Source organism: Pipistrellus hanaki (genome assembly GCF_964339955.1).
Source record: "Pipistrellus hanaki genome assembly, chromosome: 2".
In the NCBI taxonomy this organism is placed as follows: domain Eukaryota; kingdom Metazoa; phylum Chordata; class Mammalia; order Chiroptera; family Vespertilionidae; genus Pipistrellus; species Pipistrellus hanaki.
In genome coordinates this window covers 53,167,699-53,420,263 of record NC_140504.1, presented here as the reverse complement: position 1 = coordinate 53,420,263, position 252,565 = coordinate 53,167,699, and the positions used below count along the sequence as shown (strand labels likewise).

Genomic DNA, 252,565 nt, shown 5'->3' with positions numbered 1-252,565 from the left:
TTAAGAACAGTGAGAATAGGATATGATAGCAAACACATTTTAGAAGCTAGAAAGCAGATGGATCTGTGATAATGACTACAGATAGTTCAATTTTAAGCTAGAAAGTGAGAAGAAAGCCAAGAACCAAACTGCTTTGCCCTCAAAAGGCTCAGGAACTGACAACATGTGTGCCTGTGGGGCTAACAGTGAAGCAGGGAGGAAGGGCAGGTGCTCAAAGGAGAGGAAGAAAAGCATTTAAGAACATTTAAACCCCTAGATACTCTCCCCACCCTCCTTGCCCAAGGACAACCCCTCACCTACCCCAGTGGAAATCTGGAGGCTATTTTCTGTAGAAGGAAAATAGAGGGTTTCTAAGCAGGATACCAGGCACAGGCGAGCTTTTGGGTGCTGTAGCAAAAAGAGGAGAGTATACTAAAACCTAAATCCCGAGATGATCCTTCCCAAAGCCCCCTTTCCCATTTCGCTCCCCAAACAGTAACAGCCAGATTTTTACTCTCCAAACAAGAGACTGGAAATTGCGACTAGGGACCTGTCCAGATCAAGAGGAAATTTTACTTAAAGATACTGACAACAAAGGTTCCCCAATACAGACCACCGAAGCACCTACAGTGAAAAACTAAATAAGCCCAATTCACTACCTCAGAGCTTCCAAATGTTTGGAATTCTGAGAACAGACAACCAAAGTTTACCAGACATCCAAGGGAAGCCTCTAACACAGAACATAAAGGTTAAACAAAAACTACTATTGGAAAGAAATTTCTATAAGAAAGGAACATTTAAGAAGAAAACAAGGGGAATTGAAGTTAAAAAGTATAATAGCAGAAATGGGGGGAAAAGATAAAATTGAGGAAATTTCAGAAAGTAGAGTAAAAATTAAAATGAAAGGTAGAAAACAAAGATAAAATTAGAAGTCCAGTTCAAAGGACCTAATGTTTAATTGATAGTAATTCCAGAAACAAAGAGATCAGAAAGAAGAGAACTTATCAATGAAATCACTCAAGAAAACATCTCCAAACTAAATGACATGAGTTTCCAGATGAATGCCTTAGTGCTCAGTATAATAGGAAAAGAAGAAGAAGAAGAAGAAAGAGCAATCCCAGGATATACCATGAGGAAATTTCAGAAACACTGAGAACAAAATTTTAGAGGGAAGAAAATAAAGAAAGAATGAAGAATCAAAATGGTTTCAGATTTCTTAACATCAACACTGGAAGCTAAAGAAAAATGGAACAAATGTTTTAAAATTTCCAATAGAAAGGGATTTCTAGCTTTCAGTATTGGCAAGAGCCTTCTGTATTTTCTAAAAGAAATAAAAGAAATTCTATATTTACATGTGTTTGGATATGTCTAGAATAGCTTTGGAAAGATACAAAAGAAGCAATAATATAAAAATTATAAGTGCACATATCCTTGACCTAGCAATCCCACTGCTAAGAATTTGTCATAGAGATAAAAGTGAAGAATGATCTATGTGCATGCTATTTGTTGCAGTATCATAGTATTTTTTGCATTGTTTTCCCTGTAAACAAGGCAACTAGCTAGCTAGATACAGTGGAAAGAGACTCTGCTGCATACTTTCATACTTTGAATTTCACAAGTGTTATTACCTGTTTAAAAACAAACACTATCCCTTAATCTTTTAAAGCTTCTGTATAATAATTTTGAAAACTAATGAATACAGTAAGAAAGACCTTGGAAGATGATATTTGCAAAGCATATAACCAGTAAAGAACTAGTATCCAGGAAATATAAATGAACTTCCATGAATCAACAGAAAATGCAAGAATCCCCATAAAAAATATGGACAAGACCATGAAAAATCAATTCGCAGAAAAGGAAACTGGCATGTTCAATAAACAGAGTTTTTAAAATACTCAGCATCATTAAAACAATAATGATGTATTATTTTGTTGTATCGCAAATCAGAGAGCTGGACAAGATGCCCAATGAGCCAATTAGTTAGGAGATATCTTTATTGTGTGCCGGTTCAGAGCAGATTACCTCTGCCAAATTCTGAACAAACACAGGAGGGAATATTTCCTTTTTATATTCTTTTAGTTCTTTCTGTAACACAGCTTGTAACCTTGAGTACATATCATATCTAATCAAACTTAACTATACAGACAACTTGTAACGTTGAGTACATATTATATCTATATAGACACCTATAACCTTGGATGAATAAACACTTGGCAGAATATGTGAATTCATATCAGTATCAGTGTATCAGCACCTTTCGATGGCTAGCATTCAAGGTTAGACAGTTAAGTTTATCTTTTCTATTATTCAACAAAGTTATATTTTATAGAATAAGAGACTATCTAAAAATAACAGAGTAGTTCAAACAGCAGTTTTAAACAACAGTTTTCCAAAGGAGGGACTGTTAGGTCAGAGGAATTCCAGAGCTGATGCATGTAGCCGCAAGGCAGATGGTGACACAAATAACTGGCACCTTCTGGAAACCTCTGCCAGCAATGGAAATTCCCCCCTCCTCACTAAACAACTGTATAAAATAGCCCCACAGCCCCCTCCCGATGAGAACTTCTCCAGGCCCCACCCTTGGACTGGTGAACCTCTCCCAGGAGTGCAAGATTAAAACCTCCTCCTGTTAACTGGCCTGGCTCTAAGTTTTTGTTTCCTATGTCTTGAACCTCACATTTGGTGCCAAAACCCTGGAGGGATGAGCGCTCCCTTTAACTGTCCCCCCACAGTCTGGGGTGCCACCATCACCCTTCTCGTGGCTCTGGATTCTCTGGCCTCTCCTCCAGCTCAGCAGCATAGGTGGTAAGTCCCTGCCCATGTTGATCCCTGATAGTTGTGTGGTGTCTCTGTCCATAAACCACAGCCTGCATCAGAGATTGCCTTCTGGGCATAGCCCTCTGGACCCCTCCAGGAGGGGTTCTGAACCTTGGGAGGTAGCAGAAATGTTCCTTCTGCCCCTCAGTTCTCCGGCCTTTTGTCATCTGTCCAGACCCCAGGAGGTAGGGGAGACATCCCCTGGAGTCCCTCAGGTTCCCTGTCTGTAGCCTTGGCTGAACGACTGGGACACCGGTCCTTTAGCCCCGGCTACTGACCTCAAGTATCCAGCATGGGTAATCAAAAATCTAAACCTGATCCGAGCACACCTTTAGGGTGCCTGCTCACTAATCTGGCTAAGGTAGGCCTGTCCCAGGAGCATGGCCTCAGTATGAATTGAGTCAAAATGGCCTGAGAACGGGACTTTGATTTTAACACCCTTACTGTCCTCAGTAATTTCTTCCAGCAAACCGGGAAGTGGCCAGAGATTCCAAATTTCCAGGCCTTATCTGCACTCCCATCCCACTCTATCCAGGCCCTTTCCCCACAGCTCCCGCCTCCCCGCCTTCGGCTCCCTGTCTTCCCCCATCCTCCACCTCCTCCTCCTTCTTCGCCTTGCCTGCCCCTTTCCTGCTGTGCTGCCATCGCTGCCTCAGGCTGCGAGCCAGTAGAGCCAGCCACGCAGCGCAGCGCAGCGCAGCGCAGCGTGAGAGCCACCCTGCCGGCCACTCCAAACAGCTAGAGATTTCTGTTTGTAGGGATTTTGGTTTGCTCTTCCCTTGTGTATTGTGAGAATAAACAAGTCATCTTTTCTATCAAAGAATAGTTTAGGCAGCTGCATGTTGGCTGCATGGCTTGCCACTCCCATGGGGGCCGCCATCTTGAAACAGCAAAGGCCAACCCCTCTCTTTGAATAAAGTTAAATTTTAAAAAAAGCCTGAAAATGGTCCTCAGTCCCCAGTCCAAGATCTAGTGAACATGGCCTTTAAGGGATTTTATTTTTATTTTTATTATATTTATGGATTTTTAATGACAGAAACAAAAAATATCTAAAACTGCAGCTTCTGGAAGAACCATTTGTTCTTGCTGATCTTGTACCTCTCTTCAAACTTGTCTTTGGCCTCCCATTGGGCCTTGTGTTTTAGAGTGAGGTCTCTGAAAACATCCTTGTTGACAACAGCTCTGTCCAAGGAGATGTCCACATAGTACTGTGTGGGCATGAGGCGATTAGTTACAAACTTTCACAGAAGACTTGATCTTTGACCTCTCTTGGCAATTTTCTTCTTGCCCATGGCAGCTGTCACTTTTCTTGGGTAGCGGTCAATTCCAGCCATCAGAGCATGGCTGTAGGGGTGGTCCGAGATTTCATCCTTGATGTTCTTTATGATGATGGCTTTGCGTCTAGTGTAGCGTCTGGCTAGGACCAGCACCTCCTTCCTGGGCTTCATAATCTTGCCCATTTCGAATGCAGCCACTTAGGCCTAGAGCATAGAAACAGCATTTAAGGTTTTTAATGCCCGTGAAGAGCAGGCAGAACTGGATCGGGAAACCCGCCTTTGACAGAAGGCAAACCTGCAAACCCAAGACCTGGTTGTGGCCCTGTGGCCGGTGGCATCCATGCATGGCCCCAAGGGAGCTGTGCATGGTGGGGGTGCAACGAGAGGACAAGTGCCACCTGGAGGATACTTCAAGTGCAGAAATGAAGGCCACTGGGCAAAGCAGTGCCCGGCCCCGGGCTTCAACCAAGCCCTGCCTGATGTTCAGTCAAAGCGGCCACTGGGAAAATGACTGATCCTGGAAAAATAATGGGACCTCTGTTTCTCAGTGTAGAGGGGCCACCCTTCCAGGTCATGACCCAACCTGGCCATGCTGGGACTGGCTGAAGACTGAAGGTGCCTGGACTCGACGACCCCCATCACCCTTGCCAAGCCCAGGGTAACACTCAAGGTAGCGGGCAAGCAGGTCTCCTTTCTGGTTGATATGGGAGCTACCTTCTCTGTCCTGCTTTCTTTTCAGGGCCCCTTTTCCCTTCCATGATCTCAATCTTGGGTATTGATGGCAAACCACCCTTTAATGCTCTGAAAACTGCTATGGCCTCAGTGCCTTCTCACCCTGCCCCCGCCCCCACTCCACCCTTCCTAAAGAACAACTTTCTTGCCAGTGCAGGCTTATCAGAAACTTAGATCTTTATCTCTAGGCAAAAATGCAGCAGTTTTAAAATTCAAGGGGCTAGAGGCCTGGGAACAGGCCTGCTCCCTCCTCCCCATGACTTTTCTAAATATTTTAAATAGCATACAATACTGAAGCATTAATTGCTAGACATGTTTAGAAATATTCAATGGACGGTATGTTGAAAGAAAGAAAGAAGTTTTGAAGTTAACTATTGACAAGAATTGTAAAAGGACTCAGACTCTTATTTTCTGTTTGCATTTACTTGGGAGGATCCAGACGAGCAGGTAATCTGCCAACTCTCCTGGAGGGTCCTGCCCTACTGCCCCAGGGGTTCAGAGACAGTCTTCATCTGTTTGGCCAGGTCTTACCCAGAGACCTCCAACAATGCTCCTTAGAACCCAGCACTCTTTTCCAGTATGTAGATGATCTCTTTCTCTGCAGCCCCTCCTGGACATGTGTCAGAGGCATACAGCTGACCTCCTCAACTTTCTTTTTTAAAATATATTTTATTGATTTTTTACAGAGAGGAAAGGAGAGAGATAGAGAGGTAGAAATGTCGATGAGAGAGAAACATCGACCAGCTGCCTCTTGCACACCCACCGGGGATGTGCTCGCAACCAAGGTACATGCCGTTGACCGGAATCGAACCTGGGACCTTTCAGTCCGCAGACCGACGCTCTACCACTGAGCCAAACCGGTTTCGGCTGACCTCCTCAACTTTCTAGGGGCAAAGGATACCATATGTCCCCTGCCAAGGTGCAATTGTCGGCCTCCACCGTCACTTACTTGGGGATCTGTCTGATGCTCAATTACCGAGGACTGAGAGTTGACCCAGCACAGATAATATGAGACCTACAGCCTCCCATTTCTGTTGAACAGAACTTGTCATTTCTAGGGCTAGTAGGATTCTTCTGCCAATGGGTCCCAAACTTTGTTCTCCTAGCTAAGGCCCTGTACCAGGCTGCTAAAGAAACACTATTAGGCCCCTTCTCCTCACCCTCCCTCGTTCACCAGGCTTTTTCTAACCTCCAGGATACCCTTCTGGCATCTCCCCCTCTCTCCCTCCCTGACATCTCTAAGCCTTTCCAACTATTTAATAATGAAAGACAGGGAATAGCTATGGGGGTTCTCACCCAGCCCCTAGGGCCAGCCATAACCCCCGTAGCCTACCTGTCCAGATAGCTTAATCCCATGGTTTGGGGATGGAAGTCCTGCCCCCGGGCTCTGGGTTAAAATTCAAACAGTTTTTACCCAAGTATGATTGCTACCATATTTCACTCCAGGCCCAGAAAAGCAGCAAAACCAGACAATTGATGCTGTGGCAGCCTCAGGATCAGCTTTTACCTCCCAAGTGACTCAACAGGATCGCTCTTGAGAGTTCACCAACCAGTCCCTTGGGGAAATCATGCTGTTGCACCCCTCGACCAGCATGGAAAACACTTCCTGTTTTTCTCTCACTTACCACATGGCTCCTCCCATCATTAAGCCCACTGGTATCTATTCCTTTAACTTTGCTCTTTGGCCTCTGTCTTATGCGCTGTTTCACTAGTTTGTTTTTTTTTGTTTTTTTTTTTTTTTGTTTGTTTGTTTGTTTTTTTCAGAACAGAATGCAGACGTTCACCAAACAGAAGGTGGGAGAGATCTATCTGGCCTTGAATTCAGAACCTAGAGACACGTATGTCACCAGAATCCTTGAGACCCTGGGTAGATGTCCCTGATGATGCCCCCTCTCAGCAGGAAGTAGCTACAGAAAACAAACCTTCACTCCCTGACCTTGCCCAGACTCAAATTTTTTTAATATCACCAAAAGCCTGGAATGATAGATCTTCCCTTCCCCCAACTGGTGGGCAGAGTATGACGTTATCTGAGTCTGCAACCGGGACATCCCTGGAACATTAAACTAGCAATCAGCGCATGTCGAGTACCTTGGGCCCCACCCCTTCCTGTTCCTCCCCTCAAAAGGTGTGTTCACCACTGCACATGTTGCTGTCTCCCCAGACTGAGAGGCAGTCCGGCTGGGTCCTTCTCCTCTTCCTCCTCTAATCCTGGTTTTCTACTCTCCTCTGTAATGAATCTTGCTCATTAGTGTAGAATAAACTTCCTCCTTTAAAATGTCTTGGTCCCTGACTCCCGTTTCCTGTGCCTCAAAAAACTCACAGTATTAGCTAACATTATAGCAGTAATCATATTGCAATATATAAATGTATCATTAACCCATTGTACACCTTAATTTATACATTATATGTGAATTATAACTCAATTTTTAAAAAAGATTTTTATTAAATATAAGAAGGTAAAAATCAACATGTTTAAGGTGAAATGAACCTGTTTCTGAGTATGATGGATTAGCTAGTAACTGACCCATGCTCACACCTCAAGCAACCAGGAAATAGAAGCAAAATAGAGAAGTCATTTTTGTAAGGCAGAGGAGAGCTGCTGAATCAACAAGAACTGCAGACACCCTCCACAGAGGAAGAAACTTGGGGAGGGAGATATGGCTTCTGTAGCCACTTTACCAAGGTCATTTGCTGATTTTGGACATGGGCCAGAGGCTTATCATTCCAGACCTTGAAGACCACTGCTGGGAGACCGATGGGTGGAGCTATTGGAGGGGATTCAGAAGGTCTATGAGGTTCTAGGGCTGCAAGAGGCTGGAGTTTCAAAATAGAAACAGAAAGCATCTGAAAGAAGAACAGAGCCTTCAGAAATCTTGTGAAACACAGATTAGAATTACTGGATTTAACAGCAGGATTTCTGCTAAAAGTTCTGAAGAGACAGGAGTAAAATCAAAGTACATAGACTGAGCCTTACCAGGGCTGCACTCAGCCTCAACTCAGCATGGTTTATTATTGGATTCAGGTGACCAGCCTCAATGAACAAGAAGATGCTTTATATGAAAATTTTATAAAATTAAAATGTAATGTAATTTCAAATTTAAATTAATGTAATTTTTACTTTATATGCGAAAGTAAATGAACAAAAACATCAAATAGTATTCCTGATTGAAAAGGGGTCCTGAGAAGAATTTGTTCTAGCAGTCATTAAAAATGTACTGATAACCAATTCGAGACCCTTGGCATATAAGAATATCAATAATGGGAATATTAAAAAAGACCTACATTTTTCATCATATTGTCCAAAAGATTGCAGGTGAATTAAATATTAAATACTTAAAAATCAAAAGAAATGCACTCCCACATATGTGAATAGACTATCACAAGGGGAAATCACTTTCCCACTCTTGATGGAATAGAAATAAAAAAGATGGACAGATTCATTACTTAGATAGTTTTACCTCTGATGCAATGAATACCAATAAAGCTGAGATTTAAAAATTTAGAAGGATGGAGAAAGTGTTTGCATATAAACACAAAAATTCAATAACTTAAAAGTATAAATAATTAAAAGAGTTCATACAAGAAGAAACATGATTTTAAATCATGACTTTTTAAACTTTTGATCAAACTTGTCAGTAAAATAACTGCGAATTAAACCTACTTGGAAGTTTTATTCTGTACCCTCCCCCCCCCCCCAAAAAAAAAAAAAAAGAATTAGAAAAAGTTTTAAAAAGTGATAAAATCACCAGCCTGCAAGGGTCCAGAAAGCACACATGCTCACACATTCATGATAGCACTGTAAAGGGAGCCAGCCTTTCTGCAGGGCAAAATGGTACTTTATTGAAAAAAATCATAACTATGCCTAATCCTGACCTAAAACTTATCCTGAGGAAATAATATTTAATAAAAAAGATATTATACAACATTTATTTTATGCCAGTAAAACACTGGAAGAAAGCTAAGATCCCAACATTATAGAAATATAGAAGCTAACTGTGGTATACCAAAATGTTTAGTGCATTCTAATGATACATTAAACATCATTAAAGTAAAGATGATAGAGAGAATAGGAAACATTTAGTTAAATCACATTCCAGGAAAGGAAGAAATACCAAATTGTGTGTACACACCCATAGTAACTATAAAACGACCATGAATATGTATGGGCAGAGATATAGAGAATGTTTCTAGTTGGACTAAGAGCAATAATACTTGTAGTGAGTCAATTTGTAAAAGGTGTTAAAATTATGTTTTTAGAGAATTTAATATTGCTATAATGAGAGCAGGATTTTCTTTGCAGGGCATAAGACTGGATCTATCCTATTCTATATATTAAAAAGGTGATATGCAAATTGACCTTCACACACACACAGGATGGCTGCCTATGACCAGGTCAGCAGGGGGGATGACCAAACGACTGAACAAGGAGGCTGTGTGGGGCGACTAGGCCAGGTGGGGATTGAGTCTAAACCGACAGTCAGACATCCCCCAAGGGGTCCTGGATTGGAGAGGGTGCAGGCTGGGCTGAGGAGACCCACCCCTCATGCATGAATTTTGTGCACCCGGGTCTCTAGAATAATAATAAAAGACTAATATGCAAGTTGCCCCTCAGGAGTTCAACCAGGAGACTGAGAGTATGATGACTCACTATGACTCCTGGTCTAGGAGTGTGTGCAAGACACCTAGAAAAGCTAAGTTATTTGGTATAACAAAGTCAGAAAAATTTGGGATAGGGTCCTGGGAACATGGGGAAGGTAAAGAGGAGAAGGTGGATCTTAGGACAAGGGGGTGCAAACCCAGATGTCTAGAGGGGATGGAAGTTAAAGTAAATGAGTGCAGTGGGCCAGATGGAAATTTTAGTGACTAGAAGCCAGGAGTCAGCAGGTCCTGGCTCCAATTAATCACTGATATGTGATGAAATAAGCCAGCCAAATATTGGCAAACCGTCCCAATTTTTTCCCAAGAGAAGCTGGAAATCTCACACTGTTAAAATGTGAGCATCTAATTCAAATTTGAAAAGCTAATCTCAAGACAGGCTTCAGTTGGTGACCAAGTCTAACTTCTGACCTAGAGAGTGGGGAGGAACTCTTTTTGTTAAATGGGATGAGCAGGATGTTTAGTGAGTGCCCTGGAGGAAATGGTTCCTGTAGGAAATGGCTGATAAATTCCTAGAAATATTTATGTATGACCTGGGAGTTGATTCCAACACTGAGATGTAATTAGTGAACTTTCAGTGAATATGTTAATGATGATTTGATGGTGGGGGGGCGGGGAAGTGGGGGAGAGTGGTATCTTTAGCATCAAAGCAGGGTGGAAACAGGAGCCAAGAAGGCGATTTCAATGTGAACTTTCTCTGGAAAAATATAGTCCCCTTAAAAGAGATATATTGGAAGGCCTCTGGACCTTCCTACAGTGCATTGGATGGGAATGTGGGGCTCTTCTATTGGATATTAGTGGAGAATAATTCACACAGGATAGTGAACTTGGGGACTTAGATTAATGGATAGCCTATAATAAGCCCTCAGTACATTTTGGCTTTTGTAATTAGCTATCGTTTTCTGGAATACATCCGGAAACACAGATCCCTGGTCCAGGATGCACACTTGCCAAAAAAGAAACAAAGGAAGCTCAGCCGCTTTTCAGCTCTAAAGGAAAAGGTTTGGTACATGTGTTGGTTTTAAAACACGTCTACAAATTCTTAAACACTCCTCCCAAGAAGTGGAGTCTGATTCTCCTCTCTTTGAATGTGGGCTGGACTTAGTGACTCACCTCTAATTAATAACATATTGGAGAAAAGACACTGATAACTTCTGAGGGCTAAGTCACAAAAAATGATCCAGCTTCCTCTCTTTCTCTCTCTCTCTCTCTCTCTCTCTCTCTCTCTCTCTCTCTCTCTCTCTCTCTTTCTCTCTCTCTCTCCATCTTTTAAGAACTGAGCTGCCATGCTGGAAGACCATGTGGTGAGCCCACGTGCTGATAGAGAAGCCAGAGGAGCCCTGGCTGTTCTAGCTACCTGCCCCCTCCTGCCCCTCATCCCCTGCTGCTTGACTTGTCCCAGTCTGGGCACCAGATGCATGTGAGTAAAATAGCCCTTGAGATGACTCCAGTCTCAGCCACAATTGGACCACAAACACTTGAGGGAGATTGCCTAAGTGAGCCCAGTCAAGCCCCCAAATCTTGAAGATAATATGGCAATGAGTGATTGTTGTTTTCTTATGCCACTAAATTTTGGGGAGGCTTGTTAAAAAGTAAAAGATAGGCTGGAATAATGTATTCAGCTCCTACTGTGTCAAGAATTTTTTTAGAGGAGATCCAAGATGGTGGCATAGGTAAACATCTAAACTACTCCCGTGTACAACAATTTCAAAACTACAACTAAAAGACAAGAAGTTTATCATCCAGAACCATGGGAAAGCTGGCTGAGTAGAAGTTCTACAACTAGATGGAAAGAGGAAAGAGCATTCAAGGCACAAGTGCTGGAAAACTGAAGTACGGGGGTGCACATGCACGATACGGGCTGACAGTGGGTCCCGGCTGGTGGTGAGTGTTACAAGCTCCTGATCTCTCTGAAATCCAGTTTCTGGGGAGAACCTGGACTGTCTGCCATCAGATCAGAAAGCGAGGGTGGCTTGCTTGCAGAGCTGCGAGTAAGAATAATTGTTTGCTGTGCTGGGGTGAGAGACACAGGGACATGGTTGAGACGGCTCACTGCCAGCCATTGCTGTTTGCCACACCCTAGCCTAGTGACACCCTGAGACTCTGCCCTGCACAATCTACAAACACACCTAAGCTCCAAGCAGTGGCTTTTGCATATGAATGGCCTTCTCTATTGCAGTTTAACCTAGCAAACTTCCAACCCAGTGCAGACAGCTACAAAGCCTCCAAACTCCAAGCAGGGAGTAGAGGACTGTGGTTCTCGCTGTAGCTCCTGCCTGGTGGCCTCAGACAGTAGCTGAACTGCACCCCATTGAAGATCCAGAAGCCAGTGTACCTAGTGGTCAGTGTGAGACACCAGATTTCAACTCCTCACATCCATAAGTGACACATTCAGAAGGCAGACTCAGTGAGCACCAAAGCCCCATTGAAACAAGGCCTGTACCATAAGCATGTCTCCAGCGCAGCAGTTCTTCCATTATAGACACAGCGGGTCCTCATAGCCAATTGGTCTGGAGGTAAATTTCTCCCAGTATACCAACAGCAATCAAGGCTTAACTACACCAAGACTTTGCACTCAGCCCACAAAGGGGTGTACCAAGAGTGACCACCTCAGGCGATTGGGAAATCTGAGCTACTGGCCCCTATAGGTCTCCGACCACACAAAGCCACTTCATCAACACAGGGAGGCAGCCAAAATGCGGAGACACATAAGCATGTCACGAATGGGAGAGATGGAGGAAAGTAAACTACTGATGACACAGAGTTCAGAACCACATTTATAAGGTTACTCAAGAATCTTTTAAAAAATCCTGAGCAACTTTAAGAGACCTCCAAGGAACTTAGTGAGACCTTCAAGGACCTTAATGAGAGTGAAAAAAAAAGGGAAAGGACTAGTCAGAAATTAAGCATACACTGTCGGAAGTAAAGAATATACAGAAATTCAACTGTAGATCAACATACCCTAAGAGTCAAACCAAAGATCTGGAATATGAGGAAGCAAAAAACACCCAACCAGAGAGACAGAAAGAAAGAAGAATCCAAAAATGTGAGGATAGTGTAAGGAGCCTCTGGGGCAACTTTAAGCATACCAACATCTGGATTTTTGGAGTGCCAGAAGGCGAGAAATAGCAGGATATTAAAGGCCTATTGGAAGAAATAATGACAAAACTTTCCCTATCTAGTGAAAAAAATAGACTTACAAATTCAGGAAGTGTACAGAACCACAAACAAAAGGAACCCAAAAGGTACCACACAAAGGCACATCATAATTAAAATGCCAAAGGCAAAAGACAAAGAAAGAATCTTGAAAGCAGTAAGAGAAAAACAGTTAGTTACCTACAAGGGAGTACCCATATGACTATCAGCTGCTTTCTCAACAGAAACTATGCAGGCCAGAATAGAGTGGAAAGAAATATTCAAAGTGATGAACAACAAAAACCTACAACCAAGATTACTCTACCCAGCAAAGCTATCATTCAGAATTGAAGGTCAGATAAAGAGTTTCACAGATAAGAAAAAGCTAAAGGAGTTCATCACCTCCAAACCAGGATTACATGAAATGCTGAAGGGTATTCTTTAAGAAGAGGAAAAAGAAGAAAAAGGTAAAGGTAAAAATTATGAACAATAAAAAGACATCAAATACGTACCTACCAACAAGTGAATCTAAAAGTCAAGTGAATAAAAAATCTGAAGAACAGAATGGACTGGTGAATATAATAGAATAAGGGACATAGAAAGAGAGGGGACTGACAATTCCCAGAGGGAAGGGGGGCGGAGGGGTGTGGGAAGAGATTGGACAAAAATCTTACACCTATGGATGAAGACATTGGCAGGGGTTAAGGGTATGGGGTGGGGTGGGGAATCAGGTGGATGGGAGCTATGGGGAAGAAGGAAAGAGAAACACCTGTAAATAATCTGAACAATAAAGATTTATTATAAAATAAAAAAAGAATTTTTTAAAAAAAGTTAGGTACATTGCCTGATATATAAAGAGAGAGAGAGAGAGAGAGAGAGAGAGAGAGAGAGAAGTGAAATTTCTTTATGTCCATGCCTTTATTTCATTGACAGATTTTGGGATTTAGGAAGAAGTTGATATGTAGGGTGGAGATTTTATTTATTTTAATTTGGATATATGACAGATTTATGGAAACAGAAAAAAAATTACCTCTTCCACAGATCAAAGGCTTATAGAATGTAAGGGCTTGAGATATCCACCTTATTGTATGTAAAATAACTTGCAAGTGTGTGCTTCTGACTGGCGATAGATATATCCAAATATCCTGAATTTGAGACTGCAGGAGGAAGGACAGGCTCATTTCTTCAGAAGGTGCTCTGGTTGGGCTGTGAATACAAATGGATTGAGCAGATGGCACCAATTCTCAATCACTGATGCTGTAAAATGTCATCCCCAGTTATGTCAGGGGCTGAGTTCCCCAAGGATCAGATGCTGACCTGAAATGTAATGTGCAGGATGTTTAGGGAGTGTCCTTGAGCATCTGAGTCAATAAGTCCTTCCTTAAAAGGGACTCTGTGTGGTAAATCACTGTGTCCAACAGAAGTTGCCAAATATTTCAAAAGAGATGAAAACTGGCTGAGTATGGATCGTCTGTTTTGCTTCGAAGTATGACTTTGGAGAAAAATCTCAAGATTCCAACCAGGGCAATGAGTTTCAAGTGGAACTGACTGAGCTGTGAGAAAAGGAGACTCAGGTAGTTATCGCTTCCCTGGAGTTTTAGGGATGATTTTAGGAACTCCTGGGTTCTGAAATTTCTGGTTATGTGGCCAAATTCTGGGCAAAGTTTTTGTTAACTCATATCTATGAATCTATTTTAGTTTCTGGTGTTTGGATTTGACCACATCTTTCACTACCCATTGGACTTGAGAAAAAAAATTTTTTTGAAGTAAAATTAGTAAGGACACAGGATTTAATAAAAAACATATGTGGATGTTGTATTGTTAAAAGCCACTTTTCTTGTACCCTATGACAACATCCCCAAAACAGAAAAGAAAAAGGATTTCTCTATTTATGGAAGAAGAAAGTAACAGTGTCGCATGGGCATCCCTAAACCAATCCCACTAGAAGGGAATGAGATGACTAAAACTGGTTTAGCCCAACCATTGGTCAAATGTGGTCCCGAGAAGGGTATCTATTTACCTAAGTACTTTGCTGCTCAGTATCTAAACGAAGTTAAGTTCTAAGGAGGAAGGAGACGCTGCCTTTGAGTAAGTAACCAACCTAATCCAAGTGTTGGTCACATTAGTAAGGATTAACCAACTCAAAGTGGTCATAGCACTATTAATACAAGACAAATGGACTTTAAGACAATGAGAATGAATAAAGGAGAAAGAGTGTTACTCATTAATGACAAAAAGGAACAATTTACTTAGATGATATAAAAATTATGAATCTTAATACAGTTTTAAATCAAGCAAAAGCACAAGAAGATAAATTAAGTAAAAAGTGGTGAAATTATAGTAGTCCCCCCTAACCCAGTTTTACTTTCCATGGTAAATTTCTGTTGCCAGTTGTCAACCACAGTTAGAAAATATTAAATTTCCCCAACCATCAAAATCATCTGCTCCTGACATCCAACCATCAACACTGTCATGGCTCAATGATCCAGGATCACCAGAAGCAGATGATCCTCCTTCTGATGTATCATCAAATGATCAATGGTAGTTCACCTACTTCATCTAATCACATAGGCATTTTATCATCTCACATAATCACAAGAAGAATAGTGAATATATACAACAATATATTTTGAAAGAGACCATAATCACATAACTTTTGATATACTATCCTATATAATAAAAGGGTAATGTGAAAATCTACCGAACTGCGGTATGACCTGTCACTATGATACACACTGACCACCAGGGGGAAGATGCTTAACACAGGAGCTGCCCTCTGGTGGTCAGTGTGCTCCCACAGGGGGAGCACAGCTCAGCCCCAGATGGGCTGAAGGCTGATGAGCAGAGCCCTCCCACCTCTGTGGCAGCACTAAAGGAAGTGGGCCTAAGCCCTAAGTAGGACATCCTTAGCCATCAGTCAGACAGCTCCTGAGGGCTCCTGGACTGCGAATGTCATGCACTGGCCCTTTAATAGTGAAATATAGTGGCAACCATACTTTGGTAAAAACTGCTGTTTGAATCCCCCCCCTCTTTTTGGGATCATGTATGGTAGACCTCCCTCCATCCTTCCTGGGGTCAGGGAGAAACTGAAAGCTAGAATTCATAACCATTCCCTTGCTCAAGTCCTTACAGGCTCTGCAATTTACCCAGAAGCCATGCATAAGCTTGTTCCAGATACACTGCCAGTGCCCCCCGTGGACCCTGTACACCTCATCCAGCCCGGAGACTCTGTGGGTAAAGGAGTTCACTGCCCAAAGACTCACTCCAACCTGAAAGGGACGCTACACTGTTATCCTGAGCACGCCCACGGCTGTTGAAGTAGACGGCACCCAGACCTGGCTACACCACTCCCTGCTCCTGCACAGAAAACAACCTGGATCCTGGCAACCAGCAGCCTCACCCGTGAGATCTCTAGCCTGGCCTCCACACAGGCCAAGAGGAGACTTGATGCCAGGAGGGGAATTAGACTTCAGTAAGGACAGTACTAATGGGAACTGTAGTACTAGAGGTTTTGGTAACTGTAAAAACATTTTTACTAACCAAGTGAGAAAGTCCGGGGCTAAGTAAGGCTAAATGTGCTAGGGGACTGGAGAGCAAGGAAGTAGGATGAGTCAATGATTTGACTCTTGTACAAAAAACCAGTGGGGAATGAAATATAGTGGCAACCATACTTTGGTAAAAACTGCTGTTTGAATTTTAGCCTTGCTATCTGACTTCGGCCTTCGATTACTTGCTGAGGAGTGGAAAATTACTGACCTTGCCTGGAGGGTAGAAAGTTACTCCTCCCTCCCCCTCCTGGACCTGAAGGCCAAATCAACAGTCTAGGTTAGTCAAGGCTAAAAGAACAGAACGAACCAAGAAGGGAGATTAGGCCATTTGGCCGATACAACCGCAAGGTTAAGCAATATAGAAACCAGTCAGCTCCAGCCCTGTGGACCTCCACCCCCTTGTTTGAAATGTACATAAAAAGCTGGATTTGTAACTGCCGGCTGCTGTTTGTCGCCTGCTCCATCCTGGCGGCAGCAGCCCAGATTCAAATCTGTAATAAAATTTGTTATTTGACTCCGCAATTGGCTAGTTGGAGTTGTTTCCCGGGTAGGGGTCTCTGCCTCTTGCGTGGTCTCTTCTCCATTCAACAAATAGAATTATAATTATTCTATTTTATTATTAACTAGTGTTAATCTCTTAGTTTGACTGACTTACAAATTGAGCTTTATCATAGGTATGTACATATTGGGAATAGTATATATATAAGATCCTTTACAATCTGCAGTTATAGGCATTCACTGGGGGGCAGCAGGGTCTTGGAATGTATCTTGTGAAAATAATGGGGGACTATTGTACAAAGATAAATTAACAAGTCACACAAGATAAATTAACAAGATATATGAGACTCCATACCCTCACTACCACAGCTTTGTTATTTGGACCACATAAATATAAATGGGCCGAAACCGGTTTGGCTCAGTGGTAGAGCGTCGGTCTGCGGACTGAAAGGTCCCAGGTTCGATTCCGGTCAGGGGCATGTACAATGGTTGCGGGCACATCCCCGGTAGGGGGTGTGCAAGAGGCAGCTGGTCGATGTTTCTCTCTCATCGACGTTCCTAGCTCTCTATCCCTCTCCCTTCCTCTCTGTAAAAAATCAATAAAATATATTTAAAAAAATAAATAAATATGAATGGTTAATTTGGCTTGTGGGTAGAACTGGACTCAAATGTAGGAGACAGAAATATTCCCTGCCCTGAGGAAGAGGAAACTATAGGTAGGAGAGATGAGGCAAGGGCAAGGCCAGTGAGGGACACTGCTGTGAACTCTCAACAGTTCTAGCAGCTGGACAATGGGTTTATTTGCCTGAAGAAGAGATATGGACAGAGCATCACGATGTAAGTATAGCATCCTGCTGAGCTCTGGAGCAAGATCGCCTGTGTTTATATTTCAGCCTGATCAGTCGCTAGTTGTGTAGCCATGGGGAAAGATTTTTAACCTTTTTGTGCTTCAGTTTCTTCATAGTAAAATGGAGTTAATATTAATTTTTCTATAAATTTGTTATGAGTATTAATTATTAACCTTTATAATTAATTTATTGCATTTGTCCATGTTTTATGATTTTCAAAGACATTTATTTCTTCCAGGATAGATTTTTCAAAAGTCATGAATACATGAATGAATGTTTGTATTGGTAACTGATTGGCTGTAAGAATGAAGGGAAGCAATCAATTTTAAAACCTACTGGACTACAGGAATATAAGTACAATTATACTAATGTGGTTTGGGGCTGGGGAGAGAGGGGTAGTGTACTCTATCAGACTGTTCTATCTGCTAACACTACCTCTGTAGGGAGAAAGGTAGAGTTTTGTGCTGGAGCTAGCAGATATCACCACTTTAGGATGCAATTGTTACTATAAGCAGACCCATAAGGGCTCCAGCCCACAAAGGAAAACTGTTATTAAGTTTGCTGCTGGTGAGATGGTCACTATAGCAGTCTTTATATATATATATATATATATATATATATATATATATATGTGTGTGTGTGTGTGTGTGTGTGTGTGTGTGTGTGTGTGTGTGTGTATGTATATTTTATTGATTTTTTTACAGAGAGGAAGGGAGAGAGATAGTTAGAAACGTCGATGAAAGAGAAACATCGACCAGCTGCCTCTTGCACACCCCCTACTGGGGATGTGCCCGCAACCAAGGTACATGCCCTTGACCGGAATCGAACCTGGGACCTTTCAGTCCGCAGACCAACGCTCTACCACTGAGCCAAACTGGCTTCGGCACTATAGCAGTCTTGACAATTGATTTCTTCCTCTGAGGGGAGCCATTCGTAAAACATTTACATAATGCTTGGGGGGGGGGGGGCGGGGAATGACACAATAATGTTACATTTTCTGTATCTTTCCCAGGAGCAATTAGTGATAGTAGATGTATTTGGGCTTTTGCTTCCCTCTCCTTTGGTGTCCATGCTAACCAGAAGCCTTTTTTTAAGTCTACACTCAAGGAAGCAGCAGTTGGACTCTGTGTCATACAAAAGGAAAGCTGAGTGGTGACACCTGTGTAATTATATTTCACCCAGATACTTCCTTGTCCCACCTGTAGTCCCCCTGGATGACCAAGGTGCTTGGTATTATTGGTGACTATAGGCGGAGGGCATGGTGTGGGGCTGGGGTTAGTTTCTCTATCACAACCCAAATAGGGGTCTTACCCATGTCGGTCAGGAACATAAGTCCAATATACTTCCCCGTTTGCCCCTGGTAGTATTACCACACCACTGATGGCTGCTGCATGGCAAGGAAAACATTCTCAGGTGTTCTTGGGGTTTTTGTCTCCTCACAAATTTGCTCAGCTTTCTGGACTGTCTTCTTCATCATCCCCCAGGTCATTTCTGGGATGTTTCTCATCTGTCTCATTCTCCTTCCATTCCTTATCTTCAGTGTGTTGCTTGGAGCTATTGCTTTTTGGGGCTGGAGTAGTTGTCTGTCTGCAGCCGCAGATACAGGACGAGGCTCCAGCTGCAAAGTCCTTGCTAATATGGCCAGTTCCTCCCTTGGATCCATGTTGAAGTTTAATATTCCTTGCAGGGATCCACATGGGCTTGGAGGAGTTTTCTGGAAATACACAAGCATATCCTCAACAAAATGTCAAAGAGTTGAGACCCTTCCATAAACCGGACTCGGGATCTTTCCATTTAACCAAACCATTTTCCTTTGGTTTATTCTGACACCAGTGTAATTCCATAGGTATCTTGCCATCAGCATTACAAGTAAAAAAATTTAAAGTAATTAAGTTTTGGTGTAGTCTACCTACAGGAGATTTCTCCAGCATCACTATTCCCCCTTTTTTTGTTTTTAAAGTTGAAATTTTAGCTGCTGGTGTTGGTGTTCTAGAATTGCCTGTCCTTGGAAATTGTATGGTATTCCCGTATGTGTTGAATTTTCCATTTTATACAAAATTGCTGGAAATGACAGCTTGTGTATGCAGGTCCATTATCAGTTTTAATAGTTTTTGGAATTCCTATGATGGCAAAAGCAGCTAGGCAATGATTAATAACCTGTTTTGTTGTTTCTCCTATAGATGCAGTGGCCCATAGGACCTTTGAAAAGGTATCTACAGAGATATGCAATGCCCCCAGCCATCCAAATGGAGTATATTACATCCATTTGTCAGATATGGTCCCTTATCAATCTTTGAGGGTTAATCCCTGTATTAGGCCCTTGAAGCAGATGTAATATGCAAGTGGGACATACCTTGATAATCTGTTTTGCCTGCTGTCTAGTGATTGAGAATTTGTTTAGACAACATTTTGGCAAGCTGATGAGTTTCTGGGGCCTGTTTTAATAAAGCAACCAACTGATCAGCATATGCATTTCCTTTTGTTAAAGGATCAGACAGGCGGGTATGAGCCCTGATATGAGTAATATAAAAGGGATATTATCTTTGCTGTACAATTTGCTGTATCTGTTTAAATAATATAAATAGACTTTGGTCACTGAGGCATTTTAATTGAGCAGTGTCAATTCTATTTACCAGGCCAGCAGCATAGGCAGAATCAGAAATAATATTAAAAGGCTCTTGGAAATCCTGCAATGCAAACTTGATAGCTTGTAATTCTATTCTTTGCACAGAAGTGTGACTGGTCTGAATTCATTGCATATAAACAGCTTTACCATTAGATGAACCATCAGTAATGCTCCAGGAATAGGCTCCTGCCTACTATTTTTTTAAAAAATAATAATAATAGGGGTGTAATATAAAAATTGTATTATAGTAACTTGTTTTTTAGTAGCTGACAACTGAGTTCCCCTGAATATCCACTTAGTCCAATCTGCCAATTTAAATCAGCCTGAAATAACATTTCTAATTGCTTTCCAGTGGAGGGGAGATAGATGCATTGGGGTTCTTCTCCTCTAAGCTATCTGTAGCGCTTTCTGAGTTGTGATATTGAACCATGAGTTCTATATATGTAATCACAGTTTTAGAGGATCTATGCCCTATGTGGACCCACTCGATAATATTTGGAGAGTTCTTATTTTGGAAAATAATTCCAGTGGGACTATTTGCAGTAGGATTAATTTGTTCTAATAAAGGTAATTCAGGCTGAACCTGTGCTACTTGGGCTGAGGAGATTGCCTACTCAATTTTTTGTAACTCCTTCCTAGCTTCATTTGTTAATGTTCAGGGTGAAAAAAGATTAGAGACACCCCTAAGTATATTGAATAAATTTATCATTTCTCTGGTAGAGACTTTTTGATAAGGTCTTAATCAATTAATGCCCCCTAATAATTTTTGAAAGTCATTTAAGGTTTTAAGGCACTCCTTTGTATTTCCACTTTTTGAGGCCTAATACATTGGTTTTCAATTATGGTTCCTAGATATTTGAAAGGCATTTCTCTATGTACCTTTTCTGGGGCAATCTTTGAGCCTCATTTAGGGAGTTCCTTCTCTAATTGGGAACACATTGCTAAAGTCTGCTCCTCCTGTGGGTTTGATAAGAGCAAGTCATCCATATAATGGATAATGTAATATTGGGAATATTTGTTAGATAGCTTGAGCTATATATTTTTGAGACAAAGTGGGGCTATTGGCCATTCCTTGAGGCAAAACTTTCCTTTGATATCTTTTCATAGGCTTTATATTATTTATAGATGGCACTGAAAATGCAAGTTTTTCTCTCTCTTGAGCCATGACCAGCATGGCTAGGAGCAGACATGTCCTGAGTAGGGGCAACAAGGGATTGAAAAAAGGAAAGAGACGGATACAGAGATAATAGGAAAAGCTGGGACCAGGTGGGGCTCTGCCCTCTGATGGAGAGGCAGCAACCCAGAGCTAGTGCAGCATGTTTATTATACACAGCATGATACTAGGAAGTTATACTAAAGTTTAAGACAGAGGAAATTATGTGAAATCATGGTTAAAGATCAAGCTGCAATTCTTCATTCTTGTGGCTTCTTTGTAATTGTCACTCCTGGCTGAACTTAGATAATGAAACCCACTCCCTAGTGCCTGAGCTAAAGGTCAGGCCTACAACATACCTGCCTCTGGAATTCTCTGTGCTTGTGTGACTTTTTCTTCCCCAAATCAGGGAAATTTTCTGACATTATTTCTTCAAATAGGTTTTCTAACCTTTGTTCCTAGGTTTCTAGGTATGTTTCTAGGACGTGGCTTTGCTGATGCCATTGAATTTGGCTGACACTCAGCTCATACGCCTTCACAGGCACTCTCTACAGAAAAGGCAAATCTTTGTTTATCTTGAAGTGGCAAGACAAAAATAAATAAAAATATATTTTTTAAAAAGTGACATCGATGAAAGAGAAACATTGACCAGCTGCCTCTTGCACACTTCCTACTGGGAATGTGCCTGCAACCAAGGTACATGCCCTTGATTGGAATCAAACCTAGGAACTTTCAGTCTGCAGACCAATGCTCTATCCACTGAGCAAAACTGTTTAGGTCTTGATGTCTTATCGTTGAAGCATTTAGCACGTTTATGTTTAAAGTTCTATTGATAGTTATTTGTAGCCATTTTTATTTTTTGTGCCTGTGTTCCTTCTTCTCTTTTTATTTCTTCTTTTTACACCAGTCCCTTTAGCCTTTCTTGCATTGCTGGCTTAATGGTTTAAACCTCCTTAGCCTTTTTTTTTTTTCTTTTCTTTTTTTCTGTGAAGCTCCTTATTTCCCCTTCAATTTTGTATTATAACCTTGTTGAATAGAGTATTCTTGGATTCAGTCCCTTGCTTTGCATCACTTTGTAAACTTTCCATTTCTTTCTGGCCTGATGTGTTTCTACTGTGAAATGATTTGATAATCTAATGGGAGATCCTTTGTATGTAACTTTCTGTCTTTCTCTTGCAGCCATTAAGATTCTCTCTTTGTCCTGAATGTTTGTCATCATAATTATGAGGTATCTTGGTGTAGGTCTTTTCAGGTTCACTTTGTTTGAGATTCTCTGTGCTTGTGTGACTTTTTCTTCCCCAAATCAGGGAAATTTTCTGATATTACTTCTTCAAATAGGTTTTCTAACCTTTGTTCCTCTTTCTTTCATTTTGGCACCCCTATTGTTTGTATGTTGCTTCATTTCATGTTGTCCCAAAGCTCCCTTAGGCTCTCCTCTTGTCTTTTAATTTTTTTCTCCAATTGTAGTTCAGTTTGTGGGTATTTTGCTTCCTTGTCTTCTAATTTGCTAATTTGCTCTTCCACTGGAGAAAATATTCTTGCAGCATTTGAAAACTATTATTCAATTCAGCAAAGCAGGAGCCCATGTCACTGAGAAATAAGAGAAGTACTAACATATGTTTTCTTTTTCTTTAAAAAAATATATTTTATTGATTTTTTACAGAGAGGGAGAGGAGAGAGAGCTAGAAACATCAATGAAAGAGAGACATCGATCAACTGCCTCCTGCACACCCCACACCAGGGATGTGCCCACAACCAATGTACATGCCCTTGAAGGGAATCGAACCTTGGACCTTCCAGTCTGCAGACTGACGCTCTATCCACTGAGTCAAACCGGTTTTGGAGACATATGTTTTCATTTTCTCATTTTCATTTCACTTAATAATGTGAATAAAAGTATCGACCAACTTTTATGTCAATTGCAGCCATAGATTATTTGAAATTTACAAAAATAATAATAAAATAATAATATTTTATTATTATTTGTAAATTAAGTGCTATACAATGTTTATATTTTTAAAATTTATAATTAACAAAGACATATATGCAAACTGTTTTGTTTTTTCCCCAGAGAGCTGGTTGTTCAATATTTAACAGTATATCACAGGTAATCAAGCATGGCATAGTGTAAAAAAATATTGTTTTTCTTTTTAAGTATATCCTAGATTGTACTCTTTCTGAAAGTTAATGCTTGTTTTGAGATAAATGCATGTGTGTCTGATTCAATAGTTACCTACTATATGACCAGGAAGCATCTTTACTCTTCATCTCATACAGACTTGAAAAGATCCAGTCTATTCCGGACTCTTCTGTAGACGCCTCCCTTCACTTCCCATCTGATGGTAATACTAGTGAACCTAAATGACTCCTGCTTGGAAACATGTACATGAGGAATTACTGTTCTGGCAGAATGAAAGGTATTGGAGACCGTGGAGGTTTGAAGAAGATGAATTTCCTGAAAGGGACATGAGCATAGGAAGCAAAGCCAGTAATGGGTGTCCATCATAGCTTTCAGTCACACAGCAGTGACTGTTTCCCCACAAAGCGTCCCACCCCAAACCACAAGTAAAATCAGAATCCTCTTCTCCCTAGTTTGGGGTCTGGAACTGGGCAAAAACGTATTGTTTCTCTCACATCACTGTTTTCAGGAAATAAAATCTCCGCAGACTGAACTTGGAGTGGTAACAGAAAGGTAATAGAGTGGATGGCTTGCTTCACTTCTTGAAAAGTCACATCCTATTCAGGGACCCAGGCCAGGAGTTTCAGGGACAAGGACAAGAGGTGCTCACAACTCACTGGTTTGAAACAGATAGGAAAAGCACCCTCTCTCAGTGTGCATTGCAATGGGTGAAATGGGGAGGATTGTAAAGAGGTCTTTTGAGAATTTGAAAGGAACCTGATGCTAGAAGTTTGCATAGAAGGTTGTAGAGAACCTGAAAAGGGAAATTTAGAAGAAGCAGAGAAAGGGAAGGTCAACTGAAAAATGCAGCTGTGTTTTTTATATTAAGATCAGCTGCGGCTCCCAGTTGGTGTGGCTCAGGGATTGAGGGTTGACCTATGAAACAAGAGGTCACGGTTTGATTCCTGGACAGGGCACATGTCTGGGTTGCAGGCTCAATACTCAGGATGAGGTGTGCAGGAGGCAGCTGATCAATTATTCTCTCTCATCACTGAAGTTTCTATGTCCCTCCCCCTCTTCCTTCTGCTTGGAAATCAATAAAATACTTTTTTTTCTTCTTCTTTTTTAATATCAGCTGTGGCTATGAGGTGAAAGGAGAACCTAGATCAGCCATGTGAACATGGCTACTCCTATGTTGGAGGGTCACCATCACCAGGCCTGGAGAAGACTCTTGCTTCCCTGGAAGGAAATGAGTTTCAGGAGGCAGACACCCCTTGGAAACAAAGAATTGAGAGAGGATAAGCACACTGTGGGAAATGGGAGGGTGAATAGGTTTAAAACAACCCAGGAGAGAAGACAAGGGCTGATGACAGTCAACAACTTCCTTCTTGTGGAACTTCCTTTCCTTGGCTTTCAAGACCTGCCCTCCTGATCCTCTGTTAGCTTTTCCCCAATCCACCCAGGGATGATGAGTTGAACTTGAGTGGCGAGGCACACTGCTGATAATGAAATAAATGCTAGAAAGAAAAACAGCAATGGCTGGCTAAAACTTCTACTGTAAAGGGTGGGGCAAAATTGGTAGCTTTACAGTTGTTTATATGGAAAATTAATACAATAATTAATAAATAATAATAATACAAGAATAACCTATGTGTTTCACATATAACTATAAACCTACTTTTGCCTCACCCATAAATATAGAGTTTCATTTCACTCTAATTTATTTCTTGAAAATGATGATATGAGGAAAAAGAGAAACTCTCTGCCCAGTTTCGAACCCCCAAACTCTGGGGGGAAAAAAGACATTGATTTTACTTGCGGATTGGGGTGGGACGCCTTGTGGGGAAGTAGTCACTGCTGTGTGGCTGAGAGCTATGACTTCCCTTCTGCGCCCTTCCCATCCCCCCTCCCTCATCCCCCTCTGAAGACCAAGCTGGTTTGAACTGGATGATGAGCACCACCTGCCGGTAGAAAACTGGAGGGAAAAAAAAAAAGACTGAATAAAGTTCAGCATTGTTATGGATCAGAACAAAAGCCCAGTGAACTCTCTTTGGCCCATCTCTGAAATTTAGGTTCTTTTTGACTAGGGGACAATATGTCAGGTCCAGTCCTGCAGGGGGAAGCAGCCCTGATTTTGGCAGAATCTGAGAGACCTCACTACGTCCTCCGCAGAGGAAACAGAATCCCCCAGGGAAGGACTTCCATACCTTCCATCAAAGTCACTCAGAATTCCCCACTTCTCTACTCCATCTCCACCTGTTCCTGGTGCGTGGGAAGTGTCCCCTCCTCAGGTTACTACTGCCTCCAGGATTCCATCCCACCTTCCCCACAACCTGATCTTCAACCTTCCCTTCACTTCTTTCTGCCAATATTTAAACATGCCTAAGACTCTTCCATCTTAAAAATATTTTCAAAGCCAGAAAAAAAAAAGACATAACAACAGCTGCCTGATCTTATAACCCCATAAACTGCTGCCTAGTTATTTTTTCCTTCTGTCACACTTCTGGAAGAGCTGACTTTGCTTGTCTCAACTTTCTTCCCTTCCTTTCCTCTGCCAACGCCTTCTCCATCTCCTGCCCCGACGAGGAGACAGTGCTTGCAAGGTCCTCAGCAGTCCAAGAGACACTTCTCAGACCTGATGCACTGGTAGTGTTTAAATGATAATTGCTCCCTCTCACTGGAAACACTTTTATTATGGGCCAAGGATACACACATTCTTAGCCTCCCTTCCACCTTTCTGGACTCCCCTGGGCGTTCCTACCTGGTAGATGTCATTATGATCTAGACCAGCGATTTTAAAACATTTTCATTTCATGGCACACATAATCCAATCATTTAAATTCTGTGGCACACCAAAAATATATATTTTGGCAATCTGACAAAAAAAAAAAAGGTTAATTTTCATTCATTCAAGCCAGATAGCTATTGTTGTGTTTTCTCTTGTCATATTTTTACTTGACAATCTAAGAGAAGAAAGGTCAATGACCCTGACTAAATACTCAGGTATTGCATGCTTTAAAAATTCTGTGGCACACCGGGTGAAAATCACAGATGCACCCGGTTGCTCATGCCATCTGTCATTCGTGAGCTTCTTCTCTCACTGCCACATCCTTCATCCAGTCCCCCAGCAGTGCCTTCAGTACAGATTTGGAATCCTATCTTTTCTCAGAGGGCCCTCCTCTGCCAGCACCCTGGTCTCAGCCACTGCCATCTCTCACCTGAGACAATACAGTAGTCACTTGGAGGTCTCCCTGCCTCTTCTCTAGCTGCCACAACAGCCAGTGATTCTGTGCAGGTACAACACAATGGCATGCCCCCTTCTCAAACCTCAGGTCACATCTCACCTCCCCATAAGCCCTTCCTGAGCCCCTCCTAATTTGTTCCATCCTGTGAAACCTATGTATTCCTTCCATGAGCACTCTTTTCGCTCTGTCCTAACTCCTCTGTCCCACAGCTTCCTGAGCTCAGAGAAGGCAGGAACCATCTGTTGAATCTATCCCAAGTACATGGCACATTGTAAACATTACCTAAAAAAACATGTCTTTCCCTCCCACCCCCCATTTCTAGATATAGAATATTAGCAGATCAGAGAACAAAGTGCAAAGGAAGGAAAACGAGGTAAAATTCTCATAGTTCATTAACTGTTGAAAGAAGTTCCCCAATGGACCCCAAATATTCTAAAGATCCACAGTTTGATGAGCCATTTTATTTCCTTGTCAAATGTCCTGTTGAAGCAAAAATAAAACTGCAGGAAATCTGGTGACACAAAGCTGCTGATTTCACCAGTGGCTTATGTGTGTGGCAAATGCGCCCTGAGTTTAGGGACCCGTGTACACCCAAATACCTGGATGGCTTTGCCCTGGGCCCCAGAGGAAAGTGAAGGGTTTGAGGGGGTGACTCATCAAATCTGGGGTTGTTGTTTACAGCCAAAGGCAGTAACCTAAGAGCAGGGAGGAGTTTTCCCCTGAAACGAAACCGAAAGAGGCAAAGTTAACTGCTTTGAGCTGGGGTAGGACTAGCAGTCTCGCTCTGAACAGAGCTGAGATGGCTGCGCCCGATTCCTTCCCGCTGCTGGTCGAGGGGTCCTGGGGTTCCGATCCCCCAAAGGGCTTGACCACCAAGTTGCAGTTGTACTTCCAGAGCCGGAAGAGATCAGGAGGAGGGGAGTGTGAGGTCCGACAGGAACCTGGCAGCCCGGCCCGCTTCCTGGTGCTGTTCCATCCTCTTGATGGTGAGAGGGCGCTCGGTGGGGGTGAGGGGATACCATGGGGCTCTCCCTGCGGGGACAGGAGGACTGGGGCGCGCAGCGGACCCTCTCCAGCAGCTGCAGTTGGGAGTTGGCGGGTTGCAGAAGGGACCAGAAATGCGCGGGGTCCCTGTGGTTCCTCTGCCCTGAGCTTCTAGGAACCCAGCTGGGCCGCCTCTGCCCAGAGGTGCAGGTGGGGCAGGGCCGCGCCAGGTGGAAGGAAAGGCGCTGAGAGCCCAGGCTCTCGCCTCCTTGGACAAGGCTACACAGTGCGATAATGGGGAAATACACAGTGTGCTAATGGCAGTTACATCTCTTGTGCTTTTGGTCTTCTGTCTCTTAAGGCATCAGATCTAGAACTCCCAGGGTTGATCGGAACACGATTTTAAGGGAAGAGAAAGTTTCCCGGGAAAGAAAGTCCAAATTAGGGAGATGCATTAGGTTGGAAATAGGTCCGCTGATTTCTGTTGGGAGAGACCATGGAAATCAGACCTTTGAAGAGATTCCTGCAGTTATTCTGGGTGAGCACAAGGGCGTCCTTAAACAAGGAGAGCCAGTGTGGGGATGAAGGGACATGTTTGTGTGCTGTTCAGGATTTGGTGACTGATCCTGTGGGAGTGGCAGTGCTCCATTTGAGAGGGAGGGAGAGGAGAGCCCCTCTTATTTCTGTTAATTTTTAGGGTTGGGGGAGGAAAGGGGATAAGCAATGGGAGGAGTCATGAGAGTTCCCCAGGGGTCAGGGAGCTTCCCAGGGGTTCTGGGGTCACCTGGGGAGGGGCAGAGGCCTGCTGAAAATCACATTGTCGGGTGAAGTGGAGAGGCTATTGGAGGGAGATGGCAGTTGCTCGGGATCACCTGTCTTTGTTGGAAGTTTGCTGGTACCTGTCCCTCGGTTTCAGGCTGGTCCTCAGACTGGGTTGAAGGAGGTTGAGAGTTGTGAGCTTTTGAGGGTGAAGTTCCCCCCTCACAGGCTGTTGAGCAGCTGAGTTCTCTCCTCCCACTTGCTTTTGCTGTTGAAGAAAAGGCGAGGCCCCGACTGGTGTGTTCAGTAGTTAGAGAGTCAGCCAGTGTACCAAAGGGTTTCAGGTTCAATCAAGTGCTGATGTATCTCTCTCACATGAAACTTCCTTCCTTCCTTCCTTCCTTCCTTCCTTCCTTCCTTCCTTCCTTCCTTCCTTCCTTCCTTCCTTCCTCCCTCCCTCCCTCCTTCGCTCCTCCTCCTCCTCTTCCTCCTCCTCCTCCTCCTCCTCCTCCTCCTCCTCCTCCTCCTTCTTCTTCTTCTTCTTCTTCTTCTTCTTCTTCTTCTTCTTCTTCTTCTCTCTCTCTCTTTCTCTCTCTCTCTCTCTCTCTCCCCCCCCCCCTTTCTCACTTTCCAATCTAAAAATCAATGGAAAAAATGTCTTCTGGCGAGGATGAACAATAACAACAACAAAAGGAAGGAAGGCGAGGACACATACCTACCACCTGCTTGCTTAAGACACCCACCAGGTCTTTACGGGGAGGCAGATGACCAGACACTCCCAGAGCTCACACTTGTTCCATTGGAATCACACAGGAGAGGATGTGGACAACCCCTATTCTCGCTTTCCTTCCCTGGATTTGAGAAGTGTCTGGGACAGAGGAGAGGCAAGGAGGCTTACAATGTCATGAGAGCAATTGGAAAGCTTTAAGCAAAGATCCAGAAAGGAGAGAGGAACCCAGAGAGGAAAGGGGTATACAGATTGTGTGAAAGAAGTGAGGCTGGCAGGGGGCAGGAGACCTGCTTGGCTCAGAGCTTTATGGAAACAAGGTACACAGTTTTCCAAGGATTAATTTCACCAAGGAATGCACAGAGGGCAGCTGTATGATGTCAGTCATTTCCTCAAGGATGTTACCACTCTGATTCCAACTGTTAGTATCACCATGGTTCTGGCCCTTAGCAAAGCTCCTTTCTTCTTTAGCATCTCATTAACTCTCAGCAGGTAAAACAGACACAGCCCGGCTCTGTCCCAGAGACCCAGGAGCCCTGAGTGTGGGTGGGTGGGTGGGAGAGGATCAGCTCTTTGAACCAGCACCCTCGGTGACTCTGATGCACTAAAGTTTGAGAATGCTGGCTGTTGAGGACTCTGGATGAACAAGATGGGAGCCCATTATAGGAAACAGACAGCATAAAAATACAACCAGTGCAAAATATAATTCTGTGATAACATCATTCTGTTCTAGCCCTCAATGTAGAACCAATTTCAGTCTCCTGCCAGGCATCTTCCTTCACCTGTTCTAGCCCACAACCCCATACATCCACCCCCAGGCTGCCCCAATGGCCCTTTTGTGTGACCCCCCACCCCCAGCACAGACATCCCATAAACCCTGCAGCTAATGACCTTTTATGGTAGAAGTTCTTGGGGAGTGGAAAGTCCCAGTCAGTTTCGGTTTCGTATCAGAAGACAGCCTTGTCAGCAGCAAGTTGCCAGGAAATTGTTAACAATGAATCACCTGCCCTGGCAGTCCTAGGGCAGGAGGTCTTGTCTTTACAGTGAGACCCATCCTTTCCACACCAGGAAGTGGCCACAGCAGGTGCAGGCTCGTAGTGTAAGTCAGGTTGGCTGGACATCAGAGATTCAGCCTTATTCCTCCCAAATTCACCTTCTCCATGTTGGGGAGCACTTACTGATCTTGCTGCCATCTGCCCTCTTGAAGTAGTGGTTCCCATGCATATTGCACACATAACAGCAAGGCACACTTATTTATTTTTAAATTATTTTTAATTGATTTTAGAGAGGTAGGGAGGGAGAGAGAGATAGAAATACTAATGACTATTTGGCTGCCTCTTGCATGCCTCCTATATGGATAGAGTCCGAAACCCTGTCATGTGCCCTGACCGGGAATCGAACTGTGACCTCTTGGTTCATAGGTCGAAGCTCAACCACTGAGCACACAGCTGAGCCAGGCTGGCATTTTTCTTTTATTGTTTAATTTTATTTTATTAGTTTAATTTATTCTCACCCAAGGATAATTTTTCCATTGATTGGAAGGGGTAGGGGAAAAAGGGAGAGAGAGAGAAAAAGAAACATTGATGTGAGAGAGACACATCAATTAGTTTGCTCCTGCACTCACCCTGATTGGGGCCCGGGGATGGAACCTGCCCTTGACCAGAAATCAAACCCCTGGCCCTTCCATGGGAGGGTTGACACTTTTACCATTAAGCCGCAGAGGCCAGGGCCATGCTGGCACATTTAAATGCATGGCTCTAGCTGGTCCCAGGTTTGATAAATTCCATCAAGGGATTGTGGGCTCCATCCCCAGTAGGGAGTGTGCAGGAGACAGCCAATCAATGATTGTCTCTCAACATTGATGTTTTTATCTTTCTCTCTCCCTTCCTCTCTGATATCAATAAAAAAATAAATAAACAAATAAACAAATAAATGCCCGGATAGGACTCTACCAAAGTCTAGGGAATAATAAAAGTAAGGTACCACAGAGGTCCATGGACAACCTGATTTACAAAACTTAGCTTCCTCTCTGGCACTGGGTTCTTCTCCAGCTCTTACTCAAGCTAGGGCAGCCCCTTAAGAGTCTCTATGAAGGTTTCTTCCCTCCCATAAAGAGTGAGATTGGAGTCCGGCATTTCTTCTTATATTATTTCTGGGGGTCTCTTTCATTCTATTGGCCTCCTACCTTGCTGGTTGAAGTGGGAAAGCTATTTAAGACCCTCTTTTTGAAAGATTACTACCTGTATCCTTGGCCTTATCAGGCCAACCATATCAGAATGCAACATGGTAACCCAACATTCATGGCAGGGCTGCAACTGTGAACATTAGGGAACTTCTCAAAAGGGGAACCTGACATTTTTGTACCATTTGACTATGTCGACCACATCTCCTCTTCTAAACTTACACTCTATTCTCCACAGCCTGAGAGACACTAACCTTGCCTTTCTTCCTCTGCCTGCCTCTTCTTAATTACTTACATTTGCATACCTCTTGTGTGTATTACAAAATTCATTCACAGACCACTGGTTTGAGTGAGAAAACTGATTTAAGAGAAGTTCAGATAGTTTCTCAATGTCACTCATCTAGAGTTGGAATTCCAATCCAGGTTTTTTGAATGCTTATGTTCACTGTTCTTTTATTTTTTCACTACAGCCCAGCTGCCTGATATGCTATTTTTTTTTTAAATCTCTCCATTCATTTCTTCCTTTTCCTTTTTCTATCAGTTGTGAGGCTTTTATCTTCACAAGTTAAAGGATGTATTGAAAAACTTTTTAACTAGGCTCCTGGCCATTCTGGTCCTGGTTACCTGAGTCACCTTCCTAAAACATGGCTTTTATCATGCCATGTCCCAGCACCAAATCTTTACTGCTCACCATGACGAATGCTTTAATTATTTACTTTACTGTACAATAAATATTGCTCCTTTTCTGAGTGCCACTGAGCATCAGGTACTATACTAAATTCTTTATGTTTCTTCAATTTAATCCACGTAACACCCATATAATACAATCTTTATTAATTGCTTATTATACAAGAAGACTGAGGCTTTGGGAATATTTAGCTTAAAAAAAGTTTAAATATAGAATTCAAATCCATGTCTGCTTGCTAAACTTTTCCTTTTTTTTTTTTTTTTTTTAAAACCACATAAGGTCTCTCTTGGAAAAATGACTCAGTAATTGATAATGACAAATGCTTTGGAAATAAGGAATAATTTTGTGAATAAAGATTGCTTGATGGTTCTGCTCTTTCTTCTTTCTTTCTTTTTTTGTTTTTGTTTTTGTTGATATTTCAGTTCGGCAGAACGTTCTGGAGAGAGAGAACCACGAGTTAGCATGGCCAGGAAAAGGAACATTTAAGTTAACGGTCAAGTTGCCTCTAGCCTCAAATGAAGTCCATGATGCCTCTAAAGAGAAAATTCCATCAAATGTAAGTAAAGAAGTGAGTAGCCAGGAAGTAGGCTGTTCTCCCAAGGGGGAGATGGGAAGCACAATGAGGAACACTTAGTGGAACAAGCAATATAAATCAAACTGCAGTGAGAAATGCAACATATACATGTGGTGGGATAGGTATGCAATAATGAAGGTGGAGGCACTTTTTGTTTGATTTTACAAACTTTTGGAAAAGTCAAGATTTAGGGTTATAATAAGGGAGGTTTGAAACATAAAATTTTGGGTTGCTCTTAACCTGAAACGTGCTGTATTTGTTTGACTTTTACATTGTTTTGAGGAGATAGCAATCCATACTGCATGTACCAAGTATTTCCTAAAAATGGTATAGTATTTCCTACCATCTTGCTGGTTTGTAGGATTGTTGTGAGGGTTGTATAAAGCAAATGGTACAGTGTTCATAGGAAAGACTCAATAAGTGTTAAATGGGGGAAAGATGTAGATTTTACCCCATGCCCTGAACACTTGGTATACAATTGTTTTAAGTAAGTGGAGGTGCCACTACACATGGGGGACACTCAAAAGCATCATTGCTGGAGTTCTTCACTCTTGTGTCTGTTGACCATATATCTCCAGGCTGGTCTCAGGCACATTTTCTTACTGTAAAGAAATTTGCATTATTGGTAATTTATTAATGCTACTTTAATTGTTTGAATTTCAGGAATCCAAGACCAAAGAAGATGCCAAAGAACCAGGTAAGGTCTCAATTGAGATGACTGGCCCTCACGAGGCAGTTTTGCTTTGATTAAAGAAGGCACTTGTAGACATCATCTTTATCTTCTTTACTTCACCAGGCAGGTTTTTCTCAGCTTGGCAATGGCTTGGGCTGCATCCTCTTTATACTCTCAGCCTGCTGTTCAGAGGGTGAACACTGGGGGAGCCACCTAAGGGCTCAGGTTAGGAGGATGGAAACAGCTCTTTCTGTGGGATCTGGGAGACACCTTTTGATTGAGGGAAGGGCTAAGAGGGGCCTGGAAGAAGGTGATGAAGTGACCTTTAGAGCCCCTTGTGGCCAAGCTGCCATCGAGAAACAAGTACATGACGTGTCAGTGGGTGCTGTGTGTGGCTAAGTCAGTTTCTGAGCACTGCGTGTGGAAAGTGCTGTCCTCAGGAGCTACTATAGGAAGCTTCTGATGCTGGATGCAGGATGGGGGTGCAACCCTCCAGGGCAGCAGCAGCTCTTTTCCTCCTATCTGCTGTAAGATAGAGCCTGACACCTGGTGGCTGCTGTGGAGTCTGTTAAAAAGATAAAGCCCAGACCACATTTTGGATGAAGCTGACTTTTCTGGCCTCATTTCTTACATCTCTGTACATGAGAGCTCCTTGAGCTGTATTGGTCAGATCACCATTTCCTAAATAGTTTGGAACAACACGAAACTCAGTATGTATTCTGTTGCTCACAGTACTCTCCACCCCACTTTTCTCTGCCCAAATTCAATAGATTCTTCAAGATCCAAGACATCATCTTGGATGATTTCTACTCAGATTTCTCCTCTTCTCCAAAGCCTTTCTGAGCCGGCCAATCCCTTGATCTCTCTTTTCTGGAATCCTGACTTAATTGTTGGTGCTGTTTATGGCAATACCTCTCTTGTGATGAAACTTCAAATAGTGGGTTAACAAGGCTCTCATCATACACTCCGCCCAATACTCTCATTTTTTAATTTTTATTTAAAAAATATTTTGTAACATTTTTTTACAGAGAGGAAGGGAGAGGGATAGAGAGTTAGAAACATCAATGGAGAGAAACATCAATCAGCTGCATCCTGCACACCCCCTACTGGGGATATGCCCGCAACCAAGGTACATGCCCTTGACCAGAATCAAATCTGGGACCCTTCAGTCTGCAGGCCACCACTCTATCCACTGTGCCAAACCGGCTAGGGCAATACTCTCATTTTTTAATTAAGAGATGTGCCCAATGCCAAAGCCGGTTTGGCTCAGTGGTAGAGCGTCGGTCTGCGGACTGAAAGGTCCCAGGTTCGATTCCGGTCAAGGGCATGTACGTTGGTTGCGGGCACATCCCCGGAAGGGGGTGTGCAGGAGGCAGCTGATCGATGTTTCTCTCTCATCGACGTTTCTGGCTCTCTATCTCTCTCCCTTCCTCTCTGTAAAAAATCAATAAAATATATTTAAAAAAAAAAAAAAAAAAGAGATGTGCCCAAGGTCACATGGCTAAAGAGTGGTGGAGTCAGAAGTTGAACTCATAGAGCCTTAACCCCAGCCAGTACTCATTCTGGTTTGTCTACCTGTCGCATTGCATGCTAGTTTATGTTGCTATTGAATCCTCAAGCTATTTCTTATTTGGCATGAGTGTGTGTGTGTGTGTGTGTGTGTGTGTGTTTTGGGGTGATTTAACTGCTGTAACAACTTCCCAGATTATAGTGCAGTGTAGTTGACAGCTAGGGTGGTGTGCAGAGTCTAGACTGCTTCATGCAGTCATTTGGGAATACAGACCTCCTTGATACATGGCCTCCAAGGTACTGCAATAGGGAATGGAGATTCATATGAAGGAAACACGTATTGGTCATGCTTGGAAGTGGAACTCACTCCTTTTCCCCATATTCCATTAGCCACACCAACCCTACAATAGGAATTTAATTGTAGGAAGTCTGGGCAATATTTCCCAGAAAGAAAACAAAATGGAGTTGATAAGCACATGACATTTTACTCTGCCATAATAAACATTTACAAATATCAGTTTCTCTTCTCATTTTTCTTGAATACCTCCATTAGAAAAATAAGTTTCTTATCTAATGCTTTTTGTATGTAACCCTCTCCACATATCCAGTACCTTCAACATAACAAGGGCTCCAAATGAATAGTTTAGCAGAGAATGTCTAAAGATCCTATTATACCCATCATGCTTCACTGCACTGGATCAAGTATAAAATGAGACTGACTTTGTGTATATGTATAACTCACTTATGGTCAACAATGGGAGGAACAAGCTGGCTGGTGTGATTGCTACTCAGAGTCTGATGTACACATGTAGCCCTCTAAGCCATTTTAATTTCTCTGTGTATCTCCTAGTCATTTAGTGCAAGCATTTTTTTTCTCTCCAGTGATGGGAAGTACTGCTTTTCAGAGCATAAAGTGTTAGATTGTGCTCATGTTTGGCATCATCAGATATTCTTGCTTTCCTCCAGTGGTCCAAGCACTAAATCTCCAAAACAAAAAACAAAACACACTTGTTGAGCATCAAGTATATACCCTGTGCAGCGATACCAGGATGCATAAACATGCTCCTTGCCTTTGAGAAACTGAGTTCAATCATTATACCATGGTGCTGTGATAGAAGTATTTGTCAGCAGGAAAAGGTGTAATAAAATTGAACATCGTCATCATAATTCATTTAAGCTAAAAGCCTTTTAAGATCTGTTTTTATTTGAATTAGCTAAAAGGTTGGGAAGGAAAGAAGACAGTGTCTTATGATAATTTACTTTGTTAAAATCACAGTAGAGAACTATAACACCTTGACCTCTTTTTTATCCCTAAAATCAGATGCATCAGAAGATACACAAATGTCTGTCAGCAGATCAGAAAAAATGGAAGATATCCCAAAGCAATGTGAAAATATTCCCTCTTTGGTTGCATTTGAAAATCTCAAAGCAAATGTGACTGACATAATGCTAACCTTGATGGTGGAGAACATAAGTGGCCTGTCCAGTGATGATTTTCAAGTGGAAGTAATACGAGATTTTGAAGTTGGAGTAGTTACCTTTCGAAAATACATAGGTAAGATGAAGTGACCCTTCTTTTCAGTCTTCTTTGCACAGCACTTTGGGATTTGGGACACCCAGCTAATGGAATGTTTTAGAAAGTTTGACTATTTCTAGTAACTGGTAGTAGAGGACTTTAAGTTAATATAGATCCTTTTTTATTTGAAAGAGAAGCAATTTGTTGTGAATCCAAATTATGGCATGTTTAAGAAATTAAACTTATTGTATGAGCTTTGTGTGTGTGTGTGTGTGTGCGAGAGAGAGAGAGAGAGAGAGAGAGAGAGCGCGCGCACGTGCGTGAGAGAGAGGACACAAAGAAATGAAAATTAAATGAAGTCCAAGGATCTTAAAGTGATTCTGAACACAGGAGTCAGTGTTTTCACGTGTTACCTCATTGAGAGAAGTAAGTATTGATCTCTGTAAATGTATTTTTATTTGGAGGTAATTGAAATATAAATTATATCCAAACTGGACTTGAAGTAATAATTATAATACTAGCAAATATGAAAATGCTGTTACTGTAAGTCAGGGAATATGCTAAGCTCTTTACATTAATTAATTGATTTGTTCCTTTCAACAACTTTTTGAGATGATTATTATTTCTCATTTTACACCTGAGGAGACAGAGATGCTAATAAATGAAGAACAGTATTTGAACCCTGGTAGCATACCTCTATTTAGCCTGTACTGTTATCCCCTTTACCATATATCTTCTCAGTGTTTTCATGGTCATCTACATATGCAGGGAGAGTAAGTGCATGTGATTCAGAAAATGAGTGCTCTTTGAGGTCTGTGGGAGGAGGCTGTGAGTTGGAAGAGCCATCTCCAGGAAAATGAGAACATTTTCCAGTTTCAAGCCCTCGATACTCCATAGCTGTGGCAGTGGAATGGTTCATTAAGAGCATGGGTCATGCCCTGGCCAGGTGGCTCACTTGGTTGGAATGTTATCACATGCATCAAAAGGTGGATTCTATGTTGATGTTTTTCTCTTAAATTGATGTTTCTCTCACCCTCTCCCTTCCTTTCTCTCTCAAATGAACAAAAACATATCTCAGGTGAGGATAAAAAAAAAAAGTAAAGAAAAAGCATGGTCATGAAGCAAAAATTCCAGCTTCAACATTTAAATAATTATCTGAGGTTGGCTGAGTTACTATCAATATATCCTCTGTGTGCTTTGCTTTTTTCACCTATAAGATGGGAATAATAATATCTACCTTATTAAATTTCTGTGAGAATTTAACAAATAATGTTTGAAAAGCTCTTAACATAGTTCCTGGTAAGGACTTGATAAGGACTCAATAACGGAGCTATTCTGATTTCAAATTTATGATTATTTGTCATAAAGGTAGAACTAAATGGACTTGCTTTTGTTTATTGAGGAAAAATTTTGCATGCCTACTATGTGCACATGTCTAGGTGCAGTAGTAGTAATTCAAGATTTTGTTGTTGCCGAGATGAATAATACTTGGTCCCTGCTTCTGAGGAACTCATCTGGGTCAGGGTGGAACCCAATACATAAATGAACAGTGAAGATCAAGAGAAGCTGCCTCCCTTGGCTGTGAACAGCAGGCTGTGGGGAATGGGAGGAAAGGGGACCCAAACAAGACAGCATGGCTGTCTATCTTTCTATGAAGCTTAGACTCCAGCAGAACCAGGCTGTCAGGTCCTAAATATACTATGTTCCATGCCACTGCTCTTCCCTCTGCCAGAAATGCTTCCTCCCTTATCTATCTGGTAAACTCTTCTTCATCCTTCAATACTCTGGATTCCTTGTCTGAGTGCCAATATTAGTCTTCTGGCCTCATGTGATTCCACAATAGACCACTTGCTTGCTTTCAAGACTTCCTACCTCCTGGAAAGTGAATGTTCAAGAACATGTTATATTCTTCACTCTCTCTCCCCAGCTCCTAGCACATGCCTGACACAATGTGGGCCAAGCATCAATATTTATTTATTTGAAAGAGATAATTGGGTTCAGTCCTGAAAGAGGAATAGGAGCAAGATAAAAAATCGGAGGAGAGCTTTTCAAGCACAGGAAACTACATAAACAAAGGCAAAGGAGAATGAGTTTTCACAATAATGACTAGTTTTTGTGGCAGCATGAAAAGAAAATGAATGGCATGGAATAACCAGAAGTGCTATTTAGAAGTTAATTTGAAGTCAAATAGCAAACGACATATTTCACCTAGCTGAGGAGTGTGAACTCATGCCTGCAGGTGATGGGGAGCCACTGAAAGACTTGAGAAAGGTGTGAAGTGAGGAATTTGAATAGTAAAGAGTACTCAGGTGGTTATATCAAGGAGGGTTGGAGTGGGCTGTGAGCAGAGGTGGGAACATAACTCTGTGGTAAGACATTCATAGATGCATCATTGTTCAGAGATTGGGAATTTTAGGCAAGTAAATTCACATTTAGGAATTAAAATCTTGCACCTAAAAATTGAGTGCTTAGTCCCCTTCTTTATCTCTATTAATTCAGATATTTTCAGTATAATATAAATATATAATTTTCTGATTGATTAATTTTGATTTGCAGATGCCATGAAATTTGTTGAAGATTGTGCCATGCACCATTCAGTGACAAAACTTCAGCTCTCTCCAAGACTTCTGGAAGCGACAAAAACAATCAGGGTTGAAAACTTGCCACCTGGTGTTGACTCCTATAATTTGAAATGTTTATTTGAAAATCCTCAAAATGGAGGGGGAAGAGTTGTCAGTATTGAATGTTTTCCTGAAGAGAGTTCAGCTCTGATAGAATTTTTTGACAGAAAAGGTAATGTCTATTAGCCTGATTTTGTACACCTTACCTGGCATAATTTAAATATGTTAGAAGATCTTATTATTATAGTTATCAGTTGAATTCTGATGTATTTTATTTTTATTCAAATATTTCCTTGGTAATCCAATTAGTCATCCTGTTCATTTGGGATATGACACTTAATCTGTCCAGTGATTCAAACATTAAAGAAGTAATGCCACATTGTTGAAAGATATAAAGTTTCTCTTAAGGTCTCTACCTAGGATAACTGAAAAATAATATAATTATTTTTATAATTATATTTTTATACTTAGAATTCTGGAAATACTGTGTTAAAAATGAGGTTAGTTGCTTTTTAGCTCTACACTTGGTAGAAATTCTCAAGTTAATATTAACAAGTTTAGATAAAGAAATACTCAGAAACGCATATGCTCCTAGAAAGTATCACTACTTCCCCTTTCACCTGTCAGGGTCATCATTCAGAAGTTAATAGGGGCGATTTCACATGATCAGTGGGTGCAGCATTTCATGTGATACTGGCTTGGTGGTGATGAACTACTTTAGCTTTTTCTTCTCTGTGAAGCTCTTTATCTGACCTTCAATTATGAATGATAACTTTGCTGGGTAGAGAAATCTTGCTTGTAGGTTCTTGCTATTCATCAATTTGAATATTTCTTGTCACTCCTGTCTGGCCTGCATAGTTTCTGTTGAGAAATCAGATGATTATCATACGAGTGTTCACTTGTAGGTAATTAACTGTTTTTCTCCTGCTGCTTTTAATATTCTCTCTTTGTCTTTTGTCCTTGGCATTTTAATTATGATGTGTTTTCATGTGGTCCTCTTTGGATTCCTTTTGTTTGGGGATCTGTGCGCTTCCTGGACTTGCAAGTCTATTTCTTTCACCAGGTGGGGGAAGTTTTCAGTCATTATTTCTTCAAATAGGTTTTCAGTATCTTGTTCTCTCTCTACTCTGGCACCCTCATAATTCTAATGTTGGTATGTTTGAAGTTGTCCCAGAGGCTCCTTGCATTATCTTCATATTTTTGGATTCTTTTTTCTTTTTGTTTTTCCAGTTGGATGTTTTTTGCTTCTTCGTATTTCAAGTCTTTGACTTGATTCTTGGGATCCTCTAGTCTGCTGTTGGATTTCTGTAATTATTCTTTATTTCAGTCAGTGTATGCTTAATTTCTGATTGGTCCTTTTCCATATATCCATATTCTTGAAGTTCTCACTAAATTTCTCAGATGTTTCTAAGAAGATTCTTGAGTAAGCTTATAACCATGATTTTGAACTCTATATCCAGTATTTTGCTTTCTTCCATTTCTTTCATTTGTGACTTATTTCTTTGTCTTCACATTTTGGCTGCTTCCCTATGTTTGTTTCTATGTACTGGGTAGTTGCTAAGTATCCTTGAGTTGCTAGAGTGGCTTTTGTAGTAGGTGTCCTATAAGGCCCACTGGCTCAGCCTCCCAGTTACCTGAGGTGGACACTCTTGTGGGCTGTGTGTACAGTCTTCTTATAATTAACCATTGGTTGCTGTTGGTGTCAATGGGAGGAATTAACCTCCAGGCCAATTGGCTGTGACGGCCAGCTATGTCTACTCTGGAAGATCTATTGTGCAGGAGACACACTTATGGGGCAGGACTTGCTTCACTGGGACTTTGATGCTCACTGAGTCTTCCCCTTGAGTATGTCTCTTATGGAAGAATTGTAACCCAGTATGGTCTCACACTGACCAGTGGGTATACTGGCTCTTGGATCTCCAAGGAGGTGCAAGGTAAGCCACTGTCTGGGGCCACCCAGCAGGAGCTACAGAGACATCTGCAGATTCCTCCTTATTGTGTGGGATTTGGAAGTTCCCAAACAAGGCCCAGCTGTGAAGCAAGGCCAGATACTGCTGCTGGGCCTTGGGCCTTCTTTTCGAAGCTCCGGGGCTCTGACCCAGCTATAGATTGACAGGTTTTAGGCAGAGAAAATACAGGCCATTCATATGCAAGAACCAATGTGCACAGTTTGGGTGGACTTGTAAATTGGATGGGGCAGGTTCTCTGGAAATCACCAGGGCAAAGCAAAAAGCATTGGCTACCAGTCACCCCTACACCAAAGAGGCCCTTGGGTCTCCGTGTCCTGCTTCCCTGTGCAGGAACAGTAATTTGCTGCGAGCACCTCTGAGAGAAAGCCGCCCTTGCATTCCTGTCCCAATGGCAGACAGTCCAGTTTCTTTCTGTATGTCTCTGCGTCTCCCAGAATCTCGCCTGGAACTGGAGTGAAGAGCAAGTGGGAGCTTGTATCTCCCTCCTGATTAAAAGAGCAGCACATCCAGGTGCCATCACTTTCCACACCTCCCCACCTCTTACCAGTCTCAATGAGTTTTCTTTACCTCTCTAGTTGTGGAACTTCTACCCAGCCAGCTTTCCCGTGGTCCTGGGTGGTAGTTGTTCTGCCTGTTATAATAGTTGTAATTTTTATGTGGTTGTGAGAAGCAGCAAGTATAAGTGTTTACCTATGCTGACAACTTGGTTCTTTCACCAGTTGAACTTATTTTTAACATCTTTCCACAAGGATACTATTTTAATCCAAGTTGTTACTGGAATTTATTCTTATTCCCTTTCTTCTTAGACTCCTTGTACCTGTTTAATAACTACCACAAAATGAGTTTTGTGAAAAGGAGACATGCCCATATACCATTCTAGCAACAGTCCCAGTAAATGTGGCAAAAGACTGATGTGGCAGGAATGGGGGAGATTCAGGACTTGCCAAATCAACCTCTGGACTGGGCTCTGATGACTTTGAAGATGACCTTGGTCTGGAACCCCTGGTAGAAGGGCAAGAAAGTTGGCTTTGGGGCCAGACAGACACTTGTTTGAATCTTAGCTCAGATATTTACAGTCTACATGACCCTATTTGAGTTACCTAATTTTTACTAGCCTGAGTTATTGTTTTTTGTTTGTTTATTTTTAAGGTTTTTATTTTATTTTTATTGATTTCAGAGAGGAAGGGAGAGATAGTTATATAGAAAGATAGAAACCTCAATGATGAGAAAGAATCATTGATTGGCAGCATCCTGCACACCCCACACTGAGGAACTAGCCCACAACCCAGGCATGTGCCCTTGACCAGAATCGAACCTGGAACCCCTCAGTCCACAGGTTGATGCTCTATCCATTGAGCCAAACTGGCATGGGCTAGCCTGAATTTTATCATGTGCAAATAGTGATGATAATAATGTCTCTATCTCAAAGGGTTGTCATGAGGATTAAATTTATTAAATAAAGGTAAAGCACATAGAATAGTGTCTGACACTTAGTAAGCTATGAAAATTATTATTATGCTCCTCCCCTTAGAAGTAATAATGGAATCTAAGTCATCTATGAAGCTTAAAATTGTGAGCGGCCAAGAAACAGCATAAAGCTGTTAGATTCTTAGACATGATTCCTAGAAAAGGTTGGCTTTAAGCAACCAAAATATTCTTTACAGTCCCGCAAGCAGTATCCCTGGGCTGGTGACCAAAGTCATATCTGTTTCTTAACCTGGTGGTGATTTATCAATGTTATCAGAAAAACAGAAAGTAGAATTTACATAACTGAGTTTCACCATACAGTGATCTTGGCCAGAAAGTAATTACTCCATTACACAAGGGATACCTGTGAAGCATTAATACATATGAATTTATATTTGAGCACTTTGAGAGTAGAGCTGCCCTTTTAAGGACCCTATTTGAGTTACGTAATTTTTACTATCCTGAGTTATTGTTCTTTGTTTGTTTATTTTTAAGGTTTTTGTTTTATTTTTATTGATTTCAGAGAGGAAATCAATAATACCATGTTGTAACTTCTGAGTTCTTCAGATACTAAGATCCCTTCTCCCCCCCCCCCCCCACACACACACACACAACACATACATAAGAGAATTTTGTTTGTTTTCATTTGAAACATATTACCCTGGGATTTCATTATTATATTTCTTTCCTTTTAAGTGTTAGACACCATCATGACCAAGAAGCTTGACCTCAATAATATGCCACTCTCCGTGTTTCCATACTATACCTCTTTGGGCACAGCTTTGTATGGAAAGGAGAAGCCTCTGATCAAGCTTCCAGCACCATTTAAAGAATCTTTGGATCTTTCCTTATGGAAGTTCTTACACAAAAGGAATCATCTGATTGAGGAGATAAATGAAGAAGTGAGACGTTCTCACTGTGACCTATCATGGTCCCCACTCAATGGTGAAGTTACCATCAGACCTGCAGCCACCTTAGTCAATCAAGGAAGAAAAAGAATCAAGAACTGGAAGAAAGATGCTTCCACAGCCTTCTTCAGCATCAGATCTAGATTTAAAGTTACCCCATTTAAAGTGGATCCAGTAGTATGGGACATCATGAAAAATGACTTAGAAGATGAAAGACTTTTGATTGAGTTTGATACAGATATGGGGATTGTAACCTTAGTGGGGAAATCAGAGGATGTAGAAAACTTTGAACCACAAATCAAGGAATTAATAGAAAAGGCCACTGAAAAAATTAAAAGAGAAGAGCAAAGTCTGAAGGAGAAAGTGCCCATTTCTCCAAGAAAGTATTCTCTTTTGTGCCACAGCGGTGTACAGGAGCGTCTCCGCAGGGAGTATCCAGAGATGGAGATTTTTTATGACAAAGCCACCCAACACATGTGCTTTAAAGGACTTGGTGTAGATGTGTATAGAGCAAAGTGTGAAGTTCAGGAAAAGGTGTTCACCATGGATCAGAAAAGCATTCAGCTTGCCCCTGAGGTTTTCCAGTTTTTGCAACAGGTCGACTGTTCAGAACTCTCCAAGTCTCTTTTGATAGCACAGAAAATTCTTGCAGTTTATGAGCTAGAGGGCACAACTGTTTTCTTAACCGGCTGTTCTTCTGAAGTCCTATTAGAAGCTGAAAAGCAAATGCTCAATGCCTTAAGTTTTAAGCGCATAGACGTTGAGGACAGGGAAGTTCTTAACAGCAAGAAATGGAAAGCCATCACTAACAATTTGCCTAAGAAACATAATTCCTCCTCAAAGACTGTAATGATCAATGAGTTAACTTCAGGAACCACAGCTGAGGTCATTATTGCAGGCTGTATGAGAGAAGTAAATGAAATCTACAACGTTCTTTCTGACTTTGTGGAAAAAAACATGAAAATACAGAGATTCCTTGAAGTAAAGCCTCCCTTAGTTATTGATTATTTAAAGGCAGAGAAGAAGCTATTCTTGCAAAAGATAAAGATGAACAAGCTAAATGTTCAGGTAGATTTCAATCCTAGGAACAAACCAAAAGGCATTTTACTAACTGGCTCAATGGCCGAAGTCCTAGAGGGAATGAACCTCCTCAAGCAAGCCAGGGATTCAGTTTGTGTTAAACGCATCAGTATTGATAAGCCAGGAGCCAGCCAGTCCTTCCTGGAAAAATCACGGTATTATAAACGTGAGGTACGGTCATGTGGTTGTTTTGTGGAACTACTGCAGAATAAAGAGCAAGAGGAGGGAGGTGGCAGTGATGGGCAGAAGTGCTCCTGTCGGACAGAATTGGCCCCTGGAGTCTCACTGATTGTACAGCAAGGCGACTTGACACGGTTTCCTGTAGAAGTGGTGGTGAATGCCGCCAATGAGAACCTCAATCACAATGGGGGCCTGGCTGCTGCTCTTTCAAAGGCAGCTGGCCCTGAGCTCCAAGCAGACTGTGACCGGATAGTGAAGGAAAAGGGTAAGATCCCAGCTGGCCATGCCACCATCTCGAAACCAGGGAAGCTCCCATACCACCAGGTGATCCACGCAGTAGGACCCAAGTGGGACAGCAATGATGTTGTGGGATGTGTGTTACAGTTAAAGAATGCTGTGAAAAGAAGTCTGAATTTGGCTGATAATTTCCAGTACCAATCCATAGCCATCCCTGCCATTAGTTCTGGAGACGGTGGCTTTCCCTTAGCCCAGTGTGTGGAGGCCATTGTTTTGGCCATCAAGGAAACCTTCCTGTATAACTCGGCTGGAAGCACCTTGAAAGAGGTTTACCTTGTGGATTTAGCTGGGAAGACTGTTGAAGCCTTTGCTGAAACTGTGAAAACTGTATTTAAAAACAACAAGCCTGATACTACTTCCCTGCCCAGTGTACCAGCAGGAGTCCAGCCGGGCCCGAGAAACGATGATGGAAACAGACAAATGCTGCTGTGCCCAGGCGGTCTGAGGATCCAGTTGGTGAGAGGAGATGTGCAGAATGCTATGGTGAGTGTCCCTTTTTACAGAGCACCCACTAGGTGCTGCAGCTCCAGGGAGTCTGTTGCCAAAGGCAGACTAGGATCAAGGGAGAATTAGGGAGAGAACCCCATGCTCTCCATGCTGGTCTGGAAACAAGTTTCCTTAGAAAATTGGGCTGCTTCACCACAGCATTTACTGATAGAGAGTGGCCAGTTATGTGTGGGACCTGGAAGTGTATTCAGGTCCCACACATAACTGGCAGGGATGTGTGGGACCTGAATGGCAGGAACTAATGGCAGGGATGGCTATGGATTGGTACTGGAAATAATCAGCCATTCATTTACCGTGTTCCTAGTAAATGTGAAAATCCACAATAATAACTGACAATTACAAGGCTCTCTGTATCTATTCAGGGCCTTTGTTGCTGTCATATTTTGGCAAATCTGAGGTTAATTTCCTATCAAATTTATTGATAGCAGATATAGAAAATTAGAGTGTAGAATGGGGACAGAAGACAGGAATCTTGTCAATGGAGCTGAACCAGGTTGAGCCTGGAGGCCTGAGTCTGAGGGCCAATCAGCACCCAGCACCAGTAAGAAACTGTGGGAAGGAAAGTCCTATCTGCACCTGGAAATGGTGTGAGTATTATGTGGGGACAGTTGTTGTAGGTCTGCCAGGGGGTGATGTGTTTTTTTAAAATGTTTTAACAACCTTTTCAACACAGGCTCTAAGTAATGGGAATAGCCCTGGAAGCCCCTGTTGTGCCTGATGTTCCTTCCTTACTTTGAGGATTGTGGGCAGGCCTGTGAGAGATTCCTAGGGAAGGCCATTTGCCTATCGTTTTTTGGAGAAATATCTACTGAGATCCTTTGTCCTCTGTTAAATTGGATTATCTTTTTTAAAAAACATATTTTTATTAATTTCAGACAGGAGGGTAGAGGGAGAGAGATAGACAGAAACATCAGTGATGAGAAAGAATCCTTGATCGGCTGCCTCCTGCCCACCCTTTACTGGTGATGGAGCCTGTAGTCGGGCATGTGTCCTTACCTGGAATCGAACCTGGGACCCTTCAGTCCATAGGCTGACACTCTTTCCACTGAGCCAAACCAGCTACAGCAATTGGGTTCTCTTTTTATTACTGAATTTTAAGAGTACTTTATGTATTTTGGATAAAGATTCTTTACCAGATTATGATTAGCAAATATTTTTTCCCATTCTGTGGTTCATCTTCCTTATATAATAAGCTTAAATGATAATTACAAGAATAGTTGGTAACAATGATTACTTAGTATGGGCCAGGCTTGTGTTTTCTCATCCAATGCCATGAGGTAGATCCCAGGATTATTCTTCTTCTCAAAGAGATAAAGGAATGAGGCTTAGATGGGCTAAGTAATTTGCCCAACTCTCACAGCTAACAAATGGTAGAGGCATTATTGGAATTTGTTCAGGCACTATTTCAAAAATATTATAATGATTTTGTTTCTCATTTTAAAAAAAACCCCACAACAACACATACTTACGCAAGAAACTCTTTGATCGTGAATCAGTAATTGGAATGAGTTCCATTTCCTGTCCATCTTGAACACTAAATAATATGATATTCCTTCCATTCCTTTTTCTCCCATAGAGGTTTGGCTTCCAATGCCACAGTACCTGCCATGTGTTTCTTGTCCGTGATCCATGCAGGACGGCTTTGAAAAGGGACTTAGTCACATGTCTTCTCCTCTCCTCTCTTGGCGTCTTACTCTAGCTGATTAATCTGCTCACATGTCCTGCTGGAAACGCTTCCATAGCTTCTCACTGTCTGCCGGGAAGTCCAGGTGGCCTGGCACTTGAGGTCCTCTGCAGTCTACCCCCACGGTAACATTGCCAGCCTGGCTTTCACCATTTTGCTGCACAAGCTGTCTACCAGCTCAACAGCTCACACCCACCATGCATGTGTTCCCCCTTCTGAATGATTTCCCCATCTCTCCCTGCCTGCTTCAACTACTCCCAAAGGGGGTCCTCACTGGCCACCGATGGTAGTACCTCTGGCTCCTTCAGTGATCCCACTTTTTGACAGCTCTCTTTTGTTCTGGAGTGTAATTTAAATCAGTATCTAATAACACATTGTCTTGGGTGGTATTTGTCTCTGAAAACAGTCATCTTTAGTTGTCCCTATTGTGCCAAGTCCAATGGCTCAACTACAGTAATCCTTGATGAAAGCTTTTTGTTAGAATTTGAAACAAATTGTTGGTTTTGATTTTAGGCTGATGTTGTTGTCAACTCCATTCCTCAAGATCTCAACCTTAATAGTGGGCCCCTTTCTCGGGCCCTCTTGGCAAAAGCTGGGCCAAATCTCCAGAAGGAATTGAATGCAGCTGGACAAGGGATAGCTGTTGACGTGGGCACGATTCTTCAAACCACTGGTTGTAATCTGCAATGCTACCAAGTACTTCATGTGGTGGCTCCGAGCTGGAATAATGGCGACACATCTTCACAAAAGGTGGGGTATGGTTTTAAATTCTCCGGGAAATTGTGTACCCCTTTGTTGTCTTTTCAATAATTGCACCCTGTCTGTTTCTCTTCTCTAATAATATCACATTCTTGGCAGGTTCTATCACTATGGCCCTTTCTTTTAGTATAGCTGACTGCTGCTGAAGAGTAGTTATTGAAGCCAAGGAAGAGTTATTGAAGATAGCACATCTTTTTTTTTTTTTTTTTTTTAAATTGACTTAAGAGAGGAAGGGAGAGGGAGAGAGAGAGAAACATCAATGAGAAAGAATAATTGATCGGCTGCCTCCTGCATGGTCTCCTACTGGGGATTGAGCCTGCAATTGAGTCATGTGCCTTAACCACGAATGAACCATGACCTCCTGGTTCATAGGACGATGCTCAACCACTGAGCCACACTGGCAGAAGATAGCATATCTTTAGTGAGGAAGGTAAGGTGAAGGCATGAAGAATGAAAGAGCATGAAGGATTAGAACAGTATTTGCTTTGCTTCTTTCCTTCATTGCTGAGTGTATGTGAATCTTATTTTTAAAAAAATATATTTTATTGATTTTGTACAGAGAGGAAGGGAGAGAGATAGAGAGTTAGAAACATCGATGCGAGAGAGTCATCGATCAGCTGCCTCTTGCACACCCCCTACTGGGGATCTGCCCGCAACCAAGGTACATGCCCTTGACCGGAATCGAACCCGGGACTCTTCAGTCCCCAAGCCCACGCTCTATCCATTGAGTCAAACCGGTCCTGGCTATGTGAATCTTTTTGAAGGGTTTCTTACATTCTCTTTTCCTTTTACTGTATTTTTATTTTCCCTTCTGACTGCACTTAGCCTGTCTTTTGTTGAAAGCAAAAAGGAGTAGAAAGAGATCACAGTCAAAGTTGCTAAATTCTCTCTCTCTCTCTCTCTGTCTCTCTCTCTCTCTTTCTCTCTCTCTCTCTCTCTCTCTCTCTCTCTCTCTCTCTCTCTCTCTCTCTCTTTTTAATCTTAACTCCCATTTCTAGGCAAAAAAAAAAAAAAGTATAATGATGTGCTTTGTACTTTTCAGATCATGCGAGACATAATCAGAAAATGTTTGGAAATCACTGAGAACTTGCCCTTAAACTCAATTGCGTTTCCAGCCATAGGAACAGGCAATTTGGGGTTTCCTAAGACTGTTTTTGCTGAATTGATCATTTCAGAAGTGTTCAAATTTTGTAGCAACAACCAACCAACAGCATTACAGGAAGTTTGCTTTCTGCTGCACCCGAGTGATCACGGGAATATTCAGGTACAGCTTCACTCTTTTCTGGTTATTTTGTCAACTGAGCCCTAATGGTATTCAATGTCTTTTTGGTTTAACAGGTTGTTTAACCAAGCAGGAATATTTCCCATGCAGGAAAGTAAAAGAGCACTGTAGACTAGTTGTAGCATGGCAATTTTCAAGCCAAATTATGGATATACAAAAAAAAAAAATTAGCTCCTTATTCCAAAAATGTCTAAACATAAACAAAATAATATAATAAATTCCTTTATAATCATCACTCATCTTCACAATTATCAACCTATGGCTAATATGTTTTACTTCTATCTCCATTTATTGTCCTTCTTCCCATATTATTTTTTAAATTATTTATTTTTAATCATCACCCAAGAATATTTTTATTAATTTTTGTTTTTAGAGAGAGAGGAAGGGAGGGAGAGAGAACTATTGATGTGAGAAACATCGCACACACACACCTACTGGGAATTGAACCTGAAGTTTAGGTATGTGCCCAACCCACAACCTTCTGGTATATGCATGAAGCTCTAACCAACTAAGCCATTTTGCCAGGACCCCATATTATTTTGAAGCAAATCCAGATATACATTTTACCCATAAACAAGTCAGTATTTATTTTAGACATTGGAATTTAATATGTAACAACACCATGGCTTTGGCTGGTTTGGCTCAATTAGTTGAGCATTGTCCCCTGCACTGAGAGTTTGCAGGTTTGAATCCCAGTCAGCACACATGCCTGGGTTGCAGGCTTGATCTCTGTTAGGAGGCATGTAGAAGACAGTCAATCAATGTTTCTCTCTCATCGCTGTTTCACTTATCTCTCTCAAGTCAATCCTGTCTAATAAAGGGGGAATATGCTAATTTACCCTAATGCAGTTGCAAAAGATGGAGATACCTATAGGCCATAACGAGGGAATATGCTAATTGACTGCCCCGCCCTCAAAGATGGTGGTTCCTACAGCCAATAAGGAGGGAATATGGCAATTGACTGCCATGCACTCAAAGATGGCGGCACCCACAGCCCTAAAATGGAGATGCCCAGTCCACTCATCCCCCCTGGGACATGTGCCTCTGGAATCCCCCAGTCCCCTCAGTCCCCCAGCCCCCCAGGGCCAACCTGAGTTGCAGGCAAGCCTCTGATGGTGGCTGCCCAACCAGCCCAGGGCTGCCCAAGGCACAGGTAACCAGAGCCAGGCCAAGGCTTGTGCTGCCACAAGCACAGGTAGCAGCAGAGGTGTAATGGGGTGTTGCTTTCCCCTGATTGCCGGGTTGCCTCCCGCCCCTGAGGGCTCCTAGATTGTGAGAGGGGGAAGGCTGGGCTGAAAGACCACCCCCTCCAGTGCATGAATTTCATGCACCAGGCCTCTAGTCAAAACATAATTTTTTTTTTTTAAAGAAGGGTTTCCCTTCACTTAAAAAAGGTATCAGCACTACCAATACTATTTCACACATAAAATAAATTGAAAATCATTCCTTTATTTCATCAATTATCAAGTCAATGTTCAAATTTCCAACTGTTGCACTAATGTTTTGTTTTTACAGCTTGTTTGTTTGTATCAGAATTCAAATAAGGCCTATATCTTGCAATGGATTCGACATGTCCCTTAACCTTCTTTTAATCTATAGAATTTCCTTCCATATGAACATAGAAATTTTTATCCTTGACCTAATAAAAGAGTAATATGCAAATTAGCCATCACTCCAATACACAAGATGGCTGTCCCCATGTGGTCAAAGATGGCCACCACAAGATGGCTTACAGGAAAGGGCAGTTGTGGGCAGTTAGAGGTGACCTGCTCGGCAGAAGAGGGAAGTTGGGAGAGACCAGGCTAGCAAGGGGGACAGTTGTAGGAGACCCAGGCATGCAGGGCAGGGCAGTTGTGTGGACCAGGACTGCAAGGGAGGGCAATTTTGGGGGACAGGCCTGCAGGGGAGAGCAGTTATGAGGGACTAGGCCAGCAGGGAAGGACAGTTAGGGGTGGCCAGGCCAGCAAAGGAGGGCAGGTAGGTAAGTGGTTAGGGGTGATCAGGAAGGTAGGCAGGCCAGTGGTTAGGATCACCCATCCTGGATTGCAAGAGGGATGTCTGAGTGCTGGTTTAGGCCTGATCCTGCTGGAAGTCAGACATTTCCTGAGGGGTTCTGGATTGTGAGAGGGTGCAGGCCAACCTAGGAGCCCCACACCCGTGCATGAATTTTGTGCATTGGGCCTCTAGTTCAGTTGTAGTCCTATAAACAGGAGATTGTGAGGATGAAATACAACTGAAACATATGGTGAGAATGAACTCAGCTCATCCCCCCCTGGAATAGGAGATTTGATACCAGAAGTCATAGAAAGTCCATTGACCCGCTCACATTTGCTGAACATCAGCTATGGGTGAGCTACTGGACTCTATGTTATAGGAGAACAAGAGGCATTTAATAAGAGGCCATTATCCCTGTCTCCAAGTCCTTAGAGTCCAGGAGAGTAAATGACATTAAATGTTTGAAAAGTTCCATGGTAGTGCAAGAAGTAAATTAAGAGATCAAGGCCGGCAACCCAGGAGATGTTCATGAATCGCTGGGTCATTTGAATTTTTAGGTCATTCTTAATTTTTTCCTGGATCTAAATACTACCTTTAGGTTCTTATGAAGCAAACAACAACAAAACCACCTGAGCAAAATAATATGGTCCATTTATTTGGTCTGAATAACTATAGAAATTTCTAGTCAATAAATGGTTTTTGAACAACCTTCCTATGATCTGCATTGTACAAGGTGATGTGGATCATGGGCTGGGTATGTAGCACAAACTTCTCCTCCTGTTCATTATAATTACTCTGGGAGCTAAGATTTATATACATAAGATGAACTAAATTAGAGAGAAAGTGCTGAGCATTTTTCAGTGGATGAATAAAGGAGCGAGTCCTATGACACGGACCTGAGCCTTCAAATTTCATTATTGCTGTGCATCCCCAGAGCCTGTTTCCTTTACTGAAGGCTCCGGTTCCTATGCAAGTACTCAGTAGAAGGATTAGTCTCTATAGACACCTTTACTGCAACTGGAAATACAATAGTATTGATTTTCTATACATGCTGTGACACTTTGTTGCTTAAAACTTTTAAAGACAGTTAAACTTTGGTCCTATTTGCACACATCAACAACAAACTTATTGAGATGATCAGAGGTAACAGAGGTTGCAAAACAGCATCCCGTAGTTTGTAAGTGGCCTTTAGATGTGCTTTATTTGGTCTAGTTTTAAAAATTTTTTCCAATCAGTTGCTATTATTTTAAAATCAAACATTTCACATAATATTCTAGATGTCCAATGTCATTTAAAATTTAAAACATTCTGACACATTGGATATGCATTTCTGTCTGAACAGTTTGCTGTGGCTGAATGGCAGGTGCTGTATAGTCCTCCTGAGTCACATCACTCCACCTTTACACTTGTAGCTTACCTGCCTGGGCCCTGGAGGTCTGTGAGTCTGAGACCATCAGTCTATAGTCTATTCCAATCCTTATCCCTTTATTGTATCAGCCTTTTAGCCAAGATGTTTCTTGGTACTTTTTTTTTTTTAACCAACAAAATTCTCTGTTGCTTGTTTACAAAACAGTGATGATTTTGGAGTGTCACTACCAGGCAAAGAAATGGAATACACAGGTTCACTAAACCTAAATACAGATTCTTGTTTCAAAATGCATTACTCCACTAGCGATTCCTCTTCTGGTATAATCCTATCTAATAAAAGAGTAATATGCACATTGACCATCACTTCAACACACAATATGGCTGCCCCCATGTGGTCAAAGATCCTTCCCCTATGTGGACAAAAGATGGCCAGCAGGGGTGGGCAATTGTGGGTGATCAGGCAAGTAGGGGAGGGCAGTTGGGAGGCACCAGGCCTGCAAGGGAGGGCAGTTGATAGAGACCAGGCCTGCAAGGGAGGGCAGCTGATAGGGACCAGACCTGCAAGGGAGGGCAGTTGGGGGTAATCAACCCTGCAGGGGAGGGCAGTTAGGGGTGACCAGCCTGGCAGACAAGGGAAGTTGGGGGCAAATAGGCTGGCAGAAAGCAGTTAGACATCAATCAGGCTGGCATGGGCGTGGTTAGGGGTGATCAGGCTGGTAGGCAGAAGTGGTTAGGGGCAATCAGGAAGGCAGGCAGGCAAGCAGTTGGGAGCCAGCAGTCCTAGATTGTGGGAGGGATATCCGACTGCTCCTTTAGGCCCGATCTAAATGGGCAGTCGGGCATCCCTCAAGGGATCCCAGATTGGAGAGGGTGCAGGCTGGGCTGAGGGACAAATCCCTCCTTGCCCCAGTGCACAAATTTCTTGAGCCAGGGCTCTATAATCTATAATAATAAAAGTATAATATGCCAATTAGACCGGTTGCCCTGCAGGACATCCTTCCTGGCGACCTTTTGGATGAAGTGGAGATGCGAGGGAAGCCCGGGTCCTGGGTGCCATAGTGAAGCTGGTGTTGGCAGCTGGGGGAAGGAAGGCCTTCTATTGCATGAAATCGTGCATCAGGCCTCTAGTTAAGAAATTAAAAACTGAAGTATCTGGGTTCTTGTAATTGTCTTTCTCTTAACACTGTATTTTTAACAACTGGAAACTTACTTGCTCTTATTGAATATGAAAAAAGCACATATTCATTGTAGAAACTTTGAAGAGTGCAAAATGCATACATTCTCTTTAATCATATTTTGTTCTAGTCTTTTATACATATGTACTTTGGAAAGTGGTGTCAACAATATAATTAAAGTTAATCTTCTTTCATTTAATAATGTAAAATGAGTACTTCCCTATTCCAATAACTACTCTTTGAGAATGTAATTCCTACTGGCTGCTAAATATTTTAACACAGGGATATACTAAAATGTATTTAACTATTTCTGTACTGGTTTTAGACTGTTTTATTTTCTTCTTGATTTTAATAAATAGCACTGTAATGAATATTTTTGTATTTATATCTTTGTTCACATCTTTGATAATTTTTATGGGATGCATTTTAAAAATAATTTATGTATTTTAATAACGCTAAAATATATAATGATAATAACAATACTTTGAGAATCTTTTCTCATCAATATTTGTGAATGCATAATCAAAAGCTGTGATGATGCCGAAACCGGTTTGGCTCAGTGGATAGAGCATCGGTCTGTGGACTGAAAGGTCCCAGGTTCGATTCCGGTCAAGGGCATGTACATTGGTTGCGGGCACATCCCCAGTAGGGGGTGTGCAGGAGGCAGCTGGTCGATGTTTCTCTCTTATCGACGTTTCTAGCTCTCTATCCCTCTCCTTTCCTCTCTGTGGAAAATCAATAAAATATATTAAAAAAAATCTGTGATGAATCAAATTATTCATCTACAAAGGATTGTAGTAATCAAAACTGTCTTTTTGTTCCCAGGCATTTTCAGATGAATTTCAGAAAAGAGCTAATGGAAATTCCATCAGTAACAAAATTCCCAAGGCTCAGAATACACAAGGTTCAGTAAAAATATCTTTTCATTTTTACTTTATTTCTTTTATTCTTTTTTTGTTGTTCTTTTTTGGGGTTCAGAAAAAAATATTAAATTAAGAAATTATTTCTACTTGTTAAATGACTATTCAATGATAAGTGATAGATGGCAGTGATGATTTTTATGAAAAAAAAACTATTTGTGAGAAAAAAGATATTAAATCTTATTCCATATACCTGGGCATGCAAGACACTGGCCATGACTGAAAATCTTGAGCAGAAGATTAAGCAATCCAAGTTAGATGATCTGTACAGAGGGCTTTAAGTAGTGATGAGGCTACTATTTTCTAAGGATGGTGTGACTTGTGTTTTTGGAAATAAACACATTTAAAGAGACAATACCAACCAAATGCTTCTTCTCTGTCAAATTTGCTGTTACATGATTGACTTTATCCTATTTGGAGTTTTCTCAGGCTTCTTGAATCTCAATATGCATGTCTTCTGTCAAATTTGGGAATTTTTCAGTCATTTATTCAAGTAGTTTTCCTGCGCTTGTCTCTCTCATCTCCTGTGGGACTTCAATAACATGAATGTTAAACCTTTTGATAGTGTCCTGCCAGTCCTTGAGGGTCTGTCTTTTTTTTCCTTGTAATCTTCTTTTCTCTGTTCTTCCAACTGGATAATTTTTATTGATCTACCTCCAAGTTCACAGACTCATTTCTCTCTTTACTCTTGAGTCTACCCAATTAATCTTTAAAATTTCAGATATTGCATTTTTAAGTGCTAAAATGTTCATTTAATTCTTAGTTTATAATTTATATTTCTCTGCAGAGACTCCTACTTTCTCACTCACTCAAAATCATTTCCATTCATTCAAATATATTTACTTTGACCTCAGGGAGTGTACTTTTAGTAGATTCTTTTTTATTTTTTTTTAAAATAAATCTTTATTGTTCATATTATTACAAATGTTCCTTTTTTTTTTCCCCCCTCCATTGCTTCCCTTCACCAGGTTCCCACCCCACCCTCTGCCCTTTCCCCACCCCCAATTGTCCTCATCCATAGGTGCACAGTTTTTGTTCAGGCTCTTCCCACACTCCCCACTCCCTTTTTCCCTGAGAATCATCAGTCCACTCCCCTTCTATCCTCTGATTCTATTATATTCACCAGTTAATATTGTTCATCGGGTTTTTTAATTCCCTTGGCTTTTAGTTTCACTTTTTGATAGTTACGTATTTGTTGGTCATAATTGTTATCTATATCTTCTTCCTCTTCCTAAAGAACCCCTTTCAGCAATTGATATAATTCTGGTTTGGCGGTGATGAACTCCTTTAGCTTTTTTTATTTGTGAAGCTCCTTATCTGGACTTCGATTCTGAATGATAGCTTTGCTGGGTAGAGTATTTTTGGCTGTAGGTTCTTGCTTTTCATCACCTTGAATATTTCTTGCCATTCCCATTTGGCCTGCATGGTTTCTGAGAAATGAGCTGACGATCGTATGAGTGCTCCTTTATAGGTAACTACCTGCTTTGCTCTTGCTGCTTTTAATATTCTCTCTTTGTCTTTTGCTCTTGGAATTTTAATTATAATGTGTCTTGGTGTGGTCCTCTTTGGATTCCTTTTGTTTGGGCTTCTGTGGGCTTCCTGTACTTGTAAGTCTATTTCTTTTCCTAGATGGGGGAAGTTTTCTGTCACTATTTCTTCCATTATTCTTTTGTGTATCTTACTCTCTCTCTTCTTCTGGGACCCCCATAATTCTGATGTTGGTTGGCTTGAAATTGTCCCAGAAGTTTCTTACACTATCTTCAACTTTCTGGATTCTCTTGTCTTCTTGCTTCTGTGGAGGAGTATCCTCTGGTTCTTTGTGTTCCAAATTTTTTTTTTTTTTTTTTAAATATATTTTATTGATTTTTTTACAGAGAGGAAGGGAGAGAGATAGAGAGCTAGAAACATCGATGAGAGAGAAACATCGACCAGCTGTTTCTTGCACACCCCCCACTGGGGATGTGCCCGCAACCAATGTACATGCCCTTGACCAGAATCGACTTTTCAATCCGCAGACCGATGCTCTACCACTGAGCCAAACCGGTTTCGGCTGTGTTCCAAATCTTTGACTTGATTCTTGCGATCTACCAGTCTGTTTTTAGGACTCTGTATAATATTTTTTATTTCAGACAATGTATTCATTTCTAGTTGATCCCTTTTCATATCCTCATAGGTCTCGTTTATTTTATCGGCCTTTTCTAAGAAATTCTTGAAAAACCTTATAAGCATGGTTTTGAGCTCTATATCCAGTCGCTTCTTTTCCTCCATTTCTTTCATTTGTGATCTGTTTCCTTGTCTCAGCATTTTCACAGCTTCCCTGAGTTGGTAGGGTGGCTTTGTGTGCTTAGGTGTCCTATATGTTTCAGTGTGCCAGCCTCCCAGTTACCTGAGGTGAACAGTCTTGTTGTAGCCTTTTGTGGGCTGTGTGTGCAGTCTTGTTGTTAAGCCTTGCTTGTTGTTGGTATCACTGGGAAGTGTTGATCTCCAAGCCAATTGGCTATGAGGATCAGAAGTGTCTCGGGTAGGAGGGTTTCTGTATTCCTCTTGGATGGGGCTGAGTCTCGGGGTGGCACAGCCAAGCTTTGGTGAATCCCGCAAGATTGGTTGCTGGTGTGCACATCTCTTTGGTATAGGTGCAGACAAGCTTTGGATTCCTGTCTGTTTCTCCCTAGGAGAGTCCTATTCGCGGCAAACGAGAAAGCTAGCTGGAAGGGCTTCTGTGCTCTGCTTGGATGGGGCAGAGTCTCAGGATGGTGCAGAAAAATTTTGGTCAGCTCCTCCCTACGAGGGTCTGGTTTCTGAGTCCCGCAGTAATGGCCGCAGGCTTCACACACCTCCCAGAGATCTCTGCCCACTGCCTGACAGTTTGGCCTCTCCCTGTCTGAGGCCGTCTAACAGAGCAATAGGGTGGTTCGGTTTTACTCCTGAACTAGAAAGCTAGCCTCGCACTACCTGCCCACCCTCTGCCCTCTCTGCTGGCAGGGAGTAAGCCAGCAGCGAACACGGCCTGCCCTCTCCACACTCCACAAGCAAGCCAGCAGCGAAGTCTGGCGGCCGCCTTTTCACATGCAGTTCTCCACACCTTCACAGTTCCTGAGGTTCAGTGTGCCTTCTCTCTCCTTCCCAGATGGTAGAGCCTCCTCTCAGCCAGCCATCCGGGGCTTCAGGGCAATGTTTCCCCTGTTTTCCAGTTCTAAATTCAAATTTGTTGTGGTAGGCTGCATTCGGGTGTCTACCCTATGCTGCCATCTTGGTTTTTCTTCTATAGTAGATTCTTTAACGTCTTTGATAAATCCAACATCTGGATCATTTTGACATAAGCATCCATACCCTTGAGAACTGCTCACATTTTCTTGGTTCTTTGTATGACAAGCAGTTTTGGAGAGCAGGCTGATTATTTTCATTTTAATGTTGTGACACTTGGGTCTTGTTAAAAAGCTCCTGGAAAGTGGTAATTGATTTAGCAGGCAGTCAGGCAGTTAAGTTCATCCTAACAGTTCTGTCTCACCTTCTATGGGCAGCGTTCCCATGTCACTTCAGTTCTCAGGGCCTTTGCTGTGCATGTGCAGCTCCAGGGTGGACTTAGGATTTATTCCCGTTATGTCACAGTTCTCCAGCCATCCCCTCAGCAGAACTCTCCTCACTCTCGTGGCTCGCAGGGGCCCATTTTCTAGGCCTCTCCCCCGAGACACAGTGTTCTCTTGGCATTTAAGTTGCCTCATCTGTTGCCACATAACTTTGTGTGATGAGGGTTGTCCTAGGGCAAAGTGGGGGGAGAGAAGAAAGAAGAAAGAGAGAGAGAGAGAGAGAGAGAGAGAGAGAGAGAGAGAGAGAGAGAGAAATCTCGGGGATTTCCCACACCCAGCCATGTACACTTTGCAGACCACCAGGGCCCTTTTCCCTGGATGTTCTGGACAGAAATACAGAATGTCTCTAAGAGCTTTAACTCCCCTCCCTGTGGTGCCATTGCGGTCACCTTGTGGGTAGGGCTAGATTTAAAGAAATAAATATGGAAAATAAGGAAGATCCCTGCCATACACTTCAGCTCACAGGTCCCCTTTTCTCAATCCTCTGGCCCCATGCAGGGTTCCTCTGAGAGTTTTGCTACCTGTGCTCCTTGTGCAGTTCCAAAGCTGGGAGAGACAAGAGGAAAACTTCAAAACTGCCCCCTTCACAGGTTGCCTCTTCAGGTTTTGACTCCCCTCCCCATTCTGCCTGCTGTTGCTTACTTCATAGTCCTCAGTCAGTGTATTTGTCCCTTTTTTTAATTGTACTCAGTTGGAGATATAGGATCTTGTGGGCTGACTTCACTTTGGCCAGCACCAGAAGCCCATGTTTTTACATTTTATTTATCTATATTTTTACTTATTTATATTTGTTTACTTTTATTGATATATCATATTTGATGAAAGAGTAATATGCAAATTAACCATCACTCTGCTACAACAACAAGCCATGCTCACCAGCCATGCCCACCAGCCAATCAGAGCGAGTATGCAAATTAACCTAAATCAAGATGGCTGTGGCCACAGAGCGCAGGAGGGAGGCTTGGATTTCCCTGGCAATGGAGGAAGCCAAGCTTACCACACACCCTGGCAGGGTACAAAGTTTCCACTCAAGGGTACAAAGTTTCAATTATAGAAGGTAAATCAATTCCACTCAAGGGTACAAAGTTTCAATTATAGAAGGTAAATCAATTCCAAGAGAAATGGTGGAAGCCACGGAGTTGCAGAGAACAGGAGTCTAGGGTTTGCCCAGGTGATGAGGAAGCCAAGCTTCTGCAGCCCTGGCCAGCCTAGGTGTCCACTCCAGGCTACAAAGTTTCAAGTATAGAAGATAAATAAATCTCAACAGAAATGACTGTTGCCACAGAGCAAGCAGGAGGCTTGGCTCTGCACCAGGCTACAAAGTTTGAATTGTAGAAGATAAATAAATTCCAGATACCAGGGCCTTCACTTGGGTCGCCAGGGGGCATGGCCAGCCTGCAAACCCTCACCCAGGCTGCCCTGTGCCCCAAGAGAACCCCTGCCTTGAGCTGGGAGACCTTTCAGGGCAAACTAGCTGGCCCCCACCCATGTGCCAAGCCTCTATTTTATCTCATAAATGAGTAATATGCAGATTGACCATCACTTCAACACACAAGATGGCTGCCCCCATGTGGTCAAAGATCCTGCCCCATGTGGACACAAGATGGCCACCACAAGATGGTCAGCAGGGGAGGGCAGTTGGCAGGGACCAGGCCTGCAAGGAAGGGCAATTGGGGGCAATCAACCCTGCAAGGGAGGGCAGTTAGGGGTGACCAGGCTGGCAGAGGAGGGAAGTTGGGGGCATACAAGCTGGCAGGGGAGCAGTTAGACATCAATCAGGCAGGCAGGGGAGTGGTTAGGGGGTGATCAAGCTGTCAGGCAGAAGTGGTTAGGGGCAATCAGGCAGGCAGGCAGGCAGGCAAGCAGTTGGGAGCCAGCAGTCCCAGATTGTGAGAGGTATCCCAGATTGGGGAGGGTGGAGGCTGAGCTGAGGGACATTTCTCCTCCCCTCCCCCCGTGCACAAATTTTGTGCACCGGGCCTCTAGTATTTACATAAGTGACTGTCCTACCATCCATTCGGTAGGTATGTTATACAAAATGACCACCAGGGGGCAGGCTCTTAATGCAGGAGCTGCGGAGCTGCAGTGACTTGGCAGCAGTGGTTCTCAGGTGACACACCCCGCCCAGAGACAGAGACAGGGAGCCTGATTCCAGGATGTGTCACCCCAGAACCACCCTCTCACAATCTGGGACCCACTGGGGGATGTGGGAGAGCTGGTTTTGGCCCAATGACCACAGACCAGGCGGAGGGACCCACCTACCAAAGGGACCCTTCTTGCTCTGCAGATGACTTTCAAGTCACAGTGCTGGCCCAGGTGCACTGCCCCAGGTGCAGCTGGCCTGGGAGAGACCTGGGGAAGTTTGCCCCAAGGGAAAACCAGCCCATCTCTCCCACTCCTGCCCTGCTGGCCTCATTCAAGTTATTTCCCTTCAGTATGCACGAATCTGTGCACCAAGGCACTGGTATTTTATAATGTTTTTTCAGAAACAGACCATCCTTGGGGCTAAGGGTGAGAACCATGTTAAAGACCAGAGATACAGGGGTTGGGATGGAGAGAGAGAGAAGTATGGGAGAGACACATGTGAGGAGCATGAAACTTAAGTCATTTTTGCTATTGCTAACTTGATTATTAACTCCATTTTTTTTTTCCTTTTCAGGTTTGTATGGGACTGTTACCAGCCCTGCTTCAGGAGTGCACGAAATGAAAATTGGCCCCATCACCTTCCAGGTGGCCACTGGAGATATTGCTAAAGAAGAGGCAGATGTGATTGTTAATTCAACAACAAAGACATTTAATCACAAAGCAGGTACTTGGAGCATTTTTGCTACAGTAATGGTCACAGTCAATCCCATGAAGGAGGGTTTCAATAACCAAACCATTCTACAGTTGCTATATCCAAACTGGTTTCTACAACTTTGGCTTAATAATATGAATTAATAAGTTTAAAATTATTTTGACACGCTTTCTTATAATTGGTAATGGTTATTTCATGATTTTCTTCTTTGTGATCAGAAATGCCCAGGTTGTAAGATTCCTTTAATGATGAGAAAAGCATTTAGATACTGAGGCAATCATTCTGATCCCAGTGTATTTACTGACTTTATACTCATGTTTGTAAATATGTTAATGTTCTCATGTAGGGGTCTCCAAAGCAATTTTGGAAAAGGCTGGACAAAATGTGGAAATAGAATGTTCTCGCCTAGGTAAGGCACTATGCTGTTTTTTGGTCCTAAAGTATAAGTGGAAGGTTGAATGTGGGAGGTGTGGAGAGGGAAACAACATATTAATCTTAAAATCATACATTTTGCTGAAGAATTCCACTCATAGATAATTAGAAATGAAGAGGAGTGAAAAGTGAGATCATGGCTAAAAAGAGAAGGTAAGCAAGAAAGAATCACCAGAGGTAGCATTTCAGGAGTCTCTTATTGGTGCAAAATACTTTATTTGCCAAAGCGGACATTTTGCTTTGTAAACAAATAGTAAGTTCAGCATCTGATTTTGCATCTTTTTGTTTTGTGTTCTTAGCTCAACAGAACAACAATGGTTATATAATTACTGATGGTGGAGCACTGAAGTGCAAGAATATTATTCATGTCGTTGGTGGAGCTAATGTCAAGAGATCAGTTACCTGTGTTTTGCAAGAGTGTGAAAAACGGAATTACTCCACCATTTGTCTCCCAGCCATTGGGACAGGTTGGTAGCCTCTCAAATTCTTAGGTCTCCCTTTCCCTCCAATTTTCCTGGTGACTTGAATGTAGTTGATGCTGAGTCTGAGGAAGGGCAGCTTCCTCATCCCAAGGCAGTCACTGAGGGAATGAACAAGACATCTGTTCTCTAATGTGAAAGGGAAGAGAGGGGAAGAAAGGAGCAAAGAGAAAGAATGCCCATCCCTCCTTCTCTTTTCACCTGTTCCTTTCTCTCTTTTCCATCTCCTGTATATCCCCCATTATTTAGTACTTAACCTTCCCCTCCATCCCCTCTCCATGGAGAACTTTGGTGCATGGACTTCCACCTCCCTATAACTGAGTCCCAGGTGAGCATTGCTAAGCCTCTGCTCTCACCCCTTGAGCAGTGGCTGTGCAGGTTGGCCTTAGAGCATCTCTGCTCAGAAAGCTTTCAATCACCTTAACCCCGTAGGTTCTAATGAGTCAGACACTCAACTCATCACCTTTCTCTTCTCAGCCTCGTTGCCTCTTTCAAGTTTCCTGTTTTCTTCTGACTATACAATGATTGAGTGAGTGATTCTCCATATACAAAGATAGGCTTCGGGTTTATCATTACTAAGGTTATGCTATAATATTTGAGCTCTTTTCCCATGAATCTGAGTTCTACCAGTATACATTGAGGTCTATGCATTGATTAGGAATTTTTGCTTGGTCTCCCTTAAGATAACTGGTCAGGGGAGCTAAACTTCCTCTGGCTTGAAGTTGAATGGAGCTGACCAGTTACAGAGAGGGACCACTCAGCACTGGATTGATCATTCCATTGCTCAGGAATCTAAGTTTGTATGTCTGCACTGGCCTGGTAGGCCCTCCAACGAAAGTTTAGCTTCAATAAATTCACTCATTCTTGTCACTTTCTGGACCTTCTTCTAATCCCATGTCCAACATTTTGATTTGTGTATTTTTCCAAATGGAATGCTATGTCTACTTTATTACTTTACTATTTATAAAAGTATAATCTATTACCTATATATGTTTTCATTCCCCTATATTGTCATCCAACCCTAGCATATCAGCCAACATGTTATTTATTATCTATCTATCTATCTATCTATCTATCTATCTATCTATCATCACCTATCATGTCTTATGGAACCCATTAATGATTGAGAATGGGTGGTCAGTGATTCCTGCAAGCACCTGAAGTTCAATGGAAACTTCAAACCCAATTCACTGTCTTCTCCCCCAAAACCTTAGCTTCCTATTATATCCCTGACTACATCACTTTCTATCTAGAGTCCTTTGCTCCTTTCCCTTCCCCTCTCTCCCTTCACATTAGAGAGCAGATGTCTTGCTCAATCCCTCAGTGACTACCTTGGGATAACTCTACCCTCTTTATCACTCCCATGTTTATTAGTTTATTAATTAGTTTGACTAAATGTTTTATGAGTGATGCAATGTGCCAGGCACCATGCTGAAGCCTGGAGGATAGAAAGATGCCCAAGAAAAGGATCCAGTCCACAAGAAGCACCTAGCTCACTGTGAGACAGACATGTAAATAAATAACCACAGTACTGTGTGTCCATGATGTGCACGTGAAGGTGTGTGGGTGGCAAAACAAAGTACATGTATACTTCAACAAAAGGTCAGGTATACAGGCATTTGGTCCCTAGGTCTTCCTGACTTTATTTCCTGAATATCTCCTTGCTCTGACCCCTTTTTCTTCAATTCTTGTCTTTGCCTAACCTTTTGTTATAGCCTCCTTTCTAGGCCCGGGCTCTCTGCCCAGTGCCTCCTATCCCCCCACCCCCACACACCCCACTGGCATGGTAGGCCTTGCAGACTTATTTTTCTCAAAAACAGATTTATTTCTCTGAACACACCAGGTGAGATTGCACATCTCACACCCCTATTACACAGTTGTAGGGCTTTCCCTCAGTTTTCCATGCTTCACCTACTGAACACCATTCATCTTTACATATTATATGCCATGTGTCCTAAGTGCCTAGATGAGCATCTAGCTTTTGATGGGACACATTAAATATTTGTTGAAAGTGAGTTACTGTATCTAAACACTCCTATTTAAATTCTTTCAAATATCATGAGATAACCATAGCTTTGCAAAGGAGAATTTCCCTCTTTCCCTGCTTATCTAATTAAAAACAAAACAAAACAAAAACAAAACAAAAAACCTGAACAAACGTTCTTGGGTAGTTTTATGTGGGGTTTGTCTACATTCTCACAATTGTCCACAGAGCTTAGTCTATGTTATTTCTGTCATAATGGTGGGCCCCATCAATGGGAATAAACCTAGTGGGCCCTTATTCTATCACAGCAGGTTTATCAGGGGACTTTTACTTTGTTACTTGCGCTTCCCCCACCCACTGTGAGAGCTGCTGTTCATGTGGGACTGCTTCCAAGGCTTTTCATGAGAATTTTCAGGGAACTTGCCATGATCTTACCAAGGCAGTAAGCTGGGGGGGGGGGGGGGGGGGGGAAGGTATGGAGCATGCTTAATTAGGAGAGGACCCACTCAGGTGGCAACCTAGAATCCTGCTAGTCAGCTAAAATCTCACCAAGTATGGGAAGAAAGACTTCCTGGAGGTTTAAGGATAACTTGCATTAAAAAAAAGTATAGATGATAGCAAATAGCTTAGAGCTCTGGGTGTCTCACAAAATTATCTTAGCATAAATCAAGTCTCCAAAGAAAAAGGACATATGTGTAAAGTCAAGTGATGATAAAAAAAAAAAAGGCGTTGTGTTTAAGAGCATGATAGTTCAATATGTATTAGTAGCTTTCACTTTGGATATTTTGAGAACACTAGTGAGCCAAGAAAGATGAACTGTGCTTTGTAACACAGAAAAACATAATGAGCTGGAATCCACTAACTAGAGCAGATATGAACATCAGACCATCAAAAGTTGGATTTCTTTTTTCATTGTTGGGCTGTTGGCTTCTTGACATACTGAAACAAGAACTCTCCACTGCATCTAGGGCTTCAAAAGTGTTTGCTGATGGTTGTTAGAGAAGTCCATGGAGATGAAAGATTTGGGGTGTGTGGATTCATAATCTTGAGAATTAAATTTATTCCTCAGCCCTTTCCAACTGGATCCTTATTGTTCTAGTCATTTAATTTGTCTTTCCAGGAAGTGCTCAACAACACCCAGACAAGGTTGCCGAAGCCATAATGGATGCCATTGAAGACTTTTTCCAGAAAGGACTTGTCCGGTCTGTGAAAAAAGTTAAAGTTGTTATCTTTCAGCCTCAAATAATGGATGTTTTTTGTGCCAACATGAAAAAAAGAGAAGGCTCCCAGGCTCCCTCACAGTCTATGATCTCCAAAATTGCATGTGAGTTGTTGATTTTTATGAAATGCATGTTCCCAATATTGAGAAATAGCTAAAATTCTACATTATTTTTTGTGGTAGTTTATTAGCTTCCCTGGTTTTATTGAGATATAATTGATATATGTCACAGGTTAAGGTGTACTTTGTAATGGTTTTTCTTTAAATATGTTACTGCAATATGTTTAGTTAGTATCCATCATTTTATATATCTCTTAAAATGAGAAAGCAAGATTTTCCCCCCCTTGTGATGAGAATTAACTCTTAGAATTAACAGCTTTCATGTACATTATACAGGTTTGTTAACTATAGTCATCATGCTGTACATTATATCCTTGGTAACTATTTATCTTGTAACTGGAAGTTTGTACATTTGACCTATTATTTTGATTTCCCCTTCCCCCAATCCACCTCTGGTAACCACAAATATGATCTCTCTTTTTATGTCTGTGAGTAGTTGTTTTTTTAGCTTCCACGTGTGAGATTTTTAAAAAAATATATATTTTTATTGATTTCAAAGAGGAAGGGAAAGGGAGAGAGAGAGAGAAAGAAACACTTATGATGAGAGAGAATCATGGATTGCCTGCCTCTTGCACACCCTATTGGGGATTGAGCCCACAACATGAGCAGGTATCCTTGACTGAAATCCACCCGGGACCCTCAGTCTGCAGGCTGACGCTTCATTTATTGAGCCAAACCAGATAGGGCTGTAAGTGAAATCTTATGGTATTTGTCTTTTTTGGTACACCTTGCATTAGCTAACCTCTAATGAACTATCAGAAATAAATATTAAGAAAACAATCCCATTTGCAATTGCATCAAAAAGAATAAAATATCTAGGAATAAATTTAACCAAGAAGGCAAAACTGATATGACACTGATGAAAGAAATTGAAGAAGACAAATAAATGGAAAGATATTATGTTCTCATGTATTGTAAGGATTAATATTGTTAAACTATCCATACTTCCTAAAGCAATCTATAGATTCAGTGCAATCCCTATTAAAATTCCAATGGAATTTTCTCAGAAAAACAACAAAAAATTGTAAAGTTTGTATGGAACCACAAAAGACCCCAAATAGCAAAAGCAATTTTGAGAAAGAATAAAAGAGATAAAGGCATCATGATTCCTGATTTGAAAGTATATTACAGAGCTACAGTAATCAAAACAGTAGGGTATTGGGTATTGGTATAAAAACAGACACATCGATCAATGGAAGAGAATAGAGAGCCCAGAAATAAATCCATGTATATATGGTCAATTAATTGATAACAAAAGGAGCCAAGAATAAACTATAGGGAAAGGGTAATTTCTTTAATAAATAGTGTTGGGCACCTACTTCAGTAGCACATATCTATATAAGTAAAAGTAAAAGTGACCATTATGAGTGGTCCACTAAATGACTGGTCGACCAGTTGCTATGACACGCACTGACCACCAGGGGCAGACGCTCAACACAGGAGCTATACACCTTGGTGGTCAGTGCACTCCCAAGGCCAACCTCCCGTGGTCCCTGCCCCCCGCCAACCTCCCCCCATGGGAGCCGGCCCCAAATGGCCCTGATTGGGACTGGGTGAGAAGGCCTTGATCGGCCCTGATGGCTGGCCAGGCCAAGGGACCCTACCCATGCATGAATTCATGCACAAGGCCTCTAATGCTAAAATGAGTGGTGTTGGGAAAACTGAACAGCCATGCAAAAGAATGAAACTGGCCACTATCTTACACCACACAAAAATTCACTCAAAATAGATTAAAGACTTGAATGTAAGACCTGAAATCATAAAACATCTAAAAGGAAACATAAGCTAATACCGGTTTGGCTCAGTGGATAGAGCATCCACTTGTGGACTAAAAGGTCCCAGGTTCGATTCCGGTCAAGGGCATGTACCTTGGTTGCGGGCACATCCCCAGTAGGGGCGTGCTAGAAACATCTGATCGATGATTCTCTCTCATTGATGTTTCTAACTCTCTATCTCTCTCTCTCTAAAATATCAATAATATATATATATATATATATATATATATATATATATATATATATTTTTTTTTTTTTTTTTAAATAAAAGAAAACATAAGGGGTAAGCTTCTTAACATCAGTCTTGACAATAATTTTTTGGATTTGACACCAAAAACACACACACCAAAAGCAAAAATAAACAAGTGGGGATATATCAAACCAAAAAGCTTCTCTAGAGTAAATGAAACCATCAATATTTTTCTGCAGAATGGGCGAAAATATTTGCAAGTCATATACCTGATTAGGGGTTAATATAAAAATATGTATAAAGAAGTCCCACAACTCAATAGAAAAAATCCCAATCAATCCAATTATAAAATGCACAGAGGATATGAATAGACATATTTTTTCCAAAGAAGGTATAGAAATGGCCAATAGGTACATGAAAAGGTGCTTAGCATCATTAATCATCAGGGAAACACAAATGAAAATAGTAATGAGGTATCACCTCACAAGAGAAAATATTACTATGGAAAATAAAAACCTAAGTGTTGAAACAAGTGTGGAGAAAGAGAATCCTTGTGCACTGGGAATGTAAGCTGGTACAGCCACTATGGGAAATAGGAGGAGGTTCCTAAAAAAATAAAAAATATAACTAACACATTACCCAGTAGTTACACTTCTGGGTATTTATCTGAAGGAATGAAATCATAATCTCTAAAAGGTATCTGCTCCCCCATGTCCATTGAAGCATTATTGAGATAGCCAAGACATGGAAACAACATGCTGCCCATTGGCAAAATTAATGGATAAAGAAGATGTATTATATACAGGGTGGGCAAAAGTAGGTTTATAGTTGTGATTATGTGAAAGTGAAGTTTATTTTTGCATTATTACTTGTAAATGATGGTATTATTTTCCATATGAGCAATGTAAACTTCCTCTGGCCTAATCCTGCATTGGTGATGGAATATTTTCAGTCAAAAAAAGGGAAATCCTGCCATTTGCATCAACATGGATGGTTCTTGAGGGCATTAAGCTAAATGAAATGTCCAACAGAGAAAGACAAATAATGTATGATAAATCTAATATGTGGACTCTAAAAAAAACCCCGAATTCAGATACAGAGAACAGATTGGTGGTTGCCAGAAGTGGGGTGGTGGGAGGTGGGCAAATGGGTGAAGGAGCTCAAAGGTACACACTTTCAATTATAAGATTAATAAGCCCTAGAAATTCTATACACAGCACAGTGACTATAAAAGAAGAAAGAAGGAAAGATGGGAGGGAGGAAAGGAGAAAGGGGAAACTAGCTAATAGCTAAAATTTTTTTCTTTTTAAACCCAAATCAATTGTTGCATTCCCTTGTGTTCCTTTTTTAGCATTTTTGGGCTTCTCAAAGCAACCTTCCCCCAAAGGAAAGTCTTTGGTTTTGGAGAAGAAAACAGTATCAGCAATTTTTCAGGTGTGTGGTGAAAATGAAACCTGTGTACAAAACGCCGTCTCCTGCCTACAGACTCTGATGGAAAAGGAACAGAGCCTTTACACCAGTGCAGAGGAATGCATCAAAGACTTTGATGAAAAGGAATATCAGGAGTTGAATAAGCTGCAGAAAGACTTGAATATTTTTGTGGACTTGGACCATCAGAAACCTTTGATTAAGGTTTCAGGAATTTGCAGAGATGTGGAACAGGCTAGAAATGCTGTAGAGGAAATGATAAAGACAGCTAGATCAGCCAAAGAGCAGGAATCCAGAGCAGATTATATCACTGACTTTGTAGAATGGCAATATGACGACAATAACACTTTTCGTAGTTTTGACAAAATAACCAATCTGAAATTGGAGGAGGCAAGAAAAAAGCAGGAACAAACAGTTGATGTCCAAATTAATAATCAGAACTACATGGTGAACATGAAAACATGCATTGCTACAGGTGCAAACGGACGCAGTTTACAAATTCTGCGCATCACAAAACCTCAGCGTGAGTCAGACTTTCATGCTTGCTTTCCACTATTTTACACTTACGTTGGGCTTAACAGTATTTTGTATGTCTATCAAAATTGTAGTCAAGTCTATAAAATTCAAGTGACTCTTTTGTGTTAAGATAGAAAACTTATGGTGTTTACATAAAGGTCGGGAAAATACATCCTGGGTAAGCCCAACATCCCGGGATGACCATCTTAGTGGTAGCATAGCCAGACCTTGCCTGTTTGTAGTTCACAAGCTCCCTAGAGCCAGTTCCTCTGGGAGGTAGTGGCTGCTCCAGGCAGGAGAGGGACAGCCATGGGCTTTAAAGAAAAGTGGCCCAAGGTTTTATTTAGAACATGAGGGAGAAGACAGCTGGTCAGAAAGTGGGCACTTCCTGCCTCTGTGATTGGTACCCAGAGGCCCGGAGCCTGCAGGATCTCCCAGAAGTCACTTCCTCCTCTGCCCTGAAAATAAAGTTCCTAGACACACACATAGGAAGCAGCCTCAGATTCTGTGACTGGAGCTGCTTCTGAGAAGGGAATGCTTGTCTCATATAGAGGTGAGACAGACTTCAAACCACAGAAGTCCCCCACTGAAAACTAGTGAAAATGGCTTCCCTTTCAATACCTTCTCTCCATCTTTTGGGAGGTCAGTGCGAATGAATTCCTCACACCCAGAGCAACCCTGGGCCAATGAGAATGCAAGAATAAAACTTTGTTTAACCTAAGAGCAGATGGAAATGCCACTTAGCAAAACTCACCACCCATTCAACTCATAAGGATGTTGTGAAGAATAACGAAAGAACCCATGTAGATGGCCTTATGGTGGGAGTTCTAGCAAAAAATCCAAGCATTTGTAAACAAGACAATAGTTATTATTTAAAACATAACAGGACAATAATTGATTGTTAAATTATTGAATTATGACAGATTAGAGACTGAGCAGAATATGCAGTCCAGTCAGAACATGATCAAAACTTGTGAAGATGTAGGGACACAGGTTCTGTCCCTCAGAGAATTTGAATTGATGTGTGTGTGTGTGTGTGTGTGTGTGTGTGTGTGTGTGTGCTGTGTGTGAGTGTTGTGTGTGTTTTATTATAATAAGCATTACAGTTGTTTTTGTGGTGGACTGTGATCTGCGCTTTGAAAAACATTCTCCTAGAAATATAAGAAATGTATTGAATACATTGAATCAGGAGATGGTAAATCAAGAACACACATGCTATTCGGTTTTTTGAAGCATACCAGGGAGGGGGACTGTGTAGACGAGCCTTCCCAGGTGCAGAGTGTCCTCAAATGTCTACTTTGCAGTTGAGATCCCTGGATACTGGAGTGATATGAAGCAGCAGCGTGTCTGTCTGGTTGAGCTACAGCCTGGTCAACCAGAATACAGCAAAGTGGCAGATGCCTTCAATCAGACCTGCTCACAATTCAAGATAGAAAAGGTAAGCATTCTGATGACATAGAGTTTCTTAATGGTGGAAATAAGGGGTATTGTGTTCCTGGAATAATACATTGATATTTACTTCCTAACATATTTTTAACCCAGAATTAGAATATTTCATGATAATTAGATTTTCAATTCTAGATTTTACTCATCTCCCCATAATTACTGAGACAATAAGACTGAGATTTTTGAGTCAGTTATTACAAGACAGTAGATTGCAATATGATATTAGAATTCTAAAGACATATATTTCCTTTATGAAGCAAGCTAAAAAAAATTCAAAGATGTGGCTTCATAGTTGGAGTTGATAAGAAGCAAACCACCACAGAGAGTCCAGCGAAGGCTCCTCAGGGTTGGGTTCTGTGCTTTTGCCCCACTGTTCACAGGCCAACAGTGCTTGCTTCCTTAGTAAACCCACTAGTCCTTTCACTGTTCATCTCATTTACTAGTACTTTGGCAACTCCTACTCTTAAAAATTAATATTTCTATTTTAAATTTGTGTTTTTCTTGACTTTTATGGCAATAATATTTTGATGCTTTCTTCTTTATTCATTAATTTTTTTTTTCATTATGACTGATATCTGATTCTCCTCCAAATCTCTTATTCTAGCTTTACCCACAGGGTTTATACTTCCGTCTTCTGTCTCTGCACTTCACCAGGGAATGTTTTTACCTTCATGGATGCAGTTATTATGTCAATGTAACTAACTCTCAAATCAACATATCACCAACCTGGAATTTTGACTCTAGCTCTAGAACATATTCAAGAATAAAAATATCTCCACTTGATTATCTATCTGCTAAATCAATTTCCTAAAACCTAACTCATCATCTCTAAGTAATTATCTTCCCCCTTCCTTCTCTTTTCTGACCTTGGTTCCACCACTCCCTGAATAAAGCTAGAGGTTTTGTTTTGTTTTTTTAATTTTCTGAAGTTTTACATGTCCCCTATCCCCCCAATTGATCCCGAAGGTTAAAGATTTTTTTAGTTCCTTCTGTTCATCCAGAATAATGAGTGTGCCAATAAGGTGTACGTTTTCTTTCTTTGTAAATTTTCTTTTACCTTATTTGCACTGCCACAACTGCCCTTCAGAACTCGGGGCATGCCCCAAACACCAATGTGAAGGGATGCTCTGATGAACTCCAGCTGCTTCTCCCAAGAGATTTGGTCCAATGAGAATGAACCTGGGACAACTGCATTTGTATGTTCAGTGATTGGAGAGCACCAAAGTCTGAGCATCGCTCCAGACTTCAGAGGCCTAGTTCTCAGTCTGGCCTCCCTGTGCTGTGCAGCCAGACTACATTGCTACTTACTGCCTTGGCCTGGAATCCTGATTTCCTCCATTATGTTGTCACCCTTCCATTGCCAACTCAAGGGTGCCTTTTGGCCCCAATTGTGGTACTCTCCCCCATTCTGTTTACTCATGTAGTTAAGCACATAGTAAGTCAAAAGGATTTGGATTGTCCTAAGAGATATATACAGAGAGAAACCAATAGAGTGGCACAGGAAAATGCTGGCACTTGCATCCTACCACAACCACATCAAAATTACAACGAAAATACAGAACAACCATCATTCAGAACCACCTGAAATCTGGCTTAATGGGAGTCCTACAGCTAGAGAATTAAAGAAGAAAGCACATTGCCCTAGCTGGCTTAGTTCAGTGGATACAGTGTCAGCCTGTGGACTGAAAGGTCCCAGGTTCCATTCTGATCAAGGCCACATGCCTGGGTTGCGGGCTTGATCCCCAGTAGGGGGCGTGCAGGAGGCAGCCCATCAAGGATTCGCATCATTGATGTTTCTATCTCTTTCTCCTCCCTTCCTCCCTGAAATCAATAAAGAAATACTTTTTTTTTTTTTTTTTTTTTTAAAGAAGAAGAAGAAACACATTGAGATTGGTAAAAGGGGTGAGGTAAAGAATGGATGTCAGATAAGATCTGACACCCACGTGGTGGTATGTTTTTAAACCTGAGTCCAATATCACACCCCAAGCCCAGGGTTGCAGTGGTGGGAAGAGAACTCCTCATGACTTCCTTCCGGCTGTAAAAACCAGTGGGGATTGTGCCTGAGTGACATGGAGGCTGCTGGAATCCCAGGCAGTTCTTCTTAAAGGGCCCATCCACGGACTTCGGCTCATTCCCTCTGAGCTCCAGCGCTTGGATCCAGGACATATGGGGACATAAATTGTCTGGCAGCGGGGCAAGCCATCTTCTCCCTCCTTCTTCTGGTTATTGTTGGCATCTCTCACCCTTTTCCTTTTCCTTCCTGCAACTATGTAATTAAGATAATAGCATATACTTGAGTTTTGTTTTTTTATTCATCCATTTGAACCATTTTTACCTTTTTAAAAATATGTTTTTAATGATTTCAGAGAGAAAAAGGGAGAGGAAGGGAGGGATAGAAACTTCAATGATGAGAGGGAATCCTTGATTAGGTGCCTTCTGCACATTACATTCCCTATTGGGGATAGAGCCCAGGCATGTGCCCTTACCAGAATCAAACCTCAACCCCCGGTTCATGGTTGGATGCTCAACCACTGAACCACACTGGCCAGGTCAATCTTTATCTTTTAGTTGGAGTACTTAGTCTGATCAAAGAATTTACTGATATGTTTGGGTTTAAATATGCCATATTAGCCGAAACTGGTTTGGCCCAGTGGATAGAACTTCGGCCTGTGGACTGAAAGGTCCTCAGGTTTGATTCTGGTCAAGGGCATGTACCTTGGTTGTGGGCACATCCCCGATAGGGGGTGTGCAAGAGGCAGCTGATCGATGATTCTCTCTCGTAGATGTTTCTAACTCTCTATCCCTCTATCTTCCTCTTATAAAAAAAATCAATAAAATATATTTTTTAAAATATGCCTTATTAATCTTTTTTTTCTATGTATCATTTCTACTCTGCTCCTTTTTTCTCTTTTCCTATGTTATTTATATTAAGTATTTTTATCATCCCATTTTTATGCCCCATTAGAATGTTCATTATACATCCTTTCATTGGTTACTTAGAGATTAGTAAACTCTTGGGCAAATTATTATAATTCTCATTTTCCAAAAAATGCAATGAACTTTGAACACTTCAAGCCCATTTATCCCCTTCTGTCTCTTTTACTACTTTTACCTGTATTTGAATTCTATGTATATTTGAAACCCTATAAAACTTTTTATTTTTTTAAATACAGTCATTGTATATTTATTCTTTTATCCCACTGCCCTTCCATTCTTCTTGTATTTTCATGCCTACACCATGGGATCATTCTCCTTCCGGTTTACTATTCTTTCGGGTGTAGATCTGGTTGTGATGTTTCTGGTAGTTTAAGTTTTTGTCTGAAAATGTATTTATTTCACTCCCATTCTTCGAAGGATATTTTTGCTGGGTGTAGAATTCTGGGTGACAGTTATTTTCTTTAAGCACTTTAAAGGCATTCTATTGTCTTCTGACTGTTTTTTTCACTCTGCACTGCCCTTCTATCTTGGAACTTGGCCCATCAAATCCTTGTTGCCTTTAAGAAGCTCTCCCCCTTTCCCTCACCCTCAAGCCCTTCTAATAATTATTGGCAATAGGATTGGTCTGATACAAATAGTTTACTGCAGCCAGAAGCTGCTGCTACCATAAACCCACTAAGTAAAGTTTTAAGATTTACTTGCAGTGTTTTTTTTAACTTTATAATTTATCTCATTATGAATATAGAATCCGATTTCTGTTTTGAAAATTAATTGAAGTAATTCTTTTCTTTGTGTGGTTATTACAATAAATTTTAGAAAGGTGAGCTCTAGCTTCGCAGCACATATACTAAAAAAGGTGAGGAACAAGAATTGAAAGACTAACTAGTAAGAATTACTTCAAAACTCTTTAATGCGTTTGGAAGAGGAGTAAAATAAATAAAATTTAAGATAAATAGAAAAGAAATGGAAGTAGGCAATTTAAAGATTAGAAACTTAATTGTAGATCAAAAGAAAAATAATTTTTAAAATCACAAATCAGATAAACAAAATGCATGATAATGCAGAGATTTTGAGCTAGAGCTCAAACTATATATTAATTAAAAATAGGAATCCCAAAGCTGAAAAACAAACCAGTCGATGACAGGTGACAGTATTAGAACTGAGAGTCCTTTAGAATTGAATGTGCAGGCTCTATCAGCAATAGGGAAGAAGATTCTGAAAACTTTATGGAACTACCACTGCCTATTGATTAGGGAAGTTTTGAAGCTGATCTGCAATCCAGTGCCCAAGGAGTTTTCACCACTGCCCTGGAACCACTGCCCAAAGAGGATGGTCAAAGCATGGCCACTGTGAAATGCAGATTGGTGTAGCCACTATGGGAAATGGTGTGGAAGTTCTCCAAAAAGTTAAAAATGAATTGCCTTATGATGCAGTGATTCCCCCTCTGGGACTATCTCTAAAGGAAGTAGAAAGACTAGTTCGAAAGAATATATATGCTCCGCTATATTCATTGCAGCAGTATTTACAATAGCCAAAATTTGGAAGCAGCCCAAGTGCTCATCAGTAGATGAGTGAATAAGAAAGTGGCAGTACATTTACACATTGGAATACTACTTTGGGCTGTAAAAAAGAAGAAAAATCTTACTTTTGTGCCAACATGAATGGAACTAGAGAGGATTATGCTAAGTGAAATAAGTCAGAGAAAGACAAATGCCATATTATTTCACTTACATGTGGAATCTAATGAATGATATAAATAAACAAAATAGAAACAGACTCAGAGATACAGAGGACAGACTGATGGCTCTTAGAAGGGAAGGTGTTGGGGGACTTGGTGACGAAGGTGAAGGGATTAAGAAGTACAAATTGCTAATTGTAGAATAGCCACAGAGGTGTAGATTACAGTTAAGGGAATATAGTCCATAATATCGAGATAAATAGGTATAGGACTAGGTGGGTACTTGACACAGAGGGGGGACCACTCCGTAAAGTACGTGATTTTTTTTTTAAACTACTTTGTTGTACTCCTGAACCAATAGAGAATGGTATTGAATGTAAAATGAAATTGAAAAATAAATTAGAAAAGAAAAAGCATGGCTACTTTGCTCTACAGCCAGAATCCCTGCCACCAGGATTCATGCCCCACTATTCCAATTGGATGAGAGATTAAGTTCCATTTACTAATTTCCTTCTTGACTAGACACCTTAGTGCTTCTCCGGGGTTAGACCTGGGCTAGGCAAACCAATATCTTACAAGGACTGAAGAGGAGAGAGGCAAAGGGACAAAGTAGGGTAGACTGCAGCAGGAGCAGTTATTACAGTGAAAGTAAGAAGCAGGAGTTGAGCTGCCTTGGTCTTCCAAGACCCTAAATATTGCTTGCTGCATGTGGTGCAGAAAAGATGTTAAAAATTAAAGCAACATTTTCCCCCAAGGCCTGATTTGTGAAGCACTGGAGGTAAAAAAATTTCTGAATGCAGAGATCTGTCACCTGGCATTGAATTTGCTGTTTACAGTAATTTTTACTTATAAAAAATAGTGGTCATGCCCAGCCCTGGCCAGGTGGCTCAGTTGATTGGAGTGCCATCTGAAACACCAAATGGTTTTGGGTTTGATTCCTGGTCAGGGCATATACCTAGGTTGTGTGTTTGAGTCTTGTTTGGGCTCATATGGGAGGCAATAGATCAATGTTTCTCTGTCATGTCAATTCATATTCTCTCTCTCTCTCTCTCACCCTCTCTCCTCCGACCCTCTCTCTCTTTCCTCTCTGTCTCTCTCTCTCCATCCTTCCCTCTCACTTTTCTACTCCTCTCTCTAAACATATCCTCAGGTGAGAATTAAAATAAAAAACAGTGATCATGTTTCATTTGCTGTATCTTGCCACAGGCACTTGGCACAAACAGGATATTTTTCCTTATTGATTTTCAGATTGAGAGAATCCAGAATCCAAGTCTCTGGCATCACTACCAGACAAAGAAAAAAACCATGGACGACAAGAATGGTCAAATACAAAATGAGAAGCTGCTCTTTCATGGGACAGATGCTGACTCCTTGCCACATGTCAATCTACATGGCTTTAACCGCAGTTATGCAGGAAAGAACGGTAAGGAAGTAAGTCACGTGGCTGCTCCAAAGGAGGCGTCAGTCATGGAAGCCAAGCTGGCTCAGGGATCCCACGGATTGCACTGTGCTCTCTCATGGCTCATGGCCATAGTACAGCCAGCGTTTCAGGTCTAATTTACTAAGTTCCATCCCAAAGGGACTGACTGGCCCTTTGAGGTGGAGGAACGATTAAAATTAAAAACACATTCATAAATTTTTTTTAAAGAGTCTTTAGAGAGAACTGAACATTATTTTAGCACTAGAGACCTAGTGCATGAAATTCGTGCACTGTGGGAGGGGGGTCCCGTCAGCCCAGGCTGCACACTCTCCAATCTGGGACCCCTCGGGGGATGTCTGACTGCCAGTTTAGGCCCGATAGCAGAGATAGGGCCTAAACTGACAGGTGGACATCCCTCTCACAATCCAAGACTGCTGGCTCCTAACTGCTCACCTACCTGCCTGCCTGATTGCCCCCAACTGCCCTTCCTGCCAGCCTGATCACCCCTAACTGCCTCTTCCTGCTGGTCTGACTGCCCCTTATTGCCCCTCTCTGCCGGCCTGATTGTCTCCAACTGCCACCCTGCCAGCCTGGTCGCCCCCAACTCCCCTCCTTGCTGGCCTAATTGCCCCACACAGCCTCATTCCCCCACCTCAAAGGGCCGGTTCAGTTGTTTGGTCATCCCTCACTAACTCCCTTGCTGGCCTTGTCACTTCATGCAGCCTGCAGTGTGGTTGTCACTGTTAACTGTGACAGCATCCCAGACAATTTGCATATTTCTCTATTATTAGTATAGATTACTTGACAGATTGAGTCAATACATCAAATTATAGACAAATTGAAATTCTTAAAAATGTTGTTTTTCTTTTCACAGCTACGGCATACGGAAAGGGAACCTACTTTGCTGTCCAGGCTCTTTATTCTGCCAGTGATACTTACTCCAGACCAGATGCAAATGGGAAAAAGCATATGTATTATGTGCGCGTGCTAACTGGATTGTACACAGGTGGAAACAGTTCATTACTTGTGCCTCCTCCCAAGAATCCTCAAAATCAGCTTGACCTGTATGATACTGTCACAGATAATGTGAGCACTCCAAGGTTATTTGTGGTATTTTATGACTACCAGGCTTACCCAGAATATCTCATTACTTTTAAAATGTAACATTTTGGTATCCTTCACAGAAGACATTATTTATCTACACAAGCAATTTTCAACCTTTTTTAACTCACGGCACACATAAACTAATTACTAAAATTTTGTGATACACCAAAAAACATTTTTTGCTAATCTGACAGAAAAATACCAATGGTATGGTTTTGATTCATTAACAGTTATTGTGCGGGCTCTTGTCATTAAAAATATGTATTTTTATTGATTTCAGAGAGGAAGGCAGAGGGAGAGAAACATCAATGATGAGAGAGAATCATTGATCGGCTGCCTCCTGCACACTCCACACTAGTGATTGAACCTGCAACATGGGCATATGCCCTGAACAGGAATTGAACTGTGACCTCCTGGTTCATAGGTTGCTGCTCAAACATTGAGCCACACTGGCTGGGTGGCTGTTGTCATTGTTTTACTTGACAATCTACCAGAAAAGAGGTCAGTGTCCCTGACTAGTCAGGTATTGCATGTTCTAAAAAGTATTGTGGCATACCAGTCGAAAATTGCTGATCTGTACTATGTATACATGTTTTAGATTATTTTTTCTCTCTTTACCGCTTATTCTAAGATCAAAGGATCATTGTCACTGAAATCAGGCTTTCTTCAGCTTCGCTTTCCTAACTGCAGTGACCTTTTCTTGAAATCAATAAATGTGAGAATTTAAATTAATTTAGCTACAACTGTGTGCCCACAACCATGCGCATCAGAGCTGAATAAGAAGAGAACAGGCTTATATTTCTAGGAAGGGAAGGAAAGCCTTAATCTTAAAAGCTGAGGGCACAGCTATGCGATTCCAGCTGCCACTGAAGGGGACAGCTGTTACCAGGTCAGCATGCCATAGTACTGTGGGGAGCACAACTTCCTGAGTGAGTGGACTGGGGTCTTTCCAGGGGGCAGAGATGGTGTCTTGTTAATTTTATTTTATCCCCGGAATGAGGCCTGCATCTGAAGTCCAATGGATTTTCCAGAAATGTTTCATAAACCAACTAAGAAGGAAAAGGCCCCTCCAGCCCAGTGGTTCCAACCTTCCTAATGCTGCGACCCTTTAATACAGTTCCTCATGTTGTGGTGATGCCCAACCATGAAATTATTTTTGTTGCTACTTCTTAACTGTAATTTTGCTTCTGTTATGAATCATAATGTAAATATGTGATTCCCGATGGTCTTAGTTAACCCCTGTGAAAGTTAACCCCCTTCGACCACCAAATGGGTTGTGACCCACAGGTTGAGAACTGCTGCCCCAGCCGGTTTGGCTCAGTGGATTGAGCGTCAGCCTTCGGACCAAAGGGACAAAATGTGCACCAATAAAAAGGTGCACATTCAAGTCAAGGTTTGATTCAAGCCAAGGGTTGCGCTCAGACCCTGGTTGGATGAGGATTAATAAAAAAGAAAAAGCAAATAAAAAGACTGAAAAGGTCTAGTCAGACTCCTATCCAAGAAGGAAGCACTTCTTCTACATCCTTGACTTACTGTCATTTTGCCTCAAAACGAACAGATTCTGTGACAGGGAACTTTCTTTTCATGAGCCAGCCCATGACAAAGGGACTCCAGGTGGGGCCATGGGCCTGTGGTGCAGCTGGGCCCTGCATGGCCAGGGCTGTGGTCTGCCTTGTTGTGTAGATGAATCGTGTCCCCTGGAGCTGTGCAGCACAGCAGGCCTGGCCTCAGTTGGTCCTTTCAATGTTGAATCCAAATCTGCCTTCTTATAACTCCTCATTGGTGCACATTTTGTCCCAGTGGAAACAGTAGGATGATGCCTGCTACATTTTTGGTGTGAAACCTTCTGTTATGTTAAGATGAAATGAATTCTAAGATTGTTAAACGGCCTATTTGGCAGCCTAGCTTTTGATGATTTAGCTTTCCCCTAGGTAAATTTCAGGCTCAAACACTGCTTATTGAGCACTTAGCTTGTACCAGATAGTATAACAGATACTTTCATATACTTTTTTATTCTCCCCAACAACCCTGTGAGGTAAGAATTATATCCCCATTTTAAAGCTGAGGAAACTGATGCTCAGAGTGCAAGCAACTTCCTGCCTGAGGTTGGTCACCTAGGTAACGGCCCTCAGAGCCAGCCCTGTGTCATCAAGCCCTCTGTTCTTCTCATGACAGAACATGGCCCCTAGATGAATGTTACTAATCCAGGAACATCTCAGCTAATCTGTGAACCGGTTTTATATTTCCTTCACTTTTTCCTTCTGCCTCCGGTTTCTATCCTAGTTTTCATTTGAAGCTCTGAAGGCTGAGGTCAGAGCTGATGCCCAAGCAAAGCCTGTGCAGATCGCGCACTCCGACACCAGGGGTCGCTCTTCCCTGGCCACAGGGAACAGCATCTGAGCTTCAAGTAGAGGCAGGTGGCCACAGCAGCTGCTTCATTAACATGGACAACTTGACATTTCTCTTGCTGATGTTCTTTGTTTTGTAAGAGGATTGGGCATTGGCATCTCAACTGGGGCTTGACCATGAATGTAAGAAATAAAAAAGGAGAGGCCTGCACTTTATTGCTGTTCCTTCAGTGGTTTGGTTAACTTAGGGCTGACTATCAGGATGCATTGAATCAAGGTATAATGTTCCAGTCATTAAATGTTACTCTATCCCCAATCAAGAGAAATATGTCACTTATCTGCTTTCTGAATAAAAGACTTGGAAAATGTCATTTGGTGGTGAACATTTTATCCTCAAGGGCAGATACAGGAGAGCTTGATGATGAACACAGGCCACTGCTGAGAAAGTGTTGGTGAGGATGTAGACAAATTGGAGCCATCAGATGTTGCTGGTGGGAAGATAAAATGAAGCAGATGGTGTGGGAAAAAGTTTGGCAGTTCCCCCAAAAGTTAAACACACAGTTACTAATATGACCCAGCAATTCCACTCCTATATATGTACCCAAGAGAACTGAAAACATATGTATATACAAAAACTTGTACACAAATGTGCATGGCAATATTACTTATCATAACTCAAAAGTGGAACCAACCCAAATATCCCTCAATTGATGAATGGATAAATAAAATAGATCTCCATACAGTGGAATATATTCAGCCATAAAAAGGAATGAAGTACTAATAACATTTGAACCAATGGAGGGGGGACATGGGAGGTAAAGGAAGAGCAAGTGTCAAAAAGGAAGAGACACAGAAATACACTGGTGGCGAAGCAAAGAGAAAGAGGTAGAATAAAACACACCGAATTCTGAGAAAAGCCTGAAGCCTTCTCAAGACCTAAAGCAGTTCCAATGGGGCCGTCATGACCTTTCAGAACTGGAAGCATTCCTTTGCTGGTTTGGCTCAGTGGATAGAGCATCAGTCTGCACACCAAAAAGACCCAGGTTCGATTCTGATCAAGGTCACATGCCTGGGTTGCAGGTTAGGGGACGTGCAGGAGGCAGGCAATCAATGATTCTCTATCGTCATTGATGTTTCTCTCCCTCTCTCTGAATTTAATAAAGATATATTAAAAACAACAACAAAGAACTGGGAAGCAGTTGGCTGCCATTTTCAAACCAGGGAGTATACACTCAGGTCTCATTTTGCCTTAGAGATGATAAAGCCACTCCATTCCACTTACCTATGACTAGTTTAGAAAAACGTTGGGTGTTTAGTATGATTAGAATGTTGTAAGGACCATCAGTCTAATTTTACTTGCAAAGTAGTGGTATTGTGGCAGAATGCACAGGAGAGTGATCAGCCAGCACTCTGAGGGAGGAAAGTTAACCTTTATTGCGCAGATCTGCTTGTCCAGGGGAATTCTGGATTCAAAGCCTGAACTGAACTAGTGGGGAGGCTCTAAGGTATACATCTCCTTTGGCGGCCCCTGAGGATCCCTGCAGCTGGCTGGGTCCCGAGGTTAGGCTCTGCAACTCTGCCCAGGTCAGTCAGAGGGGGGAGGAAGACTATAGTTTTAACCGGATACTGAACTAGGTTGCAAGCCCCCCTCCCACTCCATTTTCCTTTTCACTCCCCCCTCTTGTTCCATAAGCTATTCTTAGCCGTGGGGATTACAAAAGAGTCAGAAATTGGGGATAAAGTTGACGACCACTCTAACTACTTTGTGCTGAAGGGGAGGGGGCACTACGAAAAAGGGGTTCAGTATCTGGTTAATGCTTGTCTTGAGATAAACACATGGGTGTCTCATTCAATGGTTACCTATTAGATCACCAGGAAGGATCTTTACTCTTCATCCCACACAAATTTGGAAAAACCTAGTTTATTCTGGACTGTTCTGTAGAAGCCTCCCTCCACTTCCCAGCCAATGGTAGTATCAGTGAACCTAAATGACTCCTGTGGGAACATATACATGAGGAATTACTGTACTGGCAGAGTGAAATGTCTGAGGACTGAACTTGGTGTGGTAACAGAGAGGGCGGCTTGCTTCACTTCTTCTAAAGTCACATCCTATGCAGGGGACCTAGGCCAGGAGTTTCAGAGACAAGGACAAGAGGTGCTCACAACTCGCTGGTTCAGGCAGATGGGCAAAGCACCCTTTCCCAGTGTACATTGCAATGGGTGAAATGGGAAGGGTTTGTAAAGAAGTATTGAGAAGGTGAAAGGAGACTGATGAAGTTTGCATAGAAGGTTGTAAGAACCTGAAAAGGGAAATTTGGATGAGGCAGAGAAAGGGAAGTTCAGCTCAAAACTGTAGCTGAAAATTCTATATTAAGACCACCTGTGGCTCCCAGTTGGCGTGGTTCAGGGGTTGAGGGTTGATCTATGAACCAGGAGGTCACAATTTGATTCCCAGTCAGGTCACATGTCCACGTTGTGGTCTCAATCCCAATGTGAGGTCTGCAGGAGGCAGCTGATTAATGATTCTCTTTCATCATTAATGATTCTATCTCTCTCTTCCTTTCCCTTCCTCTCTGAAAGTAATAAAATACATAAAAAAAAATATATCAGCTGTGGGTATGAGGTGAAAGGAGAACCTAGATCAGCCATGTGAACATGGCTACTCCTATGTTGGAGGGTCACCATCACCAGGCCTGGAGAAGACCCTTGCTTCCCTGGAAGGAAATGAGTTTCAGGAGGCAGACACCCCTTGGAGACAGAGAATTGAGAGAGGATAAGCACACTGTGGGAAGGGGGAGGGTGAATAGGCTCAAAACAACCTAGGAGAGAAGACAAAGTACTTCAGGGTATGAAAGGCCAAGGCCAGCTTGGCTTTTGAGTTCAAAGGCTTGGAAAGAAGTGAAGTAGCAGTGATACACACAAAACAAGATTAATTTTGATTATTATGAATGGAGGCCAGGACAGTCAAGTTCCACTGAGTCTCCTTTACCCAGCTGCTTTTATTTACTAGAATACACAATTGCCTTTTAGGAATGCAAACAGATATATCAATGGTAATGTTTATAGTAAAGAGTAAGATTATCAGGTTTTGGAGGTGTTTGCTTTAGGCCATTGAGTCAGCAGTTGGTCATAAAATGGAAATTCGCCCTGTGAATTTTAAAGGGAAGTCCAGATCCACCTTCTGCCAGACTTCTCACATTTATATTAATTACTGTTGTTCTTGGTTTCCAGCTTCAGGGGCTGATGACAGTCCACAACTTCCTTCTTGTAGAACTTCCTTTCCTTGGCTTTCAAGACCTGCCCACCTGATCCTCTGTTACTTTTGCCCAATCTGCCCAGGGATGATGAGTGGAACTTGAATGTCAAGGCACACTGCTGATAATGAAATAAATCCTTGAAAGAAAAACAGAAATAGCTGGCTAAAACTTCTACTATATAGGGTGGGGCAAAGGTAGGAACTTTACATTTGTTTATATGGAAAAATAATAGAGTAATTAATAAATAATAATACAAGAATAAACTTTGTGAGTCTTGCCCAGATTGGCCCAGTAGATGGAGCATCTGTGAAGGCTGAAATAAATAATATAGAAAAATCCCCTTGCTAGCCCAGAACTCCCTTGGGAATGTGACCTTTAGAACTGCCCCAGGAAACACAGGATATGAGCCACACAGCACCAGACCACCAGACTCAGCCCCTAGAGGTAGTAAACTGGATGTATTATCAACGTCCTGCGGCGGTTCCACCCTGTTCCTTGTGATAATGTCTATCCTCCCCTCAAGGAATTCCTGTCCCTCTTTCTGGAAGACCCCCTCTCCTTGTCCTTTGTTCTAACTTTGCGGTTTTTGCCTTTATAAGCCTGTAAGAAGTTCTGCTCGGGACTTGACTTGGCTGCTCCTGCATGAGTAACAGGTCAGGTCCCAGCGCGCTGGAATAAATCCTTTTGCTGTTTGCATCAAGTGACGTCTCTTGCGTTTGACTGGGTCGTCGCTGATCCTGGGTTAGGGCAGGGGTCTCCTTCGGGGGGTCCAACATTTGGGGGCTCATCTGGGATCGGCGGCCACCCCTCAACCGTGGAGCCGACCTTGGAGGTAAGAAAGGGGTACCCCAAGTTCGTTTGTCTGGTTCTGTGCCGTGTTGTGTTTATTGTCTGTGAAAACTTCTGTTCAGGTTCTGGGCGCGCACTTTCGGTTTGGCAGCCGTTCGGCGACTCGTGAGAGTGGCCGGACAGTGGTCGGTAGACATGCCGGAGGGCCACAGGCTGCAACCCTGGGGGACGCCCCAAGGGTGCAGGAGAGCCAGGGGCGCCTGGCAGTCTCCTTATCAGGTGTCGGGTTCAAGTCCCAGCAATCAGGTGTCGGGTTCAAGTCCTGGCAATCAGGTGTCGGCTTCGAGTCCCGGCAATCAGGTGTCGGCTTCGAGTCCCGGCGAAGATCAGGTATCGGGTTCGAGTCCCTGCGAAGATCGGATAGGTTTGGTTACTGAGACAGTGAGGCAGCCGCGACCGTCTGCCCCAATCGTGTGTTTGTGGAAGAGATTCAAGTGGATTTTTGTGTGTCTGTCTGGGTTTGGAGTCTGGGGACTCCCTGGTTCTGTCTGGTTTTGGAGTCTGGAGACTCCCTGGTTCTGGTCTGAGTGAGTGTTGTTCTGGTCTGAATGAGTGTTGTTGTGAGTGTTGAGAGAGTGTGGCCGCAATCGAGTGTGTGGGAATTGGTAAAAGTGTTTTTGTTTTTACTCTTTTGGATTTGTTTTGGAATTATTTGTTGCCTAACTGTTTATAAATTGGGAAGAAAGAGAAAAATGGGACAAGGAAACTCAAAGGAGAGTCACCTAAGTCCCCTTGAATGCATGGTTAAAAATTTTCCGGACTTAAAAAACGAGGTGAAGGCTATGGTGTTTCTGTAGATGCCTTCACTCTCCGGAGACTCTGTGAATTGGAGTGGCTGACATTTAGGGTTGATTGGCCTTCAACAGGGACCCTAGACATGGGGCCCTGCACGGGAGTCCGGCGGATAGTCTATAGGAGCCCTGGGCATCCGGACCAACTTACATACATTGATATCTGGATTGATGTTCTTTTTGATAACCCCAAATGGCTGAAGGAGTATGGTTGTCTCCTTGACAAAGGAAAATTGGGAAAGAGACCTCCCAGGTCCGTCTTACTCGCCCGGCCACAGGCGAGCAGAGAGAAGCCAAATCAGGTGCCTTCAGCACCCCCTGTTTTAGAGGCTCCTGAGGAAGACTCGATGTTGGGCCTGAAATCCCCTTGCCCACCCCCTTGTGTGGCCACAGCTGCCTCCACTACCTCGCCAAACAAGGAGAAGGGGCCTGACCCCCCAGTGAGATCCCAGATGAGAGTGAAGTATCCCCCTTTGCCCAGAGAAGGAGCCATCGAGAAGGATCCCCCTGTGTCACCTGACTCTTCCAGTTCTAGTGAGGGGGATAGAAAAGGGACCACTCTTGATGAGCTCCCCCTCACCCTCCCCACACTCATTTGGGAGCTCAGTTTAGTGAAAGCTGAACGGCTGCCCTGTTGCCGCTTGGGGAGGTGGGGGAGATGGACTCCCATGGGCTGAGCCTAAGGACTTATGTTCTTTTTACCTCCTCTGATTTGTACAATTGGAAGAATCAGAATCCCCCCTTTTCGCAGAACCCCCAGGGGCTGATAACTTTACTGGGGCCTGTATTCTACACTCACCAGCCCACCTGGGATGACTGCCAGCAACTATTAAGCACTCTGTTTACCACTGAGGAGAGAGAAAGAAAGAAACCTTTAATTTGTTTAAAGCTGAGTGCTCTGATGGCTAGCAAACCGCCCCGAGTGGCCACTGGGATTCCTTTTTCCCAGGGGTGCTTTGCTTTCTATCAGAGGGGTATCAGCCCACCTAACAATATTTATGTCTATGTTTATTGATTTGAAGGTATGAAATTGTAACAATTATGGTACAAAAAATTAAAAGCAAAGACCAAATTCTAAAGTTAACTATTTACAAGAAGGAAGCTTGAGCTGGCAAAGTTGCCAAGTCTGTCCAGCAAGCTCAAAAAAAAAAAAAAAAATACTAAATGAATCTTATTTCTGCCACCACCCAGTCTTGGTCAGTGGTGGAAGAACGGTCTCAGAACTGTTTGTTTCAATTGGCCATTTAAGTTTAATGTAATTAATGATTACAGTACATTGTAAAATCTTTAAAAGAAAAGGAAAATATTTTGTGGGCCACTTGGTCCTTGTGTGTGTGTCAACTCTTAAGTTATAATTTTAAAATCAGTAAGAGCTTGTCAAAAAGGTCAGGGGGTCTGATTGCAGTGTAGGGGTCACCGGTTCCCCCAGGGCACCTTTGCTAGCAAGAGGCAAGCAGCGGACTGCCAGATGAAAAAACCCTGGTGGAGGCTCGCTCCCTGCCTCCATTCACCTCCAGGTTTTGTTTTGAGTAGCTGGAGGCAGTAAGGCGAGGAGGGAAATTCCCCTGTGACCCCCCTGCACCCCAAGGGGACCCTAAAACCCCCGGTGACTGCTTGGACACTTTTCACCGTGTTCTGTTAGGAGGCTTAAAGGCGCAGCTAGAAATTCTCCTGTTCCCTTTTTTGGTCTTATCTGAATCTGAGATCTTTATCTGCAGGAAGAATGTGGCAGTTTACAGAAGGTGAGGCCAGAAGAGCCAGAGACTATCTGAAATAAAGGGAGACTTAGATTCCAAGGGTTTTTAACCTCAAGGAAGAAGACTGACAGAACTGGGGCTCTTTTCAATTAAGCTCCCAAGGGTAACCTTACAAGTGAAAGGCAAAGCTATTAATTTCCTGGTGAGCACTGGGAAGTTTATTCAGTCTTGACAGAGCCGATGGGACCTCTAGGAAGATATCAGTCCAGGGAGCCATCAGACAAACTGACTGTTTTCCTTGGACATCAAGAAGGACTGTAGACCTAAGAAGGAACACGTGCTGGAGGAACGCAGCCGCTGAACTGAACTGACGTAGAACAATGGGCCTTTGAGGAGCTAAAGAAGGCTCTTGTCTCAGCACCTGCCCTAGCCTTGCCAGATGTCACGAAGCCCTTCCACCTCTACATGAGTGAGGTAAGGAGCATTGCCAAAGGCGTTCTCAGTCAGACTTTAGGTCCCTGGAAGAGACCTGTTGCCTATCTGTCTAAGAGACTAGACTCTGTGGCAGCAGAGTGGCCAGTGTGCCTCTGAGCAGCGGCCACCATTACATTGCTGATGAAGGAGGCAGATAAGCAGACTCTGGGCCAGGAGCTAGCCCTGACAACACCCCATGCCGTTGAGGCCCTCCTTTGAGGTGCTCCAGAGAGATGGATGTCAAATATCACCCAGTGCCACGCTCTTCTCCTGGACCAGCCCTGCGTCCGATTCCATAAGACACTGACCATCAACCCTGCCAGCCTGCTTCCAGATGATCCAGAAGAACCCATTCATGATGACATAGAGGTAACAGACGCAGTACTGACAGATGTCCTGCCGTCATCACCAGACAAGGTACTGTTCATAGATGGGAGCAATTACGTTCGGGATGGGATCTGATATACAGGGGCAGCAGTAGTCACCCTGGACCACACCATTTGGGCACAGTTCCTGAACTTTTGGCCCTAATCCAGGCCCTTCTATGGGGACACAGTGCCGTCCCCCAGGAAAGAGGATTACCAACTTCAGCCAGAAAGAACATTAAAAATAAGAAAAAGATTTTAGCTTATTTGAATCCATCTGACTCCTGAAAGCAGTTGCAATAGTGCACTACAAAGGACATCAGAAAGGGGAGACAATTGAAGCCAGAGGAAATAGAGCCACAGACCAAACTGCTAAGGAAGATGCCCAAAAACCAGTGGGGCCTTTACAAGTCTTAGTAACCCTGCCGGACCCCGACCTACACCAAACAAGAGAAGGAATTGGCTGAACAGAAGCAAGCCATCAAAAGACCAGATGGTTGGTGGCCCCTTCCAGATGACAGATTGCTGGTCCCAGAGGCTCTAGGTCGGACATTAGTTGTCCAGTTACACCAGGTTACCCACTTAGGTGTCACCAAGACTTCTGAACTTCTGTGAGGCAGATACTACAAAGCTTCGGTAAGGTAAAAGTGTCACTAGAAGTACTGTCTGTGCACAGGTAAATGCTAAGCAAGGTAAATGCTAAGAGGGTCCCCCTGGGAATTTGGGCCCCAGAGAAATTACCCAGGAGAGCATTAGGAGGTAGATTTCGCAGAGATTAAGCCACCAGCATTAAGGTACAAGTACATGCTAATTTTTATAGACACCTTCTCAGGTTAGGTTGAAGTATACCCCACTAGGACAGAAACTGCCTTTATAGTAGTCAAGAAATTACTCCAGGAGATTATACCTAGATTCGAGCTGCCAGTAGTCATAGGACCAGATAACAGCCCAGCCTTTGTAGCAAGGTATCTCAAAGTATAGCTCAAGCCTTAGGACAGGCCTGAGCAGAACTCTAAAACGTTTAATTAAATTTATCCTGGAAACCAGTGAAAATTGGACCAACCCCCTGCCCTTCGCCCTATTATGGGCCAGGTGTATCTCCTACTGGGATGGTTCCCCCCTTTTTTTGAGATCATGTATGGTAGACCTCCCTCCTTCCTTCCTAGGGTCAGGGAGAAACTGAAAGCTAGAATTCATAACCATTCCCTTGCTCAAGTCCTTATAGGCTCTGCAGTTAATCCAGAGAGCCACCCGTAAGCTTGTTCCAGATATACTGCCAGTGCCCACCGTGGACCCTGTACACCCCTTCCAGCCCGGAGACTCAGTGTGGGTAAAGAAGTTCACTGTCCAAGGACTCTTTCTACGCCTCATCCTGCGCCTCCACCATCCTGCTACCGGAGGAGCCATCTCGAGGAGAAGCAGCCCTGCTGGCTGCCCCTGAAGGGACTTGGTGGGCTTGTACCGATGGAATAACTCCTTGTGCTTTTTCCCTGTTTCTCTTAGACAAGGAATTGCCTAATCACCTTCATCAGGGAGAGAATAAGTGCTGTGCAGGTACTAATGCTCAGGCAGCACTACCAGTCCCTCCGCCAGGGAGACAACCCCGGAGAAGGGTATATAAGGACTGAAGTTCCATGATTAGAACTTACCCAAAAGAAAAAGAGGGGAATGTGAAGGCTGAAATAAATAATATAGAAAAATCCCCTTGCTAGCCCAGAACTCCCTTGGGAATATGACCTTTAGAACTGCCCCAGGAAACACAGGATATGAGCCACACATCACCAGACCACCAGACTCAGCCCCTAGAGGTAGTAAACTGGATGTATTATCAACACAGCACCAGACCACCAGACTCAGCCCCTAGAGGTAGTAAACTGGATGTATTATCAACACAGCACCAGACCACCAGACTCAGCCCCTAGAGGTAGTAAACTTGATGTATTATCAACATCCTGCGGTGGTTCCACCCTGTTCCTTGTGATAATGTCTATCCTCCCCTCAAGGAATTCCTGTCCCTCTTTCTGGAAGACCCCCTCTTCTTGTCCTTTGTTCTAACTTTGCGGTTTTTGCCTTTATAAGCCTGTAAGAAGTTCTGCTCGGGACTTGACTTGGCTGCTCCTGCGTGAGTAACAGGTCAGGTCCCAGCGCGCTGGAATAAATCCCTTTGCTGTTTGCATCAAGTGCCGTCTCTTGTGTTTGACTGGGTCGTCGCTGATCCTGGGTTAGGGCAGGGGTCTCCTTCGGGGGGTCCAACACATCGACCTGTGGACCAAAAGGTGCCAGGTTCAATGCAGGTCAGGGCATGTACCTCAGTTGCAACTTTCTCTCCAGCCGACAACCAATCTATGTGTTCTTCTCGCATAGATATTTCTCTGGGTCTACTCCTCTCTCTAAAAATCAATGGAAAAATATCTTCAGGTGAGGATTAAAACAATAAATAAATAAATATTTAAAAATCATAAACACCCTGTTTCATGTTCTTACAACTATAAACCCACTTTTACCTCTCCCATAAATAAAGAGTTTCAATTTCACGCTGGTTTTATTTCTTGAAAATGATGATGTGGGGAAAAACAAAAACTATTTGCCCAGTTCTGCGGCCACAAATTCTAGTGAGAAGAGGATGTTGATTTTACTTGTGATTTGGGGTGAGACGCCTTGTGGGAAATCAGTCATTGCTGTGTGGCAAAGAGCTATGTGAAAGATGAAACGGAGGAGCTGGAGACTGGGATGCCAGGACACAGGCTTTATTGGAGAGAAGAGAACCACTGCAGGCTGCTTTCCAGAGGAGAATGAGTGAGGGCCGGGGTTCAGGCACCTTTTAAGGGGAGATAAAAGAGGGGATGGGGCTTAGGGCACTCAGCACATGCTGATTGATGGTTTCATGTAAAGCATATGATTAGGGACTTAAGGACATAGGAATCAGGGGGCTTAGGGTATTTGGCAGGTGCTGATTGGTGGTTCAGTGCTCAGGAATGTCTGGCTGCAGGTGGAGTTTATGTCATTCTCCATCCATCAGTTGGAGGAAGGGAGGATCTATCACTATGACTTGCCCTTCTGGGTCCTCCCCATTTCCTGGACTGTGCACCAAGCTGGTAGAACTGGATGATGAGCACCACGTGCAGGTAGAAAACTGGAGGGAAAAAACAAAACAAAACAAAACTGAATACAGTTCAACATTCTTATGGATCAGAACAAAAGCCCAGTGAACTCTCTTTGGCCCATCTCTGAAATTTAGGTTCTATTTGACTAGGGGACAATATGTCAGGTCCAGTCCTGCAGGGGGGAAGCAGCCCTAATTTTGGCAGAATCTGAGAGACCTCACTACCTCCTTCGCAGAGGAAACAGAATCCACCAGGGAAGGACTTCCATACCTTCCATCAACAGTCACTCAGAATTCTCCAATTCTCTACTCCATCTCCAACTGTTCCTGGTGCGTGGGAAAAGTGTCCCCTCCTCAGGTTTCTACTACCTCCAGGATTCCATCCCACCTTCTCTTACAACCTGATCTTCAACCTTCCCTTCATTTCCCTTCTTTCTTCCTTTCTTCCTTTCTTTCTTTCTTCCTTCCTTCCTTCCTTCCTTCCTTCCTTTCTTTCTTTCTTTCTTTCTTTCTTTCTTTCTTTCTTTCTATCTTTCTTTCTTTCTTTCTTTCTTTCTTTCTTTCTTTCTTTCTTTCTTTTTTTCTATCTTTTTTTTTAAGACATTTTATTGATTTTTCACAGAGAGGAAGAGAGAGGGATAGAGAGTTAGAATCATTGATATGAGAGAATTATCTATCAGCTCCCTCTTGCACACCCCATCCTGGGAATGTGCCCACAACTAAGGTATATGCCTTTCACCGGAATCGATTTGTGGGACCTTTCAGTCTGCAGGCTGAAGCTCTTATCCACTAAGCCAAACCAGTTTCAGCTCCTTCACTTCTTTCTACCAATATTTAAACATGCCTAAGACTCTTCCATCTTAAAAATATTTTCAAAGCCAGAAAACAAACATAACTGCCTAATCTTTTAACCCCATAAACTGCTGCCTAGTTATTTTTTCCTTTAGTCACACTTCTGGAAGAGCTGACTTTGCTTGTCTCCACTTCATTCCCTTCCTTTCCTCTGTCCAAGTCTATCTTTCTATCCTGCTCCGACTAGGAGACAGTGCTTGCAATGTCCTCAGCAGTCCAAGAGACACTTCTCAGACCAGGCTCTCCCCTCCTTGGTAGTGTTTGAATGATAATCGCTCCCTCTCACTGGAAACACTCTTTTATTATGGCTACACACATTCTTAGCCTCCCTTCTACCTTTCTGGCCTCCCTGGGTGTTCCTACCTGGTAGATGTCATGATGATCTAGCTCATATTTTCAATTTTCATCTCATGGCACACATAATCCCAATCACTAAAATTCTGTGGCACACCAAAAATACATATTTTTTTTTTGCAATCTGACACACAAAAAAATAGGTAACATTTTGTTTTTGTTTTTTTGTTTTTTTAAAATATATTTTATTGATTTTTTTACAGAGAGGAAGCGAGGGAGATAGAGAGTTAGAAACATCAATAAGAGAGAGTCATGGATCAGCTGCCTCTTGCACACCCCCTACTGGGGATATGCCATATGCCCGCAACTGAGGTACATGCCCTTGACCGGAATCGAACCCAGGACCCTTCAGTCCCCAAGCCGACGCTCTATCCATTGAGCCAAACCGGTCTCGGCAAAAATAGGTAACATTTTGATTCATTCACACCAGACGGCTATTGCTGTGTTGGCTCTTGTCATATTTTTACTTGACTAAGAGAAGAGAGGTCAATGACCCTGACTAAATACTCAGGTATTGCATGTTTCAAAAATTCTGTGGCACACTGGGTGAAAATCACAGATGCAGCTAGTTGCTCATGCCATCTGTCATCCATGAGCTTCTTCTCTCACTGCCCACATCATTCATCCAGTCTCTCAGCTGTGCCTTCAGTATGGATTTGGAATCCTATCTTTTCTCAGAAGGCCCTCCTCTACCAGCACCCTGGTCTCAGCCACTCCCATCTCTCACCTGAGACAATACAGTAGCTCTCCCTGCCTCTTCTCTAGCTGCCACAACAGCCAGTGATTCTGTGCAGGTACAACACAATGGCATGTCCTCTTCTCAAACCTCAGGTCACATCTCACCTCCCCATATGCCCTCCCTGAGCCCCTCCTAATTTGTTCCATCCTGTGAAACCTATGTATTCCTTCCAAGAACACTCATTCTGCTCTGTCCTAACTCCTCTGTCCCACAGTCTTCCTGAGCTCAGAGAGGGCAGGAACTGTGTCCATCAGTTGAATCCATCCCAAGTGCATGGCACCTTGTAAATATTACCTAAAAAAATCTGTGGATGTACAGTCCTCCCCCCATTTCTAGACATAGGATATTTGCGTATCAGGGAACAAAGTGCAAAGGAAGGCAAATGAGGTAAAATTCAGACAGTTGATTGTTGAAAGTTCCCAAATGGACCCCAAATATTCTAAAGATCCACAGTTTGATGAACTATTTTATTACCTTGTCAAATGTCCTATTGAGGCAAACTTTGTTTGTCCCCACTTCCTTCCCTTCCTTTCCTCTGACCAGGGCCATCTCCATCTCCTGCCCTGACTAGGAGACAGTACTTGCAAACTCCTTAGCAGTCCAAGAGACACTTCTCTGACCTCATGCACTGGTAGTGTGTGAATGATAATCGCTCCCAGAAAAAGCTGCTGATTTCACCTGTGGCTTATGTGTGTGGCAAATGAGCCCTGAGTTTAGGGACCCGTGTATACCCAAATACTAGATGGCCTTGCCCTGGGCCCCAGAGAAAAGTGAAGGTTTTTAGGGGGTGACTCATCAAATCTGGGGTTGCTGTTTACAGCCAGAGGCAGTAACCTAAGAGCAGGGAGGAGTCCCATTCTTTCCTCCAAAAAGAAAGTGAAAGAGGCAAAGTTAACTGCTTTGAGCGGGGGTAGGACTAGCAGTCTTGCCCTGAACAGGGCTGAGAATGGCTGCACCCGATTCCTTCCCTCTGCTGGTCGAGGGGTCCTGGGGTCCCCATCCCCCAAAGGGCTTGACCACCAAGTTGCAGTTGTACTTCCAGAGCCAGAAGAGATCTGGAGGAGGGGAGTGTGAGGTCCGACAGGAACCTGGCAGCCCAGCCCGCTTCCTGGTTCTCTTCCATCCTCTTGACGGTGAGGGGCTCCTGGCGGGGGAGAGGGGAGACCATGGGGCTCTCCCTGAGGGGACAGGAGGACTGGGGCCCATAGTGGGAGCGGCTCCAGCAGCTGCAGTTGGGAGTGGGTGGATTGCAGAAGGGACCAGAAATGCACAGGGTCACTGTGGTTCCTCTGCCCTGAGCTTCTAGGAACCCAGCTGGGCCACCTCTGCCCAGAGGTGCAGGTGGGGCAGGACCTCGCCTGGTGGAAGGAAAGGCTCTGAGAGCCCAGGCTCTCTCCTCCTTGGACAAGGCTACACAGTGCGTTAATGGGTGAATGATACACAGTGTGCTGATGGCAGAGTTACATCTCTTGTGCTTTTGGTCTTCTGCCTCTTAAGGCAGCAGATGTAGAACTCCCAGGGTTGATCGGAACACGATTTTAAGGGAAGAGAAAGTTTCCCGGGATAGAAAGTCCAAATCAGGGAGATGCATTTGGTTGGAAATAGGTCCGCTGATTTCTGTTGGGGGAGACCATGGAAATCAGACCTTTGAAGAGATTCCTGCAGTTATTCTGAGTGAGGACAAGGGAGTCCTTAGACAATGAGAGCCAGTGTGGGGATGCGGGGGCATGTTTGTGTGCTGTTCAGGATTTGGTGACTGATCCTGTGGGAGTGGCAGTGCTCCATTTGAGAGGGAGGGAGAGGAGAGCCCCTCTTATTTCTGTTAATTTTTAGGGTTGGGGGAGGAAAGGGGATAAGCAATGGGAGGAGTCATGAGAGTACCCCAGGGGTCAGGGAGCTTCCCAGTGGTTCTGGGGTCACCTGGGGAGGGGCAGAGACCTGCTGAAAATCACATTGTCTGGGTGAAGTGGAGAGGCTATTGGAGGGAGATGGCAGTTGCTCGGGATCACCTCTGTCTTTATTGGAAGTTTGCTGGTACCTGTCCCTTGGTTTCAGGCTGGTCGTCAGACGGGGATTAAGGAGGTTGAGAGTTGTGAGCTTTTGAGGTACACAGTTTTCCAAGAATTAATTTCACCAAGGAATGCCCAGAAGGGCAGCTGTATGATGTCAGTCATTTCCTCAAGGATGTTACCACTCTGATTTCAACTGTTAGCATCACCATGGTTCTGGCCCTTGGCAATGCTTCTTTCTTCTTTAGCATCTCATTAACCCTCAGCAGGTAAAACAGACACAGCCCGGTTCTGTCCCAGAGACTCAGGAGCCCTGAGTGTGGGTGGGTGGGAGAGGATCAGCTCTCTGAACCAGCACCCTCGGTGACTCTGATGCACTAAAGTTTGAGAATGCTGGCTGTTGAGGACCCTAGATGAACAAGATGGGAGCCCATTATAGGAAACACAGACAGCATAAAAATACAACCAGTGCAAAATATAGTTCTGTGATGTTAACATCATTCTGTTCTAGCCCTCAAAGTAGAACCAATTTCAGTCTCCTGCCAGGCATCTTCCTTCACCTGTTCTAACCCAGGAACCCCTACCTCCACCCCCAGGCTGCCCCAATGGCCCCTTTGTGTGACCCCCAGCACAGACATCCCATAATCCCTGCAGCTAATGACCTTTTATGGTAGAAGTTCTTGGGGAGTGGAAAGTCCCAGTCAGTTTCGGTTTCCTATCAGAGGACAGCCTTGTCAGCAGCAAGTTGTCAGGAAATTGCTTAAAAAAAAAGAAAAAAAAAGAAAGAAAGAAAAGAAAAGAAAAGAAAAGAAAAGAAAAGAAAAGAAAAGAAAAAGAATGACCTGCCCTGGCAGTCCTAGGGCAGGAGATCTTGTCTTTACAGGTAGACCCATCCCCTCCACACCACGAAGTGGCTATGGGACTTTAGTCACATGGTTCACATAATCAGGAGGAGCCCAGCAGCATTTCTCTGTGGAGATTACCGTAGAGCACAGTGGAACTATTGAGAAGCAGCATCTTAATTTTATATAGTGAATTGAGTTTCTGAAAAGTTGTGTGAAAATTGACTTTGAAGATTTTTGGATGTGTACATTTATTTATCATCCTTTCTGGTCTAATTTGGCTCCTGATTATTGTCAGTCTCTTTGGGATAAGGAAACCCATTAATAAAAGCAAATGTGGATGGTTTGAGATGATGCAGAAAGAACATAGGTCCGGGTGGCTGCACATCAGAGATTCAGCCTTATTCCTCCCAAAGTCACCTTCTCCTTGTTGGGGAGCACTTACTGATCTTGCTGCCATCTCCCCTATAGAAGTAGTGATGCCGTGCATATTGCACACACAACAGGATGGCACATTTATTTATTTTAAAAATAACTTAATTGAATTCAGAGAATAAGGGTTAGGGAGATAGACATATTAACGAGGAGCTAGAATAAAAACCTAGGCAGGTGCTCTAAACTCTTGGTTCATAGGTCGATGCTCAACCACTGAGCCACACTAGCTGAGTCAGGCTAGCACTTTTATTTTACTTTATTTTATTTTTATTTTTGTTAATCCTTACTCAAGGATATGTTTTCACTGATTGGGAGGGATTAGGGAGAAATGTGAGAGGAGAGACAGAGACAGAGAGAGAGAGAGGAAGAAACATAAACGTGATAGAGACACATTGATTGGTTGTCTCCTGCACTCAACCCTTACTATGGGGATGAAACCTGCAACCTATGTCCTTGACTGGGAATCGAACCCATGACCCTTTGGTGCAAGGGTTGACACTCTAACCATTGACCAGTACTGGCTAAGACCAGGCTGACACATTTAAATGCCCAAATATGGATATGACTCTACCAAAGTGTGGGGAATAATAAAAGGAGGATTTTAATCACAGAGATCCATGACTCTGGACAACCTGGCTTACACAATTTATCTTTTTCTCTAGCACCAGGTTCTTTTCCAGCCCTTACTCAAGCTTAGGGCAGCCCCTTAAGAGTCTCTATGAAGGTGTCTTTCCTCCCATAAAGAGTGAGATTGGAGTTCAGCATTTTTTCTTATATTGTTTATGGGAGACTGTTTTATCTAGTTGGCATCCTACCCTTCCATGGATGGTTGAGGTGGGAAAGCTATTTAAGCCCCTCTTTTTTTCTTTTTTAATATATAAATGCAACATTTATTTTATTTGAGGTTCCACTCCCAGTCTTCAACAGCTCAGCTCATGTCATCTGGCTCTGCCCCCGACTGAGCCCCCACACCAGCCCCTTGTTGCCAATCACTCATTTCATCTGCACAGACAACTGGTCAATCCAATAACCTGAAGCACTGCCAAAGACTAGACTAGGTCCAGGCTGGGACATCTGGTCGACTTCCGCCTCCCTTGAGGAGACCAAGTACTGGAGGCCTCCTGTTTTCCGGGAGTGCTGGTTGACTGGGATTTTCATGGAAAAGAAAAAGGAGGGAGCTGGCCCTCAGCCCCATTGGGAAAGGGGACGAGTCCGCCGCCATCCACCCCAGCTTCCCCCGTCCCAGTCCTTGGCCTGAAGGTTCGCTGAGAGGAGGCCAGTAAGCCCCTCTTTTTGAAAGATTCCTACCTGTATCCTCAGCCTCATCAGGCCAACCATATCAGAATGCAACATGGTAGCCAAACATTCATGGCAGGGCTGCAACTCTGAACAATACGGAACTCTCAATGATTCTCCTTCACCCTGACACTTTTGTACCATGTCAATCACATCTCCTCTTCTAACCTTACACTCTATTCCCCACAGTGTGAGAGACACTAATTTTGCCTTTCTACCTCTGCCTGCCTCTTCTTATAACTTATATTTGCATACCTCTTGTGTGTGTTACAAAATTTATTCACAAGCCACTGGTATGAGTGAGAAAACTGATTTAAGAGAAGTTCAGATAGTTTCTTAATGTTACTCATCTAGAGCTGGAGTTCTAATCCAGGTTTTTGAATGCTTATGTTCACTGTTCAGTTTTGTTTTGTTTTTTCACTACAGCCCAACTGCCTGATTTGCTATTTGTTAAAAATCCCTCCATCCATTTTTTTCCTTTTCCTTTTCTTATCAGATATGAGGCTTTTATCTTCACAAGTTAAAGGATGTATTGAAAAACTTTTAAACTATGCTCCTGGCCATTCTGGTCCCAGTTACCGGAGTCACCTTCCTAAAACATGGCTTTTATCATGCCATGTCCCAGCACCAAATCTTCACTGCTCACCATGACGAATGCTTTAATTATTACCTTTACTGTACAATAAATCTTGCTCCTTTTCTGAGTGCCCACTGAGCACTAGGTACTGTACTAAATTTTTTTTTTATTTATTTATTATTTTTTATTTTTTATTTTTTTATTTTTTTATTTTCTTTTTATTGCCCTCCTCCCTCCCTCCCACACATCCCCTCCCTCCCCATAGTTTTATGTCCATTGGTTGTACTTATATGCATTTATACAAGTCCTTCGGTTGATCTATTATCTCCCCCAGATCTCCCTACACTTCCCACTGTAATTTGACAGTCTGCCTGTTGCTTTACTTTCTCTATATCTGTCTCTTGGTTCACCAGTTTATAATGATCTTTATCGTCCACCAATGTGTGAGGTCATGTGGTGTTTCTCTTTCATTGATTGGCTTATTTCACTCAGCATGATGTTCTCCAATTCCATCCAGGTTACTGCAAATGATGAGAATTCCTTCTTTTTTATGGCAGCATAGTATTCCATTGTGTAGATGTACCATAGTTTTTGGATCCAATCATCTGCTGACGGGCACCTAGGCTGTTTCCAAATTCTGGCTATTGTAGATTGTGCTGCTATGAACATAGGGGTCCATATATCCTTTCTGATTGGTGTTTCTAGTTTCTTGGGATATATTCCTAGAAGTGGGATTACTGGGTCAAATGGGAGTTCCATTTTCAGTTTTTTGAGGAAACTCCACACTGTTCTCCACAGTGGTTGCACCGGTCTGCATTCCCACCAGCAGTGCACGAGGGTTCCTTTTTCTCCGCAGCCTCGGCAACACTTGTCGTTTGTTGATTTGTTGATGTTGGCCATTCTGACAGGTGTGAGATGGTACCGCATTGTTGTTTTCATTTGCACCTCTTGGACAATTAGTGACTTTGAGCATGTTTTCATGCGCCTTTGGCCTTCCTTCTGTCTTCTTTTGAAAATATTCTGTTTAGGTCCATTGCCCATTTTTTAATTGGATCATTCATCTTCCTTTTATTTAGTTGTATAAGCTGTCTGTAAATGTTGGAGATTAAACCTTTATCAGTGGTAATATTTGCAAATATGATCTCCCACACCGTGGGCTTTCTTGTTGTTTTGTTGATGGTTTCTTTTGCTGTAAAAAAGCTTTTTACTTTGATGTAGTCCCATTTGTTTATTCTCTCTTTAGCTTCCATTGCCCTAGGGGCAATATAAGTGAAGAAGTTATTTTGGCATACGTCTGAGATTTTGCTGCCTGTGGATGCTTCTAGTATTTTTATGGTTTCCCGTCTGATGTTTAAGTCCTGTATCCATTTTGAGTTTATCTTTGTGAATGGTGTAAGTTGGTGATCTAGTTTCATTCTTTTGCATGTGTCTGTCCAATTTTCCCAACACCATTTATTGAAGAGACTGTCTTGACTCCATTGTATATTCGTGCCTCCTTTGTCAAATATTAATTGAGCATAGTGATTTGGGTTGATATCTGGGTTCTCGATTCTATTCCATTGATCTATTTGTCTGTTCTTGTGCCAGTACCAGGCTGTTTTGAGAACAGTGGCTTTGTAATATAGTTTGAAGTCTGGTATTGAGATCCCTCCTACTTTACTCTTCTTTTTCAGGATTGCTGTGGCTATTCGGGGTCTTTTATTGTTCCAAATGAAGTTTTGGAGAGTTCTTTCTAGGTCAGTGAAATATGTCGTTGGTATTTTAATGGGGAGTGCCTTGAACCTATAGATTGCTTTAGGAAGTATGGACATTTTGATGATGTTGATTCTACCAATCCATGAACATGGTATGTTCTTCCATCTGTTTACATCTTCCTCTATCTCTTTTTTCAGTGTCGTGTAGTTTTCCGCAAATAGGTCCTTTACTTCCTTCCTTAAATTTATTCCTAGGTATCTTAATTTTTTTTGGTGCGATGGTAAATAGAATTGCTTTTTTAGCCTCTGTTTCTGTAGTTTCACTGTTGTTGTATAGAAATGCCATGGATTTCTTGGCATTAATTTTATATCCTGCTACGTTGCCAAATTCATTTATTAAGTCAATTAGTTTTTTTAATGGAGTCTTTTGGGTTTTTTTATGTACAATATCATGTCATTTGCAAATAAGGATAACTTTACTTCTTCTTTTCCAATTAGGATGCCTTTTATTTCCTCCTCTTGTCTAATTGCAATGGCTAGTACTTCCAGAACTATGTCAAACAGGAGTGGTGAGAGTGGGCATCCCTGTCTTGTTCCTGTTCTTAGAGGGAATGGTTTTAGTTTTTGCCCATTGAGTATAATGTTGGCTGTGGGTTTATCATATATAGCTTTTATTATGTTGAGGTATGATCCTTGTACTTTCACCTTTTTAAGAGTTTTTAACAGGAAAGGGTGTTGGATTTTATCAAATGCTTTTTCTGCATCAATTGATATGACTATATGATTTTTATCTTTCAATTTGTTTATGTGATGTATCACGTTTATTGATTTGCGGATATTGTACCATCCTTGCATTCCTGGAATAAATCCTACTTGGTAATGGTGTATGATCTTTGTGATGTTCTTCTGGAGTCGATTTGCTAGAATTTTGTTGAGGATTTTGGCATCTATGTTCATGAGGGATATTGGCCTGTAATTCTCTTTCATTGAGTTGTCTTTATCTGGTTTTGGTATTAGGGTGATGCTGGCTTCATAGAAGGAGTACGGAAGTGTTCCTTCCTCTTGAATTTTTTGGAATAGTTTTAGTTCTTCCTTGAATGTTTGGTAAAATACTCCTGTGAAGCCATCTGGCCCTGGGCTTTTGTTTGCTGGAAGCTTTTTGATGACTGTTTCAATTTCTTCCCAAGTCACTGCTCTATTGAGGTTTTTAGATTCTTCCTGATTGAGTTTTGGAAGTTTGTATTTTTCTAGGAATATGTCCATTTCCTCCAAGTTGTTCAGTTTGTTGGAATAGAGTTGTTCATAGTATTTTGTAACAATCTGTTGTATTTCGGTGGGGTCTGTTGTTATTTCACCTCTTTCATTTCTGATTTTGTTTATTTGGGTCCTCTCTCTTTGTTTCTTGGTTAGCCTGGCTAGAGGTCCATCAATCTTGTTTATCCTTTCGAAGAACCAGTTCTTGGTTTTGTTGATCTTATGTATTGTTTCTTTGGTCTCTATGTTGTTTATCTGTGCTCTGATTTTTGTTATTTCCTTCCTTCTGCTTACTCTGGGCTTTTCTTGTTGCTCTTTTTCTAACTCTTTGAGTTGTAGAGTTAGATCATCTGCTACCATTTTTTCTAGTTTTTTGCAATAGGCTTGTAAGGATATGAACTTCCCTCTCAAAACTGCTTTTGCTGTGTCCCATAGATTTTGGATTGTTGTGTTTTCATTGTCATTTGTTGCCAGGATGTTTTTAATTTCTTCCTTGATTTCTCTGGTAACCCAGTCCTTGTTTAATAGCATGTTGTTTAGTCTCCCTGTGTTTGATTTCTTTGGATTGTTTTTATTGTACTTAATTTCCAGTTTTATGCCACTATGATCCGAGAAGATCCTTGATATGATTTCTATCTTCTTGAATTTGAAGAGACTTTGCCTATGTCCCAAAATGTGGTCTATCCTTGAGAATGTCCCATGTGCACTTGAGAAGAATGTATATTCTGTGGCTTTGGGGTGGAATGTTCTAAAGATGTCAATTAATTCCATCTGGTCTAGTGAGTCATTTAGGATTGATATTTCTTTGCTGATTTTTTGTTTAGATGATTTGTCGAAGGGTGACAGTGGGGTATTAAAACCTCCTACTATGATTGTATTGCTATTAATCTCTCCCTTAATGTCCTCCAGCAGTTTTTTTTTTTTATGTATTTGGGTGCTCCTGTATTGGGTGCATATATATTTACCAGTTTTATTTCTTCTTGTTGGATTGTTCCCTTTAGTATTATGAAGTGGCCTTCATTATCTCTTGTTATGTCCTTCACTCTGAGATCTAATTTGTCAGATATAAGTATTGCTACCCCAGCTTTTCTTTCCTTTCCATTTGCCTGGAAAACCTTTTTCCATCACTTCACCCTCAGTCTGTGTGCATCTTTTTTTCTGAGGTGGGTTTCTTGTAGACAACAGATGTAAGGGTCTTGTTTTCTTATCCAATCTGACACCCTATGTCTTTTGATTGGAGCATTTAATTCATTTACATTTAAGGTTATTATTGATAGGTACTCATTTGATGGCATTTTTATTCTATACCCGTGTTCCTTCTTCACTTCCTATTTCTTAATTTTTACAGTAGACCCTTTAGCATTTCTTGCATTGCTGGTTTGGTGGAGATAAATTCCTTCCGTCTTTTTTTGTCTGTGAAGCTCCTGATTTCCCCTTCAATTTTGATTGATAGACTTGCTGGGTACAGTATTCTTGGATTCAAACCCTTCCTTTGCATGACTTTGTATATTTCATCCCATTCCCTTCTGGCCTGATATGTTTCTGTTGAGAAATCAGTTGCTAGTCTGATGGGGGTTCCTTTATATGTAACTTTCTGTCTCTCTCTGGCTGCTTTTAAAATTCTTACTTTGTCGTTGTTGTTTGCCACTTTAATTATAATGTGCCTTGGCGTCTGTCTTCTGGGATTCATTTTGCTTGGGACTCTGCGAGCATCTTTGATTTGTGTTGTTTTTTTCTTCTCTATCTCAGGAAAGTTTTCTGTCATTATTTCTTGAAATACTTTTTCCATGTCTACCTCAGTTTCCTTTCCTTCTGGAACCCCTATTATTTGAATATTATTTTGTTTTGTATTGTCCCAAAGTTCCCGTAGGCTCTCCTCCTGCTTTTTAATCTTTTTTTTCTAGAAGCTGCTCTAATTGGGTATTTTTTTCCATCTTGTCTTCTAGCTCACTGATGCGGTACTCTGCTTCATCTAGTCTACTCTTGATGCTTTCTATTGAGATCTTCATGGTAGCGATGCCATTTTTCATTTCTTCTTGGTTCTTCTTCAATTCCTGATGGTTCTTCCTCATTTCTTCTTGGTTATTGTCAAATTTCTCTTCCATTCTTTTTAACCAACCTATGATCATTATTCTGAACTCTTGCTCTGGTAGGCTGCTTGCCTCTGGCTCGTTTACTTCCTTTTCTGGTGATGCCTGCTTTTCTTTCATTTGCGGGGTATTTTTTTGTCTTCCCATGGTATCTCTTTTCAGGATGTCTGGTTATGTGGTGTTCTTTCTCTTGCGTTTATTTAAAGGTGCAAAATATAACACTACCAGGTACAACACAAGAGGCCCTTAACAGGAATGTATTTACAATATTAATAACCTCTAATAAAGGTAACCCCTAGCGATAGGCAAATTAGGGTATAGGAGAGAAGGAAGGAAGGAAGGTAAAAATAAAATAAATAAAAATTAAATAAATAAATAAATAAATAAATAAATAAATAAATAAAATTAAAAAAAATTAGAAGAAATAAAGTAATGACAAAATGAAGTTGGAAAACAGGGAGAAAACCAAGAGAGAGAGAGAGAGAGAGAGAGAGAGAGAGAGAGAAGAAGCAAACTAAAAAAATGGGAAACAAACTATATATATGTGCAGAATATTGCCATAGAACAACCACTGAGCCCAGCCAATGCCGGTAACAATATTTGGAGATTAATACAAACTACAATATCCACTATTATTAAGTAAGGTTATGATATACAGAAGGAAAAGAAACAAACAAAAACAGAGGATTTAAAAAAAAATACAAAGCAACAATAACAACACAGGAATAAGCATAACAATTTCACTGAAAAGCATAAATATTCACAATAATCAACCTTCACACAAACAATAAGAAAAGGATAGAAAGTAGAACCGTTTTTTTTGTTTTTTGTTTTTGTTTTTTTTTTTTTAACTAGTTAATATAGTGCAGAGAGTGGTATTTATACACTTGTATCAGGGGTTGGAACTTAGGTCTATAAGTATAGTGAGAGCTTTAGCAGGGGGTATACAGAAAGAATAGAGGAAAAACTAAAGCCAGAAAGGGATAGGATAAACTGGAGACTAAAAGGTTAAAGTTTAGTAAGAGAGTGATGGTGTAAAGGTCGAGTTGAGATAGGGTTGAATGATGCTATAGTAGAGATTAAAATAGAATGAAGGTTACTCCCAATGTAAAATAAAGAAGAAGTAAAATGGTACTGGAGAGGAAAAGAAAAAAAAATTGCAAAATAGCAGTAGTAATAGTGATGATAGAGATTGAAAAATGTAATAATTGAAAAGGTAAAATCAAGTAAGGAAAAAAGAAAAAAATCTTTTCTTCAGTAAAAGATGTAAAAAATGAAAATTAAATAAAAAATGTAAAAAATGAAAATAAAATACAGAATAGTAAAATTAGCATAAAAATGTCCAGTAGTGGTCATTCACTTCCTCTGTTATTGTATTTGGCACGCCTGATTCTTGGACCAGAGAGTCTTGCAGTTCTCAGCATTCCACTGCACCTCAGTTTTGTAAGGTAGTCCTTAATTTTAGGTAGGCTATATCTTAGTTATTTGTGTCCATTTATTTTTGATTAATTAAAAGAAAAAGAAAAAGAAAAAAAAAGGCAGTTTGTAGTTCAGCCCTTAGGTGTCAGTGTTACCGGTTTGACCTTCCAGTCTTTGGTTGCTCTGGCCTTCTTTCTCTATGGCTCTACCTGGCAGAGTGCCAGCTGGCTTCCAGACTATCTCTTCTGGTTCCGATCCCTTGTTTCCAGGGAGGCAATTTCCTCCTGCAATTTCCAGGATATGCCCAACTGGGCAGTCCTTCCCTAGTATTCCGAAGCTAGGGGGTGAAGGGGATCAGGCGCCAAGGTGTCCAGGTGTTCCGCCCTTGGCAGGACAGCCGCAATTCTTAACAATCTGTCCCATGTCCCACTGGTGTTTTAGAAAAAGTCCCGCTTCTGGGGACAATTACTCCAAACCCCGAACTGGGTGTTGCCAGACAGGTTTCTAGCTGCGGCCTTCTTTGGGCGGAGCTCTGGAGCTTGGGCCACCGAGGTGCTCCTGGGCCGCACTGGGGGCGGGCCCTCACAGCTCTCCAGGGCTACAATAGAGGCGGGGCCGCCATTGCTCCTGGGCCGCACTGGGGGTGGGGCCTCACGGGAGCTCCGGGGCTACAATATAGGCGGGGCCACGGCACTCAGGGGCCGCTCTGGGGGCGGGGCCTCGCGGGAGCTCCAGGACTACCGCTGCCTGCGCCGCCAGAACCCTCAGGCTATCCCCACAAACTCTGACGTTTCCGTGGGTGGCAAAGAACTTCCTTGAATCCACGCGTTTGCTCCAATCAGGGCTCCACAGGTGCTCGATGGACTCCTCGGCTGTGGGTTTTCCAGGCCTCAGAGAAGCTGCTCCCTTCCTGGTAGGGTGGCGCAGCCTTCGCGCCGAGCCCGGAGCTCCGGGAGAAGTCGGGAGTGCTGGCCGCTTGGTCAGGAAATCCTGTCCAGCGGACCCTTCCTTACCTTCCTAGAGTGATCCGCTGCCCCTTAGCTGCTAATCAATATTCCCTGAGCGACTCAGATGTTGCTTCTATCTGTTTTGGGACCGGGGTCAGAACAAGTCCATCTGTTCGGTCGCCATCTTCAAGCTTGTACTAAATTCTTTATGTTTGTTCAATTTAATCCATGTAACACCCATATAATACAATCTTTATTAATTACTTATTATACAAGAAGACTGAGGCTTTGGAAATACTTAAGTTTTAAAAAATAAATTTAAAAATAGAATTCAAATCCATGTCTGCTTTTTTTTACTTTCCTTCTTTCTTTCTTTTTTTTCTTTCTTTATTTTATTTTATTTTATTTTATTTTATTTTAACCACATAAAGCCTCTCTTAGAGAAATGACTCAGTAATTGATGGATGATGACAAAGCCTTTAGAAATACAGAATAATTTTGTTAATAAAAATTGCTTGACAGTTCTTCTGTTTCTCATACTTCTCCTCCTCCTCCTTCTTCTTCGATATTTCAGTTCGACAGAATGTTCTGGAGAGAGAGAACCACGAGTTAGCATGGCCAGGAAAAGGAACATTTAAGTTAACGGTCAAGTTGCCTCCAGCCTCAAATGAAGTCCATGATGCCTCTAAAGAGAAAATTCCATCAAATGTAAGTAAAAGTACAAGTAGGCAGGAAGTAGGGGGTTCTCCCAAGGTGTGCGGGATGGGAAGCCCAATGAGGAACACCTAGTGGAACAAACAATATAAATCAAACTGCAGTGAGAAATGCAACTTACAGATGTGGTGGGATAGGTATGCAATAATGAAGGAGGAGGCTCTTTTTGTTTGATTTTAGACATTTTTGGAAAATTCAAGGTTTGGGGTTATAATATGGGAAGTTTGAGACATAAAATTATGTCTCTTAACCTTGAATGTGCTGTATTTGTTTGACTTTTACATTGTCTTGAGGAGATAGCAATCCATACTGCATGTACTAAGTATTTCCTAAAATGTTATAGAAATAGTATCCACCTTGTGGGTTTGTAGGATTGTTGTGAGGGTTGGATGAGACAACCTGTGTAAAGAAATGGTACAGTGGTCATAGGAAAGACTCAATAAGTGTTAGATGGGGGAAAGATGTAGATCTTACCCCATTCCTTGAACACTTGGTATACATTGTTCTGAGTAAGTGGAGGTGCCACTACACATGGGGGATACTCAAAAGCATCATTGCTGGAGTTCTTCACTCTTGTGTCTGTTGATCCTATATCTCCAGGTTAGTCTCAGGCACATTTTATTAATATAAAAAATTTGCATTATTGGTAATTTATTAATGCTACTTTATTGTTTGAATTTCAGGAATCCAAAGAAGATGCCAAAGAACCAGGTAAGGTCTCAAGATAACTGGCCTTCACGAGGCAGTTTTGCTTTGATTAAAGATGGCCCTTGTAGACATCATCATCTTCTTTACTTCACCAGGCAGGTTTTTCTCAGCTTGGCAATGGCTTGGGCTGCATCCTCTTTATACTCTCAGCCTGCTATTCAGAGGGTGAACACTGGGGGAGCCACCTAAGGGCTCAGGTTAGGAGGATGGAAACAGCTCTCTCTGTGGGGTCTGGGAGACACCTTTTGATTGAGGGCAGGGCTAAGAGGGGCCTGGAGGAAGGTGATGAAGTGACCTTTAGAGCCCCTTGTGCCCAAGCCACCATCGAGAAGCAAGTACATGACGTGTCAGTGGGTGCTGTGTGTGGTTAAGTCAGTTTCTGAGCAGTGGGTGTGGAAAGTGCTGTCCTCAGGAGCCACTTCAGGAAGGTGTGGGTCATCCATGGATGAAAACTTCTGAATCTCAGTGCAGGATGGGGGTGCAACCCTCCAAAGCAGCAGCAGCTCTTTTCTTCCCATCTGCTGTAAGATAGAGCCCAATACCTAGTGGCTGTTGTAGAGTCTGTTGCTTAACTAGTGTCTGGGTGTTAGCCTGTAGCACCTGACATCTTTACTAAAGAACAACTGGCTTGCTGGGCTAAGCATGGTGTTATAAAGGGGAGGACATGGTAAAATGTGTTGAATGGCTGAGCAAGAGAAATAAAGTGATACATATAATTCAGATCTTATGGAAAAGAAAATTCTAAAAAATGTGTAAATATGTTCCTCTAAAGTAGAAGTTGTCTTGAGAACATGTTTCGATTTTTTCAACTTCCTCTTTTTGAAAATGGCACTAGGACGAGAGCATGGGGCTATTGTCAGAGCTCTAGAATTTCACTGGAGTGGTGACAAGCTGACGATGGAAGGTAAGGCCCATATTTAAGAAATGAGGAGAGCAGAGGACACAGCACTTTTAAGCCACTAGGCAGGCCTGAAACCCATAGCTTCAAATAAAGATTGACAGGCAGTGACAGAGCAGGGAAAGGCCCACAACAACATCAGGAGATATGAGCACTAAGCCAGTGTCCTATTTCAGGCCAAACTGAGCTGGGTTAGGCCTCAAAGGTGGAAACCAGCAAGTGGAAGAACTAAGAGAAGATATATGAACAAGAGCAGAGAAATACTGGTCACTTGTGGTCAGCAACTTCTGTTTATTCCAAGTCTGTATTTTAAGCCTGGACCCTCTTCTAAATCACAGAGCTGTGTCTGACCTTTCCTTTGTAAAATATGTTAGCACCAATGTTTCTGAAGCCACTGTGCCACTTACCTCCAAAGCAGTGCCCTCTTCTGCCTTTTTTACTTCTCTTCAAGTACATTACCAGTTTGCCCATCTCCTACTAGAAAGTTGTATTTTCTTTAAGCTCTCACAAATGTTGGTATCATTCATTCCTCCCTCTCCCCAGGCCCCCATTATTACTTTACAAATCCAGCATGGCAGAAATACCCAGCTTGGTCTCTCTGTACCTGATATTATTCTCCTTATCTCAGACCAGTCCTATGTGTTGCTGGATATCTGGTCATCTGTTTCACAGAAACCTTCCCTGGCTCACCTTACTACCAAAAGCAAGATAAAGTCCAGACCACATTCTAGATGAAGCTGACTTTTCTGGCCTCATTTCTCACATCGCTGTACATGAAGCTCCTTGAGCTTTATTGGTCAGATCACCATTTCCTAAATAGTTTGGAACAACATGATACTTGGCCTGTAGTCTGTTGCTCACAGTACTCTCCACCCCACTTTTTTCTGCCTAAATTCAATAGACCCTTCAAGATCGACTCAGATTCCTCTCTTCTCTAAAGCCTTTCCAAGCCAGCTAATCTCTTTATCTCTCTTTCTTGACTTAATTGTTGGTGCTGTTTATATGGTAATGCCTCTCTTGTGACGAAGTTTCTAATAGTGGGATGATAAAACTATATTGCTTACAAGGCTCTTATCATTCACTCAGTTCAATAGTTTCATTTTTAAATTGAGAGATGTGCCCAAGGTGACTTGGTTAAAGAGGGGTCAATTCAGGGGTTGAACTCATAGAGACTCATCCCCAGCCTAGTACTCATTCTGATTTGTCATACCTGTCTCATTGCATGTTAGTTGCTAATGAATCCTCAAGCTATTTTTTATTTGGCATGTGTGTTTGTGTGTATTTGTTGGCATTATCTAACTGCTCTAACCAACAACTGCCCAGATCACAGTGCAGCGTAGTTGGCAGCTAGGGTGGTGGGTGGAGTCAGAGTGCTTTAAAAGGCATCTAAATTGGAAAAGAAGAAGTAGAACTGTCCGTATTTGCAGATGACATGATATTGTACATAAAAAACCCTAAAGACTCCATTTTAAAATGATTAGACTTAACGCATTTGGAAATGTAGAAGGATACAAAAATTAATGCCAAGAAATATATGGCATTTTTATATACCAATAGTGAATTTACAGAAAGAGAGACTAAGAAAGCAATCCCATTTACCATTGCACCAAAAAAATTAAGATACCTACAAATAAACTTAACTAAGGAGGTAAAAGACCTATATGCGGAAAACAATAAGACACTTAAAAAATAGATAGAGGAAGACATAAAAAGATGGAAGAACATACCATGTTCATGGATTGGTAGAATCAACATCATTAAAATGTCCATACTACCCAAAGCAACTATAGATTCAGTGCACTCTCAATTAAAATACCAAAGGCATATTTCACAGACCTAGATAGAACATCCTACTGGGGATGTGCCCAAAACCAAGGTACATGCCCTTGACTGGAATCAAACCTGGGACTCTTCTGTCCGCAGGCCAAAGCTCTATCCATTGAGCCAAACTGGTTTTGGCCTAAATAGATACTTTTTGAAAGAAGATAGAAAGAAGGCCAAGATGCATATGAAAATATGCTCAAAGGCATTAATTATCTGACAGATGCAAGTCAAAACAACAATGTGGTAACATATCACACCTGTCAGAATGGCTATCATCAACAAACAACAAGTTCTGGAGAGGATGCAGAGAAAGGAACCTTGGTGTACTGCTTGTAGGAATGCAGACCGGTGCAGCCACTGTGAAGAATAGCATGGAGTTTCCTCAAAAACCTAAAAATGGAACTCCCATTCGACCCAGTATTCCCACTTCTAGGGATATATCCCAAGAAACTAGAAACACCAATCAGAAAGGATATATGCACCCCTATGGTCATAGCAGCACTATTTACAATAGCTAAGATTTGGAAACAGCCTAAAATGCCCATCAGCAGATGAATGGATAACAAAATTATGGTACATCTACACAATGGAATACTACCCTGCTATAAAAAAGCAGGAATTCTTACCATTTACAGCAGCATGGATGGAACTGGAAAGCATTATGCTAAGTGAAATAAGCCAGGCAATGAAAGAAAAATCCCATATGATCTCTCTCATTTATGGAAAATAAAGAACATTATTATCCAATGAATAAGAAGATACAGAGGCAGTGCAGCATCGAACATCCTGTCAAATTACAGTGGGAAGGCTGGAGAATGTTGGGGAAGGTGGAGGAAAGAGATCAATTGAAGGACTTGTATGCATGCATATAAGCACAACTAATAGACACAAGATATAGGTAAGGGATGATGAGGGAATGTGCCAGGGGATAGGAGAGGTTGGAGAAAGTCAACGGGGGGGGGGGGGGGGGGGGGAAGACATGAGATACATGTACTACTATTTGTAATACTTTAAACAATAAAATAAAATTTAAAGGAGCTACAGGCTTGGAAGGGAAAATCTCACCATCTTGAAAGGAAAAGTGGGTCTTTTCAGAGGCCTAAATATCCACAGCCATGGTGACCTCTGAGCAGCAATGAGCTCCAGAACACTGGTCCCAGGTGGTGCTAACACTGGGACTCAAAGGAGCTCTGCACTACACCACGGAAAGGAGAGAGAGAAATACATAACCAGACATCCTGAGAAGAGAGACCATGGGGAGACAAAGAAACAGCCCACATATGAAAGAAAAGCAGGCATCACCAGAAAAGGAAGTAAACGAATTAGAGGCAAGCAACCTATCAGAGCAAGAATTTAGAGAAATGGTCATAAAGTGGCTGAAAAGAATGGAAGACAAATTTGACAATATGAGTAAGAACCAAAAGGAAACGAAAGAACCAAGAAGAAGTGAAAAATGAGATCATTGCTGTAAAGAACTCAATAGAAAGCATCAAGAGTAGACTAGAAGCAGAGGACCGCATCAGTGAGTTAGAAGACAAGATGAAAAAAAATTCCAGAGCACAGTAGCTTCTAGAAAAAAAAAAAAATTAAAAAGCAGTAGGAGAGCCTAAGGGAACTTTGGGACAACACAAAATAAAACAACACAACATCTGCATAATAAGGGTTCCAAAAGGAAAGGAAACTGAGGAAGGCATAGAAAACCTGTTTCAAGAAATAATGACAGAAAACTTTCCTGATATAGGGAAGAAAAAACCCACACAAATCCAAGAAGCTCACAGACCCAAGCAAAATGAACCCCCCCCCCCCAAAAAAAAAAAACACAAAAAAAAACCCAAAGCCAAAGCACATTATAATTAAATTGGCAAACACCAACGACAAAGTAAGAGTTTAAAAGCAGCCAGAGAGAGACAGAAAGTTACATGCAAAGGAACCCCCATCAGACTAGCAACTGATTTCTCAACAGAAACTCATCAGGCCAGAAAGGAATGGAATGAAATATATAAAGTCATGCAAAGGAAGGGTCCAAATCCAAGACTACTGTTTCCAGCAAGGCTATCAATCAAAATTGAAGGTGAAATCAGGAACTTCACAGACAAAAGACAGACTAAAGGAATTTATCTCCACCAAACCAGCAATACAAGAAATGCTAAAGGGTCTTCTGTAAATAAAAAAAGAAGAAGAAGAAGAAAAAGAAATAGGAAGCGAAGAAGGAACACATGGGTATAGAGTAAAAATGGTGACAAATAAGTACCTATCAATAATAACTTTAAATGTAAATGGATTAAATGCCCCTATCAAGAGACACAGGGTAACAGATTGGATAACAAAACAAGACCCATATATCTGCTGTCTACAAGAAACCCATTTCAGAAAAAAAGACTCACACAGACTGAGGGTGAAGGGATGGAAAAAGGCTTTCCAGGCGAATGAAAATGGAAGAAAAAAAAAATAAAAAAAAAATAAAAAGCTGGGGTAGCAATACTTATATCTGACAAATTAGATCTCAAAATGAAGGACATAAGATATGAGGAAGGCTACTTCATAATACTAATGGGAGCAATCTAACAAGAAGAAATAACTCTGGTAAACATATATGCATACCATACAGGAGCACCCAAATACATAAAAAACAAAAACAAAAAAACAAACAAACAAAAAAACCCCCAAAATTCCTGGAGGATATCAAGGGAGAGATTAACAGCAATACAATCATAGTAGGAGATTTTAATACCCCACCCCACTATCACCATTGGACAAATCCTCTAAACAAAAAATCAGCAAAGAAACATCAATCCTAAATGACTCACTGGATCAGATGGAATTAATTGACATCTTCAGAACATTTCAACCCAAAGTCACAGAATATACATTCTTCTCAAGTGCACATGGGTCATTTTCAAAGATAGACCATGTGTTGGGACATAGGCAAAGTCTCTCCAAATTCAAGAAGATAGAAATCATATAAAACATCTTCTCAGATCCTAGTGGCATAAAACTGAAAATCAATTACAATAAAAACAATACAAAGAAAACATACACATGGAGATTAAACAGCATGCTATTAAAAAATGACTCGGTTACCAGAGAGAATGAGGAAGAAATAAAAAAAAAAAACATCCTGGCAACAAATGACAATGAAAATACAACAATCCAAAATCTATGGAACACAGCAAAAGCAGGCTTGAGAGGGAAGTTCATAGCTCTACAAGCATACTGCAAGAAACAAGAAACAATCATAATAAATTACCTAACACTACAACTCAAAGAGTTAGAAAGAGAGCAACAAGAAAAGACCAGTGTAGGCAAAAGGAAGGAAATAATTAAGATCAGAGTGGAGATAAATGACATAGAGACCAAAGAAACAATATGAAAGATCAACAAAACCAAGAACTGGTTCTTTGAAAGGTTAAACAAGATTGATGAACCTTTAGTCAGGATCACCAAGAAGCAAAGAGAGAGGACCCAAATAAACAAAATCAGAAATGAAAGTGATGAAATAACAACAGACCCCGCTGAAATACAAAGGACTGTTACAAAATACTGCAAACAACTCTATTCCAAAAAAACTGGACAACCTGGAGGAAATGGATAGATTCCTGGAAAAATACAACCTTCCAAAACTCAATCAGGAAGAATCCAAACAGCTCAATAGGCCAGTCACTGTGGAAGAAATTGAAGCAGTCATCCAAAAGCTTCTGGCAAACAAAAGCCCAGGGCCAGATGGCTTCACAGGAGTATTTTACCAAACATTCAAGGAAGAACTAAAACCTATCCTCCTCAGACTATTCCAAAAAATCCAAGAGGAAGGAACACTTCCAAGCTACTTAAATGAAGCCAGCATCACCCTAATACCAACACCAGATAAAGACAACACAATGAAAGAGAATTACAGGCCAATATCCATCATGAACATAGATGCCAAAATCCTCAACAAAATTCTAGCAAATCGGCTCCAGCAGTATATCAGAAAGATCATACACCATGACCAAGTAGGATTTATCCCAGGAATGCAAGGATGGTACAATATCCACAAATCAATAAATGTGATACATCACATAAACAAACTAAGAGATAAAAATCATATAGTCATATCAATTGATGCAGAAAAAGCATTTGACAAAATCTAACACCCCTTCTAGATAAAAGACCCTCTCAACAAGGTGGGGATAGAAGGATAATACCTCAACTTAATAAAACCTATATTTGATTAAGCCACAGCAAACATCATACTCAATGGGCAAAAATTAAAACCATTTTCCCTAAGAACAGAAACAAGACAGGATGCCCACTCTCACCACTCTTGTTTGATATAGTACTGGAAGTATTAACCCTTGCAATTAGACAAGAAGAAGAAATAAAAGGCATCCAAATTGGAAAAAAAGAAGTAAAACTGTCCTTATTTTCAGATGACATGATATTTTATGTAAAAAACCTAAAAGACTCCATCAAAAAACTACCGTATTTTCCGGCTTATAAGATGACCCCCTAATTTTACAGTTTAAACAGAGGTTTAGGCCTATATTCTCTGTATATGACTACCCCCCACTTCTAAGAAAAGAATTACTTAGCCGTCAAGATCTGCAGGTAATTTTTGTGCAATTTTGGTCTTTTGCTCCCGATTTTCAGTTGACTCTTTTTCTTTTCAAAAGTCGTCTTATACACCGAAAAATACAGTAATAGAATTAATAAATGAATTTGGCAATGTAGCAGGATATAAAATTAAAGCCAAGAAATCTATGGCCTTTCTATACACCAATAGTGGATTTACAGAAAGAGAGACTAAAAAATCAATTCCATTTACTATTGCACACACACACACACAAAAAAAAAAAAAAAAAAAAAAAATTAAGATACCTACGAATAAACTTAACTAAGGAGGTAAAAGACCCAATATGAGGAAAAACACAGGACACTTTAAAAAGAGATAGAAGAAGATGTAAAAAGATGGAAGAACATACCATGTTCATGGATTGGTAGAATCAACATAATTAAAATGTCCATACTACCCCAAACAATCTATAGATTCAATCCACTCTCCATTAAAACACTAAAGGCATATTTCACAGACCAAGAACTAACTCTCCAAAAATTCATCTGGAACAAAAAAAGACCCCGAATAGCCACAGAAATCCTGAGAAAGAAGAATAAAGTAGGAGATATCTCAATACCAGATTTCAAACTGTATTACAAAGCCACTGTCCTCAAAACATCATGGTACTGGCACAAGAACAGACATACAGATCAGTGGAATAGAATAGAGAATTCAGATATCAACCCAAATCACTATGCTCAATTAATATTTGACAAAGGAGGCACAAACATACAATGGAGTCAAAACAGTCTCTTCAATAAATGGTGTTGGGAAAATTGGACAGATACATGCAAAAGAATGAAACTAGATCACCAACTTACATCGTACACAAAAATACACTCAAAATGGATACAGGACTTAAACATAAGACGGGAAACCATAGAAATACTAGAGGCATCCACAGGCAGCAAAATCTCAAACATATGCCAAAAGAACTTCTTCACTCATACTGCCCCTAGGGCAATGGAAGCTAAAGAGAAAATAAACAAATGGGACTACATCAAAATAAAAAGCTTTTTTACATCAAAAGAAACCACCAATAAAACAACAAGAAAGCCCACTGTATGGGAAAACATATTTGCAAATGTTATCACTGATAAAGGCTTAATCTCCAACATTTACTGACAGCTTATACAACTTAATAAAAGGAAGATAAATGATCCAATTAGAAAATGAGGCAAAGGACCTAAATAGAATCTTTTCAAAAGAAGACAGAAGGAAGGCCAAGAGGCACATGAAAACATGCTCAAAGTCACTAATTATCCGAGAGATGCAAATCAAAACAACAATGCTGTACCATCTCACACCGGTCAGAATGGCTATCATCAACAAATCAGCAAACAACAAGTGTTAGCAAGGATGCAGAGAAAAAGGAACTCTCTTGCACTGCTGGTGGGAATGCAGACTGGTACAATCACCATGGAGAACAGTATGGAGTTTCCTCTAAAAACTGAAAATGGAACTCCCATTTGACCCAGTAATCCCACTCCTAGGAATATATTCTAAGAAACCAGAAAAACCAATAAAAAAGGATATATGTACCCCTATGTTCATAGCAGCACAATTTACAATAGCTAGGATTTGGAAACAGCCTAGGTGCCCGTCAGCAAATGACTGGATCAGAAAACCATGGTACATCTATACAATGGAATACTATGCTGTCATAAAATGAAGGAATTTTTATCATTTGCAGTAACCTGGATGAAATTGGAGAGCATTATGCTGAGTGAAATAAGACAGCCAATGAAAGAAAAATACCACATGATCTCACTCATTTATAGATAATAAGGAACATTATAAACTGATGAACAAAAGGAATAATGATGCAGAGACAGTAAAAGAAACAGACTGTCAAATTACAGCGGGGAGGGTAGGGAGATAAGGGGGAGATAAGAGATCAACTGAAGGACTTGTATGCATGCATATAAGCATAAGCAATGGATGAAAAACTCCATCCAATGGGGAGGGAGGGCATGTATGGGAGTGGGGGTGGGTGGGGATTGGTAAGGTATGTACACATATAATACCTTAATTAAAAAAATGAGGGGAAAAAAAAACCAAATAGCCACAGCAAACCTGAGAAAGAAAAACAAAGTAGGAGGGATCTCAATACCAGATTTCAAGCTGTATTACAAAGCAACTGTTCTCAAAACAGCATGATACTGGCACAAAAACAGACATACAGATCAGTGGAATAGAATAGAGAATCTGGATATCGACACAAACTTCTATACTCAAGTAATATTTGACAAAGGAGGTATGAAAATACAATGGAGTCAAGACAGTCTCTTCAATAAATGGTGTTGGGAAAATTGGACAGATACATACAAAAGAATGAAACTAGATCACCAACACACCATGCACAAAAATAAATTCAAAATGGATACAGGAATTAAACATAAGAAGGGAAACCATAAAAATACTAGAGGCATCCACAGGCAGGAAAATCTCAGACATATGCTGAAAGAACTTCTTCACTGATACTGCCCCTAGGGCAATGGAAGCTAAAGAGAAAATAAACAAATGGGACTACATCAAAATAAGAAGCTTTTTCACAGCAAAAGAAACTATCAACAAAACAACAAGAAAGCCCACTGTATGGGAGAACATATTTGCAAATGTTATCACTGATAAAGGCTTAATCTCCAACATATAAAGGCAGCTTATCCAACCTAATAAAAGGAAGATAAATGATCCAATAAAGAAATGAGGCAATGGACCTAAATGCAATCTTTACAAAAGAAGACAGAAGGAAAGCCAAGAGGCACAGGAAAACATGCTCAAAGTCACTAATTATCCAAGAGATGCCAATCAAAAAGACAATGCAGTACCATCTCACTCCAGCCAGAATGGCTATCATCAACAAATCAACAAACGACAAGTGCTGGTGAGGATGGGGAGAAAAAGGAACCCACGTGCACTGCTGGTGGGAATGCAGACTGGTACAGCCAGTGTGGAGAACAGAATGGAGTTTCTTCAAAAAACTGAAAATGGAACTCCCGTTTTACCTAGTAATCCCACTCCTAGGAATATATACTAAGAGACTGGTAACACCAATAAGAAAGGATATATGCACCCCTATGTTCATAGCAGCACAACTTACAATAGCCAAGATTTGGAAACAGCCTAGGTGCCCGTCAGCAGATGACTGGATCAGAAAACCATGGTACATCTACACAATGGAATACTATGCTGCCATAAAAAAGAAGGAATTCTTACCATTTGCAGCAACCTGGATGGAATTGGAGAACATCATGCCAAGTGAAATAAGCCAGTCAATGAAAGAAAAATACCACATGATCTCACTCATTTATGGATAATAAAGAAAATTATAAAGTGTTGAACAAAAGGTAGATATAGAGACAGTAAAGCATCAACCAGAATGTCAAATTATAGCAGGAAGGTTAGGGAGAGGTGGGGGAGATAAGAGATCAACTGAAAGACTTGTGTATATGCATATAAGCATAACCTATGGACGCAAAACTTGGGAGGGAGGCATGTATGGAAGTGGGTTGGGGAGCAATGGTAAGATGATGCTTATACACATATAATACCTTAATAAAAAATGAAAAGAAAAAAAAATTTTTTTAAAAGAGAGAAAATGGAGATCCATATGAAGGAGACACATATTGATCATGCTTGAAGTAGAATTCAGCACTTCTTCCCATATTCCATTAGCCATACAAACTCTACTATAGGAATTTAACCGTAGGAAGTCTGGGCAATATATTCCAGAAAGAACACAAAATGGATTTGATAAGCACATGACATTTTACTCTGCCATAATAAACATTTACAAATATCAGTTTCGCTTCTCATTTTTCTTGAATACCTCCATTAGAAAAATAAGTTCCTTATTCAATGTTTTTTGCATGTACCCCTCTCCATATATCCAGTACCTTCAACATAACAAGGGCTCCAAATGAATAGTTGAGCAGGGAATATCTAAAGATCCTATTATACCCATCATGCTTCACTGCAATGGATGAAGCATAGAGTGAGACTGACTTTATGTATATGTATAACTCACTTATGGTCAACAATGGGAGGAACAAGCTGGCTGCAGTGATTGCTACTCACTGAGTTTGATGTACACATGTAGCCCTATAAGCCATTTTAATTTCTCTTTGTATCTCCTAGTCATTTAGTGCAAGCATCTTTTTTCTCTTCAGTGATGGGAAGTACTGCTTTTCAGAGCATAAAGTGTTAGATTGTGCTCATGTTCGGCATCATCAGGTATTCTTGCTTTCCTCCAGTGGTCCAAGCACTAAATCTCCAATTCAACAAACACTCATTGAGCCTCAAGTATATACCACATTCTAGCAATACCAAGATGCATAAATGTGTTCCTTGCCTTTGAGAGACTGAGTTCAATAATTATACTACGGTGCTGTGATAGAAGCATATGTCAGCAGAAAAAGGTGTAATAAAATTGAACATCATCAAAATAATTCATTTAACCTAAAACCTTTTAAGATCTGTTTTTATTTGAGTTAACTAAAAGGTTGGGAAGGAAAGAAGACAGTGTCTTATGATAATTTATTTTGTTAAAATCACGGTAGAGAACTATAACACCTTGACCTCTTTTTTATCCCTAAAATCAGATGCATCAGAAGATACACAAATGTCTATCAAGAGAAGATCAGAAAAAAAGGAAGATATCCCAAAGCAATGTGAAAATATTCCCTCTTTGGTTGCATTTGAAAATCTCAAAGCAAATGTGAATGACATTACGCTAACCTTGTTGGTGCAGAACATAAGTGGCCTGTCCAGTGATGATTTTCAAGTGGAAGTAATACAAGATTTTGATGTTGGAGTAGTTACCTTTCGAAAATACATAGGTAAGATGAAGTGACCCTTCTTTTTGGTCTTCTTTGCAAAGCACTTTGGGATTTGGGACACCCAGCTAATGGAATGTCTCTGAAAGTTTGACTCTTCTTAAAAGTTGGTAAGAGAGGAATCTAAGTTAATATCGGTCCTTTTATTTGAAACAATTTTATTGTGAATCCAAATTATGGCATGCTTAAGAAATTAAACTTATTGTATGAGTTGTGTGTGTGTGTGTGTGTGTGTGTGTGTGTGTGTGTGTGTGTGTGAGAGAGAGAGAGAGAGAGAGAGAGAGAGAGAGAGAGAGAGAGAGAGAGAGAGGATACACCCAAATGAAAATCTAAGTGAAGTCCAAGGATCTTAAAGTGAGTGTTTTCACATGTTACCTCCTTGAGGGAAATAAATATTGATCTGTGTTACCAAACTGGACTTGAAGTAATAATTATAATACTAGCAAATACTCAAATGTGTTACTCTAAGTCAGGGACTATGCTAAACTGTTTACATGTATTAATTGATTTGTTCCTTTCAACAATCTTTTGAGATGACCATTATTATTTCTTATTTTATACCTGAGGAGATAGAGGTGCAAAGATGCTAATAAATGAAGACCTGGATACATCTACCTAGCCTGTACTGTATCCCTATTACTATATATCTTCTCAGTGTTTTCATGGTCATCCACATAAGCAGAGAGAGTAAGTCCATGTGATTCAGAAAATGAGTGCTCTTTGAGGTCTGTGGGAGGAGGCTATGAGTTGGAAGAGCCATCTCCAGGAAAATGAGAAAATTTTCCAATTTCAAGCCCTCACTACTCCATAGCTATGACAGTGGAATGGTTCATTAAGAGCATGGGTTATGCTCTGGCCAGGTGGCTCACTTGGTTGTAATGTTATCCCATGCATCAAAAGGTGGGTTTAATGTTGCTTTTTTTCCTCTCACATCGATGTTTCTCTCATCTTTCCCTTACTTTCTCTCTCAAGGCAACAAAAATATATCCTGGGTGAGGATAAGAGAGAAAGAGCAAGGCCATGAAGTAAAAATTCTAGCTTCAACATTTAAGTAATTACTGAGGTTGGCCAAGTTACAGTCAACTGTGTGCTTTGCTTTCTTCACCTATAAAATGGGGATGATAATACCTGCCTTGTTCAGTTTCTGTGAGAATTAAAGAAATAATGTTTGAGAAGCTCTTAACATAGTTCCTGTTAAGGACATGGTAAGGACTCAATAAGGGGGCTATTCTGAATCCAACTGTATGATTGTTTCTCATACAGGTAGAACTAGATGGACTTGCTTTTGCTTTTTTTGTTTTTTTGAGCAAAAAATATTGAATGAGTACTATGTGCACATGTCTAGGTGTTGTAGTAGTAATATGAGGTTTGGATATTGCTGAGATGAATAATTATTGGTCCCTGATTCAGAGGAACTCCTATGGGGCAGGGTGGAATCCAATACATAAATGAACAGTGAAGATCAAGAGGAGAAGCTGCCACCCTTGGCTGTGAACAGCAGGCTGTGGGGAATGGGAGGAAAGGGGACCCAAACAGGGCAGCGTGGCTTTGCCCTGCCTACATCCTTCCAGGAAGCTTAGACTCCAACAGTACCAGGCTGTCAGGTCCCAAATATACTATGTTCCATGCCACTGCTCTTCCCTCTGCCAGAAATTCTTCCTCCCTTATCTATCTGGTAAACTCTTCTTTATCCTTCAAAACTCAGATTGGTGACTACTTACTCCGGATTCCTTGTCTGATATTCCTTGTCCAATATTAGTCTTCTGGCCTCATGTGATTCCACAATAGACTACTTGCTTGCTTTCAAGACTTCCTACCTCCTGGAAGGTGAATGTTTATGAACATGTTATATTCCTCACTCTCTCTCCCCAACTCCTAGCACAGTGCCTGACATAATGTGGGCCCAGCATCGATATTTATTTATTTGAAAGAGATTATTGGGTTGAGTCCTGAAAGAGAAATAGAACCACGATAAAAAATTGGAAGAGAGCTTTTCAAGCACAGGAAACTACATAAACAAAGGCAAAGGAGAATGAGTTTTCACAATAATGACTAGTTTCTGTGGCAGTATGAAAATAAAATAAATGGCATCAAATAACCAGAGGTGATATTTAGAAGTTAGTTAGAAGTCAAATAGCAAAGGACACATTTCACCAGCTTAGGAATGTGAACTCATGCCTGCAGGTAATTGGGGAGCCATTGAAAGACTTGAGAAAATGGTGAAGTGAGTTATTTGAATAGTAGAGAGTACTCAGCTGGTTATATCAAGGGAGTTGGAGGGGCTTTGAGTGGAGGTAAGGACACAACTCTGTGGTAAGACATGCATAGATGCATCATTGTTCAGAAACTTGGAATTCTAGGCAAGTAAATTCGCTTTTAGGAATTAAAATCTTGCACCAAAAAAATTGAATGCTTAGCTTCCCTTTTTATCTCTATTAATTCAGGTAGTGTTTTTTGTATAATATCTTATATAATAAGAGATAATATGCAAATTGACCGTCACGCCAACACACAAAGATGGCTGCCCCAATGTGGTCAAAGATTGGTGCCACAAGATGGCCAGTAGGGGAGGGCAGTTGTGGGTGATCAGGCCTGCAGGGGAGGGCAGTTAGGGGTGACCAGGCCAACAGAAGAGGGTAGTTGGGATGTACAAAACCTGCAGGGGAGGGCAGTTGTAGGCAGGTGAGGGCAGTTAGTGGTGACTGGGTCAATAGGAAAGGGCAGTTAGAGGCAACCAGGCCTGTAGGGGAGGGCAGTAGGGAAAAACAAGGCCTGCAGTGGAGGGTATTTAAGGGCGACCAGGCTGGCAAGGGAGGGAAGTTAGGTCTGACCAGGCCAGCAGGGTAGGACAGTTGGGGGCAACCAAACCTGCAGGGGAGGGCAGTTGAGGGACACTAGTCCTGCAGGGATTGACAGTTGGTGGCAACCAAGCTGGCAGGTGAGGGCAGTTAGAAGTGACCAGGTTGGTAAGGGAGGGCAGTTAGGGGCAATCAGGCCAGTAGGGGAAGTTAGGGGCGTCCAGTCTGGCAAGGGAGGGAAGTTAGGGAAAACCTGGTCTGCAGGAGAGGGCAGTTAAGAGTAACCAGGTTGGCAAGGGAGGGCAGCTTGGGGTGACTGGACCAGCAGGGGAGGACAGTTGGAACTGACCAGGATTGCAGGGCAGTTAGGGGTGACCAGACTCCTAGGGGAGGGCAATTAGGAGCAATTGGGCTGGCAGGGGAGCAGTTAGGTGTCCATCAGGCTGATAGACAGAAGTGGTTAGTGGCAATCAGGAAGGCAGGCAAGTGAGCAGTGGGGAGCCAGCAGTCCTGGATTCTGAGAGGGCAGTCGGATATCTTTGAAGGGGTTCCAGATTCCACAGCGTGCAGGCTGGGCTAAAGTACAAGCTCCCACACCCCCATGCATGAATTTCATGCACCAAGCTTCTAGTAAAGATATAATCATAATTTTCTGACTGATTAATTTTGGTTTGCAGATGTCATGAAATTTGTTGAAGATTGTGCCATTCACCACTCAGTGATACAACTTCAGCTCTCTCCAAGACTTCTGGAAATCACAAAAACAATCAGAGTTGAAAACCTGCCATCTGGTATTGACTCCTATAATTTGAAGTGTTTATTTGAGAATCCTCAAAATGGAGGGGGAAGAGTTGTCAGTATTGAACATTTTCCTGAAGAGAGTGCAGCTCTGATAGAATTTTTTGACAGAAAAGGTAATGTCTATTAGCCTGATTTTGTACACCTTACCTGGCATAATTTAAATATGTTAGAAGATATTATTATTATTATAATTATCAGTTAAATTCTGATGTATTTTATTTTTATTCATATATTTCCTTGGTAATCCAATTAGTCATCTTGTTCATTTGGGATATTTTACTTAAGGTGTCCAGTGATTCAAACATTAAAAAAGTAATGCCACATTTTTGAAAGATATAAAGTTTCTTTCATAAGTCTCTAATTGTGACAACTGAAAAATACATAATTCTTAGAATCCTGGGAATACTGTGCTAAAAAAGAGATGATCTATGTTTTTTAGTTGTACACTTGGCAAAAATTCTCAAGTTAATTTCAACAAGTTTAGGTAAAGAAATATTCAGAAGCACATAAGCTCCTAGAAAGTTTCAGTACTTCCCCTTCCCCCTGTCAGGGCCATCATTCAGAAGTTAATCAGAGCGATTTCACATGATTGGTGGGTGCAGGAACCCTGTGAAAACCATGTCCCCCTGAACCTCGGGGAAGCACTGCTGCGGGATTGGTAGACATAAATTGCCAGTTCTCTGAGTCACATGCAAAGTCAGCTTGGAGATTCCATTCATGTTGAGCGATCAAGGCAGAGTAATCAGGGAACCTGACTTCTTAGGGAAAGAAGAAACCTGTTTGGGATTAAATGGGAGAGCATGAGATAGGATCATGTGATATGCCATCCACTTAAGATAAATTGCTTCATGGGGTGCTTGGAAGAACCTTCCTCAGCTTTTATAAGTTGGAGAAAATGGGGTGAAGGTATGGGTTAGCTTAAAATAGAATGAAAGACCTAGTGTTCTTTGGGCAAAGGTAGAGAGCTACATAAAGTTGTCTACCCTAGAACTTAGCTACCCTAGAACTTTGGGGCTTTTGAACGTCTTGAGGGCATGGGGTAGTTGGGTGTATCCTCACAATGCCTAGTTACCTGGGAACCACTAACAATAGATAGGAAGTATTTAATTGAGGCTTATTTAAAAAAAAAAAAAAAATATATATATATATATATATATATATATTTGATTTTTTTATATACAGAGGAAGGGAGAGAGAGAAAAAACATCAATGAAAGAGAAACATCGATCAGCTGCCTCCTGCACACCTCCCACTGTGGATGTTCCCACAACCAAGGTACATGCCCTGCACAGGAATTGAACCTAGAACCTTTCAGTCCTCAGGCCGACGCTCTATCCACTGAGCCAAACTGGTTAGGGCAAGGCTTATTTTATACCCAAGCTACATCTGTGAACAGTAGAATCCTCTTAAAGGTTCCATTTCATTTGACATCTTTGTAGGAACTGATTATATTGGTCATGCCTCCTCCCCAATCTTGCTAATTCCCTGTTTTCCAAGGTCTGAGATACACTGACTTTCTCTTTCTCACTCTGGACATTTGCAGAGCTCTCAGAGTGTTACAAAGTGGCTTTATAGACATTGCTTTACAGGCATGGCTATTGTTGTAATCCTTATTTTACAAATGAAGAAACTGAGAAACAGAAAGATCAAATCACATGACCAAGGTTACACACCTAGTAAGTGGCAGAGGCAGGATTTGAACATTGGCAGTCTGGGCCCATAATCAATGCTTTTAAGTTCTCTACTTTCCCCCAGTTTCCTGTTCTCCTATAACATAAATTTTTCTTGTGGGATATTTCACTACTTACGGTGGGTATTCAATAATGAGGCAAACTGTAGATAAAGATGGGTTAAGAACAGAATTTATTTAGAAGCATTGTTTTATATGTAGATTATTTGAAATTATTTGGTTCAATTTTCCCAAATCTGATTCACAAAATCTTAAAGAAGGGGACCTTTATTAAACACCAATTGCATGTGAGATTTTTTGCTGTTTTCTGCCATAGTATCTCACTGAATCCCCATAATAACCTGCATGTTTAGGTATAGTTACTCTTTTTTTACAGAAGAAGAAATGGGATGGAAAATTAAGATCTTTTTGTTGGTTCTTGGATGAGATAGATCCAAGTTCAGATCTGTCTTTGGTGCTTACTAGCTTTGTGATCTTGGACAAGTAACTTAACCCACCAAATCCTCTATTTTCTCATGTGTAAAACAGAGTTCCTGTTATTACTTACCTCTAAGGAACATTATGAGAATGATATAAAATTATATCTGCAAAGTGCTTGGCACATGGTGGGTGTTCAGTCAGTGTTTGTGGTCACTGGTACTGCCCAGGCTTGTTGTAGCGTGTATGGGGCCACCTGGGGAAGTTGAGGCTGTGTGTTTGGATCTCTGAAGGTCATGTTCTTTTTATTATGTTTGGCTCAAGGCCTAGGATCCAGTCATCACAAGTGAAGTTATTTTTAACATCTTTCCACAAGGATGCTATTTTAATCCAAAGTGTTACTGGAATTCATCCTAATTCCTTTTCTTCTTAGACTCCTTGTACCTGTCTAATAACTACCACAAAATGAGTTTTGGGGAGATGAGTATCCTCCCACCCACAAACAGACATACCCAGTAAAAGTGGCAAGAGACTGATTAGAGCAGGGATGGGGAAGGTGCAGGACTTGATGAATCAGTCTCTGGGCTGGGATCAGATGATTTTGAGGATGACCTTGGTTTGGAACCTCTGGTAGAAGGGCAAGAAAGTGGGCTTTGGGGTCAAACAGATACTGATTGGAATCTTAGCTCAGATATTTACAGTCTACAGCACCCTATTTGATTTATCTAATTTTTACTAGCCTGAGTTTTATCATTTGTAAATAGTGATGATGCTGATGATAATAGTGTCTTAAAAGGTATCTTAAAAGGTTTTCATGAGGAATAAATTAATTAAATATAGGTAAAGCACTTAGAATAGTGTCTGACACTTAGTAAGCTATGATAATTATTATGTTCCTACCCTTAGAAGTAACAATGGAATATATCATAAGTCATCTATGAAGCCTAAAATTGTGAGAGGCACAAGAAACAGCACATAGCATGATTCTTAGACAAGGTTGGCTTTATGCACCAAAATGTTCTTTACACTGGCGCAAACAGTATCCCCATGCTGGTGACCAAAGTCATATCTATTTCTTAGCCTGGTGGTGATATATCAGTGATATCAGAAAAACAGAAAATAGAATTTACATAACAGAGTTTCACCATACAGTGATCTTGGCCAGAAAGTAATTACTCCATTACACAAGGGATACCTGTGCAGCATTAATACATATGAATTTATATTTGAGCACTTTGAGAGTAAAGCTGCCCTTTTAATACCACGTTGTATCAGCAAAGTTCTACAGATACTACGATCCCCACCACCACCACACACAGAATAATTTTGTTTGTTTGTTTTCATTTGAAACATATTACCCTGGGATTACATTATTTTATTTCCTTCCTTTTAAGTGTTAGACACCATCATGACCAAGAAGCTTGACCTCAATGATATGCCACTCTCCGTGTTTCCATACTATACCTCTTTGGGCACAGCTTTGTATGGAAAGGAGAAACCTCTGATCAAGCTTCCAGCACCAATTAAAGAATCTTTGGATCTTTCCTTATGGAAGTTCTTACACAAAAGGAATCATCTGATTGAGGAGATAAATGAAGAAGTGAGACGTTCTCACTGTGACCTATCATGGTCCCCACTCAATGGTGAAGTTACCATCAGACCTGCAGCCACCTTAGTCAATCAAGGAAGAAAAAGAATCAAGAACTGGAAGAAAGATGCTTCCACAGCCTTCTTCAGCATCAGATCTAGATTTAAAGTTGCCCCATTTAAAGTGGATCCAGTAGTGTGGGACATCATGAAAAATGACTTAGAAGATGAAAGACTTTTGATTGAGTTTGATACAGATATGGGGATTCTAACCTTAGTGGGGAAATCAGAGGATGTAGAAAACATTGAGCCACAAATCAAGGAATTAACAGAAAAGGCCACTGAAAAAATTAAAAGAGAAGAGCAAAGTCTGAAGGAGAAAGTGGCCATTTCTCCAAGAAAGTATTCTCTTTTGTGCCACAGTGGTGTACAGGATCGTCTCCACCAGGAGTGCCCAGAGATGGAGATTTTTTATGACAAAGCCACCCAACACATGTGCTTTAAAGGACTTGGTGTAGATGTCTATAAAGCAAAGTGTGAAGTCCAGGGAAAGGTGTTCACCATGGATCAGAAAAGCATTCAGCTTCCCCCTGAGGTTTTCCAGTTTTTGCAACAGGTTGACTGTTCAGAATTCTCCAAGTCTCTTTTGATAGCACAGAAAATTCTTGCAGTTTATGAGCTAGAGGGCACAACTGTTTTCTTAACCGGCTATTCTTCTGAAGTCCTATTAGAAGCTGAGAAGCAAATGCTCAGTGCCTTAAGTTTTAAGCGCATAGACATTGAGGACAGAGAAGTTCTGAACAGCAAGAAATGGAAAGCCATCACTAACAATTTGCTTAAGAAACATAACTCCTCCTCAAAGACTGTAATTATCAATGAATTAATTTCAGGAACCACAGCTGAGGTCATTGTTGCAGGCTGTGTGAGAGAAGTAAATGAAATCTACAACTTTCTTTCGGACTTTGTGGAAAAAAACATGAAAATAGAGAGATTCCTTGAAGTAAAGCCTCCCTTAGTTATTGATTATTTAAAGGCAGAGAAGAAGCTATTCTTGCAAAAGATAAAGATGAACAAGCTAAATGTTCAGGTAGAGTTCAATCCTAGGAACAAACCAAAAGGCATTTTACTAACTGGCTCAAAGGCTGAAGTCCTAGAGGGAATGTACCTCCTAATGCAAACCAGGGATTCAGTTTATGTTAAAAGCATCAATATTGATAAGCCAGGAGTCAGCCAGTTGTTCTGGGATAGACCATGGTATTTTAAACATGAGGTATGGTTATTTGGTTGTTTTGTGGAACTACTGCAGAATAAAGAACAGGAGGAGGGAGGTGGCAGTGATGGGCAGAAGTGCTCCTGTCGGACAGAATTGGCCCCCGGAGTCTCACTGATTGTACAGCAAGGCGACTTGACACGGTTTCCTGTGGAAGTGGTGGTGAATGCCGCCAATGAGGACATCCATCTCAGTGAGGGCCTGGCTGCTGCTCTTTCAAAGGCAGCTGGCCCTGAGCTCCAAGCAGACTGTGACCGGATAGTGAAGGAAAAGGGTAAGATCCCAGCTGGCCATGCCACCATCTCGAAACCAGGGAAGCTCCCATACCACCAGGTCATCCACGCAGTAGGACCCAAGTGGGACAGCAATGATGTTGCGGGATGTGTGTTACAGTTAAAGAATGCTGTGAAAAGAAGTCTGAATTTGGCTGATAATTCCCAGTACCAATCCATAGCCATCCCTGCCATTAGTTCTGGAGACGGTGGCTTTCCCTTAGCCCAGTGTGTGGAGGCCATTGTTTTGGCCATCAAAGAAATCTTCCAGTACAACTCGGCTGGAAGCACCTTGAAAGAGGTTTACCTTGTGGATTTAGCTGGGAAGACTGTTGAGGCCTTTGCTGAAACTGTGAAAACTGTATTTAAAAACAACAAGCCTGGTACTGCTTCCCTGCCCAGTGTACCAGCAGGAGTCCAGCCGGGCCCGAGAAATGACGATGGAAACAGACAAGTGCTGCTGTGCCCAGGTGGTCTGAGGATCCAGTTGGTGAGAGGAGATGTGCAGAATGCTATGGTGAGTGTCCCTTTTTACAGAGCACCCACTAGGTGCTGCAGCTCCAGGGAGTCTGTTGCCAAAGGAAGATTAGGATGAAGGGAGAATTAGGGAGAGAACCCCATGCTCTCCATGCTAACCTGGAACAAATTTCCTTAGAAAATTGGGCTGCTTCACTAGTGATAGAGAGTGATCTGTTATGTGTGGGACCTGGAAGTATGTTCACATCACCATGTTCCCAGTAAATATGAAAATCCACAGTAATAGCTGACAATTACAAGGCTCTCTGTATTTATTCAGGGCCTTTGTTGCTGTCATATTTTGGCAAATCTGAGGTGAATTTCCTATCATATTTACTGATAGCAGATATAGAAAATTGGAATGTAGAGCGGGGACAGAAGACAGGAATCTTGTCAATGGAGCTGAACCAGGTTGAGCCTGGAGGCCTGAGTCTGAGGGCCAATCAGCACCCAGCACCAGTAAGAAACTGTGGGAAGGAAAGTCCAAACTGCACCTGGAAGTGGTGTGAGTATTATGTGGGGACAGTTGTTGTAGGTCTGCCAGGGGGTGATGTGTTTTTTAAAAATGTTTTAGCAACCTTTTTATCACAGGCTCTAAGTAATGGGAATAGCCCTGGAAGCCCCTGCTGTGCCTGATGTTCCTTCCTTACTTTAAGGATTGTGGTCTGGCCTTGGAGAGATTCCTAGGGAAGGCCATTTGCCTATCTTTTTCGGAGAAATATATACTGACATCCTTTCTCCTCTTTTAAATATCTTTTTTTTTTTTCAGACAGGAGGGTAGAGGGAGAGAGAGAGATAGAAACATCAATGATGAGAGAGAATACTTGATCACTGCCTTCTGCATTCCCTCTGGTGGAGATGGAGCCTGCAACCTGGGCATGTGCCCTTGACTAGACTCGAACCTGGACCCTTTAATCCACAAGCTGACACTCTGTCCACTGAGCCAAACCAGCTATGGCAATTGGGTTCTCTTTTTATTACTGAATTATATGAGTTCTTTTTTTAAATTTTATTTATTTATTTTAAATAAATCTTTATTGTTCAGATTATTACAAATGTGATTCTCTTCCCCCCCTCAATTGCTCCCCTCCACCAAGTTCCCACCCCACCCTCTGTCCTTTCCCCATCCCCCATTGTCCTCATCCATAGGTGCACATTTTTGTTCAGTCTCTTCCCGCACCCCCACTCCCCTTTTTCCGAGAATCGTCAGTCCACTCCCCTTCCATACCTCTGATTCTATTATAGTCACCAGTTAATATTGTTCATCAGATTTTTTAATTCCCTTGGTTTTTAGATTCACTTGTTGATAGTTACATATTTGTTGATCATAATTTTTATCTTTATCTTCTTCCTCTTCCTAAATAACCCCCTTCAGCAATTCGTATAATTCTGGTTTGGCGGTGAAGAACTCTTTTAGCTTTTTTTTATTTGTGAAGCTCTTTATCTGTCCTTTTATTCTGAGTGATAGCTTTGCTGGGTAGATTATTTTTGGCCGTAGGTTCTTGCTATTCATCACCTTGAATATTTCTTGCCATTCCCGTCTGGCCTGCATGGTTTCTGTTGAGAAATCAGCTGACAATTGTATGGGTGCTCCTTTATAGGTAACTTCCTGCTTTTCTCTTGCTGCTTTTAATATTCTCTCTTTGTCTTTTGCTCTTGGAATTTTAATTATGATGTGTCTTGGTGTTATCCTCCTTGGATTCCTTTTGTTTGGGGTTCTGTGGGCTTCCTGGACTTATAAATCTATTTCTTTCCCCAGGTGGGGGAAGTTTTCTGTCACTATTTCTTTCAGTATTCTTTCTGTATCTTGCTCTCTCTCTTCTTCTGGAATCCCCATAATTCTGATGTTGTTTCGCTTGAAATTGTCCCAGAGGTTTCTTACACTATCTTCAACTTTCTGGATTCTCTTATCTTCTCCCTTCTGCAGAGGAATGTCCTCTGGCTCTTTGTGTTCTAAATCTTTTCTTGATTCTTACAATCTTCCAGTGTGTTTTTAGGACTTTGTATAATATTTTTTATTTAAGACAATGTTTTCTTCATTTCTAGTTGATCCCTTATTATTTCTAGTTGCTCCCTTTTCATATCCTCATAGGTCTCATTTAATTTATCGGCCTTTTTTAGGATATTGTTGAATAACCTTATAACTGTAGTTTTGAACTCAATGTCCAATCTTTTCTTTTCCTCCATCTCCTTCCTTTGTGTCCTTCCTCTTGTCTGCATTTTAGTTGTTTCCCTGATTTGATGGAATAGCTTTATGTGCTAGGTGTTCTGGTAGAGCCCAGTAGCACAGCCTTCCCAGTTACCTGCGGTGGACAGTCTTGGTATAGCCCTTTGTGGGATGTGTGTGCAGTCTTGTTGTTAAGCTTTGCTTATTGTTGGTATCACTGGGAAGTGTTATCTCCAAGCCAATTGGCTGTGTGGATCAGCAGTGTCTCAGCTAGGAGGGCTTCTGTACTCTGCTTGGATAGGGCGGGGTCTCGGGGTGGCGCAGACAATCTTTGGTTCCCTGTCAGTCTCGCCTTAGGAAAATCCTGTTCATAGTTTCGGAAGATTGGTTGCAGGCGCATGCATCTTTTTGGTAAAGGCGCAGACAAGCTTTGGATTCCAGCCAGTCCCTCCTTAGAGAAAGCCAGCCTCTGGGAGAGCTTCTGTGCTCAGCCACAGATGGGGCGGAGTCTCGGGTTGGTGCAGACAAGCTTTATTTTCCCTTAGGCTCCTCCCCAAGTGGCTCCTCCCCAAGTCCCGCAGTAATGGCCTCTAGCTTCACACACCTCTGAGAGATCTCTGCCCACTGCCTGACAGTCTGGCCTCTCCCTGTCTGGGGCCATCTATCAGAGCAATAGACTGATTCTATTTTCCTCTCGAACAAGAAAGCCAGCCACACGTTAGCTGTCCACCCTCTCTACACGCCGGGAGTAAGCCAGCAGCAATCTTGGTCCTGCCCTTCCTCTCCACGTGCCAGGAGTAAGCCAGCGCCTTTTCGCGCACACAATTCTCCGTACCTTCACAGTTCCTGAGGTTCATCGTGCCTTCTCTCTTCTTCCAAGATGGCAGAGCCTCCTCTCAGCTAGCCGTCCAGCGCTTCAGGCCAATGCCTCCCCTGTTTTCCAGTTCTAAATTCAAATTTGTTGTGGTAGGCTGCATTCGGGTATCTACCCTATGCCGCCATCTTGGTTTCTCCCCGAATTTTAAGAGTTCTTTATGTATTTTGGATACAGGTCCCTTACCAGATTATGATTTGCAAATATTTTTTCCCATTCTGTGGGTCATCTTCCTTAAATAATAAGTTTAAATGATAATTACAAGAATAATTGCTAACAATACTGACTTAGAATGTGCTAGGCACTATGCTAAGTGCTTGGCTTGCATTTTCTCATTCAATGCTATGCGGTAGATTCCAGGATTATTCTTCTTCTCAAAGAGATGAAGGAATGAGACTTAGAGGGGCTAAGTAATTTGCCCAATTCCCACAGCTAACAAATGGTAAAGGCATGATTGGAATTTGTTTAGGCACTATTTTAAAAATATTATAAAGTGATCTTATTTCCCATTAAAAAAAATACATACACAAGAAACTCTTTGACCATGAGTTAGTAATGGGATGAGTTCTATTCCTTTTCCATCTTGAATCCTAAATAATATGATACTCCTACCATTCCTTTTTTTTTTTTTTTTTCCTCGTAAAGGTTTGGCTTCCAATGCCAAAGTTCATGCCATTTGTTTCTTGTCCGTGACCCATGCAGGAAAGCTTTGAAAATGACTTAGTCACATGCCTTCTCCTCTCTTCTCTTGGTGTGTTACTCTAGCTGATTAATCTGCTCACATGTCCTGATGGAAACACTTCCACAGCTTCTCACTGTCTGCTGGGAAGTCCAGGTGGCCTGGCACTTGAGGTCCTCTGCAGTCTACCCCCACGGTAACATTGCCAGCCTGGCTTGCACCATTTTGCTGTACAAGCTGTCTATCAGCTCAACAGCTCACACCCACCATGCATGTGTTCCCCCTTCTGAATGATTTCCCCATCTCTCCCTGCCTGCTTCAACTACTCCCAAAGGGCCCCCATCACACAGGGGGTCCTCACTGGCCACCGATGACACTTACTCTGGCTCCTTCAGTGATCCCACTTTTTGACAGCTCTCTTTTGTCCTGAAGTGTAACTTAAATAAGTTTATAATAACACATTGTCTTGGGTAGTATTGTCTCTGAAAACAGTCATCTTTAGTTGTCCCCATTGTGCCAAGTCCAATGGCTCAACTACAGTAATCCTTGATGAATGCTTTTTGATAGAATTTGAAACAAATTGTTGGTTTTGTCTTTAGGCTGAAGTTCTTGTCAACTCCATTCCTTGGGATCTCAACCTTAATAGTGAGCCCCTTTCTCGGGCCCTCTTGGCAAAAGCTGGGCCAAATCTCCAGAAGGAATTATACGAAGCTGCACAAGGAATAGTTGTTGATGTGGGCACGATTCTTCAAACCACTGGTCAGAATGTGTCCAACCAAGTGCTTCACGTGGTGGTTCCGAACTGGAAAGATGGCAATACATCTTCATACAAGGTAAGGCCTGGTTTTAAATTCTCCTGGAAATTGGGTACTTTTTTGTTCTCCTTTCAATGATATGTAAATTGCACCCTGTCTATTTCTCTTCTGCACTAACTTCACATTCTTGGCAGGTTCCATCAGTATGGCCCTTTCTTTTAGTGTAGCTGACTGTTCCTGAAGACCAGTCATTGAAGATAGAGAAGAGTTATTGAAGATAGCACATCTTTTTTTTAAAAAAAATTGATTTTAGAGAGGAAGGGAGAGGGAGAGGAGATAGAAACATCAATAATGAGAATCATTGATAGGCTGCCTTCTGCATGACCTCTTACTGGGGATTGAACCTGCAACCCAGGCATGTGCCTTGACCAGGAATTGAACCATGACCTCCTGGTTCATAGGTCGATGTTCAACCACTGAGCAATACTGACCAGCCGAAGATAGCAAGCCTATCTTTAGTGAGCAAGGCAAGGTGAGGGCATGAAGAATGGAAGAGTTGCCTTGCTTCTTTCCTTCATTGCAGAGTGCATGTGAATCTTTTTGAAGGGTTTCTTAAATTCTCTTTTTGTTTTCCTGTGTTTTTCTTTCCCCTTCTGACTACCCGTAGCCTGCCTTTTGTTGAAAGCAAAAAGGAGTAGAAAGAGATCACAGTCAAAGTTACTAAATTCTCTTTTTTTGGTCCTAACTCCCATATCTAGGCAAAAAAAAAAAAAAAAAAAAAAAAAAAAAAAAAAAAAAAAAAACACAAAACAAAACAAACAAACAAACAAAAAGTATAATGATGTGCTTTGTATTTTTCAGATCATGGGAGACATAATCAGAAAATGTTTGGAAATCACTGAGAACATGCACTTAAGCTCAATTGCATTTCTAGCCATAGGAACAGGCAATTTGGGGTTTCCTAAGACTGTTATTGCTGAATTGATCATTTCTGAAGTGTTCAAATATAGTAGCAACAATCAACCAACAGTTTTACAAGATGTTTTCTTTCTGCTACACCCGAGTGATCACGGGAATATTCAGGTACAGCTTCACTCTTCTCTGGTTATTTTGTCAACTGAGCCTTAATGATATCCAATGTCTTCTTGGTTTAACAGGTTGTTTCTTTCATGTATTTCCCATGCAGGAAAGTAAAAGGGCACTGTAGACTAGTTGTAGCTTGGTAATTTTCAAGCAAAGTTATGGATATAGAAAAAAATTTTAGCTTCTTATTTACGAAAATTTCAAACATGTACAAACATAAACAAAGTAGTGTAATAAACTCCCTTATAGTCATCATTCATCTTCACAATTATTGACCTATGGCTAATATGTCTTATCTCTATCTCCATTTATTGCCCTTCTTCCCATATTATTTTTAAAATTATTTATTTATTTTTAATCGTCGAGAGATAGAGAGAGATCAATGTGAGAGAGAAACATCATACACCCACACCTACTAGGAATTGAACCTGAAACCTAAATATGTACCCAACCCCACAACCTTCTGATGTATGGATGACAATCCAACCAAGCCACTCTTGAATGACACACACTGACCACCAGGGGGCAGACCTCCACGCAGAAGTTGCGCCCTGGTGGCTAGTGTGTTTCCACAGGGGGAGCTCTGCTCAGGCAGAAGCCAGGCTCAAGACTGGTGAGAACAGCAATGTTGGTGGGAGCCTCTCCCGCCTCTGCAGGAGAGCTAAGGATTTCCAACTGCAGACTTAGGGAGTGGGCCTAAGCTGTCAGACAGACATCCGCCTTTGGCTTCAGGACTGAGAGGGCACAGGACGGGCTGAAGGACCCCCTGAGTGCATGAATTTCATGCACCAGGCATCTGGTTTCGCATAACACTCCAGATATCCACTGTGACATTCTGACACATTGGATATGGATTTTTGTCTGAACAGTTTGCTGTGCCTGAATGGCAGATGCTGTATAGTTCTCCAGATTCATATCACTTCACCTTTGCACTTATAACTTACCTGCCTGGGCCCTAGAGGTCTGTGAGTCTGACAACCTCAGTCTCTAGTCCATTCCAGTCCTTATCCTTTCATTGTATCAGCCTTTCAGCCAAGATGTTACTTGGTACTTTTTGTTTTTTACCAACAAAATTTTCTGTTGCTTGTTTACACAAATGTGATAATTTTGGGGTGCCTCTACCAGGCAAAGAGATGGAATTCACAGGTTCACTAAGACTAAATGATAGTCTCTTGCTCCAAAATACACTACTCCTCTAGTCATTCCTCTTCTGGTACAATTAAGAAGTTAAAAACTGAAGTATCTGGGTTCTTGTGATTGACTTTCTCTTAACACTGTATTTTTAACAACTGGCAACTTATTTGTTCTTACCTAATAGAAAGAAATACATATTCATTATAGAAACTTTGAACAGTGCAAAATGCATAAATTATCTTAGTTATATTTTGTTCTAGTCTTCTATACATATGTACTTTGCAAAGTGGTGTCAATAATATAATTAAAGTTCATCTTCTTTTACTTAATAATGTAAAATGAGTACTTCCTATTCCAGTAACTACTCTTTGAAAATGTAATTCCTACTGGCTGCTAAATATTTTAACATGGGGATATACTAAAGTATACTTAACTATTTCTGTACTGGTTTTAAACTGTTATATTTTCTTCTAGGTTTTAATAAATAGCACTGTAATGAATATTTTTGTATTTATATCTTTGTTCCCATCTTTGGTAATTTTCATGGTATCCATTTGTAGACATAATGTATGTATTTTCATAACTTTAAAAATATGTAATGATAATAACAGTACTTTGAGAATTGTTCTCTCATCAATATTTATGCATGACCAAAAGCTGTGCTGAATCAAATTGTTCATCTACAAAGGATTGTAGTAATCAAAACTGTCTTTGTGTTTTCAGGCATTTTCAGATGAATTTCAGAAAAGAGCTAATGGAAATTTTATCAGTGACAGAATTCCCAAGGCTCAAAATACACAAGGTTCAGTAAAAATATCTTTTCGTTTTTTCTATATTTATTTTATTCTTTTTTTGTTGTTCTTTTTTGGGGTTCAGAAAAAAATATTAAATTTAGAAATTATTTCTAGTTGTTAAATGACTATTTAACAATAAGTGAAATGTGGCAGTGATGATTTTTATGAAAAAAATCTATTTGTGAGAAAGGAGATATTAAATCATATTCCATATACCTGAGCATGCAAGACATTGGCCATGATTAATAATCTTAAGCAGAAGAGTAAGCAATCCAAGTTAGATGATCTGTACAGAGGGCTTTAAGTAGTGATGAGGCACTATTTTCTAAGGATGGTGACTTGTGTTTTTGGAAATAGACACATTTAACGAGACAATACCAACCAAATGCTTCTTCTCTGTCAAATTTGCTGTTACATGATTGACTTTATCCTATTGGAGTTTTCTGAGGCTTCTTGAATCTCAATATGCATGTCTTCTGTCAAATTTGGGAATTTTTCAGTCATTTATTCAAATAGTTTATCTGCCTTTGTCTCTCTCTTGTGGGGCTTCAATAACATGAATGTTAAACCTTTTGATACTGTCCTGCCAGCCCTTGAAGATCTGTTCTTTTTTTCCTTTTAATCTTTTTTTCTCTGTTCTTCCAACTGGATAATTTTTATTGATCTACCTCCAAGTTCGCAGACTCATTTGTCTCTTTACTGTTGAGTCTATCCCATGAATCTTTGAAATTTCAGATATTTCATTTTTAAGTGCTAAAATGTCCATTTAATCCTTAACTTATAATTTATATTTCTCTGCAGAGATTCCTATTTTTCCACCCACTCAAAATCATTTCCATTGTTTCAAATATATTTACTTTGACCTCAGGAAGCATACTTATAGTAGATTCTTTGACGTCTTTGATAAATCCAACATCTGGATCATCTTGACATAAGCATCCATACCCTTGAGAACTGATCACATTTTCCTGGTTCTTTGTATGACAAGCAGTTTTGGAGGCTAGGCTGATTATTTTTATTTTTATGTTGTGACACTTGGGTCTTGTTAAAAAGCTCCTGGAAAGTGGTAATTGATTTAGCAGGCAGTCAGGCAGTTAAGTTCATCCTAACAGTTCTGTCTCACCTTCTATGGGCAGCGTTCCCATGTCACTTCAGTTCTCAGGGCCTTTGCTGTGCTGCTGGGGACGGCTCCCCCATGTGCAGCTCTGGGGTGGGCTTAGGATTTATTCCCATTTGTCACAGGACAGGGGTCACCTTCTCCAGCCATCCCCTCAGCAGAACTCTCCTCACTCTCTCGGCTCGCAGGGGCCCATTTTCTAGGCCTCTCCCCCGAGACACAGTGTTCTCTTGGCATTTAAGTTGCCTCATCTGTTGCCACATAACTTTGTGTGATGAGGGTTGTCCTAGGGCAAAGTTCTGGACAGAAATACAGAACGTCTCTAAGAGCTTTAACTCCCAGTGGTGCCACTATGGAGTTCTGCAACTAAGGTCACCTTGTGGGTAGGGCTGGATTTAAAGAAATAAATATGGAAAATAAGGAAGATCCCTGCCATACACATCAGCTCACAGGTCCCCCTTTTCTCAATCCTCAGGCCCCACACAGGCATCCTCTCAGAGTTTTGCTACCTCTGCTCCTTGTATTCAGTCTGGGTTTTCCCTTTTTATTCCTGGTCCCTGATCCATTGTCAATATATCCTTGTTGTTGTTGTTAGAAAAATACATGGAAATAGAGTTTGATCTTTGCCTATAAATTGTCATTTCCTAGGATTATTTTTCATTACCCACTATCATTTTCCTAGACTTTTCAGTGAACCAAAAATCATTGTTAGGGTACTGTTGTTTTATTTGTGGTTGAGAGATAAGAATTTTAATTGCATGTGCTATTATAAGAATAACACTTTTAGAATAAGTAAAAAACAAATAAACATATGAAATGTTTAAGATTAAAATGTTTACAATTGCATTTTAACAATTTGTGTATCAATCAATATATGTTTGGGGGAAAACCCCACTATTTTTTTTTAAGTTTATTTTTTCTACAATGAACTGAACACATAAGAAATCCTAAGAGAGAGTACTGTTTTAAATGCCCTGTCAATGAAAAGTTATATATTCTTTCATAACAAACTAATATATATTCTGTAGTGATTTTAAATATGATGAAATTTAGCCCCAATTACAGACATTTGACAAAATTAAGATTAATGCTCACTTCAATTTTTATTATCCCCACTCTGCCTTGGACTTTTCAAAATGCCAAGAAAGAAGCAGGAAAAAAAAACAAAAACCCTATTCAAATAATTTCAGTTAGTCAAATCAATTCTATAAAACCAATGAACATTATACCATATTTATAAGTCAATATAAATAGAATAAAACAGAATGAAGTGATCCTTTCAATGGATTAGTAATTTTAATTTTAACATCTTCCAATCAGAGTTCATAACCTGGGCACCACAAAACATTTGTGAAGAGGACTCTAAAGGAATAGGAACCTGACTTTCATTCTGTTTGGGGTGTAATTTCTTCTTTCTTTCTTTCTTTCTTTCTTTCTTTCTTTCTTTCTTTATTAAATTATTATTTGTGTACATATTTTAACTCCCCCCCCCCCATACATACCCTCCCTCCCCAGAGTTTTGTGTCCATTGGTTGTACTTATATGCATGTATACAAGTCCTTCGGTTGATCTCTTATCTCCCCCAGATCTCCCTACTGTCCCTGCTGTAATTTTACAGTCTGCTTGTTGCTTTACTGTCTTTATACCTGACTTTTGGTTTGTCAATTTATAATGTTCTTTAATACCCATAAATGAGTGAGGCCATGTGGTATTTCTCTTTCATTGACTGGCTTATTTCACTCAGCATGATGTTCTCTAGTTCTATCCAGGTTGCTGCAAATGATGAGAATTCCTTCCTTTTTATGGCAGCATAGTATTCCATTGTGTAGATGTACCATGTTTTTTGATCCAATCATCTGCTGACGGGCACCTGGGTTGTTTCCAGATTCTAGCTATTGTAGATTGTGCTGCTATGAACATAGGGGTGCATATATCCTTTTTGATTGGTGTTTTTAGCTTCTTGGGATATATTCCTAGGAGTGGGATTGCTGGGTCAAATGGGAGTTTCATTTTCAGTTTTTTGAGGAAACTCCACACTGTTCTCTCCAGTGGTTGCACCAGTCTGCATTCCCACCAGCAGTGAAAGAGGGTTCCTTTTTCTCCACAACCTCGCCAACACTTGTCGTTTGTTGATTTGTTGATGTTGGCCATTCTGACAGGTGTGAGATGGTACCGCATTGTTGTTTTGATTTGCATCTCTCAGATAATTAGTGACTTTGAGCATGTTTTCATGTGCCTTTTGGCCTTCCTTCTGTCTTCTATTGAAAATATTCTATTTAGATCCATTGCCCATTTTTTAATTGGGTCATTTATCTTCCTTTTATTAAGTTGTGTAAGCTGTTTGTAGATGATGGAGATTAAACCTTTATCAGTGGTAACATTTGCAAATATGTTCTCCCACACAGTGGGCTTTCTTGTTGTTTTGTTGATGGTTTCTTTTGTTGTAAAAAAGCTTTTTATTTTGATGTAGTCCCATTTGTTTATTTTCTCTTTAGCTTCCATTGCTCAAGGGGCAGTATGAGTGAAGAAGTTCTTTTGGCATATGTCTGAGATTTTGTTGCCTGTGGATGCTTCTAGTATTTTTATGGTTTTCTGTCTGATGTTTAAGTCCTGTATCCATTTTGAGTTTATTTTTGTGTATGGTGTAAGTTGGTGATCCAGTTTCATTCTTTTGCCTGTATCTGTCCAATTTTCCCAACACCATTTATTGAAGCGACTGTCTGGATTCCATTGTATATTCATGCCTCCTTTGTCAAATATTAATTGAGCATAGTGATTTGGGTTGATATCTGGGTTCTCGATTTGATTCCATTGATCTATATGTCTGTTCTTGTGCCAGTACCAGGCTGTTTTGAGAACAGTGGCTTTGTAATACAGTTTGAAGTCTGGTATTGAGATCCCTCCTACTTTACTCTTCTTTCTCAGGATTGCTGTGGCTGTTCGGGGTCTTTTATTGTTCCAAATGAACTTTTGGAGAGTTCTTTCTAGGTCAGTGAAATATGCCGTTGGTATTTTAATGGGGAATGCATTGAACCTATAGATTGCTTTAGGAAGTATGGACATTTTGATGATTTTGATTCTACCAATCTATGAACATGATATGTTCTTCCATCTGTTTACATCTTCTTCTATCTCTTTTTTCAGTGTCGTGTAGTTTTCCGTGTATAGGTCCTTAACTTCCTTAGTTAAGTTTATTCCTAGGTATCTTAATTTTTTTGGTGTGATGGTAAATGGAATTGCTTTTTTAGTCTCAGTTTCTATAAGTTTGCTGTTGCTGTATAGAAATGCCATAGATTTCTTGGCATTAATTTTGTATCCTGCTACATTGCCAAATTCATTTATTAAGTCAATTAGTTTTTTAATGGAGTCTTTTGGGTTTTTTATATACAATATCATGTCATCTGCAAATAAGGATAACTTTACTTCTTCTTTTCCAATTTGGATGCCTTTTATTTCCTCCTCTTGTCTAATTGCAATGGCTAGTACTTCCAGTACTATGTCAAAGAGGAGTGGTGACAGTGGGCATCCCTGTCTTGTTCCTGTTCTTAGAGGGAATGGTTTTAGTTTTTGCCCATTGAGTATGATGTTGGCTGTGGGTTTATGGTATATAGCTTTTATTATGTTGAGGTATGATCCTTGTACTCCCACCTTGTTGAGAGTTTTTATCAGGAAAGGGTGTTGGATTTTATCAAATGCTTTTTCTGCATCAATTGATATGACTATATGATTTTTATCTTTCAATTTGTTTATGTGATGTATCACATTTATTGATTTGCAGATATTGTACCAACCTTGCATTCCTGGAATAAATCCTACTTGGTCATGGTGTATGATCTTTGTGATGCTCTGCTGGAGCCAATTTGCTAGAATTTTGTTGAGAATTTTGGCATCTATGTTCATGAGGGATATTGGCCTGTAATTCTCTTTCATTGAGTTGCCTTTATCTGGTTTTGGTATTAGGGTGATGCTGGCTTCATAGAAGGAGTTTGGAAGTGTTCCTTCCTCTTGGATTTTTTGGAATAGTCTGAGGAGGATAGCTTTTAGTTCTTCCTTGAATGTTTGGTAAAACACTCCTGTGAAGCTATCTGGCCCTGGGCTTTTGTTTGCTGGAAGCTTTTTGATGACTGTTTCTATTTCTTCCCAAGTCACTGGTCTATTGAGATTTTTAGATTCTTCCTGATTGAGTTTTGGAAGGTTGTATTTTTCTAGGAATATGTCCATTTCCTCCAGGTTGTCCAGTTTGTTGGAATAGAGTTGTTCGTAGTATTTTGTAACAATCCTTTGTATTTCGGCGGGGTCTGTTGTTATTTACCTCTTTCGTTTCTGATTTTGTTTATTTGGGTCCTCTCTCTTTGTTTCTTGGTTAGCCTGGCTAGAGGTCCATCTATCTTGTTTATTCTTTCAAAGAACCAGCTCTTGGTTTTGTTGATCTTATGTATTGTTTCTTTGGTCTCAATGTTGTTTATCTCTGCTCTGTTTTTTGTTATTTCCTTCCTTCTGCTTACACTGGGCTTTTCTTGTTGCTCTTTTTCTAACTCATTGAGTTGTAGAGTTAGATCATTTGTTACCATTTTTTCTAGTTTCTTGCAATAGGCTTGTAGGGTTATGAACTTTCCTCTCAAAACTGCTTTTGCTGTGTCCCATAAATTATGGATAGTTGTGTTTTCATTGTCATTTGTTTTCAGGATGTTTTTAATTTCTTCCTTGATTTCTTTGATAACCCAGTCCTTGTTTAATAGCATACTGTTTAGTCTCCATGTGTTTGATTTCTTTGGATTTTTTTTCATTGTAGTTAATTTCCAGTTTTATGCCACTATGATCTGAGAAGATGCTTGATATGATTTCTATCTTCTTGAATTTGAAGAGACTTTGCCTATGTCCCAAAATGTGGTCTATCCTTGAGAATGTCCCATGTGCACTTGAGAAAAATGTATATTCTGTGGCTTTGGGGTGGAATGTTCTGAAGATGTCAATTAATTCCATCTGGTCTAGCGAGTTATTTAGGATTGATATTTCTTTGCTGTTGTTTTGTTTAGATGATTTGTCAAAAGGTGACAGTGGGGTATTAAAATCTCCTACTATGATTGTATTGCTATTAATCTCTCCCTTAATGTCCTCCAGCAGTTTTTTTTATATATTGGGGTGTTCCCGTATTGCGTGCATATATATTTACCAGGGTTATTTCTTCTTGTTGGATTGCTCCCTTTGGTATTATGAAGTGGCCTTCATTATCTCTTGTTATGCCCTTCACTCTGAGATCTAATTTGTCAGATATAAGTATTGCTACCCCAGCTTTTGTTTCATTTCCATTCGCCTGGAAAACCTTTTTCCATCCCTTCCCCCTCAGTCTGTGTGCATCTTTTTTTCTGAGGTGGGTTTCTTGTAGACAACAGGTATATGGGTCTTGTTTTCTTATCCAATCCGTTACGCTATGTCTTTTGATTGGAGCATTTAGTCCATTTATATTTAAAGTTATTATTGATAGATACTTATTTGACGCCATTTTTATTCTATACCCCTGTGTTCCTTCTTTGCTTTCTATTTCTTTAATTTTACAGTAGACCCTTTAGCATTTCTTGCAATGCTGGTTTGGTGGAGATAAATTCCCTTAGTCTGTTTTGTCTGTGAAGCTCCTGATTTCACCTTCACTTTTGATTGATAGCCTTGCTGGGTACAGTATTCTTGGATTCAGACCCTTCCTTTGCATGACTTTGCATATTTCATCCCATTCCCTTCTGGCCTGATAAGTTTCTGTGGAGAAATCAGTTGCTAGTCTGATGGGGGTTCCTTTATATGTAACTTTCTGTCTCTCTCTGGCTGCTTTTAAAATTCTTTTTTCGTCGTTGGTGTTTGCCAACTTAATTATAATGTGCCTAGGGGTCGGTTTTCTGGGGTTCATTTTGCTTGGGACTCTGCGAGCATCTTGGATTTGTGTGGGTTTTTTCTTCTCTATCTCAGGAAAGTTTTCTGTCATTATTTCTTGAAATACGTTTTCCATGTCTTCCTCAATTCCCTTTCCTTCTGGAACCCCTATTATTCTAATATTGTTTTGTTTTGTATTGTCCCAAAGTTCCCTTAGACTTTCCTCCTGTTTTTTAATTTTTTTTCCCAGAAGCTGTTCTAATTGGGTATTTTTTCCCATCTTGTCTTCTAGGTCGCTGATGCGGTCCTCTGCTTCTTCTAATCTACTCTTGATGCTTTCTATTGAGTTCTTTACTAGCGATGTCATTTTTCATTTCTTCTTGGTTCTTCTTCATTTCCTCTTGGTTCTTACTCATATTGTCAAATTTATCTTCCATTCTTTTTTTGCCATCTTATGATCATTACTCTGAATTATTGCTCTGGTAGGTTGCTTGCCTCTATCTCGTTTACTTCCTTTTCTGGTGAAGCCTGCTTTTCTTTCATATGCGGGCTGTTTTTTGGTCTCCCCATCATCTAGGATGTCTGGTTGCGTAGTTCTCTCTCCTGCTTTGATTTAAAGGCACAAAATACAACACAACCAGGTACAACATGCAAGGCACTGAATAGAAATGTGTTTGCAATATTAATAACCACCAATAAAGGTGACTAGAACCCAGCTAACAAAAACATACAATCAAACAAAAAGAATAGGCAATTCAATCTTATTTTAAAAAGCATACAACTTCAGTATAGTTAACATTCAACATACAACTTCAAAGAGTTAGAGAGAAAGACTGTTTTTTTGTTTTGTTTTGTTTTTAGGACAACTGCAAGGGAGGTCTGAATGGGCTTGGAGCAGGTAGTTGGAAATTAGATATATACAAGTAGGGTGAAATTTTAGGAGGGGGTAGTGAGAAGGAATGGGGAAAATCTAGAGCAGGAAAGGGTTAAGATAAACAGGGTACCAAAGGAAAAGATCAGAAAGAGGGTGAAGGCATAAATGTAGGGTTGAGATAGAATAAAGCATTGGAGAAGGAAAGATAGATAAAGACTGTAGAACAGTAATCCTGAAATATATATTTTATGATGAAATAAAAATAATAAAAATGAACAAAAGAAAATAAGATGAAAAAAGTAAATTAGTAGTAGTAATAATGTTGATTATGTATACAATGTAGTAATTATAAAGATAAAATCAAGTGAGAAAAAAGAAAAAAAATAGTTTCTTGAGTAAACGTTGCAAATAATGAAAACAAAAATAAAAAACAAAAATTTAAAAATTAAAAAAAAATTTAAAAATTTAAATAAAATTTGCAGTAATGAAGGTCATTCGCTTCCTCTATTGTTATGATCCAGTCCTGATTTTTAGGGAGGTTTTGCTTTGTTTTTATTACACTAGAGTCAATTTGTGAATTAGCCTCTGGGGCAGTGTTTCTAGGTTGACTTCCCAGACTCTAGAGCCTCTCCAGCTTTTTTTTTTTTTTTTGTCCTCTCTGAAGGAGGATCTACGGAGGGGGTAGGGAGCAGGTCCGAGCAACTGCAATCTCCCGCAACTCTCCGATATCCCTCCGAGCCAGATCCAAATCTGTTGCTCTTTAGATATCTCCCCTGTTAGGAGCCCCCGTCCACTTTCACTGGTGACACCCGCACAACAGCCAGGACTTCCACTTGTAATCACCGCCAGTGTCCTCCAGCTTCCGCACTCCTTATGCGCTCAGGCTTTTGTCTTCGCTGCGAGCGCTCTCCACCCTCTCCCCGCGAAATCTGACCTTTTCGCCGAGTAGTGGGGCACTCCAGTGAGGCCAGGTGTTCGCGCCGCCTGGGATCCGCGTTCTGGGGGTTACAGCTGCTTGGTGGTCGCTGCGGCTGTGGATATTTAGGCCTCTGACACAATCCTATCTTCCTCTCAAGATGGCGAGGTTTCCCCGTCCAAGCCAGGAGGTAGCTCCGGGGAGGGATGCAGCCAGCGTGGGTGCCTCCCTGTGAGGGGTACCTCTGTCAGCGGCCCCCCAGCAGTTTCTCTGGTGTTCGCTGTCTCCAAGCTTGCTAATAAACACTCACAGCTCAACACCATCAGTTGCTTTCTCTTTCTGCTTCGGGACCGGGCTCAGAATCCTCCCATCTATTCTTCCGCCATCTTTTCTCCTCAGGAATATTGTTTTTAAAGTCCACAATTGCAGGGTTTGGTCAAGAAGTTATGACTGGGGTCTAGGCACTCAGGGAACACAGAAGAAACTGTAAAGTTGGGCTAATTTCTTCTTTAAATGTCAAACCATCCCAATGAATTATAGCCACAACAGGAAGTCACAACTCAATGAATTATAGTCACAATTCACTGAGTTGTGACTCAGGAGGTCACAAGTCAATGAATTCAGTCACAACTCAATGAATTATAGTCACAACTCTTTATTACATGTTACAGATTCAAAAATCTGTAACATGTAATCAGCATAAAAATCTGTAACATGTATTCAAGCTGGAAGAGACAAGAGGAAAATTTCAAAACACCTCTCTTTACATGTTTCCTCCTCAGGTTCTGATTCCCCTCCCCAGTCTGCCTGCTGTTGCTTACTTCACAGTCCTCAGTCAGTAGATACTGTGTTTATTTTAATTGTTATCTGTTGGAGAGATAGGCTCTCATGATCTGACTTGACCTTGGCCAGCACCAGAAACCCACATTTGGTATATTTTCTCTATAAAAGGCTAAGTGATCATCTGACTGTCCGACCATCCGATCTGTAGGTGTGACATGCAATGACCACCAGGGGGCAGGCGCTCAATGCAGAAGCTACCAAGCTCTGTTGACTTGGCAGTGATAACGCACTGTGGAACCAGAGATGAGGGAGCCTGATATCGGGTGTGTCACTGGAGAAACACCCTCTCACAATCTAGGACACATTGGGGGATGTGGCCAGGCTGAGGGACCCACCTACACAAGGGACCCCACTCACTCTACAGAAGCCCTTCAAGTCACAGTGCTGCCTCAGGTGCAGCCGGCCTGGGAGGGACCTGGGGAGGTGGCTCTAAATCCATCCCCTCCCCCCGTACCCCCCGCCACCTTCTAATTAATTTCCTTTCTATGTGCACAAATCTGTGCAGCAGGGCTCTGGTGTTTTATAATACTTTTTCAGAAACAGACTCTCCTTTGGGCTAAGTGTGAGAACCTAAAGGCCAGAGATACAGGGCTTGGGATGAAGAGGGAGAGAAGTATGGGAGAGACACATGTGAAGAGCATGAGACTTAAGTCATTCTTGCTATTGTTAACTTGATTATTAACTCCATTTTTTTTTCTTTCAAGGTTTGTATGGGACCGTTACCAGCCCTGCTTCAGGAGTGCAAGAAATGAAAATTGGCCCCATCACCTTCCAGGTGGCCACTGGAGATATTGCTGAAGAAGAGGCAGACGTGATTGTAAATTCAACAACAAAGACATTTGATCACAAAGCAGGTACTTGTAGGATTTTTGCTACAATAATGGTCACCGTCAATCCCATGAGGAGGGTTTCAATAAACAAACCACTCTACAGCTGCTATAGCCAAACTGGTTTCTACAACTTTGGCTTAATAGTATGGATTAATAAGTTTAAACTTATTTTGATATGGTTTCTTATAATTGGTAACAGTTATTTCATGAATTTTTCTCTTTGTGATCAGAAATGCCCAGGTTCTAAGAATCCTTTAATGATGGGGAAAGCATTTAGATTATGAGGCAATCATTCTGATCCAAGTGTGTTGTACTAATATATTACTCATGTTTGCAAATATGTTGATGTCCTCATGTAGGTGTCTCGAAAGCAATTTTGGAAAAGGCTGGACAAAATGTGGAAATTGAATGCTCTCGCCTAGGTAAGGCACTATGCTGTTTTTCGGTCCTAAAGTATAAGTGGAAGGCTGAATGTGGGAGGTGTGGAGAGGGAGACAACATATTAATCTTAAAGTCATACATTTTACTGAAGAATTCCACTCATAGAGAATTAGAAATGAAGAGGAGTGACAAGTGAGATCATGGCTAAAAAGAGAAGGTAAGCAAGAAAAATCATCAGAGGTAGCATTCCAGGAGTCTCTTATTCGTGCAAAATGCTTTACTTGCCAAAGCAGACATTTTGCTTTGTAAACAATCAGAGAGTAAGTTCAGCATCTGATTTTGCATCTTTTTGTTTTGTGTTCTTAGCTCAACAGCACAACAATGGTTATATAATTACTGATGGTGGAGCACTGAAGTGCAAGAATATTATTCATGTCGTTGGTGGAGCTAATGTCAAGCGATCAGTTACCTGTGTTTTGCAAGAGTGTGAAAAACGGAATTACTCCACCATTTGTCTCCCAGCCATTGGGACAGGTTGGTAGCCTCTCAAGGCTAAATTCTTAGGTGTCCCTTTTCCCTCTGGTTTCCTGCTCACCTGAATGTAGTTGATGCTGAGTCTGAGGAAGGGCAGCTTCCTCATCCCAAGGCAGTCACTGAGGCAATGAGCAAGACATCTGCTCTCTAATCAGGAGGGGAAGAGAGGGGAAGGGAAAGGAGCAAACACAAAGAACGGCCATCCCTCTTTCTCTTTGCACCTGTTCCTTTCTCTCTTTTCCATCTCCTGTATATCCCCCATTATTTAGTACTTAACCTTCCCCTCCATCCCCTCTCCAAGGAGAACTTTGGTGCATGGACTTCCACCTCCCTGTAACTGAGTCCCAGGTGAGCATTGCCAAGCCTCTGCTCTCAGCTCTTGAGCAGTGGCTGTGCAGGTTGGCCTTAGGGCATCTCTGCTCAGAAAGCTTTCAATCACCTTAACCCAGTGGGTTCAATGGGTCAGACACTCAACTCACCACCTTTCTCTTCTCAGCCTCCTTGCCTCTTTCAAGTTTCCTGTTTTCCTCTGACTATATGATTATTGAGTGATGGATTCTCCATCTACAAAGATAGGCTTTGGGTTTATCATTACTAAGGTTATGCTTTTTGAGCTCTTTTCCCAGGAATCTGTGTTCTATTAGTATGCATTCAATAGGAATCGTTGTTTGATCTCCCTTAAGAGAGCTGGTCAGCAGAGGCAAATTTCCTCTGGCTTGAAGTGGAATGGAGCTGACCATTCGGTACTGGAGGGACCACTCGGTACTGGACTGATCATTCCATTGCACAGGAATCTAAGTTCGAATGTCTGTACTGGCCTGGTAGGCCCTCCAAAAGTTTAGCCTCAATAAACTTACCCATCCTTGTCACTTTCACATCAGCCAACATGTAATCTATCATCTGTCTATCTATCTATCTATCTATCTATCTATCTATCTATCTATCTATCTATCTATCTATCTACCTACCTACCTGCCTATCTCTCTGTCATCTGTCATGTCTTGTAGACACCCATTAATGATTGTCTAGTCTTTGTCTCCCTTTGCTTTTTCCTCTTTGCTTTAGTCTTATGTTTGTATCATAACTTTATTTGGGCCAAAAGCTCAGGCCGCCCAGGGTTAGCATAGACCTGCCCAAGGGAGCACTTAAGTAGAATCAAAAAAGAAACAAGGAACTGGGGTTGGTTTAGTTTTGTATACATATGTATGCCTGTTTGAGTATTTCTGAGTTACTGCAAACCTTTTGTTACTTCTATGGAACAGATGACCTGATGGCATTGCTGTTCTGCACAAGTAACTGCACATTAGCAGGTTCTCCTTGCTTACCTTCTTTACCCATCTCTGTCACCACCTGAGCTGGTTCCTAGACAAACGGATGGGGACACTTTGTCCCTCAGTATAGTTTAAGAGTTGCGTTTGACTGGGAAGGATTAAGACAGCTTCTGGCTGTAAAGGAAGCCCTCTACCTAGTAGTACCTAGAGATATCTGGCCTCAGGGAGAGAATGCGTGGTCAGTGATTCCTGCAAGCACCTCAAGTTCAATGAAAACTCCAAACCCAGTTCACTGTCTTCTCCCCCAAAACCTTCCCTTTCTGTTATATCACTGACTACTAGACTTTCTATCTAGAATCCTTGACTCTACCCTCTTTTATCACTCCCATGCTTGTTAGTTTATTAATTAGTTTGATTAAATGTTTTCTGAGTGACTGCCATTTGCCAGTCACCATGTTGAGGCCTGGAGGATAGAAAGATGCCCCCAAAAAAGATCCAGTCCATAAGAAGCACCTAGTTCACTGTGAGACAGACATGTAAACAAACAACCACAATACTGTGTGCCCATGATGTGCACATGAAGGTGTGTGGGTGGCAAAAGAAGGTACATGTATACATGTATACTTGAACAAAACATGCGATATACAAGCATTTGGTCCTTAGGTCTTCCTGACTTTATTTCCTGAATATCTTCTTGCTCTGACCCCTTTTTCTTCAAGTCTTGTCTTTGCCTAACCTTTTGTTATAGCCTCCTTTCTAGACCTGAGCTCTCTGCCCCAGTGCCTCCTATCACCCCTTCCTTTTCCCCCCTACTGGCATGGTAGGCCTTGCAGACTTATTTTTCTCAAAAACAGATTTATTTCCCTGAACACACCAGGTGAGATTGCACATCTCACACCCCTATTACACAGTTGTAGGATTTCCCTCAGTTGTCCATACTTCACCTATTGAACACCATTCGTCTTTACATATTATATGACATGTGTCCTAAGTGTCTAGATGAGCTTCTAGCTTTTGATGCGACACATTAAACATTTGTTGAAAGTGAGTGACTGGTATCTAAACACTCCTATTTAAATTCTCCTAACTACCATGAGATAACCATAGCTTTGCAAAGGAGAATTTTCCTCTTTCCTTGCTCATCTAATTCAAAACAAAAACAAAAAACCTGAACAAATCTTCTTGGTTAGGTTTATGTGGGGTTTGTCTCCATTCCAACACTTGTCCACAGAGCCAAGTCTATCTTATTTCTGCCATAATGGTGGGCCCAATCAATGAGGATAAACCTAGTTAGTGGGCCTTATTCTATCACAGCAGGTTTGTCAGGGGACTTTTACATTGTTACCCGCCCTTCCCCCACCCACTGTGATAGCTGCTGTTCATGTGGGACTGCTTCTTAGTTTTTTTATGAGAATTTTCAGGGAACTTCCCATGATCTTACCAAGGCAGTAAGCTGGAGGGGGAAAAAAGGAATGGAGCATGCTGAATTAGGAGACAACCCATTCAGGTGGCAACCTTGAATCCTGCTGGTCAGCTAAAATCTCACCAAGTGTGGGAAGAAAGACTTCCTGGAGGTTTAAGGATAACTTTCATGTAAAAAAGTATAGATGATAGCAAATAGCTTAAAGCTCTAGGTGTCTTACAAAATTATCTTATCATAAATCAAGTCTCCAAAGAAAAAGGACACGTGTGTAAAGTCAAGTAATGAGGAAGCAAAAAAATAATAAAATAAAATAAATTTGCTGTTGTCTTTAAAGAGCATGATATTTCAATACGTATTTATTTATTTTCTTTTTTTATTAAGGTATTATATGTGTACATATCTTTACATTGGCCTCCGCCTCCCCCCCCCCTGCCCCCCCCCCCCCCCCAGTTTTTGGACCATTGCTTTTGGTTATATGCATGAATTCAAGTCCTTTGGTTGATCTCTTATCTCCCCCTTATCTCCCTATTCTCCCTGCTGTAATTTGACAGACTGTTTGTTGTTTTACTGTCTCTGTATCTATCTTTTTGTTCATCAGTTTATAATGTTCTTTATTATCCATAAATGAGTGAAGTCATGTGGTGTTTCTCTTTCATTGATTGGCTTATTTCACTCAGCATGATGTTCTCCAATTCCATCCAGGTTGCTGCAAATGATGAGAATTCCTTCTTTTTTATGGCAGCATAATATTCCATTCTGTAGATATACCATGGTTGTCTGATTCAGGCACCTAGGCTGTTTCCAAATCCTAGCTATTGTAAATTGGGCTGCTATGAACATAGGGGTGCATATTTCCTCTTTGATTGGTGTTTCTTGTTTCTTAGGATATATTCCTAGGAGTGGGATGACTGAGTAGAATGGGAGCTCCATTTTCAGTTTTTTGAGGAAACTCCATACTGTTCTCCATAGTGGTTGCACCAGTCTGCATTCCCACCAGCAGTGAAAGAGGGTTCCTTTTTCTCCACAACCTCGCCAACACTTGTCGTTTGTTGATTTGTTGATGTTGGCCATTCTGTTAGGTGTGAGATGGTACCACATTGTTGTTTTGATTTGCATCTCTCTGATAATTAGTGACTTTCAGCATGTTTTCCTGTGCCTCTTGGCCTTCCTTCTGTCTTCTTTTGAAAAGATTTTATTTAGGTCCATTTCCCATCTTTTAATTGAATCATTTATCTTCCTTTTATTTAGTTGAATAAGCTGTCTGTAGATGTTGGAGATTAAGCCTTTATCAGTGATAACATTTGCAAATATGTTTTCCCATACAGTGGGCTTTCTTGTTGTTTTGTTGATGGTTTCTTTTGCTATAAAAAAGGTTTTATTTTGATGTAGTCCCATTTGTTTATTTTCTCTTTAGCTTCCATTGCTCTAGGGGCAGTATCAGTGAAGAAGTTCTTTTGGCATATGTCAGAGATTTTGCTACCTGTGGATGCCTCTAGTATTTCTATGGTTTCCCATCTTATGTTTAAGTCCTGTATCCATTTTGAGTTTGTTTTTTGTGTATGGTGTAAGTTGGTGATCTAGTTTCATTTTTTTCAAGTGTCTGTCCAATTTTCAAAATACCATTATTGAAGAGACTGTCTTGACTCCATTGTATGTTCATACCAACTTTGTCAAATATTAATTGAGTATAGAGGTTTGGGTCGATATCAGGATTCTCTATTCTATTCCATTGATCTATATGTCTGTTCTTGTGCCAATACCAGGCTGTTTTGAGAACAGTGGCTTTGTATTACAGCTTGAAATCTGGTATTGATATCCCTCCTACTTTATTCTTCTTTCTCAGGATTGCTGTGGCTATTCAAGGTCTTTTTTTGTTCCAGATGAATTTTTGGAGAGTTGTTTCTAGGTCTGTGAAGTATGCCACTGGTATTTTAATGGGGATTGCATTGAACCTATAGATTGCTTTTGGAAGTATGGCCATTTTTATGATATTGATTCTACCAATCCATGAACATGGTATGTTCTTCCATCTCTTTACATCTTCCTCTATCTCTTTTTTCAGTGTCGTGTAGTTTTCCGCATATAGGTCCATTACTTCCTAAGTTAAGTTTATTCCTAGGTATCTTAATTTTTTTGGTGTGATGGTAAATTGGATTGCTTTTTTAGTCTCTGTTTCTGTAAGTTCACTGTTGGTGTATAGAAATGCCATAGATTTCTTGGCGTTCATTTTGTATCCTGCTATATTGCCAAATTCATTTATTAAGTCAATTAGTTTTTTTATGGAGTCTTTTGGGTTTTTGATGTACAATATCATATCATCTGCCAATAAAGATAACTCTACTCCTTCTTTTCCAATTTGGATGCCTTTTATTTCTTCTTCTTGTCTAATTGCAATGGCTAGTACTTCCAGTACTATGTCAAACAGGAGTGGTGAGAGTGGGCATCCCTGCCTTGTTCCTGTTCTTAGTAGGAATAGTTTTAGTTTTTGCTTTTGAGTAAGATGTTTGCTGTGGGTTTATGATATGTAGCTTTTATTATGTTGAGGTATGATCCTTCTATTCCCACCTTGTTGAGAGTTTTTATCAGGAAAGGGTGTTGGATTTTATCAAAAGCCTTTTCTGCATCAATTGATATGACTACATGATTTTTATCTCTCAATTTGTTTATGTGATGTATCACGTTTATTGATTTGCAGATATTGTATCATCCTTGCATTCCCGGAATAAATTCCACTTGATTTTGGTGTATGCTCTTTGTGATGCTCTGCTGGAGCTGATTTGCTAGAATTTTGTTGAGGATTTTGGCATTTATGTTCATGAGGGATATTAGCCTGTAATTCTCTTTCATTGTGTTGTCTTTATCTGGTTTTGGTATTAGGGTGATGCTGGCTTCATAGAAGGAGTTTGGAAGTGTTCCTTCCTCTTGAATATTTTGCAATAGTCTGAGGAGGATAGCTTTTAGTTCTTCCTTGAATGTTTGGTAAAACACTCCTGTGAAGCCATCTGGCCCTGGGCTTTTGTTTGCCAGAAGCTTTTGGATGACTGCTTCAATTTCTTCCATAGTTACTGGCCTATTGAGATTTTTAGATTCTTCCTGATTGAGTTTTGGAAGGTTGTATTTTTCTAGGAATATGTCCATTTCCTCCAGGTTGTCCAGTTTGTTGGAATAGAGTTGTTCATAGTATTTTGTAACAATCCTTTGTATTTCGGCAGGGTCTGTTGTTATTTCACCCCTTTCATTTCTGATTTTGTTTGAGTCTTCTCTCTTTGTTTCTTGGTTAGCCTGGCTAGAGGTTCATCAATCTTGTTTATCCTTTCAAAGAACCAGCTCTTGGTTTTGTTGATCTTATGTATTGTTTCTCTGGTGTCTATGTCATTCATCTCCGCTCTGATTTTTGTTATTTCCTTCCTTCTGCTTAGACTAGGCTTTTATTTTTGCTCTTTTTCTAACTCTTTGAGTTATGAGTTAGATAATTTGTTACCATTTCTCTCTCTCTCTCTCTCTCTCTCTCTCTTTTTTTTTTTTTTTTTTTTTGCAAAAGGCTTGTAGAGATATGAACTTCCCTCTCACAACTGCTTTTGCTGTGTCCCATAGATTTTGGATTGTTGTGTTTTCATTGTTATTTGTTGCCGTGATGTTTTTAATTTCTTCCTTGCTTTCTTTGGCAACCCAGTCCTTGTGCAATAGCATGCTATTTAGTCTCCATGTGTTTGATTTCTTTCTTTCTTTCTTTTTTTTTAAAGAACATTTTTCAAAGGGATTTTTTTTAAATATATTTTATTGATTTTTTACAGAGAGGAAGGGAGAGGGATAGAAAGTTAGAAACGTTGCCGAAACAGGTTTGGCTCAGTGGCAGAGCCTCAGTCTGTGGACTGAATGGTCCCAGGTTCGATTCCAGTCAAGGGCATGTACGTTGGTTGCCAGCACATCCCCAGTAGGGGATGTGCAGGAGGCAGCTGGTCGATGTCTCTCTCTCATCGACATTTCTAGCTCTCTATCTCTCTCCTTTCCTCTCTGTAAAAAATCAATAAAAATTATTTTTTAAAAAAATTAAAAAAAAAAAGAAAGTTAGAAAGGTTGATGAGAGATAATCATCAACCAGCTGCCTCCTGCCCACCTCCCACTGGGGATGCAACCAATGTACATGCCCGTGACCGGATTCGAACCTGGGACCTTTCAGTCCCCAGACCGACGCTCTATCCACTGAGCCAAACCAGTTTCAGCTCCATGTGTTTGATTTCTTTGTATTATTTTTATTATGGTTGATTTCCAACTATGATCTGAGAAGATGCTTGATATGATTTCTGTCTTCTTCAATTTGAAGAGACTTTGCCTATGTCCTAACATTTGGTCTATCTTTGAAAATGACCCATGTGCACTTGAGAAGAATGTATATTCTGTGGCTTTGGGGTGAAATGTTCTGAAGATGTCGATTAATTCCAGCTGGTCTAGTGCATCATTTAGGATTGATGTTTCTTTGCTGATTTTTTTGTTTAGTTTATTTGTCCAAAGGTGACAATGGGGTATTAAAATCTCCTAGTATGATTGTATTGCTATTAATCTCTCCTTTAATGTCCTCCAGCTATTTTTTTTAATGTATTTGGGTGCTCCTATATTGGGTGCATATATGTTTACCAGGGTCATTTCTTCTTGTTGGATTGCTCCCTTTAGTATTATGAAGTGATCTTCATTATCTCTTGTTATGTCCTTCACTTTATGATCTAATTTGTCAGATATAAGTATTGCTACCCCAGCTTTTTTTTTTTTTCCTTTCCATTTGTCTAGAAAACCTTTTTCCATCCCTTCACCCTCAGTCTGTGTGAGTCTTTTTTTTCTGAAATGGGTTTCTTGTAGACAGCAGATAAATGGGTCTTGTTTTCTTATCCAATCTGTTACCCTATGTCTTTTGATTGGAGAATTTTATCTATTTACATTTAAAGTTATTATTGATAGGTACTTATTTGATGCCATTTTTATTCAATATCCCTGTGTTCCTGCTTTGCTTCCTATTTCTTTATTTTTACAGTAGACCCTTTAGCATTTCTTGCATTGCTTGTTTGGTGGAGATAAATTCCTTTAGTCTTTTTTTGTCTGTGAAGCTCCTGATTTCACCTTCAATTTTGATTGATAGCCTTGCTGGGAACAGTATTCTTGGATGCAGACCCTTCCTTTGCATGACTTTGTATATTTCATTCCATTCCCTTCTGACCTGATGAGTTTCTGTTGAGAAATCAGTTGCTAGTCTCATGGGGGTTCCTTTATATGTAATTTTCTCTCTTTCTGGCTGCTTTTAAGATTCTTACTTTGTTGTTGGTGTTTGCCAGTTTAAATATAATGTGCCTTGGCGTCGGTCTTTTGGGATTCATTTTGCTTGGGACTTTGCGAGCATCTTGGATTTGTGTGGGTTTTTCTTCTCTATCTCAGGAAAGTTTTCTATCATTATTTCTTGAAATACATTTTCCATGTCTTCCTCAGTTTCCTTTCCTTCTGGAACCCCTATTATGCTAATATTGTTTTGTTTTGTATTGTCCCAAAGCTCCCATGGACTCTCCTCCTGCTTTTTAATTATTTTTTTTCTTCTAGAAGCTGCTCTAATTGGGTATTTTTTCCCATCTTGTCTTCTACCTCACTGATGTGGTCTTCTGCTTCTAGTCTACTCTTGGTGCTTTCTATTGAGTTCTTCATAGTAGCGACGTCATTTTTCATTTCTTTCTGCTTCTTCTTCATTTCCTCTTTGTTCTTCTTTATTTCCACTTGATTCTTCTTCATTTCCTCTTGGTTCTTACTCATATTGACAAATTTCTCTTTCATTCTTTTAAGCCATCCTATGATCATTACACTGAATTCTTGCTCTGGTAGGTTGGTTGCCTCTAACTCGTTTACTTCCTTTTCTGGTGCTGCCTGTTTTTCTTTCATGTGCTGGCTATTGCTTTGTCTACCCATGGTCTCTCTTTTCAGGATATCTGGTTATGTAGTTCTCTTTCTTCTTTCTGTGGGTGATTGAAGAACTCCCTTAAATCCACGTGTTTGAGCCCATTGGGGCATTACAGCTGTTCTGTGGTCTCCTCTGTTGTGGGTTTTTCAGGCCTCAGATAAGATCCTCTTTTCTTTGTAGGATGGCATAGTTTTCCCTCTGAGTCCATAGCTCCGGGAGAGGTCTCTGCCACAGTGCGGGCTGCTTGCTATTTCAATATGTATTATTATCATTTACTTTGGATATTTTGAGAACTAGTGAGCCAAGAAAGATGAAGTGTGCATTGTAACACAGAGGGAAAAAATTAGCTGGAATCCTCTAAATAGAGCAGATATGAACATCTGACATCAAAAGTTGGATTTCCTCTTTTTATTGTTGGGCTGTTGGCTTCTTGACATCCTGGAACAAGAACTCTCCACTGCATCTAAGGCTACAAAAGTGTTTGCTGATAGTTGTTAGAGAAGTCCATAGAGATTCATTCTCTGAGAATTAGAATCACTAATTTATTCCTCAGTCCTTTTCAACTGGATCCTTATTGTTCTAGTCATTTTTATTTGTCTTTCCAGGACGTGCTCAACAAGTCCCAGATAAGGTTGCTGAAGCCATAATGGATGCCATTGAAGACTTTTTCCAGAAAGGACTTGTCCGATCTGTGAAAAAAGTTAAAGTTGTTGTCTTTCAGCCTCAAATAATGGATGTTTTTTGTGCCAACATGAAAAAAAGAGAAGGCTCCCAGGCTCCCTCACAGTCTATAATGTCCAAAATTGCATGTGAGTTGTTGATTTTTATGAAATGCATGTTGCTAATATGGAGATCACATGAGAAATAGCTAAAATTCTACATTATTTTTTGTGGTAGTTTATTAGCTTTTCCTGGTTTTATTGAGGTATAATTGATATACATAACAGGTTAAGGTATACTGCATAATGTTTTGACTTTAAATATGTTCCTGCAATATGTTTAGTTAGTATCCATCATCTCATACATCTCTTAAAATGAGAAAGTAAAATGATTTTTTTCCCTTGTGATGAGAATTCTTAGAATTAACAGCTTTCATGTACATTATACAGGTATGTTAACTGTAGTCATCACCCTGTACATTATTATGTTGTTGGTAACTATTTATCTTCTAACTGGAAGTTTGTACATTTGACCTCTTTTTTTAGTTTCCCTTCTCCCAATGCACCTCTAGTAACCACAAATCTGATATCTCTTTCTATGAGTTGTTGCTGTTGTTGTTGTTTTAGCTTTGATATATAGTGATCTTTTTAAAAATAGATTTAATTGATTTTTTTAGAGAGAGGAAGAGAGAGGGATAGAGAGTTAGAAACATTGATGAGAGAGAATCATCGACCAGCCACCTCCTGCACACCCCCTACTGGGGATGTGCCCGCAACCAAGGTACATGCACTTGACCTGAATAGAACCTGGGACCTTTCAGTCCACAGGCCAATGCTCTATCTTCTCAACCAAAATGGTTTCGGCTATAAGTAAGATTTTTAAGAAATATATTTTTATTGTTTTCAAATAGGAAGGGAGAGGAAGAGAGAGAGTGAAACTTCCATGATGAGAGAGAATCATGGATCGGCTGCCTCCTACACGCCCCCTACTGGGGATTGAACCCACATCCTGGGCATGTGCCCTTGATTGGAATCTACCTAGGACCCTTGGGTCTATTCACTGAGCCAAACCGGCTAAGTTTGTGAGTGAAATCTTATGGTATTTGTCTTTTTCTGTTCACCTTGCATTCGCTAATCTTTAATAAAGTATAAGAAAGAAAAATTAAGAAAGCAATCCCATTTAGAATTGCAAAAAAAGAATAAAATATCTAGAAATAAATTTAACCAATAAGGTAAAACTGATAAGACACTGATAAAAGAAATTGAAGAAGACAAAATAAATGCAAAGATATTATGTGCTTATGTGTGTAAGAATTAATATTGTTAAACTATTGATACTTCCTAAAGCAATCTAAGCATTCAGTGCAATCCCTATCAAAATTACAATGAAATTTTCTCAGAAATACAACAAACAATTGTAAAATTTGTATGAAACCACAAAGACCCCAAATAGCAAAAGCAATTTTGAGAAAGAATAAAAGAGATACAGACATCATGAATCCTGATTTGAAAGTATATTATAGAGCTACAGTAATCAAAACAGTAGGTTATTGGTATAAAAATAGACATATAGATCAAAGAAACCCATGCATATATGGTCAATTAATTGATAACAAAGGAGCCAAGAATATACAATGGGGAAAAGGTAGTCTTTTTAATAAATAGTGTTGGGCACCTACTTCAGCAGCACATATCTATATAAATAAAAGTCTAAGTGACCATTATGACTGCTCCACTAAATGACTGGTCAAGCAGTTGCTATGATGAGCACTGACCACCAGGGGCAGACGCTCAACACAGGAGCTGCCTCTTGGTGGTCAATGCTTTCCCAAGGCCAACCTCCCATGGTCCATGCCTCCTGCAGGCCTCCCCCATGGGAGTAGGTCCCATTTGGCCCCGGTTGGGAATGGGTGAGAAGGCTCTGATCAGCCCTGATGGCTGGCCAGGCCAAGGGACCGACCTGTGCATGAATTCATGCACCAGGCCTCTAGTGCTAAAATGAATGGTCTTGGGAAAACTGAACAGCCATGCAAAAGGATGAAACTGGCCCACTATCTTATACCACACACAAAAATTCACTCAAAATAGATTAAAGACTTGAATGTAAGAACTAAAACCATAAAACACCTAAAAGAAAACTTAAGGGGTAAGCTTCTTAACATAAATCTTCACAAGTGAGAACATATCAAACAAAACACCTTCTGTAGAGCAAAGAAAACCATCAATATTTTTATACTGAATAGGAGAAAATATTTGCAAGTCATATACCTGATTAGGGGTTAATATAAATTGAACTCCTATAACTTGATAGAAAACACCCCAAACAATCCAATTTTAAAATGCACAGAGGATATGATAGACATATTTTTTCCAAAGAAGATGTAGAAATGGCCAATAGGTACATAAAAGGGGCTTAGCATCACTAATGATCAGGGAAAGGCAAATGAAAACAATAATGAGATATCACCTCACACATGTGAAAATACTGTTATAGAAAAGACACCCTTGCCTTGCAGGAGCCCATTTTCAAGGCCTCTCCCCAGAGAGACAGTGTTCTCTTGGTGTTTAAGTTGCCTGTTCTGTTGCCACATAAGTTTGTGTGATCAGGGTTGTCCTTTGGCAAAGTGAAGAGACAGAAGAGAGAGAGATATAAATAATAAGAATTTCCCACACCCAGCCATGTACACTTTTCAGACCACAAGGACCCTTTTCCCTGCATGTTCTGGACAGAAATACAGAACATCTCTAAGAGCCTTAACTCCCTGTGGTGCCACTATGGAGTTCTGCAACTGGGGTCACCTTGTGGGTAGGGCTGGATTTAAAGAAAGAAATATGGAAAATAAGGAAGATCCCTGCCATATACATCAGCTCACAGGTCCCCCTATTCTCAATCCTCTGGCCCCATGCAGGGGTCCTCTGAGCTTTTTGCTACCTGTGTTCCTTGTGCAGTTCCAAAGCTGGGAGAGAAAAGAGGAAAATTTCAAAACACCCCTCTTTCAGGTTGCCTCCTCAGGTTTTGACTCCCCTCCCCAGTCTGCCTGCTGTTGCTTACTTCACAGTCCTCAGTCAGTAGATACTGTGTTTGTTTTAACTGTAATCAGTTGGAGAGATAGGCTCTCGTGATTTGACTTGACCTTGGCCAGCACCAGAAACCCACATTTGGTATGTTTTCTCTATAAAAGGCTAAGTGACTATCTGACTGTCTGACCATCTGAGCAGTAGCTATGATGTGCAATGACCATCAGGGGGCAGGCTCTCAATGTAGGAACTGCCGAGCTGTGTTGACTTTGGCAGTGGTGGTTCTGAGGTGACTCACCCCAGAACCAGAAACAAGGGAGCCTGATTTCGGGGTGTGTCACCGGAGAACCGCCCTCTCACAATCTGGGACCCCTTGGGGGATATGGGAGAGCTGGTTTTGGCCCAATCCCCACAGGCCAGGCTGAGGGACCCCACCTATTGAAGTAAGGGACCCAGCTTACTCTCCAGATGTCCTTCAAGTCACAGTGCTGCCCCAAGTGGAGCCAGCATGGGAGGAACCTGGGGAGGTTAGCTCCAGGGTATGTCCAGCCCATCTCGCCCAGTCTTGTCCTCCCCAGCCACCTTCTAATTAATTTCCTTTCAATGTGCACGAATCAGTACACCAGAGCTCTGTGTTTTATAATACTTTTTCAGAAACAGACCATCCTTGGGGCTAAGGGTGAGAACCATGTTAAAGGTCAGAAATACAGGGCTTGGGATGGAGAGAGAGAGAAGTATGGGAGAGACACATGTGAGGAGCATGAGATTTAAGTCATTCTTGCTATTGTTAACTTGATTATTAACTCCATTTTTTAAATTTCTTTCAAGGTTTGTATGGGACCGTTACCAGCCCTGCTTCAGGAGTGCAAGAAATGAAAATTGGCCCCATCACCTTCCAGGTGGCCTCTGGAAATATTGCTGAAGAAGAGGCAGACGTGATTGTAAATTCAACAACAAAGACATTTGATCACAAAGCAGGTACTTATAGGATTTTTGCTACAATAATGGTCACCGTCAATCCCATGAGGAGGGTTTCAATAAACAAACCATTCTACAGCTGCTATAGCCAAACTGGTTTCTACAACTTTGGCTTAATAGTATGGATTAATAAGTTTAAACTTATTTTGATATGGTTTCTTATAATTGGTAACAGTTATTTCATGAATTTTTCTCTTTGTGATCAGAAATGCCCAGGTTCTAAGAATCCTTTAATGATGGGGAAAGCATTTAGATAATGAGGCAATCATTCTGATCCCAGTGTATTGTATTGATTTTTTGCTCATGTTTGTCAATATGTTGATGTTCTTATGTAGGGGTCTCGAAAGCAATTTTGGAAAAGGCTGGACAAAATGTGGAAATTGAATGCTCTCGCCTAGGTAAGGCACTATGCTGTTTTTCGGTCCTAAAGTATAAGTGGAAGGCTGAATGTGGGAGGTGTGGAGAGGGAGACAACATATTAATCTTAAAATCATACATTTTACTGAAGAATTCCACTCATAGAGAATTAGAAATGAAGAGGAGTGACAAGTGAGATCATGGCTAAAAAGAGAAGGTAAGCAAGAAAAATCATCAGAGGTAGCATTCCAGGAGTCTCTTATTCGTGCAAAATGCTTTACTTGCCAAAGCAGACATTTTGCTTTGTAAACAATCAGAGAGTAAGTTCAGCATCTGATTTTGCATCTTTTTGTTTTGTGTTCTTAGCTCAACAGCACAACAATGGTTATATAATTACTGATGGTGGAGCACTGAAGTGCAAGAATATTATTCATGTCGTTGGTGGAGCTAATGTCAAGTGATCAGTTACCTGTGTTTTGCAAGAGTGTGAAAAACGGAATTACTCCACCATTTGTCTCCCAGCCATTGGGACAGGTTGGTAGCCTCTCAAGGCTAAATTCTTAGGTGTCCCTTTTCCCTCTGGTTTCCTGCTCACCTGAATGTAGTTGATGCTGAGTCTGAGGAAGGGCAGCTTCCTCATCCCAAGGCAGTCACTGAGGCAATGAGCAAGACATCTGCTCTCTAATCAGGAGGGGAAGAGAGGGGAAGGGAAAGGAGCAAACACAAAGAACGGCCATCCCTCTTTCTCTTTGCACCTGTTCCTTTCTCTCTTTTCCATCTCCTGTATATCCCCCATTATTTAGTACTTAACCTTCCCCTCCATCCCCTCTCCATAGAGACCTTCAGTGCATGGACTTCCACCTCCCTGTAACTGAGTCCCAGGTGAGCATTGCCAAGCCACAACTCTCACCTCTTGAGCATTGACTGTGCAGGTTGGCCTTAGGGCATCTCTGCTCAGAAAGCTTTCAATCACCTTAACCCAGTAGGTTCTAATGGGTCAGACACTCAACTCACCACCTTTCTCTTCTCAGCTTCCTTGCCTCTTTCAAGTTTCCTGTTTTCTTCTGACTATATAATGATTGAGTGAGTGATTCTCCATATACAAAGATAGGCTTCGGGTTTATCATTACCAAGGTTATGCTTTTTGAGCTATTTTTCCCATGAATCTGAATTCCACCAGTATTCATTGAGTTCTATGCAGTGATTATGAATTTTTGCTTGCTCTCCTCTGGCTTGAAGTGGAATGGAGCTGACCGGTTCCAGAGAGAGACCACTCAGCACTGGATTGATCATTCCATTGCACAGGAATCTAAGTTTGAATATCTGCACTGGCCTGGTAGGCCCTCCAATGAAAGTTTAGCTTCAGTAAATTCACTCATCCTTGTCACTTTCTGGACCTTCTTCTAATCCCATGTCCCACATTTTCATTTGTGTAATTCCTCTTAAATTTTCCAAATGGAATGCTATGTCTACTTTACTACCTTACTATTTATAAAAGTATAATCTATTGCCTATATATGTTTACATTCCCCTGTAGTGTCATCCAACCCTAGCACATCAGCCAACATGTTATTTATTATCTATCTATGTATCTATCTATCTATCTACCTACCACCGGTTAAGTCTTGTGGAACCCATTAATGATTGAGAATGGCTGGTCAGTGATTCCTGCAAGCACCTCAAGTTCAATGAAAACTCCAAACCCAATTCACTGCCTTCTCCCCTAAAACCTTCCCTTCCTGTTATATCACTGACTACTTCACTTTCTATCTAGAATCCTTGACTCTACCCTCTTTATCACTCCCACGCTTGTTAGTTTATTAATTAGTTTGGTTAAATGTTTTCTGAGTGAATGCCATGTGCCAAGGCACCATGCTGAGGCCTGGAGGATAGAAAGATGCCCAAGATGCCAAAACCGGTTTGGCTCAGTGGTAGAGTGTCGGTCAGTGGACTGAAAGGTTCTGGGTCGATTCCAGTCAAGGGCATGTACATTGGTTGCAGGCACATCTCAGGTAGGGGGTGTGCAAGAGGCAGCTGGTTGATGTTTATCTCTCATCGACATTTCAAGCTCTGCATCTCTCTCCCTTCCTCTCTGTAAAAAATCAATAAAATATATTAATAAAAAAAAGAAAAGAAATAAAGATGCCCAAGAAAAGTATCCAGTCCACAAGAAGCACCTAGCTCACTGTGAGACAGACATGTAAACAAACAACTGCAGTACTGTGCGCCCATGATATAGACATGAAGGTGTGTGGGTGGCAAAAGAAGGTACATGTATACTTGAACAAATGGTCATGTATACAGGCATTTAGTCCCTAGGTCTTCCTAACTTTATTTCCTAAATATCTCCTTGCTCTGACCTCTTTTTCTTCAATTCTTGTCTTTGCTTAACCATTTGTTATAGCCTCCTTTCTAGGCCTGGGATCTCTGCCCCAGTGCCTCCTATACCACTGCCCCTCCACACCCCACTGGGATGGTAGGACTTGCAGACTTATTTTTCTCAAAAATAGATTTATTTTCATGAACACACCAGGTGAGATTGCACATCTCACACCCCTATTACACAGTTGTAGGCTTTCCCTCAGTTGTCCATACTTCACCTATTGAACATCATTCATCTTTACATATTATATGACATGTGTCCTAAGTGCCTAGATGAGCATCTAGCTTTTGGTGGGACACATTAAATATTTGTTGAAAGTGAGTGACTGTATCTAAACACTCCTATTTAAATTATTTCCAATATAATGAGATAACCAAAGCTTTGCAAAGGAGAATTTCCCTCTTTCCCTGCTCATCTAATTCAAAATAAAACAAAACACCTGAACAAACCTACTTGGGTAGTTTTATGTGGGGTTTCATTCTCACAATTGTCCACAGAGCTTAGTCTATGTTATTTCTGCCATAATGGTGGGCCCCATCAATGGGGATAAACCTAGTGGGCCTTATTCTATCACAGCAGGTTTGTCAGGAGACTTTTACATTGTTACCTGCCCTTCCCCCACCCACTGTGATAGCTGCTGTTCGTGTGGGAGTGCTTCCATGGTTTTTCAGGAGAATTTTCAAGGAACTTCCCATGATCTTACCAAGGGAGTAGACTGGGGGAAAAACAAAACAAACAAACAAAAAAACAAACAAAAACATGCTTAATTAAGAGAGGACCACTCAGGTGGCAACCTTGAATCCTACTATTCAGCTAAAATCTCACCAAGTGTGGGAAGAAAGACTTCCTGGAGGTTTAAGGATAACTTGCATTCAAAAACATATAGATGATAACAAATAGCTTAGAGCTCTGGGTGTCTCACAAAATTATCTTAGCATAAATCAAGTCCCCAAAGAAAAAGGACATATGTGTAAAGTCAAGTGATGATAAAGAAAAAAAAGTCGTTGTGTTTAAAGAGCATGATAGTTCAATATGTATTAGTAGCTTTCACTCTGGATATTTTGAGAACACTAGTGAGCCAAAAAAGATGAACTGTGCTTTGTAACACAGAAACGTAATGAGCTGGAATCCACTAACTAGAGCAGATATGAACATTAGATATCAAAAGTTGGATTTCTTTTTTCATTGTTGGGCTGTTGACTTCTTGACATACTGGAACAAGAACTCTCCACTGCATTTGGGCTTCAAAAGTGTTTGCTGATGGTTGTTAGAGAAGTCCATGGAGATGAAAAATGTGGGGTGTGTCTGATACATTCTCTTGAGAATTAGAACCCCTAATTTATTCCTCAGTCCTTTCCAACTGGATCCTTATTGTTCTAGTCATTTTTATTTGTCTTTCCAGGACGTGCTCAACAAGTCCCAGATAAGGTTGCTGAAGCCATAATGGATGCCATGGAAGACTTTATCCAGAAAGGACTTGTCCAGTCTCTGAAAAAAGTTAAAATTGTTATCTTTCAACCACAAATAATGGATGTTTTTTGTGCCAACATGAAAAAAAGAGAAGGCTCCCAGGCTCCCTCACAGTCTATGGTGTCTAAAATTGAATGTGAGTTGTTGATTTTTATGAAATTCTTGTTTCTAATATTGAGGTCACATGAGAAATAGCTAAAATTCTACATTATTTTTTGTGGTAGTTTATTAGCTTTTCCTGGTTTTATTGAGGTATAATTGATATATGTCACAGGTTAAGATGTACTGCATATATAATGGGTTTTCTTTATATATGTTACTGCAATATGTTTAGTTAGTATCCATCATTTCATACATCTCTTAAAATGAGAAAGCAAGATTTTTTTTTCCTTGTGATGAGAATTAACTCTTAGAATTGACAGCTTTCATGTACATTATACAGGTTTGTTAACTATAGTCATCATGCTGTACATTATATCCTTGGTAACTATTTATCTTGTAACTGGAAGTTTGTACATTTGACCTCTTATTTAAATTTCCCCTTCCCCCAATCCACCTCTGGTAACCACAAATCTGATATCTCTTTCTATGTCTGTGAGTAGTTGTTTTTTTAGCTTCCACATGTAAGTGAGATTTTTTAAAAATATATTTTTATTGATTTCAAAGAGGAAGGGAAAGAGAGAGAGAGAGAAAGAAACATTTATGATGAGAGGGAATCATGGATTGCTTGCCTCTTGCACACCCCTCCTGGGGATCAAGCCCACAACCTGAGCAGGTGTCCTTGACTGAAATCTACCCGGGACCCTCAGGTCTGCAGGCTGACACTTCATACATTGAACCAAACCGGAGAGGGCTGTAAGTGAAATCTTATGGTATTTGTCTTTTTTGGTACACCTTGCCTCAGCTAATCTCTAATGAACTATCAGAAAGAAATATTAAGAAAACAATCCCATTTGCAATTGCAGCAAAAAGAATAAAATATCTAAGAATAGATTTAACCAAGAAGGCAAAACTGATATGACACTGATGAAAGAAATTGAAGATGACAAATAAATGCAAAGATATTATGTGCTCATGTATTGTAAGAATTAATATTGTTAAACTATCCATACTTCCTAAAGCAATCTACAGATTCAGTGCAATCCCTATTAAAATTCCAATGGAATTTTCTCAGAAAAACAACAAACAGTTGTAAAGTTTGTATGGAACCACAAAAGACCCCAAATAGCAAAAGCAATTTTGAGAAAGAATAAAAGAGATAGAGGCATCATGATTCCTGATTTGAAAGAATATTATAGAGCTATAGTAATCAAAACAGTAGGGTACAGCTCTACTGCACATGTGCCACACTACAAGGCGCGCTTCCGCCAATCAGCAGACCTCACATTTCTCCCGCTGCGGCGCGTGTCTCCTCAAGAAGCCAGTTTTCCTCAGCGTGTTTCTATGGCAACCGTCGGATTGTCTCCTTGAAAAAAAATCAAAAGCCCCGCCCTCCCCTTCTTCTAGAAAGCAGAAGGCGGGTTAGATTGTTCTTCAACGGAATAAAAACTGGACTGTTCAATCAAAAAAAAAAAAAAAAAAAAAAAAAAAAAACCAACAAAAAACAGTAGGGTTATTGGGTATTGGCATAAAAACAGACACATAGATCAATGGAAGAGAATAGAGAGCACAGAAATAAACCCATGCATATATGGTCAATTAATTGATAACAAAGGAGCCAAGAATATACAATGGGGAAAGGGTAATTTCTTTAATAAATAGTGTTGGGCACCTAAGTCAGTAGCAGATATCTATATAAATAAAAGTCAAAGTGACCATTATGACTGGTCCACTGAATAACTGGTCGACCAGTTGCTATGACATGCACTGACCACCAGGGGCAGATGCTCAACACAGGAGCTATACACCCTGGTGGTCAGTGCTTTCCCAAGGCCAACCTCCCGTGGTCCCTGCCTCCCACTAGCATCCCCCAATGGGAGCCAGCCCCAATTGGCCCTGATTGGGACTGGGTGAGAAGGCCCTTATCGGCCCTGATGGCTGGCCAGGCCAAAGGACCCTACCTATGCATGAATTCATGCTCCAGGCCTCTAATGCTAAAATGAGTGGTGTTGGGAAAACTGAACAGCCATGCAAAAGGATGAAACTGGCCACTATCTTACACCACACACAAAAATTCACTCAAAATAGATTAAAGACTTGAATGTAGGACCTAAAACCATAAAACATCTAAAAGGAAACATAAGCTAAAACCTGTTTGGCTCAATGGATAGAGCGTAGGCTTGGGGATTGAAGGGTCCCAGGTTCAATTCTGGTCAAGGGCATGTACCTTGGTTGCCCAGTAGGGAGTGTGCAAGAGGCAGCTGATCGATGATTCTCTCTCATCGATGTTTCTAACTCTGTATCTCTCTCCCTTCCTCTCTGTACAAAATCAATAAAATATATTTTTAAATGTCTCAGGTTCAATTCCGTTTAAGAGCATGTACTTTGGTTGCGGGCATATCTCCAGTAGGGGTGTGCAAGAGACAGAGCTGATCGATGATTCTCTCTCATTGATGTTTCTAACTCTCTATCTCTCTCTCTCTAAAATATCAATAAAATATATATTTTTTTAAATAAAAGAAAACGTAAGGGGTAAGCTTCATGACATCAGTCTTGACAATGATTTTTTGGATTTGACACCAAAAACACACACACCAAAAGCAAAAATAAACAAGTGGGAATATATCAAACAAAAAAGCTTCTGTAGAGTAAATAAAACCATCAATATTTTTCTACAGAATGGGCGAAAATATTTGCAAGTCATATACCTGATTAGGGGTTAATATAAAAAAATATATAAAGAGCTCCTACAACTCAATAGAAAAAATCCCAAACAACCCAATTATAAAATGCACAGAGGATATGAATACACATATTTTTTTTCCAAAGATATAGACATGGCCAATAGGTACATGAAAAGGTGCTTAGCATCACAATCATCAGGGAAAGGCAAATGAAAATTATAATGAGATATCACCTCACACATGAGAAAATGCTATTATGGAAAAGAAAAACCTAAGTGTTGAAACAAGTGTGGAGAAAGAGAATCCTTGTGCACTGGGAATGTAAGCTGGTACAGCCACTATGGGAAATAGGAGGAGGTTCCTAAAAAAATAAAAAAGATAACTAACACATTACCCAGTAGTTACACTTCTGGGTATTTATCTGAAGGAATGAAATCATTATCTCTAAAAGGTATCTGCTCCCCCATGTCCATTGAAGCATTATTGAGATAGCCAAGACATGGAAACAATATGCTGCCCATTGGCAAAATAAATGGATAAAGAAGATGTATTATATACAGGGTGGGCAAAATTAGGTTTATAGTTGTGATTATGTGAAAGTGAAGTTTATTTTTGCATTATTACTTGTAAATGATGGTATTATTTTCCATTTGAGCAATGTAAACTTCCTCTGGCCTAATCCTGCATTGGTGATGGAATATTATTCAGTCAAAAAAAAGGAAATCCTGCCATTTGCACCAACATGGATGGTACTTGAGGACATTAAGCTAAATGAAGTGTCTGACAGAGAAAGACAAATAATGTATGATAAATCTTGGACTCTAAAAAAACCTGAATTCAGATACAGAGAACAGATTGGTGGTTGCCAGAAGTGGGGTGGTAGGAGGTGGGCAAATGAGTGAAGGAGCTCAAAGGTACACACTTTCAATTATAAGATTAATAAGCCCTAGAAATTCTATATACAGCACAGTGACTATAAAAGAAGAAAGAAGGAAAGAAGGGAGGGAGGAAAGGAGAAAGAAAGGGAGAAATATCAAATAGCTAAATATTCTTTTTCTTTTTAAATCCAAATCAATTGTTGCATTCCCTTGTGTTCCTTTTTTAGCATTTTTGGACTTCTCAAAGCAACCTTCCCCCAAAAGAAAGCATTTGGTTTTGGAGAAGAAAACGGTATCAGCAATTTTTCAGGTGTGTGGTGAAAATGAAACCTGTGTAGAAAAGGCCATCTCCTGCCTACAGACTCTGATGGAAAAGGAACAGAGCCTTTACACCAGTGCAGAGGAATGCATCAAAGACTTTGATGAAAAGGAATATCAGGAGTTGAATAAGCTGCAGAAAGACTTGAATATTTTTGTGGACTTGGACCATCAGAAACCTTTGATTAAGGTTTCAGGAATTAGCAGAGATGTGGAACAGGCTAGAAATGCTGTAGAGGAAATGATCAAGACAGCTAGATCAGCCAAAGAGCAGGAATCCAGAGCAGATTATATCACTGACTTTGTAGAATGGCAATATGACAACAATAACACTTTTCGTAGTTTTGACAAAATATCCAATCTTAAATTGGAGGATGCAAGAAAAAACCAGGAACAAACAGTTGATGTCCAAATTAATAATCAGAACTACACGGTGGACATGAAAACATGCATTGCTACAGATGCAAACGGACACAGTTTACAAATTCTGCGCATCACAAAACCTCAGCGTGAGTCAGACTTTCATGCTTGTTTTCCACTATTTTACACTTACTTTGGGCTTAACAGTATTTTGTATGTCTATCAAAATTGTAGTCAAGTCTATAAAATTAAAGTGACTCTTTTGTATTAAGATAGAAAACTTATGGAGTTTACATGAAGGTCCGGAAAATACAGCCTGGGTGAGCCCAATATCCCGGATGACCATCTTAGTGGTAGCATAGCCAGACCTTGCCCGTTTGTAGTTCACAAGCTCCCTAGAGCCAGTTCCTCTGGGAGGTAGTGGATGCTCCAGGCAGGAGAGGGACAGCCATGGGCTTTAAAGAAAAGTGGCCCAAGGTTTTATTTCGAACAAGAGGGAGAAGACAGCCTGGTGAGAAAGTGGGCACTTCCTGCCTCTGTGATTGGTACCCAGAGGCCCGGAGCCTGCGGGATCTCCCAGAAGTCACTTCCTCCTCTGCCCTGAGAATAAAGTTCCTAGACACACACATAGGAAGCAGCCTCAGATTCTGTGACTGGATCTGCTTCTGAGAAGGGAATGCTTGTCTCATATAGAGGTGAGACAGACTTCAAACCACAGAAGTCCCCCACTGAAAACTAGTGAAAATGGCTTCCCTTTCAGTACCTTCTCTCCAACTTTTGGGAGGTCAGTGCCAATGAATTCCTCACACCCAGAGCAACCCTGGGGCAATTAGAACTCAAGAATAAAACTTTGTTTAACAGAAGTGGAGATGGAGATGCCACATAGCAGAACTCACCACCCATTCAACTCATAAGGATGTTGTGAAGAATAACGAAAGAACCCATGTAGACAGCCTTGTGGTGAGAGTTCTAGCAAAAAATCCAAGCATTTGTAAACAACACAATAGTTATTATTTAAAACATAACAGGGCAATAATTGATTGTTAAATTATTGAATTCTGACAGATTAGAGACTGAGCAGAATATGCAGTCCAGTCAGGGCATGATCAAAACTTGTGAAGATGTAGGGACACAGGTTCCATCCCTCAGAGATTTTGAATTGATATGTGTGTGTGTGTGTGTGTTGTGTGTGTGTGTGTGTGTGTGTGTGTGTGTTTTAATAAGCATTACAGTTGGTTCTGTGGTGAACTGTGGTCTACACTTTGAAAAACATTCTCCTAGAAATATAAGAAATGTATTGAATACATTGAATCAGGAGATGGTAAATCAAGAACACACATGCTATTCGGTTTTTTGAAGCATACCAGGGAGGGGGACTGTGTAGATGAGCCTTCCCAGGTGCAGAGTGTCCTCAAATGTCTACTTTGCAGTTGAGGTCCCTGGATACTGGAGTGATATGAAGCAGCAGTGTATCTGTCTGGTTGAGCTACAGCCTGGTCAACCAGAATACAGCAAAGTGGCAGATGCCTTCAATCAGACCTGCTCACAATTCAAGATAGAGAAGGTAAGCATTCTGATGACATAGAGTTTCTTAATGGTGGAAATAAGGGGTATTGTGTTCCTGGAATAATACATTGATATTTACTTCCTTAACATATTTTTAACCCAGAATTAGAATATTTCATGGTAATTACATTTTAAATTCTAGATTTTACTCATCTCCCCATAATTACTGAGACAATAAGACTGAGATTTTTGAGTCAGTTATTACAAGACAGTAGATTGCAATATGATATTAGAATTCTAAAGACATATATTTCCTTTGTGAAGCAAGCTAATAAAAATTCAAAGATGTGGCTTCATAGTTGGAGTTGATAAGAAGCAAACCACCACAGAGAGTCCAGCGAAGGCTCCTCAGGGTTGGGTTATGTGCCTTTGCCCCACTGTTCACAGGCCAACAGTGCTTGCTTCCTTAGTAAACCCACTAGTCCTTTCACTGTTCATCTCATTTACTAGTACTTTGGCAACTCCTACTCTTAAAAGTTAATATTTCTATTTTAAATTTGTGTTTTTCTTGACTTTTATGGCAATAATATTTTGATGCTTTCTTCTTTATTCATTAATTTTTCTTTCATTATGACTGATATCTGATTCTCCTCCAAATCCCTCATCCTAGCTTTACCCACAGCGTTTATACGTTGGTCTTCTGTCTCTGCACTTCACCAGGGAATGTTTTTACCTTCATGGATGCAGTTATGTCAATGTAACTAACTCTCAAATCAACATATCACCAACCTGGAATTTTGACTCTAGCTCTATAACATATTCAAGAATAAAAATATCTCCACTTGATTATCTATCTGCTAAATCAATTTCCTAAAACCTAACTCATCATCTCTAAGTAATTATCTTCCCCTTCCTTCTCTTTTCTGACCTTGGTTCCACCACTCCCTGAATAAAGCTAGAGGTTTTGTTTTGTTTTTTTAATTTTCTGAAGTTTTACATGTTCCCTATCCCCCCGATTGATCCCGAAGGTTAAAGATTTTTTTAGTTCCTTCTGTTCATCCAGAATAATGAGTGTGCCAATAAGGTGTACATTTTCTTTCTTTGTAAATTTTCTTTTATTTTATTTGCACTGCCACAACTGCCCTTCAGAACTGGGGGCATGCCCCAAACACCAATGTGAAGGGATGCTCTGATGAACTCCAGCTGCTTCTCCCAAGAGATTTGGTCCAATGAGAATGAACCTGGGACAAGTGAATTTATATGTTAAGTGACTGGAGAGCACCAAAGTCTGAGCATTGCTCCAGACTTCAGAGGCCTAGTTCTCAGTCTGGCCTCCCTGTGCTGTGCAGCCAGAATACATTGCTATTTACTGTCCTGGCCTGGAATCCTGATTTCCACCATTATGTTGTCACCCTTCTATTGCCAACTCAAGGGTGCCTTTTGGCCCCAATTGTGGTACTCTCCCCCATTCTGTTTACTCATGTAGTTAAGCACATAATAAGTAAAAAAGATTTGGATTGTCCTAAGAGATATATACAGAGAGAAACCAAGAGAGTGGCACAGGAAAATGCTGGCACTTGCATCCTACCACAACCACATCAAAATTACAACGAAAATACAGAACAACCATCATTCAGAACCACCTGAAATCTGGCTTAATGGAAGTCCTACAGCTAGAGAATTAAAGAGGAAAGCACATTGCCCTAGCTGGCTTAGCTCAGTGGATACAGCGTCAGCCTGTGGACCAAAAGGTCCCAGGTTGCATTCCAACCAGGGCCACATGCCTGGGTTGCAGGCTCTATCCCCAGTAGGGGGCGTGCAGGAGGCAGCTCATCTGGAATTCTCATCATTGAGGTTTCTATCTCTTTCTCCTTCTCCCTTCCTCCCTGAAATCAATAAAGAAATACATTAAAAAAAAAAAAAAAAAAAGAAGAAGAAGAAGAAGAAGAAGAAAAAAAAACACTTTGAGATTGGTAAAAGCGGTGAGGTATAGAACGGGCTGGTCTGACACCCACGTGTGGTATGTTTTTAAACCGGAGTCCAATACCACTCCCCAAGCCCAGGGTTGCAGTGGTGGGCAGAGAACAACCTATGACTTCCTTCCAGCTGTAAAAACCAGTGGGGATTGTGCCTGAGTGACATGGAGGCTGCTGGGATCCCAGGCAGTTCTTCTTAAAGGGCCCATCCCCGGACTTCGGCTCATTCCCTCTGAGCTCCAGTGCTTGGATTCAGGGACATATGGGGACATAAATTGTCTCGCAGTGGGGCAAGCCATCTTCTCCCTCCTTCTTCTGGTTATTGTTGGCATCTCTAACCCTTTTCCTTTTCTTTCCTTCCTGCAACTGTGTAATTAAGATAATAGCATATACTTGAGTTTTGTTTTTTTATTCATCCATTTGAACCATTTTTACCTTTTTAAAAATATGTTTTTAATGATTTCAGAGAGAAAAAGGGAGAGGAAGGGAGGGATAGAAACTTCAATGATGAGAGGGAATCCTTGATTGGCTGCCTTCTGCACATTACATTCCCTATTGGGGATAGAGCCCAGGCATGTGCCCTTACCAGAATCAAACCTCAACCCCCGGTTCATGGTTGGATGCTCAACCACTGAACCACACTGGCCAGGTCAATCTTTATCTTTTAGTTGGAGTACTTAGTGTTATCATTGAATTTACTGATATGTTTGGATTTAAATATGCCATATTAGCCGAAACTGGTTTGGCCCAGTGGATAGAACTTCGGCCTGTGGACTGAAAGGTCCCAGGTTTGATTCCGGTCAATGTCATGTACCTTGGTTGTGGGCACATCCCTGGTAGGGGGTGTGCAAGAGGCAGCTGATCGATGATTCTCTCTCGTCGATGTTTCTAACTCTATCCCTCTATCTTCCTCTTATAAAAAAAAAATCATTAAAATATATTTTTAAAAATATGCCATATTAATCTTTTTTTCTATGTATCATTTCTTCTCTGCTCCTTTTCTCTTTTCCTATGTTATTTCATATTAAGTATTTTTATCATCCCATTTTTATGCCCTGTTAGAATGTTCATTATACATTCTATTACAATCCTTTCATTGGTTACTTAGAGATTATTAAACTCTGGTGCAAATTAATATAATTCTCATTTTCAAAAAAATGCAATGAACTGTGAACACTTCAAGCTCATTTGTCCCCTTCTGCCTCTTGTACTACTTTTACCTTTATTTTAACTCTATGTATATTTGAAACCCTATAAAACTTTTTGTTTTTCTAATACAGTCATTGTATATTTATCCTTTTATGCCACTTCCCTTCCATTCTTCTTGTATTTTCATGCCTACACCATGGGATCATTCTCCTTCTGGTTTACTTTCCTTTCGGGTGTAGATCTGGTTGTGATGTTTCTGGTAGTTTAAGTTTTTGTCTGAAAATATGTTCATTTCACTTTCATTCTTCGAAGGATAATTTTGCTGGGTGTAGAATTCTGGGTGACAGTTATTTTCTTTAAGCACTTTAAAGGCATTCTATTGTCTTCTGACTGTTTTTTTCACTCTGCACTGCCCTTCTATCTTGGAACTTGGCCCATCAAATCCTTGTTGCCTTCAAAAAGCTCTCCCCCTTTCCCTCACCCTCAAGCCCTTCTAATAATTATTGGCAAGAGGATTGGTCTGATACAAATAGTTTACTACAGCCAGAAGCTGCTGCTACCATAAACCCACTAAGTAAAGTTTTAAGATTTACTTGCAGTGTTTTTTTTAACTTTATAATTTATCTCATTAGGAATATAGAATCCGATTTCTGTTTTGAAAATTAATTGAAGTAATTATTTTCTTTGTGCGGTTATTAAATTTTAGAAAGATGAGCTCTAGCTTCACAGCACATATACTAAAAAAGGTGAGGAACAAGAATTGAAAGACTAACTAGTAAGAATTACTTCAAAACTCTTTAATGTGTTTGGAAGAGGAGTAAAATAAGTAATATTTAAGATAAATAGAAGAGAAATGGAAGTAGGCAATTTAAAGATTGGAAACTTAATTGTAGATAAAAAGAAAAATAATTTTTAAAATCACAAATCAGATAAACAAAATTCATGATAATGCAGAGATTTTGAGCTAAAGGTCAAACTATATATTAATTAAAAATTGGAATCCCAAAAGTAAAAAAAACAAACAAACCTGTCCATGGCAGGTGACAGTATTAGAACTGAGAGTCCTTTAGAATGGAATGTGCAGGCTCTATCAGCAATAGGGAAGAAGATTCTGACAACTTTATGGAACTACCACTGCCTATTGATTAGGGAAGTTATGAAGCTGATCTGCAATCCAGTGCCCAAGGAGTTTTCACCACAGCCCTGGAACCACTGCCCAAAGAGGATGGCCACTGTGAAATGCAGATTGGTGTAGCCACCATGGGAAATGGTGTGGAGGGTCTTCAAAAAGTTAAAAATGAATTGCCTTATGATGCAGTGATTCCCCCTCTGGGACTATCTCTAAAGGAAGTAGAAAGACTAGTTCGAAAGAATATATATGCACCGCTATATTCATTGCAGCAGTATTTACAATAGCCAAAATTTGGAAGCAGCCCAAGTGCTCATCAGTAGATGAGTGAATAAGAAAGTGGCAGTACATTTACACATTGGAATACTACTTTGGGCTGTAAAAAAGAAGAAAAATCTTACTTTTGTGCCAACATGAATGGAACTAAGTGAAATAAGTCAGAGAAATACAAATGCCATATGATTTCACTTACATGTGAAATCTAATGAATAATATAAATAAACAAAACAGAAACAGACTCAGAGATATAGAGGACATGGCTCTTAGAAGGGAAGGTGTTGGGGGACTTGGAGACGAAGGTAAAGGGATTAAGAAATACAAATTGCTAATTGTAGAATAGCCACAGAGGTGTAGATTACAGTTAAGGGAATATAGTCCATAATATCGAGATAAATAGGTATAGGACTAGGTGGGTACTTGATGCAGCGGGGGACCACTCTGTAAAGTACGTGATTTTTCTTAAACTACTTTGTTGTACCCCTGAACTAATAGATAATGGTATTGAATGTAAAATGAAATTGAAAAATAAATAAGAAATGAAAAAGCACGGCTACTTTGCTCTACAGCCAGAATTCCTGCCACCAGGATTCATGCCCCACTATTCCAATTGGAGGAGAGATTAAGTTCCATTAACTAATTTCCTTCTTGACTAGACACCTTAGTGCTTCTCCGGGGTTAGACCTGGGCTAGGCAAACCAATATCTTACAAGGACTGAAGAGGAGAGAGGCAAAGGGACAAAGTGGGATAGACTGCAGCAGGAGCAGTTATTACAGTGAAAGTAAGAAGCAGGAGTTGAGCTGCCTTGGTCGTCCAAGACCCTAAATATTGCTTGCTGCATGTGGTGCAGAAAAGATGTTAAAAATTAAAGCAATATTTTCCCCCAAGGCTGATTTGTGAAGCACTGGAGGTAAAAAAAAAAAAAAAAAAAAAAAAAAAAATTCTGAATGCAGAGATCTGTCACCTGGCATTGAATTTGCTGTTTACAGTAATTTTTACTTATAAAAAATAGTGGTCATGCCCTGGCCTGGCCAGGTGGCTCAGTTGATTGGAGTGCCATCTGGAACACCAAATGGTTTGGGGTTTGATTCCTGGTCAGGGCATATACCTAGGTTGTGGGTTTGAGTCTTGTTTGGGCTCCTATGGGAGGCAATAGATCGATGTTTCTCTGTCATATCAATTCATATTCTCTCTCTCTCTCTCTCTCTCTCTCTCTCTCTCTCTCTTTCTTTCTCTCTCTCTTTCTCTCTCTTTCCTCTCTCTCTCTCTCCATCCTTCCCTCTCACTTTTCTCCTCCTCTCTCTAAACATATCCTCAGGTGAGGATTAAAATAAAAAATAGTGATCATTTGCTGTATCTTGCCACAGGCCCTTGGCACTGACCGAATATTTTTCCTTATTGATTTTCAGATTGAGAGAATCCAGAATCCAAGTCTCTGGCAGCACTACCAGACAAAGAAAAAAACCATGGACAACAAGAATGGCCAAATACAAAATGAGAAGTGGCTCTTCCATGGGACAGATGCTGACTCCTTGCCACATGTCAATCAGCACGGCTTTAACCGCAGTTATGCAGGAAAGAACGGTAAGGAAGTAAGTCACGTGGCTGCTCCAAAGGAGGCGTCAGCCATGGAAGCCAAGCTGGCTCAGGGATCCCGCAGATTGCACTGTGCTCTCTCATGGCTCATGGCCAGAGTACAGCCAGCGTTTCTGGTCTAATTTACTAAGTTCCATCCCAAAGGAACTGACTGGCCCTTTGAGGTGGAGGAAGGATTAAAATTAAAAACACATTCATAAATTTTTTTTAAAGAGTCTTTAGAGAGAACTGAACATTATTTTAGCACTAGAGACCCAGTGCATGAAATTCGTGCACTGTGGGAGGGGGGGGTCCCATCAGCCCAGGCTGCACACTCTCCAATCTGGGACCCCTCGGGGGATGTCTGACTGCCAGTTTAGGCCCGATCCCAGAGACAGGGCTTAAACTGACAGGTGGACATACCTCTCACAATTCAAGACTGCTGGCTCCTAACTGCTCACCGGCCTGCCTGCCTGATTGCCCCCAACTGCCCTTCCTGCCAGCCTGATCACCCCTAACTGCCTCTGCCTGCTGGTCTGACTGTCCCTTACTGCCCCCCTCTGCCAGCCTGGTTGTCTCCAACTGCCACCCTGCCAGCCTGATCGCCCCCAACTCCCCTCCTTGCTGGCCTAATTGCCCCACACAGCCTCATTCCCCCACCTCAAAGGGCTGGTTCAGTTGTTTGGTCATCCCTCACTAACCCCCTTGCTGGCCTTGTCACTTCATGCAGCCTGCAGTGTGGTTGTCACTGTTAACTGTGACAGCATCCCAGACAATTTGCATATTCCTCTATTATTAGTATAGATTACTTGACAGATTGAGTCAATACATCAAATTATAGACAAATTGAAATTATTAAAAATGTTGTTTTTCTTTTCACAGCTACCGTATTTGGAAAGGGAACCTACTTTGCTGTCCAGGCTCTTTATTCTGCCAATGATACTTACTCCAGACCAGATGCAAATGGGAAAAAGCATATGTATTATGTGCGCGTGCTTACTGGATTGTACACATGTGGAAACAGTTCATTAATTGTGCCTCCTCCCAAGAATCCTCAAAATCAGTTTGACCTGTATGATACTGTCACAGATAATGTGAGCACTCCAAGGTTATTTGTGGTATTTTATGACTACCAGACTTATCCAGAATATCTCATTACTTTTAAAAATTAACATTTTGGTATCCTTCACAGGAGACATTATTTATCTACATAAGCAATTTTCAACCTTTTTCAAGTCACGGCTCACATAAACTAATTACTAAAATTCTGTGACACACCAAAAAACATTTTTTGCTAATCTGACAGAAAAATACCAATGATATGGTTTTGATTCATTCACAGCTACTGTGCTGGCTCTTGTTATTAAAAATATGTATTTTTATTGATTTCAGAGAGGAAGGCAGAGGAAGAGAGAGAAACATCAATGGTGAGAGAGAATCATCAATCGGCTGCCTCCTGCACACTCCACACTAGTGATTGAACCTGCAACATGGGCATATGCCCTGAACAGGAATTGAACTGTGACCTCCTGGTTCATAGGTTGATGCTCAAACATTGAGCCACACAGGCTGGGCGCTGTTGTCATTGTTTCACTTGACAATCTACCGGAAAAGAGGTCAGTGTCCCTGACTAGTCAGGTATTGCATGTTCTAAAAAGTATTGTGGCATACCAGTTGAAAATTGCTGATCTGTACTATGTACACACATTTTAGATTTTTTTTTCTTTCTCTTAACTGCTTATTCTAAGATCAAAGGATCCTTGTCACTGAAATCAGGCTTTCTTCCGCTTCCCTTTCCTAACTACAGTGACCTTTTCTTGAAATCAATAAATGTGAGAATTTAAATTAATTTAGTTACAACTGTGTGCCCACAACCGTGCGCATCAGAGCTGAATGAGAAGAGAACAGGCTTACATTTCTAGGAAGGGAAGGAAAGCCTTAATCTTAAAAGCCAAGGGCATAGCTATGTGATTCCAGCTGCCAGCTCTTACCAGGTCAGCATGCCATAGTACTGTGGGGAGCACAACTTCCTGAGTGAGTGGACTGCGGTCTTCCCAGGGGGCAGAGATGGTGTCTTTTTCAATTTATTTTATCCCCGGATTGAGGCCTGCATCTGAAGTCCAAAGGATTTTCCAGAAATGTTTCATAAACCAACTAAGAATGAAAAGGCTCCTCCAACCCAGTGGTTCCAACCTTCCTAATGCCGCGACCCTTTAACACAGTTCCTCATGTTGTGGTGACGCCCAACCATGAAATTATTTTTGTTGCTACTTCTTAACTGTAATTTTGCTACTGTTATGAATCATAATGAAATATCTGTGTTTTCCGATGGTATTAGTTATCCCCTGTGAAGGGGTCCTGACCTACAGATAGAGAACCACTGCCCTAGCCGGTTTGGCTCAGTGGATAGAGCGTCAGCCTGTGGATCAAAGGGACAAAATGTGCACCAATAAAAAGGTGCACATTCAAGTCAAGGTGTGATTCAAGTCAAGGCCGTGTACCTTGGTTGCAGGTTCCTCCCTGGCCCAGACCCTGGTTGGGTGAGGATTAATAAAAATAAAAATAAAATTTAAAAAAAGAAATAAAAAGACTGAAAAGGTCTAGTCAGGCTCCTATCCAAGAAGAAACCACTTCTTTTACATCCTTGACTTATTGTCATGTTGCCTCAAATCGAACAGATTCCGTGACAGGAAACTTCCTTTTCATGAGCCAGCCCATGACAAAGGGACTCCAGGTGGGGCCATGGGCCTGTGGTGCAGCTGGGCCCTGCACAGGCCAGGGCTGTGGTCTGCCTTGTTGTGTAGATCAGCGTTTTTCAACCGCTCTTCCGCGGCACACTAGTGTGCCGCGAGATGTTGCCTGGTGTGCCGTAGGTGCAGACAAGACAAGAATTTTATAATTTTTCACTATTTTGTTTACTTAATATTTCATAATAAAGTAATTATAAAATACTTTCTTTGTGTTTATTTGATTCCTATTCAAGAGAATTACTTTATATATAGTCAATATAGGCACAGAGTTAAATTTTTTAACATTTTCTAATGGTGGTGTGCCTCGTTATTTTTTTCATGAAACAAGTGTGCCTTTGCCCAAAAAAGGTTGAAAAACACTGGTGTAGATGAATCGTTTCCCCTGGAGCTGTGCAGCACAGCAGGCCTGGCCCCAGTTGGTCCTTTCGATGTTGAATCCAAATCTGCCTTCTTATTGGTGCACATTTTGTCCCAGTGGAAACAGTAGGATGGTGCCTGCTACATTTTTGGTGTGAAACCCTCTGTTATGTTAAGATGAAATGAATTCTAAGATGGTTAAATGGCATATTTCTCTGGAAGCGTAGCTTTTGATGATTTAAAGCAAATATACACAATAAAGGAATGAAATATAATGATAATTTGCTAACTCAGGATCTGCCGGATGGTAAAGAAAAGTTTCTTTTTTTTAACTTTTCCCTAGGTAAATTTCAGGCTCAAACACTGCTTATTGAGTACTTAGCCTGTACCGGATAGTATAATAGATGCTTTCATATACAGTACTAATATTAATCCCCAAACAACTTTGTGAGGTAAGAATTATATCCCCATTTTAAAGCTGAGGAAACTGATGCTCAGAGTGCAAGCAGCTTCCTTGCCTGAGGTCGGTCAGCTAAGTAACAGCCCTCAGAGCCAGCAGAATCAGGTCCCTGTGTCATCAAGCTCTCTGTTCTTCTCATGACAGAACATTGCCTAGAGATGAATGTTACTAATCCAGGAACATCCCAGCTAATCTGTGAACCGCTTTTATATTTCCTGCACCTTTTCCTTCTAGCTCTAGTTTTCTATCCCAGTTTTCATTTGAAGCTCTGTAGGCTGAGATCAGAGCTGATGCCCAAGCAAAGCCTGTGCAGATGGCGCACTCTGACAGCAGGGGTTGCTCTTCCCTGGCCACAGGGAACAGCACCTGAGCTTCAAGTAGAGGCAGGTGGCCACAGTAGCTGCTTCATTAACATGGACAACTTGGCATTCCTCTTGTTGTTGTTCTTTGTTTTGTAAGAGGATTGGGCACTGGCATCTCAACTGGGGCTTGACCATGAATGTAAGAAATAAAAAAGGAGAGGCCTGCTCTCTATCACTGTTCCTTTGGTGGTTTGGTTAACTTAGGGCAAGGCTGACTATCAGGGTGCATTAAATGAAGGTATAATGATCCAGTCAATAAATGTTAAGCTATCCTCAATCAAGAGAAATATGTCACTTATCTGCTTTCTGAATAAAAGGCTTGGAAAATGTCACTTGGTGGTGAACATTTTTATCCTCAAGGGCAGAAACAGGAGAGCTTGATGATGAACACAGGCCACTGCTGAGAAAGTGTTGGTGAGGATGTACAGAAATTGGAACCGTCCAACGTTGCTGGTGGGAAGATAAAATGAAGCAGATGGTGTGGGAAAAAGTTTGGCAGTTCCCCCAAAAGTTAAACACAGAGTTACTCATATGACCCAGCAATTCCACTCCTATATATGTACCCAAGAGAACTGAAAACATATGTATGTACAAAAACTTGTACATGAATGTGCATGAGCATATTACTTATCATAGCTCAAAAGTGGAACCAACCCAAATGTCCATCAATTGATTAACGGATAAACAAAATAGATCTCCATACAGTGGAATATATTCAGCCATAAAAAGGAATGAAGTACTAATAACATTCTACAGCATAAGTGAACCCTAAAAACATTATGCTAAGTGAAAGAACCAGTTCTCAAAGCTCATAGGCTGTATGAGTGTACTTATGTGAAATGTTCGGAACAGGTACATCTATACAGAAAGAAAATAAGTAAGTGGTTGCCAGGGGCTGGGGGCAGGGGAAGAAGGTGTAGGGGAGTAACCACCAATGGGTGGAAGCAACTTAGTCAAATTGTTTGCACTGGAGTACTCAAGTAGGAAGGAATCAGGAAAGGAGCCAGGAAAAGGGACAATAGAAAGAAAACAGGCAGGAGAGAGGGATAACGGAGGGCGTGAACTCTGTAAGAGACTAAGAGTAGGGGAGAAAAATGGCGGCAGAATAGAAAGACATGTTCTCAGCCTTGTCCAGGAGCAGATAAAAGAAGCACCTGAGAGTGGCTCAGGGAGTGTTTCTTGGCAAGCTAAGGGGTAGCAGAACTCTAAGAGAAGGCGGCAGTCTGCTGGATGGGGTACCCTGACCAAGCAGCCCGGAGCAATGGGCTCAGAAGGTAAATTACTCCATCTTGCAAGGAAAGTGGATCTTATCTGAGGCCTGAAAAACCCACCATTGTGGAGAGCACCAAACAGCTGTGAGGCTCCAATCGGCGCAAACATGCAGATTCAAGGGAGCTCTTCACTCACCTACAGAAAGGTCAGATTTTCTTGGGGATAACGTGGGGGATCTCGGTCCCAGCTGCTGCAGCCGTGGCAGCAGAGGTGGCTGCAGTGGCAGAGGCGGCCTCGACAGATGCGGTGACAGAGAGAAAAGCATGCGCTGCAAGAATCTGAGGACTGGGGATGTCTGTGCCAATAAAAGTCCCCCACTGTTGGATCTGGTGTGATCCGTGAATGTGGAAGAGGGTCCTCAAGGTTGCTAACAGAGGGGATCTCTAAAAAGCAATACATTCCAATCTGGCATGGAGGGAGAGCATAAGAATTTAAAAGGTGTGCAGGCTGCTTGAACTAGCACACAGACCCATCCCTCGCACACCTAGGCTTTTGCCCCTGCATCCCCTTGTTTCTGAGTACTAAGCAAAGACTACCTAGTTGGGCATATCCTGGGAGACTGCATGGGGAAATTGCTTTTCTGGAAACTGGGCATCAGAGCAGGGAGAAACTGTCTGGGAACCAGCTCCAAAGCAGCCCACCTCGACTAACGGGTATTGAGTGCCATAAAGAAAGAAGGCTAGCCGAAAACGGTTTGGCTCAGTGGAAATAGCATTGGCCTGCGGACTGAAGGGTCCCAGGTTCGATTCCGGTCAAGGTTGCGGGCACATCCCCAGTAGGGGGTGTGCAAGAGGCTACTGGTCAATGTTTCTCTCTCATCGATGTTTCTAACTCTCTGTCCCTCTCTCTTCCTCTCTGTAAAAAATCAATAAAATATATTTTTAAAAATAAAATAAAAAGAAAGAAAGAAAGAAAGAAAGGAAGGAAGGAAGGAAGGAAGGAAGGAAGGAAGGAAGGAAGCTAGCTGAAACCGGTTTGGCTCAGTGGATAGAGCATCGGTCTGCAGACTGAAAGGTCCTGGGTTCGATTCCGGTCAAGGACACATACCTTGGTTGTCGGGACATCCCCAGTGGGGAGTGTGCAAGAGGCAGCTGGTCGATGTTTCTCTCTCATCAACGTTTCTAACTCTCTATTCCTCTCAATTCCTCTCTGTGTAAAATCAATAAAATATATTTAAAAAGAAAGAAAGAAAGAAAGAAAGAAAGAAAGAAAGAAAGAAAGAAAGAGAAAGAAAGAAGGCTAGTGCAGCCAAAAAGACAGGGAAGTCAATTCAGAAACACTGCCACCTATGGGCTGAATTACAAACTGACTTTTTTTTTTTTTATTAATAGTATTATTTAATAAAAAATAAAGGGACACAAGACACTAAGAAACAGCCTACTTAAATATAAGGACTAGCTTACAACACTTATGTGCAGTGGAACACAGGGAACTGCAATACTGTTTGGACTGAGAAACAGGTGTGCCAAACAGAATAATGGAGGAAGTGAATGATCTTCACTACTAAACATTTTATGCTAATTTTCCATTTTTTATTTTATTTTCATTTTTTACATCTTTTACTTAAGAAATACATTTTTTCTTTTTTTTCCTCACTTGATTTTACCTTTTTAATTATTACATTTTTACTTTCAATCAGCATTATTACTATTGCTATTTTACCTTTTTTGTTTCCTTTTTCTTTTTTTTTTTCTTTTTTTTTTCTTTTTTTAAGTGCCATTTTATTTTCTCTTTATTTTACATTGGGATTAGTGTTCTTCATTCTATTTTCATCTTTCCTATAGCACTGTTTAACACTATCTCAACTCAATTTTTATGCCATCACTCTCTTCCAAACCTTTCCCCTTTTGGTGTCCTGTTTATCGTAACCCTTTCCTGCTTTAGAGTTTCCCTATTCTTTCTATCTATCCCCTGCTAAAATTTTCACCCTACTTATATATCTAATTTCCAATCCTCTGCTCCAAGTGCATACACACAACTCTTTCCTGTCTTAACTACAAAAAAATAGAAAAATTGTTTTCTGCTCTGTCCTTTTCTTGTTGTGCACATGAATGTTGATTATATTGAATTTTTATGCTTTTTTAGTGAGATTGTTTTGTTTATTCTTCTGTTGTTGTTGTTGCTTGGTATTTTTTACTTGCTCTTTTTTTGTTTGTTTTTTACTTCTGCTTTCCCTTTCCTTGCTTAATATTAGTTTGTATTAATCTCCAAGTATTGTTGTTGGCATTTTCTGGGATTAGTGGTTATTCTATTTGAATTTTCTCCCCATATATATAGTTTGTTCCCCTTTTCTCTCTTAGTCTCTTTCTTATCTCTCTCTTTTTTCCTGTTTCCAAATTTCATTTTGATGCTTCTTTTTTTCTTTTTCCTTTTCTTTCTTTTCCCCTCTTCTTTATTTACTCATCTTCTTTCTATCCTATCCCCTAAATTGCCTTTCTCTAGTAGTTACCTTTATTAGAGGTTATTAATATAACAAATACATTTCTGTTCAGTGCCTTTTGTATTGTACCTGGTTGTCTTGTATTTTGTGCCTTTAAATCAATGCAGGAGAGAGAAAACTACATAACCAGACATCCTAAGAAAACACATACCATGGGGAGACAAAGAAATAGCCCACATATGAAAGAAAAGCAGGCATCACCAGAAAAGGAAATAAACTAATTAGAGGCAAGCAACCTATCGGAGCAAGAATTCAGATAAATGATCATAAGAAGGCTAAAAATAATGGAAGACAATTTTGACAATATGAATAAGAACCAAGAGGAAATGAAGAACCAATAAGAAATGAAAAATGACATCGCTATTGTGAAGAACTCAATAGAAAGCATCAAGAGTAGACTAGAAGAAGCAGAGGACCGCATCAGTGAGCTATAAGACAAGATGGAAAAAATACCCAATTAGAGCAGCTTATAGGAAAAAATTAAAAAGCAGGAGGAAAGTCTAAGGGAACTTTGGGACATACAAAACAAAACAATATTAGAATAATAGGGGTTCCAGAAGGAAAGGAAACTGAGGAAGACATAGGAAACCTGTTTCAAGAAATAATGATAGAAAACTTTCCTGAGATAGAGAAGAAAAAACCCACACAAATACAAGAGGCTCACAGAGTCCCAAGCAACATGAATCCAAAAAGACCAACACCAAGGCACATTATAATTAAATTGGCAAACACCAAGGACAAAGTAAGAATCTTAAAAGCAGCCAGAGAGAGACAGAAAGTTACATATAAAGGAACCCCCATCAGACTAGCTACTGATTTCTCCACAGAAACTCATCAGGCCAGAAGGGATTGGAATGAAATATACAAAGTCATGCAAAAGAAGGGTCTAAATCCAAGAATACTGTACCCAGCTAGACTATCAATGAAAATTGAAGGTGAAATCAGGAGCTTCAAAGACAAAAAAAAGACTAAAGGAATTTATCACCACCAAATCGGCAATGCAAGGAATTCTAAAGGGTCTGCTATAAAAATAAAAAAGAAACAGGAGCAAAGAAGGAACACAGGGGTATAGAATAAAAATGGCAACAAATAAGTACCTATCAATAATAACTGTAAATGTAAATGGATTAAATGCCCCAATCAAAAGACATAGAGTAATGGATTAGATAAGAAAACAAGACCCATATATCTGCTGTCTACAAGAAACCCATTTCAGAAAAAAAAAGACTCATACACAGTGATGGTGAAGGGATGGAAAAAGGTTTTCCAGACAAATGGAAAGGAAAAAAAAAAAAAGCTGGGGTAGCAATACTTATATCTGACAAATTAGATCATAAAGTGAAGGACATAACAAGAGATAATGAAGGCCACTTCATAATACTAAAGGGAGCAATCCAATAAGAAGAAATAACCCTGGTAAACATATATGCACCCAATACAGGAGCATCCAAATACATTTAAAAAAAAACTGCTTGAGGACATTAAGGTGGAGATTAATAGCAATACAATCATAGTAGGAGATTTTAATATCCCACTATCACCTTTGCACAAATAATCTAAACAAAAAATCAGCAAGGAAACATCAATCCTAAATGACTCACTGGATCAGATGGAATTAATCGACATCTTCAGAATGTTTCACCCCAAAGCCACAGAATATACATTCTTCTCAAGTGCACCTGGGTCATACTCAAAGATAGACCACATGTTGGGACATAGGGAAAGTCTCTTCAAATTCAAGAAGATAGAAATCATATCAAGCAACTTCTCAGATCATAGTGGCATAAAATTGGAAATCAACTACAATAAAAATAATCCAAAGGAATCAAACACATGGAGACTAAACAGCATGCTATTAAACAATGACTGGGTTACCATAGAAATCAAGGAAGAAATAAAAAAACATCCTGGCAAAAAATGACAATGAAAATACAACAATTCAAAATCTATGGGACACAGCAAAAGCAGTCTTGAGAGGGAAGTTCATAGCTCTACAAGCCTACTGCAAAAAACAAGAAAAAATGGTTATAAATTATCTAACTCTACAACTCAAAGTGTTAGAAAAAGAGCAACAAGAAAAGCCCAGTGTAAGCAGAAGGAAGGAAATAAAAATCAGAGCCACGATAAACGGCATAGGGACCAAAGAAAAAATACAAGAGATCAACAAAACCAAGAGCTGGTTCTTTGAAAGGATAAACAAGATTGATGAACCTCTAGCCAGTGTCACCAAGAAACAAAGAGAGAGGACCCAAATAAACAAAATCAGAAATGAAAGGGGTGAAATAACAACAGACCCCGCTGAAATACAAAGGATTGTTAATAAATATTATGAATAACTCTATTCCAACAAACTGGACAACCTGGAGGAAATGGACATATTCCTAGAATAAATATAACATTCCAAAACTCAATCAGGAAGAATCTAAAAATCAAATAGGCCAATAACTATGTAAGAAATTGAAGCAGTCATCAAAAAACTTCCAGCAAACAAAACCCCAGGGCTTCACAGGAGAGTTTTACCAAACATTCAAGGAAGAACTAAAACCTATCCTCCTCAGACTATTCCAAAAAATTGAATAGGAAGGAAAACTTCCAAGCTCCTTCTATGAAGCCAGCATCACCCTAATACCAAAACCACATAAAGACAATACAATGAAAGAGAATTACAGGCCAATATCTCTCATGAACATTGATGCCAAAATCTTCAACAAAATTCTAGCAAATCAGCTCCACCAGCACATCAGAGAGATCATACACTGTGACCAACTAGGATTTATTCCAGGAATGCAAGGTTGGTACAATATCTACAAATCAATAAACATGATATGTCACATAAACAAATTGAGAGATAAAAATCATATAGTCATATCAATTGATGCAGGAAAACCATTTGATAAAATCCAGCACCCTTTCCTGATAAAAAAAACTCTCAACAAGGTCGGAGTACAAGGATCATACCTCAACATAATAAAAGCTATATATGATAAACCCACAGCCAGCATCATACTCAATGGGCAAAAACTAAAACCATTCCCTTTAAGAACAGGAACAAGACAGGGTTGCCCAATCTCACCACTCCTGTTTGACATAGTACTGGAAGTACTAGCCATTGCAATTAGACAAGAAGAAGAAATAAAAGGCATCCAAATTGTAAAAGAAAAAGTAAAATTGTCCTTATTTGCAGATGAAATGTTATTGTACATAAAAAAAAAAACACACAAAAGACTCCATAAAAAAACTAATAGACTTAATAAATGAATTCGACAATGTAGCAGGATAGAAAATTAACGCCAAGAAATCTATGGCATTTCTATACACCAATAGTGAACTTGCAGAAACAGAGACTAAAAAAGCAATCCCATTTACCATTGCACCAAAAAAAACTAAGATACCTAGCAATAAACTTAACTTAGGGGGTAAAAGACCTATACATGGAAAACTACACCACACTGAAAAAAGAGATAGAGGAAGATGTGAATAGATGGAAGAATGTATCATGTTCATGGATTGGTAGAATCAACATCATCAAAATGGCCATACTTCCCAAAGCAATTTATAGGTTCAGTTCACTCCCCATTAAAATACCAATGGCATACTTCAAAGACCTAGAAAGAACTCTCCAAAAATTCATCTGGAACAAAAGAAGATCCCAAATAGCCACAGCAAACCTGAGAAAGAAGAATAAAGTAGGAGGGATCTCAATACCAGATTTCAAGCTGTATTACGAAGGCACTGTTCTCAAAACAGCCTGGTACTGGCCAATAACAGACATATAGATCAATGGAATAGAGAATCTGGATATCAACCCAAACCTCTATACTCAATATTTGACAAAGGAGGCATGAACATACAATGGAGTCAAGACAGTCTCTTCAATAAATGGTGCTAGGAAAATTGGACAGATACATGCAAAAGAATGAAACTAGATCACCAACTTATACCATACACAAAAATAAACTCAAAATGGATACAGGACTTAAACATAAGATGGGAAACCATAAAAATACTAGAGGCATCCACAGGCAGCAAAATCTCAGACATATGCCGAAAGAACTTCTTCGCTGATGCTGTCCCTAGGGCAATGGAAGCTAAAGAGAAAATAAACAAATGGAACTACATCAAAATAAAAAGCTTTTATATAGCAAAAGAAACCATCAACAAAACAACAAGAAAGCCCACAGTATGGGAGAACATATTTGCAAATGTAATCACTAATAAAGGTTTAATTTCCAACATCTACAGACAGCTTATACAACTTAATAAAAGGAAGATAAATGATCCAATTAAAAAATGGGCAATGGACCTAAATATTATAGAATCTTTTCAAAAGAAGACAGAAGGATGGCCAAGAGGCACATGAACACATGCTCAAAGTCACTAATTATCAGAGAGATGCAAATCAAACGACAATGCAGTACCATCTCACACCTGTCAGCATGGCTATATCAACAAATCAACAAAGGACAAGTGCTGGCGAGGATGCAGAGAAAAAGGAGCCCTCTTACACTGCTGGTGGGACTGCAGACTGGTGCAGCCACTGTGGAGAACAATATGGAGTTTCCTCAAAAAACTGTAAATGGAACTCCCATTTGACCCAGTAATCCCACTCCTAGGAATATATCCTAAGAAATTAGAAACACCAATCAAAAAAGATATATGCACCCCTATGTTCATAGCAGCACAATTTAAAATAGCTAGAATTTGGAAACAGCCTAGCTGCCCATCAGCAGATGACTGGATCAGAAAACCATAGTATATCTACACAGTGGAACACTATGCTGCCATAAAAAGAAGGAATTATTCTTACCATTTGCAGCAACCTGGTTGGAATTGGAGAACATCATGCTGAATGAAATTAGCCAATCAAAGAAAGAAAAATACCACATGATCTCACTCATTTAGAAATAATAATAAAGAAAATTATAAACTGTTGAACAAAAAGATAGATACGGAGACAGTAAAGCATCAAACAGAATGTGAAATTACAGTGGGAAGGTTAGGGAGAGGTGGGGGAGATAAGAGATCAACCAAAGGACTTGTGTGCATGCATATAAGCATAACCAATGGACCCACAATTCTGGGGAGGGAGGGCATGCATGGGAGTGGGGGCGGGGGAGCAATGGTAAGATATGTACATAGATAATACCTTATTAAAAAATGGAAAAAAATATAAAAAAGTAAAAAATAAAAATAAATAAGAGACTAAGAGTACCTTCCAAGTTGTTAATAAAACATCAGACCGCAAATACTAGTGTTGTAAAGGTGATTTTCCCAACTGAGTAGGAGCACTAGGTACCACACTTTGGAAATATTTCAGAAACAAGTTACAAAAGCAACATCCACTATTGCTTTTTGCACATCATTCTGCCTCTGTAATGCCTCTGCCCCTAGATGCACTGCAACGATATGTGTCTGGGTTCCAGCATGGCTGAACAGATATGAACAATGAATCAAGGTTCCAGAAATGCTCAAATACCCATGCCTTAATACTTGCTCTTCATGAAAAAAAGAAGAAAAAAAAAACAAACAAAAAAAAAACACTTAACGTATTTTCTGGCGTATAAGACGACCCCCCTAATTTTACAGTTAAAACATAGCTTTAGGCCTATATTCGCTGTATCAGACTACCCCCCACTTCAAAGAAAAGACTTACTTTGCCGTCAAAATCTGCAGGTAATTTTTGTGCAATTTTGGTCTTTTGCCTCCGATTTTCGGTTGACTTTTTTGTTTCAAAAGTCGTCTTATACACCGGAAAATATTAGTGAGCTGTCTTCCTCCACTGTGCATTCTCTTCTTTACCAGTAAGAGGAGCTGTATCCCTCCTCCATCTTTCCATGACCTGAGAAGCAAAGAAGTATGTATGTGAAGCCTACAGCTGGAAAAGCTACCTTCCAATAGCAGAGCACCAAGGAAGAAACCCTTCTTATGTGTACCAGTACTAGGGGGAGGTGAGGAAAGGGAGGGGCACGTGGCCTAAAGTCCTGAGACAAGTTGCAGCTGCCACATTACCTGTCCTGGGCTCATGTCTTCGAGCTTTCTGGAACTGAGGGAAACGTTTTCCATCAGGATTGACAACATTGACTTTACTAAACACACTCAATTCTTCATAAGGGATTCTAGTTGGATAAAGGAGAGGAGTGTCTTCAGGGGGAAAGAGATGCCATCTTTTCCTAATTTCAGCAAAGAAGACATAAGTTAGTACTCTGAACTTGAGACAAAACATGTAAGAAGGCTGCAGCTAAATATTCCATTTTACTCATTTTCATTCAATCCATAAAGCAATAGAGGAGCAATGTCAGTGGTCACTTGGCCCACCTCTCAGTAAGTGCTGGCATCTGTGCTGAACCTGGTGGAGGGAGGGCGGGAAGCAAAGAATAATCTCATGATGCCCTGAGGCAGCTCTTTCCTGGGACAGGATCTAGTTTGAAAGGTCGTCCTTTCTTATCCCAAATCCAAGTCCTCATAAATTGTTCCTATTCCTCATTCTAGAGCAGCGTTTTTCAACCGCTGTTCCGCGGCACACTAGTGTGCCGCGAGATGTTGCCTGGTGTGCCGTAGGTGCAGACAAGACAAGAATTTTATAATTTTTCACTATTTTGTTTACTTAATATTTCATAATAAAGTAATTATAAAATACTTTCTTTGTGTTTATTTGATTCCTATTCAAGAGAATTACTTTATATATAGTCAATATAGGCACAGAGTTAAATTTTTTAACATTTTCTAATGGTGGTGTGCCTCGTGATTTTTTTCATGAAACAAGTGTGCCTTTGCCCAAAAAAGGTTGAAAAACACTGTTCTAGAGCTACTCAGAATGAAGTCCACCTTTCAGATATCTGTATTCTTATCTTATCCAGAGTAACCAGTATAGTTTTATCCTCTACTTTCCATACTTCTTCCTGTTAGGTAATTTTTTTAAGTTAAACATTTGTTATGTTAATCCATTAAAGAAGACAAATTCATAAAGGATGCCATATAACTCATGTAGTGTAGTATAATGGAGGAGTTTTCAAAAAGAAAACTGTAAGAAGTTTGAGTCACTTTAAATTGTTTTCAAAAACTGAGATGATAAATTTTAAGTTACACAACACCAAACACACCCATACTTTGAACCAATGGAGTGAGGACATGGGAGATAAAGGAAGAGCAAGTGTCAAAAAGGAAAAGACACAGAAATACACTGGTGGGGAAGCAAAGAGAAAGAGGTAGAAAAAAACACACTGAATTCTGAGAAAAGCCTGAAGCCTTCTCAAGACCCAAAGCAGTTCTAATGGCGCCATCATGACCTTTCAGAACTGGTTTGGCTCAGTGGATAGAGCATCAGTCTGTACACCAAAAGGACTCAGGTTCGATTCTGATCAAGGTCACATGCCTGGGTTGCAGGTTAGGGGACGTGCAGGAGGCAGGCAATCAATTATTCTCTCTTGTCATTGATATTTCTCTCTCCCTCTCTGAATTTAATAAAGACATATTAAAAAACAACAACAAAGAACTGGGAAACAGTTGGCTGCCATTTTCAAACCAGGGAGTATACACTCAGGTCTCATTTTGCCTTAGAGATGATAAAGCCACTCCATTCCACTTACCTATGATTAGTTTAGAAAAACCGTTGGGTGTTTAGTATGATTAGAATGTTGGAAGGACCATCAGTCTAATTTTACTTGCAAAGTAGTGGTATTGTGGCAGAATGCACAGGAGAATGATCAGCCAGCACTCTGAGGGAGGAAAGTTAACCTTTATTTGGCAGACCTGCTTGTCCAGGGGAATTCTGGATCCAAAGCCTGAACTGAACTGCTGGGAAGGCTCTGAGCTATACATCTCCTGTGGCGGCCCCTGAGGATTCCTGCAGCAGGCTGGGCCCTGGGGTTAGGCTCTGCAGCTCCGCCCAGGTCAGTCAGAGGGGGAAGGAAGACTACAGTTTTAACTGGATACTGAACGAGGTTGCAAGCTCCCCTCCCACTCCATTTTCCTTTTCATTCCCCTGTCTTGTTCCATAAGCTATTCTTAGCCTTGGGGATTACAAAAGAGTCAGAAATTGGGGATAAAGTTGACGACCATTCTAACTACTTTGTGCTGAAGGGGGGGTGGGGGGAGACTATGAAAATGGGGTTCAGTATCTGGTTAAGGCTTGTCTTGAGATAAATGCATGTGTGTCTCATTCAATGGTTACCTATTAGATCACCAGGAAGGATCTTTACTCTTCATCCCACACAAATTTGGAAAGACCTAGTTTATTCTGGACTGTTCTGTAGAAGCCTCCCTCCACTTCCCAGCCGATGGTAGTATCAGTGAACCTAAATGACTCCTGTGGGAACATGTACATAAGAAATTACTGTACTGGCAGAGTGAAATGTCTGAGGACTGAACTTGGTGTGATAACAGAGAGGGTGGCTTGCTTCACTTCTTCTAAAGTCACATCCTATGCAGGGGACCTAGGCCAGGAGTTTCAGGGACAAGGACAAGAGGTGCTCACAATTTGCTGGTTCAGACCGATGGGCAAAGCACCCTTTCCCAGTGTACATTGCAATGGGTGAAATGGGCAGGGTTTGTAAAGAAGTATTGACAAGTTGAAAGGAGCCTGATGTAGTCTGCATAAAAGGTTGTAAGAACCTGAAAAGGGAAATTTAGATGAGGCAGAGAAAGGGAAGGTCAGCTCAAAAATGCAGCTGTAAATTCTCTATTAAGACCAGCTGTGGCTCCCAGTTGTCGTGGCTCAGGGGTTGAGGGTTGACCTATGAACCAGGAGGTCACAGTTTGATTCCCAGTCAGGGCACATGTCCACGTTGTGTGCTCAATCCCAATGTAAGGTCTGCAGGAGGCAGCTGATTAATGATTCTCTCTCATTATTGATGATTCTATCTCTCTCTCTCCCTTTCCCTTCCTCTCTAGTAATAAAATATATTTAAATATATATATATCAGCTGTGGCTATGAGGTGAAAGGAGAACATATCAGCCATGTGAACATGGCTACTTCTATCTTGGAGGGTCACTGTTCCCAGACCTGGAGAGGACTCTTTCTTCCCTGAAAGGAAATGAGTTTCAGGAGGCAGACACCTCTTGGAGAAAGAGAATTGAGAGGATAAGCACACTATGTGAAGGGGGAGGGTGAATGGGCTCAAAACAACCCAGGAGAGAAGACAAAGTACAAACTGTAAAAGGCCAAGGCCAGCTTGGCTTTTGGGTTCAAGGGTTGGAAAGAAGTGAAGTACCAGTGATACACACTAAATAAGATTAATTTTGATTAATATGAGTGGAGGCCAGGGCAGTCAGGTTCCACTGAGTCTCCTTTACCCAGCTGCTTTTATTTACTAGTATACACAATTGCCCTTTAGGAATGCAAACAGATATATCAATGGTAATGTTTATACTAAAGAGTAAGATTACCAGGTTTTTGCTTTAGGCCATTGAGTCAGCAGTAGGTCATAAAATGAAAATTCACCCTGTGAATTTTAAAGGGAAGTCCAGATCCACCTTCTGCCAGACATCTCACATTTATATTAATTACTGTTGATCTTGGTTTCCAGCTTCAGGGGCTGATGACAGTCAACAACTTCCTTCTTGTAGAACTTCCTTTCATTGACTTTCAAGACCTGCCCACCTGATTCAGTTAGCTTTTGCCCAATCTGCCCAGGGATGATGAGTGGAACTTGAATGTCCAGGCTGTTAAAGGGAGGGGGGGAAAAAACATTGAAACCTGTAAAGAATTTTTTGTGAGTTTATTTGAGCCTTATTGTCGACAAATGCCAGGAAGCAGAACCTCAACGGATTGAGATAATGCTTCGGAGAATGGCGGGTTACATTTTTCTATTTATACACTGAAATCAAAGGAGGGACATAGGTGGGTAACATGAAATTCATTGGTGATGGAGTAAGGAGGTGGGAGAAAGCAAAGCGGTGGGAAACTCCTGGGATTGGATAAAAAGTAAAATGATGGACGTGTACTCAGGAAAGTACAGGAACAATTAACATGATAACAAAGGAATTTGAGGCATCTGTCCTGGCACTCACCACATTTGGTTGTACCCCAGGGGCTCCAGAAAAAGGGAAGTTATAAATTACCCAGACATCTCATAGATATGTTATCTTAGAGGCAAAAAGGCAAATGGGCAAAGTTGGTCTTTGTCTAGGAAAATATCTGGGATGTGACTACCTACTATAACCTGTTGATATTTAATTTTCAAACCATCTTTTGTGGTTATCTTAGGTCTCTGGGTTTGCAAGGCTGCCATGCAGGCCTTCCTTGAGCTTGTCAGGTTAGCATGTGGCTCTTTTCTTTCACAAGGCACACTGCTGATAATGAAATAAATCCTTGAGAGAAAAAAAAGAAATACTGCCTAAAACTTCTACTATACAAGGTGGGACAAAGGTAGTTACTTTACATTTGTTTATATGGAAAAATAATAGAGTAATTAATAAATATTAATACAAGAATAAACTTTGTGAGTCTTGCCCAGATTGGCTCAGTAGATGGAGCATCGACCTGTGGACTGAAAGGTGCCAGGTTCAATGAAGGTCAGGGCAGTACCTCAGTTGCAACTTCCTCTCCAGCCGACAACCAATCTATGTGTTCCTCTCATGTAGATATTTCTCTCTGTCTACTCCTCTCTCTAAAAATCAATGGAAAAGTATCCTCAGGTTTGGATTAAAACAATAAATAAGTAAATAAGTAAATATTTAAAAAGCATAAACTGTTTCATGCACTTACAACTATAAACCCACTTTTACCTCGTCCATAAATAAAGAGTTTCAGTTTCATGCTGGTTTTATTTCTTGACAATGATGATGTGGGGAAAAACAAAAACTATCTGCCCAGTTCTGCAGCCCCAAATTCTAGTGAGAAGAAGACTTTGATTTTACTTGTGATTTGGGGTGAGAAGCCTTATAGGAAATCAGTCATTGCTATGTCTCTGAGAGCTATGACTTGCCCTTCTGGGTCCTCCCCATTTCCTGGACTGTGCACCAAGCTGGTAAAACTGGATGATGAGCACCACGTGCAGGTAGAAAACTGGAGGGGAAAAAACAAAAAACTGAATACAGTTCAGCATTCTTATGGATCAGAACAAAAGCCCAGTGAACTCTCTTTGGCCCATCTCTGAAATTTAGGTTCTTTTTGTCTAGGGGACAATATGTCAGGTCCAGTCCTGCTGGGGGAAGCAGCCCTAATTTTGGCAGAATCTGAGAGACCTCACTACCTCCTTCACAGAGGAAACAGAATCCACCAGGGAAGGACTTCCATACATTCCATCAACAGTCACTCAGAATTCCCCACTTCTCTACTCCATCTCCACCTGTTCCTGGTGCGTGGGAAGTGTCCCCTCCTCAGGTTACTACTGCCTCCAGGATTCCATCCCACCTTCCCCACAACTTGATCTTCAACCTTCCCTTCACTTCATTCTACCAATATTTAAACATGCCTAAGACTCTTCCATCTTAAAAATATTTTCAAAGCCAGAAAAAAAGACATAACAACAGCTGCCTGATCTTATAACCCCATAAACTGCTACCTAGTTATTTTTTCCTTCAGTCACACTTCTGGAAGAGCTGACTTTGCTTGTCTCCACTTCATTCCCTTCCTTTCCTCTGCCAACGCCATCTCCATCTCCTGCCCAGACGAGGAGACAGTGCTTGCAAGGTTCTCAGCAGGCCAAGAGACACTTCTCAGACCTGATGTACTGGTAGTGTTTGAATGATAATCGCTCCCTCTCACTGGAAACACTCTTGTATTATGGACCAAGGATACACACATTCCTAACCTCCCTTTAATAGATCCTCCCTTCCCTCAGTTGATGGACAGATGTAAACGCACCTGCGGCCAGACATTCCTGAGCTCTGAACCACCAGTCAGCACCTGCGAAATACCCTAAACCCCAATTCCTAAGTCCCTAATCAATCAGTGTGTGCTGAGTGCCCTAAGCCCTGCCCCCTAACCTTAAAGGTGCTTGTAAGCCCCTTGCTTGATCTCTTCCACTCCTTTCCAAGAAAGCAACTGGCAGGGGTACCCTTCCCTCCAATAAAGCCTGTGTGTGTCCTGCCAGTCTCTGGTCTACCTTCTCTATTTAATCTATCACCCTTCCACCTTTCTGGCCTCCCATGGGTGCTCCTACCTGGTAGATGTCATTATGATCTAGCCTAGCGATTTTCAATCATTTTCATCTCTTGGCACACGTGATCCAATCACTAAAATTCTGTGGCACACCGGGTGAAAATCACGGATGCAGCAGGTTGCTCATGCCATCTGTCATTCGTGAGCTTCTTCTCTCACTGCCACATCCTTCATCCAGTCCCCCAGCTGTGCCTTCAGTACGGATTTGGAATCCTATCTTTTCTCAGAAGGTCCTCCTCTGTCAGCACCCTGGTCTCAGCCACTCCCATCTCTCCCCTGGGACAATACAGTAGCCACTTGGAGGTCTCCCTGCCTCTTCTCTAGCTGCCACAACAGCCAGTGATTCTGTGCAGGTACAACACAATGGCATGTCCTCTTCTCAAACCTCAGGTCACATCTCACCTCCCCATAAGCTCTCCCTGAGCCCCTCTTAATTTGTTCCATCCTGTGAAACCTATGTATTCCTTCCAAGAACACTCATTCCGCTCTGTCCTAACTCCTCTGTCCCACAGCTTCCTGAGCTCAGAGAGGGCAGGAACTGTATTCATCAGTTGAATCCATCCCAAGTGCATGGCACCTTGTAAATATTACGTAAAAAACCTGTGGGTGTACTGTTCTCCCCTCCCACCCCCCACTTCTAGACAGAATATTTGCAGATCAGGGAACAAAGTACAAAGGAAGGCAAACAAGGTAAAATTCAGACAGTTGATTGTTGAAAGTTCCCAAATGAACCCCAACTATTCTAAAGATCCACAGTTTGATCAGCTATTTCATTTCCTTGTCAAATGTCCTGTTGAGGCAAACTTTGTTTGTCCCCACTTCCTTCCCTTCCTTTCCTCAGTCGAGGGCCATCTCCATCTCCTGCCCTGACTAGGAGACAGTGCTTGCAAGGTCCTCAGCAGTCCAAGAGACACTTCTCTGACCTGACGCACTGGTAGTGTGTGAATGATAATCGCTCCCAGAAAAAGCTGCTGATTTCACCTGTGGCTTATGTGTGTGGCAAATGCATCCTGAGTTTAAGGATCCGTGTACACCCAAATACTGGATGGCCTTGCCCCGGGCCCCAGAGGAAAGTGAAGGTTTAGAGGGGGTGACTCATCAAATCTGGGGTTGTTGTTTACAGCCAGAGGCAGTAACCTAAGAGCAGGGAGGAATCCCCTCCCTTTCCCCAAAAGGAAAGCGAAAGAGGGAAAGTTAACTGCTTTGGACTAGCAGTCTTGCCCTGAACAGGGCTGAGGATGGCTGCCCCCCAGTACTTCCCGCTGCTGGTCTAGGGGTCCTGAGGTCCCGATCCCCTGAAGAGCTTAGCCACCAAGTTGCAGTTGTACTTCCAGAGCCAGAAGAGATCAGGAAGCGGGGAGTGTGAGGTCCGACAGGAACCTGGCAGCCCAGCCCGCTTCTTGGTGCTCTTCCAGCCTGTTGACGGTGAGGGGCGCCCAGCGTGGGGGGAGGGGACACCAACAGTCCCTGCAGGGACAGGAGGACTGGGGCGCGCAGGGGACCGGCTCCAGCAGCTAAATTTGGGGGTGGGCGGATTGCAGAAGGGACCAGAAATGCGCGGGGTCTCTGAGGTTTATCTGCCCTGAGCTTCTAGGAACCCCGCTGGGCCGCCTCTGCCCAGAGGTGCAGGTGGGGCAGGACCGCGCCAGGTGGAAGGAAAGGCGCTGAGAGCCCGGGCTCTCTCCTCCGTGGACAAGGTTACACAGTGCGATAATGGAGAAATACACAGTGTGCTGATGGCAGAGTTACATCTCTTGTGCTTTTGGTCTTCTGCCTATTAAGGCAGCAGATGTGTCTCTTTCACATCAAGGTTCATGGGAAGAGAAAGTTTCCCGGGAGAGAAAGTCCAAATTAGGGAGATGCATTAGGTTGGAAATAGGTCCGCTGATTTCTGTTGGGAGAGACCATGGAAATCAGACCTTTGAAGAGATTCCTGCAGTTATTCTGAGTGAGGACAAGGGAGTCTACTTAGACAATGAGAGCCAGTGTGGGGATGAAGGGACATGTTTGTGTGCTGTTCAGGATTTGGTGACTGATCCTGTGGGAGTGGCAGTGCTCCATTTGAGAGGGAGGGAGAGGAGAGCCCCTCTTATTTCTGTTAATTTTTAGGGTTGGGGGAGGAAAGGGGATAAGCAATGGGAGGAGTCATGAGAGTACCCCAGGGGTCAGGGAGCTTCCCAGTGGTTCTGGGGTCACCTGGGGAGGGGCAGAGGCCTGCTGAAAATCACATTGTCTGGGTGAAGTAGAGAGGCTATTGGAGGGAGATGGCAGTTGCAAGGGATCACCTCTGTCTTTGTTCGAAGTTTGCTGGTACCTGTCCCTCGGTTTCAGGCTGGTCCTCAGACTGGGATGAAGGAGGTTGAGAGTTGTGAGCTTTTGAGGGGAAAGTTCCCCCCTTACAGGCAGTTGAGCAGCTGGGTTCTCTCCTCCCACTTGCTTTTGCTGTTGAAGAAAAGGGGAGGCCCTGACTGGTATGTTCAGTAGTTAGCGCATACGCCCTTTCACCAAAGGGTTGCAGGTTCAATTCAGTGCTGATGTGTCTCTTTCACATCAAAGTTTCTCTCTCCCTCTCTCTCTCTCCACTTCCCTTCCTCCCTCCTTTCTACTTTCTCTAAAAATCAATGGGAAAACATCATCCTATGAGGATTAACAAAAACAAAAGGAAGAAGGAAGGACAAGGACACATACCTACCACCTGCTTGCTTAAGACACCCACCAGGTCTTTACGGGGAGGCAGGTCACCAGACACTCCCACAGCTCACACTTGTTCCATTGGAATCACACAGGAGAGGATGTGGACAAGCCCTAGTCTCACTTTCCTTCCCTGGATTTCTGAAGCGTTTGGGCCAGAGGAGAGGCAAGGAGGCTTACAAGGCCATGAGAGCAATTGGAAAACTTTAAGCAAAGATCCAAAAAGGAGAGAGGAACCCAGAGAGGAAAGGAGTACACAGACTGTGTGAAAGAAATGAGGTGAGCAGGGGGCAGGGGGCAGGAGACCTGCTTGGCTCAGAGCTTTATGGAAACAAGGTACACAGTTTTCCAAGGATTAATTTCACCAAGGAATGCACAGAAGGGCAGCTGTAGGATGTCAGTCATTTCCTCAAGGATGTTACCACTCTGATTCCAACTGTTAGCATCACCATGGTTCTGGCCCTTAGCAACACCCCTTTCTTCTTTAGCATCTCATTAACCCTCAGCAGGTAAAACAGACACAGCCCGGCTCTGTCCCAGAGACTCAGGAGCCCTGAGTGTGGGTGGGTGGAAGAGCACCAGCTCTTTGAACCAGCACCCTCGGTGACTCTGATGCACTAAAGTTTGAGAATGCTGGTTGTTGAGGCCCCTGGATGAACAAGATGGGAGCCCATTATAGGAAACACAGACAGCATAAAAATACAACCAGTGCAAAATATAATTCTGTGATAACATCATTCTGTTCTAGACCTCAAAGTAGAACAAATTTCAGTCTCCTACCAGGCATCTTCCTTCACCTGTTCTAGCCCAGGACCCCTACCTCCACCCCCAGGCTGCCCCATTGGCCCCTTTGTGTGACCCCCAGCACAGACATCCCATAATCCCTGCAACTGATGACCTATGGTAAAAGTTCTTGGGCAACGGAAAGTCCCAGTCAGTTTTGTTTCCTATCAGAAGACAGCCTTCTCAGCAGCAAGTTGCCAGGTAATTGCTAACAATGAATGACCTGCCCTGGCAGTCCTAGTAGGGCAGGAGATCTTGTCTTTACAGGGAGACCCATCCCCTCCACACCAGGAAGTTGGTAGGAGACTTTAGTCACATGATTCACATAACCAGGAGGAGCCCAGCAGCATTTCTCTGTGGAGATTACTGTAGAGCACAGTGGAACTATTGAGAAGCTGCATCTTCATTTTATACAGTGAATTGACTTTCTGAAAAGTTGTGTGTAAATTGACTTGGAAGATTTTTGGATGTGTACATTTATTTATCACCCTCTCTGGTCTAATTTGGCACCTGATTATTGTCAGTCTCTTTAGGGTAAGTTAACCCATTAATAAAAGCAAATGTGTTGCCGAAACTGGTTTGGCTCAGTGGTAGAGCGTCGGTCTGGGGACTGGAAGGTCCCAGGTACGATTCCGGTCAAGGGCATGTACATTGGTTGTGGGCACATCCCCAGTAGGGGGTGTGCAAGAGACAGCTGGTTGATGTTACTCTCCCATCGATGTTTCTAACTCTATCTCTCTCTCTCTTTCTCTCTGTAAAAAATCAATAAAATATATTTAAAATAAATAAATAAATGAATAAATAAAAGCAAATGTGGATGGTTTGAGATGATGTAGAAAGGACATAGGTCAGGGTGGCTGCACATCAGATCAGAGATTCAGCCTTATTCCTCCCAAAGTCGCCTTCTCCTTGTTGGGGAGCACTTACTGGTCTTGCTGCCATCTCCCCTCTTGAAGTAGTGGTGCCGTGCATATTGCACACACAACAGGATGGCACATTTATTTATTTTTAAAATAACTTAATTGACTTCAGAGAGTAAGGGAGAGGGAGATAGACATATTAATGAGGAGCTAGAATAAAAACCCAGGCATGTGCTCTGACCTCTTGGTTCATAGGTTGATGCTCAACCACTGAGCCACACTAGCTGAGCCAGGCTAGCACTTTTACTTATTTTACTTTACTTTTATTTTTGTTAATCCTTACTCAAGGATATTTTTTCGCTGATTGGGAGGGATTAGAGTAGGGGTGTCGAACTCAATCAGAGAAGGGGCCAAAATCTAAAATCCAGCCTAAATCGCGGGCCGAATGGTTTACTGAACAGTCATAAACTGACAATGTCATAAACTGACAGCGGAGTGCAGTGATGACAGCGCGGTGCGGGCCACATTGCAAGGCCTGGCGGGCTGGATTTGGCCCGCGGGCCTTGTGTTTGACACATGTGGATTAGAGAGAGAGAGAGAGAGAGAGAGAGAGAGAGAGAGGAAGAAAGAAACATAAATGTGAGAGAGAGAGGTTGATTGGTTGTCTCCTGCACTCAATCCTTACTATGGGGATGAAACCTGCAACCTATGTCCTTGACTGGGAATTGAACCCATGACCCTTTGGTGCAAGGGTTGACACTTTAACCATTGACCAATACTGGCCAAGACCAGGCTGACACATTTAAATGCCCGAATAAGGACATGACTCTACCAAAGTGTGGGGATAATAAAAGGAGGATTTCAATCACACAGGTCCATGACTCTGGACAACCTGGCTTACACAACCATTAGCTTCCTATCTGGCACTGTGTTCTTCTCCAGCCCTTACTCAAGGTTAGGGCAGCCCCTTAAGAGTCTCTATGAAGGTATCTTCCCTCCCATAAAGAGTGAGATTGCAGTCCGGCATTATTTCTTCTTCTTCTTCTTCTTCTTCTTCTCCTTCTTCTTCTTCTTCTTCTTCTTCTTCTTCTTCTTCTTCTTCTTCTTCTTCTTCTTCTTCTTCTTTCTTCTTTTTTTAACAATTATGTATGAGACCAAGCGTCCCTGGCTGCTACAGTAGTCTAGCAGACAAGTATAGTTAAGAAACAACTTTATTTTGAGCAGGGGGAACGACAACACAGCACTTAACAGGGAGTCTGGCATTTCTTCTTAAATTATTGTTTCTGGGGGATTGTTTCATCCAGTTGGCATCCTACCCTTCCATGGATGGTTGAGGTGGTAAAGCTATTTAAGCCCTTCTTTTTTTTTTTTTTTTTTTTTTTTAATAAATAAATGCAACATTTATTTTCTCTGAGGCTCTGCTCCCAGCCTTCAACCCCTCAGCTCATCTCATCTGGCTCCGCCCCTGCCAGAGTCCACCCCCCCCCCCTCCAGTCCCTTGTTGTCAATCACTCATTTCATCTGCACAGATAACTGGTCAACCCAATCACCTTGAAGCACTGCCAGAGACTAAGTTGGGGCCGGGACATCTGGTTGACCTCTGCCTCCCTCCCAAAGACCAAGTCCTAGAGGCCTCCTAGGACTCATGGAAAAGAAAAAGGAGGGAGTCAGCCCTCAGCCCCCCTAGGAAAGGGGCCACGTCCAGTGCCATCCACCCACTTCCCAGTCCCAGTCCATGGCCCAAAGGCCCCAGCGGGGTTCGCAGAGAGGGGGCCAGTAAGCCCCTCTTTCTGAAAGATTCCTACCTGTATCCTTGGCCTCATCAGGCCAACCATATCAGAATGCAATCCTTCAAAATCTACTCAGATTCCCCATCTTCTCCAAAGCCTTTCCAAGCCAGCCAATCTCTTTATCTCTCTTTCCTGACTTGATTGTTGGTGCTGTTTATATGGCAATGCCTCTCTTTTGACGAAGCTTCTAATAGTGGGATGATAAATCTATATTGCTTGCAAGGCTCTTACCATTCACTCAGTCCAATAGTCTCATTTTTAAATTGAGAGATGTGCCCAAGGTCACATGGCTAAAGAGTAGTGGAGTCAGGGGTTGAACTCACAGAGCCTCACCCCCCAGCCTTGTGCTCATTCTGGTTTGTCATACCTGTCTCATTGCACGCTAGTTTATGTTGTTATTGAATCCTCAAGCTATTTTTTCTTTGGCATGTGTATAGTGTGTGTGTGTGTGTGTGTGTGTGTGTGTGTGTGTGTTGGCGTTATCTAACTGCTCTAACAAACAACTCCCCAGATCACAGTGCAGTGTAGTTGGCAGCTATGGCGGTGGGTGGAGTCCAGAGTGCTTTATGCAGTCATTCCTGGATCCAGGGCTCCTTGATACATGGCCTCTAAGGTTGCTTCAAGAGAGAATGGAGATTGGGAAGATGGCTGCTGACAGGAAGGCAGACAGCAAGATAGTGCATGAGTGAGAGAACGAAAGGAGAGTCTATGGTCACACAGGGAGTGTTCATTTGTGAGTTGAGTGAAAGCTATACTCCAAAGGACTGTTGGGGATTGCCAGACAGGGTTCCCCTGACCATGCAGCCTCCACTGCTACTGAAATCCCTCCCAGAGCAACCAGTTCTGATGCGGAGGCTGGGCCATCTTGGAGGGGAGAGCGGTTGTTATCAAAAGTCTAAATATCCCAACTCCGAAACCGGTTTGGCTCAGTGGAAAAGTCTAAATATCCCAGAATCTACAACAACACCCAGGGAACAGCTGCAAAATCAGGAAACCTAGACACCAAGCAACACGCATACACGTTCTTGGAGGAGCTCTGCACCTTCTTATGGTAATGTCATATTTCACCTAGGAAAAGGTGAGGTCTGTGATCCAGGCAAGAGAGAAAAATGCACACAATGGAAGCTACAGGATCTGGGGAAATCTTTGCCCCCCAAAAATCTGTGGCAGTTGGGGATAGCGTGATTCCCGAATGTGGAAGGGGATCCATGGGGCTGCTAACAGAAGGGAACTCTAAAAAGCAACCCATAGCTAAATTGGGCATAAAATGGCAGCCTAAAATTTTTAACAGTGTGACAGCAGCTTAGAGCCAGGGGAAAAAAGACCGCACAGACTTTCTCGCAGTGCTAGAGGGCAAAAGTCATGCATTTACTCTGGCTTTTTTTCTATTTCTTTCTTTCTTTCTTTCTTTCTTTCTTTCTTTCTTTCTTTCTTTCTTTCTTTCTTTCTTCCTTCCTTCCTTCCTTCCTTCCTTCCTTCCTTCCTTCCTTCCTTCCTTCCTCCCTCCCTCCCTCCCTCCCTCCCTCCCTCCTCTCTCTCTCTCTCTCTCTCTCTCTCTCTCTCTCTCTCTCTCTCTCTCTCCCTTTCTTTCTCTCTCTCTCCCTCCCTCCCTTCCTTCCTTCCTCTCTCTCTCTCTCTCTCTCTCTCTCTCTCTCTCTCTCTCTCTCTCTCTCTCTCTCTCTCTCTCTCTCTTTCTCTCTCTCTTTAAATCCTTGCTTTTGATTACTGTGCCCAGAACATAGGATCACCCAAGTGTAAGGTGACCAGACTTTAACATTGGTAAAGTGGGACACCATTTACCGGGGGTGGGGTGGGGGTAGGGGGGTGAGGGTGAGGGGGGGGGTTCTTGATTAAAAATTTGGTCTAGGAGCAACAAAAATTTTCATAGAATGCAAAAATAGTATTGTAATATATTTTTTAAAATTTCAACATAAGTACAATTTACAAATATAATAAAAAAAAATAATTATGTATAGTCGTGTCACTTTCAAGGCCAGTGCTAGACTTTTTGCTGCCACTATAAAATATAAATAATACGAGTACTGTCTGCTAAATTCAAGAACATTTATGTATTTATGAAATAAATAAATAAATTACTTACCTAAATTATCTGAATAGCTGATTTGTAATGACATCACTTGTTTAACTAGCTTACTAGCACGCAGTACGATGTGTATCATCTGAGAAACAGTTACAAAATGTTTTCGTCATTGCCAATCCCCAAAAATGCCATTGTTCATTAAGTCCAAACAATAGTGGTCGAATTCTAACAACTGATCAACAATGCAAACTTTGATAAGCAGTTCTCAATAATCAGTTCTCAACAATTATTTGTTATTATTAAAGTTTAACATTATAAAGTTAACAAAAATAATATAAAACTCATATCTTGGCTAAATAGCCATATGACTGCCAAAAACCGTATATTCCCTTCCCCTTCTGTTCCCTACTTTGTCCTGCATTCTTTCCAAAAATCGGGACTTTTTAAAAACGCCGCGGGACACGAGACAAATTGTTCAAAAAAGGGACTGTCCCGCCAAAAGCGGGAGTTCTGGTCACCTTACCCAAGTGGGGACACTCTAAGAGACTGCAGGGAAAAGTTGTTTTTGTGGAACTTAAGGATCAGAGCAGGGAATAATGATCTCTGGGGCAGCCCATTTTCCCAAACCAGTATAAAGTCTGACAGGAAAAAGAAAATATAAGCACTAGATAGAGAGGACTCATACCTGGAGGTCAACCCAAAACACTGCCACCCAGTGGTTGAATCACAAATTGACTCTTGTGTAAACACAAGTAAAGGAGTATAAGAAACAAAGAAGTACTGCCTGCATGAAAATCAGGACAGTGGCTTCAAACACTGAGGAGCAGTGGAGCACAGGGAACTTTAATGTTGTCTGGGCTAGGGAACAGGTGTGCCAAACAGAACAGTAGAGGAAGTGAATGACCTTCACTACCACATATTTTTGTTTTTACTTTATTTTTTCATCTTTTGCTTAAGAAATTAATTTTTTTCTCATGATTTTACCTTTTTAATTATTACATTCTTATTTTTAATCAGTGCTATTACTACTACTATTTTATCTTTTTTTAAAAAGAATAAAAGAAATATAGGAAAAATTAAAATATTACTGAACCTTGCGTATTCTGAGCCTTGGGAATTCTGTCACTGATGGAATTTCCATTAGCTCTTCTCTGAAATTCATCTGAAAATGCCTGGATACACAAAGACAGTTTTGATTACTACAATCCTTAGTAGATGAATGAATTTGATTCAGCACAGCTTTTGGTCATGCATAAATATTGATGAGAGAACAATTCTCAAAGTATTGTTATTATCATTACATATTTTTAAAGTTATGAAAATATATACATTATGTCTACAAATGCATCCCATGAAAATTAACAAAGATGGGAACAAAGATATAAATACAAAAATATTCATTACAATGCTATTTATTAAAATCAAGAAGAAAAATAAAACAATTTTAAACCAGTACAGAAATAGTTAAATACACTTTAGTATATCCCTGTGTTAAAATATTTAGCAGCCAGTAGGAATTACATTTTCAAAGAGTAGTTACTGGAATAGGGAAGTACTCATTTTACATTATTAAATAAAAGAGGATTAACTTTAATTATATTATTGACACCACTTTGCAGAGTACATATGTATAGAAGACTAGAACAAAATATGACTAAGATAATTTATGCATTTTGCACTGTTCAATGTTTCTATAATGAATATGTATTTCTTTCTATTAGGTAAGAGCAAATAAGTTGCCAGTTGTTAAAAATACAGTGTTAAGAGAAAGTCAATCACAAGAACCCAGATACTTCAGTTTTTAACTTCTTAATTGTACCAGAAGAGGAATGACTAGAGGAGGAGTGCATTTTGGAGCAAAAGGCTATAGTTTAGTCTTAGTGAACCTGTGAATTCCATTTCTTTGCCTGGTAGAGGCACCCCAAAATCATCACATTTGTGTAAACAAGCAACAGAAAATTTTGTTGCTAAAAAACAAAAAGTACCAAGTAACATCTTGGCTGAAAGGCTGATACAATGAAGGAATAAGGACTGGAATAGACTATAGACTGAGGGTGTCAGACTCACAGACCTCCAGGGCCCACGCAGGTAAGCTATAAGTGTAAAGGTGAAGTGATATGAATCTGGAGAACTATACAGCACCTGCCATTCAGCCACAGCAAACTGTTCAGACAAAAATCCATATCCAATGTGTCAGAATGTCACAGTGGACATCTGGAGTGCTATGTGAAACCAGAAGTCTAGTGCATGAAATTTGTGCACTCAGGGGTCTTTCAGCCCGTCCTGCACCTCTCACAGTCCTGAACCCTTAGGGGGATATCTACCTGACAGCTAAGGCCCACTCCCTATGGGAGTGAGCCTAACACTGCAGTTGGAAATCCTTAGTGCTGCTACAGAGATGGGGAGGTTCCCACTAACACTGCTGTTCTCACCAGTTGTGAGCCTGGCTTCTGCCTGAGCAGTGCCCCCACTGTGGGAACACACTAGCCACCAGGGCACAACTCCTGCATTGAGGTCTGCCCCATGGTGGTCAGTGTGTGTCATAGCAACTGGTCTTTCGGTTGTTTGGTCAATTTGCATATTAACCTTTTATTATATAGGGTGTTTGATTTGAAAATATTAGCAACTGACTAAAGCTAGATCAAATAAATCACATCAAGAGGCCATATTCAGACCACAGGCTGCTATTTTTTAATCTCTGTTACCTCTAAACATCTCAGTAAGTTTGTTGTTGTTTTTGTGTGAAAATATGACCAAAGTTTAACTGTCTTTAAAAGTCTTAAGCAACAAAGTGTCACAGCATGTATAGAGAATCAATACTATTTCCAGTGGCAGTAAAGGTGTCTATAGAGACTAATCCTTCTACTGAGTACTTGCATAGGAACCGGAGCCTTTAGTAAAGGAAACAGGGTCTGGGGATGCACAGCAATAATGAAATTTGAAGGCTCAGGACCATGTCATAGAACTCACTCCCTTATTCACCCACTGAAAAACGCTCAGCACTTTCTCTCTAATTTAGTTCATCTTATGTGTATAAACCTTAGCTCCCAGAGTAATTATGATGTATAATACAAGAGGGGAAGTATATGCTACATACCCATCCCATGATCCACATCACCTTGTATAATGCAGGTCATAGGGGGGTTGTTCAAAAAGCATTTATTGATAATAAATTACTGTATTTATTCAGACCACATAAATGGACCATGTTATTTTGCTCAGTTTGTTTGGTTGTTTAATTATAATTCAGATTGGAATTGTTTGTTTTGGAAGAACTTAAAGGTAGTATTTAGATGCAGAAAAAAAATTAACAATGACTAAAAATTCAAATGGTCCAATGATTCATGAACATCTCCTGGGTTGCTGGCCTTTATCTGTTCATTTACTTCTTGCATTATCATGGAACTTTTGAAAGATTTAATGTCATTTACTCTACTGGACTCTAAGGACTTGGAGGCAGGGATAATGGCCTCTTATTAAATGCCTCTTGTTCTCCCATAACATAGAGTCCAGTGGCTCACCCATAGCTGATGTTAAGCAGATGTGAGCTGGTTAATGGACTTTCTATGACTTCTGGTACCAAATCTCCTATTCCAGGTGGTTGGGGGTGTGCTAAGTTCTTTCTCACCATATGTTTCAGTTGCATTTCATCCTGGAAATCCTGTATTTATAGGACCACAGCTGTGCTTTTATATTATGTATTAAAATTTCTGTGTTCATATGGAAGGAAATGCTATAGATTAAAAGAAGGATAAAGAGGAACCAAGATGGCAGCATAGGTAAGCACCTAACTGCTGCCTCGCAGAACAATTTTAAAACTACAACTAAAAGACAGAACAGACATCATCCAGAACCACAGGATAGCTGGCTGAGTGGAAATTCTACAACTAGAAGGAAAGAAAAAAGCTCACAGAGAATCATAGGAGCTGCAAAGGGCTGAGGTATGGAGATATGTGCACAGTGAGTAAGGGTGGTTGAGTGCCTTGCTGGCATTCTCTGGCAGGAGGGAGAAGGAAGCTCCTGACAGCACTGAACCCCAGTTCAGACTGCACGGAACGCCAGTTCTAGATGAGACCCTGTGGACCCAGAGTCTGGTCTGTCAGGTAGAGAGAAGGCACATGGAGACTCCAGTGAGCCAAGGAGGGCAGGGTCTGGAGGTGTACCTGCAAGTGTGCGCAGAGAGGACTGACAGCTGAAGTTGCTGCTGTCTTTCCCTAGCGGGAGGGAGTTGGAAGCTCCCAACTGCACTGAACCCCAGTTCTGACTGCAGTGAACCCCAGTTCCGGATGAGCTCCTGGTGACCCAGGCTCTTATGGAGGGAATCAGGACTGTCAGGTGGAAACTTAGGGGAGCCGTGAAAGGCAGCAGTCTGGAGGCACACACACAAGTGTGTGCAGAGAAAACTGACTGCTGAGAGTGCTGCTGGTTTTCTCTAGGTGGAGGGAACTGGAAGCTCCAGAATGCACTGAACTCCAGTTCTAGGTGAGAATCTGGAATTCCAGATTCATTGGGGAGAAACTGGACTGTCATGCAGTGGGCGAAACTTGAGGGCGGCTTACTCTTAGAGGTGCTTGCAGTGATTACTGGGGGACACTGAGACCTAGGGGCTTCCTAGGGCAGGGCTCACAGGTAGCCAAGACTGTCTCTTCAAGCCTGAGACTCTGCCCCATCTAAGCTGAACACAGAAACTTTTGCAATTTTGCAAGTCTTTTCTCATAAGGCTGTCTCCAGCTCAGAAGTTCTCCCAGTGTAGACACAGCTGATCCTCATAGCCAACTGGCCTTGAGGTCAATTCCTCCCAGTGATACCAACAACAATCAAGACTTAAATACAAGGCTGCATACACAGTCCACAAAGGGGTGCACCGAGAGTGTCCACCTCAGGTAACTGGGGAGGCTGAGCCACTGGACAATATAGGAAACCTAGCACACAAAGAAACCCTGACAACTCAGGGAAGGAGCAAAAATGTGGATACAAAGAAACAAATCACAAATGAAATAAATGGAGGGAAACAAATGACTGAATATAGAGTTCAAAACCACAGTTACAAAGTTTTTCAAGAATTTCCTAGAAAAGGCTGAAAAATTTAATGAGACATTTGAGGATATAAAAAAGAATCAACTAGAAATTAAGCATACACTGATTGAAATACAAAATATTATACAGAGACCCTACAGCAGACTAGAGGAACACAAGAATCAAGTCAAAGATTTGAAATATAAAGAAGTAAAAAGCACTCAACAAGAAAAGCAAACAGAAAAAAGAATCCAAAAAGTTGAAGATAGTGTAAGAAGCCTCAGGGACAACTTCAAGCGAACCAACATTAGAATTAAGGGGGTGCCAGAAGTAGAGAGAGAACAAGATACTGGAAACCTATTTGAAAAAATAATGACTAAAAACTTCCCCCACCTAGTGAAAGAAATAGATTTACAAGTCAGGAAGCACACAGAACCACAAACAAAAGGAACCCAAAGAGGACCACACCAAGACACATCATAATTAAAATGTCAAGAGCAAAAGACAAAGAGAGGATATTAAAAGCAGCAAGAGAAAAAACAGTTACTTACTTACAAGGGAGCACCCATACCATTGTCAGCTGATTTCTCAACAGAAACTATGCAGGCCAGATGGGAGTGGCAAGAAATATTCAAAGTGATGTATAGCAAGAACCTACAACCAAGATTACTCTAACCAGCAAAGTTATCATTCAGAATTGAAGGTCAGATAAAGAGCTTCACATACAAGAGAAAACTAAAGGAGTCCATCACCCCCAAAGCAGTATTATATGAAATGCTGAAAGGTATTCTTTAAGAAGAGGATTAAGAAAAAAGGAATGATAAAAATTATGAACAAGAAATACATATCTATCAACAAGGGAATTTAAAAACCAAGGGAATAAAAAATCTGATGAACAGTATTTACTGGTGAATATAATTGAATCAGGGGCATAGAAAGGGAGTGGACTAACTATTATTTGGAGGAAAAGAGAGTGGAGGAGTGCAGGAAGAGACTGGACAAAAAGCGTACAACTATAGATGAGAACAGTGAGGAGGGAAGTAAGGGTAGAGGGTGTGGTGGGAACCTGGTGGAGGGGAGCTATTTGGGGGGAAAAGAGGAATAATTGTGATAAATTGAACAACAAAGATTTATTAAATTTAAAAAGATTTTTAGACTTAATAAATGAATTCAGCAATGTAGCAGGATATAAAATTAACGCCAAGAAATCTATGGCATTTCTATACACCAATAGTGAACGTACAGAAAGAGAGACTAAAAAAGCAAACCCACTTACCATTGTACTGCAAAAATTATGATACCTAGGAACAAACTTAACTAAAGAGGTAAAAGACCTATATGCAAAATAATAATAATAATAATAATAATAATACAGGACACTTAAAAAAGAGATAGAGGAAGATATAAACAGATAGAAAAACATACCATGTTCATAGATTGGTAGAATCAACATCATCAAAATGTCCATACTACCCAAAGCAATCTATGGATTCAGTGCACTCTCTATAAAAATATCAATGGCATATTTCACAGACCTAGAAACAACTCTCCAAAAATTCATCTGGAATTAAAAAAAAGACCCCGAATAGCCACAGCAATCCTGAGAAAGAAAAATAAAGTAGGAGGGATCTCAATACCATATCTCTAGCTGTACTACAAAGCCACTGTTCTCAAAATAGCCTGGTAATGGCAAAAGAACAGACATATAGATCAATGGAATAGAATAGAGAACCCAGAAATCAACCCAAACCACTATGCCCAATTAATATTTGACGAAGCAGCCATGAACATACAATAGAGTCAAGACAGTCTTTAATAAATGGTGTTGGTAAAATTGGACAGATATATGCAAAAAAAAAAAAATTAAACTAGACCACCAACTTATACCATACACAAAAATAAACTCAAAATGGATAAAAGACTTAAACATAAGACAGGAAACCATAAAAATACTAGAGGCATCCACAGGCAGCGAAATCTCAGACATATGCCAAAGGAACTTCTTCACTGATACTGCTCCTAGAGCAATGGAAAATAAAGAGAAAATAAACAAATGGGACTACATCAAAATTAAAAGTTTTTGCACAGCAAAAGAAACCATTAACAAAACAATAAGAAAGACCACTACATGGAAGAATATACTTGCCAATGTTATCACTGATAAGGGTTTAATCTCCAACATTTACAGGGAACTCATACAACTCAACAAAAGGAGATAAATAATCCAATCAAGAAGTGGGTATTGTACCTAAAGAGAAACTTTTCTAAGAAGACAGAAGGAAGGCCAAGAGACATATGAAAACATGCTCAATTATCCGAGAGATGAAAATCAAATGACAATGCAGTACCATCTCACACCTGAATGGCTATCAACAAATCAATAAACAACAAATGTTGGAGAGGATGCAGAGAAAAAGGAACCCTTGTGCACCGCTGGTGTGAATGCAGATTAGAGCAACCACTGTGGAGAACAGTATGGCGTTTCTTCAAAAAACTAAAAATGGCCGAAGCCGGTTTGGCTCAGTGGTAGAGCATCGGTCTGCGGACTGAAAGGTCCCAGGTTCGATTCCGGTCAAGGGCATGTACATTGGTTGTGGGCACATCCCCAGTAGAGGGTGTGCAAGAGATAGCTGGTCGATGTTTCTCTCTCATCGACGTTTCTCTCTATCTCTCTCCCTTCCTCTCTGTAAAAAACCAATAAAATATATATTTTTTTAATTTAAAAAAAAAAACTAAAAATGGAACTCCCATTTGACCCAGTAATCCCACTCTTAGGAATATAGCCCAAGAAGCTAGAAACATCAATCAGAAAGGATATATGCACCCCTATGTTCATAGCAGCACAATTTACCATAGCTAAGATTTGGAAACAGCCTAATTGCCCATCAGCAGATGAGTGGATTAAAAAACTGTGGTACATCTACACAATGGGAAACTATGCTGTGCTAAAATAGAAGGAATTCCTATTTGCAACAACATGGATGGAACTGGAGAGCATTATGCTAAGTGAAATAGGCCAGACAGAGAAAGATAAATATCACATGATCTCACTCATCTATGGGAAATAATGAACAGCATAAACTAATTAACAAAAACAGATCCAGAGACAGGGAATCATCGATCAGATTGTCAAACCTCAGAGGAAAGTTAGGGGAGGATAGGGGTAAGGGAGAGAGATCAACAAAAGAACATGTATACATGAATATAAGCCTAACCGGTAGACACAGACAACAGCGGGGTGAGGGCATGAACAGAGGGTGGGGGGGATAACGGAGGGATGAGGAGAAATTTGTAATACCTTAACCAATAAAGAAATTAAAATGCAAAATAAATAAATAAATAATGATATGGGGCCCTGGCAGAGTGGCTTAATTGGTTGGAGTGTCGTCCATACACCAGAAGGTTGTGGGGTTGGACACATACTTAGGTTTCAGGTTTGATTCCTAGTAGGTGTATGTATGATGTTTCTCTCTCACATTGATCTCTCTCTCTCTCTCTCTCTCTCTCCCTCCAATTAAAAATAAATAATTCTAAAAATAATATGGGAAGAAGGGCAATAAATGAAGATAGAGAGAAGACATATTAACCATAGGTTAATAATTGTGAAAATAAGTGATGGCTATAATGGAGTTTATAATACTATTTTGTTTATGTTTGTACATGCTTGAAATTTTCGTAAATAAGAAGCTAAAATTTTTTTCTATATCCATAACTTTGCTTGAAAATTACCATGCTACAACTAGTCTACAGTGCTCTTTTACTTTCCTGCATGAGAAATACATAAAAGAAATAACCTGTTCAACCAAGAAGACATTGGATACCATTAGGGCTCAGTTGACAAAATAACCAGAAAAGAGTGAAGCTGTACCTGAATATTCCCATGATCACTCAGGTGCAGCAGAAAGCAAACATCTTGTAAAACTGTTGATTTATTGTTGCTACTAGTATATTTGAACACTTCCGAAATGATCAATTCAGCAAAAACAGTCATAGGAAACCCCAAATTGCCTGTTCCTATGGCTGGAAATGCAATTGAGTTTAAGTGCATGATGTCAGTGATTTCCAAACATTTTCTGATTATGTCTCACATGATCTGAAAAGTACAAAGCACATCATTATTTTTTTTTGCCTAGATATGGAAATATTTAGCAACTTTGTGATCTCTTTCTACTCCTTTTTGCTTTCAACAAAAGGCAGGCTCGCCAAGGCTCAGTGGATAGAGTGTCAGTCTGTGGACTGAAAGGTCCCAGGTTCGATTCCGGTCAAGGGCATGTACATTGGTTGCGGGCACATCCCAGTTAGGGGGCATGCAGGAGGCAGCTGATCGATGTCTCTCTCTCATCAATGTTTCTAGCTCTCTATCCCTCTCCCTTCCTCTCTGTAAAAAAAAAAATCAATAAAAATATATTAAAAAAAAAAAAAAGGCAGGCTAAGGTCAATTAGAAGGGTAAAGAAAAACATAGGAAAAGGAAAAGACAATATAAGAAACCCTTCAAAAAGATTCACATACACTCAGCAACGAAGGAAAGAAGCAAAGCAACTACAGTTCTAATTCTTCATACTTTTCCATTCTTTATGCCCTCACCTTGCCTTGCTCACTAAAGATATGCTATCTTCAGCTGGCCAGTGTGGCTCAGTGGTTGAGCATCGACCTATGAACTAGGAGGTCATGATTCAATTCCTGGTCAAGGCACATGCCTGGGTTTCAGGTTCAATTCCCAGTAGGAGGTCATGCAAGAGGCAGCCAATCAATGATTCTCTCTCATCATTGATGTTTTTCTCTCTTCCTCTTCCTTCTGCTCTTAAATCAATTTTTAAAAAAAGATGTGCTATCTTCAATAACTCTTCCTTGACTTCAATAACTACTCTTCAGGAGAAGTCAGCTACACTAAAAGAAAGGGCCATAGTGATGGAACCTGCCAAGAATGTGATATTATTGCAGAAGAGAAACTGACAGGGTGCAATTATTGAAAAGAGAACAAAGGGGTACACAATTTCCCAGAGACTTTAAAACCAGATCCCACCTTTTGTGAAGATGTGTCACCATTATTCCAGCATGGAGCCACCACATGAAGTACTTGGTAGCATTGCAGATTACAACCAGTGGTTTGAAGAATCGTGCCCACATCAACAGCTATCCCTTGTCCAGCTTCGTACACCCTTCTGGAGATTTGGCCCAGCTTTTGCCAAGAGGGCCTGAGAAAGGGGCCCACTATTAAGGTTGAGATCCCGAGGAATGGAGTTGACAAGAACTTCAGCCTAAAGACAAAACCAAAAATTTGTTTCAAATTCTATCAAAAAGCATTCATCAAGGATTACTATAGTTGAGCCATTGGACTTGGCACAATGGAGACAACTAAAGATGACTGTTTTCAGAGACAATACCACCCAAGACAATGTGTTATTAGAAACTTATTTAAGTTACACTTCAGGACAAAAAAGAGCTGTCAAAAAGTGGGATCACTGAAGGAGCCAGAGTAAGTGTCATCGGTGGCCAGTGAGGACCCCCTGTGTGATGGGGGCCCTTTGGGAGTAGTTGAAGCAGGCAGGGAGAGATGGGGAAATCATTCAGAAGGGGGAACATATGCATGGTGGGTGTGAGCTGTTGAGCTGGTAGACAGCTTGTGCAGCAAAATGATGCAAGCCAGGCTGGCAATGTTACCGTGGGGGTAGACTGCAGAGGACCTCAAGTGCCAGGCCACCTGGACTTCCCGGCAGACTAGTGAGAAGCTATGGAAGTGCTTCCATCAGGACATGTGAGCAGATTAATCAGCTGGAGTAAGACACGAAGAGAAGAGAGGAGAAGGTATGTGACTAAGTCATTTTCAAAGCCGTCCTGCATGAGTCACGGATGAGCAACACAAGGCAGATACTGTGGCACTGGAAGCCAAACCTCTATGGGAGAAAAAGGAATGGAAGGAATATCATATTATTTAGTGTTTAAGATGGAAAAGGAATGGAACTCATCCCATTACTGACTCACGGTCAAACAGTTTCTAGTGTATGCATTTTTTTTATGGGAAATAAGATCACTTTATAATATTTTTGAAATAGTGCCTGAACAAATTCCAATCATGCCTCTACCATTTGATAGCTGTGGGAGTTGGGCAAATTCCTTAGCCCCTCTAAGACTCATTCCTTCATCTCTAAGAAGAATAACCCTGGAATCTACCTCATGGCATTGGATGAGAAAACGCAAGCCAAGCACTTAGCATAGTGCCTGGCACTATTATTCTTACAATTATCATTTAAGCTTATTATATAAGGAAGATGACCCACAGAATGAAAAAATATATTTGCAAATAATAATCTGGTAAGGAACCTGTATCCAAAATACATAGAGCTCTTAAAAATTCAGTAATAAAAAGAGAAGCCAATTGCCGTATCTGGTTTGGCTCAGTGGACAGAGTTTCAGCCTATGGACTGAAGGGTCCCAGGTTTGATTCCAGTCCAGGACACATACCCAGGTTGCAGGCTCCATTCACAGCAGAGGGAATGCAGTGATCAAGGATTCTCTCTCATCATTGATGTTTCTATCTTTCTCTCTCCCTCTACCCTTCTGTCTGAAATCAATAATTGTTTTTTAAAGAAGATAACGCAATTTAAAAGAGAACAAAGGATGCCAGTATATATTTCTCCAAAGAAGATAGGCAAATGGCCTTCCCTAAGAATCTCTCTCCAGGCCTGTCAACAATCCTCAAAGTAAGGAAGGAACATCAGGCACTTCCAGGGCTGTTCCCATTACTTAGAGTCTGTGTTGAAAAGGTTGTTAAAAACTTTTTAAAAAACACATCATCCCCCTGGCAGATCTACAATAACTGTACCCACATAATACTTACACCACTTCCAGGTGCAGATTGGACTTTCCTTCCCACAGTTTCTTACTGGTGGTGGGTGCTGATTGGCCCTCAGACTCAGGCCTCCAGGCTCAACCTGGTTCAGCTCCATTGACAAGATTCCTGTCCTCTGTCCCCATTCTACACTCTAATTTTCTATATCTGCTATCAATAAATTTGATAGGAAATTAACCTCAGATTTGCTAAAATATGACATCAACGAAGACCCTGAATAAATACAGAGAGCCTTGTAATTGTCAGCTATTATTGCGGATTTTCACATTTACTGGGAACATGGTGATGTGAACACACTTCCAGGTCCCACACATAACTGGCCACTCTCTATCAGTAAATGCTGTGGTGAAGCAGCCCAATTTTCTAAGAAAACTTGTTTCCAGGTCAGCATGGAGAGCATGGGGTTCTCCCAAATTCTTCCTTAATCCTAATCTTCCTTTGGCAACAGACTCCCTGGAGCTGCAGCACCTAGTGGGTGCTCTGTAAAAAGGGACACTCACCATAGAATTCTGCACATCTCCTCTCACCAACTGGATCCTCAGACCACCTGGGCACAGCAGCACATGTCTGTTTCCATCGTCGTTTCTCGAGCCCGGCTGGACTCCTGCTGGTATACTGGGCAGGGTAGCAGTACCAGGCTTGTTATTTTTAAATACAGTTTTCACAGTTTCAGCAAAGGCCTCAACAGTCTTCCCAGCTAAATCCACAAGGTAAACCTCTTTCAAGGTGCTTCCAGCCGAGTTGTACTGGAAGGTTTCCTTGATGGCCAAAACAATGGCCTCCACACACTGGGCTAAGGGAAAGCCACCGTCTCCAGAACTAATGGCAGGGATGGCTATGGATTGGCACTGGGAATTATCAGCCAAATTCAGACTTCTTTTCACAGCATTCTTTAACTGTAACACACATCCCGCAACATCATTGCTGTCCCACTTGGGTCCTACTGCGTGGATGACCTGGTGGTATGGGAGCTTCCCTGGTTTCGAGATGGTGGCATGGCCCGCTGGGATCTTACCCTTTTCCTTCACTATCCGGTCACAGTCTGCTTGGAGCTCAGGGCCAGCTGCCTTTGAAAGAGCAGCAGCCAGGCCCCCACTGAGACGGAGGTCCTCATTGGCGGCATTCACCACCACTTCTACAGGAAACCGTGTCAAGTCGCCTTGCTGTACAATCAGTGAGACTCCAGGGGTCAATTCTGTCCGACAGGAGCACTTCTGCCCATCACTGCCACCTCCCTCCTTCTGTTCTTCATTCTGCAGTAGTTCCACAAAACAACCAAATGACCATACCTCACGTTTATAATACCATGGTCTATCCCGGAATGACTGGCTGGCTCCTGGCTTATCAATACTGATGCTTTTAACATAAACTGAATCCCTGGTTTGCATGAGGAGGTACATTCCCTCTAGGACTTCAGCCTTTGAGCCAGTTAGTAAAATGCCTTTTGATTTGTTCCTAGGATTGAAATCTACCTGAACATTTAGCTTGTTCATCTTTATCTTTTGCAAGAATAGCTTCTTCTCTGCCTTTAAATAATCAATAACTAAGGGAGGCTTTACTTCAAGGAATCTCTGTGTTTTCATGATTTTCCCCCACAAAATCAGAAAAGAAGTTGTAGATTTCATTTACTTCTTTCGCACAGCCTGCAACAATGACCTCAGCTATGGTTCCTGAAGTTAACTCATTGATCATTACAGTCTTTGAGGAGGAATAATGTTTCTTAGGCAAATTGTTAGTGATGGTTTTCCAACTCTTGCTGTTAAGAACTTCCCTGTCCTCAATGTCTATGTGCTTATAACTTAAGGCACTGAGCATTTGCTTTTCAGCTTCTAATAGGACTTCAGAAGAACAGCCGGTTAAGAAAACAGTTGTGCCTTCTAGCTCATAAACTGCAAGAATTTTCTGTGCTATCAAAAGAGACTTGGAGAGTTCTGAACAGTCAACCTGTTGCAAAAACTGGAAAACCTCAGGGGGAAGCTGAATGCTTCTCTGATCCATGGTGTACACCTTTTCCTGGACTTCACACTTTGCTTTATACACATCTACACCAAGTCCTTTAAAGCACATGTGTTGGGTGGCTTTGTCATAAAAAATCTCCATCTCTGGGTACTCCCTGCGGAGACGCTCCTGTGGCACAAAAGAGAATACTTTCTTGGAGAAATCGCCACTTTCTCCTTCAGAATTTGCTCTTCTCTTTTAATTTTTTCAGTGGCCTTTTCTATTAATTCCTTGATTTGTGGCTCAATGTTTTCTACATCCTCTGATTTCCCCACTAAGGTTACAATCCCTTTATCTATATCAAACTCAATCAAAAGTCTTTCCTCTTCTATGTAATTTTTCATGATGTCCCACACTACTGGATCCACTTTAAATGGGGCAACTTTAAATCTAGATCTGATGCTGAGAAAGGCTGTGGAAGCGTCTTTCTTCCAGTTCCTGATTCTTTTTCTTCCTTGATTGACTAAGGTGGTTGCAGGTCTGATGGTAACTTCACCATTGAGTGGGGACCATGATAGGTCACAGTGAGAACGTCTCACTTCTTCATTTATCTCCTCAATCAGATGATTCCTTTTGTGTAAGAACTTCCATAAGGAAAGATCCAAAGATTCTTTAAATGGTTCTGGAAGCTTGATCAGAGGTTTCTCCTTTCCATACAAAGCTGTGCCCAAAGAGGTATAGTATGGGAACACGGAGAGCAGCATATTACTGAAGTAAAGCTCCTTGGTCATGATGGTGTCTAACACTTAAAAGGAGGAAATAAAACAAAGTTATCCCAGGGTAATATGTTTAAAATGAAAAGAAACAAAATTTTTTGTGGTTCAGGAAAAAAAAATTAAAATAAGAAATTATTTCTAGTTGTTAAATGACTATTCAATGAGAAGTGATAGATAGTGGCAGTGATTATTTTTATGGAAAAAAATCTATTTGTGAGAAAGGAGATATTAAATCATATTCCATATACCTAGGCATGCAAGACACTGGCCATGATTGACAATCTTGAGCCAAAGATTAAGCAATCCAAATTAGATGATCTGTACAGAGGGCTTTAAGTAGTGATGAGGCTACTATTTTATAAGGATGGTTTGACCTGTATTTTTGGAAATAGACACATTTAAAGAGACAATACCAACCAAATGTTTCTCTGTCAAATTTGCTATTACATGATTGGCTTTATCCAATTTGGAGTTTTCTGAGGCTTCTTGAATCTCAATATGTTTCTCTGCCATCAAATTTGGGAATTTTTCAGTCACTTATTCAAATAGTTTTCCTGCACTTGTCTCTCTCTCATCTCCTGTGGGACTTCAATAACATGAATGTTAAACCTTTTGATAGTGTCCTGCCAGCCCTTAAGGATCTGCTTTTTTTTTTTTTCCTTTTAATCTTTTTCTCTATTCTTCTAATTGGATAATTTTTATTAATCTACCTCCAAGTTCACAGACTCATTTGTCTGTCTATTATTTAGTCAATCCAATGAATCTTTAAAATTTCAGATGTTGCATTTTTAAGTCCTAAAATGTACATTTAATTCTTAATTTATAATTTATATTTCTCTGCACAGACTCCTATTTTTCCACTCACTCAAAATCATTCCCATTAATTCAAATATATTTACTTTGACCTCAGGGAGCATACTAATAATAGATTCTTTAATGTCTTTGGTAAGTCCAACAGCTGGATCATCTTGATATAAGCATCCATACCCTTGAGAACTGCTCACATTTTTTTGGTTCTTTGTATGACAAGCAGTTTTGGAGAATAGGCTGAATATTTTCATTTTTATGTTGTGACACTTGGGTCTTGTTAAAAATCTCCTGGAAAGTGGTAATTGATTTAGGAGGCAGTCAGGCAGTTAAGTTTATCCTAACATTTCTGTCTCAGCTTCTATGGGCAGCGTTCCCATGTCACTTCAGTTCTCAGGGCCTTTGCTGTGCTGCTGGGAAAGGCTCCCCATGTGCAGCTCTGGGGTGGGCTTAGGATTTATTCCCATTTGTCACAGGACAGCTATCTCCTTGGCAGAACTCCCCTTGGCTCCCAGGAGCCCATTTTATAGGCTTCTCTAGGGAGAGACAGTGTTCTCTTGGAGTTTAAGTTGCCTGCTCTGTTGCCACGTAACTTTGTGTGATGAGGGTTGTCCTAGGGCAAAGTAGGCAGAGAGAAGAGAGACAGACAGAAATAACGGGGATTTCCCACAACTAGCCATGTATGCTTTGCAGACCACAAGGGCCCTTTTCCCTGGATGTTCTGGACAGAAATACAGAACTTCTCTAAGAGCTTTAACTCCCTGTGGTGCCATTGTGGAGTTCTGCAACTGGGGTCACCTTGTGGGGAGGGCTGGATTTAAAGAAATAAATATGGAAAATAAGGAAGATCCAAGCCATACACATCAGCTCACAGGTCCCCTTTTCTAAATCCTCTGGCCCCATGCAGGGATCCTCTGAGCGTTTTGCCACCTGTGCTCCTTGTGCAGTTCCAAAGCTGGGAGAAAAAAGAGGAAAATTTCAAAACACCCCTCTTTCAGGTTGCCTCCTCAGGTTTTGACTCCCTCCCAAGTCTGCCTGCTGTTGCATACTTCACAGTCCTCAATCAGTAGATGCTGTGTTTGTTTTAATTGTAATCAGTTTGAGAGATAGACTCTCGTGAGCTGACTTAACCTTGGCCAGCACCAGAAACTCACATTTAATATGTTTTCTCTATGCATGTAAAAGGCTAAGTGAGCATCTGACTGTCTGACCATCTCAGCAGTAGTTATGACATGCAATGACCATCAAGTGGCAGGCTCTCAATGCAGGAGTTGACAAGCTGTGTTGACTTGGCAGTGGTGGTTCTCAGGTGACTCATCCCAGAACCAGAGATAAGGGAGCCTGATTTCGGGGTGTGTCACTGGTGAACTACCCTCTCACAATCTGGGACCCCTTGGGGGATGTGGGAGAGCTGGTTTTGGCCCAATCCCCACAGGCCAGGCTGAAGGACTCCACCTACTGAAGGGACCCCGCTCACTCTAAAGATGCCCTTCAAGTCACAGTGCTGCCCCAGGTGGAGGCAACCTGGGAGGGAACTGGGGAGGTTGGCTCTACGATATGTCCAGGCCATCTCACCCAGACTTGGCCCCCCAGGAACCTTCTAATTAATTTCCTTTCAATGTGCACGAATCTGTGCACCAGGGCTCTAGTGTTTTATAATGCTTTTTCAGAAACAGACTGTTCTTGGGGCTAAGGGTGAGAACCATGTTAAAGGCCAGAGATACAGGGCTTGGGATGGAGAGGGAGAGAATTATGGGAGAGACACATGTGAGGAGCATGAGACTTAAGTCATTCTTGCTATTGTTAACTTGACTATTAACTCCATTTTTTTTTTCTTTCAAGGTTTGTATGGGACTGTTACCAGCCCTGTTTCAGGAGTGCACAAAATGAAAATAGGCCCCATCACCTTCCAGGTGGCCACTGGAGATATTGCTGAAGAAGAGGCAGACGTGATTGTCAATTCAACAACAAAGACATTTGATCACAAAGCAGGTACTTATAGGACTTTTGCTACAGTAATGCTCCAGTCAATCCCATGAAATAGGGTTTCAATAACCAAACCATTCTACAGTTGCTATATCCAAACTGGTTTCTACAACTTTGGCTTAATAATATGAATTAAAAAGTTTAAAATTATTTTCACATGGTTTCTTATCATTGGTACCGCTCATTTCATGAGTTTTTCTTCTTTGTGATCAGAAATGCCCAGGTTCTAAGAACCCCTTAATGATGGGGAAAGCATTTAGATAATGAGGCAATCTTTCTGATCCAAGTGTATTGTACTGATTTTTTACTCATGTTTGTAAATATGTTGATGTTCTTATGTAGGGGTCTCCAAAGCAATTTTGGAAAAGGCTGGACAAAATGTGGAAATAGAATGTTCTCGCCTAGGTAAGGCACTATGCTGTTTTTTGGTCCTAAAATATAAATGGAAGGTTGAATGTGGGAGGTGTGGAGAAGGAGAAAACATATTAATCTTAAAATCATACATTTTACTGAAGAATTCTGCTCATACAGAGTGAAAAGTGAGATGATGTTTAAAAAGAGAAGGTAAGCAAGAAAAATTCATCAGAGGTAGTATTTCAGGAGTCTCTTATTGGTGCAAAATGCTTTATTTGCCAAAGCAGACATTTTGCTTTGTAAACAAACAGTAAGTTTATCATCTGATTTTTGCATCTTTTTGTTTTGTGTTTCTAAGCTCAACAGCACAAAAATGGTTATATAATTACTGATGGTGGAGCACTGAAGTGCAAGAATATTATTCATGTCAATGGTGGAGCTGATATCAAGACATCAGTTACCTGTGTTTTGCAAGAGTGTGAAAATTTGAATTACTCCACCATTTGCCTCCCAGCCATTGGGACAGGTTGGTAACCTCTCAAGGCTAAATTCTTAGGTTCCCTTTTCCCTCTGAATTCCTGCTCACCTGAATGTAGTTGATTTCTGAGTCTGAGGAAGGGGAGCTTCCTCATCCCAAGGCAGTCACTGAGGCAATGAGCAAGACATCTGCTCTCTAATCAGGAGGGGAAGAGAGGGGAAGGGAAAGGAGCAAACACAAAGAACGGCCATCCCTCTTTCTCTTTTCACCTGTTCCTTTCTCTTTTTTCCATCTCCTGTATATCCCCCATTATTTAGTACTTAACCTTCCCCTCCATCCCCTCTCCATGGATAACTTTGGTACATGGACTTCCACCTCCCTGTAACTGAGTCCCAGGTGAGCATTGCCAAGCCTCTGCTCTCACATCTTGAGCAGTGGCTGTGCAGGTTGGCCTTAGGGAATCTCTGCTCAGAAAGCTTTCAATCACCTTAACCCAGTGGGTTCAATGGGTCAGACACTCAACTCACCACCTTTCTCTTCTCAGCCTCCTTGCCTCTTTCAAGTTTCCTGTTTTCCTCTGACTATATGATGATTGAGTGATTGATTCTCCATCTACAAAGATGGGCTTTGGGTTTATCACTACTAAGGTTATGCTTTTTGAGCTCTTTTCCCAGGAATCTGAGTTCTATAAGTATGCATTGTACAGGAATTGTTGTTTGATCTCCCTTAAGAGAGCTGGTCAGCAGAGGCAAATTTCCTCTGGCTTGAAGTGGAATGGAGCTGATCATTCGGTACTGGAGGGACCATTCGATACTGGACTGATCATTGCATTGCACAGGAATCTAAGTTCGAATGTCTGCACTGGCCTGGTAGGCCCTTCAAAAGTTTAGCCTCAATAAACTTACCCATCCTTGTCACTTTCCATCAGCCAACATGTAATCTATCATCTGTCAATCTATCCATCTATCTATTTATCTATCTATCTAGCTATCTATATCTATCTATCTATTTACCTACCTACCTACCTACCTCCCTACCTACCTACCTATCTCTCTGTCATCTGTCATGTCTTGTAGACACCCATTAATGCTTGTCTAGTCTTTGTCTCCCTTTTCTTTTTCCTCTCTGCTTTAGTCTTATATTTGTATCATAACTTTGTTTGGGCCAAAAGCTCAGTCCGCCCAGGGTTAGCATAGACCCAAGTAGAATCAAAAAAGAAATAAGGAACTGGGGCTTCTTTAGTTTTGTATACATATGTATGCCTGATTGAGTATTTCTGAGTTACTGCAAATCTTTTGTTACTTCTATGGAACAGATGACCTGATGGCATTGCTGTTCTGCACAAATAACTGCACATTAGCAGGTTCTCCTTGCTTACCTTCTTTACCTATCTCTGTCACCACCTGAGCTGGTTCCTAGACAAACAGATGGGGACACTTTCTCCCTCAGTGTCGTTTATGAGTTGAGTTTGACTGGGAGGGATTAAGACAGCTTCTGAGTGAAAAGGAAGCCCTCTACCTAGTACCTACAGATATCTGGCCTCAGGGAGAGAATGGGTTGTCAGTAATTCCTGTAAGCACCTCAAATTCAATGAAAACTCCAAACCCAATTCACTGTCTTCTCCCCCAAAGCCTTCCCTTCCTGTTATATTGCTGACTACTTCACTTTCTATCTAGAATCCTTGACTCTACCCTCTTTTATCACTCCCATGCTTCTTAGTTTATTAATTAGTTTGATTAAATGTTTTCTGAGTGACTGCCATGTGCCAGTCACCGTGTTGAGGCCTGGAGGATAGAAAAATGCCCAAGAAAAGGATCCAGTCCACAAGAAGCACCTAGCTCACTGTGAGACAGACATGTAAACAAACAACCGCAATAGTGTGTGTCCATAATATGCACATGAAGGTGTGTGGGTGACACAAGAAAGTACATGTATACTTCAACAAAAGATCAGGTATACAGGCATTTTGTACTTAGGCCTTTCCTGACTTTATTTCCTTAGTATCTCCTTGCTCTGACCCCTTTTTCGTCAATTCTTGTCTTTGCCTAACCTTTTGTTATAGCCTCCTTTCTAGGCCTGGGCTCTCTGCCCCAGTGCCTCCTATCCCCCCGCCCCCACACACCCCACTGGCATGGTAGGCCTTGCAGACTTATTTTTCTCAAAAATAGATTTATTTTCCTGAACACACCAGTTGAGATTGCATATCTCACACCCCCGTTACACAGTTGTAGGCTTTCCCTCAGTTTTCCATACTTCACCTATTGAACACCATTTGTCTTTATATATTATATGCCATGTGTCCGAAGTGCCTGGATGAGCATCTAGCTTTTGATGGGACACATTAAACATTTGTTGAAAGTGAGTGAGTGCTATCTAAACACTCCTATTTAAATTCTTCTAACTACCAAGAGATAACCATAGCTTTGCAAAGGAGAATTTTCCTCTTTCCCTGCTCATCTAATTCAAAACAAAAACAAAAACCTTCTTGGTTAGTTTTACATGGGGTTTGTCTCCATTCCCACACTTGTCCACAGAGCCAAGTCTATCTTATTTCTGCCATAATGGTGGGCCCCATCAATGGGGATAAACCTAGTGGGCCTTATTCTATCACAGCAGGTTTTTCAGGGGACTTTCACATTGTTACCTGCCCTTCCCTGCCTCCACCCCCCCCCCCCAACTGTTAGAGCTGCTGTTCATGTGGGACTGCTTCCATGGCTTTTCATGAGAATTTTCAATGAACTTGCCATGATCTTACCAAGGCAGTAAGCTGGAGGGTAAAAAGAAAAAAAAAGGCAAGGAGCATGCTTAAAGTATGTAGAGGACACACTCAGGTGGCAACCTTGAATCCTGCTAGTCAGCTGAAATCTCACCAAGTGTGGGAAGAAAGACTTCCTAGAGGTTTAAAGATAACTTTTTTTTTTTTTTTAGATTTTATTTATTTTTTTTTCATTTCATTTTTTTTTATTAAATTATTATCTGTGTACATATTTTAACATTGTCCCCCCCCTCCCATTCATACCCTCCCTCCCCAGAGTTTTGTGTCCATTGGTTGTACTTATATGCATGTATACAAGTTCTTCGGTTGATCTCTTATCTCCCCCAGATCTCCCTACTCTCCCCGCTGTAATTTTATAGTCTGATTGTTGCTTTACTGTCTTTATATGTGACTTTTGGTTTGTCAGTTTATAATGTTCTTTAATATCCATAAATGAGTGAGGCCATGTGGTATTTCTCTTTCATCGACTGGCTTATTTCACTCAGAATGATGTTCTCTAGTTCTATCCAGGTTGCTGCAAATGATGAGAATTCCTTCTTTTTTTATGGCAGCATAGTATTCCATTGTGTATTTAAAGATAACTTTCATGTAAAAAAGTATAGATGATAGCAAATAGCTTAGAGCTCTAGGTGTCTTACAAAATTATCTTAGCATAAATCAAGCCTCCAAAGAAAAAGGACACATGTGTAAAGTCAAGTAATGAGGAAGAAAAAAAAATAAAATAAAATAAATTGTTGTTGTCTTTAAAGAGCATGATATTTCAATATGTATTATTATCTTTTACTTTGGATATTTTAAGAACACTAGTGAGCCAAGAAAAATGAAGTGTGCTTTGTAACACAGAGAGAAAAAAATGAGCTAGAATCCTCTAAATAGAACAGACATGAACATCTGACATCAAAAGTTGGATTTCTTCTTTTTATTGTTGGGCTGTTGGCTTCTTGACATCCTGGAACAAGAACTCTCCACTGCATCTAGGGCTACAAAAGTATTTGCTGATGGTTGTTAGAGAAGTCCATGGATATGAAAGATTTGGGGTGTGTGGATTCATTCTTTGAGAATTAGAATCACCAATTTATTCCTCAGCCCTTTCCAACTGGATCCTTATTTTCCTATTCATTTTTATTTGTCTTTCCAGGAAGTGCTCAACAACACCCAGACAAGGTTGCCAAAGCCATAATGGATGCCATTGAAGACTTTATCCAGAAAGGACTTGTCCGGTCTGTGAAAAAAGTTAAAGTTGTTGTCTTCCAGCCTCAAATAATGGATGTTTTTTGTGCCAACATGAAAAAAAGGGAAGGCACCCTGGCTCCCTCACAGTCCGAAATTGCATGTGAGTTGTTGATTTTTATGAAATGCATGTTGCTAATATTGAGATCACATGAGAAATAGCTAAAATTCTATATTATTTTTTTGTGGTAGTTTATTAGCTTCCCCTGGTTTTATTGAGGTATAATTGATATACATCATAGGTTAAGGTGTACTGCATAATGGTTTGACTTTACATATGTTACTACAATATGCTTAGTTAGTATCCATCGTCTCATACATCTCTTAAAATGAGAAAGCAAAATCATTTTTTTCCCTTGTGATGAGAATTCTTAGAGTTAACAGCTTTCATGTATATTATACAGGTATGTTAACTGTGATCATCACGCTGTACATTATTATAACATTGGTAACTATTTGTCTTGTAACTGGAACTTTGTACATTTGACCTCTTTTTTAAATTTCCCCTCCTCTGAATCCACCTCTAGTAACCACAAATCTGATCTCTCTTTCTATGACTGTGAGTTGTTGTTGCTGTTGTTGTTGTTGTTGTTGTTTTTAGCTTTGATATATAAGTGAGCTTTTTAAAAATATATTTTGTTGATTTTTTAAAAATATATTTTATTGATTTTTCACAGAGAGGAAGAGAGAGGGATAGAGTGGTAGAAACATCAATGAGAGAAAATCATTGATCAGCTGCCTCTTGCACACCCCCTAATAGGGATGTGCCCGCAACCAAGGTACATGCCCTTGACCGGAATAGAACCTGGGACCTTTCAGTCCGCAGGCCAATGCTCTATCCACTGAGCCAAACCGGTTTCGGCTATAAGTGAGATTTTTAAGAAATATATTTTTATTGATTTCAAAGAGGACGGGAGAGGAAGGGAGAGAGAAAAACATCCATGATGAGAAGAATCATGGATCGGCTGCCTCCTGCACGCCCCTCACTGGTGATTGAGCCCACAACCTGGGTATGTGCCCTTGATTAGAATCCACCTAGGACCCTCGGGTCTATAAGCTGATGCTGTATTCACTGAGCCAAACCGGCAAGGGTTGTGAGTGAAACCTTATGGTATTTGTCTGTTTCTGTTCACCTTGCATCAGCTAATCTTTAAAAAAGTATCAGAAAGAAAAATTAAGAAAACAATCCCATTTAGAATTGCAACAAAAAGAATAAAATATCTAGGAATAAATTTAACCAATAAGGTAAAACTGATAAGACACTGATGAAAGAAATTGAAGAAGACAAAATAAATGGAAAGATATTATGTGCTCATGCGTTTAAGAATTAATATTGTTAAACTATCCATACTTCCTAAAGCAATCTACAGATTCAGTGCAATCCCTATCAAAATTACAATGGAATTTGCTCAGAAATACAAAAAACAATTGTAAAATTTGTATGGAACCACAAAAGACCCCAAATAGCAAAAGCAATTTTGAGAAAGAATAAAAGAGGTAGAGACATCATGATTCCTGATTTGAAAGTATATTACAGAGCTACAGTAATCAAAACAGTAGGGTATTGGTATAAAAATAGACATATAGATAAAAGAAACCCATGTATATATGGTCAATTAATTGATAACAAAGGAGCCAAGAATATACATTGGGGAAAGGATAGTTTTTTTAATAAATAGTGTTGAGCACCTATTTCAGCAGCACATATCTATATATTGTAAATAAAAGTCTAAGTGACCATTATGACTGCTCCACTGAATGACTGGTCAACCAGTTGCTATGATGCGCACTGACCACCAGGGGGCAGACGCTCAACACAGGAGCTTCCCCCTGGTGGTCAGTGCTTTGCGAAGGTCAACATCCCATGGTCCCTGCCTCCCACAGGTCTCCACCATGGGAGCAGGCCCCAATTGGCCCTGGTCGGGACTGGGTGAGAAGGCTCTGATTGGCCCTGATGGCTGGCCAGGCAAAAGGACCCTACCCATTCATGAATTCATGCACTGGGCCTCTAGTGCTAAAATGAATGGTCTTGGGAAAACTGAACAGCCATGCAAAAGGAAGAAACTGGCCACTATCTTATTCCAAGCACAAAAACCCACTCAAAATAGATTAAAGACTTGAATGTAAGACCTAAAACCATAAAACATCTAAAAGAAAACATAAGGGGTAAACTTCTTAACATAAGTCTTCACAAGTGGGAACATATCAAACAAAACACCTTCTGTAGAGCAAAGAAAACCATCAATATTTTTATACTGAATGGGAGAAAATATTTGCAAGTCATATGCCTCATTAGCCGAAACCGGTTTGGCTCAATGGATAGAGCGTCGGCTTGGGGACTGAGGGGTCCCGGGTTCGATTCCGGTCAAGGGCATGTACCTTGGTTGCGGGCATATCCCCAGTGGGGGGTGTGCAGGAGGCAGCTGATCGATGACTCTCTCTCATCGATGTTTCTAGCTCTCTATCTCTCTCCCTTCCTCTCTGTACAAAATCAATAAGGTGTATTTTAAAAAAAACAAAAAAAACATATGCCTCATTAGAGGTTAATGTAAATGGAACTCCTACAACTTGATAGGAAACACCCCAAACAATCCAATGTTAAAATGCACAGAGGATATGATAGACATATTTTTTCCAAAGAAGATACAGAAATGGCCAATAGGTACATAAAAAGGTGCTTAGCCTCACTAATGACAGGGAAACGCAAATGAAAACAATAATGAGATATCACCTCACACGTGAAAATGCTGTTATGGAAAAGACACCGTTGGCTTGTAGCAGCCCATTTTCTAGGCCTCTCCCCAGAGAGACAGTGTCCTCTTGGCATTTAAGTTGCCTGTTCTGTTGTCACATAAGTTTGTGTGATCAGGGTTGGCCTTGGGCAAAGTGAGGAGAGAGAAAAGAGAGAGAAAAAAATAATAAGAATTTCCCAAACCCAGCCATGTACACTTTGCAGACTACAAGGGCCCTTTGCCCTGAATGTTCTGGACAGAAATACAGAACGTCTCTAAGAGCTTTAACTCCCTGTGGTGCCACTATGGAGTCCTGCAACTTGGGTCACCTTGTGGGTAGGGCTGGATTTAAAGAAATAAATATGGAAAATAAGGAAGATCCCTGCTATATACTTCAGCTCACAGGTCCCTTTTTCTATATCATCTGGCCCCATGCAAGGATCCTCTGAGCGTCTTGCTACCTGTGCTCCTTGTGCAGTTCCAAAGCTGGGAGAAAAAAGAGGAAAATTTCAAAACACCCCTTTCAGGTTGCCTCCTCAGGTTTTGACTCCCTCCCAAGTCTGCCTGCTGTTGCATACTTCACAGTCCTCATTCAGTAGATGCTGTGTTTGTTTTAATTGTAATCAGTTTGAGAGATAGACTCTCGTGAGCTGACTTGACCTTGGCCAGCACCAGAAACCCACATTTGATATGTTTTCTCTCTATATATAAAAGGCTAAGTGACCATCTGACTGTCTGACCATCTCAGCCGTAGCTATGACGTGCAATGACCATCAGGGGCAGGCTCTAAATGCAGGAGCTGCCAAGCTGTGTTGACTTGGCAGGGGTGGTTCTCAGGTGACTCATCCCAGAACCAGAGATAAGGGAGCCTGATTTCGGGGTGTCACCAGAGAACTACCCTCTCACAATCTGGGACCCCTTGGGGGATGTGGGAGAGCTGGTTTTGGCCCAATCCCCACAGGCCAGGCTGAAGGACTCCACCTACTGAAGGGACCCCGCTCACTCTAAAGATGCCCTTCAAGTCACAGTGCTGCCCCAGGTGGAGGCAACCTGGGAGGGAACTGGGGAGGTTGGCTCTACGATATGTCCAGGCCATCTCACCCAGACTTGGCCCCCCAGGAACCTTCTAATTAATTTCCTTTCAATGTGCACGAATCTGTGCACCAGGGCTCTAGTGTTTTATAATGCTTTTTCAGAAACAGACTGTTCTTGGGGCTAAGGGTGAGAACCATGTTAAAGGCCAGAGATACAGGGCTTGGGATGGAGAGGGAGAGAATTATGGGAGAGACACATGTGAGGAGCATGAGACTTAAGTCATTCTTGCTATTGTTAACTTGGCTATTAACTCCATTTTTTTTTCTTTCAAGGTTTGTATGGGACTGTTACCAGCCCTGTTTCAGGAATGCACAAAATGAAAATAGGCCCCATCACCTTCCAGGTGGCCACTGGAGATATTGCTGAAGAAGAGGCAGACGTGATTGTAAATTCAACAACAAAGACATTTGATCACAAAGCAGGTACTTATAGGATTTTTGCTACAGTAATGCTCCAGTCAATCCCATGAAATAGGGTTTCAAAAACCAAACCATTCTACAGTTGCTATATCCAAACTGGTTTCTGCAACTTTGGCTTAATAATATGAATTAAAAAGTTTAAAATTATTTTCACATGGTTTCTTATCATTGGTACCGCTTATTTCATGAATTTTTCTTCTTTGTGATCAGAAATGCCCAGGTTGTAAGAACCCCTTAATGATGGGGAAAGCATTTAGATAATGAGGCAATCTTTCTGATCCAAGTGTATTGTACTGATTTTTTACTCATGTTTGTAAATATGTTGATGTTCTTATGTAGGGGTCTCCAAAGCAATTTTGGAAAAGGCTGGACAAAATGTGGAAATAGAATGTTCTCGCCTAGGTAAGGCACTATGCTGTTTTTTGGTCCTAAAATATAAATGGAAGGTTGAATGTGGGAGGTGTGGAGAAGGAGAAAACATATTAATCTTAAAATCATACATTTTACTGAAGAATTCTGCTCATACAGAGTGAAAAGTGAGATGATGTTTAAAAAGAGAAGGTAAGCAAGAAAAATTCATCAGAGGTAGTATTTCAGGAGTCTCTTATTGGTGCAAAATGCTTTATTTGCCAAAGCAGACATTTTGCTTTGTAAACAAACAGTAAGTTTATCATCTGATTTTTGCATCTTTTTGTTTTGTGTTTCTAAGCTCAACAGCACAAAAATGGTTATATAATTACTGATGGTGGAACACTAGAGTGCAAGAATATTATTCATGTCGATGGTGGAGCTGATATCAAGACATCAGTTACCTGTGTTTTGCAAGAGTGTGAAAATTTGAATTACTCCACCATTTGCCTCCCAGCCATTGGGACAGGTTGGTAACCTCTCAAGGCTAAATTCTTAGGTTCCCTTTTCCCTCTGGTTTCCTGCTCACCTGAATGTAGTTGATGTTGAGTCTGAGGAAGGGCAGCTTCCTCGCCCAAGGCAGTCACTGAGGCAATGAGCAAGACATCTGCTCTCTAATCAGGAGGGGAAGAGAGGGGAAGGGAAAGGATCAAACACAAAGAACAGCCATCCCTCCTTCTCTTTTCACCAGTTCCTTTCTCTCTTTTCCATCTCCTGTATATCCCCCATTATTTAGTACTTAACCTTCCCCTCCATCCCCTCTCCATGGAGAACTTTGGTACATGGACTTCCACCTCCCTGTAACTGAGTCCCAGGTGAGCATTGCCAAGCCTCTGCTCTCACATCTTGAGCAGTGGCTGTGAAGGCTGGCTTTAGGGCATCTCTGCTCAGAAAGCTTTCAATCACCTTAACCCAGTGGGTTCAATGGGTCAGACACTCAACTCACCACCTTTCTCTTCACAGCCTCCTTGCCTCTTTCAAGTTTCCTGTTTTCCTCTGACTATATGATGATTGAGTGATTGATTCTCCATCTACAAAGATGGGCTTTGGGTTTATCACTACTAAGGTTATGCTTTTTGAGCTCTTTTCCCAGGAATCTGAGTTCTATAAGTATGCATTGTACAGGAATTGTTGTTTGATCTCCCTTAAGAGAGCTGGTCAGCAGAGGCAAATTTCCTCTGGCTTGAAGTGGAATGGAGCTGACCATTCGGTACTAGAGGGACCACTCGGTACTGGACTGATCATTCCATTGCACAGGAATCTAAGTTCGAATGTCTGCACTGGCCTGGTAGGCCCTTCAAAAGTTTAGCCTCAATAAACTTACCCATCCTTGTCACTTTCACATCAGCCAACATGTAATGTATCATCTGTCTATCTATCTATCTATCTATCTATCTATCTATCTATCTATCTATCTATCTATATATCTATTTACCTACCTATCTACCTACCTACCTATCTCTCTGTCATCTGTCATGTCTTGTAGACACCCATTAATGATTGTCTAGTCTTTGTCTCCCTTTGCTTTTTCCTCTTTGCTTTAGTCTTATGTTTGTATCATAACTTTATTTGGGCCAAAAGCTCAGGCCGCCCAGGGTTAGCATAAACCTGCCCAAGGGAGCACCTAAGTAGAATCAAAAAAGAAATAAGGAACTGGGGCTGCTTTAGTTTTCTATACATATGTATGCCTGTTTGAGCATTTCTGAGTTACTGCAAACCTTTTTTTTTCTTCCATGGAACTGATGACCTGATGGCATTGCTGTTCTGCACAAATAACTGCACATTAGCAGGTTCTCCTTGCTTACCTTCTTTACCTATCTCTGTCACCACCTGAGCTGGTTCCTAGACAAACAGATGGGGACACTTTCTCCCTCAGTGTCGTTTATGAGTTGAGTTTGACTGGGAGGGATTAAGATAGCTTCTGACTGTAAAGAAAGCCCTCTACCTAGTACCTACAGATATCTGGCCTCAGGGAGAGAATGGGTGGTCATTGATTCCTGCAAGCACTTCAAGTTCAATGAAAACTCCAAACCCAATTCACGGTCTTCTCCCCAAAAGCCTTCCCTTCCTGTTATATCGCTGACTAATCACTTTCTATCTACAATCCTTGATTCTACCCACTTTATCACTCCCATGCTTACTAGTTTATTAATTAGTTTGGTTAAATGTTTTCTGAATGACTGCAATGTGCCAGACACCATACTGAGGCCTGGAGGATAGAAAAATGCCCAAGAAAAGGCATCCAGTCCACAAGAAGCACCTAGTTCACTGTGAGACAGACATGTAAACAAATAACCACAGTACTGTGTGTCCATGATATGCACGTGAAGGTGTGTGGGTGGCACAAGAAAGTGCATGTATACTTCAACAAAAGGTCAGGTATACAAGCATTTGGTCCTTAGGTCTTCCTGACTTTATTTCCTAAGTATCTCCTTGCTCTGACCTCTTTTTCTTCAATTCTTGTCTTTGCCTAACTTTTTGTTATAGCCTCCTTTCTAGGCCTGGGCTCTCTGTCCCAGTGCCTCCTATTTCCCACCCTCCCCACCGTCACTGGCATTGTAGGCCTTGCAGACTTATTTTTCTCAAAAATAGATTTATTTTACTGAAAACACCAGGTGAGATTGCACATCTCACAACCCTATTACACAGTTGTAGGTTTTCCCTCAGTTTTCCATACTTGACCTATTGAACACCATTTGTCTTTATATATTATATGCCATGTGTCCTAAGTGCCTAGATGAGCACCTAGCTTTTGATGGGACACATTAAACATTTGTTGAAAGTGAGTGAGTGTTATCTAAACACTCCTATTTAAATTCTTCTAACTACCAAGAGATAACCATAGCTTTGCAAAGGAGAATTTTCCTCTTTCCCTGCTCATCTAATTCAAAACAAAAACAAAAACCTTCTTGGTTAGTTTTACGTGGGGTTTGTCTCCATTCCCACACTTGTCCACAGAGCCAAGTCTATCTTATTTCTGCCATAATGGTGGGCCCCATCAATGGGGATAAACCTAGTGGGCCTTATTCTATCACAGCAGGTTTGTCAGTGGACTTTCACATTGTTACCTGCCCTTCCCCCACCCACTCTGATAGCTGCTGTTCATGTGGGACTGCTTCCTTGTTTTTTTATGAGAATTTTCAAGGAACTTGCCATGATCTTACCAAGACAGTAAGCTGGAGGGGGAAAAAAGGTATGAAGCATGCTTAATTAGGAGACAACCCATTCAGGTGGCAACCTTGAATCCTGCTAGTCAGCTAAAATCTCACCAAGTGTGGGAAGAAAGACTTCCTGGAGTTTTAAAGATAACTTTCATGTAAAAAAGTATAGATGATAGCAAATAGCTTAGAACTGTAGGTGTCTTACAAAATTATCTTAGCATAAATCAAGCCTCCAAAGAAAAAGGACACATGTGTAAAGTCAAGTAATGATGAAGCAAAAAATTGAAAAAATTTTTTTAAAATATTGCTGTTGTCTTTAAAGAGCATGATATTTCAATATGTATTATTATCTTTTACTTTGGATATTTTAAGAACACTAGTAAGTCAAGAAGGTGAAGTGTGCTTTGTAACACAGAGAGATAAAAATGAGCTGGAATCCTCTAAATAGAGCAGATATGAACATCTGACATCAAAAGTTGGATTTCCTCTTTTTTTATTGTTGGGCTGTTGGCTTCTTGACATCCTGGAACAAGAACTCTTCACTGCATCTAGGGCTACAAAAGTATTTGCTGATGGTTGTTTGAGAAGTCCATGGATATGAAAGATTTGGGGTATGTGGATTCATTCTCTGAGAATTAGAATCACTAATTTACTCCTCAGCCCTTTCCAACTGGATCCTTATTGTTCTAGTCATTTTTATTTGTCTTTCCAGGAAGTGCTCAACAACACCCAGACAAGGTTGCTGAAGCCATAATGGATGCCATTGAAGACTTTATCCAGAAAGGACTTGTCCGGTCTGTGAAAAAAGTTAAAGTTGTTATCTTTCAGCCTCAAATAATGGATGTTTTTTGTGCCAACATGAAAAAAAGAGAAGGCGCCCTGGCTCTCTCACAGTCTGAAATTGCACGTGAGTTGTTGATTTTTATGAAATGCATGTTGCTAATATTGAAATCACATGAGAAATAGCTAAAATTCTACATTATTTTTTGTGGTAGTTTATTAGCTTCCCCTGGTTTTATTGAGATATAATTGATATATATCACAGGTTAAGGTGTACTTCATAATGGTTTGACTTTACATATGTTACTGCAATATGCTTAGTTAGTATCCATCATCTCATACATCTCTTAAAATGAGAAAGCAAAATGATTTTTTTCTTGTAATAAGAAATATAACAAACAACTGCAAAGAATGTATTGAATCACAAAACACCTAAAAGTAGCAAAAAGAAAAAAAATTATTCTCTTTAAAGAATAATCAAGTTAGAAGCATCACGATTCCTGATTTGAAAGTATATTTCAAAGTTGTAATAATCAGGAAAGAACCAAGATGGCGGCCTAGGTAAGCACCTAAGCAGCTGCCTCACACAACAATTTAAAAAAAACAATTAAAATCAGAACGGACTTCATCCAAAAACACAGGAAAGCTGGCAGAGTGGGAAATCTACAACTAGAAAGAAGGAGAGAGGCTCAGGGAGCCTGCAAAGTGCTGAGGTAGAGGCACATGCAGAGAGGAAGTGCAGCCGAATGCCTGGCTGGCAGGAATTCCTGATTGCACTGAACCTTTCCTCACTGTACTGAACCCCAACCCCAGCCGAAACCCTGTGGACCCAGGCTCATACGGGTGGAGTCTAGACTGTAGAGGAAGGCACCCAGAGACTCAGACTGGGAGACCAGGGAGCCGGGAGCCCCAGCAGGCAGGGTCTACAGTTGCGCATGAGAGAGTATGTGCAGAGGTCAGACAGCAGAGGTTGCCGTGGCCTCTCCGTAGTTTAGCAGAATGAGTCAGAAGCTTCAAACTAGAGAGACCCAACCCAATTCCGGGCGAGCCCACGCTCTTGCACAGGGAATCTGGGACTGTCAGGCGGAAACTCAAGGGAGCCATGGAAGGCAGAGGTCAGGTGGAAACTCAGGCGAACGCACAAGGGCAGGGCTGACGAGAAGCCAAGACTGTCAGCTGAGCTCTGAGTCTCCGCCCCATCTAAGCTGAGCACAGAGGCTTCTGCAATTTTGCAAGTCTGATCCTATAAGACTGTCTCCAATACAGAAGGTATCCCAGAGTAGAAACAGCTGATACCCACATCCAATTGGCCTGAAGGTCAATTCCTCCCAGAGATACCAACAACAATAAAGACTTAGCTACAACAAGGCTGTACACACAATCCATAAAGGGGAGAACAAAGAGTGTCTACCTCAGGTAACTGAGGAGGCTGACCCACTGGGCCATATAAGACACCAAACAAACAAAGCAATCCTACCAACTCTGGAAAGCAGCGAAAATGCCAAGTCAAGGAAATAGATCTCAAATGAAAGAGATGGAGGATATAGAGTTCAGAACTACAGTTATAAGGTTATGCAAGAATATCCTAGAAAAGGCTGGTAAATTTCATGAGACCTAACTAAAAATTAATCATAAACTAAATTGGAAAATATTATGCAGAGATCCAACAGCAGAATGGAGGAACACAAGAGTCAGGTCAAAGAGCCAAAAGACACTCCTCTGGAGAAACAAGAAGAAAAGAGAATCCAGAAAGTTGAAGATAGTGTAAGGAGCCTCTGGGACAACTTCAAGCGTACAACATCAGAATTATGGGGGTGCCAGAAGAAGAGAGAGTGCAAAATACTGAAAACATATTTGAAGAAATAATATCAGAAAACTTCCCCCACCTGGTGAAAGAAATAGACTTACAAGTACAGGAAGCGTACAGAACCCCAAACAAGAGGAATCCAAAGAGGAATACTCCAAGACACATCATAATTAAAATGCCAAGGGCAAAAGACAAAAAGTAGATCTTACAAGCAGCAAGAGAAAAGCAGTTGGTTACCTATAAAGGAGCACCCATACGACTATCAGCTGATTTCTCAACAGAAACCATGCAGGCCAGAGGGAGTGGAAAGAAATATTCAAAGTGTTGAATAGCAAGAACCTACAACCAAGATTATCGTATCCAGCAAAGTTATCATTCAGAATTGAAGGTCAGATAAAGAGCTTCACAGATAAGAAAAAGTTAAAGGAGTTCATCACCACCAACCAATATTATATGAAATGCTAAAAAGTATTATTTAAGAAGAGTAAGAAGATCAAGTGAATTAAAAATCTGAGGAACAGAATAAACTGGTGAATATAATAGAATCAGGGGCAAAGAAAGGGAGTGGATTGATAATTATCATGGGGAAAGGGGTGTGGGGGTGCAGAAAGAGACTGGATTAAAATTGTATAACCTATGGAAAAGGACAATGGCAGGGGTGGGGATGGGGGAGAGGTAAGGGCAGAGGTTGGCGTGGGAACTGGTTGGAAGGGAGCTATGGGGGGGAAGAGAAACAATTGTAATAATCTGAGCAATAAAGATTTATTTTAAAAAATAATTTTAAAAAGCTGTAATAATCAAAACAGTAGGATATTGGTATAAAAACAGACACATAGATTAATTAAAGAGATTAAACAACCCAGAAATAAATCCATGCATATATGACTAATTAATTTACAACAAAGGACCCAAAATATACAATGAGGAAAGGTAGTTTGTTTAATAAATAGTGTTGGGCACTCACTTCAGTAGCACATATGCTAAAATAAATGGTGTTTTGAAAACTAGACAGACATGCAAAAGAGTGAAACTGGCCATTAACTTACACCATGCACAAAAATCCACTCAAAATAGATTAAACACTTGAATGCAAAATCTGAAATCATAAACCTCCTAAAAGAACAAAACAAAACAAAACAAAACAAAACAAAAAAAACCATAAAGAGTAAGCTTCTTAACATCAGTCTTGATAATAATTTTTGAACTTGATACCAAAAACACGCACACAAAAAGCAAAAGTAAACAAGTGCAAATATATCAAACATAAAAGCTTCTGTAGAGCAAAAGAAACCATCAACCTACTGAATGAAAGAAACTATTTGCAAATCATATACCTGATTATGGGTTAATATAAAAAATATATAAAGAACTCATGCAGGGGGAATCCAAGATGGCTGCACAGGTAAACACCTAGCCGCAGCCGCACACAACAATTTCAATAAAATACAACTAAAATATAAAATGGACATTACCCAGAACTACAGGAAAGTCGACTGACTGGAAATTCTACAACAAGAAGCAAGGAGAAAACCAGAAGGAAGAGCGGAGGAGCTGTAAAAGCCTAAGGTATGGAGACACTAGGCGCGCGCGGAGAGGACGGAGCCGGAGAGGAGGGGCAGCTGAGGTGCTGGCTGGCGTTCCCTAGCAGGAAGGAGATAAAAGCTCCGACTGTGCTGGGCCCCAGTTCCGACTGCTCTGAACCCCAGTTCTAGGCCAGACCCCGGGGACCCAGGCTCAAACAGAGGGAGCTGGGCTGTAAGGCGGAACCCCGGGGGAGCGGCGAAAGGAGGTCCCGGAGGCGCGCACATTATGCGCAGAGAAGGGACGGTTGGCTGTGCCTCAGGATTGCCCTGGCGGGAAGGAGACAGGGGCTCCAGACTGCTTTGAACGCCACCTCCAACTCCACTTCCAACTGAACTGAACCCCAATACCGGGCTCATTGGGAGAGAGCCTAGACTGTTTGGTAGCAGGAGAAAATTGAGGGCACCTTTCTCTCAGAGGTGCTTGCAGCGAGTCCTGAAGGACCCTGAGACTCAGGAGCCGCATAGGGCAGGGCTGACGGAAGCCAAAGCTGTAGGCTCCACCTTGAAACCCCGCCCCATCAGGGAAGCTATGAAAATGCGACCACGAAATAGATCACAAACGAAAGAAATGGAGGACAAAAAGAGACTAGATATAGAGTTCAAATCTACACTTATAAGGTTTTTCAAGAATTTCCTAGAAAAGATTGATAAGACCTATGAGGATATGAAAAGGGATCAACTAGAATTAATAAGGAATCAACAAGAAATGATAAGGGATCAACAAGAAATAAAGAATACATTGTCTGAAATAAAAAATATTATACAGCCGAAACCGGTTTGGCTCAATGGATAGAGCGTCACCTTGGGGACTGAAGGGTCCCAGGTTCGATGCTGGTCAAGGGCATGTGCCTTGGTTGCGGGCATATCCCCAGTGGGGGGTGTGCAGGAGGCAGCTGATCGATGACTCTCTCTCATTGATGTTTCTAACTCTCTGTCCCTCTCTCTTCCTCTCTGTACAAAATCAATAAAATATATTTAAAAATATATATATTATACAGAGTCCTAAAAACAGAATGGAAGATTGCAAAAATCAAGTCAAAGATTTGGAACATAAACAGCCAGAAGACACTCCTCAGCAGAAGCAAGAAGGCAAGAGAATCTAGAAAATTAAAGATAATGTAAGAAACCTCTGGGACAACTTCAGGTGAACCAACATCAGAATTATGCGGGTCCCAGAAGATGAGAGAGAGCAAGATATCAAAAACATACTGAAAGAAATAGTGACAGAAAACTTCCCCCACCTGATGACAGAATTAGACTTACAAGTCCAGGAAGCACACAGAACTCCAAACAAAAGGAATCCAAAGACAAATCATAATTAAAATTCCAAGAGCAAAAGACAAAGAGAGCATATTAAAAGCAATGCTCTGGTTTCTCTTCAGATCATATAAATCTTTCGCCTTTTACCTTTTAAAAGCAGCAAGAGCAAAGCAGGTAGTTACCTATGAAGGAGCACCTATACGAATGTCAGCTGATTTCTCAACAGAAACCATGCAGGCCAGATGGGAATGGCAAGAAATATTCAAGGTGATGAATAGTAAGAACCTACAGCTAAAGATAATCTATCCAGCAAAGCTATCACTCAGAATTGAAGGTCAGATAAAGAGCTTCACTAATAAAAAAAAGCTAAAGGAGTTCATCACCACCAAACCAGAATTATATGAATTGCTGAAGGGGGTTCTTTCGGAAGAGAAAGTAAATAAAGATAAAAATTATGAACAACAAATACGTAACTATCAACAAGTGAATCTAAAAACCAAGGAAATTTTTTTTAAAAATCTGATGAACAATATTAACTGTTGAATATAATAGAATCAGAGGTATGGAAGGGGAGTGAACTGACGATTCTTGGGGAAAAGGGGAGAGGGGGTTGTGGGAAGAGACTGAACATAAACTGTGCACCTAGGGATGAGGACAATGGGGGGTGGGGAAAGGGCAGAGGGTGGGGTGGGAACCTGGTGGAGGAGAACAATGGAAAGGGGGGTGGGGAGGAACATTTGTAATAATATGAACAATAAAAATTTATTAAAAAAAAAAAAAGAACTCATGCAACTCAATGAAAAAAACAAACAATCCAATTTAAAAATTTGCAGAGGATATGATTAGATATATTTTTCCAAAGAAGATATACAATTGTCCAACAGGTACATGTAAAGGGGTTTAGCATCACTAATCATCAGGCAAATGCAAACCAAAATAATAATGAGATATCACTTCAAACTGGTTAGAATGCTATTATGGAAAATACAAGAAATAAGTGTTGACAAAAATGTGGAGAAAGGGAGTTCTTGTGCACTGGGAATGTAAACGGTACAGCCACTATGGGAAATAGAAGGAGGTTCCTAAAGAATTTAAAAATATAACTAACACATGATCCATTCGTTACACTTCGGAGTATTTATCTGAAGGAAATGAAATCATTATCTCTAAAAGGTATCTGCTCCCTTTGATTAAGGTTTCAGGAATTAGGCTAGAAATGCTGTAGAGGAAATTATCAAGACAGATCAGCCAAAGAGCAGGATTCCAGAGCAGATTGTATCACTGACTTTGTAGAATGGCAATATGACCACAATAACACTTTTCGTAGTTTTGAAAAATTAACCAATATGAAATTGGAGGAGTTTACATTAAGGTCGGGAAAATACAACCTGGGTGAGCCCAACATCCCGGGATGACCATCTTAGTGGTAGCATAGCCAGACCTTGCCTGTTTGTAGTTCACAAGCTCCCTAGAGCCAGTTCCTCTGGGAGGTAGTGGCTGCTCCAGTCAGGAGAGGGATAGCCATGGGCTTTAAAGAAAAGTGACCCAAAGTTTTACTTAGAGCAAGAGGGAGAAGACAGCCTGGTCAGAAAGTGTGCACTTTCTGCCTCTGTGATTGGTACCCAGAGGCCCGGGAGCCTGCAGGATCTCCCAGAAGTCACTTCCTCCTCTGCCCTGAGAATAAAGTTCCTAGACACACACATAGGAAGCAGCCTCAGATTCTATGACTGGAGCTGCTTCTGAGAAGGGAATGCTTGTCTCATATAGAGGTGAGACAGACTTCAAACCACAGAAGTCCCCCACTGAGAACTAGTGAAAATGGCTTCCCTTTCAGTACCTTCTCTCCATCTTTTGGGAAGTCAGTGCGAATGAATTCCTCACACCCAGAGCAACCCTGGGGTAATGAGAATGCAAGAATAAAACTTTGTTTAACGGAAGAGCAGATGGAAATGCCACATAGCAAAACTCACCACCCATTCAACTCATAAGGATGTTGCAAAGAATAACGAAAGAACCCATATAGATGGCCTTGTGGTGGGAGTTCTAGCAAAAAATCCAAGCATTTGTAAACAAGACAATCATGATTATTTAAAACTCATAGGGAAATAATTGATTGTTAAATTTAAATTATGACAGATTAGAGACTGAGCAGAATACGCAATCGAGTCAAAGCATGATCAAAACTTGTGAAGATGTAGGGACACAGGTTCGATCCCTGAGGGATTTTGATTTGATAGGGGTGTGTGTGTGTGTGTGTGTGTGTGTTTGTGTGTGTGTTTTAATAAGCATTATAGTTGGTTCTGTAGTGGTCTGTGATCTATGCTTTGAAAAACATTTTCCTAGAAATATAAGAAATAAGAAATATATTGAATACATTGAATCAGAAGATTTGAAACAAGAACACACATGCTATTCGGTTTTTTGAAGCATACCAGGGAGGGGGACTGTGTAGATTAGCCTTCCCAGGTGCAGAGTGTCCTCAAATGTCTACTTTGCAGTTGAGATCCCTGGACACTGGAGTGATATGAAGCAGCAGCGTGTCTGTCTGGTTGAGCTACAGCCTGGTCAACCAGAATACAGCAAAGTGGCAAATGCCTTCAATAAGACCTGCTCAAAATTCAAGATAGAGAAGGTAAGCATTCTGATGACATGGAGTTTCTTAATGGTGGAAATAAGGGGTATTATGTTCCTGGAATAATACATTTATGTTTCCTTCCTAACATATTTTTAACCCAGAATTAGAATATTTCATGATAATTATATTTTAAATTCTAGATTTTACTCATCTCCCCAAAATTCCTGAGACATTAAGACTGAGATTTTTAAGTCAGTTATTACAAGACTAGAGACCCAGTGCACAAACTTTGTGCACAGGGAAGGGGTTCCCTCAGCCTATCCTGCATCCTCTCTAATTGGACATCCCTCACGCAATCTGAGAATGCTGGCTCCTAACAGTTCACTTGCCTGCCTGCCTGATTGCCTCTAACTGCCTCTGCCTGCCTTCCTGATTGCTCCTAACTACTCTTCCCTGCGGGCTTCATCTCGCCCCCAACAGCACTCCCTTGCTGTCCTGATCTTGCCCCCAACTGTCCTCCCCTGCAGGCCTGGTCACTCCCAGCTGCCCTCCCTTGCTGGCCTGATCTCGCATCCAATTGCCCTCCCCTGCCAGGGGAGATCTTGGACCCAACTGCCCTTCCCTTTCGGCCAAATTGCACCTTACTGCCTCTGCTAAGGTCCCCACCACTACGGATTTTTCTGGAAGGAATTCGGACTTCCAGAAGATGGCTGGTCGACCAAGTCTAATTAGCATATTACCCTTTTATTAGTGTAAATAGACTATATGGGTTAGGATTGCTTAAATAGGGGGGGGGGGAAGGGAGAAAGCATTTTTCAGCAAGAAGAGATGCTCTTCGCAGACAAAAATACATAACCCCTATATCTGGACTGATACCCAGCCATGTGCACTATATGTATAAATGTTAGAGGCCCGATGCTTGAATTCGTGCATAGATAGGGTCTGGCTAGTCTGGCTGGGAGGCGGGGCATGGGTGCTTGGCTGGCCTGCCTGCTGGTCGAAGCCTTTTATTATATAGGATATACACAGAGTGGCCAGATTTTTATGCGTTCAGAGATCATAATATTCTGACCATTCAGTGTACTGCCAAACTGGTCATTAAAAAATTGATCTGCTTTGCACCTTACACCAAACAGCTGTTGCCCTTAAAATCCCTCCTCAGCCCACACTTTAGGTTTTGCCTTCACAGTTCACCCAGATTAGGTTCTGATTGGTTGGTTTCTATGCCAATCAGCATCTCCAGGCCTATCTCCAGGCCTCTCTCAGGGCCTGATTCACAGTTTCCTAGGCAGCTCCTGATCAGCCCTTGCCTCTCTCTCTCTCCAGGCCTCACCAGTAGCTATGGTGGCTGTGGATCAGGCCCTGCTTATCTCTAAAGACCTGATCCTTAGCCACTGAGGAAGCAGCGAGGTCATGAGGCCTTCCCCAAGCTCCAGGCCAGAGCCTAATGACCTCAGTCATTTAGGATGTGACAGCCCCTGGCCTTTTATAATGTAGGTAATAGATTGCAATATATTAATATACTAAAGACATTTATTTCCACCAAAACCGGTTTGGCTCAGTGGTAGAGCGTCGGTCTGCGGACTCAAAGGTCCCGGGTTCGATTCCGGTGAAGGGCATGTTCCTTGGTTGCGAGCACATCCCCGGTAGGGGGTGTGCAAGAGGCAACTGGTCGATGTTTCTCTCTCATCAACGTTTCTAGCTCTCTATCTCTCTCCCTTCCTCTCTGTAAAAAGTCAATAAAATATACTTTAAAAAAAAAAAGAACTTTAAAAAAAATAAAATAAAGACATTTATTTCCTTTGTGAAGCAAGCTAATTAAAATTCAAAGATATGGCTTCAAAGTTGGAGTTGATAAGAAGAAAACCACCACAGAGAGACCAGCGAAGGCTCCTCAGCATTGGGTTATGTGCCTTTGCCCCACTGTTCACAGGCCAAAAGTGCTGGCTTCCTTAGTAAACCCACTGGTCCTTTCATTGTTCATATCATTTATTTTGGCATCTCCTACTTTTTTTTATTGTTTTATTTTTTAAATTTAATAAGTCTTTATTGCTCAGATTATTACAATTGTTTCTCTTCCCCCACCAATAGCTCTCCTCCAACCAGATCCCACCCCATCCTCTGCCCTTACATCCCCCTGAATGTCTTCATCCATAGCTGTACAATTTTGTCCAGTCTTTTCTCATACAGCCCAAACCCATTTCCCCCTGAGAATTATCAATCCACTTCCATTCTTTGCCTCTGATTCTATTGTATTCACCAGTTTATTCTCATTCTCAGATTTTTAATTCAATTGATTTTAATATTTACATGTTGATAGATAATGTATTTCTTACTCATAATTTTTATCTTTATTGTTTTCTTTTTCCTCTTCTTAAAGAATACCTTTCAGCATTTCATATAATATTGGTTTGGGGTGAAATCAATATTTAGTTTTCTCTTGTCTGTGAAGCTCTTTATCTGACCTTCAATTCTGAATGATAACTTTTCTGGATAGAGTAAATTTGGTTGTAGGTTCTTGCTCTTCATCACTTTGAATATTTCTTGCCACTCCCCTCTGGCCTGAATAGTTTCTATTGAGAAATCAGCTGACAATCTTATGTGTGCTCCCTTGTAGGTAACTGTTTTTCTCTTGCTGCTTTTAATATCCCCTCTTTGTCTTTTGCTCTTGGCATTTTAATTATGATGTGTTTTGGTGTAATCCTCTTTAGGTTCCTTTTGTTTGTGGTTCTGTGTGCTTCCTGGACTTGTAGGTCTTTTTCTTTCACCAATTGGTGGGGGAAGTTTTCTGTCATTATTTTTTCAAATAGGTTTCTAATATCTTGCTCTCTCTCTTCTTCTGGCACCCCCATAATTCTGATGTTGGTACACTAGAAGTTGTCCCTGAGGCTTCTTACACTATCTTCAACTTTTTGGATTCTTTTTACTTTTTGCTTTTCTGGTTGAGTGTTTTTTGTTTCTTTGTATTTCAAATCTTTGACTTGATTCTTGTGTTCCTCTAGTCTGCTATTAGGACTCTGTATAATATTTTTTTAGTCAGTGTATGTTTAATTTCTAATTGGTCCTTCTTCATATCCTCAAGGATCTTGCTAAACTTACCCGCCTTTTCTAAGAAATTCTTGGAAAACCTTGTAACCATGGTTTTGAACTCTGTATCTATATCTAGTCATTTGTTTTCCTCCATTTATTTCGTTTGTGATCTGTTACCTTGTCTCTGTATTTTCGCTGCTTCCCTGCGTTGGTAAGGTAGCTTTGTGTGCTAGGTTTCCCATATGGCCCAGTGGATCAGCCTCCACAGTTACCTGAGGTGGACAACTTTGGTGCACCCCTTTGTGGTCTGTGTGTACAGCCTTTTTGTAGTTAAGTCTTGATTGTTGTTAGTATCACTGGGAGGAATTGATCTCTAGGTCAATTGGCTGTGAGGATCAGCTGTGTCTACACCAGGAGAACTTCTGTGGTGGAGACAGCCTATGAAACAAGACTTGCAAAAGCCTCTGTGCTCAGCTTAAATGTGGAGGAGTCTCAGGGCTGAGCTGACAGTCTTGGCTTCCTGTCAGCCCTGCCCTTGTGCATGTGCCACCAGATCTCTGCCTTCCATGGCTCCTCTGAGTTCCCGCCTGACAGCTCAGATTTGCCCCATAAAAGCATGCGTCTCCAAGGGTTCGCCTGGAACTAGGGGGACAGTGCAGTCAGAACTGGGGTTCAGTGCAGTCAGGACAACTCCCTTCCTCTGGGGAGAACTAGAGACAACCTCCTCAGTGAGTCTTCTCTCTGCATACTTGCACCTCCAAACCCCTGCCCACTGCAGCTTCCCAGAATCTCCATGTGCCGTTCTCTCTACCTGATAGTCCAGACTCCCCCAGTATGAGTCTAAGCCATGGGGTTTTACCCGGAACTGGGGTTCAGTGCAGTCGGGGGCTTCCTTCCCCCTCCTGCCAGAGAAAGCCAGCCAGGCACTCAGCCACCCTTCCTCTCTGCGTGTATCTTCATACTTTACCCCTTTGCAGCTCCTCTGATTGTCCATGAGCTTTTTTCTTTCCTTCTAGTTGTATAATTTCTACTCAGCCAGCTTTCCTGTGGTTCTGGATGCTCTGCATTCTGTCTTTTAGTTGTAGTTTTAAAATGGATGTACGAGGCAACAGTTTAGGTGCTTACCTATGCCACCATCTTGGTTTCGTCAAGTTCCTTCTCTTCAACCATAATAATGAGTATTCCAATAAGGTGAACAATTCCTTTCTTTGCAAATTTTAGTTTACTTTCTATTTGCACTGCTACAGCTGCCGTTCAGAACTGGGGGGGGGGGGGGGGGTCACTCTAAAAACCAATGTGAGGGGATGCTCTGATGAACTCCAGCTGCTTCTCCAAGAGATTTGGTCCAATGAGAGTGAACCTGGGACAAGTGCATTTATATGTTAAGTGACTGGAGAGCATTAAGTCTTACATTACTCCAGACATCAGAGACCTAGTTTTTAGCCTAGCTTCCCTGTGCTGTGCAGCCAGACTATATTGCTATTTACTGCCTTGACCTGGAATCCTGATTTCCTCCATTATGTTGTCACCCTTCTATTGCCAACTCAAGGGTGCCTTTTGGCCCCAATTGTGGTACTCTCCTCCATTCTGTTTACTCATAAAGTTAAGCACATAATAATTCAAAAAGATTTGAAATGTCCTAAGAGATATATAGCAGAGAGAAACCAAGAGAGTGGCACAGGAGAACGCTGGCACTTGCATCCTCCCACAACCACACCAAAATTACAACAAAAATACAGAACCACCATCATTCAGAACCACCTGAAATCTGGCTGAATGGAAGTCCTACAACTATAGAATTAACAAAAAAAGTACGTTGAGACTGGTAGGAGGGTTGTGGTGCAGAAAGTGCTGGTCTGACACCCAGATGTGCCATGCTTTTAATTGGGAGGGATGGATATCTTGGTTGAGGAGAATTCCCAAGAGGAGCAAGACATTGCAGCCCAATACTAGGTTCCAAGCATAGCTACTTTGGTCTACGGCCAGATTCCCTGCCACCAGGATTCATGCCCCACTCTTCAAATGGGTGAGAGATTAATTTTCATTAATTAATTTCCTTCTTGCCAATACACTCTATAGTGCTTCTCTGGGGTTAGACCTTGGCTAGATAATCCAATATCTTAAAAGGACTGAAGAGGAGAGAGGCAAAGGGACAAAGTGGGGTAGACTGTAGCAGGAGCAGTTATTAAGGTGAAAGTAAGAAGCAGGAGTTGAGCTGCCTCGGTCGTCCAAGATCCTAAATATTGCTTGCTGCATGTGGCGCAGAAAAGATGTAAACAATTAAAGCAACATTTTCCCCAAGGCCCTATTTGTGAAGCACTGGAAGTAAAAAGATTTCCAAATGCAGAGAGCTACCATTTGGCATTGAATTTGCTGTTTGCAGTAATTTCTACTTATAAAAAATAGGATCATGCCCAGGCCAGGTGGCTCAGTTGGTTCCAGTGCCACCTGAAACACCAAAATGTTTTGGGATTGATTCCTGGTCAGGGCACATACCTAGGTTGTGGATTTGAGCCTTGTTTGGGCACATGTGGGAGACAATAGATCGATGTTTCTCACATCATTGCCACTCTCTATCTCTGTCTCTATCTCCATCTCTACTCTTTTCCCTTCTTCTCTCTAAACATATCCTTGGGTGAGGATTACTAATAAAAGGAAAAATAGTTTCCTGGCTGGTTTGGCTCAGAGGATGGAGTGTGGGCCTGCCCAGGTTCAATTCTGGTAAAGGGCACATGACTGGGTTGTGGGCTCAGTCCCCAGTAGGGGGCATGCAGGAGGCAGCCATTTTAATGATTCCCTCTCATCATTGATGTTTCTCTCTCACTCTTCCTTTCCCTTCCTCTTTGAAATCAGTAACAATATTTTTTAAAATAAAAATAAGGCCGAAACCGGTTTGGCTCAGTGGATAGAGTGTCAACCTGCAGACTCAAGGGTCCCAGGTTCAATTGCAGTCAAGGGCATGTACCTTGGTTGCAGACACATCGCCAGTAGGGGGTATGCAGGAGGCAGCTGATCGATGTTACTCTCTCATAGATATTTCTAACTATCTCTCTTCCTTCCTCTCTGTAAAAAATCAATAAAAAATTTAAAATAAAGTAAAATAAAAATAAGGAACATGTTTCATTTGCTATATCTTGCCACAGGCCCTTGGCACTGACCGAATATTTTTCCTTATTGATTTGCAGATTGAGAGAATCCAGAACCCAACTCTCTGGCAGCTGTACCAAACGAAGAAAAAAATCATGGACTACAAGAATGGCCAAATACAAAATGAGAAGCTGCTCTTTCATGGGACAGATGCTGACTCCTTGCCACATGTCAATCAGCACGGCTTTAACCGCAGTTATGCAGGAAAGAACGGTAAGGAAGTAAATCATGTGGCTGCTCCAAAGGAGGCATCAGCCATGGAAGCCAAGCTGGCTCAGGGATCCCGCGAATTGCACTGTGTTCCCTCATGGCTCATGGCCAGGGTACAGCCAGCGTTTCAGGTCAAACTCACTAAGTTCCATCCCAAAGGGACTGACTGGCCCTTTGAGGTGGAGGAGTGATTTATTAAAAGTAAAACACACACAATTTTTTAAAAGGCTATAGAGAGAACTGAACATTATATTAACATTATTTGACATATCGAGTCAATACATCAAATTATAGACAAATTGAAATTCTTAAAAATGCTGTTTTTCTTTTCACAGCTACAGTATATGGAAAGGGAACCTACTTTGCTGTCCAGGCCCTTTACTCTGCCGACGATATGTACTCCAGACCAGATGCAAATGGGAAAAAGCATATGTATTATGTGCGCGTGCTTACTGGATTGTACACACGTGGAAACAGTTCATTAGTTGAGCCTCCTCCAAAGAATCCTCTAAATCCGCTTGACCTGTATGATACTGTCACAGATGATGTGAGCACTCCAAGTTTATTTGTGGTATTTTATGACTACCAGACTTACCCAGAATACCTCATTACTTTTAAAGAAGGAACATTTTGTATCCTTTCCTGAAAAAAGACATCATTTATATACACAAGTGATTTTCAGCCTCTTTCATCTCATGGCACATATAAACTAATTACTAAAATTCTATGACACAACAAAAAATGTATTTTTTGATCTGACAAAAAACAACAACATCCAATATAATTTTTATTCATTCATATCAGTAGCTATAATGTTGACTATTGTCATTTAAAAATATATTTTTATTGATCTCAAAGAGGTAGGCAGAGGGGGAGCCACAGAGAGAAGAGAAAGAGAGAGAGAGAGAGAGAGAGAGAGAGAGAGAGAGAGAGAGAGATCAATGATGAGAGAGAATCATTGATCAGCCTACCTCCTACATGCCCCACACGGGGGATTGAACCTGCAACCTGGGCATATGCTTCAACCAGGAATCAAACCACCATGACCTCATGGTTTGTAGGTTGATGCTCAACCATTGAGCCACACCGGCTGGGTGGCTGTTGTCATTGTTTTACTTGACAATCTACTGGAAAAGAGGTCAGTTTCCCTAACTAGATAGGTATTGCATGTTCTAAAAAGTATTGTGGCACACCAGTTAAAAATTGCTGATCTGTACTATGCACACAACTTTTAGACATTTTTTGCTCTTAACCGCTTATTCTAAGATCAAAGGATCCTTGTCACTGAAATCAGGCTTTCTTCAGGTTCGCTTTCCTAACTGCAGGGACCTTTTCTTGAAATCAATAAATTTGAGAATTTAAATTAATTTAGCTACAACCATAGGCATCAAAGCTATAGAAGAAGAGAACAGGTTTATATTTCTAGGAAGGGAAGGAAAGCCTTAATCTTAAAAGCTGAGGGCACAGCTATGCAATTCCAGCTGCTACTGAAGGGGACAGCTGTTACCAGCTCAGGATGCCATAGTACTGTGGGGAGCACAACTTCCTGAGTGAGTGGACTGCGGTCCTTCCAGGGGGCAGAGATGGTGTCTTCTTCAATTTATTTTACCCATTCACTGAGGTCTGAAGTCTGATGGGTTTTCCAGAAAAGTTTCATAAACGTATTAAGAGTAAAACGGTCGCTCTAGTCAGTTTGGCTCAGTGGATAGAGCATCAGCCCGTGAACCAAAGGGCCCTGGGCTTGATACAAGTCCAGGGCATATACCTTAGTTGCGGTTTCCTCCCCGACCCAGGCACTGGTTGGGTTAGGATTAACAAAAATAAAAATAAAAAGACTGAAAATGTCTAGTTAGATACCTATCCAAGTAGGAAGCACTTCTTCTACATCCTTGACTTACTGTCATGTTGCCTCAAATCAAACAGATTCCATGACAGGGAACTTCATTTTCATGAGCCAGCCCATGACAAAGGGACTCCAGGTGGGGCCATGGGCCTGCGGTGCAGTTGGGCCCTGCAGGGCCAGGGCTGTGGTCTGCCTTGTTGTGTAGATGAATCGTGTCCCCTGGAGCTGTGCAGCACAGCAGGCCTGGCCCCAGTTGGTCCTTTCAATGTTAAATCCAAATCTGCCTTCTTATAACTCCTCATTGGTGCACATTTTGTCCCAGTAGAAACAGTAGGATGATGCCTGCTACATTTTTGGTGTGAAACCTTCTGTTATGTTAAGATGAATTGAATTCTAAGATGGTTAAATGGCATATTTTCTTTGGAAGTCTAGCTTTTGATGATTTAAACCAAATACACACAATAAAGGAATGAAATATAATAATTTGCTAACTCAGGATCTGCTGGATGGTAAAGGAAAGTTTCTTTTTTAACTTTCCCCTAGGTAAATTTCAGGCTCAAACACTGCTTATTGAGTACTTAGCCTGTACCGGATAGTATAATAGATGCTTTCATATACAGTACTAATATTAATCCCCAAACAACTTTGTGAGGTAAGAATTATATCCCCATTTTAAAGCTGAGGAAACTGATGCTCAGAGTGCAAGCAGCTTCCTTGCCTGAGGTCGGTCAGCTAGGTAACAGCCCTCAGAGCCAGCAGAATCAGGTCCCTGTGTCATCAAGCCCTCTGTTCTTCTCATGACAGAACATTGCCTAGAGATGAATGTTACTAATCCAGGAACATCCCAGCTAATCTGTGAACCGCTTTTATATTTCCTTCTGGCTCTGGTTTCTATCCTAGTTTTCATTTGAAGCTCTGTAGGCTGAGGTCAGAGCTGATGCCCAAGCAAAGCCTGTGCAGATGGCGCACTCTGACAGCAGGGGTCGCTCTTCCCTGGCCACAGGGAACAGCACCTGAGCTTCAAGTAGAGGCAGGTGGCCACAGTAGCTGCTTCATCAACATGGACAACTTGACATTTCTCTTGCTGTTTTTCTTTGTTTTGTAAGGGGATTGGGCACTGGCATCTAACTGGGGCTTGACCATGAATGTAAGAAATAAAAAAGGAGAGGCCTGCTCTTTATCACTGTTCCTTGGGTGGTTTGGTTAACTTAGGGCTGACTATCAGGGTGCATTGAATCAAGGTATAATGATCCAGTCAGTAAATGTTAAGCTATCCCAATCAAGTGAATTATCTGCTTTCTGAATAAAAGACATGGAAAATGTCATTTGGTGGTGAACATTTTTTATCCTTAAGGGCAGATACAGGAGAGCTGGATGATGAACACAGGCCACTGCTGAGAAAGACCACAGTTAAATATGGCAGCATCAGAGGATCCTCAGAGTAGTAATACTATTAGTCTGAGCCCTGGCAGGGTGGCTCAATCGTTTGGAGTGTCGTCCCGAGTACCAAAAAGTTTTGGGTTTGATTCCCAGTTAAGGGCACATATTGAGAGTGTGGGTTCGATCCCTGGTTAGGGTGCATACAGGATGCAACAGATCGATGTTTTACTTTCACATCGATGTTGCTCTCTTCCTCTCTCCCTCTAAAATAAATAAATAAATAAATAAATAAATAAATAAATAAATAAATAAATAATAAACAAAATTTTTAAATCAATAAAAAGCATATCCTATGGTGAGGATCAAAACAAAAATGGTCTCTCTTTAAAAACAAAAATCGGCTAAAAATCACAGGAAGGGCCCAGCACAGGTTTAGCTCAGTAAATCTGAAGGGCACACTGACCCCAGCCCGGGGCCCCTGCTGTGAGAAGCCCACAGTGAGCCTGTGATAGGTCACAGTGGTCCACTCCAGGGCAGAGGTTCTTAACTGTGTTTGGTATTTAAATCACCTGGGGTGTCTGCTGAGACTGTAAATCCTGGCCCATCCCAAAGGAACCAGATTCTGTAGCTGTAGAGGGTGCCAGAAACCTGCACTTTCAGCAAGCACTTCAAATGCCTCTGAAATTCCGGGACCCCACAGCCACTTAGGACTTTTATGGGCCCCAGGCACTTTTGCCTTTGTGAGCCTCTTACTCTATTAAGAATTAAAACTTGGCCAGAATCGGTTTGGCTCAGTGGATAGAGCGTCGGCCTGCGGACTGAAAGGTCCCAGGTTCGAT

The 252,565-nt window shown here is 41.2% G+C and overlaps 4 protein-coding genes, 1 long non-coding RNA gene and 1 pseudogene across 6 annotated transcripts; 3 read left to right on the top strand and 3 right to left on the bottom strand.

Annotated features, from left to right (window-relative positions):
- Window positions 1–3,845: 3,845 nt before the first annotated feature.
- LOC311616446 (large ribosomal subunit protein eL27-like) lies at window positions 3,846–4,256 on the bottom strand (annotated as a pseudogene). The gene has a single exon. The product of its transcript is annotated as a large ribosomal subunit protein eL27-like (transcript).
- Window positions 4,257–27,370: 23,114 nt separating this feature from the next.
- LOC311616306 (protein mono-ADP-ribosyltransferase PARP14-like) lies at window positions 27,371–80,289 on the top strand. The gene is made up of 17 exons (XM_084871497.1): window positions 27,371–27,619; window positions 32,396–32,529; window positions 33,211–33,244; window positions 36,051–36,284; window positions 38,802–39,038; window positions 43,000–45,251; window positions 47,473–47,709; window positions 48,761–48,982; window positions 54,364–54,442; window positions 60,705–60,854; window positions 61,189–61,251; window positions 61,574–61,741; window positions 64,858–65,061; window positions 68,393–68,992; window positions 70,290–70,423; window positions 76,295–76,469; window positions 77,341–80,289. The coding sequence occupies exons 1-17, from the start codon at window positions 27,433–27,435 to the stop codon at window positions 77,628–77,630; spliced, it is 5,400 nt and encodes a 1,799-aa protein (XP_084727623.1). The 5' UTR covers window positions 27,371–27,432; the 3' UTR covers window positions 77,631–80,289.
- LOC311616425 lies at window positions 77,831–182,309 on the bottom strand. Its single transcript, XR_014793890.1, has 2 exons — window positions 180,096–182,309; window positions 77,831–79,941 (listed from the first exon to the last, which is right to left on the bottom strand). It is a non-coding gene; the product is annotated as an uncharacterized lncRNA (long non-coding RNA).
- Window positions 93,221–178,762, top strand: LOC311616307 (protein mono-ADP-ribosyltransferase PARP14-like). The gene is made up of 17 exons (XM_084871498.1): window positions 93,221–93,532; window positions 105,537–105,670; window positions 106,360–106,387; window positions 118,302–118,538; window positions 122,011–122,247; window positions 125,636–127,887; window positions 132,206–132,439; window positions 133,223–133,444; window positions 135,302–135,380; window positions 145,689–145,838; window positions 146,174–146,236; window positions 146,562–146,729; window positions 155,964–156,167; window positions 168,112–168,711; window positions 169,993–170,126; window positions 176,009–176,183; window positions 177,057–178,762. The coding sequence occupies exons 1-17, from the start codon at window positions 93,346–93,348 to the stop codon at window positions 177,344–177,346; spliced, it is 5,394 nt and encodes a 1,797-aa protein (XP_084727624.1). The 5' UTR covers window positions 93,221–93,345; the 3' UTR covers window positions 177,347–178,762.
- Window positions 182,310–193,313: 11,004 nt separating the features above from the next.
- LOC311615089 (protein mono-ADP-ribosyltransferase PARP14-like) lies at window positions 193,314–219,178 on the bottom strand (the record flags this gene model as incomplete). Its single annotated transcript, XM_084870295.1, is given in 11 exon segments — window positions 193,314–193,476; window positions 194,742–194,821; window positions 205,173–205,256; window positions 212,969–213,184; window positions 213,188–213,193; window positions 214,125–214,263; window positions 214,265–214,359; window positions 216,452–217,543; window positions 217,545–218,080; window positions 218,083–218,694; window positions 219,079–219,178. Coding segments are annotated over 11 exon segments (3,123 nt in total).
- Window positions 197,039–251,671, top strand: LOC311616347 (protein mono-ADP-ribosyltransferase PARP15-like). Its single transcript, XM_084871644.1, has 12 exons — window positions 197,039–197,344; window positions 221,315–221,464; window positions 221,801–221,863; window positions 222,171–222,338; window positions 226,205–226,399; window positions 230,396–230,545; window positions 230,882–230,944; window positions 231,252–231,419; window positions 234,824–235,018; window positions 242,040–242,173; window positions 248,332–248,506; window positions 248,839–251,671. The coding sequence occupies exons 2-12, from the start codon at window positions 221,359–221,361 to the stop codon at window positions 249,147–249,149; spliced, it is 1,728 nt and encodes a 575-aa protein (XP_084727770.1). The 5' UTR covers window positions 197,039–197,344; window positions 221,315–221,358; the 3' UTR covers window positions 249,150–251,671.
- The last annotated feature ends 894 nt before the right edge of the window (window positions 251,672–252,565 follow it).

Bases quoted from the DNA above. Each gene is read 5' to 3' on its own strand.
- LOC311616306 (XM_084871497.1), top strand. From the start codon at position 27,433: ATGGCTGCGCCCGATTCCTTCCCGCTGCTGGTCGAGGGGTCCTGGGGT. The intron at 54,443-60,704 runs GTTCAGTAAAAA...TTTCCTTTTCAG, and splicing joins CAAGGCTCAGAATACACAAG to GTTTGTATGGGACTGTTACC. The intron at 60,855-61,188 runs GTACTTGGAGCA...GTTCTCATGTAG, and splicing joins GACATTTAATCACAAAGCAG to GGGTCTCCAAAGCAATTTTG.
- LOC311616307 (XM_084871498.1), top strand. From the start codon at position 93,346: ATGGCTGCACCCGATTCCTTCCCTCTGCTGGTCGAGGGGTCCTGGGGT. The intron at 146,730-155,963 runs GTTGGTAGCCTC...TTGTCTTTCCAG, and splicing joins TCTCCCAGCCATTGGGACAG to GACGTGCTCAACAAGTCCCA. The intron at 176,184-177,056 runs GTAAGGAAGTAA...TTCTTTTCACAG, and splicing joins CAGTTATGCAGGAAAGAACG to CTACCGTATTTGGAAAGGGA.
- LOC311616347 (XM_084871644.1), top strand. From the start codon at position 221,359: ATGAAAATAGGCCCCATCACCTTCCAGGTGGCCACTGGAGATATTGCT. The intron at 226,400-230,395 runs GTGAGTTGTTGA...TTTTCTTTCAAG, and splicing joins CTCACAGTCCGAAATTGCAT to GTTTGTATGGGACTGTTACC. The intron at 230,945-231,251 runs GTAAGGCACTAT...TGTGTTTCTAAG, and splicing joins AATAGAATGTTCTCGCCTAG to CTCAACAGCACAAAAATGGT.